Below are 271,946 nucleotides of genomic sequence, written 5' to 3'. Positions count from 1 at the left end.
GTGGGCCCCTGTAATCCCAGCTACTTGGGAGGCTGAGGCAGGAGAATCGCTTGAACCGGGGAGGTTGAGGTTGCATGAGCCAAGACTGAACCACTGCACTCCAGCCTGGGCAACAGAGCGAGACTCTGTCTCCAAAAAAAAAAAAAAAACCACAGGATTTGAGCTGGGTGTGGTGGCATGCACCTGTAATGCCAGCTACTTGAGACTGGGGCAGGAGGATCCTTTAAGCCCAGAAGTTCAAGGCCAGTCTGGGTAACGTAAGGAACACAGAGCCAAGCACAGTGGCTCTTGCCTATAATCCCGTCACTTTGGGAGGCTGAGGCAGGAGGATCGCTTGAGCCAGGGAGTTGGAGGCTACAGTGAGCTATGATCACACCACTGCACTCCAGCCTAGGTGACAGAGCGAAATCCTGTCTTTAGCTAAAAAACAAAAGAAACCCCCCAATGATAAGTATGTGTTGTCTGAAGTCATTAAATTTCAGGGTAGGATACTTTGCTGTGTGGGGACACAGAACATATGCCAGCCTCAGGCCCCCCACTGCCCAGGACTCTCGGAAAGTCCTGTCCCAGACCCTCTGCCCCTGCCACCACTGCCACCCACCCCAGCGCCGCAGGACAGAGGCACTCCAGCCTGCCGGTAAAGTGTTTGCCGTTGGGTTTTCGTTTGGCTGGTTGTGTGTACACAGTGTATACAAGTTGAGTTGTACAGAAGCCCAAGAAAGAGCAAGAGACAAAGGGTGGTGGGAGCAGGGGGCGGGGTGGAGGGGGCGAGAACAGGGAGGAGGGGAAAGGAGACCGATAAAAAATAGAACCACATCCAGACAACAATGGGGGGGGCAGCGGGTGGGGGCCAGACACAGACAAATCGCCGTAGAAAAGGAGTGGGGGGGCAGAGAGAGGGGACCCTTCTCCCCTCTCCACCTCCCCAGCCCCCTGCCCCAGGTATGTACAATAAATAAGATTAAAAATAATTAACAAGATGCGTTTTCCCCTCCCACCCGACGCCAAATGCCCTGGGGAGGGAATGGCCTTTAGCAAAGATCTTGGCCTGCAGGGGGGACTTGGGGGGAAGGGGTCCCCCAGCTCTCTGAAGCCACCCCACCCCCCCCAGCCATACATAGACTTTTCCTATACATTATGTACAAGGTGGAGGGGGCGGGGGCTGTGGCTGTGGAGGGGGGGTTGGGGCAAGGGGAGAGGGAAACCGTTACTAAATAGACATTTATACATATATATAAATAATTTCTCTGTACACCGAACAGTGGGAGGAATGGGGAGGGAGTGGAGGGGGCTCGGGAGAGGGGGGGAGTCGGACTCTGAACCCTGCCCTGGAGGGGGCAGCATAGACACACCCTGACCCATGACCCCCTTTCCCCGGCGATGGAGCCCAGGGGTTAGCTCCTGAGACACGGTTCTGTCCCAATTCTTGGTTCATGGAGGAGGCGCCCCCATCACAGGCTGGGGCGGGGTCACCCACAGCGGCTGTGGGCCTGTGCTTGGGCCAGCAGGTCACTGAAGGAATCAAAGAGCTGTTCCAGCCATGGCTGGTTCCGCATGCACTGCTGGACCACTTCCTCCTGGCCCAGGTCCTCGGCGCCGCCCTCGATGGCCAGGGTCTGCAGGGGTCAAACACGGCACTGGGAAGGGTGGCACAGCGGCCTCTGGGGAGGGAAGGGGCTGGGACCTGGGGTGTCAGATGTCAGTGTCCCAGGGAGACCAGGGCTGGGGGCTGCATCCTTAAGTCCAAGAGAGAAGGACCTGAACTCTTGGGTCTGCGGCAGGATGGGGATAGGCTTGGACCCTCGGATCCCGAGAGGTCAGAAGGGTTGGAATCCCAGGGCGATGGGTGCTGTGGGTGGGGCTCACCTGGTCCCGGCAGCGCAGGAAGGTGTGGTATTTATAGTGGTGGAGTGAATGGTAGAGCGTATAGTATCCCGACTTTTCCAGCTCGACCTTGAACTCCTGGGTAGGAGTAGAGATGCCTCAGCCCCTCCGGCCCGGCGCTGGGCAGCCCCTCTCCTCCCTCCGCACACACCGCCACACTCCCCACTCCCAGCCCTGGCCCCAGGGCCCACCTGGGCTCTGACCACGCTCCTCTTGAGCTTGCTGAGTGTCTTGCGGTTGTACGGTTCCCCGGCCGGCCGCAGCCGCACAGCCCCCTCTTCCGGGGAGCCTTCCTCACTCTGCTCCACTTGCAGCTGTGGGAACGTGTGCAGGGCATCCTGCGGGAAGCCGATGGGTCAGCTGGATGCCACCCCGGACCCACACACCCCAAACTCAACAGCCAGGTCTCAGATCCGTGCCTCAGTTTCCCCCAGGTTGCAGATCAGCAGAGACAACTGGAGTCTTGGTCTCCTCAAAGGACAGAGGAGGTGGGGCCTGACTAGTGACGCTTACACTGTGCTTTCTGGCCTGGCTCAGATTCTCAGTGTCACCCAAAATTCTACCCCAGAACTCTCAGGCTCATCCTAACCATCTATCCCAGAATTCCCAAAACCATCCTAACCACCTATCCCAGAATTCCCAAAACCATCCTAACCACCTATCCCAGAATTCCCAGCCCCATCCTAACCATCTACCCCAGAATTCCCAGAATTCCCACTCACATCCTAACCATCTATCCCAGAATTCCCAGCCCCAACCTAACCATCTATCCCAGAATTCCCAGCCCCAACCTAACCATCTACCCCAGAATTCCCACTCCCATCCTAACCATCTGTCCAGAATTCCCAACCCCATCCTAACCATCTACCCCAGAATTCCCACTCCCATCCTAACCATCTACCCCAGAATTCCCAGCCCCAACCTAACCATTTATCCCAGAATTCCCACTCCCATCCTAACCATCTGTCCCAGAATTCCCAACCCCATCCTAACCATCTACCCCAGAATTCCCACTCCCATCCTAACCATCTACCCCAGAATTCCCAGCCCCAACCTAACCATTTATCCCAGAATTCCCACTCCCATCCTAACCATCTACCCCAGAATTCCCACTCACATCCTAACCATCTATCCCAGAATTCCCACTCACATCCTAACCATCTACCCCAGAATTACCTACCAGTCCCATCCTAACCATCTACCCCAGAATTCTCAGCCCCATCTTAACCATCTACCCCGGAATTCTTTTTTTTTTTTTTTTTTGAGACAAAGTCTCGCTCTGTCGCCCAGGCTGGAGTGCAGTGGCACGACCTCAGCTCACTGCAAGCTCCACCTCCCAGGTTCACACCATTCTCCTGTCTCAGCCTCCCAAGTGGCTGGGACTACAGGTGTCCACCACCATGCCTGGCTAATATTTTGTATATTTTTAGTAGAGACAGGGTTTCACTATGTTAGCCAGGATGGTCTTGATCTCCTGACCTCGTGATCCACCTGCCTTAGCCTCCCTAAGTGCTGGGATTACCGGTGTGAGTCATCGTACCCGGCCATCTATCCCAGAATTCTAACTCCCGACTAAACATACTTCTCAGACCTACCCTAATATCCTACACTGAGATTACCCACTGTAGTGTATTATCTCAACCACAATCCTCAGTGCCAGCCTAACAATCCGTCTCAGAATTTATAGACTAAATTCATACCCTCCAGAGTTTTTATAACCTAACGCTACCCAGAATTTTCCAACCTACCCAGCACTCTACCCCCAAATTTTCAGAGCCAGCATAACATTCCAGCTTAGATTTCTCCGCACCAGTCTAAGAATCCATTCCAGAATTATCAGTCATTCTAACATCCCACCCATCATTCTGAGAAAACTACTATCTCACTCAAAATTCTCAGAGTCAGACTAATATTTCCCCATATATTTTCCTTTCTGGAGACAGTCTTTGCTCTGTCGCCCAGGCTGGAGTGCAGTGGTGTCATCTCGGCTCACTGCAAGCTCCACCTCCTGGGTTCAACTGATTCTCCTGCCTCAGCCTCCCGGGAAGCTAAGACTACAGGCACCCACCACCACACCCAGCTAATTTTTTATTTTGAGTAGAGACAGGATTTCACCCTGTTGGCCAGGGTGGTCTCGAACTCTTGACCTTAGGCCAGCCACCAGCCTTGGCTTCCCAAAGTGCTAGGATCACAGGCGTGAGTCACCGCGCCCGGCCTCCCTGCATATTTTCTAAGACTAACTTCCCACCAGCCATCTCAGCACCAGCCTCACAGCCTATCCCAGAATTCTTAGTATCAGCCTAGAATTCTCAGACTCACTAAAAGCCTTCCAGAATTCTCAAAGTCAGAATAACATTTGATTCCAGAAGTCTCAGTTACCCTAACACTCTATCCCGGAATTCTAAGTGCCACACTAACATCCCAACCAGAATCCTCAGAGCCAGTTTAGTTTAACATTTCAGAGCCCTGATAGTCCATCCCAGAATATCCCAGAAGGGAAATCATACAGATGACTTAACACGGAAGCCTGGGATCCTAATAGCCTGCATTGGACTCACGAAGAAGCTATCAGTCTAGCGCCAGCCTTGGGTGCAGGCCTAGTCTATGTTTGGTTCCACACTTACTCTCCGCAATAACAGCTCAGCTTTTCAAAACCTCCCCTCCGCCGCCCCAAGGCCCACAGCTCCTCCCCACATGGGCTTCATGGCTGTTGAGAACCCAGAGATCTCCTGACAGTCCTGCCCTCAGCTTTTCTTCCATCTGAGCCCAGAAGGGCAATCTCCTTCCAAGAATCACCCTCACCCATAGCAGCCAACATGTACATGTCTTCTCTATGTGGACCCTGGGCCCCAGACACCCCCTGTCCAGACCCCCAGGCACCTGCAGGGCTGGGCTTAGCGACAGCCGCTTCAGGACTTTCTTCTTGTGCTCATTCAGCAGGCCGTCTATCTTCCGCATGGGGGGCAGGTACAGCTCGTCTGACGGATGAGGACATGGTGTTAGGAAGGCCACAGCCCCACAAAGCACTGGGGCCAAGGTGGGGTCATGGAGTCTGGGTCCCCAAATCCCCTTCCCACTCAGAGACAAAAGTAAAGGCCCCAGTCCCCTCCTCCTTCAGACCCAGGAGTCTTGGCCCCAGCTCCCTCGTCCCTCAGACCCAGGAGTCCAGACCCCCAGCTGGTCCTCCCTCAGACCCAGGAGTCCAGACCCCCAGCCGCTCCTACCTCAGACCCAGGAGTCCAGACCCCCAGCTGCTCCTACCTCAGACCCAGGAGTCCAGACCCCCAGCCCCTCCTTCCTCAGACCCAGGAGTCCAGACCCTCAGCTGCTCCTCCCTCAAACCCAGGAGTCCAGGCCCCCAGCCCCTCCTCCCTCGGACCCAGGGACTTCCTCCCTCAGACCCAGGACTCCAGGTCCCAGCCCCTCCTCTCTCAGACCAGGTCCAGGCCTCAGCTCCTCCTCCCTTAGACCCAGGAGTCCAGACCCCAAACCTCTCCTCTCTCATATCAGGTCCAAGCCCTCAGCACCTGCTCCCTCAGACCGAGTCAGCCCCCACCCCTCCTCCCCAGGCCTTAGCTCACCATGCGTGTCCTCCAGGGCCTGGATCATGTCTGGGTCAAGTGCTGTGCTCACCAACATCTCCACATAGCTCCGGTACATCTCCCGCATCGCCCGGGTTTTCAGCAGACGCCCAGGTACTGCCCGCTCTGCAGAAAAGACAGGACGCAGGCTCTTATCCCAACTTCCTCTGAGACCACCTGTGTGGCAGATGCTGTTCTCAACACTGGGGACCAGAAGAGAAATCTCTGCTTTTGGGAGGTCCAAGTCCACTAGGGAAGACTGACAGGCAAGCACCAGTGCCACATGCTCTTGTGGCAGAATCACAGGAACCGCAAGAAGCTCAGAGAAGGCCGGGCACAGTGGCTCACACCTGTCATCCCAGCACTTTGGGAGGCTGAGGCAGACCACCTAAAGTCAGGAGTTTGATACCAGCCTGGCCAATGTGGCAAAACCCTGTCTCTACTAAAAATACAAAAATTAGCCAGGCGTGGTGGCACATGCCTGTAATCCCAGCTACTTGGGAGGCTGAGGCAGGAGGATGGCTTGAACCCAGGAAGCGGAGGTTGCAGTGAGTTAAGACTGTGCCATTGCACAGCCTGGGTGACAGAGTGAACCTTGTCTCAAAAAAAAAAGCCCGGTATTGTGGCCCGTAAAGTGCTGTGGCCTGTAATCCCAGCACTTTGGGAGGCCAAGGCTGGTGGATCACCTGAGGTCAAGAATTCGAGATCAGCCTGACCAACATGGAGAAACCCCATCTCTACTAAGAAATACAAAATTGGCTGGGCGTGGTGGCGCATGCCTGTAGTCCCAGCTACTCGGGAAGCAGAGGCAGGAGAATCCCTTGAACCTGGGAGGCGGAGGTTGTGGTGAGCTGAGATCGTACCATTGCACTCCAGCCTGGGCAACAAGAGCGAAACTCCATCTCGAAAAAAAAAAAAAAAAGGGCTGGGCATGGTGGCTCATGCCTGTAATCCCAGCCCTTTGGGAGGCCAAGGCAGGTGGATCACCTGAGGTCGGGAGTTCGAGAACAGCCTCACCAACACGAAGATACCCCGTCTCTCCTAAAAATACAAAATTAGCTGAATGTGGTGTCAGATGCCTATAATCCCAGCTACTCGGAAGGCTGAGGCAGGAGAATCGCTTGAGCCTGGGAGGCAGAAGTTGCGGTGAACCGAGATGGCAACATTGCACTGGCAACAAGAGTGAGACTTTGTCTCAAAAAAAAAAAAAAGCAGCCCACAGGAGGCATCAGAGTCACCCTTGTTCAAGGTCAAACAAAGGCTGAGCCTTGAGAGAGAGCTCAGAGCAGTTCATTGTGGCTTCACTTAAGTCTAAAGCAGCAGCATTGTTGGTTTCCAAAAGAGTGCATCCAGAGAGGTCAGATCATAAACAGGCAAGGCTGAGGGAGGAGATGGGAGCTGGGAGTGGACAGGTCAGTGCAGGCCAGACAATACTGGGCCTCCAGCATGAGGCAGAAAGGGCAAGGGCTTTTTCTGGTGGGCACTAGGGAGCCACGGGAGAGCTGAGAGCAGGGAAGGGGTGAGTATAACTGTAGAAAGACGCCTCCTAAAGCCAAGTAGGGGACAGACTGGAGGAGTGAGGCTAAAGTCCAGGCTGATGGACGAGCTAGGAACGAATGGAGGTGGGGCAGGGCTGGAAGCAGAGGACGAGGCTGAGCTGGGCAGGTCTGGGAAAGAGTACAGGGGATGGGGGCAGGCAGGGCTGGGAGCTGCCCGGCTGTGGGGGCGATAGGTAGAAAAGGCAAAGAGAAAGGCTGGGTGCGGTGGCTCACGCCTGTGATCCCAGTACTTTGTGAGACTGAGGCGAGCGGATTGCCTGAGGTCAGGAGTTCAAGACCACCCTGGGCCAACATGGTAATAAAAACTCATCTCTACTAAAAATACAAAAATTAGCCGGGTGTGGTGGCGGGCACCTGTAGTCCCAGCTACTCAGGAGGCTGAGGCAGGGGAATGAACCCAGAAGGTGGAGCGTGCAGTGAGCCAAGATCACGCCACTGTACTCCAACCTGGGTGAGAGAGTGAGACTCCGTCTCAAAAAAAAAAAAGGAAAAGAGGTGATGATGGCTCCTGGGAAGTCTGGTCAGGTGACTGTGTAGCCAGAGGTGCAGTCCCTAAGATGGGGAAGCCAGGACAAAGAGCTTGATGGGATTTGGGGGTACTGGGGAAGGTCTGTGGGGTAGCCAAGGGCAGAAACTGGGCTTTGGCTCACTGGAAAGGGGTCATGACCCCAGCAATAAGGCAGACAGCTCGTCAACAAGAGAGAAGGAAACTGGGACCCTGGACAACCCCGAGAAAGAGCCATTCATTCATTTATTGAGACAGAGTTTCCATCTGTCACCCAGGCTAGAATGCAATGGTGTGATCTCTGCTCACTGCAACCTCCGCCTCCTGGATTCACACCATTCTCCTGCCTCAGCCTCCCAAGTAGCTGGGACTACAGGCGCCCGCCACCATGCCTGGCTAATTTTTGTGTGTGTGTGTCTTTTAGTAGAGACGGGGTTTCACTGTGTTAGCCAGGATGGTCTCGATCTCCTGACCTCGTGATCCGCCCACCTCGGCCTCCCAAAGTGCTGGGATTACAGGCGTGAGCCCCCGCACCCAGCCTTGAGTGGCTGTATTTTTAATCTCTGTTAAAAACAGAGATTAAAAACTATGTGGCCCTGACCAGGTCCCATCACCTCTTGGTGCCTCAGTTTCTTCATCTTTTATTTATTTATTTAAGAAGCTATCCTTAGAGACAGGGTCTAATTCTGTCACCCTGGCTGGAAAGCAGTGGTATAAAAGTAGCTCACCATAGCCTTGAACTCATGGGCTCAAGTGATCCTTCTCTCTCAGCCTCCTGAGTAGCTGGGACAACAGGCATTCGCCGCCAAGCCCAGCTAATTTTTAAAAAATTTTTTGTAGAGATGGGGGTCTCACTATGTTGCCCAGGCTCATCTCTAACTCTTGAGCTCAAGTGATCCTACCACCTCAGCCTCCCAAAGTGGAGAGATTACAGGTGTGAGCTACCACACCCGGCCCCCATCTTTAAAATGAGGATAATTTTAACAAGCTATCTCACAGGGTTTATTAGGTAAAGATCAAGTAAGCCTGTATGCAAATGTTTAAAATGATACCTGGCACATAGTAAGCACTCAACAAAAGTCAGCTGTTACCCTTACTGTACATATGTGAATATATATATATATATATATTTTTGTTGTTGTTACTGTCATCACTAACTAGACATATTTTTTTTTTTTTGAGATGGAGTCTTGTTCTGTCTCCCAGGCTGGAGTGCAGTGGCCTGATCTCAGCTCACTGTAACCTCTGCCTCCCAGGTTCAAGTGATTCTCCTGCCTCAGCCTCCCGAGTAGCTGGGATTACGGGCGTGCGCCACCGTGCCTGGCTAATTTTTGTATTTTTTAGTAAAGACGGGGTTTCACCATGTTGGCCAAGCTGGTCTTGAACTCCTGACCTCACCTGATCCGCCTGCCCTGGCCTCCCAAAGTGTTGGGATTGCAGGCACAAGCCACTGTACCCGGCCTAACCAGACATCATCATAAGCACTGAGGATGTGGCAGTGTGCTGGGCAGACACGGAGTACACAAGTGGTGTCTACTAAAGACCAGCACTCTCCTATGAGCTTCGTCTGTTACGAACCCATTTTACAGGTGAGGTCATTAAGGCACAAGAGGTTATGCCTCTTTCTCAGTGTCACCCAGGGCCTCATAAGAAACCCCACCATCACAGAGCCTCCAGGACAGCCACCTGACGTCCCACATCTTCCTCAGCCCTCAAATCCTGCCTGTTACGAGGCAGAACGCAGCACTGAAGAGTAGAGTCCGAGGCACCCTGGGCTCAGTTGCAACTCTGGTGGGCACCCAACACAGACTATGATGCTGTCTCTTGGTGCCTCGGCTTCCTCACCTGTAGATGAGGGTAACAGTATCCACCTACTAGGATGGGTGAAAATTACACAAGTTAACATCCATCAGCTTCTTAGCAGGCAGCGTGTTGTGCAGTTAGATGCCCGGTGACTGTCAGCTGCTGCCATTAACTGTAACATACTAGTTGTTACCGTCCTGTTGAGGCTACCTAGAGCCCTCTGGACAGCCCTCACCTGTGTCCCTTTCCCACCCACCCCTGCAGCCCTGAGGCTGCCTGGGGCCTCACCGTCCTCGCTGGGGGCTCCAGGGGAGGACTCCGAGTCCGAGGAGCTGCCTGGTGGGCCCCCGCCTGCTGCAGCGTTGCTCCCTGCCTCCTTCAGCCATTTCTTCCTCTTCTTAGGGGGCGGTTCAGCCTTCACCTTGGTAGGCCGGGCTTTAGGCAGCCGGGATGTGGCAGGCTGTCCTGTGGCAAGACTCCGCTCTGGCCGCGTCTGCCGTCCGCTGGCGGCCCGCTCGCCCCGCAGTGGCCGCTCCCCACGCGTCACCTTCTCCTTCTCCTTTTCCTTCTCGACAGGCCGCAGGAGGGAGGGCTTCTCGGGGGCAGGGGGCTCAGGCATAGCCGTCTCAGGCGTCTGCTCTGGGGGCTTCTCGGATGTCGTCTTTTCAGGGGTCTCAGGCTTGGGAGGTGGTGCTGGGGCCTTAGGGGGAGGTGCAGAGCTACCCCCAGCAGATGTGGGGTTCTTGGCCTGCCCAGAGCGTCTAGAAGGGAACAGAGAAGGGAATGTAGTCAGTAGCCCCCGAGAACCCAAGTTCTCCTCATTGCCCCTGCTCAGTGCCCTAGGCACAGAAACAGCTTCTCTCATACCGTCCCCTCCTCTCTCTCTGCGTCTCTGACCCCCTCCCTCTCTGGGACTCTGACCCCCTCCCTCTCTGGGACTCCGACCCCCTCCCTCTCTGGGACTCCGACCCCCTCCCTCTCTGGGTCTCCGACCCCCTCCCTCTCTGGGTCTCCGACCCCCTCCCTCTCTGGGTCTCTGACCCCCTCCCTCTCTGGGTCTCTGTTCCCCTCCTTCTGTGAGTCACAAGTTAACATCCATCAGCTTCTTAGCAGGCATTCGCCACCAAGCCCAGCTAATGGGCTAAAGAGGCCCAGGACCCTCTTTCTGGGTCTCTGTCCACCCCAGGTCTCTGTACGCTTCTGTGAGGCTCTCTCCCCTCCCGTCTCTGGGTCTGTTTCCATTTCTCTGGATCTCTATCCTCCCCCATCTCTGCCCCTCTTTTTCTCTGGGTCTCTGTCTCCTTCTGAGTCTCCATCTCCCTCATGTCTCTGGTTCTCTGTCCTCCTGTCTCTGGGTCTCTCTTACCCCTGCCTCTGGGTCTCTGTCCCCCTCTCTTTCTGGGTCTCTGTTCCCCTCCTGTCTCTGGGTCTCTGTCCCCCCCCCTCTGGGTCCCTCTCCCCCTCTCTCTCTGGGCTCTATCCCCACCTCCCACTCTCTAGCCTTCTCTCTCGCATGCTCCATCCCCATGCCTGTCGGCGCTGCATACTACCTGCCCCTGTGTCCCCCGTGGTTGGTACCTGACTGGCACAGGGGGCCGATGCCAGGGTTTCCGAGCACAGACCCTCACGTAGTCCTTCTTATTGACATTTTCCAGGAACTTTACATAGAGGCGCTGGTACCGATTTTTTGCGTCCCCAAAATACCCCAAATACTAAGGGGAGAAAGAGGCACATGAGGAAATTCTTCACACTGCCAGCCAGATGGCCAACACCCTCGTGCCCTGGGCTACCACGGCAGCTGCCTGGAGCATCCTGGCAGACGGCGGCCCCCTTCCAGATACACTGTGGAGTGAGTCACACTCCCGCGAAGGGGAACCCCAGCTCCTAGATACCACAGCCCGGGGCCCCCAAGTCCTTGGTCCCCTTTGCAGGCTTACATTACTGGTGGCACAAAACTGCCTCTGACCGTCCTTGATCTCTGGAGTGAATTTCTGCAGAAGAGCCTTCTGGACTCGCCAAATGGGTGGGGGTTCGCGCCCCGTCTGCAACGCCAGCTGAGGAGGAGGGGTGTGGTGAGGCCAGCAGGGTCAGCCCTCATTCCCGTACCTACTGCCCGTACGCCCTGGCCCACTGGCCTCCCTCACCATCCCCTTAGAGAAAAGGCAGAGACGTCAACAACAAGTATCTTCTACCCCCATGATGTGTTCAGCTCTGTGTGCAGCTTGAACTTGGCCCTGTCCCCTCCTGCCCACCCGGTACCCTGGATCAGGCTGCTCGTTCTTAGGCTGCAGAGTTTGAGTCACTGTTGCCTTACGGTGTGAAAGCCCAGAACTTCCTGTGTGACTCAGAGTAATGACAATCTTTGGGCACCGCCTGCTATTTACTGTGCTGGACAGGAGGGTATGGTTGTGAGCAAGACGTCCTGGTGTGGTCTGTGTCCCCTCACAATTCTCTTTTTACTTTTTCTTTTTTTGAGACGGCGTTTTGCTCGTTACCGAGGCTGGAGTGCAGTGGCGCAATCTCAGCTCATCGCAACCTCCACCTCTTGGGTTCAAGCTGATTCTCCTGCCTCAGCCTCCTGAGAAGCTGGAATTACAGGTATGTGCCACCACGCCCGACTAATTTTGTATTTTTAGTAGAGACAGGGTTTCTCCATGTTGGTCAGGCTGGTCTTGAACTCCCCACCTCATGTGATCCACCCGCCTCGGCCTCCCAAAGTGCTAGGATTACAGGCATGAGCCACCAAGTCCAGCCAAATCTCTGTTGCTTATAAGCCACCCAGTCTATGGTATTCTGGTATAGCAGCCTGAGGGGTCTAAGACACCAAAAAAGCCTTCACACAGAGGTAATAACAGAAGTAATAAGACAGACAAGCAAATAAACAAAACAGGGTGAGTTTGTGGCCTGTGCCAAGAACAGGCAGGTGAGGTTACCTGAGACCATTTCATCAGCATGTCCACAGCAGGGAAGACAGAGCAACAGGAAGGCTCCCTATCTCTGCTCCCTCTACCCCACAAACACCTGAACACAAACCACCACCACCCTGCAGTTTGCATGTGCCCCAGCTGGGCGATGGCAACTGACGGATGTGAGAGAATGTGACCCTGAGGACTAAAGGGGCAGCAGAGGCGCCAAACATGGACACAAGAAATAACAGTACAAGTCATAAATGTCCTGTTGCCAATTCCCAGGACACTGTAGAAGTCTAGAGGAGGGGCCTCAGATTTTTTTTTTTTTTTCCCCGAGATGGAGTCACCTAGGCTGGAAGTGCAGTGGCGCGATCTCAGCTCACTGCAACCTGCGCCTCCCGGGTTCAAACGACTCTCCTGCTTCAGCCTCCCTGGTAGTTGGGACTATAGGCACCCACCACACCAGGCTAATTTTTGTATTTTTAGTAGAGACAGGGTTTTGCCAGGTTGGCTGGGCTGGTCTTGAACTCCTGACCTCAGGTGATCCACTTGTCCCGGCCTCCCAAAGTGCTGGGATTACAGGCGTGAGTCACTGCGCTCAGCCTCAAATTTAAACTGAATCCACGAATGCTTCCTGGAATAGGTGACAGATGCCAAAATGAGTCCCTGGAAGGAACATGTCTTTAAAAGGGGAGCCAGGCTTTGCGTGCAGTGGCTCACATCTGTAATCCCAACATTTTGGGAGGCCGAGGTAGGCGGCTCACCTGGAGTCGAGAGTTTGAGACCAGCCCAGCCTACATGGTGAAACCCCACCTCTACTAAAATACAAACATTAGCCAGGCGTGGTGGTGCAGGCCTGTATGCCCAGCTACTCGGGAGGCTGAGAAAGGAGAATTGCTTGAACCCAGGAAGTGGAGGTTGCAGTGAGCCGAGATCACAGCACTGCACTCCGGCCTGGGCGACAGAGCAAGACTCTGTCTAAAAAAAAAAAAAAAAAAAGCACCAGCTTGAGGAAGCCATCGGAGCATCTTGTCAGCCCAGGGAGACTGCCCCTACCTCTGCCCCCTCCCACTCCCTGTGTCGGCCTCCTCTGAGGAAGCTGCCGACACTGTAGCTGGAGTCAGACCCTCTGGCTAGCACATTCTCACTGGGCTTGGTACCTTCCCTCAAACCACTTTTCCTCCCAGCATCCCCACTCCACACCCAGTCATCAGGCCTCACCCTGACTTCAGCCTTGTCCATTCCCCAAACAGGGCCAGTCAATCCCCAAGCCCCACCCATCTTGCCTCTCCTCACGTCATTCACATCACTGACCATGCCAACCACCGATTACTAGAAAAGTGGCCCGGCCCACAGCCTCCTACTCAATGGAACCCACAGCTGATTGGAGATTCAACCTAGGGAGGTCACCAGCAGGCTTTTTTTTTTTTTTTTCTGACAGAGTCTTGCTCTGTTGCCAGGCTGGAGTGCAGTGGCGCGATCTCGGTTCACTGCAACCTCCATCTCCTGAATTCAAGTGATTCTCCTGGCTCAGCCTCCCGAATAGCTGGGACTAGAGGCGCACGCCACCACGCCCAGCTAATTTTTGTATTTTTAGTGGAGACAGGGTTTCACCACGTTGGCCAGGATGGTCTCGATCTCTTGACCTCATGATCCGCCCGCCTAGGCCTCCCAAAGTGCTGGGATTACAGGGGTGAGCCACTGCGCCCAGCCTCTTTTTTTTTTTTTTTTTTTTCAGACAGAGTTTTCGCCCAGCCTTTTTTGTTTTGTTTTTGTTTTTGTGAGACCCTCTCACTCTGTTACCTAGGCTGGAGTGTAGCAGCACAACCATGACCATAGCTCACCTATTGCCTCCTAGGCTCAAGTGATCCTCCTGCCTCAGTCACCTACCCACCAAGTAGCTGGGACTACAGGAAGGCACCACCACTCCTGGATAATTTTTGTATTTTTTTTTTTTTTTTTTTGAGGCGGAGTCTCGCTCTGTCGCCCGGACTGGAGTGCAGTGGCCGGATCTCAGCTCACTGCAAGCTCCGTCTCCCAGGTTTACGCCATTCTCCTGCCTCAGCCTCCCGAGTAGCTGGGACTACAGGCGCCCGCCACCTCACCCGGCTAGTTTTTTGTATTTTTTAGTAGAGACGGGGTTTCACCATGTTCGCCAGGATGGTCTCGATCTCCTGACCTCGTGATCCGCCCGTCTCGGCCTCCCAAAGTGCTGGGATTACAGGCTTGAGCCACCGCGCCCGGCCTAATTTTTGTATTTTTTGTAGAAATGGGGTTTCACGGCCAGGTGCAGTGGCTCATGCCTGTAATCACTCTGGAAGGCCGAGGCAGGCAGATCACCTGAGGTCAGTAGTTCGAGATCAGCCTGGCCAGCATGGTGAAACCCCGTCTCTACAAAAATATGAAAATTAGCCAAGTGTGGTGGCAGGTGCCTGTAATCCCAACTACTCTGGAGGTTGAGGCAGGAGAATCGCTTGAACCCAGGAGGTGGAGATTGCAGTGAGCCGAGATCGCATCATTGCACTCCAGCCTGGGGGATGAGAGCAAGACTTGTCTCAAAAAAAAAAAAAAAAAAAAAAAAGAAAAAGAAAACTGCAGGGTTCCATTAAAAGGGGAGTCAGTCCCAGGATAGATGCTGTGGACAGAGTACTGTCGAGGCTTGAACAACTCCCCAGTCACCTCCCTACTGGCCAGGGGCTCTAAATGGCATAGAGCCTAACGTCTTCACTAGCACCCGTGGAACTCATCCCTGCACCCACGTCCAACATGGCTGGGTCCAGCCCACCTGCCCAGCCTCAGCATTCACTGTCCAGTCACTTAACACCTTGCGTCCCTGCACACCTCAAACATAGCGTGCTTTCCCTCACCACAGGGCCTTTGCACAGCTGTTTCCTCTGCCTGGACAACCCCAACACCATACTCTTCTCCACCCAATGAACTTTTTTTTTTTTTTTTTTTGAGACAGAGTCTCGCTCTGTCACCCAGGCTGGAGTGCAGTGGCCGGATCTCAGCTCACTGCACGCTCCGCCTCCCGGGTTTACGCCCTTCTCCTGCCTCAGCCTCCCGAGTAGCTGGGACTACAGGCACCCGCCACCTCACCCGGCTAGTTTTTTGTATTTTTTAGTAGAGACGGGGTTTCACCGTATTAGCCAGGATGGTCTCGATCTCCTGACCTCATGTTCCGCCTGTCTCGGCCTCCCAAAGTGCTGGGATTACAGACTTGAGCCACTGCGCCCGGCCGAACTTTTTTTTTTTTGAGACAGAGTCTCACTCTGTGGCCCAGGCTGGAGTGCAGCGGGCTCTCAGCTCACTGAAACCTCTGCCTCCTGAATTCAAGTGATTCTCCTGCTTCAAGCCTCCTGAGTAGCTGGGATTACAGGGACCCGCCACCATGTCTGGCTAAGTTTTGTATTTTCAGTAGAGACGGGACGGCACCATGTTGTCCACGCTGATCTTGACCTCCTCACTTCAAGTGATCCACCCACCTCGACCTCCGAAAGTGCTGGGATTACAGATGCGAACCACCACACCCAGCCAACTTTTTCTTTTTTGAGACAGGGTCTCATTCGACTTGCCCAGGTGGGAGTGCAGTGGCGCAATCCTGGCTCACTGCAGCCTTGATCTCTCAAACTCGGGGTGATCAGCCTCGAGGGTAGCTGGGAATACAGGCGTGTGAAACCACACACCTGGCTAATTTTTTGTATTCTTAGTACAGGCAGGATTTCACCATGTTGACCAGGCTGGTGTTGAACTCCTGAGCGCAAGCAATCCACCCACCTCAGCCTCCCAAAGTGCTGGGATTCCAGGCAGGAGCCAGTGCACCCAGTATCCGCCCAGTGAACTCTTACATGCTTGGAGTATACACGCTGCCCAACTCTTACAACAACCCCAACAGAAGTTTCAGTTTACAGACGGGGAAGGAGAATGGGCTAGCCTGGCCCTGTCAATTTGGCAGCTCGTTCCCACAAGTGGATCTTGAGCTTTTGAGATTGATTTGTTTTTTGGTTTTTTGTTGTTTTTTTTTTTTGAGACAGGGTCATATTCTCTGTCACCCAGGCTGGAGTGCAGTGCTATAATCATGGCTCACTACAACCTCAACTTCCTGGGCTCCGGTGATTCTCACATGCCAGCCTCTCCAGTAGCCGGGACTACAGGCGGGCACCACCCTGTCTGGTTCAATTTTTTTGAATTTTGTGCAGAGACAGGGTCTCACTATGTTGCCCAGGCTGGTCTCAAACTCCTGGGCTCAAGTGATCTGCCAAGCACCTCAGCCTCCCAAAGTGCTGGGATTGCAGGCTTGAGCCACCACGCCCGAGGTGACAGACTGCAGCACTTGAAATGTGGCTGGTCCAATGGATGCACTCAATCAGGACAAAGTATTCACAGGATTTTGAAGTCTTGGTATGCAAAAAAGAAGTTAAAACCTCAACTTTTCATTTTAGTAATACCCCATTTAATAATATTAAAACATCGGCCGGGTACGGTGGCTCACGCCTGTAATCCCAGCACTTTGGGAGGCTGAGACAGGCGGATCATGAGGTCAGGAGATCGAGACCATCCTGGCTAACACGGTGAAACCCAGTATCTACTAAAAATACAAAAAAAAATTAGCCGGGCGTGGTGGCGGGCGCCTGTAGTCCCAGCTACACGGGAGGTTGAGGCAGGAGAATGGCATGAACCTGAGGGGCGGAGCTTGCAGTGAGCCTAGATTGTGCCACTGCACTCCAGCCTGGGTGACAGAGCGAGACTCCGTCTCAAAAAAAAAAAAAAAAAAAAATTAAAACATCATTAACAGTTTTTCTTTTTCTTTTTTGGAGACTGAGTTTTATTCTTGTCGCTCAGGCTGGAGTGCAATGGTACGATCTCGGCTCACTGCAACCTCCGCCTCCCAGGTTCAAGCAATTCTCCTGCCTCAGCCTCCCGAGTAGGTGGGATTACAGGTGCCCACCACCACGCCCAGCTAATTTTTTTTTTTTTTGAGACGGAGTCTCGCTCTGTCGCCCAGGCTAGAGTGCAGTGGCCGGATCTCAGCTCACTGCAAGCTCCGCCTCCCAGGTTTACGCCATTCTCCTGTCTCAGCCTCCCGAGCAGTTGGGACTACAGGTGCCTGCCACCTCGCCCGGCTAGTTTTTTGTATTTTTTTAGTAGAGACGGGGTTTCACCATGTTAGCCAGGATGGTCTCGATCTCCTGACCTCGTGATCCGCCTGTCTCGGCCTCCCAAAGTGCTGGGATTACAAGCTTGAGCCACCGCACCGGACAATTTTTATATTTTCGGTAGAGATGGCGTTTCACTATGTTGACCAGGCTGGTCTTAACTCCGGACCTCAGGTGACTCACCCGCTTTGGCCTCCCAAAGTGCTGCGATTACAGGCCTAAGCCACCACACCCAGCTAACAGCTTTTCTTTTTTTTTTCTTTTTGAGACAGGTTCTCGCTCTGTCACCCAGACTGGAGTGCAGTGGTACGATTTCGGCTCACTGCAACCTCCATCTCCCAGGATGAAGCGATTCTCCCACCTCAGCCTCTCAAGTAGCTAGGACAACAAGCGCATGCCACTATATCTAGCTAATTTTTCTTTTTCTTTCTTTTTTTTTTTTTTTGTAGAGAGGGGAGGTTTTGCCATGTTGCCCAAGCTGGTCTTGAACTCCTGACCTCAAGCGATCCACCCACCTTGGCCTCCCAAAGTGCTGGAATTACAGGCATGACCCACCACACCTGGCAAAAACATCATTAAGAGTTGTTCTTTATTAATCACAAGTTGAAACTGTGTGTGTGTGTGTGTGTGTGTGTGTGTGTGCATGCGCGCATGACAGAGGCTCACTCTGTTGCCCAGGCTGGAGTGCAGTGGCGCAATCATAGCTCACTGCAGCTTCGACCTCTGGGCTCAAGTGATCTTCTCACCTCAACATCTGAAACTGCGGGATTACAGGTGTGAGCCACCGCATGTAGCCGAAATAATATTTTAGATATGTTAGGTTAAATAAAATGCATTCCGGCCGGGTGCGGTGGCTCAGGCCTGTAATCCCAGCACTTTGGGAGGCCGAGACGGGCGGATCACGAGGTCAGGAGATCGAGACCATCCTGGCTAACATGGTGAAACCCCGTCTCTACTAAAAAATACAAAAAAAAAAAACTAGCCGGGCGAGGTGGCGGGCGCCTGTAGTCCCAGCTACTCAGGAGGCTGAGGCAGGAGAATGGCATAAACCCGGGAGGCGGAGCTTGCAGTGAGCTGAGATCCGGCCACTGCACTCCAGCCTGGGCGACAGAGCGAGACTCTGTCTCAAAAAAAAAAAAAAAAAAAGCATTCCTATGGCTAATTTCTTTTTTTTTTTTTTTTTTAAGGCAGGGGCTCACGATGTTGCCCAGGCTGGTCTGCAACTCCTGGATTCAAGCAATCCTCCTGCCTCGTCCTCCCAAAGTGCTGAGAGTACAGCACTTTGGTCACCTATGGCTAATTTCATCTATCTTTTTTTTTTTTTTTTTTGAGACGGAGTCTCACTCTGCCGCCCAGGCTGGAGTGCAGTGGCGGATCTCAGCTCACTGCAAGCTCCGCCTCCTGGGTTTACGCCATTCTCCTGCCTCAGCCTCCCGAGTAGCTGGGACTACAGGCGCCCGCCACGTCGCCCGGCTAGTTTTTTGTATTTTTTAGTAGAGACGGGGTTTCACCATGTTAGCCAGGATGGTCTCAATCTCCTGACCTCGTGATCCGCCCGTCTCGGCCTCCCAAAGTGCTGGGATTACAGGCTTGAGCCACCACGCCCGGCTCATCTATCTTTTTTATTTTTATAAATGCAGGAATGAAAACATTTAAAAATCACATATATGACTCAGGTGATATTTATATTGGATTGCTGTTTTTCTGGAATAAACAATGGTCTATAGCTTGTTCTTGTAGGGGCTTTAAGAGTGGTTTCTACCAGCCTGGCCAACATGGTGAAACTCCATCTCTACTAAAAATACAAAAATTAGCCAGGCATAGTGGCGGGTGCCTATAATCTCAGCTACTCAGGAGGCTAAGGCAGGAGAATCACTGGAATCCGGGAGGTGGTGGTTGCAGTGAGCCGAGATTGTGCCACTGCACTCCAGCCAGGGAGACAGAGCGAGATTCCGTCTCAAAAGAAAAAAAAGAGATGGTATAAAAGAAAAAAAATGGGCTGGGCACAGTGGCTCACGCCCATAATACCAGCACTTTGGGAGGCCAAGGGGAGCAAATCACAAGGTTAGGAATTCAAGACCAGCCTGACCAACATAGTGAAACCCCATCTCTACTAAAAATACAAAAATTAGATGGGCGTGGTGGCACACGCCTGTAATCCCAGCTACTCAGGAAGCTGAGGCAGGAGAATCGCTTGAATCTGGGAGGTGAGGGTTGCAGTGAGCCAAGACAGCGCCACTGCACTCCATCCTCGGAGACAGATTGAGACTCCGTCTCAAAAAAAAAAAAAAGAAACACAGTCCAGACACAGTGGCTCACACCAGCAATCTCAGCACTTTGGGAGGCGGAGAAGGGAGGATTGCTTGAGCCCAAGAGTTCAAGACCAGTCAGGTCAACAGAATGAGACGCCAGTCTCTACTTAAGGAATAAAAAAATTTGCCAGGCATGGTGTTGTATGCCTGTAGTCCTAGTTATCAGGAGGCTGAGGTGGGAGGATCACTTGAACCCAGGAGTTTCAGGCTTCAGTGAGCCATGATCATGCCACTGTACACCAGCCTGGGTGACAGAGTGAGGCCCTGTCTCAAAACAACAACAACAAAAAATAATAAGTGGCAGAGATTTGAGTCAGTCGGGTTAAACCAAAGTGACGTCTTAACTATACCAGCAGCCTGCCCTGTCTCCAGGCCCACAAATGAGTCCCCAAGATCTGTATGTTTGGCAAAGGCATGGGGTTTTGTCCCCCATTATAATGCACACTCAAGTTGTATTTTAAGCATCTGAGTCCTCACCTGGCCCCTTCCCCTGCCCCCATGCCAGCTGGGAGGTGGTGTCAGATGGCCCTGGCTCCAATTCCAGGTTGGCACCGGCCAGCCGACTGACTCCCTTTCTCTGAATGTGAACTTCCCCATCTGTAAAATGGGGATGCTCAAGGTCCCTGCCCTAGGGCCCTGTTCATTTGACCCAATGCTGGCTCAGCTGCGTTTGACTAGAACGTACATGGTGCCTGGCTGAGTCGGGGATAAGAATATGGGTTCTTGGCTGGGCGCAGTGGCTCACGCCTATAATCCCAGCGCTTTGGGAGGCTGAGGCAGGCAGATCACCTGAGGTCGGGAGTTCGAGAGTAGCCTGACCAACATGGAGAAACCCCAACTCTACTAAAAATACAAAATTAACCAGGCATGGTGGCGCATGCCTGTAATCCCAGCTCAGGAGGCTGAGGCAGGAGAATCGCTTGAACTCGGGAGGCGGAGGTTGCAGTGAGCCAAGACTGCACCATTGCACTCCAGCCTGGGCAACAAGAGTGAAACACTATCTCAAACATAAATAAATAAATAAATAAGAATATGGGTTCCTAAGGCCAGCAGGGCTGGGTGTGGATCCCGAGCTACAAAAGCCTGGGAAAGCTACTTTATCTCTCTGTGCCTCATTTTTCCCTAAAAAATGAGGATAATAGGCCAGGCACAGTGGCTCATTCCTGTAATCCCAGCACTTTGGGAGGCCGAGATGGGCAGATCACCCGAGGTAATGAGTTTGAGACCAGCCTGGCCAACGAACATGGTGAAACCCCATCTCTACTAAAAATACAAAAATTAGCCAAGCGTGGTAGGGTCCTCTCTAGTCGCAGCTACTCAAGAGGCTGAGTTATGAGAATCGCTTGAACCAGGGAGGCGGAAGTTGCAGTGAGTCACTGCACTCCAGCCTGGCCAACAGAGGGAGACCCTGTCTCAAAAAAACAGGCATAGTAATCCGCAGTCAGAAGGACTTTTTAACCTGTGTGGGCCTCAGTTTCCATCCCTATAAAATGCTACTGTAGTCTCTTATAATGAAGTTTATCTTTTTTATATGAAAAGATAAAACTTAGAGATGGATGGTGGTGACGGTCATTCAACAATGTCAATATGTTTTTTTTCTTTATTTTTTTGAGACAGAGTTTTGCTTTTGTAGCCCAGGCTGGAGTGCAGTGGCTGGTCTCGAACTCCTGACCTCAGGTGATCTGCCCGCCTTGGCCTCCCAAAGTGCTGCAATTCCAGGCATGAGCTACCGCACCTGGCCTATGATGTCAATTTTTTTTTTTTTTTGAGACAGTCTTGCTCCCTCACCAGACTGGAGTCCAGTGGCACGATCTCAGCTCACTGTAACCTCCGACTCCCAGGTTCAAGCGATTCTCCTGCCTCAGCCTCCCGAGTAGTTGGGATTACAGGCACCCGCCACCATGCCTGGCTAATTTTATTTTATTTTATTTTATTTTTGAGATGGAGTCTCGCTCTGTCGCCCAGGCTGGAGTGCAGTGGCGCAATCTCGGCTCACTGCAAGCTCCACCTCCTGGGTTCACACCATTCTCCTGCCTCAGCCTCCAGAGTAGCTGGGACTACAGGTGCCCCCCATCAGGCCCGGCTAATTTCTTGTATTTTTAGTGGAGATGGGGTTTCACCATGTTAGCCAGGATAGTCTCGATCTCCTGACCTCATGATCCACCCACCTCAGCCTTCCAAAGTGCTCGGATTACAGACATGAGACTCCCAGCTAATTTTTGTATTTTTAGTAGAGACAGGGTTTCACCATGTTAGCCAGGATAGTCTCAATCTCTTGACCTTGTGTTCTGCCTGCCTTGGCCTCCCAAAGTGCTGGGATTACAGGCGTGAGCCCCCACGCCCGGCATGATGTCAATATCCTTAATGCCACCGAACCATACACTGAAAACTAGTTAAAATGACAAATTTCATGGTACGTATGTGACCATGATTTTAAAAACAAAGAAAAACGAAATTCTGACTGTGATGTTCCCAAAATCCTCTTCCTCAGGAGGTAGTAGACATTTCTTTTCTTTTTTCTTTTTTAGAGACAGGGTCTCGCTCTGTCACCGAGACTGGAGTGCTGTGGTGCGATCATAGATAGCTCACGGCAACCGCAAACTCCCGGACATAAGCAATCCTGCCATCTTAGCCTTTCATGTAGCTGAGACTACAGGCATGTGCTACCATGCCTGGCTAATTTATTTATTGTTTTTGGTAGATGTGAGGTCTTGCTATTTGCCTAGCTGCTCTCAAGTGATCCTCTCACCTCCGCTTCTCAAAGTTCTGGGATTACAGGCGTGAGCCACCACTCCCAGCCTGCTCTATTATTTACTTTTCCCACAATGAATTACATTGAAATAACATACGAAAAAATACATTTGAGTTTGCCTCAAAAAACACACTTAAGAAGAAAGTGTAAGGCCGGGCGCGGTGGCTCACGCCTGTAATCCCAGCACTTTGGGAGGCCGAGACGGGTGGATCACAAGGTAAGAAGTGGAAGAGCAGTTTGACCAAGATGTTGAAACCCCTTCTCTACTAAAAATGCAAAAATTAACCAGGTGTGGTGGCACGTGCCAGTAATCCCAGCTACTCAGGAGGCTGAGGCAGGAGAATTGCTTGAATCCGGGCAGCAGAGGTTGCAGTGAGCCGAGATTGCGCCCCTGCACTCCAGCCCGGGCAACAAGAGTGAAACTCCGTCTCAAAAAAAAAAAAGAAAAAGATATAGCCTGACACACAGTGAGCATTCCCAAATGATTCACTTTTTTTGTTTGAGAGAAAAGGTTTCAATATGTGGCTAGGCTGGTCTCAAACTCCCAAAGTGCTGAGATTACAGGTGTAAGCCGCCGCATCCGGCTGAATTCACGATTACATTTACGGGTTACCTGCAGGTACTCTATGTCAGTGACTCACATTTCCACCATTGTGCCATAAATGGCAAAGTAGCCTGTCTCTCTGGCTCGTTCCATTAGACTAGAAGCTCCCTAGGGCCAGAGCCACATCTGCTTGTACAGTACTGGTCCTCTACCACCCACAGTAGGGTATCTGCATAAACGTTCACAATCGCTTTACCTTATATGCAAGTAATGCATGTATAAACATATACACATTAACAATCGCTTTACCTTACATATAAGTAATGCATGTATAGACACAAACGCAAATAAAACCTCTGAGGCCCGCAGGTCCTCGACACCTCTATCAGCCCCATCGGACTGTGAATTCCAGGGCGGCCAGGCCATGACTGGATCTGCAGGTCCCAATACAAGCCTGTCATCCAGCAGGCGCTCAACAAACAGGTGACCAAACCCATCAGGCCCAGTTTTTGGAGAAGGCTGGGACTCACCTTAAGCGAAGGGATGTCCTCGGCACGGATGACGAACTCGTCCCGCTCCCGGAAGATGCCCTCTCCGCCACTCTCGCCAGCCTCCTCGTCCGTCTCCCCACACACGGCCGCCGTCTCCTGCTTCTTGGCCAGATGCAGGGGCCGGGTGTCCGGCAGCTCGGGGTCTTCGGGGGACGGGGCGGCGGGCTCCTCGGGAGGGGCAGCCGGTGGGGCAGCGGCTGGTGGGGGTGGCGGAGGAGGCGAGGGCATAGCTGGTGGAGGTGGTGGTGGCAGCGGTGGTGGCGGTGGTGAGTTGGGCGTGGGGGCCACCAGCGGGGGCGGCGAGGGCAGGGCTGGCTGTGGCGGCGGAGGCTGAGGCTGAGGAGTCGGGGCAGGAGGTGGAGTGGGTGGGGGTTTCTCCTCCAGCAGTGGGGGCTCTGGGGGAGACAGCGACATCAGGCCTGGATGTTATTCATCATTCCTGGCACCTTTCCTCTTGTCCTTTAAACATCACTTTCTGTACCAAGAACCCCTCTGTCTGTAACTACCACTCAGCTCCCAGTGGCCATTCTACCCTATCGGAGTCTCTGCAGAGACCTACTCTGGCTCCTGTGGCTGTAAAGGAGACCTGTCTCCCATCCCTAATCCCCTTCTCAGTCCTGAAATGTCTCTTTGTGGTCTCAAAGCCCTTGTCTGGCTCTTAACTCCTCCTCCTGAATGACCCTCCCACTCCTAAATCATCACCTCCCTAGTTCTACTTCCTCACCTTGTCTTCCTCCAAGGCCTCATCCTTCTCCCTCCAGGCCCATCTTTGTCCTTTCCTTGGCCTGCTCACCAGTGTGCAGACTGCTAACCCTTCCTCTGTCTGCCAGCTCCCTTCTTCAGGCCTTTTAAGAACCTCATAGGAGGCGGGCATGGTGGTTCACGCCTGTAATCCCACTACTTTCGGAGGCCGAGGCAGGCGGATCACTTGAGGTCAGGAGTTCGAGACCAGCCTGGCCAACGTGGTAAAACCCTGTCTCTACCAAAAATATAAAAAATGAACCAGGTGTGGTGGCAGGTGCCTGTAATCCCAGCTACTCGGGAGGCTGAGGCAGGAGAACAGCTAGAACCCTGGAGGTGGAGGTTGCAGTGAGCCAAGATCATGCCACTGTACTCCAGCCTGGTGGACAGAGTGAGAAAAAAAAAAGATGGCTGGACACGGTGGCTCACGCCTGTAATCCCAACACTCTGGGATGCCAAGGTGGGCAGATCATGAAGTAAGGAGTTCGAGACCAGCCTGGCCAACATAGTGAAACCCCATCTCTACTAAAAATACAAAAAATTAGCTGGGCATGGTGGCAGGCACCTGTAGTCCCAGCTACTTGGGAGGCTGAGGCAGAAGAATCACTTGAACCTGGAAGGCAGAGGTTGCGGTGAGCCAAGATTGCGCTACTAAACTCCAGCCTGGGTGACAGAGCGAGACTCTGTCTCAAAAAAAAAAAAAAAAAAAAAAAAAAAGAACCTCACAGAGTCTTTTTGTTTTGTTTTTGGAGTTTTTTGTTTAAAAAGACCCTGTCTTAGGGTCTTGCTCTGTCACCCAAGCTGGAGTATAGTGGCTCAATCATGCTCACCACAGCCTCAACCTCCCGGGCTCAAGTGATCCTCCTGTCTCAGCCTCCCAAAGTGTGCTAGGATTACAGGTGTGGCCCACTGTGCCCAGCCTGTCATGGTTTTTTTTTTTTTTTGAACACTCCCCTCTAACTCCCTGAAATCTCACCCGACCCGTAAAACTGCTGCTTCTCCGTTCTTGTATCCTGGGCCATGGCCCTTCCAAGCCCTTCAAAGGCTCTCTCAGCCTGGCTGTTATCTCCTGCAACGACCCTGTCAGCTTTGGTCTCACCCCTTCTTCTCACCTCCCCACTCCCCATTCCCCAACTTTCTACACCCCCCAAAAGCTCTCTCCATTTCCCAAGTCCCCTCTATGCCCTCCTGTAAGCTCCCACCTCTCATCTCCCAATGCCTCTGTTTCTGCCATTAACACCCCTTAAGCTGTGTCCAAAGCCAGAGCACAACCTAAACCCTTCCTGTGCCCCTAGTCTTGCCTTCCGCTGCCCACTCCCAAGACCCATCACTCTCCCCAAGTCTTTCTCTGCCCCCAGACATCTTTCTGTACCTTCACACGTGGCTGACTCAGAGCCCTCCTCAGTCCCCACACCTCCCACCGTTCAGAACCTGAGTAGCCCCTCTCCTGTAACTCATCACCTGCCCTGTCTCCTTGCATTCTCCAGTATCTGCATCGGGGCCCCTCCTAGTCCACTTAGCACCTCTGGGTGAATTAGAAAAAGATACACACCTTCCTCAAAATGCCTGTATAATAAGGAAAGTCCCTTCATAAATATGCAAGCTTGTACCATCTACGTGAATGGTGTCTCTTAAACAGTGCGTAACCTGCGCAACTATATCTAGTGACCATGATAACCTTTAAGCTCCACTCTACTCCCAGACCACCTTCCCAGAGCTCACCAGGAGTGCCATTGCCGTTGGCACTGGGGAGCCCCGGAAGGGGGGGTGGCCCTGGAACTGTAGCTGCGGGGGCCAAGGGCGGCCCATCTGGGGTGGAGGTGTCCTTTGGCCCAGCAAGGGGTGGGTCATCGAGGGCAGAGATGGCCGAGGAGATGCTCTCCTGCAGGTCTCGGTTCTTGGCGACAGAGTCTTCCTCGTCCGAGGAGAAGGAGGGCAGCGTCTCAAGGTTCCGCTTCAGCTCCTCATCCAGTCGCTTGCAGGGTGAAGGGCAGCCCAGCCCCAGCCCCTCACTCTCTGCAGCCTCCAGGGCACCCCCAAGCCCGAAGGCTCCAGAAGGTGGGGGATGTGGCACAGCGGGGGTGGCAGGGGGCTGGGGCTGCAGGCTTCGGGCTGGCACAGAGGGTGGCACGCTCTTGGGAGGGCTGAGTGGAGGTGTCAGGCCCGCCTGGTAGAGTGGTGGGTGGCGCTTGCCTGACTTGAGGAAGTCCAAGAAGGAGGCCATGAAACCCGACTTCATCTCCGGCTGCTTCTCCTCCACCTCCTTGATCTTGGCCTCGATCTTCTCCCGAGTTAGGCTCGAGTCCAGGCTGTTGTGGTCAGTGCCTGATATGGCATCACCCGATGAGGCTCCCAGACCCTCGCCAGCCTTGGGCACAGACAGCTTGATCTAGACATGGGAGTGGCGGGCCGTGAGGGCCCAGGAGTCTGGGCCCCCAGTCCCATCCCCCCTCAGCCCCCCAAAAATCCAAATTTACAGGTGCTCAGCCCGTGAATTTCTAGAATTCAAAGCTGCAAACCCCTTGTCTTAGATTCTAGGAGGACAAGACTAGAGTTCCTCGCTCAGAAGACCAGAAACTTAGACTCACTGAGCTCTTCCCTTACAGCCCAGTTCAGGTCCCCAGACCTGCTTCCCATGAAACCCAGGAATGTAGGATCCCTCAATGCCCATCATTTGGGATATAGAAGCTAAAAGCAGGCAATCCGGGTGAGGTGGCTCACGCCTATAATCCCAGCACCTTGGGAGGCTGAGGCAGGCGGATCACTTGAGGTCAGGAGTTTCAAATCAGCCTGGCCAACATAGTAAAACCCCATCTCTACTAAAAATACAAAAAAAAAAAAAAAAAAAAAAAAATTAGCCGAATGTGGTGGCGGATGCCTGTAATCCCAGCTACTCAAGAAGCTGAGGCAGGAGAATCTCTCGAACACAGGAGGTGGAGGTTACAGTGAGCCAAGATCATGCCACTGCACTCCAGCCTGGGTGACAGAAACTCTCTCTCAAAAAAAAAAAAAAAAATGCTAAAAGCATAAGCCCCAACCTCCTGCCTCTCTCTAAACCCATAATTTCCTTTATTTCTTGAGACAGGGTCTCACTCTGTGGCCCAGGCCACAGTGCAGTAATGCAATCATAGCTCACTACAGCCTTGAACGCCAGGGTTCAAGAGATACTCCCACCTCAGCCTCTGAGTAGCTGGGACTATAGGTACACACAGCCACATCTGGCTAAATTTTTGTTTTTAAAAGAAACCAGGGTCTCACTACGTTGACCAGGCTGGTCTCGAACATCTGGCTTCAAGAGATCCTTCCGCCTCAGTCTCCTGAAGTGCTGGGATTACAGGCATGAACCACCGTGGCCAGCCTAGATTCAGAATTTCAATTCTTAGGTCTGTCAGTGGGACCCTAAAATTCCTCACCTAACTTCCTCACAGATTTTAGGACTATAAACCTTATTATTCCCCTGCCCCAGAAATGCCAAGGTGCGGCTGTAAACCCTTCCTTCCTTCCTTTTAAGACTCAAACATCGGGCACAGCCCCTCCTCCCCGATCCCCTACAAGATCCCATTCCCCTCACCTTAAGTGGCTTCAGGGGCTCCAATCGGGTGCCCCCTGCCTCCTCAGCCTTTCGACCCCGGCCTCGGCCCCGGCCCCGGGGTTTCTTGGCGCCATCGGTGGGCGTGGAAGCCGAGGCGGGCCCCGCGGTGGTGGGGACCTCCAGAGGGCGGATCCGGGGCCTCCCTCGGGGCCGGGGCGGCCCATCACGCTTCGCCTTCGTGGGTTTGCGGCCACGGCGCCGGGGGCCATCTGGTCCCGGGTTCGGTGGGCAGAAGTCGATGTCCCCCAGTGGCGAGAGGGCCGGGCGGGAGCGGCAGCTGGAGACCAGGTCGGGCAGGCGCCGGGGGTTGAGGCGGATGTCGGCGGGCACATCAGCCTTGTCCTCGTCCGCCTCGAATTCGTACTCCTGGGCGTACAGCTTCTTAGGGGTCTGGAAGGGTGGGTCGCGGCGCCGCAGCAGGTGGAAGGAGGATGTCTTGAGCAGCTTCTTTGGCTTCGTAGAGCAGAAGATGGGTGAGGTGAGGCCACCCTTGGGCTCGGAGGCCGGCGCGGGAGGCGGTGGTGGCGGAGGCGGGGGTGGTGGCGCCGCCTGGTGGGGGCCGCTCTGGATCAGGCCCAGTGGCTCGGCGTTGACCGTGGAGGGCAGTTCAGGGGGCTTGTTGGGGTCCAGGCCCAAGCCTGGTGTCTCGGGCCCGGCTCCTGATGCCCGGCCAGGGCAGTAGGGCCCATAGGGATCATAGGCAGGGGGGCCCGGGGGTGGCCCAGCGCCCGCCTTGGGGTCCCCCTCGTCCTCGGGTGGCCCGGCCTTGCCATAGTCATCCGCGGCCCCTCCACCGAACATCTCCTCCATGGTAGGGAAGAAGCTGCGCTCCTCGTCTTGGAGCAAGGAGTCAGGGAAGCAGATGGAGGTGAGCGGCACGAAGCGCGGCGCCTTGGTGCCTTGCGGGCTCGGGCTGCGGTAGGCACCTGCGGGATCCTTGCCTTCTGAGTTTGGCGGGCCTACGCCGGTGTCCCCAGGCGCCGGGGGCAGCGGCTCCAAAGCCCCGAGCAATTCCTGCATGGCGCCTGGCGGCTCCAGGCTCTCCTCGGGTCGCAGGCGGGGGCTGGGAGCCGCGGGCTCCAGGCCGTGGCTGCGGAGGTGGGCCTCGAGCTGCAAGGGCATGGGTGGTGGAGGCGGGGGTGGCGGTGGAGGTGGCTGGGGTGCCCCATCGCGGGTGGCTGGCTCAAGGAGGTGGACACCGACTTTGGAGGCGCTGGCAGAGGGACTGGGGGCATGGCTGAGGACGGAGGGGAGCAGCTGGGGAGGAGGCGGAGGCAGCACCAGTGGGAGGTCAGGGCCCCCGGCCTCCAGAAGGAGGCCATGGGGAGTGGACTGGGTGGACTGGGCCGTGGGAGGTGGGGGTGGTGGGCTCTTTTGCAAGAAGGCCCCCAGCTCCTTGGCACCTGCCCCATAGTGGACAACGGAGGTGGCCAGCCCCTCAGGGGTCTCGCCACCCCGCTCTGGCCCTTTCTTCTTCTCCTTCAGCCTCCCCAGGCCCAGCTCCAGTGCCGCAGTGGCACCCTCATCCAGGCTGGCACTGGTGCGGATGACACTCTGCAGATGGTACCTCTGGGGGTCTTCCTTGGCCAACTCGTAGGGTGTACCCGGCGGTCCCCCGGCCCCGCCACTTCCCCCAAGTCCCTTAGAGGCATCTGCTGCCCCGTCCTCGCCCACCAAGCCGTCTGCCCCTGAGGTCCGAGGAGGGCTGGGCGCCTGCAAGAGATGCTGGATGAGGAACTCCTCATCCTCTGTGCGCTCCGCAGGAGGCCCACCTGGGCCCGCCAGCAGCTCCGAGCCATCCCCCTTGCCCTTGTAGCCACCGGCTCCGGCTGCATAGCTGCCAGCTCCTGGAGGTGCCAGGAAAGGGGCTGAGGCCAAGACTGAGCTCAGGTATTTGCCAGGGGCTCCTGGAGAACCGACTCCAGGCGGGCGGCCTGTGGCAGGCGGTGACTGGAGCGGACGAATGATGTGAGATGGGCTGGCCTCACCACCACCTCCCAAGGAGCTGGGTCCCCAGCCACCCCCATGGCCAGAGAGCGCTGGGGAATGGCCGGTACTGTAGCTGAGTGAGGGGCTGGCTGTGGGCAGCCCCTGGGAGTGGGCGGCTGGCCCTGGGTATGGCTCGCCCTGCACGCCATACAGCTGCCCCTGCAGCTGGTCCGGGGAGTAGCTCTGACATGTGGCCAGGCCAGGAGGAGGAGGGCCGCTGGGGGGCTGTGGAGGGCCCCCTGAGTAGCTGGGGCCTTTGCTCAAGTCCTGTGCCTGCCCCGCTCCAAACCCTTGCCCATAGGCCTGGGGTCCCAGAAGCCCTTGAGGCTGACCAGGGGAATAAGCCTGGCCACCTGGCCCTCCAGCCCCAGAGGCCTTCCCAGTGGCATAGGCGGCTGCCGGTCCACCCAGGCTCTGGCATTTGGGGGTAGCGGTCGAACGGGGTTGGGGGGGCCTGGTGCCACCCCCGGCAGCTGCTCCATAACCACCTTTGCCCGTCTTGTACCCAGGCGACTGAATGATAGGGCGGTAACCTCCGCCACCACCCGCGGCCCCACCGCCCCCCGCTGTCTCAGGGCCTGTGGCCCGGCCAGATGCCCCCGCCGTGGCTCCGCTGGGACCAGCCTTGCTAGGCTCCCCAGCACCCGGGGAGGGCTCCCCACCACCCAGGGGGCTGCAGGCCAGGTTGGCCCGGTGGCCCATGGAGGGGTAGCTGCCTCCACAGCTCAGATAGTGCTGGAGGGCATGGGCTGGTGGCGGGGGTGGTGGGGGCTGGGCACTGGCTGGCCGCTGATAGTGCTTGATGACTGTGTCCTGGCGGGGCAGGGCCCGCTCAGGCGGCGGTGGGCCCGGGGCAGCACCCGAGAAGTTATAGAGCTGTGGGGAGGACTGCTCGGCAGCGGCGGCGGCAGCAGAAGAGGAAGCCAGCAGGTTGAACTGAGTTGGGAGGTGGCGAGGTGGTGGTGGTGGGTCTGGGGGGCCAGGGCGATAAGGGGGGGTCTGGGCTGGACCGAGACCAGCTGGCCCCAAGACACCGCCTCCTGCCAGGCGCTCAAAGCCCAGTGAAGAGGGCACCGTGGGTGCCTGCGAGGGCTTCAGGTGCAGCACGTCATGAGGAGACAGGAGCCCATTAGCTGGAGGGCTGAATGGGGGGTCCTGGAGGCTGAGGGACGAGGGCACTGGGAAGGGGCGGCTGCCGAAGGAAGCCGGGTGTTGGTAAGCCGACAGGGCAGAGGAGGACGGAAAGGTGCTGGAACCCGGCAGGGCGCCCGAGATGAAGAGCTCCGTGGGGCCTGGCGTGTGCATGGCTGGAGATGAGGAAGACCGCGGGTCAGAGCGGACAGCAAGCCAGCCCCACCCTGGCCCTGCAGGGCCGGCGCTGGGCTTACCGGTTTGCCAGGAAGGACTGCGGAACTGGGAGAGGAGAGAGGAGGCGGAGGGGCCAGGCTGGGGGCCCCGGGATTCCAGGGCTGAGATGAGGTTCATGACGGAGGCGTCGGGCCCTGCTGAGCCCGCGTGGTGGAGGCCAGTGTCGAAGAGTCCAGAAAGACCTGGCCGGGGACAGGGGGTATAGTCAGCCAGGTGGGGATGGGTAGATAGGGTCAAGAGAGAAAGAGAAGAGGTCAAAAGCAAGTTGGATCAGGAAAAGGAGGGGATGGGAGAAAAAAGGGCAAATTCAAAGACAAGATGGACAGAACCAAGCTCATGAGACAGGAATGAGAGGAGGGAAGGGGGAAAGGTGAGACAGTAAAGCAAGACAAGGGGCAATCCAGTCATAAGGGCAAGGGCCCAGGTAGGAAATGGTAGACAAAAGTGTGGAAAAATCTAGAAGCGAAAGAGCCAGGAGCAAAAGAACAGAGTCCCCCAGTAAGGCCAGGAGGGAGACCAAATGTGGGTATTTCCAGCAAGGAAGTGGAAAGGATGGTACAATGAAGTCTCAGAAAGACCAGAGAACGAGTCAAAAGGGATTGAGCTCCATGGGAGGGTTCAGAAAAAAAGATGGGGAGGGAAAAAGGGAAGGAGCCAATCAGGAGGGTCAAAGGTCAAACTGGACAGCATCATGTCATTGCCAATACCCCTAGGAAGGGGGAACCAATCAGAAACCTTGGAGGCAAAGGCAGGGGGTGGAATAAAGCAATGGGGCAAAATAATATAAAAGAGGGCGGGCCAGATAATTGGGGCCAATCAGGAAGAAAGGGAATCAGGAAGACAGAATTCAGAGTTCCAAGGAGCCAAAAGAATAGGGCAAACCCAGAGGGAAAGAATTGGGGTGGGCTGGAGAGAGGCGGAAAAGCCTGGAAGAGAAGGTGGGATTTGGGGGCTGATGGGACAGGGCCAATTGGAGCGAAAGGGGCGGGGCGAGGCAGGGGCGGACGAATCCGGCGAGAAATGAAGCAGGGACCAGCAGCCTCAAAGGCAACCAATCAGAGGAGACACAGCAAGGGGCGGGCCATGGCACGGGCCACGGCCAATTAGGAGGGGCGGAACTTTCAACAGCCAATCGGCTGCCTCGGGGGGAGGGCCAGCCAAAAGCGGGGCGGGATGTGGGCCGTACCTGCCGGGTGGTGGTTGGTGGCATAGCTTTGCAGTGGGTGGGGGGCCGCGTAGGCCTGGCGGTGTAAGATGTCCGTCTCGGGGTGCGAGGTCCTGGAGCTGCCATAAACCAAGCTGGGGGGAAAGGAGAGACGTCAGGGGGTTCTCCCAAGCTGCCTTCTGAGAAAGGAGCTCAGGAAACCCCCCGGGGAGTTGGGGGGACCCTTCCAGCTGATTGGGGTAGGGGGTGTTAAGCTAAGGAACCGTAGGCCTTTAAAGGGGAGAAGGCAAGGGAATCGGGGTACGCAACTAAAGAGCCACAGAAATGGCCCTCACTCCAGAGTCCGAATAAAGAGAGCCCGGATAGTCTCACGTTTACAAACAGGCATGCTCAGAGACGAAACTAACACACAGAAGAGGGTCCAAGGCAGAGGAAGCGTCTTGAGTTGCAAATGAGAGACTTCCCCCGTCCACCCCACCAACCCCCCATCCCAGGTCCTGTTCCGGCAACACTGGCCATGGGGCCAACGCCAAAAGTCCACATGGACGTCTCCTCTTCCGTAGACACACGGGAACACATAGGCCCTGAACTTCATGGGGTGGTGCAAAACAAGTTGGGAGCAGGAGGCAGATCGGTTCCCAAGCGGCAACGGTTGGTGGGGGGGCGGTGGAGAGAAGAGGGAATAAGACCCGGGGAAAGTACCAGGTACAAGTGTGAACAAGAACACCGTCCATCCCCGGGGGTTGAGGTTCAAATGCATGGCCCCGTGCAATGCCAGGTATGTGTGCAAATGCGTATCCAACTCACCCGTGGGGAAGAAAAGATATAGACGGAGGAATCCCACACGGAAAATCCTGACACACTTGGGGTTATGCCCTGCTGGGAAACTCAGGTGTGTTGGGGGGGAGGTGCTCGGGGGTAGGTGAAGTATGAGGAAGCAGCAGGAAAGAGGCAGATTCACAGGTGAACACGCTGCCAGCCACGCACGCACAGGGCCCACGCTCAGACACACAAACACACACCCGGGAAACATCCGACTCTTCCCATGCAACGGCCCCAGTCCTTGGCCAGACTCAGGAGGGCAAATGCTCCACTCCTTGCCATCAACTAGGATTCTCTGCCTTTGGGGGTGGGGGCATTTAAGGGGGCGTGTCCCAGATGCCAGACCCCCCCCCTTACACACAGAGAACCCCAGCTTAGGAAGGGGGCGGGGCCCCATGCCCACTCTGCGCGCGGAATTCTTGGGGGGGCGCCTAGTGGCGCGGCCTCGCACAGTCCCGGAACAATAGGACCTGAGAGGGGGTTCGCGCCCCCCAGATCTGCGTTCTAATTCTTCTCTTCTTCCCACCTTTGCAAGAGCAGTGCCTGGGGCGCGAGGGGGAGGGGTCACCAAGCCGGGAATCCAAGGATGGGGGGAAGTCCAGGCCTTGCTTCGCCAGTCCCTCCCACCTTCCCTAGGCCTTCCCGTCCGAAATTGTTTTGCACCCCCATTTTCCCGCTGCAATTCTCCTTTTGCATGCCGGAGCTGGCTTTCGCGGAGTTTGCAATTTGCAAACTGGGGCGGCGGCGTTGTTACAAACCGAGGAAGGCCGCTCCCTTGCAAGCCGGAGGGGAGTTTGCGATGCACGCGTCGCCGGGCGGGCCGGGCCGGGCCCGGCCCGCCTGGGCTCCCACCCCTTGGCCCCTTTCTCCAGGCCACCCTCAGCTCCTTACCTAGCTTTCGCTGACCTCTCGTAACTCCATCCCGCCCCGGCGCCGAGCGGGTCCCCGAAGCCGGCGCTGGGGTAGTTCCTGTCCATGAATTGGCCGCGGTGGAAATTGGGGGGGGGGAGGGAGGGAGGGAGGGAGGGAGGGGGCGCGCGCGCTCTCCTCCGCCGCCGCTCCCTCCGCTGCTGCTTTTTTTTTCCCCCCTTTTCTCTCTCTCTTTTTTCTTTGCAGCCGCCGAAGGCCCGGGAAGGCCCCGGGCGGGGGAGGAGGGGGCAGGGGCGGAGGGGCGGGCAAGGGAGGGGGTGCAGTCGCTGAGCCAAGGAAGGGGGAAGGGGGGTTCCCCCTAGAGGAGGGAAGGGGGGGTGGAGGGACCCCGCTGTCTCCGCCTTTGCCCCGGCGCTTGCGAGAGAAAAAGGGGGGCGCGCGCTCGGGAGGGGGCGTCCCGGGCGGCCCCGGGGTGGGTGCAGGCGCTGGGTGCTCGCTCTCTCGCCGCCGCCGCCGCCGCCTCCTCCTCCTCTGCGCTCACGGTGCAGCCATCTTTGCACAAGGCGGCTGGGGGAGGGGGGAGGGGAAGGGGGGGCGGGCGGCGGGGTGTCTGGCTGCGCTCCGCTTCCTCCCACAATCCCGTGCAAATGCAAAAAAAAAAAAAAAAAAGGGAGAGTGAGAGAGACTGAGCGCAAGCAGGGCCTGGGGGTGTAGGGCGCGTTTGCACAGAAAACCAGTTCCGATGCGCCCGGGATCGCGGTTCATTATTATTATTATTATTTTTTTGCATTATTTCTGCTTTTTTTGGTCTCCTTTCCAAAGGGTTTTTATTTAGGGGAACAGCTCAACTCCAGCTCCCTGGGTGCAATGCGAGCCTGCCCGCACCGAGCACGCTTGCAAATATGCCCCCCGCCCTTTCCCTGGGTTACGAAGTGCCTCTGTACCCAACAGGGAGTGCACGAAGACACGCGTGTGCACAGGCGGGGCTCTGCGTGTGCGTACCCCGTGGCACTGGAGGGGACTGTCAGGTCATATCTGCCCATACACAAGACGGCATGGCCGGGGCTGGGCTCCTGGGTCCGAATTTCCCCTACCACGAATTTTGCCTACCACGGGGGTGGAACTGACCAGTGCCCTCACGGTCAGGAGAGTGTGGGGGCCCCTGAGGGGCCAGGACACGGGAACACGTTGCCGAGAACATGTGTATATCCATACGCGGCGGAAACGCGTGTGCCAGGGGAGGCCTCGGGCCGGACGACCCCTACTCCCACCATCCCCCCTCCTCCAAGTCCAGCTAGGGCGTCTACGAGGCCTAGGGGCTTCCGGAATCCGGCGTGAATCAGGGGGCACGGTTCGGAGAGCCGGGTCTCGAAAGCAGCTCTTCAGTGAGGCCTCCTGAGGCTGCAAGAGAAGAGGCACACTGGGGAGTCAAAGCTCCGGCTGTTTTTTTTTCCCCCCTCAACCAGGACCACTCCGACCGCCCTTGGCGTCTCAGCCAATCCCGGACCCTCTGGGCACAGGCCCCACCCTCTTATACGCCTCCGCACATACAACGCTGGGCCACGCCCCTAGACCATTGCATGGGGCCCCGCCCCCGCACTCCAAGCGCCGCCCTAAGTAATAAGGCCCAAATTCCAAGTCCCGCCCCTGAGCCCAGGTTCCTCCTCCAACGTGCCCACCCCTCTGCGCCCCGCCCCCGGGCAGAAGCCACGCCCCATACCTGGTGTAGGGGGGTGGAGGTGCGTCGTGTACCCCAGAGGCTGCCAGCGCCTGCTCATAGGTGGGGAGGCCTGGGGGTTGGGGTGGGGGTGGAGGCAGGGGCGTCGGTGAGCCCAAAGGACTCAGAGGGCTGATGAGCCCGGCCCTGGGGACAGCAAAGGTACAGTTAGCAGAGGCAACTTACAGAATACCTAGACTAAGGTGGAAGAGAGGGGATCTAGGAGACGGAGATTCAGGGTGACACTGGGACAGAGCTGGAAGGGAAGTGGACCTCTGAAAAGGAGGGTCACCTTCAGCCTAGCCTTACACACAGAAAAGTGCCTCAAATGACAGTCAGCTACACACAGGCAGACACAGAAAACAGCAACCACAGAGACACACTCTTATTCAGACACACCCATGTGCACCAGATACAGGCAGAGCAATAGAGAAAAAGACAGCCCTGCCGGATGCACGGCGCACACCTGTAGTTCTAGATCCTCAGGAGGCTGAGGTGGATTTCTTGAGCCCAGGAAATTGAGACTGCAGTGAGCTGTGAAAGGGTCACTGCACTCCAGCCTGGGCAACACAATGAGACTTTGTCTCTTTAAAAAAAAAAAAAAAAAAAAAGGGGCCAGGCGTGGTGGCTCACACCTGTAATCCCAACACTTTGGAAGGCAGAGGCAGGCAGATCACCTGAGGTCAGGAGTTCAAGACCAGCCTGACCAACATGGAGAAACCCCATCTCTACTAAAAATACAAAATTAGCGGGGCATGGTGGCGTGCGCCTATAATCCCAGCTACTCGGGAAGCTGAGGGAGGAGAATCACTTGAACCCAGGAGGCAGAGGTTGCAGTGAGCCAAGATCACACTATGCACTCTAGCCTGGGCAACGAGAGTGAAACTCCGTCTCAAAAAAGAAAAAAGCCCTGCAGAGAGGCAGGCCAACACACACCAAACAGACAGAACTCAGCCCATCCGTATAGACAGGAACACAACATAGATGCACTCCTCACCAATTTCCCACACCCACTCAGGTGCTGCACCTGTCACCACTGAAACTGACATACCACAGACACCCAAACACCACAAGCTGCACCGTCGCAGCCTCACCAGATACAATATCCAGAGTGGTAATCCCATGGATACTGGTAATCCCAGTACCACAAAGACAGGCCGGCAGCAAAAGTGGTCAGAGCTCCTACTGTGGGCCAGGTACTGAGGATCTAGACAGACAGAGCAACAGACGCCAAAACCAGACACAAGCCACCTCACAGATTCACTCTCCAAATGACGATGTCCTCAGTGCTCACCTGCCCCCAGTCCTTAGCACATCCCTTTAGGTCAACATTTCCTCCCTCCCCTTGCTCTCCACCACCACCCCCTCCTCACTGAATCCCCCTTACTCTTGGGGACAGGGCTGCTGGCCTCGGCGTCGTCGCCAGTGCAGATACCAAAAGGCTCCCAGGCCGGCCAGGACAATGAGCAGGACACCACACGTCAGTCCCACAGCCAGGCCTGCCACATCCACTCGTCCACGCCCTGCAGGGAAGCAGGGAAGGGGAGCCACTGTTGCGGGGACTGCCACCCACCCTAACATCAAAATTCCTTCCCACTGAGGGAAGAGAACAGACCCTGAAGCAGGCAGAGCTGGGGTCCCTTCCTAGCCCTGTGACCTAAGGCAATTCACCTCATTCCTTTCTCTGACCCTCCACTGCGGGTTCTGTAAAATGGGAACCATAACCCCTACCCCACTGTGAAAACTTAGTGAGATCAGGCTGGATACGGTGGCTCACGCCTGTAATCCCAGCACTAGGGAGGCCAAGGCAGGTAGATCACTTGAGGCCAGGAGCTCAAGACCAGCCTGGCCAATATGGTGAAACCCTGTCTCTACTAAAAATACAAAAAATTAGCCAGGCTTGGTGGTATGTGCCTGTAATCCCAGCTACTTGGGAGGCTGACACAGGAGAATCGCTTGAACCCAGGAGGCGGAGGTTTTAGTGAGCCAAGATCGAGCCATTGCTCTCCAGCCGAGGCAACAAGAGTGAGCCTTCGTCTCAAAAAATAAAAAAACAATCATCACCACCAAAAAAACAAAACTATGTCCTGGCCAGGTGTGGTGGCTCATGCCTATAATCCCAGAACTTTGGGAGGCTGAGGCATGCAGATCACACGAGGTCAGGAGTTTGAGACCAGCCTGGCCAACGTGGTGAAATCCCATCTCTATAAAAAATACAAAATTAGCCAGGTGTGGTGGCTCACATTTGTAATCCCAGCACTTTGGGAGGCCGAGGTGGCTGGATCACCTGAGGTCAGGAGTTCGAGACCAGCCTGACCAACATGGAGAAACCCCGTCTCTACTAAAAATACAAAATTAGCCGGGCGTGGTGGGGCATGCCTGTAATCCCAGCTACTCGGAAGGCTGAGGCAGGAGAATCGCTTGAACCCAGGAGGTGGAGGTTGCAGTAAGCCAAGATTGCGCCATGGCACTCCAGCCTGGGCAACAAGAGCAAAACTCCGTCTCAAAAAAAAAAAAAAAGGCCGGGCGCGGTGGCTCAAGCCTGTAATCCCAGCACTTTGGGAGGCCGAGGCGGGCGGATCACGAGGTCAGGAGATCGAGACCATCCTGGCTAACACTGTGAAACCCCGTCTCTACTAAAAATACAAAAAACTAGCCGGGCGAGGTGGCGGGCGCCTGTAGTCCCAGCTACTCGGAGGCTGAGGCAGGAGAATGGCGTGAACCCGGGAGGCGGAGCTTGCAGTGAGCTGAGATCCGGCCACTCCCCTCCAGCCTGGGCGACAGAGCGAGACTCCGTCTCAAAAAAAAAAAAAAAAAAAAAAAAAATTAACCAGGCTTGGTGGTGCTTGCCTGTAGTCCCAGCTACTCGGAAGGATGAGGCAGGAGGATCGCTTGAGCCGGGGAGATTGTGCCACTGCCCTCCAGCCTAGATGACAGAGAGAGACTCTGTCCCCCTCAAAAAAAAAAAAAAAAAGATGTCACATGCACTACTTGGGATATGCTTTTAAAATTATTCATGGTAGCCAGGCACAGTGGCTCACACCTGTAATCTCAGAATTTTGGGAGGCTAAGGCAGGAAGATCACTTGAGCCCAGCCTGGACGACATAGGGAGGCTCTACCAAAAAAAAAAACAAAAAATTTTTTTTTTTTTTTTGAGACAGAGTCTCGCTCTGTCGCCCAGGCTGGAGTGCAATGACCGGATCTCAGCTCACTGCAAGCTCCACCTCCTGGGTTTATGCCATTCTCCTGCCTCAGCCTCCCGAGTAGCTGGGACTACAGGCGCCCGCCACCTCGCCCGGCTAGTTTTTTTTATTTTTTAGTAGAGATGGGGTTTCACCGTGTTAGCCAGGATAGTCTCGATCTCCTGACCTTGTGATCCGCCCATCTCGGCCTCCCAAAGTGCTGGGATTACAGGCTTGCACCACCGCGCCCGGCCATTTTTTTTTTTTATTTGAGACAGGGTCTGACTCTGCATGGAGTGCAGTGGAGCAATCGCAGCTCACTGCCACTTGACGTCCAGGGCTCAGGTGATCCTCCTACCTCTGCCTCCTGAGTAGCTGGGACCACAGGTGTGCGTCACCATGCCTGGCTAATTTTGTGTTTTGTAATTTTTTGTATTTTTTGCCCAGGTTGGTCTCAAATTCCTCAAGCAATCCACCAATCTCTACCTCCCAAAGTTCTGGGATTACAGGCATAAGCCACCACTGAGCCTGGGGAAAAAATGTTGGTTTTTTGTTTTGTTTTGAGACAGAGTCGTGCTGTCGCCAGGCTGGAGTGCAGTGGCATGATCCTGGCTCACTGCAACCTCCGCCTCCCAGGTTCAAGCAATTCTCCTGCCTCAGCCTCCCAAGTAGTTGGGACTACAGGAGCCCGCCACCACATCCAGCTAATTGTTGTATTTTTAGTAGAGACAGGGTTTCACCATGTTGGCCAGGATGGTCTTGATCTCTTGACCTTGTGATCCGCCCGCCTCGGCCTCCCAAAGTGCTGGGATTACAGGTGTGAGTCACCTTGCCCGGCCGGAAAAAAATGTTTTTAATAGCTGGGTGTGGTGCTACAGGTACCTGTAGTCCCAGCTACCTGAGAGGCTGAGGAAGAAAGGTCACTTGACCCCAGGAGGTTGAGGCTACAGTGAGCCAGGATCACTCCACTATACTCCAGCCTGGGTGACTGGACCCTGTCTCTAAAAGAAAAAAAAAAATGGCCGGGCTCGGTGGCTCACACCTGTAATCCCAGCACTTTGGAGGCCAAGGCAGGAAGATGACTGGAGCCTAGGAGGTAGACAGCAGCGTAGACAACACAGTGAGACCCCATCTCTACAAAAAAATTTTTTTAATTATCTGGGCATGGTGGTGCATGCCTGTAATCCCAGCAACTCAGGAGGCTTAGGTGGGAGGATCACTTGAGCATAGGAGGTCGAGGCTGCAGTGAGTCGCGATTGTGCCACTGCTCTCCAACCTGGGCGACAGAGCAACCCCATTTCTTTTTGTTTTTTGGAGATGGAGTCTCACTCTTTTGCCCAGGCTGGAGTGCAGTGGTGTGATCTCGGCTCACTGCAACCTCCGCTTCCCAGGTTCAAGCGATTCTGGTGCCTCAGGCTCCCAAATAGCTGGGATTACAGGCGTGCGCCACCATGCCCGGCTAATTTTTGTATTTTTAGTAGAGATGGGGTTTCACCATATTGGTCAGGCTGGTTTTGAACTCCTGACCTCATGATCCACCAGCCTCAGCCTCCCAAAATGCTGGGATTACAGGCGTGAGCCATCATGCTCTGCCCGACCCCGTTTCAAAAAAACAAAAAACAAATGGAGGAATTTAGGGATCCCCCTCTCCCCGCCAACGTAACTAAGAATCTAGAATTTTTGTATTTTTAGTAGAGACGGGGTTTCACCATGTTGACCAGGCTGGTCTCGAACTCCTGACCTCAGGTGATCCGCTCGCCTCAGCCTCCCAAAGTGCTTGCATTACAGGCGTGAGCCACCGCGGCCTGCTGTATGTTTGTTTTTGAGACATCTCCCAGGCTGGAGTGCAATGGTGCGATCTCTGCTCACTGCAACCTCTGCCTCCCAGCTGCAGTGATTCTTGTGCCTCAGCCTCTTGAGTAGCTGGGATTACAGGCACACATCACCACGCCCGGCTAATTTTTGTATTTTTAGTAGAGATGGGGTTTCACCACGCTGGCCAGGCTGATCTTGAACTGCTGACTTCAGGTGATCTGCTCTCCTTGGCCTCCCAAAGTGCTGAGATTACAGGCATAAGCCACCACATCTGACCGCAGTAAACCCCCAGACTTTTGAGCCCCTTTAGCAAAAAGCACAAGTGCAGCTTCAGAAGGCAGGTCCTCCTGATGTGGGCACCTTCAGGTAGATTCAAGGAGCCACTACGCCTCGCTAGGCCTATCGGGAAAGCTACCTCCCCTAGCAACCAGGCTCCAATGTGAGACTCCAGCCCAGACCTAGGGCCTGTTGCTAAGGTGCATCTACCCCTAGCAACCGGGCCACAAAGGGGTGGGGCATCGGGGGCCTGGAGGGTGGTCCTCCAGTGGGCAGAAGGCCTTGGGTCCTGGAGCCTGGCTAGGTGTGGTTGCTAGGGAGAAGGCCTCCTTAGCAACCAGGCAGCTGCTGGGATGGGGCTGTGGGGGAGGGGAAATCAGCCAGGTACTGCTTCAGGCTTCTTCATCTGGTCTGGCCTGGCCAGGCCCTGTTGCTAAGGAGCAGCCCCCCTTAGCAACAAGGCTGGCAACAAGATGGGGCCTCAGAACTCAGAGGAGGGGTTGTTGGGGGCAAAATGGGCAGGTGAGGATGGGCAGGCTTCCTCCCTTGGTCGTGTTGCTAGAGGGCAGTGTCCCCTGCAATCAAGCTGCTGGGGGCGTTGGTCTTTCTATTTACTCTGGACACCAGGGAAGGGTTCAGGTGGGCCTTCCCCTCTGAGCTTAAGGCCTGACAGACCCTACAGCTCTAACCTTTCCCTCCACTGACACTTTTCCCTTCCTAGGGACCCAGGACCTGCATCCAATAAGATGTGGTGGGGCCTGGCACCTATAGTCTCAATAGTCTGGGACACTGAAGCAGGAGGATTGCTTGAGGCCAGGCATTCAAGACCAGCCTGGGCAACATGGTAAGACCCCGTCTGTACAAAAACTACAAAAATTAGCATGGTAGTATGGGCCTGGAGTCCCAATTACTCAGGAGGCTGAGGTGGGAAGATCACTTGAGCCTGGGAGGTTGAGGTTGCAGTGGGCCAAGATTGTACCACAGCCCTCCAGCCTGGGCGACACAGCGAGACCCTGTCTCAAAAATAAATAATTAAAAATAAAATAATAATAAGGTGTGAGGGGCTCCTCAGGCAAGCCGGGGTCTTAAGGGGGGGAACTCCTTTAGCAGCCAGCTTCAGAGAGCACAGAATTGGGGGGCAGATGATTCTCGTACCTAATTTGGGGTGGAGGACGTTGGTTTGGCCTCCCTGGGAAGGGACTCCCTTAGCTGCACAGAACAAGACGGCTTCAGCCCCTCACTCACCTCCTTTGCCATTGTAGATGTAGCTCTCCCAAAAGCGCTCCTTGAGGGGGGAGGAGTAGAAAAGAAGGGGGAAAAGCAGCAATTCAGCTGGTAGGTTCACACCCCCAAACTAGCCCATCCTGACTTCTGAGACACCAGGGAGGAGGGAGCTGAAGGCCAGAACCTCCCCCTGCAACCTCCCCACAGGTATAGAGAAGAGAGAGGGCCCGAAACTCCAGGGTCTTGAGGACCTCACCGTGAGAGTATTGTCCTCAAAATACTCCCTGGCCTCTTCCCAGGAACACCTCTCTTCATGACACTCCCGTTCCAGGTTCCCTGGTGTGAACAGCTCCAGGTCCCAGTGGTTGGCTCTTGGAATCCGGGTATGGCTACTCAGGAAGCTCTGGGCCTCTGGGGGAGCCAGGAAGACTTCTGGACCCAAAGACATGAGGGACAGAAAAATGGAGGGTCCCTAGGGCTGAAGTCATAGGGGGATGGAAAGCAGTGGGGTCCTGGAGGAAGGAGGAGGAGCTGGGAATTCAGACTCCTGGGTCTGAAGGAGGAAGGGGCTGGGTCCTGGACTCCTGAAAGAGGAGGGACTAGAGACATTCCTGAGTCAGGGGGAGGCCAATGCCAAGTATCTGGACACCACTTCCCCCAAACACTCACCTTGGTCTGTCTCCCCACTGGCTGAAGTATCCAGGCAGGTGTTTAATGCCATGTATAGCAGCAGCAGAGAGGGCTGGCCCCTCATATTTTCCAGACACCTAGAACCAGGTGTGTTACAGCTGACAAGGGCCTCAGTCCCTGGGTAATAAGGCAGTGCTTCTACCGACTGACCTCTGTGGTCCACGAATGATAATAATAGCAGACACTTTTTTTTTTTTTTTTTTTTTTTTGAGACGGAGTCTCGCTCTGTCGCCCAGGCTGGAGTGCAGTGGCCAGATCTCAGCTCACTGCAAGCTCCGCCTCCCGGGTTTACGCCATTCTCCTGCCTCCGCCTCCCAAGTAGCTGGGACTACAGGCGCCCGCCTCGTCACCCGGCTAGTTTTTGTATTCTTTAGTAGAGACGGGGTTTCACCGTATTAGCCAGGATGGTCTCGATCTCCTGACCTTGTGATCCGCTCGTCTCGGCCTCCCAAAGTGCTGGGATTACAGGTTTGAGCCACCGCGCCTGGCCAATAGCAGACACTTACACAGCCTGTATTCTCTGCCAGATATTGTTTACCTATATAAACTCATTTTACTTTACTTTCCTTTTTTTTTTTTGACATGGAGTCTTGCTCTGTCACCCAGGCTAGAGTGCAGTGACACAATCTCAGCTCACTGCAACCTCTGCTTCCTGGGTTCCAGTGATTCTCATGCCTCAGCCTCCCAAGTAGCTGGGATTACAGGCATGCGCCACCACACGCGGCTAATTTTCATTTTCATTTTTTTTTTTTTTGAGACAGAGTCTTGCTCTGTCACCCAGGCTGGAGTACAGTACATGATCTCCGCTCACTGCAAACTCCGTCCCCCGGGTTCATGCCATTCTCCTGCCTCAGCCTCCCGAGTAGCTGGGACTACAGGCGCCTGCCACCACACCCGGCTAATTTTTTTTGTATTTTTAGTAGAGACTGGGTTTCACTGTGTTCTCCAGGATGGTCTCAATCTCCTGACCTCTTGATCCACCCGCCTCGCCCTCCCAAAGTGAATTTTCATATTTTTCGTAGAGATGAGGTTTCACCATGTTGGCCAGGCCAGTCTTGAACTCCTGACCTCAAGTGATACGCCCACCTCAGCCTCCCAAAGTGCTGGGATTACAGGCATGAGCCACTATGCTCCGCCTCAACTCATTTGACTTTTCACAGGAGTCATACAAAAATTAGCCGGGCGCGGTGGTGGGCGCCTGTAATCCCAACTACTTGGGAGGCTGAGGCAGAAGAATCACTTGAGCCTGGGAGGCGGAGGTTGCAGTGAGCCAAGATCGCGCCACTGCACTCCAGCCTGGGCGACTGAGTGAGATTCCATGTCAAAAACAAAACAAAACAAAACTTTGCAAAAAACAAAACAAAACTTTGCACAGGAGTCCTTTTTTTTTTTTTTTTGTCTTTTTTTTTTTTTTTTCTTTTTGTGGAGAACGGGGTCTCGCTGTGTTACCCAGGCAGGTCTCGAACTCCTGGGCTCAAGCTATCCTCCCGCCTCTGCCTCCCTGAGAGCTGGGATTACAGGCGTGAGCCACCGCGCCCGGCTTTTTTTTTTTTTTTTAAAGACAGAGTCTTGCTCTGTCACCTGGGCTGGAGTGCAGTGGCGCTATCTCAGCTCATTGTGACCTCTGTCTCCTGGGTTCAAGCGATTCTCCTGCCTTAGCCTCCTGGGTAGTTGCGTGTCACCACACCCAGCAAATTTTTTTTTTTTTTTTGAGACAGAGTCTCACTCTGTCACCCAGGCTGGACTGCAGTGGCACGATCTCGGCTCACTGCAAACTCCACCTCCCAGGTTCACACCATTTTCCTGCCTCAGCCTCCTGAGTAGCTGGGACTATAGGCGTCCGCCACCACGCCCAGCTGATTTTTTGTATTTTTAGCAGAGATGGGGTTTCACCGTGTTAGCCAAGATGGTCTCGATCTCCTGACCTCGTGATCTGCCCGCCTCAGCCTCCCAAAGTGCTGGGATTACAGGCGTGAGCCACCGTGCCCGGCCCATGCCCGGCTAATTTTCACATTTTTAGTAGAGACAGGGTTTCACCATGTTGGCCAGTCTGGTCTCAAACTCCTGACCTCAAGTGATCCACCTGCTTCAGCCTCCCAAAGTGCTGGGATTACAGGTGTGAGCCACTGCGCCCGACCAGGAGTCCTATTATTGTTCCCAATATAGAGAACAGGAAACTGAGGCACAGAGAGGTAAAATAGCTTGCCGAAGGTCACACAGTGTGTAAGTGTGAGAGCCAGGATTTCAGTGAAGGCAGTGTCCACCAGAGAAGAGAGCAGAGAGCAGGCAGCTTATCTTTTTTCCCCGTTGTGTCTACAGCACCTGACACAGATGCTCATAAACATGTCCACTGGTGATCTGGAGTCTTCCCTTACTGGTAATTTCCACTTGTGCCTCTCTCTGTGCTCACTGTCACATCCACCCACAGACAACAAAGATTACGAGAGAGGCAGAGGCAGGGGATTAGTTATATTATCGGGTCTAGGGACCTAGGGGGCAGGGGCCTTGGACTCCTGGGCCTAGGAGCCCCAAACTTCTGGGTCTCAGAGGGGCGGGGAGCCAGGATGCCTGGATCCCCAAGCCAGGCTCTTCCTCCAGGGACATTCACTTACCTGCCCAGAAATGTGAGCACTGCCCCTTCCTCTTTAATGGAGACCTCCTTGGCCAGCTACAGCCAGCTGTGAAGGGGGACAGGGAAGAGGGGAGGGGATAAGGAGGAGGGGTGCCCCACTCCCGGTAACCAAGCCTGATCCCGGTTTCTGGCAGGGGGCGGAACTTGCCATTACCTGCCCTGGGCGGGACTCAGGTAAGGGACAAAGTATTTAAAGGGACCTTGGGATAAAGGACTTAAAGTCCGGAGATCCATGGGGAAGCCAAGGTGTCGAATACCCTGGGGCACTTGGGGGATTGGATTCGACCCTCCTCCTCCCTCTCGCCCCCTACCCACTCTGTCTCTCCCCTGGAAGTTCGCCTGGCTGAGCTAGAAAAATTAATGTCTGGGTCTCTAGACACCTAGAAACTAGCGGGGACGATATGCCTTAGTCCCTGGGGCAGCTGGGCAGTGCAGCAGTAAATCCCTGTTTCCTGAGGGCGACTTGAACGGCTTTGACTTTCAATTTCCCAATGGCTCTGTCTGTAAAATGGGAGCGCAGTTGTCTCTTCTCAATTGAGTTTTAAGATGCAGCAAGAAGAGTGGATGATATATTTGGGAAAGTGGGCTTCCCGATCTCTAAGGGAAGTGATTAGTCCTTAAATTTGGGCTTGGAGAGACTCAAAGCCTGGGAATAAAGCAGGAAAAAACGATCTCCCTGGGAAATGCCTAGTACATAATAAGCGTTCCCCATATTCCCACAAGGTTCAATATCCGGAACCTTCTATTTGCCACTCACGTTTCCGAAGGGAGAAAGAGAAGAGAGGACTTGAGCAAGCCAGGCGAGGCACTTCTGCAGCTAGGGGCAGCTGTACTTCCGATGCCTTCTGCTGGGCGGAAGTGGGCGGAGCGGAGGGGGAAAATAGTGCTCCTTTCCGGTGTCGGGGCACAGTTGAAGAAGCGACTGAGAGACTGGGAGTCGTTGGGGAGGTGAGTTCAAGGCGGTGCAGGAAGAGTGTTGCTGGGATCGCTTTCCTGCGGGCTAGAGATCTGGGGTCTTGAGGGAGACTGGGGCAAGATTTTGGATTCCCGATTCCCTGTCAATCATTATTAATAGAGCTGTCTGGGCGCCCCAAGTTTGAAGCTGATCTACACTCTCCTGGAGGTGGCCAACCGTCCATCGGGCAGTTCTCCCTCCTTCTGTGTCTCTCACTCTCACTCACTCACGCTCACTCTCTCTCACAATAAATTCAGCGAAGTGGTAGCTAGCATCGGCCAGTTCTCCTGAGAGTTACAGTTCCGCTGTAGATGATGGCGATTTGCTGGTGGTCCCAAGGGAAGGAGTGGACTGGGATTGCTGGCGGTCTAAGCAGTGGGAGTTGAGGAAAGAGAACTCCTTTCCTGGCCTCAGTTTCTCAGACTGTGGTGGGACGGCGGGCGATACCAGATTGTGCAGTCGTCCATCGCCACCTTCTCTTCACTTTTTTGATAGTCCCTTCCCTCTCGGGGTTGGTGCAGGGATTCACCTTTTCCTGTGGGTCAGGCAATCATGGATTCGCATTCTGATTGTGCTGCTAATTCTGTGAACTTGGGGCTTGAAGGGTCCTTGAGACAGTTTGATGTTAATGTTTTCTTATGAAAATGTTCAAACTTACATAAAACTGAGAGAATACAGGAATTCCTGTCACCCAAATCTACCAATTATTATTTTTGCCATACTTGCTGTATTGTTTTTAAACATAAAGAGATTAAAACAAATCCTCGACATCACGACACTTAAGGATTGTCAAAAGACAAAATTACAACACATGTAGTGAGAAGATCTTAACTGGCATTTATTTGTGGATCTACAATCGAACAACATCTAATTATGGACAATAGCATGAGTGTTCCGATGAGCTGAGCAGAGGAGGAGGTTGTTTTCAGAGACAAAGGGCTGAGAAAGTCAGAAATTGAAAACAAAAAGCTAGTTGGTTAAATTGATTGATTAAATTTCTAAGTTAAAGGTTAAAGTAGAGGGGACTTCCTTTATCAGGTGGGCTAAAACTGGGCTGTTTGGGAATTTGGCTATTATCTCTCTCCCGATGTCTCAGAAGATCAGGTATCAACTTAGTTTTGGCTTGGAAGCATGGCACTTTAGCATGAGTGACTCCATTTGGGTTTGGTTCGTTGAACCTAGTGCAGGAGCTCAGTCCTAACCAATGACCTTCTATAAATTTTATTTAACAGGGTGCGTGTGTGAAAACCAGAAACATGGCTAACATGACCACAATACCATTATCACACTTTACTAGAACAACCGTAATTCTAGACTACTATCCATTACGTGGTGCAGAGTCAAGTCCAGCATAACTGTGGGTTTGTTGCAATCAGGATATAGTTTTTTTTTTGCTATTGTCTTTTACATCTCTCTTAATTTAGAACTGTTCCGGCTGGGCGCGGTGGCTCACGCCTGTAATCCGAGCACTTTGGGAGGCCCAGGCGGGCAGATCACAAGGTCAGGAGATTGAGACCATCCTTGCTAACATGGTGAAACCCCATCTCTACTAAAAATACAAAAAATTAGCTGGGCGTGGTGGCGGACGCCTGTAGTCCCAGCTACTCAGGAGGCTGAAGCAGGAGAATGGCGTGAACCTGGGAGGCGGAGGTTGCAGTGAGCGGAGATCGTGCCACTGCACTCCAGCCTGGACAACACAGTGAGACTCTGTCTCAAAAAAAAAAAAATACAAGATCTCGCTATGTTGCCCAGGCTGGTCTCAAACTCCCGGGCTTAAGCAATCCTCCTGCCTTGGCCTCCCAAAGTGCTGTGCTAAGATTGCAGGTGGGAGCCATTGAGCCTGGCCTCATTTTACTTGTTTCTTCATGCCAGGGATCAGCTAATTACATTCTACAGACCAAACCCAAATCCTGCTAGCTACCTGTTTTAAAAATCAGCATTGGCCAGGCGCAGTGGCTCACACCTATAATCCTGGCACTTTGGGAGGTGGAGGCAGGTGGATCACCTGAGGTTAGGAGTTCAAGACCAGCCTGGCCAACATGGTGAAACCCCATCTCTACTAAAAATACAAACATTGGCCGGTCGTGGTGACTGGCGTGTATAATCCCAGCTATTCAGGAGGCTGAGGCAGGAGAATCACTTGAACCCAGGCGACAGAGGTTGCAGTGAGCCGAGATCATGCCACTTCACTCCAGCCTGGGCAAAAGAACGTAACTCCCTCTCAAAAAAAAAAAAAAAACAAAGCATTAGTGGGATATAATTTACCTAACATATAATTCACCCATTGAAAGTATACAATTCAGTGGTGTTTAGTACGTTGACAGAGTTGTGCAACTATCAACACTATCACTTTAAGAACATTTTCATCTCCCAAAAAGAAACCCTGGTACTCATTAGCAGTCATTCCCTGTTTCCTCCCAATCCTTCACACCCCCAGCCTTTGGCAGCCACTAATCTGCTATATCTATGGATTTGCCTAATCAGGGTATTTCACACAAATGAAACCATAAAATATTATTGTGACTGCCTTCCTTCTTTCACTTAGCACGTTTTTTTTTTTTTTTTTTGAGATGGAATCTCGCGCTCTGTGCCCTAGGCTGGAGTGCAGTGGCATGATCTCGGCTCACTGCAAGCTCCGCCTCCCGGGTTCACACCATTCTCCTGCCTCTCAGCCTCCTGAGTAGCTGGGACTACAGGCGCCTGCCGCCATGCCCGGCTAATGTTTTGTATTTTTAGTAGAGATGGGGTTTCACTGTGTTAGCCAAGATGGTCTCGATCTCCTGAAGTCGTGATCTGCCTGCCTAGGCTTCCCAAAGTGCTGGGATTACAGGCGTGAGCCACCGTGCCCGGCCAGTATACTTATTTTCTTATCTGTTCTTCAGTTGATGAGCATTTGTGTTGTTTCCACTTTTTTTTTAAACAAAATTTTGCTCTTGTAGCCCAGGCTGGAGCGCAATGGTGCGATCTCAGCTCACTGCAACCTCCGTCTCCCCGGTTCAAGTGACTGTCCTGCCTCAGCCTCCCAAGTAGCTGGGATTACAGGCACCCACCACCACACCCGGCTAATTTTTGTATATTTAGTAGAGACGGGGTTTATCATGTTGACCAGCCTGGTCTTGAACGTCTGACCTCAGGTGATCCACCTGCCTCGGCCTTCCAAAGTGCTGGGATTACAGGCGTGAGCCACTGCGCCCGGCCCTCCACTTTTTAGCTTTTGTAAATAATACTGCTAGCAACATTTGTATACAAGTTTTTGTGTGGATGTATGTTTGTTTGTTTGAGACCGAGTCTTGCTCTGTCACCCAGGTTGGAGTGCAGTGGCGGGATCTTGGCTCACTGCAATCTCCGCCTCCCAGGTTTAAGCGACTCTCCTGCCTCAGCCTCCCGACTAGCTGGGACTACAGGTGCACACCACCACGCCCAGCTAATTTTTGTATTTTTAGTAGAGTTGGGATTTCACAATCCAGTATGGTCTTCATCTCTTGACCTCATGATCCACCCGCTTTGACCTCCCAAAGTGCTGGGATTACAGGCGTGAGCCACCACGCCCGGCCTGTGTGGATGTATGTTTTTATTTCTATTACCAGTGGAATTGCTGGGTCAAAAAGTGACTATTTAACCTTTTGAGAAATTGTGACTTTTCCAAAAGGGCTATACCATTTTACATTTCTACCACCAACATATAAGGGTTCCAGTCTCTCCATATCCACATCAGCACTTATTATTATCTGTCTTTTTGATTATAGTCATTCTACTGGGTGTGAACTGGTGTCTTTTAACATGCTTATTGGCCATTTGTAGATCGTTGGAGAACTGTCTATTCCAATCCTTCACCCATTTTTAAATTGTGTTAGGTGTCCTTTCACTATTGAGTTGTAAGTTTTTAATATATTCTCACTCACTGCAATTCCCTTATCAGATATCCTGGTTTTTTTTTTTTTTGAGATGGAGTTTTGCTCTTGTTGCCCAGGCTGGAGTGCAATGATGCGATTTGGCTCACCACAACCTCCGCCTCCCGAGTTCAAGCGATTCTCCTGTCTCAGCCTCCCGAGTAGTTGGGATTACAGGCATGCGCCACCACGGCCGGCTAATTTTGTATTTTTAGTGGAGATGGGGTTTCTCCATGTTGGTCAGGCTGGTCTCGAACTCTCAACCTCAGATGATCCGCCCACCTGGGCCTCCCAAAGTGCTGGATTACAGGTGTGAGCCAACTTGCCCAGCCTTTTTTTTTTTTTCCCAGAGACAAAGTCTTACTCTGTCACTCAGGCTGGAGTGCAGTGGTGCAGTGGCACGATCATAACTCACTGCAGCCTCAACCTCCTGGGATCAAGGGATCCTCCTGCCTCAGCCTCCCAAGTAGCTGGAACCACAGGCACATGCCACTATATGCCCAGCTAATTTTTTAAATTTTGTTTTGTAGAGATGGAGTCTTGCTGTGTTGCCCATAGCAAGTTCAAGTCTGGTCTCAAAACTCTTGTTGCTACTGCTTTTTTTTGGTAGAGACAGGGTTTTGCCATGTTGCTCAGGCTGGTCTTGAACTTGTGAGTTCAAGTGATCCTCCTGCCTTGGCCTCCCGAAGCGCTCTATCCAGTTGCGAGCCACAACAGCCAGCAGATATCTGACTTTTGTAACTGCTACCTGTTTTGTTCAGCTTGCAAACTAAAAATGGTTTTTAACTTTTTTTTTTTTTTTTTTTTTTTTTTTTTTTGAGACGGAGTCTCGCTCTGCCGCCCAGGCTGGAGTGCAGTGGCCGGGTCTCAGCTCACTGCAAGCTCCGCCTCCTGGGTTTACGCCATTCTCCTGCCTCAGCCTCCCAAGCAGCTGGGACTACAGGCGCCCGCCATGTCGCCCGGCTAGTTTTTTTTTTTGTATTTTTAGTAGAGACGGGGTTTCACCATGTTAGCCAGGATGGTCTCGATCTCCTGACCTCGTGATCCGCCCGTCTCGGCCTCCCAAAGTGCTGGGATTACAGGCTTGAGCCACCGCGCCCGGCCTTTTTTTTTTTTTTTAAGATGGAGTCTCACTCTGTCGTTCAGGCTGGAGTGCAGTGGCGTGAGCTCGGCTCACTGCAAGCTCCATTTCCCGGGTTCATGCCATTCTCCTGCCTCAGCCTCCCGAGTAGCTGGGACTACAGGCGTCCGCCACCACACCTGGCTAATTTTGTTTTTGTATTATTAGTAGAGATGGGGTTTCACCATGTTAGTCAGGATGGTCTCGATCTCCTCACCTCGTGATCCACCTACCTCAGCCTCCCAAAGTGCTGGGATTACAAGCATGAGCCACCGCGCCCTGCCTGATTTTTAACATTTTTACATAACTGGAAAAAAATCAAAAGAATGAATTTGGTGACCTATGACAATTATACATGATTCCGTGTCAGAGTCCAAAAATAAAGTTTGATTGGAACACAGCCATGCCCGTTTGTGTGTCTGTGGCTGCTTTTACGCTACAGGGGCCGAGTGGTGTACTTCCAGGGGCTGTTTGGCCTACAAAGTTCAAAACAGTTACTCTCTGACCGTTTTTTGTTATTCCCTGCTGTATCCCCTGACTTCCTAGAATCAGGAAATTGAATGTAAAGACTTGATTAAATTTCCATTCAGCCGTCAAGTGATTACTTCAGAGGTGGCCCCTTCATGTTGCATACGGCCTGGGTGCCCCACTTTCAGGGGTGGCGAAATTCATTCAGGCTTCAGGCAGCGTTATAGACTGAATGTCCCCCAGATTCATATGTTGAAGCCCTCACTCCCCAAGGTGGTTATGTTTGGAGGTAGGGCCATAATTTATGGAGATAATTAAGGTGAAAGGGTGGGGCCCTAATCTGATGGATTAGTGTCCTTATAAAAGGAGGCCATGCACGGTGGCTCATGCCTATAATCCCAGCACTTTGGGAGGCTGAGGCGGGTGGATCACCTGAGGTCAGGAGTTCAAGACCAGTCTGGCCAACATGGTGAAACCCCATCTCTACTAAAAGTACAAAAATGAGGCCGGGCGCGGTGGCTCACGCCTGTAATCTCAGCACTTTGGGAGGCCGAGGCAGGCGGATCACAAAGTCAGGAGTTGGAGACCATCCTGGCTAACACGGTGAAACCCCGTCTCTACTAAAAATACAAAAAATTAGCTGGGTGTATGGCCGGGCGCGGTGGCTCAAGCCTGTAATCCCAGCACTTTGGGAGGCCGAGACGGGCGGATCAAGAGGTCAGGAGATCGAGACCATCCTGGCTAACACGGTGAAACCCCATCTCTACTAAAAAAAATACAAAAAACTAGCCAGGCGAGGTGGCGGGCGCCTCTAGTCCCAGCTACTCGGGAGGCTGAGGCAGGAGAATGGTGTGAACCCGGGAGGCGGAGCTTGCAGTGAGCCCAGATCGCGCCACTGCACTCCAGCCTGGGCGACAGAGCAAGACTCCATCTCAAAAAAAAAAAAAAAAAAAAAATAGCTGGGTGTGGTGGCGGGCACCTGTAGTCCCAGCTACTCAGGAGGCTGAGGCAGGAGAATGGTGTGAACCTGGGAGGCAGAGCTTGCAGTGAGCCAAGATCATGCCCCTGCACTCCAGCCTGGGCAACGGAGCAAGACTCTCTCTAAAAAAAAACAAAAATTAGCAAGGCATGGTGGTGGATGCCTGTAATCCCAGCTACTTAGGAGGCTGAGGCAGGAGAATGACTTGGAGCCTAGGAGGTGGGGATTTCAGTGAGCTGAGATCTGCTGCTGCACTCCGGCCTAGGTGACAGAGTGAGACTCCCCACAAAAAACGGGAGACACCAGAGAGCTCTCTCTCTGCCACTGAAGGTAGCCATCTGCAAACCAGGAAGAGGGTGTCACCAAAACTCCACAATGCTGGCAGCCTGAACTTAGACTTCCAGCCTCAGGAACTGGAGAAAATAGGTCTATTGTTTAAGTCACCCAGAGTGGTGTTTTGTTATGGCAGCGGGAGCAGACTGAGACAGGTGGCAGCCATCGAAAAACGCATTGTAAAGTTACAACTGTGTCTTTTCCAGTAGCGTGAATTAGCATCCTGTGACTATCCAGGCCCCATCAGCCACTCCTTTAATGCCATCCATCAACAATCATTGCCTGAGTCAACTATTTCACCAGAGGTTGCAAAATGGCGGTTTTCCTATTCTCCCATTTATCTTACACTTAGAGTCTGAACAGTTTGGTTTTTGTCTTGAGTCATGTCCAAGAAGCAGTTGAAGAGAGTGACTTAATCAACTTCCATTCTGAAAAGCCCCCCGAGACTGCTTTGTCAAGGAATAGACCGAGGAAGAGGCCAATTTCTCCAAGCCTTAATTTTCCTACCTATTAAATGGGCGATGCCGGGCGCGGTAGCTCATGCCTGTAATCTTAGAACTTTGGGAGGCCGAGCTGTGTGGATCACCTGAGGTCAGGAGTTCCAGACCAGCCTGGCCAACATGATGAAACACCGTCTCTACTAAAAATACAAAAAAAGTAGCTGGGCGTGGTGGTGTGTGCCTGTAATCCCAGCTACTTGGGAGGCTGAGGCAGGAGAATCACTTGAACCCGGGAGGCGGAGGTTGCACTGAGTCAAGATTGCGCCACTGCACTCCAGTCCGGGTGACAGAGTGAGACTCCGTCCCCAAAAATAAATACATTAATTAATAAAATAAAAGGGCAGAACGTGGGGAGGTTGTCCTGAGGACCGAATGTGTTCACAAGTGGATAGTGCTTCCCACAAGGTCTGATTCTTAAGGGATTGTAGGTTATGATGATTACTTCTGTTCTTCCAGTGCTTCTGCGATTCATGTGTTCCTAATGAATTATGAGTGTATTAATGGCATGATGTCATGGCTGCATGGTTAGCTCATTGCTAACCCACCTCCCCTGGCCCTAGGATTGGAGGTGGTTCATCGATTCTATCATGACATCTCTGAGACCTCCCAGGTGCCAGGCAATGCTGGGACCCAGACTGAAGTTTAACCCAGGCCCCACCAACCAGGGGCCCCTACTCTGGAGCTGAAATCCCGAGGGATGGGCTATAACGGAGGTAGCTCAGGGCATGGTCAAGTGCAAGGAGAACCTAACTGATCCGGGAGAGGCAGGCTTCTTAGAGGAGGCATACCTTGGCAGTGCTCTGGAGGAGAAAGGAGACAGGATCTCGGGGAGGACAAGACACACACTAGCTGTCCGATCGCTCACAGAGTTCAGCACAGTGCCTGAGGCCGCCTGCAGCCAGCTGGCACAGTGGATGGTCAAAGCCACAGGTGCTTGGATCAAACTCAGCTGTAGGACTCACTAGCTACATAACCTAGGGCACCGCCTCTGTGCCTCTCTTCATTTATAGCAACCATTTGAGGTGTTGTGATATTCAGTGGAGTGTTGTGATATTCAACCATTTGAGGTATTGTGATATTCAGTGAAATGCTTAGAGCCAGGGTTTGGTTCAGAGCAGCTTTTTTTTTTTTTTTTTTGAGACGGAGTCTCGCACTGTTGCCAGGCTAAAGTGCAGTGGTGTGATCTGGGCTCACTGCAAACTCCACCTCCTGGGTTCAAGCGATACTCCTGCCTCAGCCTCCCGAGCAGCTGGGACTACAGGCGCCCACCACCACACCCAGCTAATAGAGGTGGGGTTTCACCATGTTGGCCTGGATGGTCTCAATATCTTGACCTCGTGATCCACCCGTCTCGGCCTCCTAAAGTGCTGGGTGGGATTACAGGTGTAAGCCACCACGCCCGGCCTGATTGGCCTTTTTTTTCTGAGACTGTGACTTTCCTGGGAAAAGTGACAGTTGTCATCTAGTTAAAGGAATGGTTCCAGAGCCTGGCTGCCTGGGTCTGACTCCCAGCTCTGCCACTTCCCAGCTGGGAGATCCTGTGAGCCTGTTTCCTGTCCTGTGAGGCAGGGATGATGCTGACATCGGTTGCTCCCGCTCTTTGTCTGTTTCCTCTCTGAAATACTGGTGATAGCAGATGGCAGCAGTCTGCTTTCTATTTTGAAATTGGACCTACCAAGGAGACAATACAGTGTGGGGCAGGAGAGCTCAGCTTTCGGAGTTTGTAAATCCTGAACCTGGCTATTCTTCAACCCTTGGTTGGAGGCGCTCACACTTTCTGGTCTCAGGATCTCTTGTTTTTTTTTTTTTGAGACGGAGTCTCACTCTGTCACCCCGGCTGGAGTGCAGTGGCGCAATCTTGGCTCACTGCAAGCTCCGCCTCCCGAGTTCATGCCATTCTCCTGCCTCAGCCTCCCGAGTAGCTGGGACTACAGGCGCCCGCCACCATGCCTGGCTAATTTTTGTATTTTTAGTAGAGACAGGGTTTCACCGTGTTAGCCAGGATGGTCTCGATCTCCTGACCTCGTGATCCGCCTGCCTCGGCCTCCCAAAGTGCTTGGATTACAGGCGTGAGCCACCGTGCCTAGCCTGGTCTCAGGATCTTAAAAATCACTGAGTTTTAAAAATCAAAGAGTTTGCCAGGCGCGGTGGCTCTCACGCCCATTATGCTAGCACTTTGGGAGGCCGAGGTGGGAGGATCACTTGAGGTCAGGAGTTCAGAACTAGCCTGGGCAACATAAAAGAAAAACAAAAAAAGCTGGGCGTGGGCGCCTGTTTTCCCAGTTACTTGGGAGCCTGAGGCAGGAGAATTGCTTGAACCCAGGAGGTGGAGGTTGCAGATCGTGCCACTGCACTTCAGCCTGGGCAACACAGTAAGACTCCATCTCAAAAAAAAAAGAAAAAAGTTTAAATGCTCCCTCTGTAGCTGTTCCTCCCATTTTTGGAGGGAAACTGTTCCCATCTGTGTTGAAACCTCAGTTCTTGGCCACAAAACAGCCAGCAAGCTCATCTCTGGGAAAGCCAAGGTGCCTAGAGCCAAATACCGCAGAGGGTCAAGGGAGTTGACAACTAAGAATAGAGTGGGGAATGTGTCCATGAGAAGGTCACCGTGACCTTCATGAGTAGCAGTTGTGGGGGATGGGGAGCGGGTGGCAGGTGAGTGAGGGGAGGCAACAGGTGCTGGACGTTCACTGAGAAGCTTGGCGGTCGGGGGAAGCCGGAGGAGGAGCCTGGCACGTGGAGGGGACCCTGGGTCAATTTGGGGTATTTGATCAAGGTCCCCTTCTGCAAGCAGCCCTGTCTGCCTCAAGGGGCACATTGATCAGGAATGGGCGTGAGGGGGTATTTAGGGTGGTAGGAAGGTTCTGTATCTCCATAGGGTCCTGGTCACAAGGGTGTATACATTTGTCAAAACACATCCAACTGTAAAGGTCTTTGCGTTGATTCTGTGTAAATATACATAAAACCCAAAGAGTGGCTTCTGAGAAGACGCCAGTAGGGGGAGAGAGAGCTCCATAGCTCCGAGAGGTTTGTGTTTCAAGTTTTGAATGGGAAAGGCAAGTTTCTCAAAACAACCAGAAGGGGGCGATAGAGATGAAGCTGCTTTTTACATCGGGGGGACCCTTGGTTGTGCTCCCCACTCCAACTTCTGGATCTTACTTGCAGCCTACTTGAGAGCAGGAGACAATCTTTCCTGAATACAACCAATATGTGTAATGTGGAGCCTTTTGTCTGCAAGTGTTCTTTATTTTTTATTCTTTATTTTTTGAGACTAGTCTCTGTCACCCAGGCTGGAGTGCCTTGGCACAATCTCGGCTCACTGCAACCTCCGCCTCCTGGGTTCAAGCGATTCTCTTGCCTCAGCCTCCCAAGTAGCTGGGGTTACGGGCACCCACCACACCCAGCTAATTTTTGTATTTTTGGTATTGACAGGGTTTTACCATGTTGGCCAGGCTGGTCTCGAACTCCTGACCTCAGGTTATCTGCTGGCCTCAGGCGTGAGCCACCTCGCCCGACCCACAAGTGTTTTTGTTGTTGTTGTTTTTTGAGGCAAAGTCTTGCTTTTGTCCCCCAGGCTGGAGTGCGATGGCGCGATCTCAGCTCACAGCAACCTCCACCTCCTGGGTTCAAGCGATTCTCTTGCCTCAGACTCCCGAGTAGCTGAGATTACAGGTGCCCACCACCACACCCGGCTAATTTTTGTATTTTTAGTAGAGGCGGGGTTTTGCCATGTTGGCCAGGCGGGTCTCAAACTCCTGCCTCAGGTGATCCGCCTGCCTTGGCCTCCTAAAGTGCTGGGATTACAGGTGTGAGCCACCGCACCCGGCCAAGTGTTCTTTAAAATGTATCGTTGTAGGCTGAGCACGGTGGCTCATGCCTGTAATCGCAGCACTTTGGGAGGCCGAGGCAGGCGGATCAAGAGGTCAGGAGATCGAGACCATCCTGGCTAACATGGTGAAACCCCGTGGTGAAACCCTGGTCTCTACTAAAAAAAAAAAAAATACAAAAAAATTAGCTGGGCGTGGTGGCAGGCGCCTGTAGTCCCAGCTACTCCAGAGGCTGAGGCGGGAGAATGGCATGAACCCAGGAGGCGGAGCCTGCAGTGAGCCTAGATTGTGCCACTGTGATCCAGACTGGGCGACAGAGCAAGATTCCGTCTCAAAAAAAAAAAAAAGTATAATTGTCTGCACCTGTAGATTTCCTGTGCCTACATGGTATTGAGCTCTTGTCTTACTCTTTTCTCATCAAGCACTATGATTTAATGATCCTCCCAGGCTGGGCGCACTGGGCTCACACCTGTAATCCCAGCACTTTGGGAGTCCAAGGCGGGCAGATCACGAGGTCAGGAGTTCGAGACCAGTGTGACCAACATGGTGAAAGCCCATCTCTGCTAAAAACACAAAAATTAGCCAGGTATGGTGGTGCACGCCTGTGGTCCCAGCTACTCAGGAGGCTGAGGCAGGCGAATTGCTTGAACCTGGGATGCGGAGGTTGCAGTGAGCCAAGAGGCTGCAGTGAGCCAAGATCATGCCACTGCACTCCAGCCTAGTGACAGAGCAAGACTCCTTCTCAAGAAAAAATAATAAACTTTTTTGTTTTTTTTTTTTTTTTTTAGAGATGGAGTCTAACTATATTGCCCAGGCTGGTCTTGAACTCCTGGCCTTAAGCAATCTTCCCGCCTTGGCCTCCCAAAGTGTTGGGATTACAGGCATGAGCTATGGCACCCAGCCTCTTTTACTCATCTTTCTATTGGAGTGGCTTTTATTTTCTTTTTGATTTGCTGAAGTTTCATGTACCATCAGTTCTACTATAATGCTTATTTTGAAAATGTGAATTTATTCCAATGCAGTTGATATATCAGGGAACAATTTGAGCATAACACCAATTTCACATTTGCTTACGCGCATCCAAGGTGGATCCAGGAAACTGCACTCTGCTATAAGTGTGTGTGTAGGAATACACAAAGCACACATACACGGCACTTCAAACAAATACCACCGCCGCAGTTCCCCGGGTGTTAGGAGCCACACCCATCCACATCTGGTACTAGGACTTTCCATCAGATCTCAGATAACCCTCCTTCCACCACATCACAGTAATTCACAAGCTGCTCCCTCCACCCCACACCCATTGCCACAACAAACTTCAAGTCTTTGTCAAGGTCAAGTGCCATATATTTTGGAGTATGTTGGTATGTCTTAACCACCTAGCCTGTGCGAAACTGTTCTCTCCTTTTGTATTCTGTTCTTGTCTTTTTCTTTAAGCATCACTGACAAAGTTTACAAGGATTGTGACACAATCCTGTTTTCTCTGTGAGCCCTGTGGTTTTGACTGCAGGATTTTGCATATTGCTGTGATTTTTATGAATGCATGCATTATAGTAGAACTGACCGTTCTAGATATTAGTCCCTTGTTGGCAGGGTGCAGTGGCTCATGCCTGTAATCCCAGCACTTTGGGAGGCCAAGGCGACCGGATCACCTGAGGTCAGGAGTTCGAGACCAGCCTGGCCAACGTGGTGAAACCCCATCTCTACTAAAAAATCAAAAACAAAAAAAGTAGCCGGGCCTGGTGGCAGGCACCTGTAATCCTAGCTACTTGGGAGGCTGAGGCAGGAGAATCGATTGAACACAGGAGGCAGAGAGGTTTCAGTGAGCCAAGAATGTGCTACTGCACTCCAACCTGGGTGACAGAGCAAGACTCTGTCTCAAAATAAATAAAATAAAAATAAAAATGGGCCGGGCGCGGTGGCTCAAGCCTGTAATCCCAGCACTTTGGGAGGCCGAGACGGGCGGATCACGAGGTCAGGAGATCGAGACCATCCTGGCTAACACAGTGAAACCCCGTCTCTACTAAAAATACAAAAAAAGGCCGGGCGCGGTGGCTCAAGCCTGTAATCCCAGCACTTTGGGAGGCCGAGGCGGGCGGATCACGAGGTCAGGAGATCGAGACCATCCTGGCTAACACGGTGAAACCCCGTCTCTACTAAAAAATCAAAAACAAAAAAAGTAGCCGGGCCTGGTGGCAGGCACCTGTAATCCTAGCTACTTGGGAGGCTGAGGCAGGAGAATGGCGTAAATCCGGGAGGCGGAGCTTACAGTGAGCTGAGATCTGGCCACTGCACTCCAGCCCGGGCGACAGAGCAAGACTCCGCCTCAAAAAAAAAAAAAAAAAATACAAAAAAAAACTAGCCGGGCGAGGTGGCAGGCGCCTGTAGTCCCAGCTACTCGGGAGGCTGAGGCAGGAGAATGGTGTAAACCCGGGAGGCGGAGCTTGCAGTGAGCTGAGATCCGGCCACTGCACTCCAGTCCAGGCGACAGAGCGAGACTCCGCCTCAAAAAAAAAATAAAATAAAATAAAAATGATATTAGTCCCTTGTGGATTGTAGGCATTACAAATATCTTCTCCCAGTCTCTCACTGATGCCACATTTTCCACAGCACAGTGTAGGAGGTCGCTTGCTGACCCAGGCACAGCTCAGAGCCAGTCCCGGGAAGCCCTGTGGCAAAGTTTTGAGGAGTGGCTCTCTCATGCTGTTGGAGGTATAGAGACCTGTGCAGTCTGTATGGAGAGCAACTAGTAAATTCTAGCAAAAAAAAAGTTTTTGGCTGGGCATGGTGGCTCATGCCTGTAATCCCAGCACTTTGGGAGGCTGAGGCAGGTGGACCACCTGAGGTCAGGAGTTCAAGACCAGCCTGGCCAACATGGCGAAACCCTGTCTCTACTAAAAATACAAAAATTAGCTGGGCGTGGTGGCACCTGCCTGTAATTCCAGCTACTCGGGAGGCTGAGGCAGGAGAATTTGCTTGAACCTGGGAGGCAGAGGTTGCAGTGAGCCAAGATCATGCCATTGTACTCCAGCCTGGGTGACAGTGAGACTCTCTCAAAAAAAAAAAAAATATATATATATATGTGTGTGTGTGTATATATGTGTATATATGTATTATGTATATATGTATATGTGTGTATATATGTATATGTATATATGTATGTGTGTATATATGTAATGTGTATATATATGTTTTGGGCTGGTCAAGTGAAGCAGTGGAAGTGGAGAAGGAACAAAGAAATCTGTAACTGGTTGTGATCAATTAGTTGTAAACACCACTGCACTCAGCCCAGCCTCTAACCACATTTTAAATGCACACACCCTTTGAACCAGTGATTCCACTTTAAAAATTATCTTAAAAGCAGGGTTGGGTGCAGTGGCTTATACCCTGTCATCCTAGCACTTTGGGAGGCCAAAGCAGGAGGACTGCTGGAGCCCAGGAGTTCAAGACCAACCCGGACAACATAGCAAGACTCCATCTGGATAAAAAGTTAGCTGGGCATGGTGGTACATGCCTGTATTCCCAGCTACTTGGGAGGCTATGGTGGGAGGATCACTTGAGCCCAGGAGTTTGGGGCTGCAGTAAGCTATGATTGCAGTAAGCATTCAGCCTAGATGACAGAGTGAGACCCTGTCTTAAAAGAAAGAAAAGGCCGGGTGCGGTGGCTCATACCTGTAATCGCAGCACTTTGGGAAGCCCAGGTGGGCAGATCACGAGATCTGGAGATCGAGACCATCCTGGCTAACTCAGTGAAACCCTGTCTCCTCTAAAAAATACAAAAAATTAGCCGGGCGTGGTGGCGGGCGCCTGTAGTCCCAGCTATTCAGAAGGCTGAGGCAGGAGAATGGCGTGAACCCAGGCAGCAGAGGTTGCAGTGAGCAGAGATCATGCCACTGCACTCCAGCCTGGATGACAGAACGACACTCCGTCTCAAAAAGAAAAAAAAAGGAAGAAAGAAAGAAAAAAAGAATTTATCTGAAAAACATCCTTGGACACACACTAGACATTGGGTACCAAACTGCTTTGTCATAATGGACAAGGATGTCTGTCCACAGGTGTCAAATCCAAGAGTCGCACATGCAGGGACGAATCTGTAGCCACATAGAGACCAAGGACGTGCCTGGTGGGCTGAGGGGGAATGATGTCCAAGATGGAGCCATTGATTTCTTTCTTTCTTTTTTTTTTTTTTTTGAGATGGAGTCTTTCTCTGTCGCCCAGGCTGGAGTGCTGTGGCGAGATCTCGGCTCACTGCAAGCTCCGCCTCCCGGGTTCACGCCATTCTCCTGCCTCAGCCTCCCGAGTAGCTGGGACTACAGGCGCCCGCCACCACGCCCAGCTAATTTTTTCTATTTTTTAGTGGAGACAGGGTTTCACTGAGTTGCCCAGGATGGTCTCGATCTCCTGACCTCATGATCCACCTGCCTCGGTCTCCCAAAGTGCTGGGATTACAGGCGCGAGCCACTGCGCCCACCTTATATATTTTTTTTGTAGAGATGGGGTCTCAATATGTTGTCCAGGCTAGTCTTGAACTCCTGAGCTCAAGTGATCTTCCAGCTTCAGCCTCCTGAAGTGCTGAGATTATAGCCAAAGAAATTGGCTGGGCGTGCACCATGGTCCCCAGCCAATTTCTTTTTATAACATGTACCCAGAAGTACAGCAAGCATAACTGTCTAACCCAGCGAGTTTCAGAGCAAACACACCCATGTAACCAGCACCCAGATCAAGAAACAACATTCCCAGCCTCCCAGAGGCTACCTGTGCCCCTCCCAGTTACCCCACCTTCCGCCTCCCAAAGGCACCTGACTTTTTTGTTTGTTTGTTTTTTTAAGACAGGGGCTCACTCTGACTCCCAGGCTGGAGTGCAACGGCCCAATCATGGCTCACTGCAGCCTTGACCTCCCTGGGCTCAGGTGATCCATCTCAGACTCCCAAGTAGCTGCGACTACAGGCGTGTACCACCATGCCCAGCTAATTTTTCTATGTTTCATAGTGACAAGGGTTTGCTGTGTTGCTGAGGCGGGTCTCAAACTCCTGAGCTTAAATGATCCTCCTGCCTTGGCCTCCCCAAGTGCTTGTATTTCAGGTGCGAACCACCACACCCACCCACACATAACTTCTAATGTCATAATTACTTTGTGAGTTTTTGAACTTCCACATGAATGGGACCATACAGTAAGTTTTCTTTTGCATGTCTGGTGTCTGGCCTGCACAGCGTCTGTGAGATTCAGCTATACTATGGGTATGACAGTAGGCTGTTGTGTCTGATTGCTGGGCGTTTCCATTATATGACTATGGCCCAGTTTCTTTATCTACTCTGTGCTGACAGGGGTGGGGGTAGTTTCTAGTTTATGAGCCATTGAGAATAGGGCAGTATATGTGTCTTGTAAACAGGAGTACCCTTCTGTTAGGTGTATATGTGGGAGAGGAATTGCTGGCTCATAGGATTGGCATATACCTGGCTTCAGTAGATACTGACAGTTGCTTTCCAAAGTGGTTGTGCTTGTCTGCACTCCCCCAGCAGTGCATGAGGGTTCTACTAGCTCCGTGTCCTTGCCTGCACCCCTCTGTCTAATTGCAGCCCTTGTGGTGTGTGGGGGGAGGTATCTCAGTGAAGTTTTGTTTTGTTTTGTTTGAGATGGAGTCTCGCTCTGTCCCCCAGGCTAGAGTGCGGTGCTGCGATCTTGGCTCACTGCAACCTCCGTCTCCCGAGTTCAGGTGATTCTCATGCCTCAGCCTCCCCAGTAGCTGGGATTACAGGCGAGCACCACCATGCCTGGCTAACTTTTTGTATTTTTAGTAGAGATGGGGTTTCGCCATGTTGGCCAGGTTGGTCTCAAACTCCTGACCTCAAGTGATCTGCCTGCCTCAGCCTCCAAAGTGCTGGGATTATAGGTGTGAGCCACTGCGCTCAGCCCTCAGTGAAGTTTTAATGTGCGTTTCCCTGGTGACTATATTAGTTTCCTATCATTGTTGTAACAAATTACTACTAATTTAGTGTTGCAGTATCACACCTCATGGAGCCTCTGGTGTACTTGTGAGAGAATGAGAATAAGAAAGGCAAATAATGTCTTAGTATTATTAAGATAACAGTTTTGACCTTGCAGACTCCCTAGAAATGTGTTGGGGGACCACTGGGTCCTAGGACTCACACTTTGAGAACCGCTGCTAGAAGAATATTGGACTCTTATAGCCTAGGAACGATGGGAAATGTTTAAAAGGATTTCCTATCCGTATTTTTTTTTCTTGCAGAGATATATAACAGGGTGATCACTAAAGCAAGTATTTTCAGGCCAGGTGCAGTCCCTCACACCTGTAATCCCAGCACTTTGGGAGGCCAAGGCAGGTGGATCACCTGAGGTCAGGAGTTCAAGACCAGCCTGGCCAACATGGTGAAACCCCATTTTTGCTAAAAATACAAAAACTTAGCCAGGTGTGGTGGCGCGTACCTGTAATCCCAGCAACTTAGGAGGCTGAGGCAGGAGAACTGCTTGAACCCAAGAGGCGGAGGTTGCAGTGAGTTGAGATCACGCCATTGCACTCCAGCTTGGGCAACAAGAGCAAAAGTCCATCTCAAAACAAAAGAATTTCCAAGCACAAAAGATAGAATGTGCCAGGCGCGGTGGCTCACACCTATAATCCCAACATTTTGGGAGGCCAGGAGTTCACTTGAGTCCAGGAGTTTGAGGCCAACCTGGGCAACATGGCAAAACCCCATCTCTACTAAAAATACAAAAATTAGTTGGGCGTGGTGGCACATGCCTGTAGTCCCAGCTACTCGGGAGGCTGGAGAATCACTTGAGCCCAGGAGGTCAAGGCTGCAGTGAGCTGTGATTGTACCACTGCACTCCAGCCTGGACAACAGAGCAGGTCCTGGTCTCAAAAAAAAAAAAAAAAAAAAAAAAAAGATGCTAGATTAAAAATGGGTGGCAGAGAGGGAAGTGGAACAGAAATACAAGTTCAAAGAGAGAAACAGGACATGTACAATTTTTTGCTGTTGAAGCAGAGCTTTTTCTTGCATTTTTCAAATGGTCTCAAATCATTACAGTGTTTAGATTCCACTTAGCTACACATTTACGTTGCTGGAAATTGTATCCTTTGCAACTGTTTCAGCTTGGGAGAATTTTTAGGTGGCAACTTAGAAATGAGTGAGACTAGTATATAATGTTACTAGTTCCTTCCTTCCTTCCTTCGCTGCAACCTGCACCTCCTGGGTTCAAGCGATTCTCCTGCCTCAGCCTCCCGAATAGCTGGGATCACAGGCGTGTGCCACCATGCCCAGCTAATTTTTGTATTTTTAGTAGAGACAGGGTTTCACCATGTTGGTCCGGATGATCTTGATCTCTTGGCCTCATGATCTGCCCCCACCTCGGCTTCCCAAAGTGTTGGGATTACAGGTGTCAGCCACTGCACCCGGCCATCAACTTATTTCTTTTTAAATTTAATAGAGATGGATCTTGCTGTGTTGCCTAGGCTCATCTCTATCTTGTGGACTCAAGCAGTCCTCTTGCTTCGGCCTCCCAAAATTTTGGGATTACAGGCGTGAGCCCTGAGCCTGGCTCTGAATCCTTTTAAGGGATAAAAAAGCATGCAGGGGCCAGGCACAGTGGCTCACGCCTGTAATCCCAGCACTTTGGGAGACTGAGGCGGGTGGATCATCTGAGGTCAGGAATTCAAGACCAGCCTGGCCAACAGGGTGAAACCCCATCTCTACTAAAAATACAAAAAAATTAGCCAGGTGTGGTGGTAGGCACCTGTAATCCCTGCTATTTGGGAGGCTGAGGCAGGAGAATCGCTTGAACTTGGGAGGTGGAGGTTTCAGTGAGCCAAGACCATGCCATTGCACTCCAGGCTGGGCAACATGAGCGAAACTCCGTCTCAAAAAAAAAAAAAAAAGAGGTTAATTTTATGGTATGTGAATTATGTCTCAATGAAGTCTTTTAAAAGGGTGAGGCTTGCACTCAAGTATGGGGAATGATCAAAGGTATCAAAGTAGGGTGGCAAAAATGTTGACAGCTGCTGGACCCCAGGACATGGGTACATGGGGGTTCCTTACACTATTCTGGTTTTGTATGTGTTTGAAAACTTACAGAATAAAAAAGTTTTGCTTTTTGAATTGAGCTCCAGGATTCTGGGGTCTTCTCTTCCTCCTTTACCCGCAGTGGGAGTGGAGGTAGCTCTTTCCCTAGACACAGAGCCCTACTCTGACCTGCCCTCTGATTGGTCGATCTGAGATATAATCACAGACGCTAGATCCAATCGCTAGTGGACTGGCAGGCAGTGATTGGGTCAAGCCTTGGCTAAGTGCCAAGCCTTGAGCCAATCACTGGGCTGGTCCACGCCTTGGCCTCAGTCAGAGCCTACAGATAGGAGAGGGGAAGGGAAGGTGGAGTGGATTCATCAACAATAGTGGCCCCGTTGGTGTCTTTTTTTTTTTTCCACCTCTATTAAATGGCACAGCCACCACCCCAGCTAATCTGAAGTAGTAGGTAGAATTTGAACCCTGATTCCCCGCCCTCTTCCCTCCAAACAAAGAATTCTGTTGGTAAAGGTGCTATTTTCCTATATAAATGAGTCTAGGTGAGTCTGGAAAGGGGACTTCCAGGAGGAGGCCTGGCGACCACGTGCCCTCCCTCTCCTCCACCTCACCCCGCTTCTCCACCTCCGCTTTCCCATCGAGGGGGCAGGTCAGCTCTGAGGGCTGTAGATGTCTTCCCTGTGCTGCCTGCCTCCGGTCACCACAGCCCTGCCACTGTCCCTTCCTCCCTAGGATGACACGGCACGGCAAGAACTGCACCGCGGGGGCCGTCTACACCTACCACGAGAAGAAGAAGGACACAGGTGCAGGGCTAGGGCAGGGCGCGGCATGGATGTGTCTTGGAGTCACCATCTCCCCTCGTGCCGGATGTCTCTCTCCGGCCCCCGACATACGCTGATGGCCATGACCATGTAAACAACAGCCGGGTGATCCCACTCCCCCATGTGGCCTGGCACTGTGTTCCCTGCCTTCTGCGTGTGAACTCACTCCTCCCAACAGAGTGTCAGGGATGGCACTGTTGTTACCCTATGTTCCAGAGGAAGAAACTGAGGCCCAAAGAGGGACAGGCACTGGAGCTTGGTCACAGCCAGAAGGGTGGAAGGGAGTCAGCCGTCAGCCCCTCCACTGAGCTGCCACTCAGTGACCAGGCCTGTTTGCCTCTCACCCTCCAGGGTTGACACCTCCCTGTGGGTTCAGCCCATGGCCCCAGCACACAGACAGCGGCTCCCAACTGCCTGTTTCTCTCTGAGTCCCCCACCCCCACCATCACGCTGTCTCTCTGCCTCTCTCTCTGGGGCTTTGGAGATGGGCATATCTCCTGTCGCTCTGCCCCTCCATCACTCTGCCCATCTCTGTCCCCAGCGGCCTCAGGCTATGGGACCCAGAACATTCGACTGAGCCGGGATGCCGTGAAGGACTTCGACTGCTGTTGTCTGTCCCTGCAGCCTTGCCACGATCCTGTTGTCACGTGAGCTGGGAACAGGGATGGGTAGGTCTACGTGGGGAGGGCAAGGGAACCGCCAGGAGGAGGCTGTGTGTGTGGGCCTGGCCACCTGCTCAGCCAGGGAACCCTGGACGAGCAGTTTATCCTCAGAGCCTCTGTTTTCTTACCTGGGACATGGGCATGATCCTAGTGTCTGTTTCATAATGTGGAACAGATGGAAAGGAACATATTCCTAATGGGGTGTAGGGCTTTTAGAGCACTGCCGAGGCCATCAGAGCAGCTCACCTTCGGACACTTCCCATGACCTGCCTGTGATGGTAGGATAAAGGCTTAACAGGTGCTGAGTCCAGGCACTAAATACGTGCTCAATTAGTGGTATGTTTTGTAGAAGACAGTAATGATCAGGGCCCCCAAGGCCACCTTCAGTTTCTTTTTTTCTTTCTTTCTTTCTTTTTTTTTTTTTTTGAGACAGAGTCTTTGTTGTCCAGGCTGGAGTGCAATGAGGAGATCTTGGCTCACTGATCTCCCAGGCTCAGGTGATCCTCCTGCCTCAGCCCCCTGAGTAGCTGGAACCACGGGTGTGCACTACCACACCTGGCTTTTTTGTTTGTTTTTTGTAGAGAGGGGAGCTCACTTTGTTGCCCAGGCTGGTCTCGAACTCCTGGCTGCAACAATATGTGGCACACATTGTTGCTGCGAGAATTAAGCACTTTCCCTGCAACTCTATTGAGAGAGGACAGCTGGAAGCTCAAATCTGGCCTCTACTAGATTCTGCCCCATGTGCTTTCTTCCTTTGCTGATTTTAGTCTGCATCCTTTCACTGCAGTGAACTATCACCATGAGTATAACAGCTTTGCTGAGTTCTGTGAATTCTAGCAAATAATTGAACTTGGGGCTGATCATGATGGCTCCTGCCTGTAATCCCAGCACTTCAGGAGTCCGAGGCGGGAGGATCACTTTCTTTCTTTCTCATTGCACCCTGTCTTTGCAGCCCAGATGGCTACCTGTATGAGCGTGAGGCCATCCTGGAGTACATTCTGCACCAGAAGAAGGAGATCGCCCGGCAGATGAAGGTGATGGGGATGGGGAGAAGGAGGCACAGGCAGGCAGGAGCTTTTGAGTCTGAGCTCACAGGCAGAGCCACTTGGAGCCCTCCAATCTCAGTTCCCTCTGCCTGGTACACCGTTCCCCTCCTGCTTCCGGCCAAATCCTCCTCACCAATTTCAGCCCGGGTGCTGCCTCCTCTGAGCTCCTGCCAGTCCCCTGGATCTGCCCCAGTCACCTCTTCTCTTAGCACTTGGCATAGTTGTAACTCTACATGTGGCTATCTGACACATGCCCACTTTCCCTTTTGGACTTCGAGTTTTCCCCCCTGTGGCTTAGGTCCTTAGTAAAGATGTGCTGGCCGGGCGCGGTGTCTCAAGCCTGTAATCCCAGCACTTTGGGAGGCCGAGACGGGCGGATCACGAGGTCAGGAGATCGAGACCATCCTGGCGAACACGGTGAAACCCCGTCTCTACTAAAAAATACAAAAAACTAGCCGGGCGAGGTGGTGGGCGCCTGTAGTCCCAGCTACTCGGGAGGCTGAGGCGGGAGAATGGCGTAAACCCGGGAGGCGGAGCTTGCAGTGAGCTGAGATTCGGCCACTGCACTTCAGCCTGGGCACAGAGCGAGACTCCGTCTCAAAAAAGCTGGCGGTGGTGGCTCACACCTGTAATCCCAGCACTTTGGGAGGCTGAGGCAGGCGGATCACTTGAGGTCGGGAGTTAGAGGTCAGCCTGGCCAACATGGTGAAACCCTGTCTCTACTAAAAATACAAAAAAAAAAAAAAATTAGCTGGGCATGGCGGGCGCCTGTAATCCCAGCTACTCAGGAAGCTGAGGCAGGAGAATCGCTTGAACCTGTGAGGTAGAGGTTGCAGTGAGCTGAGATGGCACCACTGCACTTCAGCCTGGGCAACAAAGTGAGATTCTGTTTAAAAAGGAAAAAAAAAAAAGATGTGCTAAATGAATCGACATCACCTCATTTTTCTGGGCCTCAGTTTCATCGTCTGTAAAATGGGCTGACAGGGCCAACTCAGAGGACACAGCAGGGAACCTGGGAGGTCCAGGCAGATGAGCATTCTCAAGGCGTTTTACTGGGAACACGGCCTGGCCTTCCATGGACAAAGCCATTTGATGGGTAGGAGGGGCCCTGTTTATCCCCGTTTGAGGCACAGTGGGTCTGTCCCCCTCTTCCCCTGCCTGTGTGTTGGCACTGAGGAAACACTACAGGTCACGTGCTTATTGGGCTTTTTGTCCTGAGCAAGTGGCTCCCCCGTGCCCATGTCCTCCACACAGTCTGGTGGTCATGTTGGAGGCCCTCCTGAGCATCCATCACTGTCACTGTTATCTCCTCACTCAGCTGGGTGGCCCAGGGTGGTCTCGAACTGCAGTACTGCCCAGGCACCTGCTGTGCGCCAGGCAGGGCTGAACTCAGGACGTGGCTTCACTCCTCCCATCCTCACTCCCTGCCCGTCTGTAGACATGGGCTCCTCAGCATTCCCTTAGACCTGGAGTCTACATCCCCCATCCCAAACACGGTATGGGGCATGCACTGTATAGTAAACCTAATTGGCCAGCAGGTGACATTAATTAAACGCTTAGCTGAGTGCCAGGTGAGGCTCTCCATGCTTTAAACACTCACTTTCTGTAACCTTCAGTGACCCGCCGAGGTGGGTCACCACTGTTAGCCTGTTTTACAGATGAAGAAACTGAGGCCAGGAGCGGTCATAGCGCTCACTCAGGCCACAGAGTGACATAGATGGGCTTTGAGTCTGGCGCTCTGGCTATACAACGCAGTAAGGTTCACACCCGCCCAGGCAGTTACCACCCTCTGCCAGATACTGCCTCCACTGTGTGGGCCTCAGTTTACCTACCTGTGAAAAGAGAGGAAGATACCTCCAAACCCCCAGGGTGGTCCAAACCCACCCTCACGGGCAGATGCTCAGCCTACTTTCCGCCCCTCACAGGCCTACGAGAAGCAGCGGGGCACCCGGCGGGAGGAGCAGAAGGAGCTTCAGCGGGCGGCCTCGCAGGACCATGTGCGGGGCTTCCTGGAGAAGGAGTCGGCCATCGTCAGCCGGCCTCTCAACCCTTTCACAGCCAAGGCCCTCTCGGGCACCAGCCCAGGTGACTCAGAGTGCGCTTGTGGTGGGTTGGGGGGCGGGGCGCCGCGGGCTGGGCGGGCCCAGGAGGCGGCATCTGAGTCCCTTTCTTCCCCAACAGATGATGCCCAACCTGGGCCCAGTGTGGGTCCTCCAAGTAAGGACAAGGACAAAGTGCTGCCCAGCTTCTGGATCCCGTCACTGACGCCCGAAGCCAAGGCCACCAAGCTGGAGAAGCCGGTGAGCCCCCACAGCGCCCCCGCACGCACTGTGCCAGGGCGCCAGGGTCCCCCAGCGTCCTTCTCACGCACAGGGACCACCCGCTCTCCACCTGCGCCAGCCCTGCCTACTGAGCCTGCCTCTCTCTGCCCCTTGCAGTCCCGCACGGTGACCTGCCCCATGTCGGGAAAGCCCCTGCGCATGTCAGACCTGACGCCCGTGCACTTCACACCACTCGACAGCTCCGTGGACCGCGTGGGGCTCATCACGCGCAGCGAGCGCTACGTGTGCGCCGTGACCCGCGACAGCCTGAGCAACGCCACCCCCTGCGCTGTGCTGCGGCCCTCGTGAGTCACCTAGGAGGGGAGGAAAGGGACCACCTGGGAACCTGCGGGGCGGGCCGGCTTTGGGGCCGGTAGGTCTCCAGGACGGCCTCTGATCAGAGTCTCCCACCTTCGCCCTCACCGCAGTGGGGCTGTGGTCACCCTCGAATGCGTGGAGAAGCTGATTCGGAAGGATATGGTGGACCCTGTGACTGGAGACAAACTCACAGACCGCGATATCATCGTGCTGCAGCGGGTGAGAGTCCCACCCCTGCCCTTCCCGCAGCACTCCAAGGCCCCGCCCCTCCCGTTCACCCCCTCCAAGGCCTCGTCCCCTCCCCTTCCCCCAACTCTCCAAGGCCCCGCCTTCTTCTCTGCTCTGTAAGGCCCCCCTCGCTTTCCTCCTGCTCTCCCAGGCCCCGCCTTCTCCTTCCTTTTCCAAGGCCCCGCCCCTCCCCTGCCGCCATCCCTCCAAGGCTCCACCCCTCTCCTTCACACGTCCCCTCCCAAGGCCCCTCCCCGCCATTCTCTACCCTCTTCTCTGTGCCCTGCGCCCTGTCCATCCATGCCCACTGCGGTCGCCTCACCCCCTCCCCAACTCCTACTCCTTAGCCAGCAACCCGCTTCACCTTGACCCGCTTAGGAATCCTCACTACCACCTGGAGCCCCACCGGTCACCCCCGGGCCGTCCTCCACCTCGCCCTTCTCTCTACCTCCCCCAGGGTGGTACCGGCTTCGCCGGCTCCGGAGTAAAGCTGCAAGCAGAGAAATCGCGGCCGGTGATGCAGGCCTGAGTGTATGCGGGAGACCAAATAAACCGGCTTGGGTGCTCAAGGACGTGGCGCCTTCATTCGCGGCGTGGGCGCCCGGGGGACAGGGCAGGCGAGGATGCCGGGCCGTGCAAACAGCGCTCCTACAGCGCACGCTGGAGTTTGAAAGAGCGGGCTCAGCATTTTGAATGTGGTCTCACATTAAGAACAAAATCTGGCCGGGCGCGGTGGCTCAAGCCTGTAATCCCAGCACTTTGGGAGGCCGAGACGGGCGGATCACGAGGTCAGGAGATCGAGACTATCTTGGCTAACAGGGTGAAACCCCGTCTCTACTAAAAATACAAAAAACTAGCCGGGCGAGGTGGCGGGCGCCTGTGGTCCCAGCTACTCCGGAGGCTGAGGCAGGAGAATGGCGTAAACCCGGGAGGCGGAGCTTGCAGTGAGCTGAGATCCGGCCACCTGCACTCCAGCCTGGGCGACAGAGCGAGACTCCGTCTCAAAAAAAAAAAAAAAAGAACAAAATCTGGCCAGGCACGGTGGCTCACGCCTGTAATCCCAGAACTTTGGGAGGCCGAGGCCAGCGTATCACTTGAGGTCAGGAGTTGAGACCAGCCCGGCCAACATGGTGAAACTCTGTCTCTATTGAAAATACAAAAATTAGCCGGGCATGGTGGTGCACGCCTGTAATCCCAGCTACCCGAGAGGCCAAGGCAGGAGAATCGCTTGAACCCAGGAGGTGGAGGTTGCAGTGAGCCAAGATCGCACCATTGCACTTCAGCCTGGGCGACAGAGCGAGACTCCGTCTCAAAAAAGAAAAAAAAAAGAAAAAAACCTGAATAGAACACAAATGCACAGCATTAAAATTGGTTGAGTGGCCGGAAGTCCAAGTCTAAGCCAAGACCCTGTGAGTGCGCCACTTTAATGAGCTACATAGAAATTCCTCGAGTTCTTTGTTAGGGTTCCCGGAGTTTTGGCAGGTTTGAAGAACAGGAAATGCCCAGGAGCGTGTGTTCCGGGCTGCAGTGTGATTAGACCCACAAAGGAAGTGCAGTTCTGTGAGCAAGTGCTGCGCAGCACCCGGACTAGGAAAGGTGGTCAGGAGCACCACGCCCCCACCTGTGGCTGCCTGAGGGGGAAAGGAAGAGGAAACCGTGAGTGCAAAGGCCCAGGAGCAACAGTGTACTTTGCAGATGTAAGGAGCAGAGGGCAGAGCGGGGACCAGGAACCAGCCCGGTGACGTCAGACTTGACTGGGAATGTAGGGGCTGCCCTTAAGGCCTTGTGTTTAATAACCATCGAGTCACAAAAGCAGCTGCTGGGCAGCGTGAAAAACAGCATGGAGACAAGCAAAGATTAAAACAATAAAGACAGGCCAGGTGTGGTGACTCAGGTCTGTAGTCCCAGCACTTTTTGGGAGGCTGAGACGGGTGGATCACGAGGTCAGGAGTTTGAGACCAGCCTGGCGAACACGGTGAAACCCCCGTCTCCGCTAAAAATACAAAAATTAGCTGGGCGTGGTGGCAGGTGCCTGTAGTCCCAGCTACTCGGGAGGCTGGGGCGGGAGAATTGCTTGAACCTGGAAGGCGGAGGTTGCAGTGAGCTGAGATCACACCACTGCACTCCAGCCTGGGCGACAGACTCCATCTCAAAAAACAACAACAATAACAACAGCAAAACCAAGAATGACAGCATTCTTGCCTCACAGAGTGATGCCACCTAGGTTCTGTCCTTCCTTGTCTTTATGTAAGAGTACACATAAGGTTTCAACCAAAGTAAGATCACAGTTGCATGCACCATCCTGTTCAGTGAGTAATACTTTTCCACTCCCCAGGCTGGAGTGCAATGGCACGATCAAGAAGGCACAACTTGAGCAAAGTCACACGTGCTTGAGGGAGTGACAGAAACCAGTTTCCCCCAGGAGCCAGTTGCCTCTGAGACCCCCCCAGACTTTGTCCTGGACTTCCCCCATCCTTCATGCCCCTCCCTCCCCTAGAGACCCACTGGCCTCTGCACCTCCACAAGCTCCCACCCCATGCCTCCATACCCAGAGTTCCATGTCATGCCCTTTCCTTCAGCATCCTTAATCTAATCCTTGTCCTCTTTCCCAAGACCTCTCAACCAACCGAGTCCTTCCAGCTTTCTCAGCCCTTTAAGACCCCCAATCTTGTTCACATGTGGAACAGATCACCCTTGCCCCCAGTAATCTGAAGGGTTCTAATCTTGCACCAGTGTTTTCCCAGAGGAACCTAAACACCACTGTGTTCACAGACACTTTGTGCAGTGCAGGGTGGGGAGGTCAAAGACCTGGCTCCAATCTGTTCTTTTTTTTAAAAAAAAAAGATAGAGCCTTGCTCTGTTGCCCAGGCTGGAGTGCACTGGCATGATCTCAGCTCCTGCCTCAGCCTCCTGAGTAGCTGGGGCTACAGGTGCTGCCAGCACACCCAGCTTGTTTGTTTTGTATTTTTAGTAGAGATGGACTTTCGCCATGTTGGCCAGGCAGGTCTTGAACTCCTGACCTCAAGTGACCCACCCACCTCAGACTCCCAAAGTGCTGGGATTACAGGCTTGAGTCACCTCGCCCTGTTCTGTCATTTAAGGTTCTAAAGTACTTCGAGAGGAAGCAAGAGCAGAACCACAGCTTCAGCTGTAGCAGAAGAGACGGGAAGTGAGACAAATCTTGTCTTTTTTGAGCAGTTTCCTTAGACAGTGGTCTAAAGTTTAGCGCAAGACCTGGGCTTGGTGGCACTGATGGCAGGTGCCTGCTGAGGGCTCCAGCTTCAAGAAGCTCACAGACAGCTCTTCCAGAAAATTGTAGTTACTTGTAAAGATTTAAAAATGAGCCGGGCGCGGTGGCTCACACCTGTAATCTCAAAACTTTGGGAGGCCGAGGCGAGCGGATCACGAAATCAGGAGATTGAGACCATCCTGGCTAACAGGGTGAAACCCCATCTCTACTGAAAATATAAAAAATTAGCCGGGCGTCATGGCATATACCTGTAGTTCCAGCTACTCAGGAGGCTGAGGCAGGAGAATTGCTTGAACCTGGAGGTGGAGGTTGCAGTGAGCTGAGATCGCGCCGCTGCCCTCCAGCCTGGGCGACAGAGACTCTGTTCCAAAATAAAAATTAAAATAAAATAATAAATAAAAATAGGCCAGGCACAGTGGTGCACATCTGTAATCCCAGCATTTTGGGAGGCCAAGGTGGGTGGATCACTTCAGGTCAGGTATTGGAGACCACCCTGGCCAACATGGTGAAACCTTGTCTCTACTAAAAAAATACAAACTTAACTGGGTGTGGTGGCACAGGCCTGTTATCCCAGCTACTTGGAAGGCTGAGGCAGGAGAATTGCTTGAACCTGGAGGCGGAGGTTGCAGTGAACTGAGATCACACCACTGCACTCCAGCCTGGGCAACGAGCAAAACTCCATCTCAAAAAAAAAAAAAAGAAAAAATAATTTAAAACAGGAAGATGGCTGGGTGTGGTGACTCACGCCTGTAATCCCAGCACTTTGGGAGGCCAAAGCAGGTGGATCGCCCCAGGTCAGGAGTTCAAGACCAGCCTGGCCAACATGGTGAATCCCCGTCTCCACTAAAAATACAAAAATTAGCTGGGTGTGGTGGAGCACCCCCATAATCCCAGCTACTCAGGAGGCTGAGGTGGGAGAAATGCTCGAACCCAGGAGGCGGAGGCTGCAGTGAGCTGAGATGGCACCACTGCATTCCAGCCTGGGCTACAGAGCAAGAACCCATCTCAAAACAATTAAAAACAGGAAGATTTATTCTGACACTGCAAAGGCGAAACTATACGAACCAGGAACAAAGCTTTGGTTGCCAGGGTAGGAAAAGGAATTGACTCCAAAGTGGGGAGTAGTAAGAGAGATTCTAGGTGGGGTGTGAAGGAACAGTTCCGGATTTTGATTGTGGTGGTTACATGACTCTGGTTTATGAGAATTCAGAAGCATTCACCAAAAGGAGTGGATTTTACCGTATGAAGTTTTCAAATGCAAAAAAGGAGCTGGGAGATTTCATGTGAAAAACTACATTTCCATTTCTTTTTTTTTTGTTTTTGAGACGGAGTCTTGCCCTGTCACCCAGGCTGGAGTGCAGTGGCGAGATCTCGGCTCACTGCAACCTCTGCCTCCCGGGTTCAAGCGATTCTTCTGCCTCAGCCTCTTGCCAAGTAGCTGGGATTACAGGTATGTGCCACCACACCCGGCTAATTTTTATATTTCTCATAGAGATGGGGTTTTGCCATGTTGGTCATGCTGGTCTCAAACTCCTGACCTCAGGTGACCCGTCCACCTTGGCCTCCCAAAGTGCTGGCATAACAGGCATGAGCCACCATACCCAACACTTCCATTTCTTGTCTTTTGAGATGGAGTCTCACTCTGTCACCCGGGCTGGAGTGCAGTGGCGCGATCTCGGCTCACTGCAAGCTCCGCCTCCTGGGTTCACGCCATTCTCCTGCCTCAGCCGCCTGAGTAGCTGGGACTACAGGCGCCCGCTACCAGGCCCGGCTAATTTTTTTTTGTATTTTTTTGTATTTTTTTAGTAGAGACGGGGTTTCACCATGTTAGCCAGGATGGTCTCCATCTCCTGACCTCATGATCCGCCCGCCTCGGCCTCCCAAAGTGCTGGGATTACAGGCGTGAGCCACCGCGCCCGGCCAATTTTTGTATTTTTTAAGTAGAGAAGGGGTTTCACCACATTGGCCAGGCTGGTCTCAAACTCCTTACCTCAAATGATCCACCCGCCTCATCCTCCCAAAGCGCAGGGATTACAGGCTCCACTTCTCTTTTTAAAAATCAGCGCATGGCCAGGCACAGTGGCTCACACCTGTAATCCTAGCACTTTGGACGGCTGAGGCGGGGGCAGATCACGAGGTCAAGAGATGGAGACCATCCTGGCCAACATGGTGAAACCCCGTCTCTACTAAAAATACAAAAATTAACTGGGCGTGGTGTCACCTCCTGTAGTCCCAGCTACTCAGGAGGCTGAGGCAGGAGAATCGCTTGAACCTGGGAGGTGGAAGTTGCAGTGAGCCGAGATCACACCACTGCACTCCAGCCTGGCGACAGAGCAAGAGTCTGTCTAAAAAATAAAATCAGCCCAAGCAAGGTGGTTCACGCCTATACTCCCAACACTTTGGGAGGCCGAGTCAGGAGGATTGCTTGAACCCAGGAGTTGGCGACCAGCCTGGCCACTGTAGCAAGACCCCATCTCTACAAAAAAGAATAAATTAGCTGGGCATGGTGGTGCCCACCTGTAGTCCCAGCTGCATGGGAGACTGAAGCCAGAAGATGCTGTGAGCCCAGGAGGTCCAGCTATGATCCCACCTCTTTATTCCAGCCTGGGTGACAAAGTCAGACATGTATAAAAGAAAAAAATCAGCTCCACAATTCCCCTCCTAGTTATTTACTCAAGAAAACTGAAAATGGGTCCACACAAAAATATGTACATGATTTGCGAGGCCGAGGTGGGCGGATCACGAGGTCATGAGTTCGAGACCAGCCTGGCCAGCATGGTGAAACCCCATCTCTACCAAAAGCACAAAAATTAGCCAGGTGTGGTGGTGGATGCCTGTAATCCCAGCTACCCGGGAGGCTGAGGCAAAACAAATGTACGTGAATGACCCTAACAGCACGATTCACCATAGCCCAGCAGTGGAAACAGTCCAGAAGCCTGTCAGCTGATGAGTGGAGACAAAATGTGGTCTAATGTTACGCAGTCCTAAAAAGGAATGACGTCCTGACACGGGCTACAGTGTGGATGGATCTGGAAAACATGCTTAAAGAAGGCCAGCACGAAAGGTCACACGTACAATTGCGTTTATAATGAGATGACCAGAATAGGCAAATCTATAGCAACAGAAAGTAGTTAGTGGCTGTCCAGGGCTGGGAGTGCAGAGAGAGGGGACAGTGACTGCCGATGGGGTGTGGGTTTGGTTTTTTTGAGACAAAGTCTGGTTCTGTCCCCCAGGCTAGAGTGCAGTGGCACGATCTTGGCTCACTGCAACCTCCGCCTTCCGGGTTCAAGTGATTCTCCTGCCCCAGCCTCCTGAGTAGCTGGGATGACAGGTATGTGCCACCATGCCCAGCTAATTTTTGTGTTTTTAGTAGAGACAGAGTTTTGTCATGTTGGCCAGGCTGGTCTTGAACTCCTGGCCTCAAGCAATCTGCCCACCTTGGCGTCCTAAAGTGCTAGGATTACAAGTGTGAACCACCATGCCCAACCAAGGGTTAATTTTATGGCCTGTGAATTGTATCTTAGCTTTTAAAATATCAGAAGATCTGACTTCGTTAGAAGCTCCACCTGGCTTTTTGCTCCCAGCGAGTTGTCAACAGCATGGGGATTTGATCAGCTGATGTGAAAGTGGGAAGGTCACCAACGGAAGAACTAAAAGCAAAAACGGTTCAAAAGTTTCTTCTAATAAGCGTTGGTCAGGATGTAGAGATGCTGGAACTTGTCTACCACGCTGGTGGGCACATAAACTGGGGAAATGAATTGGTAATATTGATTAATGCTAAAAATGTGCCTAGCTGGTGCTCCAGTACCTCACTCCCACCCCAAAGACATGCAAAGATGCTCAGCAAAACACGAGCTAGAATGGCTGGGCACAGTGGCTCCTACCCATCATTTCAGCACTCTGTGGGGCTGAGGTAGGAAGACTGCTTGAGCTTAGGAGTTTGAGACCAGCCTGGACAACATGGTGAAACCCCATCTCTATTAAAAATACAAAAACTGGGCCGGGCGCGGTGGCTCAAGCCTGTAATCCCAGCACTTTGGGAGGCCGAGACGGGCGGATCACGAGGTCAAGAGATCGAGACCATCCTGGCTAACACAGTGAAACCCCGTCTCTACTAAAAATACAAAAAAACTAGCCGGGCGAGGTGGCGGGCGCCTGTAGTCGCAGCTACTCGGGAGGCTGAGGCAGGAGAATGGCGTAAACCCGGGAGGCGGAGCTTGCAGTGAGCTGAGATCCGGCCACTGCACTCCAGTCCGGGCGACAGAGCGAGACTCTGCCTCAAAAAAAAAACAAAAAACAAAAAACAAAAAACAAAAACTGGGCCGGGCGCGGTGGCTCAAGCCTGTAATCCCAGCACTTTGGGAGGCCAAGACGGGTGGATCATGAGGTCAGGAGATCGAGACCATCCTGGCTAACACGGTGAAACCCCCGTCTCAACTAAAAAATACAAAAAAAAAAAAAAACTAGCCGGGCGAGGTGGCAGGCGCCTGTAGTCCCAGCTACTCGGGAGGCTGAGGCAGGAGAATGGCGTGAACCTGGGAGGCGGAGCTTGCAGTGAGCTGAGATCCGGCAACTGTACTCCAGCCTGGGCGACAGAGCCAGACTCCGTCTCAAAAAAAAAAAAAAAAAAAAAAACTGGGTGGGCGCGGTGGCTCATGCCTGTAATCCCAGCACTTTGGGAGGCCGAGGCGGGTGGATCACGAGGTCAGGAGATCGAGACCATCCTAACACAGAAAACCCTGTCTTTATTAAAAATACAAAAAATTAGCCGGGCGTGGTGGCGGGTGCCTGTAGTCCCAGCTACTCGGGAGGCTGAGGCAGGAGAATGGCATGAACCCAAGAGGCAGAGCTTGCAGTGAGCCGAGATTGCGCCACTGCACTCCAGCCTGGGTGACAGAGCAAGACTCTGTCTCAAAAAAAAAAAAAAAAAAAAAAATTAGCTAGGCGTGGTGTCACATGCCTGTAATCCCAGCTACTAGGGAGGCTGAAGCATAAGAATCACTTGCAGCTAGCTGAGATCAGTGGAGTGCAATGGCACAATGTTGGCTCTGCAACCGGAGTGCCCCAGTACTCTGGCCTGGGTGGCAAAGCAAGACTGTGTCTTTAAACACACGGGCCGGGGCCAGGTGCAGTGGCTCAGGCTTGTAATCCCAGCACTTAGGGAGGCTGAGGCGGGTGGATCACCTGAGGTCAGGAGTTTGAGACCAGCCTGGCCAACATGGCAAAACCCTGTCTCTACTAAAAACGCAAAAAGTAGCCAAGCATGGTGACCAGCACCAGTAATCTCAACTACTAGGGAGGCTGAGGCAGGAGAATCACTTGAACCCAGGAGGCGGAAGTTGCAGTGAGCCCAGATTGAACCACTGCACTCCAGTCTGGGCAACAGAGCAAGACTCCATCTCAAAACAAAACAAAACAAAACAAAAAAATGCGGGCCAGGCGGGGTGGCTCACACCTGTAGTCCCAGCACTTTGGGGGGCTGAGGAGGGCAGATCTCCAGGTCAGGAGTTCGAGACCAGACTGACCAACAAGGTGAAACGCCGTCTCTGTGAAAAACACAAAAATTAGCCAGACATAGTGGTTCACACCTGTAATCCTAGCACTTTGGGAGACCAAGGCAGGCGGATCACCTGAGATCAGGAGTTTGAGACCAGCCTGGCCAACATGGCAAAACTCCGTCTCCATTAATAACACAAAATATTAGCTGCGCGTGGTGGCGGGCGCCTGTAATCCCAGCTACTTGGGAGGCTGAGGCAGGAGAATCGCTTGAACCCGGGAGGTGGAGGTTGCAGTGAGACAAGATTGCACCACTGCACTGCAGCCTGGGAGATAGACGGAGACTTGTCTAAAAACAAAAACAAACAAAAAAAACCCCAAAAAACTATTTGTACTTATTTGCTTAAATCTGTGTATATTCTCCTTGGAAGGAAACACTGGCTGTCTGTGAACAGTTGAACTTAGTGGAAGGTGGTGTTTTTAGCTTGTAGCATCCTGTATATTTAGGGTTTTGTATCCTGTGAGAGTATGGCCATTATTTTAAAATAAAATATGCAAGAGTATTTTAAAACCAAAAAAATTCTGGAGAGAAGCACTAAGTGTGACAAGATGCTGGGCAGTTTTTCACCATAAACTGTTCTTTGCAAGTAATTTGTTGCTATGTGTGGGTATTGTTTTAGATACACAATGTTTCCAAACACGCAGCCCTCAGAGATTTACCAATACGCCCTTCCTCCCACATACACCAGTTCTCCACGTCCAGCCACTAGAGGGCAGTATGTTATCATACTGAAATGCCTGGAGTCAGACGCGCTTGGATTCAAATTCCAGTCCTCCCACACAGATAACAGTTACAAACTCTGGAAAAAACATAGGAAACAGTTACCCAAAGGCAAGGCACTGGACGGTAAACAAAAGCAGATAGAGCAACTGGAGGGGACTTGACACTCAGAAAAAAGAAAGAAACTGGGCAAGTTTCTTTCTTTTTTTTTTTTTTTTGAGATGGAGTCTGGCTCTGTCTCCCAGGCTGGAGTGCAGTGGCCGGATCTCAGCTCACTGCAAGCTCCGCCTCCCGGGTTCACACCATTCTCCTGCCTCAGCCTCCCGAGTAGCTGGGACTACAGGCGCCCGCCACCTCGCCCGGCTAGTTTTTTGTATTTTTAGTAGAGACGGGGTTTCACCGTGTTAGCCAGGATGGTCTCGATCTCCTGACCTCGTGATCCGCCCGTCTCGGCCTCCCAAAGTGCTGGGATTACAGGCTTGAGCCACCGCGCCTGGCCAGAAACTGGGCAAGTTTCTTATTTGTACAACTTTTACTTGGGGGTGAGTTCTAGTCCATACCATGACTGGCGGCTAAAACATCAGGAGAGATCCAGTCTTCCCAGCTTGAAGAACTACAGCAAAAGGAAGGTGAGGAGATAAATCTTGGAGAGAGAAGCTGGAGAGAGGGTACTCGGAATGATTTCTATAAACTCTACTCAAGTATCTTTTTTTTTTTTTTTTCAGATGGAGCCTCACTCTGTCGCCCAGTTTGGAGTGCAGTGGTGCAAGCTCCGCCTCCTGGGTTCACGCCATTCTCCTGCCTCAGCCTCCTGAGTAGCTGGGACTACAGGCCCCCACAACCACGCCCAGCTAATTTTTTGTATTTTCAGTGGAGACGGGGTTTCACCATGTTAGCCAGGATGGTCTCGATCTCCTGACCTTGTGATCTGCCTGCCTCAGCCTCCCAAAGTGCTGGGATTACAGGCGTGAGCCACCACACCCAGCCCAACTCTACTCAAATATCTAGCTGACCTTGAGCCCTGGCTGCGTGGGTACACTCCAAAAAGCCCAGCTAAACCTAAAAAAAAAAAAACAAAACAGTGAACTGGCTGGGCGTGGTGGCTCACACCTATAATCGCAGCAATTTGGGAGATCGGGGCAGGCAGATCACCTGCGGTCGGGAGTTCGAGACCAGCCTGGCCAACACGGGGAAACCCCGTCTCTACTAAAAATACAAAAATTTGCTGGGCGTGGTGGTCCATGCCTGTAATCCCAGCTACTTGGGAGGCTGAGACTGGAGAATCGCTTGAGCCAGGGAGGTGGAGGTTGCAGTGATTCAAGATCACGCCATTGCACTCCAGCCTGGGCGACAAGAGCAAGACTCACCTAAAACAAACAAACAAACAAACAAACAAAAAAGTAGCTATTGGCCAGGCATAATGGTTCAAGCCAGTAATCCCAGCACTTTTGGGAGGTTGAGGCAGGAGGATAATTTGAGCCCAGGAGTTCAAGACTAGCTTGGCAACATGACAAACCTTGTCTCTATAAAAAAAAAAAAAATGCAAAAAATTAGCTGCCTCTAATGGCCCATGCCTGTAGTCCCAGCTACTCAGGAGGCTGAGGTGGGAGTATCACCTGAGCCCAGGAGGTTGAGGCTGCAGTGAACCATAATTTTGCCACTGCACTCCAACCTGGGTGACAGAGTGAGACCCTGTCTCAAAAAACAAAAAGAATTTTTTTTTAAATTTAAAAATAAAAATAGCCATTGATAGGGTGGCTGCAGAGGCTCACACCTGTAATTCCAGTACTTGGGGAGGCTGAGGCTGGAAAATCACTTGAGTCCAGGAGTTCCAAGAGCATACTGGCCAACATAGTAAAATGTCTTCTCCACAAAAAATTTAACATTAACCCAGCATGGCTGGGCACAGTGGCTCACCCCTGTAATCCCAGCACTTTGGGAGGCCAAGACAGGTGGATCACTTGAGGCCAGGAGTTCAAGACAGCCTGGCCAACATGGCAAAACTCTGTTTCTGCCAAAAAAATACAAAAAACTGGCTAAGTGTGGTGGTGGGCTCCTATAGTCCCAGCTTCTTGGGAGGCTGAGACACAAGAATTGCCTTAACCCGGGAGGTGGAAGTTGCAGTGATCTGAGATCATGCCACTGTACTCCAGCCTGGATGACAGAGCAAGACTCTGTCTCAAAAAAAAAAAAAAAGCCCAGCTTGGTGATACGCACCTATAGTCCCAGCTACTCTGGAGGCTGAGGTGGGAGGATAGCTAGAGCTCGGGAGATCAAAGCTACAATGAGCTGTGATCTCACCACTGCATGAGGCCTCATACACGCACTGGGGCCTCACACACACACAAAAAGCTATTGTAATAGCTATTAAAACTATACTCAAGAGTCTAAATGTTTATAATGCATAAAACGACAGGAAATGTCAGTGAATAAATAATAAAAAATAACATGGAAATTCTAGAACTAGTAAGCACATTTGGCAAGTTCACAGCATGTGAATATCAATTCTATTTTATATATTGGAAGCAAAAACTTGAAATATGAAGTTAAAAGGCATTTTAATTTGCTATAGTAGAGGAAAAAAACCATGATACTTAGGGATTAATTTAACAACAACAAAAAAAACCTGAAAACTACAAAACATTGATGAGATAATTAAAAGACTTACAGCAATGTGGAGATATACCATGTTTATAGATTGGTAAACTTAATATTATTAAGATGTTGGCCGGGCACAGTAGCTCAAGCCTGTAATCCCAGCACTTTGGGAGGCCGAGACGGGCGGATCACGAGGTCAGGAGATCGAGACCATCCTGGCTAACACGGTGAAACCCCGTCTCTACTAAAACACACACACACACAAAAACTAGCCGGGCGAGGTGGCGGGCGCCTGTAGTCCCAGCTACTCAGGCGGCTAAGGCAGGAGAATGGTGTGAACCCGGGAGGCGGAGCTTGTAGTGAGCTGAGATCTGGCCACTGCACTCCAGCCTGGGCGACAGAGCGAGACTCCGTCTCAAAAAAAAAAAAAAAAAAAAAAAAAAAAAAAAAAAAAAGTCAGTTCTCTCCAAACCGTCTACAGGTTTACAATCTAACCCTGGGTTACGTCTATCTCCTTTCCCAAGAGGGAAAACAAAATCTATTAAATATGAGGGGATGGAGCTATGGGACTTTAGTCTTATAAAGGAGATATTTTTTCTTAGTTCCTTATGATTTTTTAAATTAAAGAGCCTTAGTTTTAGACCAGTTTTAGGTTAACGAAGAAGTGAGTGCAAAGTACAGAGAGTTTCCATATGCCCCTTCACCCCACCCTCAGTTTTCCTTACTAACATCTTGCATTAGTGTGGTACATTTGTTCCAATCAATAAGCCAATATTGATATATTAACTCAAGCCCATGGTTTATATTAGAATTCATTCTTTGTGTTGTACATAGAGTTTTGTGTAATATATAATGACATACATCTATCATTACAGTATCATACAGAATGGTTTCACTACCCTAAAAAATCAGGGGTTTTTTTTTATGTAATTTTTTTTGTTTTGTTTTGTTTTTTTTAGACAGAGTCTCTCTTTCTCGCCAAGCTGGAGTACAGTGGCACGATCTTGGCTCACTGCGCCTGGCTTAATTTTTTTTTTTTTTTTTAAAGACAGGGCTGGTGGCGAGGTGCGGTGGCTCATGCCTGTAATCCTAGCACTTTGGGAGGCCGAGGTGGGTGGATCACGAGGTCAAGAGATCAAGACCATCCTGACCAATATGGTGAAACCCCATCTCTACTAAAAATACAAAAACTAGCTGGGCGTGGTGGTGCGTGTCTGTAATCCCAGCTACTCAGGAGGCTGAGTCAGGAGGCTGAGGCTTGAACCTGGGAGGTGGAGGTTGCAGTGAGCCAAGATCCCGCCACTGCACTCCAGCCTGGGCAACAGAGCGAGACTCCGTCTCAAAAAAAACGAAAAGAAAGAAAAAGAGAGACACTGTCTTCATGAAAGATCATCCCAGGCTGAGTCTTGAACTCCTGGGCTCAAACAATCCTTGATTAATCCTTGGGATTACCGGCGTGAACCACTGTGCCCAACCTGACTCTTAAATAACTCAAAGCTGTTTATAATCCCTCCTCTGCTCATTACACTCCAGCGGCTCTCATTTCACTCAGAATAAATTCTGTCTGTCTCTCTGGGTCTCTGTCCCCCTCTCTCTGGTTTTCTATCCCCCTCTCTCTCTGGGTCTCTGTCTTCCTCTCTCTGGGTCGCTGTCCCCCTCTCTCTGGGTCTCTGTTTCCCTCTCTCTTTCTGCCCCCTCTCTCTGGGTCTCTGTCCCTCTCTCTCTGAGTCCCCATCCCCTTCTCTCTGGGTCTCTGTCCATCTCTGTCTTCTCCCACCAAACAGGGACCACCATGACCTCCCTGCAGGGACCTGTAGAGTCTGGCCGCATGCCCCATCTGCTTTCAGTTGACCTTCTTCCCCTGGCTCATGCCCTTCCAGTCACTCTAGCCTCCTTGCTGCCACACCAGGCCCACTCCTGCCTCAGTGCCATTTTACTTGCTCTTCTCTCTCCCTGGAATGCTCTCCCTCCACATCTCTCCGTGGCTCCCTCCTTCACTCTATTTATCATTGAGACCTTTACCAGCCACTCAGTCCTCAGAACATTGCCACACTGCTACACGCTTCCCCTGCTTCACAGCGTCTGTCACGCCGTGCCATATTTTAGGTCGCTGTGTCTCTTCTTACCCACAGAACTGGGGCTCTGTGAGGGCAGGGCTTCCTGTCTGGTTTGTGTGCTGCAGAGTCCAGACTTTTTTTTCCTTTTTTTTTTTTGAGACAGAGTCTTGCTCTGTCACCCAGGCTGGAGTGCAGTGGCACCATCTCGGCTCACTACAACCTCCAGCTCCCGGGTTCAAGCGATTCTCCTGCTTCAGCCTCCGGAGTAGCTGGGATTACAGGTGCCCACCACCATGCCCAGCTAATTTTTGTATTTCTAGTAGAGATAGGATTTCACCATGTTGGCCAGGCTGGTCTCGAACTCCTGACCTCAGGAGTTGGGAACGCCCGCCTCGGCCTCCCAAGTTGCTGGAATTATAGGCGTGAGCCACTGGGCCAGGTCCAATTTTTTTTTTTTTTTTTTTTTTTTGAGGCGGAGTCTCGCTCTGTCACCCAGGCTGGAGTGCAGTGGCCGGATCTCAGCTCACTGCAAGCTCCGCCTCCCGAGTTCACGCCATTCTCCTGCCTCAGCCTCCCAAGTAGCTGGGACTACAGGCGCCCGCCAACGCGCCCGGCTAGTTTTTTGTATTTTTTAGTAGAGACGAGGTTTCACCATGTTAGCCAGGATGGTCTCGATCTCCTGACCTCGTGATCCGCCCGCCTCGGCCTCCCAAAGTGCTGGGATTACAGGCTTGAGCCACCGCGCCCGGCGTTTGTTTGTTTTTATACCCAGAACACCCTCCAATCCCTCCAACACCCAGCTTCAAATGCCTGGTCCCCTATTGCATGCCTCAGCCCCCAACTCCCAGTCACAGCCCCCAACCCGTCTCCAGAGACCCTTTCCCCTTCATAGAGACAGGCAGACAACAGACAGACACAGACACACAAGGTCCCAGCGCTGGCTTTTATTGGCTCCTGGCAGGGAGGAGGTGTCCCAGGCCGGGCCAGGCAGGAGAGAGCTGGGGCCAGGGGAGCTTCAGTCTGTTTGGTGGAGGCTCAGATTTGGAGCTGGAGGGGTTGGTGGCGGATTTTAGAGGCTGAGCTTGGGGCCAGGGTCCCTGGGTCTGGGCTGGGAGACTCAGTCAGAAATAGGTGTTGCTTATCCTCTGGGACTGTGACAGCCCCTCCCTGGGGCTGGGGGTATGACAGGGACAGAAGCTGACCCAGGGGTTCCTGAGAGCCCATGAGCAGGAGGATGCCAGGGACTGCATCTGCCTCCTGCAGGGCCTGGACAGGGAGGGGGCTAGACCACGGCAGCCCCTCCTTGGGTCACTGTGTGGGGCCTTGAGGCTGTGGCAGGTGCACGGGGCTCGGGTCACTGTGCCGGGCCCTTGAGGCTGTGGCAGGTGCACGGAGCTCACAGCTCATCGTGGTGCCGGGTCAGGTCCTCGCCATAGTTGGTGGCCTGACTGCCCACAAACATGTTCCAATTACCCAGGATCTCCGCTTTGCTCAGCCGCCCGTCCTGGAGGGAGGGTCAGGGTTTAGAGGGGACAACACGGCCCTGCTTTTTTTTTTTTTTTTTTTGAGACGGAGTCTTGCTCTGCCGCCCAGGCTGGAGTGCAGTGGCCTGATCGCGGCTCACTGCAAGCTCCGCCTCCCGGGTTTACGCCATTCTCCTGCCTCAGCCTCCCGAGTAGCTGGGACTACAGGCGCCCGCCACCTCACCCGGCTAGTTTTTTGTATTTTTAGTAGAGATGGGGTTTCACCGTGTTAGCCAGGATGGTCTCGATCTCCTGACCTTGTGATCCGCCCATCTCGGCCTCCCAAAGTGCTGGGATTACAGGCTTGAGCCACTGCGCCTGGCAACGGCCCTGCTTTTGGAAGCCCTCCCCGCATCCAAGTGTGTCCCCAAGTCTCTGGGACTCTTCTCTCTGGGCCTCTGTCCCTTTCTCTCTGAGTCTGTCCCTGTCTTGGTCTCTGTCCTTCTCTCTTTGGGTCTCTAGGTCTCTGTCCGCCTCTCTGAATCTCTGTCCCCCTCTCTCTGAATCTCTTTCCCCTTCTCTCTGTCTCTGCCCCCCCCCGGGTCTCTGTCCTCTCTCTCTGGGTCTCTGTCCTCTCTCTCTGGGTCTCTGTCCTCTCTCTCTGGGACTCTTTCCCCCTCTCTGAGTCTCTGCCTCCCCCTCCCCGGGCCTCTGTCCCTTTCTCTCTGAGTCTGTCCCCCTGTCTTGGTCCCTGTCCTTCTCTCTTTGGGTCTCTGGGTCTCTGTCCCCCTCTCTCTCTGGGACTCTGTTCCCCACTCTCTCTGGGTCTCTGCCCCCCTCTCTTTTCCTCTCTCTCTGCCTTTCTTTTTTTATCCCACCTAAAAGGGACCCTAAGCTCCAGGCCCAGGTCTTGCTCATTTCTGGAGGCTGGCATGCGACGCCCACCCGCTCCTGCCGCGGCCCCATCACTGCACCTTGTCTGTGTCGCTCTCGTGCAGGAGGTGATTGGCTTCCACCAGGGGCTGGTCCTGGGCCGGGGGCAGCACCCAGTGGCCCACTTCACTCCCGTCCAGGTGCCCGTCCTTGTTCAGATCCCGGAAGTCCCGGAACTGTTGCCTCTCCGTCTGCACCCACGCGGGCTCCTCCTCCCCAGGCTGGGCTGAGTACAGATCCGCTGGGGGACAGGACAGAGGGGACAAGGTCAGGGGCATCTCTGGGGGTCTAGTGGAGCTGGGGCCTGATCCTGGCTCTGATATTTCCTGAACCAGGCCCTTGAGCAACTCACTACCCTCTCTCCCGCCTCAGCTTCCTCTTCTGTTTCAATGGAATTAGTAACAAAACCTGACTTACAAGCAATCATTTATGTTACAGGTGAAATTCATTTGATGGGTTGATTGCATGATTGATTGATTTCATTGATACACACGTGAAGTAGTGTGTGCATTGGGCAAGGCAGTGCCTGGCACAGCGTAAGCAATGTCTATGCAGGAGGAACGTGCGAGGATGTTTGGGGCCAGTTAGCAGGTGACAGATATGCCAGGTGCAGTGATGACTGTAATCCAACACTTTGGGAGACCGAGGCAAGAGGGTCATTTGAGGCCAAGATTCAAGACCAATCTGGGGCTGGGCGCGGTGGCTCAAGCCTGTAATCCCAGCACTTTGGGAGGCCGAGACGGGCGGATCACGAGGTCAGGAGATCGAGACCATCCTGGCTAACACAGTGAAACCCCGTCTCTACTAAAAATACAAAAAAAAAAAAAAACTAGCCGGGCGTGGTGGCGGGCGCCTGTAGTCCCAGCTACTCGGGAGGCTGAGGCAGGAGAATGGCATGAACCCGGGAGGCAGAGCTTGCAGTGAGCTGAGATCCGGCCACTGCACTCCAGCCCGGGCGACAGAGCGAGACTCCGCCTCAAAAAAAAAAAAGACCATCTGGGCAACATAGCAAGACCCTGTTTCTACAAGATTTTTTTTTTTTTTTTTTGAAATGGAGTCTTGCTCTGATCACCCCATACCACTCCAGCCTGGGCAACAGGGCAAAATCCCATCTCTTTAAAAAAAAAAAAAAAAAAGTTTTTAAGATGAAATTTCGGTCTTGTTGCCCAGGCTGGAGCACAATGGCACAATTTTGGCTCACTGCAACCTATGCCTCCCGGGTTCAAGTGATTCTCGTTCCTCAGCCTCCCGAGTAGCTGGGATTACAGGCATGTGCCACCATGCCCAGCTAATTTTTGTGTTTTTAGTAGAGACGGGCGGGGGGGGTTTCACCATCTTGGTCAGGCTGGTCTTGAACTCCTGACCTCATGATCCACCTGCCTCAGCCTCCCAAAAGTGCTGGGATTACAGGCTGGAGTGCAGTGGCACAATCTCGGCTCACTGCAACCTCCACCTCCCAGTTTCAAGTAATTCTCCTGCCTCAGCCTCCCGAGCAGCTGGGATTACAGGGATCCACCACCACACCCAGCTAATTTTTGTAGTTTTAGTAGAGACAGGGTTTCATCATGTTAGCCAGGCTGGTCTTGGACTCCTGACCTCAAATGATCCACCCACCTCAGCCTCCTAAAGTGCTGGGAATACAGGTGTGAGCCACGGCGCCCACCCCAATTTTATACATTTTGATATGTTACTGTAGGGAGGAGTTAAGAAATAGGCGCCAGAGCCCAAACGTTCAAATCCCAGCCCTGCTTCTTCCCATTGTCTTTAGCAGATTCCTTCAACCCGCTGGGCCTCAGGTGTCATCTGTATAATGGAGGATAGTGATAGTTTCTGCCTTATAGAGCTGAGGAATGGAAGATGAAGTCTTAATGGGATGAAGTAATTGAGAAGACAGGCCAGGTGCAGTGGCTCACGCCTGTAATCCCAGCACTTTGGAGGCCAAGGCCGGCAGATCACCTGAGGTCAGGAGTTCAAGACCAGCCTGACCAACATGGTGAAACCCCGTCTCTACTAAAAATACAAAATTAGCTGGGTGTGGTGGTGCACACCTGTAGTCCCACCTACTCAGGAGGCTGAAACAAGGGAATTGCTTGAACCTGGGAGGCGGAGGTTGCAATGAGCTGAGATCCGCCATTGCACTCCAGCCTGGGCAACAAGACCAAGACTCTGTCTCAAAAAAAAAAAAAAAGAGAGAGAGAGAGAGATGGGGACAGCTGCCAGCATCTGGGGCCTGTGACCGCTTGTGTCAGGGCCTGTCCTGTGTACGGGAGAAAACTCAGGGGCATCCCTGGGCTCCATCCAGGAGATGTCAGTAGCATCCTCTCCCCACTAGAAGTAACAACCAGAAATATCTCCAGAGGCCACACTGGGCCTGGAGTCTTAGCTACTTGGGAGGCTGAGGTGGGAGGATCCCTTGAGCCCAGGAGGTCAAAGCTGCAGTGAGCCAAGATCACCCCACTGCACTCCAGCCTGGGCGACAGGGCAAGACCCCATCTCTCTCTCTCTCTCTTTTTTTTTTTTTTTTTAGAGACGGAGTTTCGCTCTGTTTGCCCAGGTTGGAGTGCAGTGGCACGATCTCGGCTCACTGCAACCTCTGCCTCCCAGGTCCTAGCAATTCTCCTGCCTCTGCCTCCCGAGTAGCTGGGACTACAGGCACCTGCCACCATGCCCGGCTAATTTTTGTATTTTTAGTAGAGACGGGGGTTTCACCATCTTGGCCAGACTGGTCTCAAACTCCTGACCTCATGATCCACCCATCTCAGCCTCCTAAAGTGCTGGGATTACAGGCGTGAGCCACTGCTCCCGGCCCGACCCCATCTCTTAAGAAAAATAAAAATAAAAATGTTCTCTCAGCCAGGTGTGGTGATTCACGCCTGTAATCCCAGCTCTTTGGGAGGCCAAGGTGGAAAGATTGCTTGAGACCAGGAGTTCTAGTCCAACCTGGACAATATAGTGAGACCCCATCTCTATTTAATAGAGAGACACACACACATACAGACAGATAGAAAGACAGTGACAGAAAGAAAGAAAGAAGAAAGAAAGAAAGAGAGAGACAGGAAAGAAAGAAAGAAAAGAAGGAAGGAAAAGAGAGAAAGAGAAGAAAGAAAAATGATTTCTCATGCAGGATATGGTCAGAAAAAATAAAAGAATAAACAATGTTTTCGAACTTAAAAAAAAATTCCTGGCCGGGCGTGGTTGCTCACGCCTGTAATCCCACCACTTTGGGAGGCCAAGATGGGCTGATCACCTGAGGTCGGGAGTTCAGACCAGTCTGGCCAACATGGTGAAATCCTATCTCCACTAAAAATACAAAAATTAGCCAGGCATGGTGGCAGGCACCAGTAATCCCAGCTACTTGGGAGGCTGAGGCAGAAGAATCTCTTGAGCCTGGGAGGCGGAAGTTGCAGGGAGCCAAGATCATGCCACTGCACTCCAGCCTGGGCAACAGAGCAAAACTCTGTCTCAAAAAAAAAAAAAAAAAGGCCGGGCGCGGTGGCTCAAGCCTGTAATCCCAGCACTTTGGGAGGCCGAGACGGGCGGATCACGAGGTCAGGAGATCGAGACCATCCTGGCTAACACGGTGAAACCCCGTCTCTACTAAAAAATACAAAAAACTAGCCGGGCGAGGTGGCGGGCGCCTGTAGTCCCAGCTACTCGGGAGGCTGAGGCAGGAGAATGGCGGGAACCCGGGAGGCGGAGCTTGCAGTGAGCTGAGATCCGGCCACTGCACTCCAGCCCCGGCGACAGAGTGAGACTCCGTCTCAAAAAAAAAAAAAAAAAAAAAAAAAAAAAAAAAAAAAATTCCTTGTTAGCTTTCTCCTTGACTAAGTTTTTTGCCCACTAGGTGCAGGGACAGTGGCAGGGGCCCAGGGAGAACTCAGGGGGTATTGTGAGGGTCCGCCCAACATCCCATGTAACAGGAAACAGCGCTGTGCAGATGCAGGTTCAAGACCAGCTTCCTGACCCCCCTCCTCAACTAAACATAGCCCCTGAGCCTTGATTTTGTAGAAACTCCAGACCTCCAAGAAGGGACTTTGTCTTTGTTATTGTGTGCTGCAGCCTCAACCACCTGTATGCAGTAGGTGCTCAGCAAGTGTTTCCTGGGCCTGGCACACAGCAGGTGCTCAATATATGCTTTTGGTGTCTGGTATTCAGTAGGTGCTCAATAAATGTTGGGTGGCTGCATGAACTCAAGCAGTGAGTGCCCCTGCCCCCATGTCTGAGGGCCAATGCTCTGACGATGGGTGATGTACCTCCAGCTGCCCCCACCAACGCTGCCCATGCCTGAGAGAGGACAGGCGTCCCAGGAAGAAACTGGGGCCCACTCACCAATGTACTCCTCCACCTGGACATAGCCATCTTTGTTTCTGTCCAGGTCCTCCAGGGTTTCCTGGGGAGAGAGAGGCATTGAGGCTGAGGGCCGATGCCCCGGCTCCTGGGGGAGGCTGGACCCCTGGGGCAAGAGTGAGAGGTTCTCTTGGAAATTTAGCTCTGGGCAGCTGTGGGGGGGCAGGCAGTAGAGCAGTCTCAACAGGTGGCATGTGGGAAATGTGCGGGCTTTCTGGGATGTTATCATGATACAGGCACTACCTGCATTTACCGGGCGAGAGCTCGGAGGCCCCAATGTCCAGCAATGCACAGGTTTGTTGCACACAAGGAGAGCTGTCCTGGGTCCCTAATGACTTGCTCAAGCCCCAGCAAACACCCTTGAAGGGGAGAAGCTCCTTTACGTTTTAGCAGAGCCTAGAAACTACCTCTGCTTTTTGCGTGAACATGCTATACTTTGGGGGTTCTTCTAACACACTTGACACCTCTGCTCCTTGTTTTTGTGCCCTTCTTGAGCAAAATGATTTTTGTTCCCCGATGTATTTATTTATTTTTTATTTTATTTATTTTTTTTGAGACGGAGTCTCGCTGTGTCGCCCAGGCTGGAGTGCAGTGGCGCGATCTCAGCTCACTGCAAGCTCCGCCTCCCGGGTTCATGCCATTCTCCCGCCTCAGCCTCCAAGTAGCTGGGATTACAGGCGCCCGCCACCACGCCCGGCTAATTTTTTTTTTTTTTTTTTTTTGAGACGGAGTCTCACTCTGTCGCCGGGGCTGGAGTGCAGTGGCCGGATCTCAGCTCACTGCAAGCTCCGCCTCCCGGGTTCACGCCATTCTCCTGCCTCAGCCTCCCAAGTAGCTGGGACTACAGGCGCCACCACCTCGCCCGGCTAGTTTTTTTGTATTTTTTAGTAGAGACGGGGTTTCACCGTGTTAGCCAGGATGGTCTCGATCTCCTGACCTCATGATCCGCCCGTCTCGGCCTCCCAAAGTGCTGGGATTACAGGCTTGAGCCACCGCGCCCGGCCCCGGCTAATTTTTTTTTGTATTTTTTAGTAGAGACGGGGTTTCACCGTGTTAGCCAGGATGGTTTCGATCTCCTGACCTCGTGATCCGCCCGCCTCGGCCTCCCAAAGTGCTGGGATTACAGGTTTGAGCCACCGCGCCCGGCCTTGTTCCCCGATTTATTCACTATAAGACTGTGGGCTGGGCCGGGCGCGGTGGCTCAAGCCTGTAATCCCAGCACTTTGGGAGGCCGAGGCGGGCGGATCACAAGGTCAGGAGATCGAGACCATCCTGGCTAACACAGTGAAACCCTGTCTCTACTAAAAAGTACAAAAAACTAGCCGGGCGAGGTGGCGGGCGCCTGTAGTCCCAGCTACTCGGGAGGCTGAGGCACGAGAATGGCGTGAACCCGGGAGGCGGAGCTTGCAGTGAGCTGAGATCCAGCCACTGCACTCCAGCTTGGGCGACAGAGCGAGACTCCGTCTCAAAATAAAAATAAAAAAAAAAAAAAAAAAAAAACTGTGGGCTGGGCTGGGCGCGGTGGCTCACGCCTATAATCCCAGCACTTTGGGAGGACGAGGCGGGAGGATAGATTGAGCCCAGGATTTCGAGACTAGCCTGGGCAACATGGCGAGACTCTGTCTCTACACAAAAATTTAAAAATTTGCCAGGCATGGCTGGGCATGGTGGCTCATGCCTGTAATCCCAGCACTTTGGGAGGCCGAGGTGGGCAGAGCACAAGGTCAGGAGCTCGAGACCATCCTGGCTAACACAGTGAAACCCCGTCTCTGCTAAAAATACACACACACACACACACACACACACACACACACAAAATTAGCCACGCACGCCTGTAGTCCCAGCCACTCTGGAGGCTGAGGCAGGAGAATGGCATGAACCCGGGAGGCGGAGCTTGCAGTGAGTCAAGATCGCACCCCTGCACTCCAGCCTGGACGACAGAGCGAGACTCTGTCTCAAAAAAAAAAAAAAAAAAATTAGCCAGGCATGGTGGCATGCGCCTGGTGGTCTCAGCTTCTCAGAAGGCAGAGGTGGGAGGATCACTTGAGCCCAAGAGTTTGAGGTTGCAGTGAGCTGAGATCGAGCCACTGCCTTCCAGTCTGGGCAACAGAGTGAGGCGTGTCTCAAAAAAAAAAAAAAAAAAAGAGGAAGGAAAGAAAAAAAACCCTTCTTCTATAGAACAAAGCACATTTTGGTGTCAGGCATGGTGGCTCATGCCTGTAATCCTAGCACTCTGGGAGGCCGAGGTGGGCAGATCACTTGAGGTCAGGAGTTCAAGACCAGCCTGGCCAACATGGTGAAATCCCATCTCTACTAGAAAAAAAATACAAAATTGGCTGGGCACGGTGGCTTATGCCTGTAATCCCAGCACTTTGGGAGGCTGAGGTGGGTGGATCACCTGAGGTCGAGAGTTTGAGACCAGCCTAACCAACATGGAGAAACCCCATCTCTGCTAAAAATTAGCCAGGTGTGGTGGTGCAAGCCTATAATCCCAGCTACTTGGGACGCTGAGGCAGGAGAATTGCTTGAACCTGGGAGGCGGAGATTGCAGTGCGCCAAGATCACACCACTGCTTTCCAGCCTAGGCGACTGAGGGAGACTATGTCTCAAAAAAAAAAAAAAAAAAGAAAGAAAGAAAGAAAGGAAATTGTATAGGGTGGGGCACAGTGACTGTCTGAGGGAAGGCTGGGGGCCTGGACCCCAAATGCGAGCACAGGGAGGGGGAGGCCAGATGAGGAGAGATCAGAGCCCAGGGGTTTGAGAGTGGAGGTGGGAAAGGTCACCCTCCCCTGACCTGCGCTTGTGGCCTGGGTTCCCTGGCAAGATGCTGGAGAGCCAGGTGACTGCGTGCCCCAAGATCTGTGCTGGGAAGCAGGACCGGAACCAGAAGCCTGGGTTCCTGGAAGGGTGTGGGATCCTGGAAGGGTGTGGGGGGCAGGGTTCCCCAGCCACCACTCACGGCAATCACGATGTCCCTCATGTGAGGGAACTCCTCAGGGTGCAGGAAGGCTGTCAGCTCCTCCCGAGTGGCCATCGAGTCCCCATCCTGGTCGGCCACCCGGAAACGCCGCTCGTCCCGAGCCAGCATCTTTTTGTAGGTCTCTGCATCCTCCACGTCATGGAATTCTTCACCTGGGGAAGGACAGGTCTCAGTGAGATGAGCTTTAATGGAGGAAACACCAAGCAGGTTAAAACAAAGTAAATCCTACTGGACTACAAATATTTCTGTGGAGTTAATAATAAGTATATATCAATAGGCTGGATGTGGTGGCTCATGCCTGTAATCCCAGCACTTTGGGAGGCTGAGGCTGGCGGATCACTTGAGGTCAGGAGTTCGAGACCAGCTTGGCCAACATGATGAAACCCCATCTCTACTAAAAACACAAAATTAGCCTGTAATCCCAGCTACTTGAGAGGCTGGGGCAGGAGAATCACTTGAACCTGGGAGGCGGAGGTTGCAGTGAGCCGAGATTGCGCCACTGCACTCCAGCCTGGGCAACAAGAGTGAAACTCCCTCAAAAAAAAAAGTATATATCGATACTTTATATATAATTTGTATGTATATTTATTATATAAGTATATAATATATAATACATTATATAATATATTAGTGTGTATATATATTTATTAATTTTTAATTTTTTTTTTTTTTTGAGATGGAGTCTCGCTCTGTCACCCAGGCTGGAGTCCAGTGGCCCAATCTCGGCTCACTGCAAGCTCTGCCTCCCAGGTTCATGCCATTCTCCTGCCTCAGCCCCCTGAGTAGCTGGGACTACAGGCACCTGCCACTGCGCCTGGCTAATTTTTTGTATTTTTAGTAGAGACAGGGTTTCACCATGTTAGCCAGGATGGTCTTGATCTCCTGACCTCGTGATCTACCCACCCTGGCCTCCCAAAGTGCTGGGATTACAGGTGTTAGCCACCGCGCCTGGCCTATTTTTTTTTATTTAATTTTTTTGAGACACAGTCTCCCTATGTCACCCAGGCTGGAGTGCAGTGTTGTGATCTCGGCTCACTGCAACTTCCGCCTCCTGGGTTCAAGCGGTTCTCGTGTCTCACCCTCCAGAGTAGCTGTGGTTACAGGTGCATGCCATCACACCCAGCTAAGTTTTCTTTTTTTTTAGTAGAGACGGGGTTTTGACATGTTGGCCAGGCTGGTCTCTAACTCCTGATCTCAAGTGATCCACCCGCCTCGGCCTCCCAAAGTGTTGGGATTACAGGCATGAGCCATTGCACCCAGGCTATATAACATATTATATCCACACAATAAATTACCTAACGTGTGAGAGATTATATGCTAAGCTCTTTATGTACAATACTGCATTTAATCATCACAAAAAGCAGGTACAGTGGGTTTTTCCATGCGTTCTACTTTCTGAATGCAAAAACGGATTCCCGGAGAGAAGAAATAACTGATCCAAGGGTGTGGAGACAGGAATGATGGACTTTGAGTTGACAGTAACCCTTTTGGCCCCAGATTGAGGCTGTGATGGGGTAGCTTACAGGGACTGAGATGGCTTGACTGAGAGGAGCGGAAGGGCATTGTAATTGGAGGGAACAATATGGGCAGAGGGTAGAGGTTTGAGGAGTGTTGTGAGTTCAGGAAAATCACAGAAGATCCATTTGGGGCAGAAAATGCAGAAAAACAAAGCTACAGGTGGAGATGTCCAGGCTGAGGAATGGGACTGTCTCCTGGGGGCCCAAGAAAGGGAGGGAGAGGCAGACTCAATGCTGGGTGTGAAGACTCCCCTGGAGCCCTGTGGAGGACAGGCTGGAGGGAGAGGCTGGGGCCAGGGACAGAGAGGAGAGGAGGGAGGGAATGAGGGCTGTGTGTGTGTGTGTGTGTGTGTGTGTGTGTGTTTGGAGGGGTGGGACACTGGGGCTGGGGCTTAGGACAGAAAGGAGGGATCTGAGAGTCGGGGGCAGAGTAACTGGCTTTGGGGTTCTCAGGATGACGTCACGGAGGCTAGGGGTCAGGATGACAAAGCATGGAAAGTAGGTGTCCTTGGCCGGGGATCTGAAGTTCCCTAAGTCATACTGTCACATTGTCATAGAGGTGGTGGGTCCCAGAATAAACTCCCTAAAGGGAGCCTGGGTAGCTCAGTTGGTAGAGCATTGGACTTTTAATCTGAGGGCCCTGGGTTCAAGTCCCTCTTTGGGCGTGTTCAGTGGCTTTTAGTACCTAATTCTGACTTCATGTTTGAAAACATGATCGTTTTTAGTATGCAGCTAAAAACCAGAAAAATAAGCAAACGAAAAATAAAAAAGAGAAGCCAGAGGTGAGAAAGTGAAGATCTCACAGTGATGGGCTCCTAAAAGTGGGTAGAGCCTGGTTAGGGGCCAGGGACTCCGGGTAAACGGGTTCAGGTTCTCAGAATGAGGCGGTCCAGAAGGTCAAGGTAACGTTGTATGGGGAGCAGGGTCGGGGGCTCGCCGCGTACCGGGCGCGTAGTGGCCATAGGTGGCGTTGCGCAGCTCCTCCCAACCCACACGCCCGTCGCGGTCCGTGTCGTACGTGTCCCAGGCCGCGCTCACCGAGTCCCGTATGTGCCGCTGCTGCGTGTGCGCGATCCACGCGCGAAGCTCGGCCAGCGATACCCAGCCGTCGCCGTCCCCCGCACGGTCCATGCGGTCCACGATCCGCCTGCGAGCCGGGGCGGGCACAAGTCAGTCTCTGGTCCCGCCCCAGGCCCCGCCCCTCGCACGGGGCCACGACCCCTGGGACACTTCGGATCCGCGGGTGAACTGGGGAGGAACGCGAGTCAATTTCGGGACCAAACCCACCGGAGGACCCTCAGCCTAGGGTCCACCCCCGGGACAAGTCACGCCCTTCCTGAAAACGAGCGGGCCTGCTGGGAGCACTGCGTGGGAGAGACCTACGACAATGCAGGGCCACCCTCTCCGCGCCGGCCCCGCCCTCGGCCTGCACGTGCTGCACCTCTAGCTGGGCTGAGCTGGGGTGGTGATGGGGAGCGAGGCGTCGCACTACGCCCCTTGCCGGGGGGGCCCTGTTCCAAGACTGACTTTGAACCCAGACAGCCACGGCCACACCCCCGAGCCCCCGCTGTCTCAGGCCCCGACCCGCCCCATACCCCGCCCCCTTACCAGGCTGCCCGTGTCAATTTCAGGCTCCTATCCCTCCAGCCCTGCCCTGTGCTGCGCCTGGTGGCTTTCTCCTGCCTGCTCCTGGCTGAATCAGGCACTGCCCGAGGACCATCACCCGCAACCCCAGGGGCTCGGTCTCTCTATACCCCTCCCCATGCTCCTCGGGGCTCCTGTGCCTCTCCCCGTCACATGTCAAGCCACTTTAGGTTCCGTCTCGCCCCTTCTCTCGGACCACGCTTGTCAGCTCCCCGGCCCTTCTCCTCTCGCTTGGTGACGCCATGTCAGGCCGGTCCTCACCCAATCTCTAATTAACAGAGACTACGTGGAGCCCTCCTCCCTGTCACCGTCCCTAGGCCCCCGCGGCCCCCTCCCTAAGGTCAAAAATCTGAGACAGCAGAGCCCTCTCCAGGCCTGCCTGAGTCACCGCCCCACCTCCCGCACCAGGCGGTCTCTGCTCGGGTCTGTCATGGGCCAACTCTGTCCCCAGACTCACACCCTTCTCTGAAGTTACTGCTGTTGTTAAGAGCTTGGGCTCCACAGCCAGACATTTAGGTCCAAATGCAGCCACTTCCTCTTACCGGCTGTGTGACTGTGGGTAAGTGACTTAACCTCTCTTGTGCCTCGGTTACCCCTCTGTAAAATAGAAAGAAAAAATGGTACCTACCCCAAAAGGGCAGTTGTGGGGAATAAATGAGTTTGGCCATGGAAAGCACTTAGGACAGGACAGGCGTGGCGGCTCACGCCTATAATCCCAAGCTTGGGAAGCCAAGACGGGCGGATCATTTGAGATCAGGCCTTCCAGACCAGCCTGGCCCACATAGTGACACCTCATCTCTATTAAAAACACAAAAATTAGCGGGGCATGGTGGCCCGAACCTGAAATCCCAGGTACTCGAAGGCTGACACGGGAGAACTGCTTGAATTCAGGAGGTGGAGGTTGCAGTGAGCCGAGACAGTACCACTGCACTCCAGCCTGGGCAACAGAGCGAGACTCCGTCTCAAATAATGATGATGATAATAATAATAATAATAATAATAATAATAATAATATAGGCCGGGCACGGTGGCTCACGCCTGTAATTCCAGCACTTTGGGAGGCCGAGGTGGGCAGATCACCTGAGGTCAGGAGTTCAAGACCAGCCTAGCCAACATGGTGAAACCCAGTCTCTACTAAAAATACAAAAATTGCCGGGCGCGGTGGCTCAAGCCTGTAATCCCAGCACTTTGGGAGGCCGAGACGGGCGGATCACGAGGTCAGGAGATCGAGACCATCCTGGCTAACACGGTGAAACCCCGTCTCTACTAAAAATACAAAAAAAACTAGCCGGGCGAGGTGGCGGGCGCCTGTAGTCCCAGCTACTCCGGAGGCTGAGGCGGGAGAATGGTGTGAACCCGGGAGGCGGAGCTTGCAGTGAGCTGAGATCCGGCCACTGCACTCCAGCCTGGGTGACAGAGCAAGACTCCGTCTCAAAAAAAAAAAAAAAAAAAAAAAAAAATACAAAAATACAAAAATTAACTGTGCGCAGTGGTAGGTGCCTGTAATCTCCACTACTTGGGGGGCTGAGGTAGGAGAATCGCTTGAACCCAGGAGGTGTAGGTTGCAGTGAGCTGAGATCGCACCACTGCACTCCGTCCTGGGCAACAAAGTAAGACCTTGTCGCTAAATAAAAAAAAAAATAAAAGGGCCAAAGGTCCTCTTTATGCCTCAATTTTAACTTAATTTGTTTTTCCCAAGGAGAGAAGGTAGAATTTCATTTCTCACAAAGAACTGAAGTTCAGTCCACGTCATTTCTCTGACCCCTGTCAATACCCCGCAACTCTCTCCCAAACCCCACCTCCGAACACGCCCCAACCACATGTCTCTCCTACCCCAGACGGGCCTGGCTTTCCTCTGGGGTGAGTTGGTCGAATTCCTTGGCCACTTCCCGTCCCAGGAAAGCCTCATGGTCGTACTGGAAGTTCCCGTGGGAGTCATCATGGGGGGCGTCGCTCAGGGGAGCCGCCTGGTGCACCCTCCCCTGGCCACGAGGGCCTGCGTCTGGGGACGGTTTCCCCTGGGCCCCGTGCCTCAGTAGCAACAGAAGCAGCAGAAGCGATGCTCGCCACATCATCGGTCCCTGGGGAGTGGCAAAGGCCAGGGGTCAGGGGTTACAGGCATGAGGACAGACATGGGACAGGAGAATGGCGGGGTGGAGGAGTTACCTAGGGCAGGACAGGGAGATGGAAGTTGGCTACAAACTTTGGGGCTCAAAAAGGGCGGGCGATGGGGGAAAAGAGGGCGTGATGTTTAGAGGTAAAGCCACCTATGGGGGGACCGAATCTTCTGACGGAGTCTCAGGGGGGTCCCAGACCTGCGAGGGGGAATTTCAGGGAGAGACGTGGCGCACATCCCACGCAAAGTACAGGGCATAGTTGTGGCCAGCCAGAGGTCAGGGAGGCTCCCCGTCATTGCTCCCAGTCCAGACCCTGATTCTCGACCCGAGCCGCCCCGAGCCGCCCTGCCTGGACTGAGGCCCTCCACCCACTCCCTTTACCCAGTCATCCAGCTTCGCTCCACGCTCCACGCTCCGCTCTGCGTTCCCGCAAATGTGCCCAATTCCGCCGCTCTCCAGTCAGGCCCCGCCTCTGGCTGCGCAGAGCCCCGCCCCCCGCCCAATGAACTTGCACGAGCGACTCACGGGGCGGGGCCGAGTGCCGGGAGGGCCGCGGACGCCCCTCGCCACGTCCACAAAGGAAACCGCGGGCTTCCCGGGGAAAGCGGGTGGGCGACGCAGCAGTGACGCGGCCGGGGAGAACTACAACTCCTGTCAGTCGTCGCGGCACTCTGCCGTCCACCTCCAGCTGTTCTAGCCCCAACGCCTCAAGGGAAATGTATTTTTCCCTCTTTCCCTTTGTCAGGATGGTTTAAGAAAGAGGTGTACGTCCCAACAGTCCTATACCAAAAAAAAAAAAAGAAAAAGAAAAGAAAGAAAAGAAAAGAAGGCTGGGCGCGGTGGCTCATGCTCACGCCTGTAATCGCAGCACTTTGGGAGACCGAGGCGGGCGGATCACCTGAGGTCGGGAGTTCAAGACCAGCCTGACCAACATGGAGAAACCTCGTCTCTACTAAACATACAAAATTAGCTGGGTGTGGTGGTGCATACCTATAATCCCAACTACTTTGGGAGGCTGAGGCAGGAGAATCGCTTGAACCCGGGAGGCGGGGGTTGCGGTCAGCCGAGATCGCGCCATTGCATTCCAGGCTGGGCAACAAGAGCGAAACTCCATCTCAAAAAAAAAAAGAAAAAGAAAAAAAAAAAGGAAGAGCCGAATGGAGGGGCTGGAGGAAATATCCCATTTCCTCCAAGAGTGAACAGTGCTCCTCGCTCCTTCTCTGCTCCAGTGATTCAGATGGTCAGACAGTAGCCAAGAATTCCTCAAAATGCCTGGCATGGCAGTTATCCAGTAAACATATGTAAAAGTTATGAAAAGCTCAAGGCCTGTAATACCAGAACTTTGGGAGGCTGAGGCAGGTGGATCACCTAAGGTCAAGAGTTCCAGACCAGCCTAACCAACACGGTGAAACTCCCCCTCTACTAAACATACAAAATTAGCCAGGTGTGGTCGCGCATGGCTGTAATCCCAGCTACTTGGGAGGCAAGCGAATCGCTTGAACCTGGGAGGTGGAGGCTGCACTGAAGCTGAGATCGCGCAATTGCACTTCAGTCTGGGCAACAAGACCAAAACTCCATCTAAAAGAAAAAAAAAAAAAAAAAAAAATACATGACCTTAGGCCAGGCACGGTGGCTCACGCCTGTAATCCCAGCATTTTGGGAGGCCGAGGTGGGTGGATCACCTGAGGTCAGGAGTTTGAAATCAGCCTGGCCAACATGGTGAAACCCTGTCTCTACTAAAAATAAAAAAATTAGCTGGGTGTGATGATGCGCACCTGTAATCCCAGCTACTGGGGAGGCTGAGGCAGGAGAATCGCTTGAACCTGGGAGGCGGAGGTTGTGGTGAACCAAGATCATGCCACTGTACTCCAGCCTGGCAGCCTGGGCTATAGAGCAAGACTCCATCTCAAAAAAAAAAAAAAAAGAACAGGCTGGGCGCAGTGGTTCACGCCTGTAATCCCAGCACTTCGGGAGGCAGAGGCAGGTGGATCACCAGATCAGAAGATCGAGACCACCCTGGCTAACACGGTGAAACCCCGTCTCTACTAAAAATACAAAAAATTATCCAGGCGTGGTGGCAGGCACCTGTAGTCCCAGCTACTTGGGAGGCTGAGGCAGAATGGCATGAACCCAAGAGGCGGAGCTTGCAGTCAGCCAAGATCACGCCACTGCACTTCAGCCTGGACAACACAGCAAGACTCCGTCAAAAAAAAAAAAAAAAAGAAAGAAAAGAAAAAGAAAATACATGACCTGATGTATAAAACTGGCAGGTTCCCCTGTGGCAGCATGTTACCTGTAGGAGAGATCTGAGGCCCAGCCGCCATTCAGTCCCCTGACTTATTCCCTTACCTCCTCTGCCTGAAAAATGATGAGAACACACTGATTCGGGCCCAAACTCATGTTATATTATCGAGGTGGAAAACAGCCATATGTATTAGGAGGGGAAACTGAGGCAGACCACAGGACGGGGCTCCAGAGGGAGGACAACAGGGCCCAGGACCCCTTCTGGAGGCTCAAAGATGCCAGTGTTCCAGGAGGTCTCACAGCATGAAAGGGGCCTGACTACATTCGCTTTTAGCAGTCGGAATGGCGGATGCTCAGGCGGTGGCTGGGATCACATTTATATCCTTCGAATCAGCATCCTGGGCCTCCCCCGGGGTGGGCAGGAGGGACCCGGTGTCGTCTCCACGGAGGGAGATCCAAGGGGCTGAGGAGAGAGAGGGGAAGGTTATCAGGATCTCTGAGGTGCTCTGGGTCTGACTGGCATCCCCCATTTCTATGTATGTCTCACACACTCTCCCTCAGTCTCTAACCCCTTCCTTCTGGGCCTGTCTCCCCTTCTCCCAATTTTCCATCCCCTCTCTTTCTATATCTTTGCCTCCCTCCTCTGGGTCTCTGTCTCCCCCTTTCTCTGTCCCCTCTGTGCCTCTGTTCCCCTGTCTCTGGGTTTCTGTCTCCACTTCTCTCTGGTCTCTGTCCTCCTCTCTTTGGGTTTGTCCCCACACCAGGTCTCTCTCCTCCCAGGTCTGTGTGCCCCTCTCTTTGGGTCTCTGTCCCTCTCTCCAAGGCTCTTCCTCCCGCTGCCCCACACCTGGCAGCCCACTCCTCATCCTTCTCCACAATAGAGCTCCTCCTACAGCCGCTGCCGCGAGTAGCAAGACACTGATGACGATTCCCACCACGAGCACGGAGGACTTGGCTGGGGTTTCTGCAGCCAGAGAACGCTGTGAGATGTGGAGCAGCCCGTCCACCCCCACCCAGTCAGGACACAGCACTGGGGGGGTCCCAGTTCCTCCCAGTCTCAGAGATCCCAGCACCAAGTGTCTGATGGGCAGAGGTGGGCGATCTGGGCAGGGTGCCCCCAGGTTGGATGTAAGAACCAGCCACAGGCCGGGCGCGGTGGCTCAAGCCTGTAATCCCAGCACTTTGGGAGGCCGAGACGGGCGGATCACGAGGTCAGGAGATCGATACCATCCTGGCTAACACGGTGAAACCTCGTCTCTACTAAAAAAAATACAAAAAAACTAGCCGGGCGAGGTGGCTGGCGCCTGTAGTCCCAGCTACTCCGGAGGCTGAGGCAGGAGAATGGCGTAAACCCGGGAGGCGGAGCTTGCAGTGAGCTGAGATCTGGCCACTGCACTCCAGCCCGGGGACAGAGCGAGACTCCGTCTCAAAAAAAAAAAAAAAAAAAAAAAAAAAAAAGAACCAGCCACAGCACGAGCCGCCGCGGTCACGCCGGCAATAGACCAGCAGCGGCAGGGTGGGGCTGTCCCGGCGCAGCGGGGAGAGGTAGGCACAGCAGTGGGAAGTCAGCCTCATGGGCCCCGTCAGTAGCAAGGCAGCAGGCGGTCAGTCTTGGTGAGGACGGGCATAGCAGACAACGAATGGTCAGATTCCAGGAAGACCAGCAGCAGCAGCAGCAGCAGCAGCAGCAGCAGCAGGATGGAAGACGGTCAGACTCAGGGAGGACTGGCCATGGTGGTTAACAGCTCTTCAGACTCAGTGAGGCCAGAAGCAGCAGGACGGAAGGCAGTCGGCCTTGGGAAGGACAAGGCATCAGGCTTTGGGGGCACTGACAGGCGCGAGGCACAAGGCAGTCAGAGTCAAGGAGGCGGCAGCAGTGGGGAGGCAGGTCAGACTCAGGAAGGACCAGCGCAGCAGTGAGACAAGGCAACGGGAAACCAGGAGCATCACCACCGGGCGGGGCCTCACCCAGCTCCACCCTGAGGGGCTGCGCCAGCCCCGCGTGCTGCACGATGCAGCAGTAGTGGTGCTCATCGCCACTTTTGACTGTTAGTGACGACGAGGCGTGGAAGGAGCCGTCACTGTTGGGGCCGAAGTCGCCCTGGCCAGTGCCAGCGGCCAGCCCATTCCGCAGGAATCGAAGTTGCAGTTCCGGAGGGTAGAAGGAGAAGGCGCTGCAGGTAAGCACGGAAAAGCCAGGGTTGCCGGGTCGGGCCTTCAGGCGCATGGAGGGGGGCTCTGCAGGAAACCAGGCAGACAGGCCTAAGCCCTGAGCCCACCACTCCCAGGGCCAGGGCTGGATAAGGACAGAAAGAGGCCTCCATGTTTGCAATGTGCTAACCCCGGATAATATGGTGGTAAAAGAGGAGGCGCTTCCCAGGTGACAGAGACTCAACCTACTCACCCTAAAGGTACCTCCTCAAGATGTCACCTCCCTGGGCTGGGTATGGTGGCTCACGCCTGTAATCCCAACACTTTGGGAGGACAAAGTGGGTGGATCACCTGGGGTCAGGAGTTCGAGACCAGACTGGCCAAGATGGTGAAACCCCATCTCTACTAAAAATACAAAAATTAGCGGGGCACCTGTAGTCCCAGCTACTCAGGAGGCTGAGGCAGGAGAATTGCTTGAACCTGGAAGGCAGAGGTTGCAGTGAGCCAGGATCGCGCCACTGCACTCCAGCCTGGGTGACAGAGCAAGACCCCGTCTCGGGGAAAGGAAAAAAAAAGATAGAGGATAATTATGAAAAATTCCATACTAACACATTTGAAAATTTAGATGAACTGAACATATTCTTGATAATACAACCTTCTAAACTGACACAAGAGGAAATTTAAAACGTCAACAGTCCTGTAAGTATTTACTTTTTTTTTTTTTTTTTTTTGAGACGGAGTCTTGCTCTGTCCTCCAGGCTGGTGTGCAGTGGCAGGATCTCGGCTCACTGCAAGCTCCGCCTCCCAGGTTCACGCCATTCTCCTGTCTCAGCCTCCCGAGTAGCTGCGACTACAGGTGCCCGCCGCCACGCCCAGCTAATTTTTTGTATTTTTAGTAGAGATGGGGTTTCACCATCTTAGCCAGGATGGTCTCAATTTCCTGACCTCGTGATCTGCCCGCCTCAGCCTCCCAAAGTGCTGGGATTACAGGCTTGAGCCACCGTGCCCGGCCTTTTTTTTTTTTTTTTTCTGAAATAGAGTCTCACTGTCACCCAAGCATGATCTTGGCTCACTGCAACCCCCACCTCCTGGGTTCAGGTGTTTCTTCTCCCTCAGTCTCCCGAGTAGCTGGAACTACAGGTGCACGTGCCACCACACCGGGTAATTTTGTGTTTAGTAGAGACAGGGTTTCACCATATTGGCCAAGCTGGTCTCAAATTCCTGACAGTGTGATCTACCCACCTCAGCCTCTCAAAGTGTTGGGATTACAGGCGTGATGCACCGCGCTCGGCCTATTTAAAATTTTTAATCCATAGTTTAAAACTTTCCGAAAACTAAAATTCCAGGTCCGGAAGACATCAATTAGTGAATTTCTTCCAATGTAGAAATGATTCTACTCCTACGCAAACTCTTCAGGCAATAAAACAGAGGAAACACTCTCCCAACATATTTTATGAGGTCAGCATCATCTTGACAACAAAGGACATTATAAGAAAGAGAACTTAAGGCGAATGTCTCTCATAAATATATATTCAGGATGGGTGCAGTAGCTCACACCTGGAATCCCAGCGCTTTGGGAGGTGAAGGCAGGTGGATCACGAGGTCAGGGGGTCCAGACCAGCCTGACCAACATGGTAAAATCCCCCCTTTACTAAAAATACAAAAAAATGGCCGGGCGCGGTGACTCAAGCCTGTAATCCCAGCACTTTGGGAGGCCGAGACGGGCAGATCACGAGGTCAGGAGATCGAGACCATCCTGGCTAACTCGGTGAAACCCCGTCTCTACTAAAAAATACAAAAAAAACTAGCCAGGTGAGGTGGCGGGCGCCTGTAGTCCCAGCTACTCGGGAGGCTGAGGCAGGAGAATGGCGTAAACCCAGGAGGCGGAGCTTGCAGTGAGCTGAGATCCAGCCACTGCACTCCAGCCTGGGTGACAGAGCAAGACTCCGTCTCCAAAAAAAAAAAAAAAAAAAAAAAAATTAGCCAGACGTGGTGGCGTATACCTATAATCCCAGTTACTCAGGAGGCTAAGGCAGGAGAATTGTTTGAACCCGGGAGGCGGAGGTTGCGTTGAGCCGAGATTGCACCATTGCACTCCAGCCTGGGCGACAGAGTAAGACTCTGTCTCAAAAAAAAAAAAAAAAAAAAAAGGCCGGGTGCGGTGGCTCAAGCCTGTAATCCCAGCACTTTGGGAGGCCGAGACGGGCAGATCACAAGGTCAGGAGTTCGAGACCATCCTGGCTGACACGGTGAAACCCCGTCTCTACTAAAAATACAAAAAAAACTAGCCGGGCGAGGTGGCAGGCGCCTGTAGTCCCAGCTACTCGGAGGCTGAGGCAGGAGAATGTTGTAAACCCGGAGGCAGAGCTTGCAGTGAGCTGAGAACCGGCCACTGCACTCCAGCCCGGCGACACAGCGAGACTCCGTCTCAAAAAAAAAAAAAAAAAAAAAAAATAGGCCGGGCGCGGTGGCTCAAGCCTGTAATCCCAGCACTTTGGGAGGCCGAGACGGGTGGATCACGAGGTCAGGAGATCGAGACCATCCTGGCTAACATGATGAAACCCCGTCTCTACTAAAAAATACAAAAAACTAGCCGGGCGACGTGGCGGGCGCCTGTAGTCCCAGCTACTCGGGAGGCTGAGGCAGGAGAATGGCGTAAACCCAGGAGGCAGAGCTTGCAGTGAGCTGAGACCCGGCCACTGCACTCCAGCCTGGGCGGCAGAGCGAGACTCCGTCTCAAAAAAAAAAAAAAAAGAGGCCGGGCGCGGTGGCTCAAGCCTGTAATCCCAGCACTTTGGGAGGCCGAGACGGGCGGATCACGAGGTCAGGAGATCGAGACCATCCTGGCTAACACAGTGAAACCCCGTCTCTACTAAAAATACAAAAAAAAAAAACTAGCCGGGCGAGGTGGCGGGCGCCTGTAGTCCCAGCTACTCGGGAGGCTGAGGCAGGAGAATAGCGTAAACCCGGAGGCGGAGCTTGCAGTGAGCTGAGATCCGGCCACTGCACTCCAGTCCGGGCGACAGAGCGAGACTCCGCTTCAAAAAAAAAAAAAAGATTCAGAACGCTTAAACGTAATATTAGTAGCCAGGCTGGGGGCAGTGGTTCACTCCTGAAATCCCGGCACTTTGGGAGGCTGAGGCGGGTGAGTCACAAGGTGAGGAGTTCAAGACCAGCTTGGCCATATGGTGAAACCCCGTCTCTACTAAAAAATACATAAAATTAGCTGGGCATGATGACAGGCGCCTATAGTCCCAGTTACTCAGGAGGCTGAGACAGAAGAACCACTTGAACTCGGGACATGGAGGTTGCAGTGGGCAGAGGTTGCACCATTGCATTCCAGCCCGGGCGACAGAGCAAGACTCCGTCTAAAAAAAAAAAAAAAAATTCATAAAGTTTATAAAATGTATAAATTGAAATCGACAAACTGAACTTCACCAAAATTAAGAATTTTTGTTCATCCAAAGGTTTCGCTAAGGGAGTGAAAAAAGGTTGGGTGCAGTGGTTTCACGCCTGTAATCCCAGCACTTCGGGAAGCTGAGGCAGGAGGATCACTGGAAGCCAGGAGTTCAAGACCAGCCTGGGCGACATGGAGAAACCCGTCTCTGAAAAATTTTAAAAATTAACTACGTGTTTGGCCAGGCGCGGTGGCTCACGCCTGTAATCCAGCACTTTGGGAGGCCGAGGAGGGCAGATCACAACGTCAGGAGATCGAGACCACGGTGAAACCCCGTCTCTACTAAAAATACAAAAAAAAGCCGGGCGCCGTGGCAGGCGCCTATAGTCCAGCTACTCCGGAGGCTGAGGCAGGAGAATGGCGGGAACCCGGGAGGCGGAGGTTGCGTTGAGCCGAGATTGCACCATTGCACTCCAGCCTGGGCGACAGAGTAAGACTCTGTCTCAAAAAAAAAAAAAAAAAAAAAAAGGCCGGGTGCGGTGGCTCAAGCCTGTAATCCCAGCACTTTGGGAGGCCGAGACGGGCAGATCACAAGGTCAGGAGATCGAGACCATCCTGGCTGACACGGTGAAACCCCGTCTCTACTAAAAAATACAAAAAACTAGCCGGGCGAGGTGGCAGGCGCCTGTAGTCCCAGCTACTCGGAGGCTGAGGCAGGAGAATGTTGTAAACCCGGGAGGCAGAGCTTGCAGTGAGCTGAGAACCGGCCACTGCACTCCAGCCCGGCGACACAGCGAGACTCCGTCTCAAAAAAAAAAAAAAAAAAAAAAAAAATAGGCCGGGCGCGGTGGCTCAAGCCTGTAATCCCAGCACTTTGGGAGGCCGAGACGGGTGGATCACGAGGTCAGGAGATCGAGACCATCCGGCTAACATGATGAAACCCCGTCTCTACTAAAAATACAAAAAACTAGCCGGGCGACGTGGCGGGCGCCTGTAGTCCCAGCTACTCGGGAGGCTGAGGCAGGAGAATGGCGTAAACCCAGGAGGCAGAGCTTGCAGTGAGCTGAGACCCGGCCACTGCACTCCAGCCTGGGCGGCAGAGCGAGACTCCGTCTCAAAAAAAAAAAAAAAAAAGAGGCCGGGCGCGGTGGCTCAAGCCTGTAATCCCAGCACTTTGGGAGGCCGAGACGGGCGGATCACGAGGTCAGGAGATCGAGACCATCCTGGCTAACACAGTGAAACCCCGTCTCTACTAAAAATACAAAAAAAAAAAACTAGCCGGGCGAGGTGGCGGGCGCCTGTAGTCCCAGCTACTCGGGAGGCTGAGGCAGAGAATAGCGTAAACCCGGGAGGCGGAGCTTGCAGTGAGCTGAGATCCGGCCACTGCACTCCAGTCCGGGCGACAGAGCGAGACTCCGCTTCAAAAAAAAAAAAAAGATTCAGAACGCTTAAACGTAATATTAGTAGCCAGGCTGGGGGCAGTGGTTCACTCCTGAAATCCCGGCACTTTGGGAGGCTGAGGCGGGTGAGTCACAAGGTGAGGAGTTCAAGACCAGCTTGGCCAATATGGTGAAACCCCGTCTCTACTAAAAATACATAAAATTAGCTGGGCATGATGACAGGCGCCTATAGTCCCAGTTACTCAGGAGGCTGAGACAGAAGAACCACTTGAACTCGGGACATGGAGGTTGCAGTGGGCAGAGGTTGCACCATTGCATTCCAGCCCGGGCGACAGAGCAAGACTCCGTCTAAAAAAAAAAAAAAAAATTCATAAAGTTTATAAAATGTATAATTGAAATCGACAAACTGAACTTCACCAAAATTAAGAATTTTTGTTCATCCAAAGGTTTCGCTAAGGGAGTGAAAAAAGGTTGGGTGCAGTGGTTTCACGCCTGTAATCCCAGCACTTCGGGAAGCTGAGGCAGGAGGATCACTGGAAGCCAGGAGTTCAAGACCAGCCTGGGCGACATGGAGAAACCCGTCTCTGAAAAATTTTAAAAATTAACTACGTGTTTGGCCAGGCGCGGTGGCTCACGCCTGTAATCCCAGCACTTTGGGAGGCCGAGGAGGGCAGATCACAACGTCAGGAGATCGAGACCACGGTGAAACCCCGTCTCTACTAAAAATACAAAAAAAAGCCGGGCGCCGTGGCAGGCGCCTATAGTCCCAGCTACTCCGGAGGCTGAGGCAGGAGAATGGCGGGAACCCGGGAGGCGGAGCTTGCAGTGAGCCGAGATAGCGCCACTGCACTCCAGCCTGGTGGAGAGAGCGAGACTCCGTCTCAAAAAAAAAAAAAAAAAATTAACTACCTGTAGGGGTACACACCTGTGGCCCCATCCTTTCAGGGAGGCTGAGGTAGGAAGATTGCCTGAGCTTGGGAGGATGAGGCTGCAGTGAACTCTAATCCCGCTACTGCACTCCAGTCTAGGCAACAGTGCAAGTGCCTGTCTCAAAAAACAAAAAAAAAGTGGGTGCGGTGGCTCATACCTGCAATCCCAGCACCTTGGGAAGTCAAGGCAGAAGGATCCCTTATGCCCAGGATTTCTTTTTTTCTTTTTTTTTTTTGAGACGGAGTCTTGCTCTGCCGCCCAGGCTGGAGTGCAGTGGCTGGATCTCAGCTCACTGCAAGCTCTGCCTCCCGGGTTTACGCCATTCTCCTGCCTCAGCCTCCCGAGTAGCTGGGGCTACAGGCGCCCGCCACCTCGCCCGGCTAGTTTTTTTGTCTTTTTTAGTAGAGACGGGGTTTCACCACGTTAGCCAGGATGGTCTTGATCTCCTGACCTCGTGATCCGCGCATCTTGGCCTCCCAAAGTGCTGGGATTACAGGCTTGAGCCACCGCGCCTGGCCTATTTTTTTTTTTTTTTTTTTGAGATGGAGTCTCTTTCTGTCGCCCAGGCTGGAGTGCAGTGGCACGATCTTGGCTCACTGCAACCTCTGCCTCCCAGGTTTAAGCGATTCTCCTGCCTCAGCCTACCAAGTAGCTGGGATTACAGGCACCCACCACCACACCTGGCTAATTTTTGTATTTTTAGTAGAGACAGGGTTTCACCATATTGGCCAGGCTGGTCTTGAACTCCTGACCTTGTGATCCGCCTGCCTCAGCCTCCCAAAGTGCTGGGATTATAGGCATGAGTCACCGCGCCCGGCCAAGCCCAAGACTGCTAGACCAGCCTGGGCAACAAAGTAATACCCCATCTCTACAAAAAAATAGAAAATGTTAGCCAGGCATGGTGGCGTATGCCTGTAGTCCCAGCTACTTGGAAGGCTGAGGCGGGAGGACTGCTTAAGCTTGGGAGTCCAAGGCTACATGGAGCTATGACTGTGTCACTGCACTCCACTCCAGTCTGGGTGACAGAGCAAGATCCCAGCTCAAAAAAGAAAAAAAAAAAAAAAAAAGGCAAAGATTTCAGCAACTGCCTAGGGCTGGGCATTACTGCCCAAGTTCCCTTCCGGGAGGGCAGATCTGGACAATCGTGGGTCTTGGCTGGGATCTTTGTTTTGGTTGCTCAGCAGAAAACACATTTGCCGCTTCAGGAAAGCCCAGCAACTTCTCTCTCCTGGAGCTGCCTCTCTGGCAAGTTGGCAGAATTTGCTGCACAGTCAAGTGGAATGGAGGGCTGGGCTGACGGCCATCAGCAGTTCTGGCTTCTGCTTTATGTTTACTACTCTTTTCAGCAAATCTGTATCTTCCTGTGTCGCGCTCAAAGCCACGTGCCTTTAGCCTCCCAGGTAGTTCCAATACAGACTAAACCCAAGCACAGAAAATCTGTCTGGCCTTTGGTTCTGTTTAACAAAATACCAAACCAGGCCAGGCATGGTGGCTCACATCTGTAATCCCAGCACTCTGGGAGGCTGAGGCAGGCAGATCACCTGATGTCAGGAGTTCAAGACCAGCTTCGCCAACATGGTGAAACCCCCGTCTCTACTAAAAATATAAAAATTAGCTGTGCATGGCGGCGCATGCCTGTAGTCCCAGCTACCCTGGAGGCTGAGGCAGGAGGATCACTTGAATCTAGGAGGCAGAGGTTGCAGTGAGCCGAGTTCATGCCATTGTACTACAGCCTGGGCAATAAGAATGAAACTCCACCTCCAAAAAAAAAAAATTCCATCCTGGCCAACATGGTGAAACCCTGTCTCTACTAAAAATACAAAAATTAGTAGCTGGGCGCGGTGGCTCACGCCCGTAATCCCAGCACTTTGGGAGGCCGAGTCGGGCGGATCACGAGGTCAGGAGATCAAGACCATCCTGGCTAACATGGTGAAACCCCGTCTCTACTAAAAATACAAAAACTAGCCGGGCGTGTGGTGGGCGCCTGTAGTCCCAGCTGCTCGGGAGGTTGAGGCGGGAGAATGGCGTGAACCCAGGAGGCAGAGCTTGCAGTGAGCTGAGATCACGCCACTGCACTCCAGCCTGGGCGACAGAGCGAGACTCCGTCTCAAAAAAAAAAAAAAAAATTAGCTGGGTGTGGTGGTGTGCACCTGTAATTCCAGCGACTAAGGAGGCTGACGCAGGAGGATCACTTGAACCTGGGAGGTGGAGGTTGCAGTGAACTGAGATCATGCCCACTGCACTCTGGCCTGGTGACAGAGGGAGACTCCCTCTCAAAAAAAAAAAAAAAAAAAAAGGCTAGGTGCAGTGGCTCATGCTGTAATCCCAGCATTTTGGGAGGCCGAGGCAGGTGGATCACAAAGTCAGGAGTTCAAGACCAGCCTGACCAACATGGTGAAACCCCATCTCTACCAAAAAAATACAAAAATTAGCCAGGCATAGTGGCATGCGCCTGTAATCCCAGCTACTCAGGAGGCTGAGGTAGGAGAATCGCTTGAACCTGGAAGGCAGAAGTTGCAGTGAGCCAAGATCACACCACTGCACTCCAGCCTGGGTGACAGAGCAAGACTCCATCTCAAAAATAAATAAATAAATAAAAAAGATTAAGGCTGTGGCCACTGCTGTCCGCTAAAAGTATCAGGAGAAAACCTGACAGAGAACTTTGTAACACTTGAATCCAGGGGTCCACAGAACAGCACAGAAGCGAGCAGATGTTTGCAGCCTATGCACACAGACGTAGCCACCAACTATCCACAAAGTTTTCTTGCCATAAAAACTGAACCAGAATCTGATCAAGCTTGCAGATCGAGCTGCTCCTTTAAAGAAGAGAAGGAGGACTATGTCCAGCAACATCAGAGGATGCAAAGGGTAAAATTCAGTCTGGGGGAAACTCAATAGGACATAAACGGACTTTCTTCAAACCACAATTACAAGGGGAAAAGAAAAGAAAATGGGAAACCTGTAAATCAAAAGACACTCAAGATCACAAGTAACTCAAATTACCTCAAAATGAATCACAGACCTAACTGTAAAATGCAAAACTTTAAAACTCTTAAAATACACAGGAGAAGATCTACCTGATTTTGGGTTTGGTGATTACTTCTGAGATAAGACACCAAAAGCATAATCCATGATTAAAAAAAAAAAAAAGAATAAACTATTTTATCGAAGTTAAAAACTTTTTCTGAAAGGCACATTAACTGTGAAAAGGCACATTAACTGTGAAAACAATGAAAAGGCAACTTAGAGAGTGGAAGGAGTATTTGCAAAACACCTATCTGATAAAAAAATTGGAATCCAGCAGGGCACAGTAGCTCATGCCTGTAATCCCAGCACTTTGGGAGGCCGAGGTAGGCAGATCACAAGGTCAGGAGTTCAAGACCAGCCTGACCAACATGGTGAAATCTTGTCTCTTCTAAAAATACAAAAATTATGGCTGGGCACAGTGGCTCATGCCTGTAATCCCAGCACTTTGGGAGGCCGAGGAGGGTGGATCACGAGGTCAGGAAATCAAGACCATCCTGGCTAACATGTGAAACCCCGTCTCTACTAAAAATACAAAAATTAGCCAGGTGTGGTGGCAGGCGCCTGTAATCCCAGCTACTCAGGAGGCTGAGGCAGGAGAATCGCTTGAACCCGGGAGGTGGAAGTTGCAGTGAGCTGAGATGGCACCACTGCACTCCAGCCTGGGCGAGAGAGCAAGACTCCGTCTCCAAAAAAAAAAAAGAAGAAAACAAGGCCGGGCACGGTGGCTCAAGCCTGTAATCCCAGCACTTTGGGAGGCCGAGACGGGCGGATCACGAGGTCAGGAGATCGAGACCATCCTGGCTAATACGGTGAAACCCTGTCTCTACTAAAAAATACAAAAAACTAGCCGGGCGATGAGGCGGGCGCCTGTAGTCCCAGCTACTCGGGAGGCTGAGACAGGAGAATGGCGTGAACCCGGGAGGCGGAGCTTGCAGTGAGCTGAGAGCCGGCCACTGCACTCCAGCCTGGGCGGCAGAGCAAGACTCCGTCTCAAAAAAAAAAAAAAGAAGACAACAAAAATACGGCTGAGCGTGGTGGCTCACACCTGTAATCCCAACACTTTGGGAGGCCGAGGGAGGTGGATCACCTGGAGTCGGGAGTTTGAAACCTGCTTGGCCAACATGGTGAAACTCTGTCTCTATTAAAGATACAAAAAATAGGCCGGGCGCGGTGGCTCACGCCTGTAATCCCAGCACTTTGGGAGGCCGAGGCGGGCGGATCACAAGGTCAGGAGATCGAGACCATGGTGAAACCCCATCTCTACCAAAAATACAAAAAATTAGCCGGGCGCGGTGGCGGGCGCCTGTAGTCCCAGCTACTCAGGAGGCTGAGGCAGGAGAATGGCGTGAACCCGGGAGGCGGAGCTTGCAGTGAGCCGAGACTGCGCCACTGCACTCCAGCCTGGGCGACAGAGCCAGACTCTGCCTCAAAAAAAAAAAAAAAAAAGATACAAAAAATAGCCGGGCATGGTGGCGTGTGCCTGTAATCCCAGCTACTCGGGAGGCTGAGGCAGGAGAACTGCTTGAACCCGGGAGGCAGAAGTTGCAATGAGCCAAGATCGTGCCTTTGCACTCTAGTCTGGGCGACACAGTAAGACTTCGTCTCAAAAAACAAACGAAAAAATACTTAGGCCTGATGGCGTACACCTGTGGTCCTAGCTACTGGCGAGGCTCAAGTGCGAGAATTACTTGAGCTCAGGAGGTTCCGGCTGCAGTGAGCTATGATTGCACCACTGGACTCCAGTCTGGCAACAGAGCAAGACCCTGTCTCAATTAAAAAAAAAAGAAAAAAGAAAAAAATTCAACAATCAGAAAAAGACACTGAAAAGATAACAAAATGCGTGACCCTTGCTGGATGCTGATTCAAACTTTAAAAAACATTTACAGGCCGGGCGCCGTGGTTCACGCCTGTAATCCCAGCACTTTGGGAGGCCGAGACGGGCGGATCACGAGGTCAGGAGATCGAGACCATCCTGGCTAACATGGTGAAACCCTGTCTCTACCAAAAAATACAAAAAACTAGCCGGGCGTGGTGGGGGGCACCTGTAGTCCCAGCTACTCAGGAGGCTGAGGCAGGAGAATGGCGTAAACCCGGGAGGCGGAGCTTGCAGTGAGCTGAGATCTGGCCACTGCACTCCAGCCTGGGCAACAGAGGGAGACTCCGCCTCAAAAAAAAAAAAAAGACCAGCCTGGCCAATATGGTGAAACCTCGTCTCTACTAAAAATACAAAAATTGGCTGGGCGAGGTAGCAGGCGCCTGTAATCCCAACTACTCAGGAGGCTGAGGCAGGAGAATCGTTTGAACCTGGGAGGTGAAGCTTGCAGTGAGCCGAGACTGAGCCACTGCACTCCTGCATGACAGAGTGAGACTCCATCTCAAAAAACAAAGAAAAAAACACTGTGATGGCTGAGATTTACCAAAGCTTAATGTGAGGTGGGGTGGGGAAGTGAGTGAGGATGTATGTGAAATTCAAAAGACCATGGGTTGATAATTATTATTAAGTCTCAGTGATGGGAGGCTCCCTTCCTTTCCTTCCTCTTTCTCTCTCTCTTTTTTTCTTTCTTTGAGACAGAGTCTTGCTCTGTTGCCCAGGCTGGAGTGCAGTGGCCTCATCTCAGCTCACTACAAACTCTTGCTTCCTAGGATCAAGTGATTTTCCTGCCTCAGCCTCCCGAATAGCTGGGATTACAAGCGCCCACTACTGCACCCGGCTAATTTTTGTATTTTTAGTAGAGATGGGGTTTCACTATGTTGGCCAGGCTTATCTCAAACTCCTGTTAAGTGATCCGCCCACCTCAGCCTCCCAAAGTGTTGGAATTCAGGCATGAGCCACCGCGTCTGGCCACCATATTTTTTTTCTTTTTGAGACAGGGTCTGGCTATGTCGTCTCGGCTTGAGTGTAGGATTGCAATCACAGTTCACTACAGCCTCAAACTCCTGAGCTCAAGTGATCCTCCCACCATAGCCTCCCCAGTGGCTGGGAGTAGAGGCACATACCACTGCCTCTAGAGATGAGGTCTTGCTATGTTGCCCAGGCTGGTCTTGAACTCCTGGGATCAAGCAATCCACCTGCCTTGGCCTCCCAAAATGCTGTGATTACAGGCATGAGCCACCGTGCCTGGTCCTTTTTATACTATTGTGTCAAGTGTGGTTTGAAACTTTCCCTACTTAGGCCAGGTGTGGTGGCTCACGCCTATAATCCCAGCACTTTGGGAGGCCAAGGTGGGCGGATCACGAGATCAGGTGTTCGAGACCAGCCTGGCCAGCATGGTGAAACCTGTCTCTACTAAAAATACAAAAATTAGCCAGGCATGGTGGTGCGTGCCTGTATTCCCAGCTACTCGGGAGGCTGAGGTAGGAGAATTGCTTGACCCTGGGAGGCGGAGGTTGCAGTGAGTCAAGACTGTGCCACTGCACTGCAGCCTGGGCAACAATGCAAAAGTCTGTCTCAAAAAAAAAAAGGCCGGGCACAGTGGCTCATGTCTGTAATCCCAGCACTTTGGGAAGCCGAAGCAGGTGGATGAAGAAGTCAAGAGATCAAGACCATCCTGGCCAACATGGTGAAACCCTGACTCTACTAAAAAAAATACAAAAATTAGCCAGGTGTGATGGCGGGCGCCTGTAGTCCCAGCTACTCGGGAGGCTGAGGCAGGAGAATCACTTGAAGCCGGGAGGCGGAGGTTGCAGTGAGCCGAGATGGCGCCATTGCACTCCAGTCTGGGCGACAAGAGCGAGACTCCATCTCAAAAAAAAAAAAGAAATTTCCCGTACTTAAAAAAGAAAGAAGACGATCAAAGAAAAACTACCTGGTTAAGTCTCAACTTCTCCTTTGTGGCACTTGGAATGAATATCTGTGCAAATCTCCAGCCGATATCTATCTTTGTCCAGCAGCCTGGAAGCCGCAGAGGGTGACGTGTGTCATTTCCCTCTTTGCTCAAGGCCCAGAGCAGCGTCTGGCAGTGCAAATGCTCTTGGCCAACAGTTGAATGAGTGGGGATCTGGGGGCCGCTGGGGAGGAAATAGTGAACTCTGCCCTACAGAGCTGAGAGAAGGCCTCTCAGAGGAAGTGATATCCAGCCCCGACCTTGAAGAAGAATGAGGGCTGGAGTACATGCAAAGAGGGGGAAGGGTGGAACAGAGAGGGGCCGGGGGAACTGGATGAGCAAATGCTCAGAGGGAGAAGATTGCTCATGTTGGGTGGCTGGAGCGTAGACTCTGACAGCTGTGTAGAGACAAGTGCTGCTGCATGGGTCTGATGAGGGCATTAAGGCAAGGAAGGCCAAGCACAGTGGTTCACACCTGTCATCCCAGCACCCTGGGAGGCCAAAGTGGGAGAATCACTTGAGGCCAGAAATTTGAGTCTGGCCTGGGCAGCATAGCGAGATGCCATTTCTACAACAAATTTTTAAAACTGGCCAGGTATGATCAGATGCGGTGGCTCATGCCTGTAATCCCACCACTTTGGGAGGCTGAGGTGGGTGGATCACTTGAGGTCAAGAGTTTGAGACCAGCCTAGCTAACATGACGAAACCCTGTCTCTACTAAAAGTACAAAAATTAGCCAGAGATGGTGGATGTGCCTGTAGTGCCAGCTACTCATGAGGCTGCAGCAGGAGAATCGCTTAAACCCAGGAGGCAGAGTGTGCAGCGAGGTGAGATCACGCTGCTGCATACTAGCCTGGGTAGCAGACTGTGCGGAAAACTAAAAAAAAAAATTAGCCAGTTATGGTGGTATGCACCTGTAATCTCAGCTATTCAGGAGGCCAAAGCAGGAGGACTGCTTGAGCCTAGGAGTTCAAGACCAGCCTGGGCAACATAGTGAGACACCGTGTCTACAAAAATTAAAGTCAGGCAGGTGTGACGATGCTGTGGTCCCAGCTACTTGGGAGGCTGAGGTGGGAGGATTGCTTGAGCCTGGGAGGTTCAGGCTGCAGTGAGCCGAGATTGTGCCACCACACTCCAACCTGGGGTGATAGAGCGACAATCTGTCTCAAAAAAAAAAAAAAGACAGCCAGGTGCGATGGCTCACGCTTGTAATCCCAGCACTTTGGGAGGCTGAGATGGGCGGATCAACTGCAGTTGGGAATTTGAGACCAGCCTGACCAGCATGAAGAAACCCCGTCTCTACTAAAAATACAAAATTAGCCGGGTATGGTGATGCATGCCTGTAATCCAGTTACTAGGGAGGCTGAGGCAGGAGAATCACTTGAACCCGGGAGGCAGAGGTTACAGTGAGCCAAGATCGCATCATTGCACTCCAGCCTGGGCAACAAGAGCGAAACTCCGTCTCAACAAAGAAAGGCAAGGAAGCCAAGAGTTTGTCTTGGGGGGCGCTGGGGAGCCATGGGAGGGCTGAATGTAGAAAAACCCTGAGGAATGGGGGGGCAGAGAGTGGGCTGCAGTGGGAGGCTGAGGGTCCTGACAGGGGAACTGAGGCAAGCGGGCGTGATGGCAGAGAGGACAGAACAGCCTGTGGCTGCAGATCCGGCTCACCCTTCCACTCCAGGTTTCCACGGCCCCTCTCCAGGTGCTCCCGCAGCCGGTGTGGGCAGGAGAATAGCAGGAAGGTGAGCTCCTTGTTGGCCGCCTTGTCCTGCTGCTGCCACCGCTGACTGATGGCCAGGGCCTCGGGCCAGTCCCCACCCCAGGTGCCCTGCTTGAGGTCGAAATTCATGAACTCCTCGCCGTTCAGGGCGAACTTGGCGGTGGGCACTGAGGTGTTGTCAGGGCTCAGTTCACAGCCCAGCAGGCCCTGCAGAGTGTAGGGGCCTGGGGCGCCCACACACAGGTAAGCGGGGCCCAGGAGCATGGACCTAGCCCCTTGTCCCTCCGGATTTGAATCTCACCTTTTTCCCCCAAAGCTTTGAAAGCTTCCAGAAAGAGCTTCTCCTTGATCCTCAGATCTGTGGTCTCTTTCTCCCAATACCAGGACACTTGGTTTTCCCAGACCCAAGCTCCACAGGGCTCCGCCTGGCCCCGCAGGCTATTGTAGCTCAGGTACTGCTGCGGGCCCAGCCAGCCAGACACCCAGAAGGCAGGAGTCCCCGGGGCAGGCGAGGACACCGCGGTGAGGTGGTACAGGAGGGAGAGGTGGCTTTCTGGAGACAGAGATAGAGCTGAAGGGAGCACATGGGCGGGGAACTAGATTGCAGTGGGACAGATATCCAGGGAGGGAGAAGAATCTATTATGGAGGGAGAGGGAAGATTCAGAGGGAGGGGACAGAGACCCAGAGAGAGAGGACAGAGACCCAGAGAGAGAGAGACAGAGACCCAGAGAGAGAGAGGACAGAGACCCAGAGAGAGAGAGACAGAGACCCAGAGAGAGAGAAAGAGAGAGACAGAGAGACAGAGAGACAGAGACCAGAGAGAGAGAGAGAGAGAGAGAGAGAGAGAGAGAGAGAGAGAGGACAGAGACCAGAGAGAGAGAGAGAGAGAGAGAGAGAGAGAGAGAGAGAGAGAGAGAGAGAGAGAGAGAGAGAGAGAGAGAGAGAGAGACCGACCCCCAGAGACAGAGGCCCAGACAAAGAGAGAGGGACAGAGACCCAGAGAGAGAGAAAGACAGGGACAGAGACCCAGGGAGAGAAACAGAGACCCAGAGAGACAGAGGCCCAGAGAGAGAGAGAGGGAAACAGAGACACAGAGGCGACAGGTGGTTCTCAGCCTCAGGCCCAGCAGGAGACGCTGAGAAAGTGAACTGAGCCGAGAAGGCAGCGCCCGGGACTCGCGGGGAACTCGGGTCCCGCTGGCTTCGCCCCTGCCTGCCTGGGGCCGCCTCCCACCGCCCGCCTGCAGCAGGGCCCCGGCCCGGAGCGGCCCTCACCTGCGCCCAGGCTCCCGGGCAGAAGAAAGAGCAGGAGCCCCAGCGCCCAGGGCTGAGGCCGCGGGACCCTCATGCTGAGAGGACGACCTGGGGCGGGAGGGGGCACGTGACTCCTCCTGACCCCCGGCCCGCCCCTTTCTCCCGGGGTACCAAGGGCAGGGCCGGGACCAGGACGCCCAGGAGGGGCTCTGCGGGCTCGGTCCAGACTGACAACAATGCCCTCCTCCTACCTGAAGAACTTTCACCCCTGAACTGGATCTCACTTAGTTAATTAATTACAGAAACTTGATAGGCTGAGAGTCCCGGCCCCGAGCTCGGCCACGCCCCTTCCGTCCCCCCCAGGCCCCAGCCCCTCCTCCCTCGGACCCCGGAGTCCGGGCCCCCAACCCCTCCACCCTCCGACCGAGGAGTCCGGGCCACCAGTCCCTCCACCCTCCGACCGAGGAGTCCGGGCCCCCAGCCCCTCTTCCCTCGGACCAGGAGTCCGGGTCCCCAGCCCCTCTTCCCTCGGACCAGGAGTCGGGGCCCCAGTTCCTCCTCCCACAGGCCCTCGGGTCCGGGCCCCCAGCCCCTCTTCCTTTGGACCAGGAGTCCGGGCCCCAGTCCCTCTTTCCTCGGAACAGGAGTCCAGACCCCAGCCCCTCCTCCCTCAGACCCAGGAGTCCAGGCCCTCGGCCCCTCCTCCTTCCGACCCAGTGTCCAGACCCCCAGTGCCTCCTCCCTCCGACCCAATGTCCAGGCCCCCGGCCCCTCCTCCCTCAGAACCAATGTCGAGACCCCCAGCCCCTCCTCCCTCAGACCCAGGGGTCCAGGCCCGTAGTCCCTCCTCCCTCAATCGGGCCCTGGTCGGCTCACGTTCCCTTCAGCCTCGCTCCCTTCCTGCCTGCGGCCCTGGCCGGCTCCTGGCTCCCGTGACTGGAGACCCCGGTTCCTCTCTCACATCCTGTGGGAGGCTGCTGCTCCCTGACTCCAAGAACATCCAGCCCCACCCCCCCCAGTTGCAGGGCACACCCCAGGCCCTAGGCCCAGCCTCTGTTTCTCAAAACGCTTGTGGTTCTTCTTTTTCCCCTTCTCTGTGGTTCCCGTTTTTTATTTTGAGGGTGTCCGCCGCCCAGGGAATTCTTGACAAAGCTGGGAAAGGAACCGGATGCCTCCAAAGTCTACAACTTGGAAGTCTCTGGATCCTCCTCCTACCCTTTTGTATCACTGTGGCCTTCCCTAGCGCTTGCTGTTAATCAAAATCTTCTGGAAGCCTCCGTAGTTCCTCCTTCAAGCCCTTTCCCCGACATCCCGTTAGAAAGTTCCTGCAGGTGCTCTTTAATATCCTTCTGCTGGCCGGGCGCAGTGAGTCACGCCTGTAATCCCAGGACGCTGGGAGGCAGAGGCGGGCGGATCACGAGGTCAGGAGTTCGAGACGAGCCTGGCCAATATGGTGACACCCCTGTCTCTATTAGTAATACAAAAATTAGACTGGGCGCGGTGGCTAAAGCCTGTAATCCCAGCACTTTGGGAGGCCGAGGCGGGCGGATCACGAGGTCAGGAGATCAACACCATTCTGGCTAACACAGTGAAACCCCATCTCTACTAAAAATACAAAAAAGTAGCCAGTCGTGGTGGCGAGCACCTGTAGTCCCAGCTACTCGGGAGGCTGAAGCAGAAGAATGGGGTGAACCCGGGAGATGGAGCTTGTAGTGAGCCGAGATCATGCCACTGCACTCCAGCCTGGGAGCGAGATTCCATCTCAAAAAAAAAAAAAATTAACTGGGCATGGTGGAGCACCTGTAGTCCCAGCTACTCTGGAGGCTGAGTCAGGAGAATTACTTGAACCCGGGAGGTGGAGGTTATGTAGCAGGACAAGCCACAGACAAAACTCCTCAGACACCGGATTAAAGAAGGAAGAGGTTTTTTATACGACCGGGAGCATCGGCAGACTCGCGTCTTAAGAGCCATGCTCCTCGAAAAAGAAATCCTTGGCCTTTTTAAAGGCTTACGACTTTAAGGGGTCCACGTGAAAGGGTCGTGATAAATTGAGCAAGCGAGGGAAACGTGACTGGGGCCTACATGCATCAGCTAACAGAACAAAAAGTTTTACAATACTTTTCTTTTTATACAGTGTCTGGGATTTACAGATAACACAAGTAGTTTAGGCCAGGGGTTGATGTTATTATTACTTTTTTTAACTCCTAGGGCCGGGTGGTGGTGCCAAGGTTGTCTGGCTATTTATCTTACTTTTGTTTCTTTCGCTCTTTCTCCTGTCTTGTGAACTAGGCAAGGTGGGAGGAGGAGGGCAGCAGGAGTAGTAGTGGTCTCCTTCCTTATCCCCCGCTTTGAGCATTTTCACTAATTAGTGGGAGTTCTTTCTTTTATTTTTACTTTCTGAGTCTCTTTACAAGACAGAGCGATAGTGTTTTATGTAATACACTTGTGCTGAAGTTTTCTGATGAACCATGGTAGCTACAAAACCTTTTATTTGAAGGAACAAGTGTAATACACAGGGGAGCAGCAAGCAACTTTCTATTACCAGCAACATACTTACAATGAGGGTTTTAAATTTTTTTTATTTTATTTATTTATTTATTTTTTTGTTGAGACGGGGTCTCGCTCTGTCGCCCAGGCTGGAGTGCAGTGGTCAGATCTCAGCTCACTGCAAGCTCCGCCTCCCGGGTTTACGCCATTCTCCTGCCTCAGCCTCCCCAGTAGCTGGGACTACAGGCGCCCGCCACCTCGCCCGGCTAGTTTTTTTTTTTTTTTTTTTTAGTAGAGAAGGGGTTTCACCGTGTTAGCCAGGATGGTCTCGATCTCCTGACCTCGTGATCCACCTGTCTCGGCCTCCCAAAGTGCTGGGATTACAGGCTTGAGCCACCGCGCCCGGCCGAGGGTTTTAAATTTTTAAAGCTGGAAAGTATTTTGGGCCGGGCGCGGTGGCTCAAGCCTGTAATCCCAGCACTTTGGGAGGCCGAGACGGGCGGATCACGAGGTCAGGAGATCGAGACCATCCTGGCGAACACGGTGAAACCCCGTCTCTATTAAAAATACAAAAAACTAGCCGGGCGAGGTGGCGGGCGCCTGTAGTCCCAGCTACTCCGGAGGCTGAGGCAGGAGAATGGCGTAAAACCCGGGAGGCGGAGCTTGCAGTGAGCTGAGATCCGGCCACTGCACTCCAGCCGGGCGAAAGAGCAAGACTCCGTCTCAAAAAAAAAAAAAAAAAAGAAAGTATTTTGTAAGCGAAGACCTAGGATCAAACCTGTGTTAAACCTGTACAGTGACATGTATCAACTTTGTCATGTTCTAAGCAGGTTAGTTTTGTCACTGGGTCTTAAAAGCTTTTTCTTAGCGAGTAACACAGTGTTTTTTAATAACAGAAGTTTTTCAGAGCCAGATGCATGAACTTGGAGCATCTGTTTGGGGAAAGAGTTAGTTAAAGTAATCTTGAAGCATTCACTCTTTTGCTTCTCAAGGCCATTGGTCTCTTACTTTTTTTTTTTTTTTTTTTTTTGAGACGGAGTCTCGCTCTGTCACCTGGGCTGGAGTGCAGTGGCCGGATCTCAGCTCACTGCAAGCTCCGCCTCCCGGGTTCCCGCCATTCTCCTGCCTCAGCCTCCCGAGTAGCTGGGACTACAGGCACCCGCCACCTTGCCCGGCTAGTTTGTTGTATTTTTTAGTAGAGACGGGGTTTCACCATGTTAGCCAGGATGGTCTCGATCTCCTGACCTCGTGAGCTACCCGTCTCGGCCTCCCAAAGTGCTGGGATTACAGGCTTGAGCCACCGCGCCTGGCCTGGTCTCTTACTTTTTAAATTTTTTTTTAATTTTTTTTTTCTGATATGGTGTCTCACTCTGTTGCCCAGGCTGGAGTGCAGTGGTACGGTCTCGGCTCACTGCAAACTCCGCCTCCCAGGTTCAGGTGATTCTCCTGCCTCAGCCTCCCGAGTAGCTGGGATTACAGGCACCTGCCACCACGCCCAGCTAATATTTTTTACTTCTAGTAGAGATGGGGTTTCGCCATGTTAGCCAGGCTGGTTTCAAACTCCTGACCTTGTGATCCACCCACCTCAGCCTCCCAAAGCACTGGGATTACAGGTTTGAGCCACTGCACCCGACCGGTCTCTTATGTTAGCCTTTTTATAAACATACATGAAGAAACATCTAGGCTGCCAGCAATGCTTTCAGCCAACTGAGCAAATAGATTTTTTTCTGGTTTTGCTAAAGGAGGAGGCCGGGCGCGGTGGCTCAAGCCTGTAATCCCAGCACTTTGGGAGGCCGAGACGGGTGGATCACGAGGTCAGGAGATCGAGACCATCCTGGTCTACACGGTGAAACCCCGCCTCTACTAAAAAATACAAAAAAACTAGCCGGGCGAGATGGCAGGCGCCTGTAGTCCCAGCTACTCGGGAGGCTGAGGCAGGAGAATGGCGTGAACCTGGGAGGCGGAGCTTGCAGTGAGCCGAGATCGCGCCACTGCACTCCAGCCTGGGCGACAGAGCGAGACTCCGTCTCAAAAAAAAAAAAAAAAAAAAAAAAAAAAAAAAAAAAGGAGGAGGTTCTGGTAACTTCTGGTTTGTATGTTTAAAGAATGACTGCAAGACTCGGAATTATTGCTGGGCTGGACAGGTCTGGGTTTCCTAGGTGGTATGTGTATAGGGGGGACACCTCATATAGGTGTTTCTTCTAGCATGGTTATGGGGGGTAACAACAACAAAACAATGTACAGCATATTCATATCCAGCAAGGACAAAAGAGGTCCTTACCTGGGAAAAAGGTTGAATACAGTGACAGAACAATAGGAAAGCAGTATTGCAGGAAAACTATTAAGATTTTTAACTACATTTAATTGCTTGACGAGTCCTCAAGCTTCGGCCGTGCATAGACTAGTCAGTTGCCGGTGTGTCACTAGAGCAGGGCTTGTTGTCTCCTCAAGCTTCAGCCGTGTGTAGACTGGTCAGCCTCCGGAGTGACCAGAACAGGGCTGTCATCCTCAGCAGCAGCTTGGTCTCGTCTCAGGATCAGCCGGGTTGGTTGATCTGCGTCCTGCTGGCTGGTGCACTTGTCCTGAGCTGCCAGTGTTAACTGACTGTGCTGGATCCAAGACACAACACCTGCAAGGTTAACAGCAGTGGGAGTGGACAAGGTTACAGTAGAGGGCCCATCCTATATGGGTCCTAGAAAAATTAGATTTTACTTTAAACAGAGTCACTAGATTTAAAAGGGTGTCAGGCTTATAGGCATTTTCATTTATTTAATTATGAACATTTTGTATGGCTATTTTTAAAACCTGCATTTGGGCCGGGCGTGGTGGCTCAAGCCTGTAAACCCAGCACTTTGGGAGGCCAAGACGGGCGGATCACGAGGTCAGGAGATCGAGACCATCCTGGCTAACATGGTGAAACCCCGTCTCTACTAAAAATACAAAGAACTAGCCAGGCGACCTGGCGGGCGCCTGTAGTCCCAGCTACTCAGGAGGCTGAGGCAGGAGAATGGCATAAACCCGGGAGGCGGAGTTTGCAGTGAGCTGAGATCCGGCCACTGCACTCCAGCCTGGGCGACAGAGCGAGATTCCGTCTCAAAAAAATAAAATAAAATAAAATAAAATCTGCATTTGTGTGGCTGGGCATGGTGGCTCAAGCCTGTAATCCCAGCACTTCGGGAGGCCGAGGCGGGTGGATCTCTAGGTCAGGAGTTCAGGACTAGCCTGGCCAACATGGTGAAACTCCGTCTCTACTAAAACTACAAAAATTAGCTGGGCGCGGTGGCAGGCGCCTGTAATCCCAGCTACTCAGGAGGCTGAGGCAGGAAAATTGCTTTGAACCTTGGTGGCAGACGTTGCAGTGAGCCGAGATCGCCCCACTGCACTCCAGCCTGGGCAACAGAGTGAGACTCTGTCTCAAAAAACAAAAGCAAACAAACCGAAAAACCTGCATTTGCTTTCTTAAAGTTAATTTCTTTCTTTTTTTTTTTTTTTTTTTTTTTTTTGAGACGGAGTCTCGCTCTGCTACCCAGGCTGGAGTGCTGTGGACGGATCTCAGCTCACTGCAAGCTCCGCCTCCCAGGTTCACGCCATTCTCCTGCCTCAGCCTCCCGGGCAGCTGGGACCACAGGTGCCGACCCCTCGCCTGGCTAGTTTTCTGTAGTTTTTTTTTTTAGTAGAGATGGGGTTTCACCATGTTAGCCAGGATGGTCTCGATCTCCTGACCTCGTGATCCGCCCGTCTCGGCCTCCCAAAGTGCTGGGATTACAGGCTTGAGCCACCGCGCCCGGCCGTGTCTTTTCTTTTTGCATCTCGCACATTAATCTCTCTCCAGTCTGTCCGGCTCTTGAATCCTTGCCTAACTTCTTTCATATCTACATCCACGTCCACGTCCTCTCACATTGCTAATTTCTCTTTTATTACACTTACTCTTAGTCTTTCTTTTTCTTTTGCTCTTTCCCAGTTTTGTTCCTTGGTCACAGTTAACATACACCTTGGTGGCCACTTTTATAGACTGGATGATATTCATGCCTGCAGCTTCTGCTTGATGTTACCATGGGCTTGCTTTACAAATGAAGTATTCAGGCCGGGTGCGGTGGCTCAAGCCTGTAATCCCAGCACTTTGGGAGGCCGAGAGGGGCGGATCACGAGGTCAGGAGATCGAGACCATCCTGGCCAACACGGTGAAACCCCGTCTCTACTAACAATACAAAAAACTAGCCGGGCGAGGTGGCGGGCACCTGTAGTCCCAGCTACTCGGGAGGCTGAGGCAGGAGAATGGCGTGAACCCGGGAGGTGGAGCTTGCACTGAGCTGAGATCCGGCCACTGCACTCCAGCCTGGGCCACAGAGCAAGACTCCATCTCAAAAACAAAAAAACAAAAAAAACAAAAACAAATGAAGTATTCACTATATACTGATTTTCAGCAACCTCAGGGTTAAATGGGGTGTAAAGCCAGAATGCTTTATAGAGTCTCTTATAAAACTGACTTAGGCTCTTGTCAGCTCCTTGAAGCATTCCTGGAATTTTTTTTTTTTTTTTTTTGAGACGGAGTCTCGCTCTGTCGCCCAGGCTGGAGTGCAGTGGCCGGATCTCAGCTCACTGCAAGCTCCGCCTCCCGGGTTCCCGCCATTCTCCTGCCTCAGCCTCCGGAGTAGCTGGGACTACAGGCGCCCGCCACCTCGCCCTGCTAGTTTTTGTATTTTTTAGTAGAGACGGGGTTTCACCGTGTTCACCAGGATGGTCTCGATCTCCTGACCTCGTGATCCGCCCGTCTCAGCCTCCCAAAGTGCTGGGATTACAGGCTTGAGCCACCGCATCCGGCCCGGAATTTTTTTATATTACTTGCTTTTTTCTACCAACTCTTAACCTCTGCAGAAGTGCTTCTCAATACCTCTGCAAACACTGAAGCTGAGTTGCATTCTCTGGGTGTTTTTTTCCCCTTTTTCCTAGAGTTTAACAGGCTCTTTTCTTTATATAATTCTCCATGCACTTGGAGGGTTAAACAGGCATACTGAGAGTCAGTGTAAGTGTTTACAGTCTTACCTTTACTGAGTTCTAAGGCCCGAATTAAAGCAATGAGCTCAGCTTAATGACAGTGTCCAGGGTTACCACCGCATATTCTGCACCTCTTTCTCCTTGAGGGTTGACGAAGCTGTTCCCATCCATGTATAGCTCCTAGTCTACTGATGCCCAAGGCTGGTCCCGGAGGTCAGGTCTGCTAGAGTACACTTGAGTCCAACACCTCTACACAGTCATGCTCGACAGGGTTCTAGCTGCCGGGAGCAAGGTGGTGGGTTCAGGGTGTTTCCAGTTTAGTAGATGAGTGGTTGAAAAGGGCTGATAGATGAAAGTCTGTCGCCCCCACGGATGTGGGCCTCGTCATTATAATAGACAGGTCCTCACGTCTCCCTGAGAGGTATTTGCATAGCTTGAGCAAGACCAGATCTGAGATGGCCCACTTGGCTATCTTGACTTCCTTCCTTGGCCTCTCCGATCCTCCCCTTTGAGGTGAGACCTGGGGCGTGTTAGCTCCTAAATCTCGTTTCTGAGGGGCTGTTGGCCTCGGTAAGGCGGGGCAGGCTGGGACATGTGGAGAAAGGATTTCTATCATCTCTGGCGGCTCCTGCAAAACTGGCTTCTCTTGCTGTTTCTGGGACTCCGTTTTTTAACTGTGTGTCTGCTGGCGAAGCTGCTCTTACTTTTACTTTTGGCTTTTTTGCAATAAGCTGTTAAACAGGGCTAAATTTATGCTGGTTTTGTCTGTGTTATATTTAACCATGAGTCAATATAAAGGAACTTGATCTAGGTACACTGGCTGTCCTCCGACCCCTGTCACCACCTTAAATACATGGCCAATCGTTTCTTGTCTATAGTTCCTTCGGTGGACCATCCAACACCAAAACAGGGCAGTTCTAATTCACACAGAGATCTTAACCTCTAAGGGGTTAACTTAACTCTATAATCTCCTGCAAAAAAAAATCTCCTTTCTTAAGGTTCTGTAATATGTATTTTAATAGAGTAAGTTTTGATGATTTGATGACTTTCCTTTTTTCTTTTTAAAATATTTTAACACAGTTCCTAACCGAGTGGGCTTACTTTGTGTCCGAGCTATTTTTCTCTTGAGACAAAACAACATTCACACTACAAGAAGGAAAGGGTAAAAGATCACTCACTCATCTAATTCACACTAAATCAAAATCAAAGCTAAAACCAAGTGTTGTTAAAGGCACACCTGTTCGTCAAGCCATTTAAGCCAAGTCAAAATCAGAACCAAAACCGAAGTGCCAATGAAGGCACGCCTGTTTATCAAGCCATTCAAGTCAAGTCAAAGTCAAAACTAAAACCAAAGTATCAAGCAATTAATTCAAGTCAAGTCAAAAACCAAAACCAAAGTGCCGGTACAGGCATGCCGTGGGTGATCAGGCCACACTTCCACTCAAATGGAGTGGGCGAGTTCCAAAGACCAGTCTTACCAAGTTTCAGATGTCTGGACTTAAAGTGCCAGTTCTGTCCCGGTGTTCAGCCACTGTGTTGATCCTCCACAGGGACCTGCTGTGCACTGCTCTGAAGAGGCAAGCTCCCCAAAAAAGAAATACTTGGTCTGTTTAAAGGCTTACAACTTTAGGGGGTCCATGTGAAAGGGTCGTGATAAATCGAGCAAGCGTGGGAAATGTGACTGGGGCCTACATGCATCAGCTAACAGAACAAAAAGTTTTACAATGCTTTTTTTTTTATACAGTGTCTGGGATTTACAGATAACACAAGTAGTTTAGGCCAGGGGTGATGTTATTATTATACTTTTTTTAACTCCTAGGGCCGGGTGGTGGTGCAAGGTTGTCTGGCTATTTATCTTACTTTTGTTTCTTTCTCTCTTCCTCCTGTCTTGTGAACTAGGCAAGGTGGGGGGAGGAGGGCAGCAGGAGTAGTAGTGGTCTCCTTCCTTAGTTGCAGTGAGCTGAGGTTGCACCACTGCACTCCAGGCTGGTGACAGAGCAAGACTCCATCTCAAAAAAAAAAATTCCTTCTGCTAGGACTTCAGTGACCACATGGTCCCCATACACTGCTGCCTCGCTTGAGGTCCCTCCAGGCACCAGCCCCCGCCCACACTCCTGCTGCAAAGCTTCCCGTACACTTGTTTCATTGTGGTAAACTATTCAAAATATTTACCCTTACTGTCATTTAACACATTTACAATGTTGTGCAACTGTCACCTCTATCGAGTTCCAGAGGTTTTTTTTTTTTTTTTTGAGACGGAGTCTCGCTCTGCCACCCAGGCTGGAGTGCTGTGGCCAGATCTCAGCTCACTGCAAGCTCCGCCTCCCGGGTTCACGCCATTCTCCTGCCTCAGCCTCCCCAGTAGCTGGGACTACAGGCGTCCGCCACCTCGCCCGGCTAATTTTTTTGTATTTTTTAGTAGAGACGGGGTTTCACCGTGTTAGCCAGGATGGTCTCGATCTCCTGACCTCGTGATCCGCCGTCTCGGCCTCCCAAAGTGCTGGGATTACAGGCTTGAGCCACCGCACCCGGCCTGAGTTCCAGAGGTTTTTTATCAGCTCAAACAGAAGGTCTGTCTCCATTAAGCAGCCCCTTCTCCTGGCCCCCAGCAACCATTCATCTGCTTTCTGTCTCCATAGATTTGCCTATTCTGCACATTTTGTAGAAATGGAATCATATCATATGAAGTCCTTTCCCTTCCCTTCCCTTACCCCCCTCCCCCTCCCCCTCCCCTCCCCGTCCCCTCCCCCTCCCTCCTTCCCTCCTTCCTTCCTTCCCCCTTTCCTTTTCCTTTTCCTTTTTCGACAGGGTCTGGCTGTGTCACCCAGGCTGGAATGCTGTGGAGCGGCGATCATGGCTCACTGCAGCCTTGACCTCCCAGGCTCAAGCACTCCACCTGCCTCAGCCTCTCAAGTAGCTGGAATTACAGGCACCTGCCACCAGGCCCAACTAATTTTTGTATTTTTGCAGGGATAGCGTCTTGCTACGACGCCCAGGCTGGTCTCAAACCGCTGGGCTCCAAACAGCCTCCCACCTTGGCCTCCCAAAGTGCTGGGATGACAGGTGTGAGCCACCATGCCTGGCCTATTTTCAGCTTTATTGGGCATACACCTGTGAGTGGAGCGGCTGGGTCAGGGAGTGTATTAGTTCAGGTTCTCTAGAGAAACAGAAGCCACAGAATGTGTATATGCATACACAGAAAGAGATTCATTTTAGGAACTGACTTCCAGGATTAGTGGACGTTTAGCTGGTTCAGAGTCTGATGGGGGGCCAGGTGTGGTGGCGCATGCCTGTCATTCCAGCACTTTGGGAGGCCAAGTTGGGAGGATCGCTTGAGTCCAGTGATTTGTTTTTCTAAGACCACCAGAGCGTGCACAAAAGAACCAGCAAGTAGGCAAGGCTAAAAGCAAAACTGCAAATTTATTCTTTGGTCATCTAGCTCCAGAGAAAATGGTATGGGGCTGAAGTCTGTTGGCCTCCGGCAAAGGAGGCCGAGAGAGTCACCCAGTAGAGCTCTCGGGCAGAGTTCCTAATGCAGTCCCGACAAAGGTAGGGGCTGAGGAAGCCCGCCCCGCGCATCTGCCGGGAGTGGCTTTTCTAGGAGTGGAAGGGCAATAGGCGGGGCACGGACGCGTCAGGGGAGGAGGGGGAAGGCGCCGCAGGTGCCACCAGGTAAATCTTGATCTCTTCGGATTGACATCACCTGGCGCATGCCTGGTTGGTCTGCACCTTCCCTGGCGCCAGCTGCATCCTCCCGCACATGGGGAAAAGTTGGTGATGAAAAACCCGGAAATGCACCATCTTGCCTCCGTTAGTCAAAACATTCCAACCTTTTATTGGTAATAGTGATAAGGGGCGCCGTGGTCTGTCTGGCTACTTCCTGCTGTTAAGGGGCGTCGTCAAGGTCGGGGCCCATGGTTGGCATTTGGACGCACGGATGAAGAAATAAACAAGGCACAGCATCAGCACAGGAACGAGGAATGGAAGCATTTGTTGGAATAGGGGCAAAACCCAGAAGGAAGGTCCCAGCAAGGTTGAGGAGTATGAGATAGTTAAGAAAATTTAGTAAGTTTGAGGCGAGTGGGGGAAAGCCAAACTGATTTCCACTGATTGCTTTCGGTAGGGGCCCTTTTTAGCTGAGAATGAGGAACGAGTGCGCAGAGTAGTTGTTGGCCAGGCAGCAATTAAGGAGTGGAGTTTTTGTGGAGTGGATGGCTTTCCGCTTACTCCTACTACAGAGATATTGGATGGAAGGCTAGGTCCAGAGAAGGACGGCAAAACAGAATAGGTAGCCTCGCTGTTGATTAAAAAATTGATTGTCTTATCCGCTACCAGGAGAGTTACCCGCGGCTCGGCGAGGGTGATGGGGGTCCCCGAGTCTCGGCACCTTCAGTTGTCGTCGTCTAGATGTAGGAGCTGGAAGGAGCTCCCAGGATCCTGGGAAAGGGGGTCACGTGGAGACGCAGCACCTGTTCTCAGGGTGGGGCAATCAGACTTCCAGTGTCCTCCCTGCTGGCAAGCAGGGCAGGGGTTGCTGGTGGACGAGGTTAGGACATTGACTGGTCCAATGTCCTGATGCCTTGCACTTATAGCAAGGCTGCGTTGGGGCTCGGGGACCTTGCGGACACCTGTTGGCATAGTGTCCTGCTTTGCCGCACTTATAGCAGGCTCCTTTTGTAGCCTTGGAGTCTGCGGAGTGTGTACTCTCTGGCCTGGGGTTACAACTGGGCTGTAAAGCCGCTGCTAGGAGCTGTAACTTCTGTTCAAGGCGAGCTTGCCGTCTCCTCTCTGGAGTTATAGACCTAAAGGCTAATTTAACCAGGTCTTGTATTGGTGCCTGAGGACCATCTTCTACCTTTTGAAGTTTCTTACGAATGTCAGGAGCTGATTGAGAAATGAAATAAGACGCCAAAATAGTGGCCCCTGTCGGGGAGGCCGGATCCAACCGGGTATACTGGGTTAGAACCTCAGTCAGTTTAGGGTAGAGGTTAGGATAACCTGGAGGTCATGCCAAGTTAAGTCATAGGCCTGACAAAGGTATCTAAATTCCTTTATGTAGATGGTAGGATTAGCTGAGAAATCCCCTAAACACTTCTCAATTTTGAAAGATCGGCCAATGAAAAAGGGACATGTACTCTGACTACCCCCTCTGCCCCAGCCACCTCTCACAAAGGTGCTAACACTGTAGGAGGGTGTGGGCAGAGATAGGGGACTCAAGACAGCCAGTTGGGGGCCCAAAGGAGGCACGGGACCGAGTGGATTACTAGTAGATAAGGAGGAGGAAGGAGGAGTCTGGGCAGGAAGGGAGGGGTTGGAGAGAGAGGGGAGAGAAGGAGGAATATAGGGCAGGTCGGGACGAGAGCATAAGGCCAAAGCCTTGTACGTAATTAATTTCGGACCACTTGCCTAGCCGCTGGCAGAAATTGCTGAGGTTGATCACGCCACAGTGGAAAGGAAAATTAACCTCTTCCTCCTAAGGTCTTGTTCAAGCTGTAAGGTTTTTTTAAATTGGCTAGGAGGCACCCTAAGGGGGTCCTCTTTGGAAATTTGGACTGGGGGTTTCCCGTTTGTTTCCTCTTTACTTACACAATGGGACAATGGAAATGGAAATGGATCCCTGCCTGGCTTCAAAGCGTCCTTTGGAAAGCAGAGACAAACTGGAGGCTCTTGAAGCCAAAATGGAGATTACCTTCAGGCGGACGTCTCCGTCCTGAACGGGTCTCCTGAGCCACTTGGTGGCTCCAAATGGACCTCGGACCTGCGCAGGATTTCTGGCCGAGGGAGGTAAAGAGGAGACAAGGGCACTTACCCCAGAAAGGCCGTGAGAGTGAGGGAAGCGGGTCTCAGGTCCTGGTCCGTCTGCCGCGTGGGAGCAGGAGGAGGTTCCTCAACCCTTAGAGGCCTGAGGAGGGGTCTCCTCCCGGGTTTCGGCACCAACTGATTTGTTTTTCTAAGACCACCAGAGCGTGCACAAAAGAACCAGCAAGTAGGCAAGGCTAAAAGCAAAACTGCAAATTTATTCTTTGGTCATCTAGCTCCAGAGAAAAAGGTATGGGGGTGAAGTCTGTTGGCCTCCGGCAAAGGAGGCCGAGAGAGTCACCCAGTAGAGCTCTCGGGCAGAGTTCCTAATGCAGTCCCGACAAAGGTAGGGGCTGAGGAAGCCCGCCGCCGCGCATCTGCCAGGAGTGGCTTTTCTAGGAGTGGAAGGGCAATAGGCGGGGCACGGACGCGTCAGGGGAGGGGTGGGGGAAGGCGCCGCAGGTGCCACCAGGTAAATTGATCTCTTCGGATTGACATCACTGGCGCATGCCTGGTTGGTCTGCACCTTCCCTGGCGCCAGCTGCATCCCTCCGCACATGGGGAAAAGTTGGTGATGAAAAACCCGGAAATGCACCATCTTGCCTCCGTTAGTCAAAACATCCAGAAGTTTGAGATCAACCTGGCCAACATAGGTAGACCCTGTCTCTATTTAAAAAAAAAATTTTTAAGGTGGGACGCAGTGGCTCAAGCCTGTAATTCCAGCACTTTGGGAGGACGAGGTGGGCGGATCACAAGGTCAGGAGATCGAGATCATCCTGGCTAACACAGTGAAACCTCATCTCTACTAAAACTACAGAAAAATTAGCCGGGTGTGGTGGCGGGCTCCTGTAGTCCCAGCTACTCTGGAGGCTGAGTCAGGAGAATGGCGTGAACCTGGGAGGCAGAGCTTGCAGTGAGCCGAGATCACACCATTACACTCCAGCCTGGGCAACAGCAAGACCCTGTCTCACAAACATATATATCAATCTCATCCTAAAACACCCACACAGAAACATCCAGAATAATGTTGACCAAATATCTGGTCACTCACTGTGGCTCAGTCAAATTGACACATAAAATTAATCATCAGGTAAAATCTCTGTTCTTGGCCGGGCGCGGTGGGTCATGCCTGTAATCCCAGCACTTTGGGAGGCCGAGGCAGGTGGATCACGAGGTCAGGAGATCAAGACCATCCTGGCTAACATGGTGAAACCCCATTGCTACTAAAAATACAAAAAAATAGCCGGGCGTAGTGGTGGGCGCCTGTAGTCCCAGCTACTCAGGAGGCTAAGGCAGGAGCTAATGCCATGAACCTGGGAGGTGGAGCTTGCAGTGAGCCGAGATCGAGCCACTGTACTCCAGCCTGGGCGACAGAGCGAAACTCCTTCTCAAAAAAAAAAAAAAAAAATCTCTGTTCTCATTGTCTGGAATGTCTTCATTTTTCTGATTCTCCCTGTGTCCTACTAGAAGATCCAGTGACACCCACGCCAAGGTCCACTCCTAACAGACAGAGGGAACCTGCTTTAACTTCTTAAGAATCCTAATTACAGCATCCTCAGCTCTTCCCCAAAATGCCCTGAGGCACCTGCCCTGTCCTTAGCTGTCCCTTCTAGTTTCCTTGGGATCCTGTAATGTCTTCAGGACACTGTTCCAGCAGCCCCGGGCCTCATTTTTTTTTTTTTTTTAAGATGGAGTCTCGGGCCGGGCGTGGTGGCTCAAGCCTGTAATCCCAGCACTTTGGGAGGCCGAGACGGGCGGATCACGAGGTCAGGAGATTGAGACCATCCTGGCTAACATGGTGAAACCCTGTCTCTACTAAAAATACAAAAAACTAGCCGGGGGACCTGGCGGGCGTCTGGAGTCCTAGCTACTCGGGAGGCTGAGGCAGGAGAATGGCGTGAACCCGGGAGGCGGAGCTTGCAGTGAGCTGAGATCCGGCCACTACACTCCAGCCTGGGCGGCAGAGGGAGACTCCGTCTCAAAAAAAAAAAAAAAAGAGGCCGGGCGCGGTGGCTCAAGCCTGTAATCCCAGCACTTTGGGAGGCTGAGACGGGCGGATCACGAGGTCAGGAGATCAAGACCATCCTGGCGAACACGGTGAAACCCCGTCTCTACTAAAAATACAAAAACTAGCCGGGCGAGGCGGCGGGCGCCTGTAGTCCCAGCTACTCGGGAGGCTGAGGCAGGAGAATGGCGTAAACCCGGGAGGCGGAGCTTGCAGTGAGCTGAGATCCGGCCACTGCACTCCAGTCCGGGCGACAGAGCGAGACTCCGCCTCAAAAAAAAAAAAAAAAAAAAAAAAGAAAGAAATAAATAAATAAGACGGAGTCTCACTTTGTCACCCAGGCTGGAGTGCAGCGGCGTGATCTCGGCTCACTTCAAGCTCCGCCTTCCCTGGGCCTCATTCTAAGGTTCCTTGGACCCTGACAGAGTCCTCAATGCCCTGTTACGGTGTCCCCCAGGAGCCTGCTATGTTTTTGCTGGAAGTCTGACTACCATCACTGTGGGGTCCTCTATAACCCAGCCTTAGCTCTCATGTCCCCAGGGCCCTGCTGTAACATTACCATGACATTCGTAAAGCTCCTTGGACCACCTATGATACTCACAGGTCTTGTGTTCTTTTTTTTTTTTTTTTGAGGCGGAGTCTCGCTCTGTCGCCCGGACTGGAGTGGTTTACGCCATTCTCCTGCCTCAGCCTCCCGAGTAGCTGGGACTACAGGCGCCCGCCACCTCGCCCGGCTAGTTTTTGTATTTTTAGTAGAGACGGGGTTTCACCGTGTTAGCCAGGATGGTCTCGATCTCCTGACCTCATGATCCGCCCGTCTCGGCCTCCCAAAGTGCTGGGATTACAGGCTTGAGCCACCGCGCCCAGCCTTGTGTTCTTTTTTTTAGATGGAGTCTGGCTCTGTCACCCAGGCTGGAGTGCAGTGGTGTGATCTCAGCTCACTGCAACCTCTGCCTCCTGGGTTCAAGTGATTCTCCTGCCTCAGCCTCCCAAGTAGCTGGGATTACAGGTGCCCACCACCACGCCCAGCTAATTTTTGTATTTTTAGTAGAGACGGCATTTCAACCATATTGGCCAGGCTGGTCTCGAACTCCTGACCTCGTGATCCGCCTGCCTCAGCCTCCCAAAGTGCTGGGATTACAGGCATGAGCCACCGCGCCCAGCCGTTTTGTGTTCTTTCTGGAGGCTCCAGGGAAGAATCGTTGTTTTTGCCTTTCCTAGGTTCTAGAGGCGACCAGCATTCCTTGGCTCGTGGCCCACTCCTCCATCTTCAAGGCCAGCAGTACGGCATCCTCTCCCCTTTCTGACCCTTATGTTGGTCCTCACATCTTCTCTCTCCGACACCAACCGGCCTGCCTCCCTCTCCAAAGGAGTCCTGTGATTGTGTTTAGGGCCACTTGGATAATCCAAGATCATCTCCCCATCTAAACCTAACCTAATCATATCACAAAGTCCTTTTTTCCCATATAAGGCCATAGTCAGAGGTTTTGGGGGATGAGGGCATGGTCATCTTTGAGGCCATGATTCAGCCGGCCATGGTCATCTGGGGTGTCTTTACTTGCCCCATTCTGATCTCCTCTCCTTGCTGTTATAATGGCCTGGGATTTTAGCCAAGAGGCCTGCCAGGGGTCTGCCTAGACATTCCCCATCATAGCCCTCCTTCCTGCCATAGAAGAAAAAGGCCTCAGTCAAGGTTGCAGTGAGCCATGATTGCATTACTGCACTCCAGCCTGGATGACTGAGCGAGACCCTAAAGAAAAATAGAAAAAGGCCTCAAGGCCCCTTAGTGCCACCTGGGAAACCCTTCCAGATGTCCTGGGGTCCTGCGATGTCTCCGGAGCCCATTGATAGCATCAGCTGGCTGACTGGCATCAGATCCTCAGGGTTCTGCTCTAATGAGCCCTGACTACACCCTTTCCCTCCCTGGGAGCCTGCTCTCATGTCCCCAGGGATCTATTAGAACCCTCTTAGACTGTCACCCAGGCTCCCCCAGAACAGCTATAATGTCCTGAGGGCTCCACTATAAAGCAATAGAAAGCTCCCAGGCCGGGTGCGGTGGCTCACGCCTGTAATCTTAGCACTTTGGGAGGCCAAGACGGGTGGATCATGAGGTCAGGAGATCGAGACCATCCTGGCTAACACAGTGAAACTCCGTCTCTACTAAAAAAATACAAAAAAAAATTAGCCAGGCGTAGTGGCAGGCGCCTGTAGTCCCAGCTACTCTGGAAACTGAGGCAGGAGAATGGCGTGAACCCGGGAGGCGGAGCTTGCAGTGAGCCGAGATCGCACCACTGCGCTCCAGCATGGGTGACAGAGTAAGACTCCATTTAAAAAAAAAAAAAAAAAAAGATGGTTCAAGCAGAGCACTCACCAGGTGCTGGTCCCTTCTGATCCACTCCTCAGACTACAGAAGGAGCTGGCCTTAAAGCCAGCCCTGGCCCCTGCCTCTGTGCCTAGAGTGGCCCCAGGCAACTTTGAATTGTGCACTCGGAGCCATCCTAACCTCTGCCCCTCCTCTCCACCCCTACACAATAGTGCCCCCTACTGACCTGGGGGGACAATCATGCACTGAGTTCAAAACCAAAACCTAACTGTTCCGGGTACACCTGTCCCAGGCAGAGGTTCTTTATCTGGAAAATGGGGAGGATAATTGTGTCTTTATATTAGGGTGGTGCAAAAGTAATTGTGGTTTTTGCCATTAAAACCTCAATTGCAGGCTGGGCGCAGTGGCTCACACCTATAATACCAGCACTTTGGGAGGCCGAGGCGGGCAGATCATGAGGTCAGGAGTTCCAGACCAGCCTGGCTAATATGGTGAAACCGGTCTCTACTAAAAATACAAAAATTAGCCGGGCGTGGTGGCACATGCCTGTAATCCCAGCTACTAGGGAGGCTGAGGCAGGATAATCACTTGAACCTGGGAGGTGGAGGTTGCGGTGAGCTGAGATCGTGCCACTGTACTCCAGTCTGGGCAACATAGCAAGACTCCATCTCAAAAAAAAAAAAAAAACAAAAAAAAAACGGGCCGGGCGCGGTGGCTCAAGCCTGTAATCCCAGAACTTTGGGAGGCCAAGACGGACGGATCACGAGGTCAGGAGATCAAGACCATCCTGGCGAACATGGTGAAACCCCGTCTCTACTAAAAAAATACAAAAAACTAGCCGGGAGAGGTGGCGGGTGCCTGTAGTCCCAGCTACTCGGGAGGCTGAGGCAGGAGAATGGCGTAAACCCGGGAGGCGGAGCTTGCAGTGAGCTGAGATCCGGCCACTGCACTCCAGCCCGGGCGACAGAGCAAGACTCTGTCTCCAAAAAAAAAAAAAAAAAAAAAAACTATAATTGCTGACTGGACACAGTGGCTCACGTCTGTAATCCCAGCACTTTGGGAGGCTGAGGCGGGTGGATCACCTGAGGTCAGGAGTTTGAGACCAGCCTGGCCAACATGGCAAAACCCCATCTCTACTACAAATACAAAAATTAGCCAGACGTGGTGATGGGCGCCTGTAATCTCAGCTACTTGGGAGGCTGAGACAGGAGAATTGCTTGAACCCGGGAGGCAGAGGTTGCAGTGAGATGAGATTGTGCCACTACACTCCAGCCTGGGCAACAGAGTGAGACTCAAAAACAAACAAACAAAAAACCACAATTGCTTTTGCACCAACCTACTATTTCATTAGAAGCTTCAGCAGGCCAAAGGCTCCACATGGGGCACACAGGGCATCCGTAGTAGCCCTGGTTCCTGTTAACGCCCCCACTCCCCAGCCAGGCTGGGCCCCCAGGGATCCCACTGGATTGCAGGCTCTGACACCAGGCCCTGGCTGGAGCTGTCTTGCTCACTCTTGCACCCATTCCCGGGGAACAGCACAATAAATATGTACAGAATGAATGCCCCTGGGAAGGCTTGATGTCCTCCTAAAACTCATCTAGAACATCCTTGGTGTTCTGCTAGAATGTTCTAGCTAAATCTATACTGACCTCTGAAACATCTATAGGTCTTTTATTTTTACTTTTTTTCTTGAGACAGGGTCTTACTCTGTCACCCAGGCTGGAATGCAGTGGCATGATAATAGCTCACTGCAGCCTCGACCTCCCAGGTTGAAGCGATCCTCCCACCTCAGCCTCCCAAGTAGCTGGTACTACAGGTACGTACCACCACGCCTGGCTGATTTTTAATTTTTTTTGTAGAGACGGGGGTCTTCCTATGTTGCCTAGGCTGGTGTCAAACTGCTGGGCTCAAGAGAGCCTTCATCTTGGCCTCCCAAAGTTCTGGGATTGCAGGCTGAGCCACTGCGCCTGGCCTGCCTTGCTATAATATGTAATAGAGCTAGAACCTACTACAGTGTTAGACCGAGGAATTTCCTGCTGGGCTCAGGGCAGTGCTGACACTCGGCAGTGGCCTGCTTAACTATTCCTGGAACACACTCCAATTCAATTTCCAGACTCCACTCACACACCTTGGGACTAGTTCGATGAGCTCAGGTGCCGGCTACATAAATAACATTTTTTTTTTTTTTTTGAAACGGAGTCTTGCTCTGTCACCAGGCTGGAGCACAGTGGTGCAATCTTGTCTCACTGCAACCTTCGCCTCCCGGGTTCAAGCGATTCTCCTGCCGCAGCCTCCCGAGTAGCTGGGACTACAGGCACATGCCACCATGCCCAGCTAAATTTTGTATTTTTATTAAAATGGCGTTTCACCACGTTGGCCAGGATGGTCTTGATCTCCTGACCTTGTGATTCGCCCACCTCGGCCTCCCAAAGTGCTGGGATTACAGGCATGAGCCACTGCATCTGGCCAATAACATATTTTATATTATATAATTACAAATATAGCCATGGGCCGGCTATAATATACCTGAGTATTGCAACCATATAATATCAGCAGGGCCTGTTACGGGAGCCCAAGGTCTTACTTAGTATTCTAATAGCCCACAGAAGGCTGCAGCAATGACGCCCATCTGGCTCTAATATCGGAGGTGCAGGGCTGCAATACAAGATAACCGAGACCTGCCCTATTTTCACACGGTAGGTCTGATGCCTGTCTTTTTAGTTTTTTGCTTTGAGATAGGGTCTGGCTCTGTCACCCAGGCTGGAGTGCAGTGGTGTCATCCTAGCCTGCTATAGACTCGGATCTCTGGGCTTAAGTGATCCTCCTGCCTCAGCCTCCCGAATAGCTGGGACTACAGACCCAGCTGAATTTTTTTTTTTTTTTTTTTGGAGATGGGGTCTCACTCTGTCACCCAGGCTGCAGTGCAGTGGCATGATGTCGGCTCACTGCAACCTCTGCCTCCTGGGTTCAAGCGATTCTCCTGCCTCAGCCTCCCGAATAGCTGGGACTACCACGTCCGGCTAATGTTAGTATTTAGAGATGGGGTTTCACCATATTGACCAGGCTGGTTTCGAACTCCTGACCTCGTGATCTGCCTTGGCCTCCCAAAGTGCTGGGATTGCAGGTATGAGCCACCGCGCCTGGCCTAATTATTATTATTATTATTATTTTTTAATAGAGACAGGAGTCTCCCTATGTTGCTCAGGCTGGTCTCTAACTCCTGGCTCAAGCGATCCTCCTGCCCTGGCTTCCCTAAGTATTGGGATTACAGGTGTGAGCCACGGCACCTGGCCTGACCGCTATCATTATAAACCCAGAACCCTACTATAAAAGCTAACTTTCCTGTGAAAAGGCAATGCCATTGGGGCCCCCTACAGGTGTTCGACAGAATATTCTAGAAACATGCTAGAACAGACTCAACATCCCGTGACAAACTACCAGGCCTTGCTGTAATGGAGCCAGGATTCTGCAATCATACAATAAATATTAAAACAAAAACCATGGGTCCATTACAGCAAGGGCTGCCTACCTGACCAAGGGGCCCCAGGGGATGCTGTAACATGACACTATGGGGCCTTTCTCCAACAGCAGGCTGAAGGCCCCCCGCGTTGTTACTTTCCAGTGTACACTTAATCAGGACAGTTCTATCCCATTATCACAAATGAGCTTTTTTTTTTTTTTTTTTTTTGAGACTGAGTCGCCCGCCCTCTGTTGCCCAGGTGGAGTGCAATCTCGGCTCACTGCAACCTCCACCTCCCGGGTTCAAGTGATTCTTCTGCCTCAGCCTCCTGAGTAGCTGGGACTACAGGTGCACGCTATCACACCGGCTAACTTTTGTATTTTTAGTAGAGACATGGTTTCGCCACACTGGCCAGGGTGGTCTTAAGCTCCTGACCTCAAGTAATCCGCCTGCCTCGACCTTCCGAAGTGCTGGGATTACAGCCATGAGCCACGGGACCCGGCACATATGAGCATATTGATCCTCCCAATAGGGCAGAGAGGCAAGAAGCCATTTAACAGATTAGGAAACTGAGGCTCTGTGGTGGAGGAGTGGGTCTCTTCCAAGGCCACACACGGCTAGGGAGCTGCAGGGCCAGAAGTTGGAACAGAGCCTCGGTGGGTCTCTGCTGCATCTGGGGCCTCCGTCTCGGCTTTACTGCTTCCAGTTATTGAGCCCCTGAAGCCTAGGGGTCAAGGTCCGCCCAGTGGAAATGTGGCAGCTTCACATCATTAATTCCTTCACGACCATCCATTTTTCCATCAATCAGGAAGGACGTTGGTGTTGAGGCGGACGTACGTTATCAAGGAAAGTAACTACCATGGCTTCTGAAGTTTTGCCAAAACCTCGGATGCGTGGCCTTCTGGCCAAGCATCTGTGATTTCATATTGTTGAAGCATTATAGTATCCCTGGGGGCTGCAGCTTTCTATACGTTTGCTGTAGCTGAACCAAGAAAGAAGGCATATGCAGATTTCTACAGAAATTATGATTCCATGAAAGATTTTGAGATGAGGAAGGCTGGCTTTTTTTTTTTTTTTTTTTTGAGATGCAGTCTCACTCTGCCTCCCAGACTGGAGTGCAGTGATGCGATCACAGCTCACTGCAACCTCTACTGCCCGGGTTCAAGTGATTTTCCTGCCTCAACCTACGGAGTAGCTGGGATTACAGGTGCCTGCCACCATGCCCAGCTAATTTTTGTATTTTTAGTAGAGACAGGGTTTCACCATCTTGGTCAGGCTGGTCTTGAACTCCTGACCTCGTGATCCACCCACCTTGGCTTCCCAAAGTGCTGGGATTACAGGCGTGAGACACTGCACCTGGCTGGAAGGCTGATATCTTTCAGAGTGCAATTATCTTGGAATATAAAGAATTTCTTCAGGTTGAATTACCTAGAAGTTTGTCACTGACTTGTTCCTGAACTATGACACATGAATATGTGGGTTAAGAAATAGTTTATCTTGGCTGGGCATGGTGGCTCACGCCTGTAATCCCAGCACTTTGGGAGGCAACAGAGGTGGATCATGAGGTCAGGAGTTTGAGACTAGCCTGGCCAACATGGTGAAACCCTGTCTCTACTAAAAATTAAAAAATTAGCTGGGTGTGGTGGCACACGTCTGTAAACCCAGCTACTCAGGAGGTGGAGGCAGGAGAATGGCTTTAACCTGGGAGGCGGAGGTTGCGATGAGCCAAGATTGTGCCATTGCACTCCAGCCTGGGCCACGGAGCAAGACTTTGCCTCAAAAACAAAATAAAATAAAGAAATGAAAAGAACCTATGGTCCTTATCCCCACTCTTCAGGTGCGAGGCCTGTCGAGGGGTTCCAGAGGGTCTTTTAAACTTGGTCTTTGCATCCACCAGGCCCAGCAGAGGTCCTTCCCCAGCACACACTCTGACCCCGGCACACAACCTGACGCAATGGGGTGCCAAGGAGACGCCCCAGCAATCGAGGAGGAAACCGGGGAGCCGGGCTGTTGTTGTAAACACAGCAGCCCCACCCCAACGGAAACACCTGCGGCCGAGGGGAGGGGGCCGTGACCTCCCATCCCCCTCTGGGTCTCCGTCCCCTCCCTCTGGAGTCCACACTCCCCCTTTGCCCCTCGCTGGATCTCTACTGCCCCCAGCATAGGGTGGGGTGGGTGTGCAGTTTCTGCAACTCAGGGCGGCGTCCCCCCAACCTGTCCCTGCCCCTTCCTGCCCTCTTTGATGCGGCCCCACTTCCTCTGGCAGGAACCCCCGCCCTCCCTGGACCTGGGTATAAGGCAGGGACTGGGCCCACGGGGAGGCGGCGTCCCCGAGACAGCAGCGACAGCGGCGGCTCCTCTCCCCATGGCCCTGTCTCCCAACCCTTGTACCAGTGCTGGGCTCAGACCCTGGTACAGGCCTGGGGGACAGGGACCTGGGGACCCCGGCACCGGCAGGCCCGAAGGGGTGAGGTCAGCGGGCATTCAGACCTCCCTTGCCTGTACCCCCATCTCTGCTGCGGCTTTGATGCAGGTCACTCCCCTTCGGGTCCCACAGATCCTCTGGTGTGCTCTTGCCTTGCTGCCCCCCCCCGACCCCACGCCTGTCATCCCACCTCTGTGATGCGCAAAGTGCACCTGTTTCTATCGTACCTGCCTCTCGCGGTGGTCTCTGTGCTCTCCCCAGCTCTGTAAAACCCTTCCTCCCCATGTGCCACAACCCTAGGCCGTGTCTGTCCTGCCCTGTTCCTCCCAAGGCCCCTATCTCTGCGGCCTCTGGGTGTTGGGCCATCTCCGGGCGCTTCCTACTTCCTTCCTTCCTAGCAGCCTGGGCCCCAGTACCACTGAGCGGGCTCCAGGGCAGCGTCATGATGCCACTTGCCCACACCACCCATCTCCTTACTTCGACTTTGAAGCAGACGGCGCAAAGGAAGTTTCTAGAATCTGAGATATGGAACTCAGCTACTAACTGGGACTCCAGGTGGAGGACTTGGCCTCTCCCAGGTGACTTTCCTCATATGCAAATAGGCATGGTGCCAAACTAGGAGTGGGTGGTGGGTGCATGGGGCCCCCTTCTTGGCTATAAGCAGGGATATGAGGCCCAGGCTGAAGTCAAGACCTTTACAGTTCACAGCCAGACAACAGGACCTCAGCACATCGCACTCTACTTGGGTGAGCCCATGCCCACGGCAGGCAGGCTGCAGCTTCCCCTCCTCCCCACCCGAGGTGGTCAGGAAAGAGACAGACCAGGACCTGGAGGACCCAGGGGCCTCCGCCCTCACTCACTTCCTCCCCAGAGACCGGCGGGGGCGGGAGGACAGCACACCAGGTAATCAGCCTTATTCAGATACCGAAAAGGTGGTAAGGACCAAAAAAGGAGACCAGGGGGAGACAGGCATCTCAGCTCAGGCCCCACTGTCCTCACCCACAGACACGGCCAGGAGGCCTCTCTGACAGCAGCCTTGCTCCATTCCCCGAGGGACACCTCCATCCCCCCAGTGCTCTGGTAAAGGCACAGAGATCCCAAGTCTGGCCTGGGAAGGAGAAAATAACTTTATTTCATGGTGGGGAGCAGGCCGACGTCCAGCCTCAGAACTTCTGGAACTGCTTCTTGGTGCCGGCCGCCTTGGTGACCTTGAGCACGTTGAAGCGCACGGTCTTGCTCAGGGGCCGACACTCGCCCACGGTGACGATGTCCCCGATCTGGACGTCCCTGTGGAGGCAGGTAGGGCCGTGTCCTCAGGAGGGGCCACCCCGGCGGACCCCAGGAGGCCCACCCTGCCTTTCGCCAGGCAGAAGGCTCTCTGCTTTGGCTCCACCAAACCCCAACCAAGATCTATGTGCCAATTCACACTCCCTCTCATTCTTTGGTACAAACTTTGTGCCAAGGACCGAGCTCTACGCTGCACACAGAGCAGGTGACCACCCTTCTGAGGACCGCTGGGGTGGACGCGCTCCATTTCACGACCAAACTGGAGGCCCCCAGGTTGTCAGTGGCCTCCTCACCACCCAATTCCAGCAGAGCAGCAGGGGGATCCTGTAGCACCCACGACCACAGGCCCCTTATCGCTCAGCATGAGTTCGAGCCACCCTCCTCCCTGCCCACAGGACTTCTCACCTTGCTCCCAAGATCCTCCCCGCCCAGAGGGTCACCATTATCAGCTGCCCACATCCCCACCCTCATTGTACCTGGCTGACATCTGGCACCCACCCTGACTGAAGATGCCCTCTGAGGAAGCAGGACTTTGTCCCTGGCTCACCACTGAACCCCCAGCATCTCACACCAAACCTGGCACGTGATAAGCTCTAAATAAAACATGCTGAGGGAATGAACAAACGTTTAATTCCAACATTTCTGAGGTTCCCATCTGGTGTAACCTTTTGGTTCCAACGCACCTGTCGATTACAGGTTCAGCACCCCTAATCCAAAAATTCTGAAATGCTGCAAAATCTGAATTTTGTGTGTGTCTGGCAGAGACAGGGTCTTACTCTGTTGCTCAGGCTGGAGAGTAGTGGTGCCATCTCGGCTCACTGCAGCCTCCACTTTCTGGGCTCAAGCAATCCTCCCACCCCAGCCTCCTGAGGACCTGAGACTACAGGCACATGCTACCACACCTGGCAAACTTTTGTATTTTTTGTAGAGGGTTTTGCCATGTTGCCCAGGCTGGTCTCAAACTCCTGGGCTCAAGGGATCCTCCTGCCTCAGCCTCCTACAGTGCTAGGATTACTGGCTTGAGCTCGGTGCCCAGCTAAAATCAGACACTTTTTGCGTACCAGCATGACACCTTTGCTTTCCCATGGTTCAATGTATGCAAACTTTGTTTCACACACAGAATTATAAAATGTACTGCGTAAGATTACTTTCAGGCTGTGTGAATAAGATGTACATGAAACAAATATGCTTCGTGTTTAGACCTCTGTCATATGTCACATCCCCAAAACATCTCATTATGCATATGAGAACATTCCAAAATCTGGTCCCAAGCGTTTCAGACAGAGATATTCAACCTGTGGAACACTTTGATTCTGAAGAACATATGATATAGAAACCCTGAGACTCTGGGGCTTCCCAGAGATGCCACCTCAGTCACCCACTCCCTCAGTTGGCCTTACATTGGCCTGAGCTGGAATCTGCAGGCTGCGAGCGTGTGGCCTGAGCAACCTGGTGGGCCACGGTGCTCACCTGAAGCAGGGGGACAGGTGCACAGACATATTCTTGTGGCGTTTCTCGAAGCGGTTGTACTTGCGGATGTAGTGGAGGTAGTCTCGGCGGATGACAATGGTCCTCTGCATCTTCATCTTGGTCACCACACCTAGGAGCAGGGGCAGATCCCAGGTCAAGTCCCATGGGAAAGAGGGCCATGGGTAACCTGGGGCATGCTGGGAGTCAGCAGCAGCTGAGCAGGAATCCCAAGAAGCCCTGTTTCCAGCATCAGTTTTAACCAAGTGGCTTTCTCAGCAGTGCCCACGTGGGCATCTGAAGACCATCGTGAAAACAGACATCATCTGCCCATGCCCCTTCCTGTACCCACAAGTTTGCATTCCCAACCACCTCTCTCACCCACGACCCAGGAGTCTGGGCCCCCAAGCCCCTTCTTTCAGTATTTCAGGCCCCAGACGCCAAGAACTCCCACACTTACCAGAGAGGATCCGCCCTCGAATGGAGACATTACCAGTGAAGGGGCATTTCTTGTCAATGTAAGTGCCCTCAATAGCCTGAACGGATAGGAAAGAGAAAGGAGTGAGCCTTGGGCAGGCGGTTCCTGAAAAGAGCCGGGGGCGTGGCCCCAGGGAAGCGAACTACAATTCCCATCAGCCCTGGGACCAGCCACTCAGACGTGGGCAGTGCAACTCGATGTGGGCACACGTGCAGGAACGCCAGGGTCCCCTTCTTTCTTCTGAGGTTCCCCGCACCTCTTGGGTGTCTTGAAGCCCAGACCGATGTTCTTGTAGTACCGCGGGAGCTTCTCCTTGCCAGTTTCTCCCAGCAGAACCCTCTTTTTGTTTTGAAAGATGGTCGGCTGCTTTTGGTAGGCACGCTCAGTCTACAGGTATGAGAAAACTGATGAGCTGCTAAGTTTGGAGCCTGCAGCAACCAGCCCTAGAGACCTTCCCAGAACCTCCCAGACCCCATTCTCTACATTTACTTGCAAAGGGCTGGCCTCCAAGGCCTGGTGCCCCAGAATCACCCTCTAAGACACGACCACCCCGACCTTACCCTGTAAGGTAATTCATACTCAGATCTAAGCCCGAGGTTATTTCAATTTATATCCTCCAGAAGGCCTCCTAGGGCTTGCAAAATTCATCCTCTAAACCAGGACCACCCCTCTCACACCCTGGAAATCTTTCAGCGAGGATCATTCTCCAAGACCCAAGGTCGCCTACCCAGGATTTACTCCTTATGTAGTACATAAAGACTCAGAATTAAAATACCAAACGGCAGGCTCCTTGGATTCGCCCTTAGGAATCCTTTTCCATAGAATTAACCCTTAAGACCGGAAAACTCCAAGAAAACCTTCTTAAACTTGGTTTTTAAGAAGGTAAGTCAGAAAACGCTTGAGCCTCCATTAACGCCCGGAGCCCCCAGGAATTAGGAAGCACTCATCTAGAAACAGGCAAAAGCATGCGCCCTCTGCCCCAGCTAATCTCTAAAAAATAATCACGGACGCCCGGAATTAACCCCCGAACTTGGGCGCCCGGCTCTCCCCTCCCGGATGCGCCCCTGAAGGCCAGGGCGGACCCTGCAGCCTGACACCAAAGCTCGAGCCCGCACCTGAATGTCCGCCATCTTCCCGGCCGGCCTGAAAAAAGAAAGCGGCAGTGGCGTCCGGGTTTCCTTATCGACTACGCAGGGGCTGAAGAGGAAGTTACGTAAGGAGCGGCGTACACGGCCTTGGGCGGGGCCTCGAGCGCGACTCTGATTGACAGGCTGCTCTTAAACCAGCAGACGATTCGGGGACCGTGAAGGGCTGACGGGCGGGAAGTGGTGGATACTGTCTCGCGAGAGTCTTAGGCCCCACGGCGCCGGGCGCGATTATTCAGGCTGGTAAGAAGTGACCAGCCTTCAGCCCGCCCGTATTATCGCGAGAGTCATACGGTGTCTGTCCTGTTTCTGCGCGGCGTAGGCTCCCGTGGGATTTGGATACCGCGTGGCTGTGTTCGTTCGGCCTTCAAACCGGATGAGGCGGCGGCCATCTTTTTGAAGGGCAGGCCGCCGGAGAGTGCTAGGAGCATGTGTGGCGGCGTCGCCATCTTTGTTAGGGGCAGGAGCTGCCCACGAGCTTTCAGAAGTGCAGTGAAAGTTACTCTCGCCGAGTGCAGTGGCAGCGCCTGTAATCCCAACACTTTGGGAGGTCGAGGCAGGAGGATCGCTTGATCCGGGGAGGTCATGGCTGCAGTGAACTATGATTGCGCCACTGCATTCCAGCTTGGGCGACGGAGCGAGCCCGTCTCAAAAAAAAGGAAAAAAAAAAAAAAGAGAAAGCAAGCTACTCTTCTCATTTCATCCGCAGAGGGTGATTTAATTGGTGCCAGGGGTTGGGGTGGAGCGATCCTTCTGCTGTTTTTCTGTCGATAACAGGATCGTCTAGTAGAACTTTATGTGATGGAAATTTTTTTTTTTTTTTTTTTTGAGACGGAGTCTCACTCTGTCACCCAGGCTGGAGTGCTGTGGCCGGATCTCAGCTCACTGCAAGCTCCGCCTCCCGAGTTCACGCCATTCTCCTGCCTCAGCCTCCCGAGTAGCTGGGACTACAGGCGCCGCCACCTCGCCCGGCTAGTTTTTTGTAGTTTTTTTAGTAGAGACGGGGTTTCACCATGTTAGTCAGGATGGTCTCGATCTCCTGACCTGGTGATCCGCCCGTCTCGGCCTCCCAAAGTGCTGGGATTACAGGCTTGAGCCACCGCGCCCGGCCTGTGATGGAAATTTTCTAAATCTGCGCTGGTGGATACGGTAGTGACTGGCACTCGAAACGTGACTTTTATGACTGAGGACCTAATTTTTTTTTTTTTTTTTGCGATGGAGTCGTCCCTGTTACCCAGGATGGAGTGCAGTGGCGCGATATGAGCTCACTGTAACCTCCGCCTCCTGGATTCAAGCGATTCTCCTGCCTCAGCTTCCTGAGTAGCTGGGATTACAGGCATGCCACCACGCCAGGCTAATTTTTGTGTTTTTAGTAGAGATGGGGTTTTGCTATGTTGGCCAGGCTGGTCTCGAACTCATGGCTTCAGGTGATCCACCCGTCTCGGCCTCGGAAAGTGCTGGGATAACAGGCATGAGCCACCGCACCCAGCCGAGGACCTAAAATTTTAAATTTGACTGTGTTATATCTAAATAGCCACATGGGGCTAAAGGCTACTGTGTTGAACACTGCAAGTCTATAGCTGAATAATGACAGTATTTTATGTATTTTTAGAGACTCCCTAGGGTCTCTCTCTGTCGCCCAGGTTAGAGTGCAGTGGCTCAATCATAGCTAACTGCAACTTCGACCTCCCGAGCCTCAGGTAGTCCTCCCACTTCAGCCTCCCAAGTAGCTGGGACTACATGCGTGTGTCACCATGCCCAGCTAATTTATTTTATTTTTAGTAGAGACAAGGTCTCCCATATTACCCAGACTGGTCTCGAACTCTTGGGCTCAAGTGATTCTCCGGCCTTGGCCTCCCAAAGTTCTGGGAACACGTATGAGAGGGCACCCAGCCTCACTCTATTCATATTTAAGTGCTCAGTAGCCACAGATGGGGTTAGTGGCTTGTGTATAGACTATCAATTAGTGCAGCTATAGAACATTTTAATAAAAAAAAAAAAAAAAAAAAAAAAAAGGCCGGCGTGCTGGCTTACGCCTGTAATCCCAGCACTTTGGGAGGCCTAGGCGGGCGGATCACGAGGTCAGGAGATCTAGACCATCCTGACTAACACAGTGAAACCCCGTCTCTACTAAAAATACAAAAAAATTAGCTGGGCGTGGTGGCGGGCCCCTGTAGTCCCAGCTACACAGGAGGCTGAGGCAGGAGACTGGCGTGAACCTGCGGGGTGGAGCTTGCAGTGAGCCAAGATCGCACCACTGCACTCCAGCCTGGGCGACTGAGTGAGACTGTCAAAAAAAAAAAAAAATCGAGGCCAGGCGTGGTGGCTTTGGGAGGCCGAAGTGGGCGGATCACGAGGTCAGGAGTTCGAGACCATTCTGGCCAACATGGTGAAACCCTGTCTCTACTAAAAATATAAAAATTAGCTGGGCATGGTGGCACGAACCTGTAGTCCCAGCTACTCGGGAGGCTGAGGTAGGAGAATCATTTGAATCCGGGAGGCAGAGGTTGCAGTGAGCTGAGATCGTGCCACTGCCCTCCAGCCTGGGTGATAGAGTGAGACTCCATCTCCCTCCCCCCAAAAAAATACCAAGTTCTGCTGGACAGTGCTGTTATAGACAGAGGTTTTCTCTCTCTTTTTTTTTTTTTTTTTTTTTTTTTGAGACGGAGTCTCGCTCTGCCGCCCAGGCTGGCGTGCAGTGGCCAGATCTCAGCTCACTGCAAGCTCTGCCTCCCGGGTTCACGCCATTCTCCTGCCTCAGCCTCCCGAGGAGCTGGGACTACAGGCGCCACCACCTCGCCCGGCTAGTTTTTTGTATTTTTAGTAGAGACGGGGTTTCACCGTGTTCGCCAGGATGGTCTCCATCTCCTGACCTCGTGCTCCGCCCGCCTTGGCCTCCCAAAGTGCTGGGATTACAGGCCTGAGCCACCATGCCCAGTCTCTCTCTCTCTCTCTCTCTCTCTCTCCTCTCTCTCTCTCTCTCCTCTCTCACCGCTCTCCTCTCTCTCTCTCTCTCTCTCTCTCTCCCTCCCCCCTCCTCCCTCCCTCCTCTCTCTCTCTCTCTCTCTCTCTCCTGTCCTCTCTCTCCCTCCATGCCCAGTCTCCTCTCTCTTCTCTCTCTCCTCTCTCTCTCTCTCTCCTCCTCTCCTCTCTCTCTCTCTCTCTCTCTCTCTCCCTCCCTCCTCTCTCTCTCTCCCCTCTCTCTCTCTCATCCCAAAAATCTTGGTGCTCTTTTATTTTTATTTTATTTCTGAGATGGAGTCTCACTCTGTTGCCCAGGCTGGAGTGCAGTGGCACAATCTCGACTCACTGCAACTTCCACCTCCTGGGTTCAAGTGATTCTCCTGCTTTGGCCTCCAGAATAGTTGGGATTACAGGCGTGTGCCACCATGCCTAATATTTTGTATTTTTAATAGAGATGGGATTTCATCATGTTGGCCAGGCTTGTCTGCAACTCGTGACCTCAAGTGATCCTCCTGCCTTGGCCTCCCAAAATGCTGGGATTACAGGCGTGAGCCACCGCTCCTGGCCAAGAGTTCTTTATAGCAGGATACAAGACCTTCAAATAGAGATGACTTATAAATATTTTCTCCCAGTCTGTGACTTGTCTTTACTGATGGTGTCTTCTCCAAATCTTAAAAATTTTTAGCTGGGTGCGGTGGCTCACGCCTATAATCCCAGCACTTTGGGACTCTGAGGTGGGCGGATCATGAGGTCAAGAGATCGAGACAATCCTGGCCCAAATGGTAAAACCCCATCTCTACTAAAAATACAAAAATTAGCTGGGTGTGTTGGTACGTGCCTGCGGTCCCAGCTACTAGAGAGGCTGAGGCAGGAGGATCACTTGTATTCAGAAGGCAGAGGTTGCAGGAAGCCAAGATCATGTGTGACTCCATCTCAAAAAAAAAAAAACTTAAAGTTTTTTAAAGCCCACTTTCCCATTTGCTAATGGATCATGCTTTTGGAGGGTAATTGTACTATTTCTTTTTTTTTTTGAGACGGAGTCTCGCTCTGTCACCCAGGCTGGAGTGCAGTGGCCGGATCTCAGCTCACTGCAAGCTCCGCCTCCCGGGTTCACGCCATTCTCCTGCCTCAGCCTCCCAGGTAGCTGGGACTACAGGCGCCGCCACCTCGCCCGGCTAGTTTTTTGTAGTTTTTAGTAGAGACGGGGTTTCACCGTGTTAGCCAGGATGGTCTCGATCTCCTGACCTCGCGATCCGCCCGTCTCGGCCTCCCAAAGTGCTAGGATTACAGGCTTGAGCCACCGCGCCGGCCAATTGTACTATTTCACATGGAATTTGTGAAGTTTAAGATTATGCTTTGCCGGGCGCGGTGGCTCAAGCCTGTATCCCAGCACTTTGGGAGGCCGAGACGGGCGGATCACGAGGTCAGGAGATCGAGACCATCCTGGCTAACACGGTGAAACCCCGTCTCTACTAAAAAATACAAAAAATTAGCCGGGCGACGAGGCGGGCGCCTGTAGTCCCAGCTACTCGGGATGCTGAGACAGGAGAATGGCGTGAACCTGGGAGGCGGAGCTTGCAGTGAGCTGAGATCTGGCCACTGCACTCCAGCCTGGGCGACAGAGCGAGACTCCGTCTCAAAAAAAAAAAAAAAAAAAGCCCATGATGGAATGGTGTGGCAAGTTAAGAGTCTGTCAACACAATGCATAGCACTGTCCACTCATGTTTCTCTGGGGTAATGTCGTACACGTAGTATACAACTTCGTAACGGTTATCCCTGAGTCTTGGCATCGAATTGCCAAGGACAGCATGAATCTAGCTTCCTTTGCTTCACAGCATGTTTACCTTTAGTGTTTAGGCTGAGTGTGGTGAAGCCCTGGGTATGATGTATTACGTGACATGACTGTTGGACATCAGTAAAATGGGAATGGGGCTCACCCCAGCAAGCTCTGACCTGGGACATTTTATTAAATTGCTACTAAGTACTAAATGCTCCCTATCAATGCCCTTTCCAGGCTTCAGACTGGCAGATCTAATGGGTTTCGTGCATAAAGCCTAGCATTATGTTATTCCGGTGCTTATCATTTGCAAAATGCTTGTTTCTACAGACTGCTGGGACTGCAGCAGCCTGGCAGTGGGGGATGGGTCCATACTTTGCAGGTGAATTAGAATGAGAGCTTTACATTAACTGGAAAGTGCCAGGTACTGCCAACCACAATTATTTGGTTTGTAAATGGTGTATATAAAGGATAATTCAATTTAGGGCAAGTTACAATTATTTTTCTGTGTATTAGCACAGCCTGTTCTACTCTCTTCAAGCTCCTCACCCCATTTGCCAGGAGCCTGCCTCCACAGCAGACACAGTGCAAAGACGCTAGATTTCTTTAAAAGCAATTTATTTCTCATTACAAAATACAGGTGAGGAGCACGGGCGATGCCTATAACCCCTTGGTTGCGCGTCTTCCCAGTCTATTTCTGCTTCTAGAAATACCCTGTGCACAACAGCAAGCTCATGCTGTTCCCAAGTGCTTGCACATTCTAACAGCTGCAGAGTATATGACCAGGTGGAAAGTCCAACAGATGCCCCACTCACAAGGCAGGGCCCTCCAGCCCGTCTTCTGGCTCCCTTTTGCTAACAGTAACTGGTTGCTCTTCCTATTGGTCATAGATAAATGGCAGCTGCACAATTCTCTGCTTTCAAGCAACCTCAGGAGGCAGTGACTAAGACCCTTTCCTTGCTCCCAGCTTCCTATGTCCCCGGCCGCCTGTGGCACCTGGACTACTGCTGCCCCTGGGTCCCGCACATTCCAGGGCGACGATGTAGGAAGGGCAGGCCACGCATGAGGAGTTAACAGTCTTTATTGGGCTCAGACCAGGAGTCCGTGGGTCTTGAGGACCTGTGTGTATTTGTCAATCTTCTGCTCCACGTTCTTCTCAGCCTGTTTCCGTAGCCTCTGCCAAGAATAAGTGCAGGTGGTGGTGGTCAGGAGGGGTTCGATTACCCTCATTACACGGACTCCATCCCACCCCAACCCTGGCTAGCCCTTTGCCAGTTAAGAGTCCTCTGTGGGCCGGGCGCGGTGGCTCAAGCCTGTAATCCCAGCACTTTGGGAGGCCGAGACGGGCGGATCACGAGGTCAGGAGTTCGAGACCATCCTGGCGAACACGGTGAAACCCCGTCTCTACTAAAAATACAAAAACTAGCCGGGCGAGGTGGCAGGCGCCTGTAGTCCCAGCTACTCGGGAGGCTGAGGCAGGAGAATGGCGTAAACCTGGGAGACGGAGCTTGCAGTGAGCTGAGATCCGGCACTGCACTCCAGTCCGGGCGACAGAGCGAGACTCTGCCTCAAAAAAAAAAAAAAAAAAAAAAAAAGAGTCCTCTGTGGGCAAGACAGCACCTGTCAGGCCCATCCAAGAGTGAGATGTCCCCTCAGCACCAGCCCCGGTCCTCACCATGAGCTGTTTCTTCTTCCGGTAGTGGATCTTGGCTTTCTCTTTCCTCTTCTCCTCCAGGGTGGCTGTCACTGCCTGGTACTTCCAGCCAACCTCGTGAGCCAGGCGCCCCAGATAGGCAAACTGGGGGTTGAAGATATGAAGTTGTAAGGACATCTAAGCTCCCACACCCTGAGGAGCCAGAGCTGGTGAGAGCTGGGAGGTGACTGACAGCTGGGAATATAACGCAGCTGTTCCTGCAGGCCTGTTAGAAAAGCACCCACCCGACCCTCCTGGCATCAGCTAAGCCGTTGGCATTGTCGCCATTCCCGCAGGGACATCCGCAGACCATCGTGAGATAAGGACATCATCTGCCAGGCTCCGGGCCCCAGGGTTCCTCAGCAGGCCTAAAATCCCCAAATTAGATGGTGCAGCATAAGCTGGGACTCACCTTTCTTGTAGGCTTCAGACGCACGACCTTGAGGGCAGCAGGAACCACCATCCGCTTTTTCTGTTAAAGAAAGAGAGGGGCTTAGAGCCCTGGAGGGACAGAGCGGGAAGGAGGTTGGCTCGGCAGGCGTCTCAGCCAGTGCTGCTTTCATGAGGATCAAACAATGTAGGTAATTGTGGAACATCACGGACGCCACGGGCAAGGCTGCTGCCTTGTGGGGGGAGTTGGCACAGCTCACCTTGTCGTAGGGCGGTGGGATGCCGTCAAACACCTTGAGGCGGTCCAGGGCAGCCTGGCCTCGCTTGGTCTTGTGAGGCAGCATGCCTGTTGGGTGACGGATAGCAGGCCCAGTCAGAGGGGCTCATAAGGACGCCCACCCTCCCCACTGAGGTGGGCCCACGGGTGGCCTCAGATGGTAGTGCATGTGGAGTCATCTCATGGTCGAGAAACTCGAATGTGAGTGGGAGAAGTTCTCATCACCGGCCGCCTGCCCGTCACCACCTGCAGTCCCCACGCCCCGCTCACCTCGCACCGTCCGCCAGAAGATGCGGCTGGGGGCCCGGAAGTGGTAGGGGCCTCGGGAAGGGTTGGTGTTCATCCGCTTGCGGAGGAAAGCCAGGTACTTCACTAGGGAGAGGGGAGACTGTGAGGCCCGCCCGGTCTACCAGCACCCCCAAAACCCCACTTCCAAGGGCCTTCTTAGGAACCCCAAGTAGTCTCTCCCAACACGGCTGGAATTGCTTTCAGAGTCTCAACACCCCATTGGGAGACCCTCTCCAGTGCTCCCCCCAGGCCGTAACTTACACTTGTTTCTGTAGAAATTGCCAGAAATGTTGATGCCTTCGCAGCGTACGACCACCACCTTCCGGCCTAGGAGGGAGGGAAAGGGTTAGGAAGGGCCGAGCCACCTGAGGGTTCTCCCACCGCCTGTGCAGCTACCCTCCAGACAGCGCAGTACTCGCCAGAGCTAAGTTCACGTTTAAATGAAAAGCTAGCCTAATAGAAATCCACTTCTTGAGCCTGGAGTCCCCAACCCTGGGGAAGAGTGGCTGGCAGGTCTCAGAGCGGTGCATGGGGTTGATCTCATGGCCGTGAGACTCAAACGAAAGATGGTGAATGTTGCTCATCACCGACTGCCAGCGGGGGCCCATGACAGGGGCCGCAAGCAGCGACTTACCCAGCAGTACCTGTTTAGCCACGATGGCCGCCAGGCGGCCCAGGAGATGGCCTCGACCATCGAGCACCAGGACCTGTGGGAGACAAGGGCAAGAGGGCTCAGAGACAAGGACAACCTTTCTGTGATTGTCCTCACAAGCAAGCATTCCCTTCTTTTGCCCTGCCAACAAGGTGCCTTGCACCCAGCCATCTGAGCTGGGAACTATGCACTAGAGCCCCACTCTACAGATGAGGGAACGGGCTGAGAAAGCAAGGCTGCCTCAGGATCAGTGAGTGAGCAGTGTAAGGGGCCCGAACCCCCCTCATATCTCACTTCTTCTATGAGTATGATTTTATACTCAGATTGTATTTTGCAAAGCAACAGGATTTGAATGAAGACCAGCAAGGCTCTGCCCACTGACTATCCAGTTACAAGACCTTGAAGCTAATAAACTGTAGGATTTGTTTTTGAGACAGGGTCTCGCTGTTGCACAGGCTGTCGACCTCTCAGGAGCAAGCCATCCTCCCACCTCGGCCTCATGAGTAGCTGGGACTACAGGCACACACCACCACACGCAGCAAATTTTTGTACTTTTGTTGAGTCAGGGTTTTGTTATGTTGCCTAGGCTGCTCTTGTACTCCTGGCTCAAGTGATCGGCCTGCCTCAGCCTTCTAAAATGCTGGGATTACAGGCCTGAGCCACCGTGGCCAATCAATTGTAGGATAATACAATCTAAATCTCTTCTAAGGTATAGGCTCTTCCTACCACAAATTTAATTTGGAAGAAAACCGAATTTCGGCCGGGTGCGGTGGCTCAAGCCTGTAATCCCAGCACTTTGGGAGGCCGAGACGGGCGGATCACGAGGTCAGGAGATCGAGACCATCCTGGCGAACATGGTGAAACCCCGTCTCTACTAAAAATACAAAAAGTAGCCGGGCGAGGTGGCGGGCGCCTGTAGTCCCAGCTACTCGGGAGGCTGAGGCAGGAGAATGGCGTAAACCCGGGAGGCAGAGCTTGCAGTGAGCTGAGATCCGGCCACTGCACTCCAGTCCGGGCCACAGAGCGAGACACTGCCTCAAAAAAAAAAAAAAAAAAAAAAAGAAAACCGAATTTCAGGTGGGATGAAATTAGGTAGTCAAAAGTCCATGCTAGCTCTGCTATCGAGTCACTCTGCTTTCCGGGTAAACTGCTCAGACACCGAACCTCAGCATCCTCCAGAGCAGAAATCCTGGCCAGGCGCGGGGGGTCAAGCCTGTAATCCCAGCATTTTGAGAGGCCTAGGCAGGCAGATCACTTCAGGTCAGGAGTTCGAGACCATCCTGGTGAATAGGGTGACACCCTGTCTCTACTAAAAACACAAAAATTAGCTGAGCGTCGTGACGGGCCCCTGCACTCCCAGCTACTCGGGAAGCTGAGGCAGGAGAATTACTTGAACCCAGGAAGTAGAGGTTGCAATGATCCAAGGTCGCCCCATTCCACTCCAACCTGGGCGTCACAGCGAGACTCCGTCTCAAAGATAACTAAAAAAGTAGAAATCCTCATTGTTTTAACGCAAAAGCATGAAGCACACACTTGTTATTACACATGCCTTGTAAGCGTTGGTACAAAGAATCTAAATCCAGACTTCCTGAAGTCGTGACCTTGGCTAAAAATCACCAATCACCAAGCTTTAATTTCCTCCTCTGTAAAAGGATACCCTATCTACCTCGAGAATATCGTTAAGCGAACTTCGCAAAACACTGCAAACTGTGCTGGGCACAAAGACACATGCTTGGTGAACACAACTTGCCTAGATTGGCCTGGCTCTGAAATGTCCGCCCCCGCCCCAACCACAGACAAAGAAACCTTTCCAGGGCCAACCCCTTCTTTATACTTAAGTAGCTACACCAGGAGCCAGGGAAAAGGGCGCCCAGGTGTCTGCAGGCCCAAAAGATGTTCCAACCTTGTGGAACCATTCATCACAGCTCTCGAGTTCCAGTAATACGCCTCACGACACTCGCCAATCCCCAAAACCAGGGAAAACGAGTTCATTCCTGAGTACCCGGCAGCCAACAGCTCTCTCGACACCCCGCAGAAAGGCATTGAGAAGTAAAACAACCGGAGCTGCAGGGGACCCCGATTAACACCTCCACGTGAGATCAAAGCAGCCCGCGCACTGGGCGGGATGAAAATACCTTCCATTTTGGGCAAAACTCATTGCCCCGACACCGCCTGGTCACACTTTCGCGCGTTCCTCATCGCTGAGGGCACACAAAGGTCCAATTCGGCCAAGACTCGACCCCAGGGCCCCCAGCCACTACCCGAGTTCAAGGTAAGCGAAGTCTAGTAGTAAAATACCTGTCCTGTGCTGGAAGCTCCGTCACCCTCGCCTCGAAAAGGAAATGCCGCATTGTAACCAACCCTAGGCCTAAAGAGAGCCGCGGCATTTCCTACAGATGCTCCTTATCCCAAAAGACTTCCATTTTGCTTAATTGTGGACGTTAAGCTCCACAAAACATGTAGGAGGACAGAGGGTGCGACCCCATTCCGGCCTGGATCCCACCCGGCCCCGTGCCGCCCCGGCCCGCGCGGAGCCCCCACCTGCACCTCCGCCATCTTCGGCAGCCGCCCGGGAAAGGAGGCTGTTTTGTCGCAGGGTTTCTTATCCCTTGAAACAGGGGCGGCAGACGTGACGCAACGCGGACTGCGCGAACAGCTTTCTGTGTTTTCATTGGTCAAAGCTTTCTGCGCGTGCGCATAGATTCCCCAAGGGAAGGCGGGTCCTCTTCCGAATGTCCAATCTGGACATTCCTCCGGTTGGACCCCCGCAGTCAGCGCTGTTCCCTGCGAGAGCTCATGTGGGGCGTGGAGGCGGTGCTGCTGGAGCGCGGCCGTCCAGCCTCGGCGGCCATGTTTTTGAGAGGCTGTTCATCTCGTTCAGACGCCCTGTCCGCCATGTTTGTGAGGGGAAGCGGCATTACCCCTTCAAGCGACTGAAGCCTGCAGGGCTTATGGTGGCCCGCAGGGGGAGTCCAGACCCGTCAGGCCCGCCCTTCCGCGCTCAGTTCAGGCTTACTTTATTTTCTGAGACAAGATGTCGCTCTGTCTCCCAGGCCGGAGTGCAGTGGGGCGATCCTGGCTCACCGCAGCCTCGACTTCCCGGGCTCAAGGGATCCTCCTGGCCTCAGCCTCTCGAGTAACTTGGACTACAGGGGCACGCCACCATGCCAGGCTAATTAATATATATATATATGTATATATATATTTATTTTTGTTGTTGTTGTTGTGGCCCGGGCATGGGGGAAGTCTTGACATGTTGGCCAGGCTGATCTCGAACTCCTGGGCTCAAGCGATCCTCCCGTTTCAGCCTCCTAAAGTGCTGGGATTACCGGCGTGAGCCCCGGCGTCCTGCCCATTCTAGGCTTGGAGATTTGGATTCTTGTGTCTGGTCGACTTCACTCTGACCTGGACAAACCCCTGGCCTTATCCGGGCCTCAGTTTCTCCATCTGTAAAACAGGTGGAGGTGGTCTTCTCCAGGGGCTCTAAGAGTGGATGAAGGAATGGCTTCTAGATGCTTGGCTGCACCAATCTGCTGAGCGTTCCTCAGAGGAACTTCTCACTTTCTGGACTGTCGCCCTTTGCTTTAGTTGGGTCCCTTGCCCAGGATGCCCTCCCCAACCCCTCCAAATCTAGCTTGTCACCATCGCAATGCCCTGTGGCTCTGGAAAGCCTCTTTGATCTTCCAGCCTGGGTGAGTTGCCCTCTGCGGGCTCTCACACTGCCTCTGTGCTATCTCCATAGGAGCCTATGGCATCCTGCACCCAGGCTCGCTGAGTCTCTTGTCTTCTCATCCATAGCCTAGGAGACCTGGGGCGACTGGGCTGGTTCTGACTCAAATCCGGGCTCTGGCATTGCCCTGTGCTGGCCCAGGGCTCCAGGGGACCTCAGAAAACACGAATTGAGGCCGGGCGCGGTGGCTCAAGCCTGTAATCCCAGCACTTTGGGAGGCCCAGACGGGCGGATCACGAGGTCAGGAGATTGAGACCATGCTGGCTAACACGGTGAAACCCCGTCTCTACTAAAAAATACAAAAAAAAAAACAAAAACAAAAACAAAAACTAGCCGGGCGAGGTGGCGGTCGCCTGTAGTCCCAGCTACTCGGAGGCTGAGGCAGGAGAATGGCGTAAACCCGGGAGGCGGAGCTTGCAGTGAGCTGAGAACCGGCCACTGCACTCCAGCCCGGGCGACAGAGCGAGACTCCGTCTCAAAAAAAAAAAAAAAAAGAAAACACGAATTGAATGAAACATTGCATTGCAACTGAAAAACCAAGATTCTGAAATCAAAACGACCCCATTCACACCCATCCACAGACAGACCTGGCCAGAGCTGGTAGAAAAGGATGATTTATATACAGTTTCATGGGGACAAGGGCTTTGTACAGAGCTGGGTAAGTGGGGCCGGTGCTGGGTTCTGGCGTTGCCTCCATCCTGGGGACAGAATGAGAGGGGTATTGGGCCCAAGGAAGGGACCGGCCTCTAGCCCACTTCCTCTGTGTGCCGGCTATGCATCCTCTGGCTGGTGACTCCCCTCTGTGTGCCTCAGTGTCCTCCCCTGTAAAATGGGATGATAGACGTGTCTGTCTCACTGGGTTGTTTAGGATCCGCTGACAAGAGGAGAGGGAAAGAAACTTAGCTCAGGGCGGGGCACAAATTCATTCCCAAAACACCACCATTCCCAGCAAGCGCTTACTGTGTGCTAGGGCATTGCGGTCCAAGAGAACGTGGCCATGACAGAAATGTTCTTGGATGGGCGCGGTGGCTCACGCCTGTAATCCCAGCACTTTGGGAGGCCAAGGCAGGCAGATCAAGAGGTCAAGAGATCAAGATCATCCTGGCTAACACGGTGAAACCCCAAACCCCGTCTCTACTAAAAAAAATTAGCCAGGCGTGGTGGCAGGCGCCTGTCGTCCCAGCTACTTGGGAAGCTGAGTCAGGAGAATCACTTGAACCTGGGAGGCGGAGGTTGCAGTGAACCGAGATCGCGCCACCGTACTCCAGCCTGGGTGACAGAGACTCCGTCTCAAAAAAAGAAGAAAGGTTCTCTATTTTTGCCTGGGCACGGTGGCTCACACATATAATCCCAGCACTTTGAGAGGCCGAGGTGGGTGGATCACCTAAGGTTGGGAGTTTGAGACTAGCCTGACCAACATGGAGAAACCTCATCTCTACTAAAAATACAAAATTAGGGCCAGGCGTAGTGGCTCACACCTGTAATCCCAGCACTTGGGGAGGCTGAGGCGCGTGGATCACCTGAGGTCGGGAGTTTGAGACCAGCCTGACCAACATGGAGAAACCCCATTTCTACTAAAACTACAAAATTAGCTGAGGCAGGAGAATCGCTTGAACCCGGGAGGTGAAGGTTGCAGTTAGTCGAGATCGCGCCATTGCACTCCAGCTTGGGCAACAAAAGTGAAACTCCCGTCTCAAAAAAAAAAAAATAAAGAAAGAAAAAGAAATGTTCTCTAGGCCGGGCGCGGTGGCTCAAGCCTGTAATCCCAGCACTTTGGGAGGCCGAGACGGGCGGATCACGAGGTCAGGAGTTCGAGACCATCCTGGCTAACACGGTGAAACCCCGTCTCTACTAAAAATACAAAAAAACTAGCCGGGCGAGGTGGCGGGCGCCTGTAGTCCCAGCTACTCGGGAGGCTGAGGCAGGAGAATGGCGTAAACCCGGGAGGCGGAGCTTGCAGTGAGCTGAGATCCGGCCACTGCACTCCAGCCTGGGCGACAGAGCGAGACTCCGTCTCAAAAAAAAAAAAAAAAAAAAAAAGAAATGTTCTCTATTTTTGCTCTTTAATATGGGAATAACCAGCCACATGTGAATACTGAACACTTGAGATGGGGCCGGTACACTACTCAGGAGGTTGAGGCAGGAGGATCACTTGAGTCCAGGAGTTTGAGGCTGGAATTAAACTTCTTTTGAGACAGTCTTGCTCCGTCACCCAGGCTGGAGTGCAGTGGCATGATCTCAGCTCACTGCAGCCTCTGCCTCCCAGGTTCAAGCGATTCTTCCTGTCTCAGCCTCCTAAGTTAGCTGGGATTACTGGTGGTGCTACCACACCCAGCTAATTTTTATATTTTTAGTAGAGATGGGGTTTCACCATGTTGCCCAAGCTGGTCTTGAACTCTTTAGGCTCAAGTGATCTGCCAAGGAATTACAGGTATGAGTCACCATGCTGGGTGAGACACAATAAAATTAATATCAGGTATTAGTTGGGCAGGGCAGCTCACGCCTGTAATCCCAGCACTTTGGGAGGCTGAGGCGGGCAGATCACGGTCAGGAGTTGGAGACCCAGCCTGGCCAATATGGTGAAACCCCGTCTCTACTAAAAATACAAAAACCAGCGGGGCATGGTGGTGGGCGCCTGTAATCCCAGCTACTCAGGAGGCTGAGGCAGAAGAATCGCTTGAACCCAGGAGGCAGAGGTTGCAGTGAGCTGAGATCGTGCCATTGTACTCCAGCCTGGGCAATACAGTGAGACTCCATCTCAAAAAAAAAAAAAAAAAAGAAAGAAAGAAAGAAAGAAACCCCATGTCTACTAAAAATACAAAAAATTAACTGCGCATGGTGGCAGTCACCTGTAATCCCAGCTACTCAGGAGGCTGAGGCAGGAGAATCGCTTGAACCCAGGAGGTGGAGGTTGCCATGAGCCAAGATAGCACCACTGCACTCCAGCCTGGGTAACAAGAGCAAAAGTTTGTCTCAAAAAAAAAAAAAATTATAATAAAAAATAAATTTAAGACAGGAAACAGATTGGACAGGCACCAGGTTGGGAGGAAAACTGCTCAATGTATTACCTTTTCTTAAAAAAAAAAAAAAAAAAAAAGCCTGGGCGTGGGGGCTCACGCCTATAATCCCAGCACTTTGGGAGGCTGAGGCTGGCAGATCACGAGGTCAAGAGATTGAGACCATCATGGCAAACATGGTGAAACCTCACTACTAAAAATACAAAAATTAGCTGGGCGTGGTGGCACGTGCCTGTAGTCCCAGCTGCTCCAGAAGCTGAGGCAGGAGAATCACTTGAACCCGGGAGGCGGAGGTTGTAGTGAGCTGAGATCATGCCACTGCACTCCAGCCTAGATGACAGGGCGATTTAGATACTGGTCGTTGATCTGTTAACAGTTATTGGAAAACTTACGTATGTTTCTTTTCTTTCTTTCTTTCTCTCTGTCTTTTTTTGTGACAGGGTCTCTCCCTCTATTGCCCAGGCTGGAGTGCACTCATTTTTTTTTTTTTTTGGTGGATAGATATGGGTCTTAGCAATCATGGCGATTCCCAGAGACAGCAACTGAGATTCTAAACTCTTCTGTGTGGTTTTGTTTTTTGTTTTTTGTTTTTGTTTGTTTGTTTGTTTGTTTTTTGAGACGGAGTCTCGCTCTGTCGCCCAGGCTGGAGTGCAGTGGCCAGATCTCAGCTCACTGCAAGCTCCGCCTCCCGGGTTCACGCCATTCTCCTGCCTCAGCCTCCCGAGTAGCTGGGACTACAGGCGCCGCCACCTCCCCCGGCTAATTGTTTGTATTTTTAGTAGAGATGGGGTTTCACCGTGTTAGCCAGGATGGTCTCGATCTCCTGACCTCGTGATCCGCCCGTCTCGGCCTCCCAAAGTGCTGGGATTACAGGCTTGAGCCACCACACCCGGCCTGTTTTTTGTTTTGTTTTTTGTTTTTTTGTTTTTTTGTGTTTTTTTGAGACGGAGTCTCACTCGGTCCACCAGGCTGGAGTGCAGTGGCGCAATCTCGGCTCACTGCAAGCTCCGCCTCCTGGGTTCACGCCATTCTCCTGCCTCAGCCTCCCTAGTAGCTGGGACTACAGGCAGGCGCCCGCCACCGCGCCCGGCTAATTTTTTGTATTTTTAGTAGAGACGGGGTTTCATCGTGGTCTCGATCTCCTGACCTTGTGATCCGCCCGCCTCGGCCTCCCGAAGTGCTGAGATTACAGGCGTGAGCCACCGCGCCCGGCCTGTTTTTTGTTTTTGAGACAGGCTCTTGCTCTCTCACTCAGACTGGAGTGCAGTGGCACAATCATACTTACTGCAGCATCGACCCCCTGGGCTCAAGCGATCCTCCTACCTTGCCTCCTGAGTAGCTGGGACTACAGGCATGTGCCACCACAGCCAGCTACTTTTAAAAATTTTTTTGTAGAGATGGGGTTTCGCCATGTTGCCCAGGCTGGTTTAATGTATGTTTTGAACAACTTGACTATGTGAATCTACTTTTGGCAACTGTAAATTTCATGAAATTTAAATATAGATGAAGTGTTTCTGATAAAAAGTTATTGTCTGAGCCTGGCACGGTGGCTCACACTTGTAATCCCAGCACTTTGAGGCGGGCGGAACGCAAGGTCAGGAGATGGAGACCGTCCTGGACAACGTGGTGAAACCCTGTCTCTACTAAAAGTACAAAAATTAGCCGGGTGTGGTGGCACGTGCCTGTAATCCCAGGTAATTGGGAGGCTGAGGCAGGAGAATCGCCTGAACCAGGGAGTCGGAGGTTGCAGTGAGCTGAGATCGCACCACTGCACTCCAGCCTGAGTGACAGAGCGAGAATCCATCTCAAAAGAAAAAAAAAAGTATACATTGGATGCTGAAGGCTTAGTATGACAAAAGAATGTAAAATATTCAAAATGATGAATGATTCAAAATGATTAATGTCTAATCAATCATTGAAAAATACTGATTACATGTTGAAATAACAATATTTTGGATATACTGCATAAAATAAAGTTACTTGCTTCTTTTTCCTTTCTTTAAAAAACGTTGGCCGGGCGCAGTGGCTCAAACCTGTAATCCCAGCACTTTGGGAGGCCAAGACGAGCGGATCACGAGGTCAGGAGATCGAGACTATCCTGGCTAACATGGTGAAACCCCGTCTCTACTAAAAAAATACAAAAAAACTAGCCGGGCGAGGTGGCGGCGCCTGTAGTCCCAGCTACTCGAGAGGCTGAGGCAGGAGAATGGCGTGAACCCGGGAGGCGGAGCTTGCAATGAGCTGAGATCCCGCCACTGCACTCCAGCCCGGGCGACAAAGCGAGACTCCGTCTCAAAAAAAAAAAAAAAAAAAACTGTGAGGCTGGACGCGGTGGCTCACGCCTGTAATCCCAGCACTTTGGGAGGCCGAGGCAGGTGGATCACGATGTCAGAAGTTCGAGACCAGCCTGGCCAACATGGTGAAGCCCCGTCTCTATTAAAAATACAGAAAAGTAGCCAGGTGTGATGGCGGGTGCCTGTAATCCCAGCTACTCGGGAGGCTGAAGCAGGAGAATCACTTGAACCCGGGAGGTGGAGGTTGCAGTGAATTGAGATTGTACCACTGCACTCCAGCCTGGCGACAGAGTGAGACTCCGTCTCAGAAAAAAAAAAAAAAAAAAAGTATATATATATATATATATGGCTACTAGGAAAGTGAAAATCACACAGGTGGCTCACATGCCGTTTCCACTGCGTTGCTCTAAAAGCCTTGCCTGTGTCACTTCATTTAACCTCATGACAACCCTACGGTGGAAGGACAATTATTGGAGCCTTTTGTACAGATCAGGAAACTGAGGCAGCAGAGTGAAGGGCACAGATGCTGAATCAAGATAACCTGGAGGCCGGGCATGGTGGCTCATGCCTGTAATCCCAGAACTTTGGGAGGCTGAGGCGGGTGGATCAGCTGAGATCAGGCGTTTGAGACCAGCCTGGCCAACATGGTGAAACCCCGTCTCTACTACAAACACAAAAATTAGCCAGGCGTGGTTGTGGGTACCTGTAATCCCAGCTACTCCAGAGGCTGAGGCAGGAGAATCGCTTGAACCCGGGAGGCGGGGGCTGCAGTGAGCTGAGATCGCGCCACTGCACTCTAGCCTGGGCGACAGAGTGAGAGTCCGTCTCAAAAAAATAAAAAATAAAAAAAGAAAGGAAGAAAGCCCCACATGAGGCCTGCATTACCAAGGCAGTATATGTGTGAGCAATTACTACAAAATGTTAGATTTGAAATGTTAGGGGACCCGCTGAGGCCTCCCCTCCTTCTTCCCTCCTGGCCCACCTGCCTGCACCCTCCACACCTGTTCCCAGCTCCTTTCCTCCCTCTCACACCTCCCATGGCTCCTTGCTGCCCCACATTGGCCCAAGTTACTGGAACACCCTGAGCTTTCTCATACCAACGGGCTTCACAAAGGCAGTTCTCTCTTTCTGGAATGCCATTTCCTTCCTGCCCCAGGAGGCTTGCAAACTCCTGCATCCACACATCTCCCCAGGGCCCCTTGCTCCTTCAGGTCCCCAGTGAGCTCCATGTCTTTCCCTAATCTCACTCCTCCCCCAGGTTCTCCCCTGTCCACCCCATCGCGGGACCAGGGCTATCTGTGCCAACTCAAGCCTGTCAGGCCCCAAGCCTGTCCCTCCTGATCTCTGACCCCTGACTCTCTGCCCATCCACTCCACTCCATCCCATGGACCCAGCCCTGGCTCAGTCATGGTCCTTGCCCTGGGTCCTCCCACAGCCTCCAGCTTGGTCTCCAGTCTGTGTCCGTGGCCCCATAGGGCTTCGCATCTCTTCTCTTTCTTCTCTTCTCTTCTTGAAATGGAGTCTAGCTCTGTCACCCAGGCTGGAGTCCAGTGGAGCAATCTCAGCTCACTGAAACCTCCGCCTCCTGGGTTCAAGCAATTCTCCTGCCTCAGCCTCCCTAGTAGCTGGGATTACAGGCGCACACCACTACGCTCAGCTAATTTTTGTATTTTTAGTAGAGACTGGGTTTTGCCATGTTGGCCAGGCCGGTCTTGAACTCCTGACCTCAAGTGATCCACCTGCCTCAGCCTCCCAAAGTGCTGGGATTACAGGCATGAGCCACCATGCCTGGTCCCAGAGGGGTCTTTCTGTACCCAGAGCTGCCCCTGCCCCTCTGCTACTCACCACCCTTCCATGGCCTCCTAGTGCCCCTCCCCACCTGCAGACACAAAGTCCAGGCCCCATAGCCCATGAAGGACTCACCAGGATGAGGCCCCAGCCAGGTCAGTGCTCCACAAGCAGTAGGTCCTGGGGACTGGGGACAGGGGGCACCTGTGGGCCCCAAAGTGTCAGCCACAGGTGGGCCACCCTGTCGGCCCCCTCACCCCCTCTGCCCACCCTGCTCACCTGCTCCCCAGAGCGGGGTGTCCTCCGCCGCGTCCTCTGCCAGTGCAGGCACCAGGCAGCGGCCAGCAGCAGGAGGCCCACGGGCAGCAGCAGCAGGAGGAGGAGCAGAGGGGGCTGCGGGGCTGTCAGGGATGTAGCCTCCAGGGCCCCAGGACTCCGTGGGGGTGGCAGGGTTGAGGAGTCTGGGGAGAAAGAGGAGGCTGGGTGACCAAGGAGAAGGGCTGGGGTAAGGAAGGAAAGAGAGGGCTGGCTACCACTGACTGTGTGACCTTGGATGGGCTGCTTGGCCTCTCTGTGCCTCAGTTTGCTCATCTGTAAAACTACGATAATCATTGTACCTACCTTATCAGATTGTCACAAATTAGATGAGCGAATAGGCTAAGCACAGTGGCTCATGCCTGTAATCGCAGCACTTTGGGAGGCCAAGGTGGGCTGATCTCTTGAGGTCAGGGGTTCGAAACCAGCCTGGCCAACATGTTGAAAACCCATCTCTGGCCAGGCGCGGTGGTTTAAGCCTGTAATCCCAGCACTTTGGGAGGCCGAGACGGGCGGATCACGAGGTCAGGAGATTGAGACCATCCTGGCTAACACGGTGAAACCCCGTCTCTACTAACAATACAAAAAACTAGCCGGGCGAGGTGGCGGGCGCCTGTAGTCCTAGCTACTCGGGAGGCTGAGGCAGGAGAATGGCGTGAACCCGGGAGGCGGAGCTTGCAGTGAGCTGAGATCCGGCCACTGCACTCCAGCCTGGGCGACAGAGCGAGACTCCGTCTCAAAAAAAAAAAAAAAAAAAAAAAAAAAAAAAAGAAAACCCATCTCTACTAAAAACACAAAAATTAGCCAGGCATGGTAAGCGCACCTATAATCCCAGGTACTCGGAAGGCTGAGGCAGAAGATTCGCTTGAACCCTGGAGATAGAGGTTGCAGTGAGCCGAGATTGCGCCACTGCACACCAGCCTGGGCTACAGAGCAAGACGGCTCAGAGAAAAAAAAAAAAGGTAAACTGAGGAATAAACTTGCCCTTGTCACAACCAATATGAGCAGGGTGGGGTCTGGGACGCACTATGCAGAGAGGAGGAGCGGCCGTGAGGACAGGAGGGGAAGGAGTGGGAGTGGCTGGAAGCCTTTACCAGGCTGACACTGCAGCTCCAGGCACCGGGAGAAGTTCTGGCGAGTGATCCAGGGCTTCAGAGCCACCAGCTGCTCGGAGGTCTCCTGCAGGAGGCGGGAGATGTTGGTCTGGACGAAGCGAAGACAGCTGGGGGGGGGCTGGGAGCAGGGGAGGGAGACGTCACCACCGCGTCATTCCCCTCACCACCCCTCCGCAGGCCAAAGGCCCTTCCCTGCTGGCGATGCCCAGCAACAGGGCAGGGCCCAGTGAGCTCTAGCTCTCAGAGAGAGTTTATTTATTTTATTTTATTTATTTTTTATTTTTTTGAGATAGAGTCTCGCTGTGTTGCCCAGGTTGGAGTGGTGAAATGCATCCTCTGCCTCCCGGGTTCAAGCGATTATCCTGCCTCAACCTCCCCAGTGCTTGGGACTATAGGTGCCCACCACCATGTCAGGCTACTTTTTGTATTTTTAGTAGAGACCGGGTTTTTCCATGTTAGCCAGGCTGGTCTCGAACTCCTGACCTCAGGTGATCTGCCCACCTTGGGCTCCCAAAGTGCTGGCATTATAGGTGTGAGCCACCGCGCCTGGCCATATATATTTATTTATATTTTTTAGTAGAAATGGGATTTCTCTATGTTCGTCAGGCTGGTCTCGAACTCCTGACCTCAGGTGATCCGCCCGCCTTGGCCTCCCAAAGTTATTTTAGTTTATTATTTTATTTTTTGTTTTGAGATGGAGTCTCGCTCTGTCACCCAGGCTGGTGTGCAGTGGCACAATCTTGGCTCACTGCAACCTCCACCTCCCGGGTTCAAGGAATTCTTCTGCCTCAGCCTCCCAAGTAGCTGGGACTATAAGCGCGCACCACCATGCCAGACTAATTTTTGTATTTTTAGTAGAGACGGGGTTTTACCACGTTGGCCAGGCTGGGCTCAAACTCCTGACCTCATGATCTGCCTGCCTCGGGCTCCCAAAGTGCTGGGATTACAGGTGTGAGCCATCATGCCTGGCCTTTTATTTTATTTTTAATTTTTTTGGAGACAGAGTCTTGCTCTGTCGCCCAGGCTGGAGTGCAGTGGTGTGATCTTGGCTCACTGCAACCTCCACTTCCCAGGTTCAAGGAATTCTTCTGCCTCAGCCTCCCAAGTAGCTGGGATTACAGGTGCACGCCACCACGCCTGGCTAACTTTTGTATTTTTAGTAGAGATGAGGTTTCACCACATTGACCAGGCTGGTCTCAAACTCCTGACCTCGTGATCTGCCCACCTTGGGCTCCCAAAGTGCTGGGATTACAGGTGTGAGGCACTGCGCCCGGCCTTTTATTTTATTTTTAATTTTTTTGGAGACGGAGTCTTGCTCTGTCGCCCAGGCTGGAGTGCAGTGGTGTGATCTCGGCTCACTGCAACCTCCGCCTCCTGGGTTCAAGCAATTCTCCTGCCTCAATCTCCCGAGTAGCTGGGACTACAGGTGCCTGCCACCATGCCCGGCTAATTTTTTTTTTTTTTTTTTTTTTGTATTTTTAGTAGAGACGGAGTTTCATCGTGTTGCCCAGGCTGGTCTCAAACTCCTGAGCTCAGGCAATCCGCCCGTCTCAGCCTCCCAAAGTGCTGGGATTACAGCTGTAAGCCACTGCACCCGGCCTATTTTATGTTTTGAGACAGGGTCTTGCTCTGTCACCCAAGCTGGAGTGCAGTGGCCCAGTCATAGCTCACCACAGCTTTGAAATCCAGGGCTCGGCCGGGCGCGGTGGCTCAAGCCTGTAATCCCAGCACTTTGGGAGGCCGAGACGGGTGGATCACGAGGTCAGGAGATCGAGACCATCCTGGCTAACACGGTGAAACCCCGTCTCTACTAAAATATACAAAAAATTAGCCGGGCGAGATGGCGGGCGCCTGTAGTCCCAGCTACTCGGGAGGCTGAGGCGAGAGAATGGCGTAAACCCGGGAGGCGGAGCTTGCAGTGAGCTGAGATCCGGCCACGGCACTCCAGCCTGGGCGACAGAGCGAGACTCCGTCTCAAAAAAAAAAAAAAAAAGAAATCCAGGGCTCAAGTGATCCTCCCACTTCGGCCTTCTGAGTAGCTGAGACACAGGTGGGCACCACCATGCCTGGCTAATTTATTTTTATTTTTGTGCAGAGATGAGGTTTCACTGTGTTACCCGGGCTGGTCTTGAACACCTGGGCTCAAGCAGTCCTCCTACCTTGGCCTCTGAAAGTGCTGGGATTACAGGTGTGAGCCACTGCACCCAGCCCTCAGATAGAGGTTTTTGTTTGCTTGTTTTGTTTTTGAGACAGTTTCACTCTGTCTCCCAGGCTGGAGTGCAGTGGCATGATCTCGGCTCACTGCAGCCTCTGGCTCCCGGGTTCAAGCGATTCCCAAGCCACCATGCCGGGCTAATTTTTGTATTTTTAGTACAGCTGGGGTTTCATCATGTTGGCCAGGCTAGTCTCGAACTCCTGACCTAAAGTGATCCGCCCACCTCCGCCTCCTAAAGCTCTGGGATTACAGGAGTGAGCCACCGCGCGCGGCCTCCTCACTTAGAGACCTTTTCTTTTTTTTTTTTTTTTTTTGAGGCGGAGTCTTGCTCTGTCGCCCAGGCTGGAGTGCAGTGGCCGGATCTCAGCTCACTGCAAGCTCCGCCTCCCGGTTCCCGCCATTCTCCTGCCTCAGCCTCCCAAGTAGCTGGGACTGCAGGCGCCCGCCACCTCGCCCGGCTAGTTTTTTGTATTTTTAGTAGAGACGGGGTTTCACTGTGTTCGCCAGGATGGTCTCGATCTCCTGACCTTGTGATCCGCCCGTCTCGGCCTCCCAAAGTGCTGGGATTACAGGCTTGAGCCACCGCGCCCGGCTAGAGACCTTTTCTCCCCCTGTTTTTTTAGGGGAAGAACACCTCAGTGGCACCCTTCATCATGGCCTAGGAAACCGGGGCCCCAGAATGGGACCAGACTGCTCCCCATCACCGGTGCCTGGGGACGCGTTGTTCTGCAGGAACAGAGCTCCGCCGGGTAGAGCTTCTTGCTCTACTTTCCTTGGGTGGCTGTGGTCCAAATAAATCGCCAATAAGGCCTAGCGGAGCTTTACTTCTAATGCGTAGGAAGGCATCTCCCTCCCCTCACTTGTCCCCTAAGTTGAGGGCTGACCTGAAAGGCACATTTGGTGACAAAGTGTATCTCCGTGTTCACGCGCTCCAGCAAGCCTTGCATCTTGGACCCAGCCACAGTCTTGAGCCGCTCCATCCAGCGCTGTGCCAGGACCAGCCGCCAGAGGGCCCCGCAGAGCTCCTCCTAGTGGGGAGAATCCATGGGTCTGAGGGAGGAGGGGCTAGGCCGGGGCTGCTGGGTCTGAGGGAGGAGGGGCTGGGCCGGAGGGAGGAGGAGCTGGGCCGGGGCTCCTGGGTCTGAGGGAGGAGGGGCTGGGGACTCTGATTCTTGGGTTTGGGGAGGGGAGGGCCAGGTTATCCACTCGCCTCGGTGGGGCATCTTGAGTCTGTGGTCCCCACCTCCATCCCAGGTCCCTCCCAACGTGACTCACGTCCTGCAGGTTGGAGGCCACGGTTACCGGGTAATCTTGAAGCAGGTAGTCAGACTGCGGGAGAAAACAGGGTCAGGCCTGGCTGAAAACAGCGGGAAACAGAACTAGGGAGACCCAGAGGAGGCAGCAGAGATCCGGAGAGAGAGGGAAAAGACCCAGAGAGGGGGAACCCAGAAGAAGTCACAGAACTTTGACTTCACAGAGGGACGATACCCCTAAGCACAGTGGCTCACGCCTGTAATTCCAGCACTTTGGGAGGCCAAGGTGGGAGGATCGCTTGAGCCCAGGAGTTCAAGACCACCCTGGGCAACACAGGGAGAGAGACCCCGTCTCTACTTAAAAAAAAAAAACGAGGGGGATCACGTGAGGGGTCCGGGGTAGCGCCTCTCACCAGCTCGCGGATTTTGACAGCGAAGTCGGAGGAGATGGGGCTGTGTTGGAAGGAGCAGTCCTGGGTCTCACTGAGTCCCGAACTCAGCAGCAGCAGCAGGAGGAGATAGGTCTGCAGGGGAGGGGGCGCTAGGGGAGCCCTCCGCTGTTCCACACACAGCCCCCTCCTCTGGGCTTCTCACCTGCACTGTTCTGTCTTCCCCGCCCCTCCATCCCCGGGTGTCCGTCCACCTCTTCCACAGTTTCTGGAGACGTGACCCCATCTCTGCTCGTCTTTCCCCGTTTCTCTCTGCCTCTGGTCCAACGCCGTCCAGTTTGCATCCTCCTCTGCACCACCCCTCTCTCTCCCCATCTCCCCCACTCTGCCCGTCTCTCTCCAACCACCTCATCCTCACGTCTGCTTTCCTTGCCCGGGTTCCTCCAGTCCTGTTCCTCCCTCTGCCTTCTACACCCCTGTTGCCTGCTTCTCTCTTGATCTTGGTCCACGTCCTCTTCATTCGTTCTTGGCTCTGTCCACCTCCCCTCTCCTCTGTCCATCTCCCCTCTTCTCTGTCCATCTGCCTCCTCCTCTGTCCATCTCCCCCTCCTCTGTCCCTCTCCCTCCTCCTGTCCACCTCCCCCTCCTTTTCATCTCCCTCTCCTCTGTCCATCTCCCCTCTCCTCTGTCCATATCCCCTTCTGTCCATCTCCTCTCCTGTCCATCTCCCCCTCCTGTCCATCTCCCCTCTCCTCTGTCCATACCCCCTCCTGTCCATCTCCCCTCTCCTCTGTCCATACCCCCTCCTGTCCATCTCCCCTCTCCTCTGTCCATACCCCCTCCTGTCCATCTCCCCTCTCCTCTGCCCATACCCTTCCTGTCCATCTCCTCTCCTGTCCATCTCCCCTCTCCTCTGCCCATACCCTTCCTGTCCATCTCCTCTCCTGTCCATCTCCCCTCTCCTCTGCCCATACCCCTTCCTGTCCATCTCCTCTCCTGTCCATCTCCCCCTCCTCTGTCCATCTCCCCATCCTTTGTCCATCTCCCCCTCCTGTCCAGCTCCCTCTCCTATCTCCCCCTCCTCTGTCCATCTCCCCGTTCCTGTCTATCTCCTCCTCCTCTGTCCATCTCCCCCCCTCTGTCCATCTCCCCCTCCTCTGTCCATCTCCCCCTCCTCTGTCCATCTCCTCTCCTATCCATCTCCCCTCACATCTGTCCATCTCCCCTCGTATTTCCCCCTCCTCTGTCCATCTATCTTCCCCTCCATCTCCCCCCACATCTGCCCCATCCTGACATTGTGCCTCCCCTCTCCCCTGACCTTGTCCCTGGGGTTTACGCACTGTTGGGCTCCAGGCTGGCGCCAGCACTGTCATCTCGGCCGGGGGCCCCTCATGCCTCCTGTGGCCGGGTCTTGGAAGGGACAGAAGAACAAGTCTCGGACCCCCATGCCCCAGCCCCTGTCCCGCCCGCCCCTTTGCCTCCCCGCCCCTCCCGCATCCCTTTGATGTGGCTGAGTTTCCGCCCCTTCCTCCCCCAGGCTTCCTGCGTCGGCCCCAGTTATGGTGAAAACTCTTCATCTCCACTTCCAAGAACCCCGATGTCTGGTCCCCAGAACCCTCCCCAGGTTAGGGACCCGGGAACCCAGCCCCCCACCCTCTGCTCCCCCTGTCCCAGGAGTGGGGACCCAGGCTCCGCCCCTTGGGGACCTAGAGTCCAAGTCTCCTCACACACCAGGCTTGCCCCAGCTGGGTGTGGAAGGGGCCAAGCCGGGTGACAGCCAGAGACCGAAAGTGAAAGGAAAATTTTGGGGGGAGACAGTCAAGGGGTGGAATCTGAGCCCAGGCAGAGTGCGCTCCCTGGTGGTGAGAGGCAGCCGCTTACGCCGCAGATGGTGGGTTCCCTGGACGCCCCGCCGCGGGGGCTGCAGTGGGGTTGACTCCCTGGGTGGCACGCCCAGTGCATGGTGAGCTGGGGCTGGAACCCGGATCTGTCTCTGGGAACTAGGAGTTGCTGTGTCTTACTGTCCTCTGGGCCCCAACTTTGCCCCGCCAAGGCTTGGCACACAGGACTCAGGATGCATCTTGTCACATTGGACCTGGCAGGTGTCGCCCTAGCCCTAGCTTTATCATTGTGGGAGCTTAGCCAGCCCGTTGACCTCTCTAAGCCTCGGTTTCTCCAACTCCAAACTGAGGGGTGAGGTGTAAATGAGACAAAATAGAAGCTCTCTTCCACATCTGTGGACCTCTGAATCTCTGAAGTTTTTTTTTTTTTTTGAGATGGGGTCTCACTCTGTTGCCCAGGCTGGAGTGCAGTGGCACAATCTCATCTCACTGCTACGTCCACCTCCCAGGTTCAAGTAATTCTTATGCCTCAGCCTCCTGAGTAGCTGGAATTACAGGTGCGCGCCATCACGCCCAGCTAATTTTTGTATTTTTAGTAGAGACGAGGTTTCACCATATTGGCCAGGCTGATCTTGAACTCCTGACCTCAGGTGATCTGCCTGCCTCGGCCTCCCAATGTGCTAGGATTACAGGTGTGACCCACCACACCTGGCCTGAATCTTTTGCTTACCCATCCGATCCGTGGCAGACTGTCCTCAAACATCTGCTGGCCCCTCTTCCCTGCAGGAGGATTCGAGGCCCCATCCTGGGGAACTCGGACATGGCCACACTCACTTTGGCCAATCACATGAGGGTGGAGGTGACAGGTGTCACTTCTAAATGGAAGTCTAAGGGTCTGGGGAATGGATGGTGGAGGATGCGTGGAGAGAGTGCCTCTATCAGCCAAGTTTCCTATGCCACTCAGAGGAGTACAGGGATCCTGCCAGCTCTGGATGAGCACAGGGAGTGTAAGCAACAAACTAAAGTTGTGGTTGTGGCCCACGCAGATTCGGGGGTTGTGTGTTACTGCAGCAAAGCCTCGCCTGTTGTGGCCTTCACCATCCATTTCCCTTCCCTGATCCCTCTGCCTGCCTCACTTCCTGTTCAGCCTGGGTTAGCTGCCTTGTCGCACCGAATGGTCAGACCTTCCATCTGGCTAGAAAGAGAGGCAGAGATACAAGCCCCAACAGCTCATGTGGCCCATGGACAAAGGACCTGCTCTAGCTCCTTCCTGACCAAGTCCTGGGGCCCCTCAATGTGTGTCCTGCCCTGCTGCCCTACCACCTCCAGGCAATCTCTGTGGCCTTCCCGAAGACTACTCTCTCTCTCTTCCTTTTTTTTTCTTCTTTTGAGACCGAGTCTTGCTGTGTTGCCCAGGCTGGAGTGCAGTGGCATGATCTTGGCTCACTGCAAGCTCCGCCTCTGCCTCCTGGGTTCAAGAGATTCTCCTGTCTCCACCTCCCAAATAGCTGGGATTTCAGGTGCTGCCACCATGCTTGGCTAATTTTATAATTTTAGTAGAGATGGGATTTCACCATGTTGCCCAGGCTGGTCTTGAACTTCTGACCTCAAGTGATCCACCTGCCTCGGCCTCCCAAAGTGCTGGGATTACAGGTGTGAACTGCCATGCCCAGTTCGGAAAACCCCATTTTTTTTTTTTTTTTTTTTTGAGATGGAGTCTGGCTCTGTTGCCCAGACTAGAGTGAAGTGGTGTGATCTCAGCTCACTGCAACTTCTGCCTCCTGGGATCGAGTGATTCTCCTGCCTCAGTCTCCTGAGTAACTGGGATTACAGGTGTCCGCCACCACACCCAGCTAATTTTTGTATTTTTTATACAGACAGGGTTTCACTATGTTGGCCAGGCTGCTCTCAAACTCCTGACCTCAGGTGATCCACCCACTTCGGCCTCCCAAAGTGTTGGGATTACAGGCTTGAGTCACCAAGCCTGGCCTCTGAAAACTCCCCTTTTATCTTAAACTAGTAAGAGTGGGTTTCTTACATCAAAAAGAATTCTACTTCAGGTGTGGTGGCTGACGCCTGTAGTCCCACACTTTGAAAGACTGAGGTGAGAGGATCGCTTGAGGCCAGGAGTTCAAGACCAGCCTGGGCAACATAGGTAGACCCTGCCTATTAAAAAAAAAAAAAAATTAGCCAGGCATGGTGGTGCGTGTCTGTGGTCTGAGCTACTCAGGAGGCTGAGGTGGGAGGATTGAGCCCAAGTCGAGCTGTGACCCCCCCACTGTACTACAGCCTGAAAAACAGAGCAAGATGCTTTATTTAAAAAATCAACAAGCATGTACGGTGGCTTAAGCCTGTAATCCTAGCACTTTGGGAGACTGAGACAGGCGGACCGCTTGAGGTCAGGAGTTTGAAAACAGCCTGGCCAACATGGTGAAACCCTGTTTCTACTAAAAATACAAAAAATTAGCTGGGTGTGGTGGGCAAGCCTGTAATTCTAGCTACTCTGGAGGATGAGGCAGGAGAATCGCTTGAACCCGGGAGGTGGAGGTTGCAGTGAGCCAAGATGGTGCCGCTGCACTCCAGCCTAGGTGACAGAGAGACTCTTGTCTCAAAAACAAAAAACAAACCAAAAAAACCCACCCACAACCAGAATCCTAAGGCAGTGGTGTGCTGAAGCGGCTCATATTGGCTCAAGGGAGCTGACCTGTTAACAATTTAGGATCTCGGCCAGGCACGGTGGCTCACGCTTGTAATCCCAGCACTTTGGGAGGCCGAGGCGGGCGGATCACAAGGTCAGGAGATCAAGACCACCCTGGCTAACATGGTGAAACCCCCATCTCTACTAAAAATACAAAAAATTAGCCGGGTGTGGTGGCAGACGCCTGTAGTCCCAGCTACTCGGGAGGCTGAGGCAGGCGAATGGCGTGAACCCGGGAGGCGGAGCTTGCAGTGAGCTGAGATGGCGCCACTGCACTCCAGCCTGGGCAACAGAGTGAGACTCCATCTCAAAAAAAAAAAAAAAACACAAAAACCCAACAACGACGACAAAAAAATTCAGGATCTCTCAGCCAGTTGTTTAATCACCTGTACCTTGAAATCCGGCATGGTGGGAGCATTTATATCATGGAAATTGACAAAAGTCATATAGGAGGACTTTAATTTTATTCCAGAGAGCTCCTTTACCGCGTATGGATTCTGGGGACATGAAAAGGCAGAGAAAACCAGAGAGCAAGAGCTGCCAGATGGAGAAGACAAGAAGATATGAGAGTCCTAAGGCCCTGTCCGGGGTCCTCGGGGGTCCCCTTTCTCTGTTTCACAAACACAGCATTGTGCTGGAGCCAGCTCCTGAGCTGCTCAACCTCAGAACTAAAATGGCCTTGAGCCAGGTGTGGTGGCGCATGTCTGTGGCCCCAGCTACATGTGAGACTGAGGCATGAGGATCCCTTGAGCCCAGAGGTCGAGGCTGCAGTGGACTGAGATTGTGCCACTGCACTCCAGCCTGGGTGACAGAGCCAGAACTTGTCTCAAAAAAAAAAAAAAAAGGGAGGCCGAGATGGGTGGATCACAAGGTCAGGAGATCAAGACCATCCTGGTTAACCCGGTGAAACCCCGTCTCTACTAAAAAATACAAAAAACTAGCTGGGCGAGGTGGCAGGAGCCTGTAGTCCCAGCTACTCGGGAGGCTGAGGCAGGAGAATGGCATGAACCCGAAAGGCTGAGCTTGCAGTGAGCTGAGATCCGGCCACAGCACTCCAGATTGGGCGACAGAGCGAGACTCCGTCTCAAAAAAAAAAAAAGCCTCGTATCTGCCAGAAGTTGCTACACCCTTTCTTCTTTTTTTTTTTTTTTTTTTTTTTTTTTTGTTGAGACGGAGTCTCGCTCTGTCGCCCAGGCTGGAGTGCAGTGGCCGGATCTCAGCTCACTGCAAGCTCCGCCTCCCGGTTTACGCCATTCTCCTGCCTCAGCCTCCCGAGTAGCTGGGACTACAGGCGCCCGCCACCTCGCCCGGCTAGTTTTTTTTTTGTATTTTTAGTAGAGACGGGGTTTCACTGTGTTCGCCAGGATGGTCTCGATCTCCTGACCTCGTGATCCGCCCGTCTCGGCCTCCCAAAGTGCTGGGATTACAGGCTTGAGCCACCGCGCCCGGCCTACACCCTTTCTTCTTACAGAAGCATAGCTAGGGTTTGTCAGAGACTTTATTTATTCCCCACAGAAGGGGAGAGTCCCAGGTGTCTGCGGGGGTGCATTTCCCCTTGGTCTGAGGTGTCCAAAATGCAGCAGGTGGCGCTCAGGCATCAGTCCCCCATAGGCAGCCACAGGGCCTTGGTCCGTGCTGATCGCAGCCCTAGCTCCGGGCCTGCCCCCTCGGTCTCCTGGTCCCAGGCCCGCAGGCAGCCCCTGTTCACCCACACTGGTTTGAGGTTTCCTGCTGAGGCCCACTCCACAAACTGGGAACCCTGAGATGAGGAGAGAGGGGGGTCAGCACATCTGCGGGCTTGTTGCTAAGCACCTGCTTCCTCCACGATGAGGACTGTTACTGATCAGGGGCTTCAGGCTGGACCTATGCTCTGTAGCTACAATGCTCAGTTCCTTCCAAGCAAAACTTCCAGATGGTAGGGAAAGGCATTTGATCCAGGGGTTAGGGAATTTCCTCTCCCTTAACAGCCCAAGTTGAGAGGAATGAGGCCCAAGGCTCTTGTCAACAAGTTCACATCTGTTACCAACAGGTGATTTAAGAGAGTGGACAGTGGGGCGCGGTGACTCACTCCTGTAATCCCACCACTTGGGGTGGCTGAGGCAGGCAGATCACACGAAGTCAGGAGTTTGAGACCAGCCTGGCCAATATGGGGAAACCCCATCTCTACTAAAAAAAAAAAAAAAACAACAATTAGCCAGGCATAGTGGCGAGTGCCTGTAGTCTCAGCTACTTGGGAGGCAGGAGAATCACTTGAACCCGGGAGGCAGAGGTTGCAGTGAGCCGAGATCGTGCCACTGTATTCCAGCCTGGGCAACAGAGTGAGACTCTGTCTCAAAAAATAAATAAATAGCAGTGGCTCACGCCTGTAATCCCAGCACTTTGGGAGGATGAGGTGGGCGGATCACGAGGTCGAGATCAAGACCATCCTAACACGGTGAAACCCCATCTCTACTAAAAATACAAAAATAAATTAGCCGGGCGTGGTGGCGGCGCCTGTAATCCCAGCTACTCGGGAGGCTGAAGCAGGAGAATGGTGTGAACCTGGGAGGCAGAGCTTGCAGTGAGCCGAGATCACCCCACTGCACTCCAGCCTGGATGACAGAGCGAGACTCCGTCTAAAAAAAACAAAATAAAATAAAAATAAATAAATAATAAATAAAAAAGCAGACTCAACCAGTCTGCTCCAGATCACTTGAACCCAGGAGTTTAAGATCAGCCTGGCCAACACAGAGAAACCCCCGTCTCTGCGAAAGAAAAAAATTAGCCGCGCTTAGCTGGGCATGGTGGTACATGCCTGTGGTCCCAGCTACTCAGGAAGCTGAGGTGGGAGGGTGACTTGAGCCTGGGAGGTTGAAGCTGAAGTGAGGTATGATTGCATCTGGGTGACAGGGTGAGGCTCTGTCTTAAAAAAAACAAAAACAAAACAAAAAAAACACTGTAGACTGTGGGACTCCAAATCTAGGGTGTGGTCCTTAGCAACGGGCTGTCCACTGAGATGAGGTCTTCGGGCTGGGCAGCTCTCAGGCCTTTGTTGCTAAGGACAACCTCTTCCTTAGTAACTGGAGTACTAAGGGCGGGGCCTCAGAACCTTGTTGTCAAGGAGTTTCTCCCCTTAGCAACAGGAGTTCTAAGAGGGCGGGGCTGTTTCCGGAAAAGGAGGAGCCTGTTTGAAGTTTGAGATGTTGAAAATGGCAAAACAGAACAAAGAGCACCTGGGCGGATCCGAAATACCACATGGCCTGGACGTCCTGGTGCAAGGCCAGGCAGCGGGTCAGATGGTCCCGGTCTCCTGTCACCACGTTGGCCAGGCCTGCTGGGAACAGGGTGGCCATGTCCTAGGGGATGCAGAGAGTGGGTGGGTTGGGAGGGCCGTGGGGGCAGGGCAAGGAGTGGGCATCCAGGGGGTGGCTATGGGAAGGAATGGGACGGGGGTAGGGGGGGCGGGCCTGGACGAGAAAGCCCCAGGTCTGGGCTGAAGAATGGGCACTGGGTCGCCAAGGAGTGAAGGTCTGGATGCTGAGGCTGGGGGCAGCATGCGTACCACGGAGGGTGCGGTAAGAGCCAAGCTCCTGCCGAGTTTGGACGTTTTTCTGCTGCCCTGAGGCTACCGGGAGAAGAGGCAGGAAAGCAAGGGGCTATACCTGGCAGACCTCCAGGGCCAGCAGGGGACAGGCCGCGCTGGGCACCATGACCACAGTGTTGCCGTAGGCCAGGGCAGGAGCCAGCAGGGACACGAAGGCAAGCAGGGGCCACTCGTCCGGACACACCACAGCTAGCACACCCAGCGGCTCCCGCAGACGCAGCACAGGGCCTCTCAGCCCCGCTACCTGCGGGGACAGGCGGGTCACGCATGAGGCAGGGGAGCCCCGCCCACAGTGAATGAGAGACCGAGTTGCTCGGCGTCCTTCCCAACACCCGGTGTTGGCCCAAACCGCACCCTTGTGGAAGCCCCCGCCATTTCGCAGACGCAGGTCAAAGTGAATCATTCCACAGGGGTTCGGGCGGTGAGAAACATCCTGCACAACCAACCTACCTTCCTTCCTTCCTTTCCTTTCCTTCCTTTCCTTCCTTCCTTCTGTCCTTTCCTTCCTTCCTCCCTCCCTCCCTCCTTCCTTCCTGTTTTTTTTTGAGACTGAGTCTTGCTCTGTTGCCCAGGTTGGAGTGCAGTGGCACGATCTCAGCTCATTGCAACCTCCGCCTGCCAGGTTCAAGCGATTCTTCTGCCTCAGCCTCCCGAGTAGCTGGGATTATAGGCGCCTGCTACCATGCCCAGCTAATTTTGTATTTTTAGCAGAGATGGGTCTTTATCATATTGGCCAGAATGGTCTCGAACACCTGATCTCAAGTGATCCAGCCTGCCTCGGCCTCCCAAAGTACTCGGATCACAGGCGTGAGCCACCGCGCCTGGCCCACTCTGTTTTTTCTCCTCTTTTCCTTTTTTTTTTTCCTTGAGACAGGGTAGCCCAGGCTGGAGTGCAGTGGCATGATCACAGCTCACTGTTGCCTTGACCTCCCAGGCTAAAGCAATTGTCCCACCTCAGCCCCCTGAGTAGCTGAGAATACAGGTGCGTACCACCAGGCCCAGCTAATTTGTTGTTTTTTGTAGACATGAGACATGTGTTGTCCAGGCTGGTCATGAACTCATGGGCTCAAGTGATCCGCCTACCTCAGCCTCCCAAAGCGCTGGGATTATTTTCTTTTGTTAAGAAGAAATACGGTGTTAGGGGTGGGAGGCAAGGGGAGGGAACTTAAGAGGACTGGTCAGTAGGTGCAGCAAACCACCATGGCACGCATATCCCTATGTAACAAGGCTGCACGTTCTGCACACGTATCCCAGAACTAAAGTAAAATAAAACTAAAAAAGAAGGCCGGGCGCAGTGGCTCACACCTGTAATCCCAGCACTTTGGGAGGCCGAGGTGGGCGGATCACGAGGTCAAGAGATCGAGACCATCCTGTCTAACACGGTGAAATCCCATCTCTACTAAAAGTACACACACACAAAAAATTAGCTGGGCATGGTGACAGGTGCCTCTAGTCCCAGCTACTCGGAAGTCTGGGGCAGGAGAATGGCATGAACCTGGGAGGCGGAGCTTGCAGTGAGCCAAGATCGCGCCACTGCACTCCAGCCTCGGCGACAGAGCGAGACTCCGTCTCAAGAAAAGAAAGAAAGAAATATGGTTTGGCCCATGATAGAGTTTGGATGTCCCACCCAAATCTCATGTTGAAATGTAATTCCCGGCCAGGTGTGGTGGCTCATGCCTGTAATCCCAGCAATTTGGGAGGTCAAGGCAGGCAGATCACCTGAGGTCAGGAGTTTGAGACCAGTCTGACCAACAGGGAGAAACCCTGTCTCTACTAAAAATACAAAATTAGCTGGGCGCGGTGGCGCATGCCTGTAATCCCAGCTACTCGGGAGTCTGAGGCAGGAGAATTGCTTGAATCCGGGAGGCAGACCCGTGAACTCAGATCGCACCATTGCACTATAGCCTAGGCAACAAGAGCGAAACTCCGTCTCGGAAAAAAAAGAAAAAAAAAGAAATGTAATCCCCAATGTTGAAAGCGTGGCCTGGTGGCAAGTGATGGTATCATGGAGGTGGATTCCTCATGAATGGTTTAGCACTATCCCACTTGCTACTGTCCGCGAAATAGTGAGTTCTCCTGAGATCCAGTTATTTAAAAGTGTAGCACTGGAGGCTGGGCGTGGTGGCTCATGCCTGTAATCCCAGCACTTTGGGAGGCCGAGGTGGGCGGATCACCCGAGATCTGGAGTTCGAGATCAGCCTCAACATGGAGAAACCCCGTCTCTACTAAAAATACAAAATTAGCAGGGTGTGGTGGCACATGCCTGTAATCCCAGCTACTTGGGAGGCTGAGGCAGGAGAATTGCTTGAACCTGGGAAGTAGAGGTTGCAGTGAGCCAAGATCGCACTGTTGCACTCCAGCCTGGGCAACAAGAGCGAAACTCTGTCTAAAAAAAAAAAAAAAAAAAAAAAGCGTACCACTGGCTGGGTGCAGTGGCTCACGCCTATAATCCCAGCACCTTGGACGTCAAGATAGGCAGATCACTTGAAGCTAGGAGTTTGAGATCAACCTGGGCAACGTGGCGAGTCTCTTGTCTCTATAAAAATACAAAACTACCCAGTCATGTGTGCTGGTGTGTGCCTGTGATCCCAGATACTCAGGAGGCTGAGGTGGGAGGCTCGCTTGGACCTCGGAGGTTGAGGCTGCAGTGAGCCATGATTGTGGCACTGCATTCCAGCCGGGTGACAGAGGGAGACTGGTGCCAACAGGTCCAGCTAATTTTTCTATTTTTTGTGGAGACATGGTTTCATTGTGTTGCCCAGGCTTGTTTCAAACTCCTGGCCTCAAGCGATCCACCCACTTTTGCCTCCCAAATTGCTGGGATTACAGGCGTGAGCCACCATCCCTGGCCAGGTGTTTTTTTTTTTTGTTTTTTTTTTTTTTTTTGTGACACAGGATCTCGCTCTGTCACCCAGGCTGGAGTGCAGTGGCGGAATCTTGGCTCACTGCAACCACCGCCTCCTGGGTTCAAGCAATTCTCTTGACTCAGCCTCCCGAGTAGCTGGGACTACAGGCGCCCACCACCGTACCCAGCTAATTTTTTGTATTTTTAGTCGAGACCGGGTTTCACTATGTTAGCCAGGAGGGTCTTGATTTCCTGACCTGGTGATCCACCCACCTCGGTCTCCCAAAGTGCTGGGATTACAGGTGTGAGCCACTGCACCCCCAGGTGTTTCTTTTTGCTTTTCTTTTTTTTTTGAGACGGAGTCTTGCTCTATCTCCCAGGCTGGAGTGCAGTGGCATGACTTGGCTCACTGCAAGCTCCGTCTCCTGGGTTCACACCATTCTCCTGCCTCAGCCTCCCGAGTAGCTGGGACTATAGGCGCCCGCCATCACACCCGGCTAATTTTTGTGTTTTTAGTAGAGACAGGGTTTCACTATGTTGGTCAGGCTATTCTTGAACTCCTGACCTCTTGATCCGCCCGCCTTGGCCTCCCAAAGTGCTGGAATTATAGGCGTGAGCCACTGCGCCCCCAGGTGTTTCTTTATAGCAATGCAAAAACCGCCTAACAGCCCACTAAATTGATTTTATGGCCCAGGAATGGGTCGCTATCCATCATCTGGCGAACGCCACTCTACGAGGCAGGTTGTGTGTCCACTCACTGTACAGATAAGGAAACTGAGGCAGGGAGGGGTGAAGCCACTTGCTGATGATCCTGCCGTGGAAGGCAGTGGGGCTGGGCCTGGATCCCAAGCCTGGCTCATCTCACAGCCTCTGGTCTGAGCCCCACCCCGCCTGCCCAGCTCGCCCACGTGCCCACAGATCCTTCACCTGCAGGGTGTGGCCTTGGGCCTGCGCCCGGGCCCCCCATGCCCGAAGTCGCCTTGCACTCAGCTCCACCTCCGCCTCCGCAGCCTTGAGCTCCACTCCCTGCCTCTCCAGCCTCGAGGCCAGGGTAGATTTCCGGCGCTCCAGTGCAGCCGCCAGGGCCCATAGCAGGGCCGCCCGGGCCCCTGGGAACTGGCCCGCCCAGCTGTGGGCAGACAGTGGACAGTGGGGGTCAGCATCCTGGTCTTGGCTTTCCCGACAGCCCACCTCTGTCCACAGCCCCTACCCTGGGGGCCCACCCTCCCAGTCCACCAACTGCTGGGGGCCCAGGCTCCCCTCTCTACCACGCCATGACCCCTGGGCTTTCCCGTGTGACCCCTCTTACCCAGGGAAAGCCTGGTGAGCAGCCTCCACGGCACCTCGGATGTCCTTGGCTCCACCCTCAGCCACGTAGCCATGGAGGTTGCCAGACGAATCCTGGATAGGCCTGGAGCTTCGGGCCCCAGGAGCCTGGAAACGGCCCCCAACGAAGAGCCCATAGGGGGGTGCTGGGCTGGAGTAGGGTGGGACATGAGGAGGAGTCCTGAGCCCTCAGTCTGCTCGGACCTTATGCTCTACCCCACTGGGAAGACCGCCTTGGCTCCCGTGAGTCTCTGGGGTACCCCAAACCCGTTCCCATGAGCCTCTGGGGGGCCCTGAATTCCAGCTCCCACGATTCACTGGGGGACCCTAAACTCCTGCTCCCATGAGCCTCTGGCGGACCCTAAACTACTCCCATGAGCCTCTGGGGAACCCCAAATTCCTGCTTGCATGAGCCTCTGGGGGACTCAAAGTTTCTGCTCCTATGAGCCTCTCGGGGACCCCAAACCCCTGTTCCCACGAGCCTCTGGGCACCCTAAACTCCTGCTCCCATGAACCTCTGGCAGACCCTAAACTGCTCCCATGAGCCTGTGGGGCACCTCAAATTCCTGTTCCCATGAGCCCCAGAGGACCCAAAGCTTCTGTTCCCATGAGCCTCTGGGGGACCCTAAGCTCCTGCTCCCATGAACCTCTGTGCTCCCATGAGCCTCTGGTAGACCCTAAACTCCTGCTCCCTTGAGTCTTTGGGGGTACCTTAAACTCCTGCTCCCATGAGCCTCTGGGGGACCCCAAACTTCTGCTCCCATGAGCCTCTGGGAGATTCCAGGCTTCTGCTCCCATGAGCCTCTGGGGACCCTAAAATCTGGCTCCCTTGAGCCTCTGGGGACCCCAAAATCCTATTCCCATGAACCTCTGGGGGACCCTAAACTGCTCCCATGAGCCTCTGGGTGACCCTAAGCTCCTACTCTTTCTGCTCCCATTAGCCTCTGGGGGACCCCAAGCTTCTGCTCCAGTGAACCTCTTGGGGACCCCAAGCTCCTAGACTCATGAGTTTCTGGGAGAGCACAGACATTCATGGGGCAGAGCTGAGTCTCAGCAGGCCTGGGGTGGGGAAACTGTGAGGCCACAATGTGGTACTCAGCAGGACCATGAGACAGCTTGGACGGACCTCGCACCAGCCCTCCAGTCCATGGGGAAATGGGCATCAATTCCCCTCTCCCTGTTCACACCCCCAGACCACTGGCCTCCAACGACTCACCTGGGCCCTATTTCAGGCCCAGCCGGCAGGGTTGAGGGAACAGCAAGGCCAAAGGTGTCATAGTTCAGATTCTTGGAGAGGCAGGACAGCCGGGCAGGGGTCCCTGAGGGCCGCAGATACTCATACAGTCCCTGTGAGAGGGACAGTGTCAAAAGGATGCAAGGGGCACGTGAGGCTGGATGCAAGTGTCAAGGGCACAGCAGGGAGCGGGGCTGGTGACTGGTGACGGGGAGGGGATGTGCTCACGTCTGGGCCCCCATGCCAGGAACACCCACTCTCCTTACAGCCGCCTGTGGGCACTGAAGGGTCTCTGAGGCCGTGGGCATTGATCCAGACGGTGCCCACCTGGAGCCTGTGGGGAAGATGGAGACGTCCGACAGAGGAAAACAGACGGTGGCTGGCTGGGAGAGGGGTGAGTTAAAGGCGCAGGGAGCGACCCAGGGAGAAGGGAGATGAAGACAGGAAGAATGAGAAGAGGAGTGAGTGCCTGAGCCACGCAGACTGACCCGTAGCCCAGCTCCAGCGCCTGCCCCAGCCTCTCGCTCCACACGCTGGCGCTGCCCCCGCGGGGCGTCCCGTTGGCCAACGCCAGTGCCTCCTTGGCTGTGCGGAAGGGGGAGGCCACAACCACAGGCCACGGCACCTGCAAGGGGTGATGGGGCGGCTCAGGCCTCTGGGGCCCACCCACCAGGGAAGGAGCCCAGAGCAGGTAGCAGCCCCCTGCCCGGGTCACACGGTCACCCCAGGGGCTTCCGCAGGCACGGAGCTGCTGCCCTTGGCTGGCAGTGGGTAGAAGTTCTACAGACCTAAGGGGCTCACCTCTGCCTGGGCACATGGGGAGGCTGGGGGCAGGTTGGAGACCAAGGTTGGAGGATAGAATGGGTGTTCTGAAGGCACATCGCCAGCCTGGAACACCTAGGGAGAGAAATGATCTAGAAGTTGACCTCCAGTCCCTTCCTGCTGAGACCCAGGAGTCCAGGCCCCCAGCCCTTCCTCCCTCAGACCCAGGAGTCCAGGCCCAGCCCCTCTTTCCTTAGACCCAGTTGTCCACACCCTGCTCCCTCCTCCCTCGGACTCAGGAGCTGGGTCTCCACGTCCCTCCTCCTCTGACACCCTCAGTCTGTGCCCCTTGCCTCACCTGTGCACCCTGGCTCTGTGCCTCACGCACAAAGCGCTGGACCAGGTCACATGCAGCAGCCCCCCGGGCCCCCATGTCCACGGCCCCATCCAGCCCTCGGCCACTCCGAAGCCGCCCCATCCGCTCCTGCAGTCTTCTCATGGCTTCGTCCCACACAGACTCCTGGATAAGGAGTCTGAGGCCACCCTGTGAGGAAAAAGGGCGTCAGGAGATCACGCCATTGCACTCTAGCAAGTTGGTGATCTGAAGAGTGAAGACAGAGGTTGGAAAACTAGGGACATGGACACTCAGATAAATCAATAGTCCTGAAGAACAGAGAGGCCGGGTGCAGTGGCTCACGCCTGCAATCCCAGTACTTTGGGAGGCTGAGGCGGCTGGATCAACAGAGGTCAGGAGTTTGAGACCAGCCTGGCCAACATGGTGAAACCTCGTCTCCACTAAAAATACAAAAATTAGCCAGGTGTGGTAGTGGGCGCCTGCAATTCCAGCTACTCGGGAGGCTGAGGCAGGAGAATCACTGGAACCCGGGAGGTGGAGGTTGCAGTGAGCCGAGATCGCACCATTGTACTCCAGCCTGGGCGACAAGAGCAAAACTCCGTCTCTCAATAAATAAATAAATAGATAAATAAAATAAAATGAACACATATAGAAAAACAAAACAACACATAACAAAAAACCCAACAAATAAAATGAACAGAGACTCAGGACCCCAAGGCCTGGAGACAGACACCTACAGCTTCTAGGGTGTGAGGGGACAGGAGTGCACGGGTCTCACCAGGCCGCGGTCGGACCAGGCGGCGTCCACAACACCCTCCACGGCCGAGTCTACGTCCGCTGTGTCTGTCAGCAGCAGCAGCGACTCCGTCCCCAGCGCTAGGCCCAGCTCCGCACACTCACCCGCCAGGGTCCGTTGAAGGGCACGGCCTTCCTAGGGACCCCCCACCAATTCAGCCGCGGGAGGAGCTTTGCAGCCCCCAGACACGTTCCACCACAACCCCTGTCCTGAAGGTACCTCCAGGGCTCCGCAGAAGGCCACCTTCTGGATTCCAGGCTGGGAGGCCAGGACGGGCACCAGTGAGGCAGGGCCACTGATGACATTCAGGATTCCTGGGAACGGGCCCAGCTCCCCTGACAGCTGGGCCAGGAGGAGGGGCGTCGGGGAGGCCGGGGGCACGAGGGCCACCACAGTGCAGCCTGGGGAAGCGGAGCAGCTCAAAAATTCAGGAGTCCAAGTTCCAGCCCCTGCTCCCTCAGACTCAGGAGTCCAGACCCCGGCCCCTCCTCCTTCACACCCAGGAGTCCAGGTCCCAGCCCTTCCTCTGACAGACCCAGGAGTCCAGACCTCAGTCCCTCCTCCCTCGGACCCAGGCCCCCAGCCCCTCCTCCCTCAGACCCAGGAGTCCAGGCCCCCAGCCCCTCCTCCCTCAGACCCAGGAGTCCAGGCTCAGCCCCTCCTCCCTCAGACCCAGGAGTCCAGACCCCAGCCCCTCCTCCCTCCGATCCGGTAGTCCAACCCCCCAGCCCCTCTTTCCTCAGACCCAGGAGTCCAGGCCCCTGGCCCCTCCTCCCTCAGACCCAGGAGTCCAGACCCCGAATCCCTCCTCTCTCAGACCCAGGAGTCCAGACCCGTAGCCCCTCCTCCCACAGACTCAGGAGTCCAGGCCCCAGCCTCCTTGTCTCTCAGACTCAAGTTTGGGCCCGACAATCCCCTCCTTTCTCAGACCCAAGAGTCAGGATCCCCCAGGCCATCATTTACCCACAGCCAGGGCAGGGCAAATCCTCCACATCATCTCAAGGAAGGAGAATGTGGGTGGCAGGATGAGGCCAATTACTCCTGCAAGAAGAAAATGAGGAGAGAGGCAAAACAAACAAACAAACAAACAAACAAAAAACCAGTCAGGCGTGGTGGTGCATGGTTGTAGTCCCAGTTACTTGGGAGGCTGAGGTGGGAGGATTTTGACCCCAGGAGGTCAAGGCTCACAATTATAGTGAGCTATAAGTGCACCACTGTACTCCAGCCAGGGTGACAGAGAAAGACCCTGTCTGAAAAAGAGAAAGAATGAGGAGACTGGACGCGGTGGCTCATGCCTGTAATCCCAGGCACTTTGGGACGCCGAGGTGCGTGAATCATCTGAGATCAGGAGTTGGAGAGCAGCCTGACCGACATGGTGAGACCCCCTTCTCTATTAAAACACAAAAATTAGCTGGGTGTGGTGGTGGGCGCCTGTAATCCCAGCTACTCAACAGGCTGAGGCAGGAGAATCACTTGAACCCGGGAGGCGGAGGTTACAGTGAGCCGAGATTGCGCCACTGTACTCCGGCCTGGGTGACAAGAGCGAAACTCTGTCTAAAAGAAAAGGAATGAGGGGATTGGAGCTGGCACTGCTGGGTCATGTGAGAGGAGAGGGCTAGGGACTCCAGGGTCTCACCCATGGGCTCCCAGCCTGCCAGTGCCTCCTCCTGGGTGGATGCCTGGATTGCATGGTAGTGGAGAAGCTGCTGGGCCAGCTGGACGTCCCCGTCTCGAACCTCTCGAACAGCCCGCCCAGTCACCAGGGATTCCAGGGTCCACAGCAGCCGCTGGTGTTTCTGGATCACCTTGGCCAGCCTGTGGAGAAAGCAAGAGGGTGCTCATTTTCCAACAGGCCTCAGCCTCACAGAGTCCTGGGCTGCTCCTGGACTACAATTCCCATGAGCCCGAGGCATCCCCACCATTTACCTGGGGCAAAGGGCAGTGAAGATCTACGGGAATTGTAGCCGTGGAAACACAAACCCTGAGGATGCTGTGTAAAGGTCTTGGCCGTTGGAAATCCCTGTAGCTTCTGGGAAATTGAGTCTTAGCTTCTAACCCCAATTGCATTTTGGGAAATGGAATCTTTGTCTCTAGCTGCCCCCAAAGCAGCTAGGAAATGGATTTAGGGGCTTCACCAGCCCCAGTGAACTGCTGAGAAATGGAGCCCCAATGAGCTTCAAGAATGTCCTGTGAAATACAGGCTTTGCGGCTTCTAGTCCCAGTGAATAGTGGACAACGGATGCATGTTTCGGCCACTACTGCCCACAGCACATACTGGGAATCTGAGCCTTAGCTGCAGATTAATTCAGTGGGATCTTGGGAATTAGCCTTTATTCCCATGGTCTCGAGTGGATGCTGGGGGTCCCCGCCTCCCAGGGTCCACACCTCAGCTGCATCACCTGGCCAGGTGTTGGCCCCGGACGACACCAGGGTGGGCACTCCAGCTCTTAAATGCCGTCCTGGCTGCCTCCACGGCTGCGGCCACATCCTCGGCTTGTGCCTGCAGGCAACTGGCCAAGTTCTCTCCTGGGGAGAAAAGTGGAGGGACTCAGATGGGAGGAGAGATGGCGGGGAGCCCATGTCAGGTCTGGAGGGGGCTGAGATTTTCGAAGCCTGGATCAGCCCAAGGGTGTAAAGCTGGTCCCCATTCTCTGCTGGGTCACGGCTATGATCACCTCCAGTGCAAGGAAGGGATTTTCACAGACCGCAGTTTCACAAAGCTTCCACAGAGAGCCGGAACCATAATTAGGGTGACTGGTTTCAGAAGGAACCAGACATCGCAGTCCCTCTCTCACCACCAGCTGCTTCTGCCCTCAGGGCCCTAGGCAAGGGGAATGGGTGTTGATGGGTAGGGCTAGAGGGCACAGATACCTCTCTTCCACTAATGACTGGGGGACATCTCGTACCTGTGATGGGATCCTGGCAAGGCACTGAATTCCTGTGTTCAGGCTTTAACCACTTTCCATTCACATAGTGGCCCAAGCACCGGTCCTGGGTGTCCAGCCAGGCCTGAGGGAGGTAGAGACAGTTTGGAAAGGGGTTTGGGAGGAGCTGGGGCAGTTCAACCCCTACCCAGAATCCTCTAGGAGGGGACATCTGTCTCCCTCTGCTCCATCAGCTAATTCTTTTCCTCCTATTGCTTTAAAAAAAAAAAAGTTTGTGGTAAAATACAGCATTTCAAAGTATACACTTCAGCAGTTTAGAGGCATTCTGTGCATTTACAGTGTTGTGTAACCATCACCACCCTCTAGTTCTAGAACATTTTTCCCTTTTTTTTTTTTGAGACGGAGTCTCGCTCTGTTGCCCAGACTGGAGTGCAGTGGCGTGATCTCGGCTCACTGCAAGCTCCACCTCCCGGGTTCACGTCATTCTCCTGCCTCAGTCTCCCGAGTAGCTGGGACTACAGGCGCCCGCCACCACGCCCAGCTAGGTTTTTTGTATTTTTTAGTAGAGACGGGGTTTCACCGTGTTAGCCAGGATGGTCTTGATCTCCTGACTTCGTGATCTGCCCGCCTCGGCCTCCCAAAGTGCTGGGATTACAGGCGTGAGCCACCACGCCTGGCCCCCCCCACCTTTTTTTTTTTTTGAGACGGAGTCTCGCTCTGTCACCCAGGCTGGAGTGCAGTGGCACGATCTCGGCTCACTGCAAGCTCTGCCTCCTGGGTTCAAGCCATTCTCCTGCCTCAGCCTCCTGAGTAGCTGGGACTACAGGCGGCTGCCACCACACCCGGCTAATTTCCCTTTTTATATTTTTAGTAGAGATGGGGTTTCACCATGTTGGCCAGGCTGGTCTTGAACTCCTGCCCCAAGTGATCTGCCCACCTTGGCCTTCCAAAGTGCTGGGATTACAGACGTGTTAACATCTTTAATTCATTCAATTAGGGTCTCAACTGAGTCCTTGGGCTAGTGCCACAATAGTGGCGCCTATTTGGAGTCCACTTTGGGAGGCTGAGGTGGTCTGAGCCTAGGAGTTCAAGACCAGCCTGGGCAACATGGTGAAAGCTCATCTCTTCAAAAAATACAAAAAGTTAGCCGGGTGTGGTGGTGAGTGCCTGTAGTCTCAGCTACCTGGGAGGCTAAAGTGGGAGGATCATTTGAGCCCAGGAGGTGCAGGCTGCAATAAGCTAAGATCACACCGCTGCACTGCAGCCTGAGTAACAGAGCAAGGCTCTGTCTCAAAAAAAAAAAAAATTTTTTTTTTTTTTTTACCACATCTCACTCACCACATCTCCTCCATATTTCTTTCTTTTCTTTTTTTTTTCTTTTGAGACGGAGTCTCACTCTGTCGCCCAGGCTGGAGTGCAGTGGTGCAGTGTCTGCTCATTGCAAGCTCCACCCCCAGAGTTCACGCCATTCTCCTACCTCAGTCTCCCAAGTAGCTGGGACTACAGGCACCTGCCACCACACCTGGCTAGTTTTTTTTTTTTTTTTTTTTTTTGTATTTTTTAGTAGAGATGGGGTTTCACCATGTTAGCCAGGATGGTCTCGATCTCCTGACCTTGTGATCCACCCGCCTCGGCCTCCCAAAGTGCTGGGATGACAGGCTTGAGCCACCGCGCCCGGCCTTCTCCTCCATATTTCTTCCTCATCCTGGTCAGATCTTCTCTGCTGCTAAATCCAAAACACACTGCTCACTTTCTCCTTCTACAGATTCTCCTAGCATCTCTGATGTCACATATTCCTGATTTTTCTCGTACTGGCCCTTCTCCTTTTCTTTTTTTTTTTTTTTTTTTTTTTTTGAGACGGAGTCTTACACAGTCGCCCAGGCTGGAGTGCAGTGGCCGGATCTCAGCTCACTGCAAGCTCCGCCTCCCGGGTTTACGCCATTCTCCTGCCTCAGCCTCCCGAGTAGCTGGGACTACAGGCGCCCGCCAACTCGCCCGGCTAGTTTTTTGTATTTTTTTAGTAGAGACGGGGTTTCGCCGTGTTAGCCAGGATGGTCTCGATCTCCTGACCTCGCGATCCACCCGTCTCGGCCTCCCAAAGTGCTGGGATTACAGGCTTGAGCCACCGCGCCCGGCTCTTTTTTTTTTTTTTTTTGAGACAGAGTCTCACTCTTGTTGCCCAAGCTGGAGTGCAATGGTGCGATCTTGGCTCACTGCAACTCCTGCCTCCTGGGTTCAAGTGATTTTCCTGCCTCAGCCTCCTGAGTAGCTGGGATTACAGGCAGCCGCCACCATGCCCAGCTAATTTTTATATTTTTAGTAGAGATGGATTTTCACCATGTTGGCCAGGCTGCTCTCAAACTCCTGGCCTCAGGTGATCCACTCGCCTCAGCCTCCCAAAGTGCTGGGATGACAATCATGAGCCACCATGCTTGACTTCTGTTTTCTCTTTAAAGCAAAAAAAGTTACTTAGAAGTTCCAAACTCAAACGCCCACAGGGAAAAGAGACATCTGTAAGATAGTCAGGGATATTTGATCATGAACTGGCCATTAGATGACATTAAAGGATGATTGTTGGCTGGGCATGGTAGCTCACATCTGTAATCCCTGCACTTTCCTACACTGAGATGGGAGGATTGCTTCAGCCAAGGAGTTTGAGACTAGTCTGGACAGACACAGCAAGACCCCATCTCTACAAATAAAAATAAAAAATTTGCCAGTCATAGTAGTACACACCTGTAGTCTCAGCTACTCAGGAGGCTGGAGTGGGAGGATTGCTTGAGCCCAGGAGTTCCAGGCTGCAGTGAGCTGTGATTGTGCTACTGAATGCTAGCCTGGGCAACAGAGTAAGACCCTGTCTCAAACAAACAAACAAAAAACAAAAAGAATGAGTTAATGTTGTTAAGTGTGGTAACAGACCATGGTAGTTTTGTAACAAAATGAACCCTTATCTGTTAGAAGAAAGGATTCAAATATTTATAGGAAAATACTGTGACATCTGGGATTTGTTTAAATTACTCCAAAGAAAATACAGAAGGAAACAGCGCTGATAAATGTTGATGATGGTCAAAGCAGAGTGATGGGTAAATAGGAGTTCAAAATAAATGCTAATTATTCTGTGGAAGTTTGAAAATTTTCCCCCAAAAGAAAAACAAAATTCCAAAAGAATGTCCAGAGGGTTCCAGGAGGCCTGAGAAGAGGGCCTGGATGAGAAGAGGAGTTTACGATTCATTGAAAGGACAGGAGCTATTGGTTCCAGATGATTTTTGTCAGGGAAGTTGAGCCAAAGTTTGACACATTTTGGAATTTTATTTTCAAGAGGACCTCCCGGATGTTTACATGGAGTCAATTGTCCAGCATTTCACATTTTCAAAAATAAAGTTCAGGCCAAAGAAAACATGTTTGTTGGTTGAGTCTGGCCCAGAGAACATGGGTCTGAAATGCAAGGGCTCAAGTCCAAGTCTCAGCTTCACTTTTTATGTTTTATTTTTATATTAAAAAAGTTGAGGCCTAACCATGTTGCCTCACCATGTTGCCCAGGCTGGTCTCGAACTCGTAGGCTCAAGAGATCCTCCTGCCTCAGTCTCCCAAACTGCTGGGATTACAGGTGTAAGCCACTTGCCTGGCCTCAACTTCTTATTTTTTTGGGGGGACACGGTCTCATTCTGTCACCCAGGCTGGAGTTCAGTGGTATGATTACTGCACCTCCCAGGCTCAGGTGATCCTCCCACCTCAGCCTCCCGAGTAGCTGGGACTACAGGTGTGCGCCACCACCGCTGGCTAATTTTTTGTTTTCTGTTTCTTTTTTTTTTTTGAGACAGAGTCTTGCTCTGTTGCACAGGCTGGAGTGCAGTGGTGCGGTCTCGGCTCATTGCAACCTCCGCCTCCCAGGTTCAAGCGATTCTTCTGCCTCAGCCTCCAGAGTAGCTGGGATTACAGGTGCCTGCTACCATGCCTGGCTAATTTTGTATTTTTAGTAGAGATGGGGTTTTACCATGTTGGCCAGGCTGGTCTCGAACTCCTGACCTCAAGTGATCCGCCCACCTGGGCCTCCCAAAGTGTTGGGATTACAGGTGTGAGCCACCACGTCTGGCTGCCTTTTTTAACATACCTACCAGGCAAAATTCCAACTGAAGGACTATCTCTGTCATATCCTGCTGAGCAAAGTTCCTAGGAACAACCTATCACATCCCAGCAGAAAAAGGGCCAAACTGCCTGATCATAGGAACACCTTGTCAATATCCTGCCAGGCAGCAAGCCACACTGCCCAGACCCCTCCCGCCCATACCTAGAAGTACCCTAGCCTGTAAGCAGCGGTGGGCTCCAGCATTAAGCTGGTACCCCCCCTCCGCAGGTTTTTGCAATATACCTGTGTTGCCGTAGGCCTCCTGGGTCCCTGTCTTTCTTTCACCCTCGCCTTCCCTTTAAAAAACCTAACACTTGGTATGGCTAGTTTTTTACATTTTAGCCATTTAGGTGCATAGTGATAGCTCATTGTGGGTTTAATTTACATTTCTCTCTCTCTCTCTCTTTTTTTTTTTTTTGAGACAGAGTCCTCACTCTGTTGCCCGGGCTGGAGTGCAGCGGCGTGATCTCGGCTCACTGCAACCTCGGCCTCCCGGGTTTAGGCAATTCTGCCTCAGCCTCCCGAGTAGCTGGGACTACAGGTATCTGCCACCATGCCCAGCTAATTTTTTTGTATTTTTAGTACAGATGGGGTTTCACCGACTTGGCCAGGCTGGTCTCGAACTCCTGACCTCATGATCCGCCAGCCTTAGCCTCCCAAAGCTCTGGGATTACAGGTGTGAGCCACCGCGCCCGGCCATTTTTTGTTTGTTTGTTTTTGGAGACAGAGTCTTGCTCTGTTGCCCAGGATGGGGTGCAGTAGTGCGATCTGCGCTCACTGCAACCTTCGCCTCCCAGGTTCAAGCAATTCTCCCACCTCAGCCTCCCGAGTAGCTAGGATTACAGGCAAACACCACCACGCTGAGGTAATTTTTGTATTTTAGTAGAGACGGGGTTTTACCATGTTGGCCGGGCTGGTCTCGAATTCCTGACCTCAGGTGATCCGCCCGCCTCAGACTCCCAAAGTGCTGGGATGACAAGTCTGAGCCACCACGCCTGGCCCAATGTTTTGTATTTTAGTAGAGACCAGGTTTCACTATGTTGCCCAGGCTGGTCTCGAATTCCTGAGCTCAAGCAATCTGCCTGTCTCGGCCTCCCCAAGTGCTAGGCTGTGCCAGGGTTCTGATCCAGTCCCTTCCACCTGGGCCATTGCTCTGGCCTCCTGCCCTCCCCCTCAAAGAAGCCTAAGCTTCTCCCACCTGGGTACTGGGGGACCCTGTGAGAGAATTCTGAGAGTGCCTGAGGAAATTACAGAAAGTTCGAGGCGTCCTACTTATTTGCAGGAACCCCACGAAGGTTCTGGGGGCCTCCAAGGGATCATAGGAGTCCTAGGGAGGTTCTGAGGACCCCCAGGGGATCATAGGACCCTCATGAGGACTTCAGGGCTCCTGAACAATCATGGGAACTCTATGGGACATTCTGAGAGCTACAGAGATCGTAGGAGCCCCGTGAGGGTTTTGTGAGGGGCCATAAGTAATTACAGGAAGTCCTGATGTGGCTGGGTGCAGTGGCTCAGGCCTGTAACCCCAGCACTTTGGGAAGACGAGGTGGGTGGATCACTTGAGGCCAGGAGTTCGAGACCAGACTGGCCAACATGCTGAAACCTTGTCTCTACAAAAAGTACAAATATTAGCTGGGAGTGGTGGCACACGTCTCTGGTCCCAGTTACTTGGGAGGCTGAGGTGAGAGGACAGCTTGAGCCCAGGGGGTTGAGGCTGCAGTGAGGTGCGATCACGCCACTGCACTTCAGTTTGGGCGACAGAGTGAGACCCTGGCTCAAAAACAGAAACAAACAAATAAAAAACCCAAACCGGAAGTCCTGATGTATTCTAGGATCCTGAGAGTTCCCGTGAGGGCACATGAACCCGAGTATTGAGGGGCCCTATGGGATCACGGGGTCACCATGGAAGTTCTGAAGGTCTCCGGGTAATCAAGGGGATCAAGGGAGTCCCTCAGGAGGTCTGGGGTGCTCCGAAGGCCCATGAAAGCCATAGGATGTTTTAAAGAGTCGTGGAAAGACAATGGAGGTTGTAGATCGCCGGAGCCTCACAGGAATCTTAAGGGGTCTGGTGGTGCGCGTCAGGTTCTGAGGGGACCCTGAGGAATCACGAGAGCGTCTAGAGGAGTTCGGGAAAACCGCGGAAGCACCACGAGAAATTCAGGATCAAGGGGCAAGAGGACCGCTGGGGAAGATGGGAACAGACTAAAAGGCCGAAGCCGCCACCGCCAAGGCTCAAGGGAACGTCCTACAGGGCGCGATGCTATTGGGCAGCGGGAATCACGGGGACTGAGAGAGGCGGAGTTGCTGAGCTGCCGCAGTGGATGACGGGGCTCCGCGCGAAAAACCGGGAGCCCAGGCCTGGGTAACGCAGCGGGCAGCGCCGGCCGGGCAGGCTCTCACCAGTGCGCATGCGTGGCTCTCCGGCACCGGTCCGTACTCCAGCGAGGTGAAGATCTCGCGGGCGCGGGGCCCTGCACGCGTCGCAGCCATCGCCTACCCGGAACGCTTTCCGCGAAGACTGGGGCGCTCTGTGTTAAGGGGAACCTTGAGGTCCGAAGGGCCACACCTCCCGTTCCAGCCCAAAGGGGCAGGACTAATGGGAATGGGGTGGGGCTACGAGATACAGAGAGCAGCCTCGCCCACACTTTTTGCCTTAGGACCCGTTGGCCCAGCCTACGGGGAAGCGTATTTAGGAGCATGCGCACTGCTTAAAACGGGGAGAAAGGCTAGCCAGGGATGTGGGTACTTTGCGATTAGTTAGGAGGGCTCCATTAGAAGGATCGGCGTGGCCGGGCACGATGGCTCACGGCTGTAATCCCAGCACTTTGGGAGGCCGAGGCGGGTGGAACACCTGAGGTCGTGAGTTCGAGACCAGCCTTACCAATATGGTGAAACCCCGTCTCTACTAAAAATGTGAGCCGAGCTGTGGTGGCACGCGCCTGTAATCTCAGCTACTCAAGAGGCTGAGTCAGGAGAATCACTTGAACCCGGGAGGCGTACATTGCAGTGAACCGAGATGGCACCACTGCACTACTGCCTGGGTGACAAAGGGAGACCCTGTCTCAAAAAAAAAAAAAAGTAATTAAAAAAAAAAAGGGGCCGGGCGCGGTGGCTCAAGCCTGTAATCCCAGCACTTTGGGAGGCCGAGACGGATGGATCGCGAGGTCAGGAGATCGAGACCAACCTAGCTAACACGGCGAAACCCCGTCTCTACTAAAACATACAAAAAACTAGCCGGGCGAGTTGGCGGGTGCCTGTAGTCCCAGCTACTTGGGAGGCCGAGGCAGGAGAATGGCGTAAACCCGGGAGGCGGAGCTTGCAGTGAGCTGAGATCCGGCCACTGCACTCCAGCCTGGGCGACAGAGCGAGACTCCGTCTCAAAAAAAAAAAAAAAAAAAGGGTCGTCGTATTGATGCATCTTCCCAGTGCCTTGTTTTATAGTAGCGGGAAGTGCAGGTTTATTTGTTTTACCTTTTATTTTCTTGAGATAGGGTCTCCCTTTGTCGCCCAGGCTGGAGTGCAGTGGTCCGATCACAGCTGACTGTCGCCTCGACTTTTCCGGTTTAAACGTTTCCCCTGCATCAGCCTGCACAGTAGCTGGGACTACAGGCGCATGCCATCAAGTCTGGCTATTTTTTTCCTTTTTTTTTTTTGTAGAGACAGGATTTTGCTATGTTGCTCCGACTGGTCTCGAACTCCTGGACTAAAGCGATCCTCCTGCCTCAGCCTCCCAGCCTGAAAGTGCAGCTTTTAGTTCTAATTATATTTACTAGGGGTCGGAGCTAGATCTGGCAGGAAGTGATAATTCAAAGATAAAAAGAGTACGTTTTAGGATGGACATTGAGATTAAGGTTTTGAAAATGCAACCTTCACTGCAAAGTAACGGGGCCAGTTTTGGTTGTGGAAAGAGTGGAATTGTGGCGCTTTTTTTTGTTTTTAAACAGATGGGATGTGGGACGTTATCTCATTTTATTGCCCAAGCTGGTCTCGAACTCCTGGTCTCAAGTGATTCTCTTGCCCTGGCCTCCCAAAGTGCTGGGACTACAGGAATGAGCCACAGCGCCCGGCCGGAAGTGTGGCTTTCACAGATACAGGAAGTGTGGCATTTAGGGATTCGCCTTGGTGAACACTTTTGATTGATGCTAAGGGCGTGGCCTGTCGATAACGCGATACCAGCTTGTGAGTGAGCATGGGGTACTCGGAAGTGTGGCGTACTCCAGTCTTGGTTTACGGATAGACCGGAAGTGTGGCTTCATTTACAATTCGGCAAGTAGGACGGAGAGCGCATCCAGAGATACAGATTCCCAACGGATTTGACGACGGTGTTCGGTCTTGAATGGAATTGTAGTCTTAGGCCAGTCTTAGCTTTCTGAACAGGATAATAGGTATCCGGAGTCGATTGAGGGCCAGAGCAAGCACTGGGGTTCGGATCCTGAGCAAAGTTCTTCACGTTGAGGGTCTTGAGGACGCCTAGATCTCTTTTCCAGGGCCATGGCGAACCCGAAGCTGCTGGGACTGGAGCTAAGCGAGGCGGAGACGATGGGTGCTGATTCGGGGCGATTTGAGGAGCTGCTGCTGCAGGTGCACAGTGACAGGAGCCCTGGATCCTTGAGTATTCGGGGATTTTGGCGGGGTGCTCAAAGATGGGACTACAGTTGCCAGAATGCACTAGGGTGGGAACCGGGCCTCGGGGAATTCAGGTTGATGGGCTTCAAGTTTGCTAGGTGGGGTTGCGGTTGTTCCTCTAGTTCCCAAAGAGAAAGGGGACCTAAACGGTTCAATTTCTCGCGTTATCCACAGCTCTCATAGATAAGAATTGCTCCATTTGAGGAACAAATGAGGGGTCTGATGGCACAGACTCCAAGCCTGGAGGTAGTTTTACTTTATACAGGCCTCGAAGGAGCTCCAGCAAGCCCAGACAACCAGACCAGAATCGACACAAATCCAGCCTCAGCCTGGTGAGAAAGGACACCGGAGAGAGAGGGCCAGGAGACCCAGGGAGGCCAGGGGCAGGGGACGGAGAGGAGGAAGGAAAGAGACATGAAAATAAAGGCCTGGGATGGGGGTGAGGTGAGCAGATACCCACAGAGATCACCCTAGGACAGAAAGGAGTTGGAGGACAGAGTAGGAATAGGTAGGGGGCCAGAGAATCAGAGATAGGAAGAGGCCGGGTGCGGTGGCATGCACCTATATTCCCAGCTACTTGGGAGCCTAACACAGGAGAATTGCTGGAACCCAGGAGGCAGAGGTTGCAGTGAGTGGAGATCGCACCACTGTACTCCAGCCTGGGTGACAGAGCGAGACTCTTGTCTCAAAAACAAAACAAAACAAACAACAAAAACAAAGATAGGAAGAGAGGCTGGGCACAGCGACTCACAACTGTGATCCCAGCACTTTGGGAGGCTGAGGCGGGAGGATCACCTGAGGTCAGGAATTTGAGATCAGCCTGGCCAATATGGTAAAACTCCATCTCTACTAAAAATACGAAAACTAGCCGGGCGTGGTGGTGGGCGCCTATAATCCTAGCTACTTGAGAGGCTGAGGCATGAGAATTGCTTGAACCTGGGAGGTGGAGGTTGCAGTGAGCCGAGATCACGCTACTGCACTCCAGCCTGGGTGACAGAGTGAGACTCTGTTTCAAAAAAAAAAAAAGGAGGGGGGTGGGGAGTGGAACAGACCCAGAGAAAGGGGGACTGGGCAAAAGAAAAAGAGCCTGGAGAGAAAGGATGGGTACTGGGACTTGTGCAGAAAAGGATTGTCATGACTAACCCACTCCCACCAGGTTTCTGCATAAAGACCAACTCCTCAGAAGGGAAGGTTTTCATCAACATCTGCCACTCCCTCTCCATCCCTCCTCCCGCCGACGTGACCGAGGAGGAGCTGCTTCAGATGCTAGAGGAGGACCAAGCTGGGTTTCGCATCCCCATGAGTCTGGGAGAGCCTCATGCAGAACTGGATGCAAGTCAGTGCCCTCAGAGGGACCAGGAATCTGGCCTGCTAGGCCCCTTCTTCCCTAGAACCCAAGAATCCTGGGCCCAGGACCCTCCTTCCTCAGCTCCTGGAGATCTGGCTCTCCAATCTGATGATTTTCCCTATGGTAGATCTCTAGTGCCCTGGGCATCCCAAACCCGGGCGGTCCTGGTTCTGCCACCTGGCCAGGCTGGCACTTTTCCATGCCCCACTCCGGGTCCGGGAGGCCTGGGCAGAGTCCTCCTCGTGCATTAGTGGATCTCCTGGCTTTAGTCCTGAGCCCGCTCTCTCTTTCTTTTTTCTTTTTTTTTTTTTGAGATGGAGTTTTGCTCTTGTTGCCCAGGTTCAGACAATTCTCCTGCCTCAGCCTCCCAACTAACTGGGATTACAGGCGTGCACCACCATGCCCAGCTAATTTTTGTATTTTTAACAGAGTGGGGGTTTTGCTATGTTGGCCAGGCTGGTCTCAGACCCCTGACCTCAGGTAATCCGCCGCCTCAGCCTCCCAAAGTGCTGGGATTACAGGTGTGAGCCACTGCATCTAGCCTGCGGCTCTCTCTTTCATTCCGTTTTCTCCTCTGCCCTTCTCCCCTGTCTCCATCTCTGTCTTGCCTCACCTCTGTCCCTGTTTCTGCTTCTATGTCCTTTTTTCCATATGTCTCTTGAAGCTTTCTGGGACCAAGCTCTAGGCAGTGCCATGGGGAATAAGGACCTATCAAATTCACATTCCACATTCCAGAAACACCCTGTCATGGGCAGGGCTCAAGGAGGTGGATGCAGTATCAAAAGCGTGCTTTGGAGGGCGGCACCCAGCACAGCCTTGCGATTGCTCGTCACCCACATGAAGGGGTCAGGGAAGGCTTCCTGGAGGAGGAGGTGTGGGATAAGATTTGAAGGAACAGGAAGAGTTCAGCAGTCAAAGACAGAAGAAAGTTCTAGGTAGAGCGGCCCGGAAATGGGAGAGAATGATTAGATTGGATCAGCCAGTAATGGAGAGTAACTGAAAGAAATTCAGTGGGCCGAGGTTGCTAGAAGAAGGAGGTTTTCTCCAGAGGTGGGAGGGGCAGACCCACAGGGACTCTAACGCCAAGCTTGCGGGGCTCAGACCTTCACTTGGGAGCACTGGGGAGCCAGAGGAGAGCTGTGAGCAGGGGAGGGATAGGGTCAGCTCAAGTGACATTACACTGATGGACAGGAGATACGAGGCCGGGGAGGAGGCTGGACGGACAGTCCGGAGCGGACAGTGAGTGCTCAGCTGTCACTTCCTGATGTCTCTGTCTCTGCTTCTTGCAGCCGCTGTCCCTGAATGTTTCTTCCCTGTATGGGTCTGGGCTGTGGGCTTCCTGCAGAGGGCTGGGGGGCCCTCATCCCCTTTTTCTCCCCGCAGGAGGCCAGGGCTGTACTGCCTACGACGTAGCTGTCAACAGCGACTTCTACCGGAGGATGCAGGTTGGGGGCAGGGCTGCGGGTGAGGCCTGGGCAGGGGTCTCTCCCTCTACCCTCCCCCCCCACCGCCTGTCTTTTCCGTCTCTCTGTCACCCCAGAACAGCGATTTCTTGCGGGAGCTCGTGATCACCATCGCCAGGGAGGGCCTTGAGGACAAATACAACTTGCAGCTAAATCCGGGTGAGGGGCAAGGCCTGGGCCATCGGGAAAGAGTGGAGCCAGGAGCGGTTTGGGGGACACCCCTGGGAGAGGAGGGGCTGGCTTGGGCAGGGTGTCCTGGAGTCTGTGCTACTGGGAGGGGGCGGAGTCTGGACGCCCTGAAGGGGCGGGGCCAGGAAACATCTCCAGGGCTGGGTTTTATTGGGGCTTATCATGGGAGGGGGCGTGACTAAGGTGGGCGGGCTTCCTGGAGCCAAGCCTGGGAGTGTGGTCAGATCCCAAGAGTCCCGGTGAGCCGGTGGAGCTGATCCCGGGAGGCTCTTGGCTGTGCAAGGCCTCCTGAGAGAGCAAAGGGAACCCTGACCTGTACAATGTTTGACGGCGCTCCTGACCCTCAGAATGGCGCATGATGAAGAACCGGCCATTCATGGGCTCCATCTCGCAGCAGAATATCCGCTCACAGCAGCGTCCTCGGATCCAGGAGCTGGGGGACCTGTACACGCCCGCCCCTGGGAGAGCTGAGTCAGGGTGGGCTTTCGGTAGATTCCCGGTCTGATGTTTCCTCAACGCTCTTGGGAATCCCTCCCTCCATCCTCCCACACTGGGTGATGCCCTGGGGCCCTGGGCACTGAGAGAGGGAAGAGAGAGAACTCCTGACTGAGAAGGCGTTCTGAGGCACTAGGGCTGGTTGGAGGGAGAAAGGGAACACCAGGCAAAGACCCAGCAGCTGTGCTCAGCCCTGGGACCTTGTTCCTCCTCAGCCCTGAAAAGCCTCACCTGAACCTGTGGCTGGAAGCCCCCGACCTCCTCTTGGCCGAAATTGACCTCCCCAAACTGGTGAGTTTTGCCTGCTGGGCCAGAGGAGGGGAATGAGGTCTGGAAAGGTCAGGGACTGTCTCTGAGCGAGAGTGACAAGGGGCTGTTGCTGGACTTGTCAGCTGCATACTCTCTCCCAGGAGGCCCACAGGCCACCTTTGGGTGCTGTCCTGAGAGTGTCCGAGGGATTGTAAGTGCTCGGTTGTTGAGACTTGTAATTGATGTCTTCTGCCTCTTCCCTGGGAGATTAGACCCTTCAAATATAGTTTCCCAGCATGTGAGGCTCCCATGCCTGGTCCAGGTGACCGTCCTGTTGCTGAGGAGGGTGACCTGACTCCACCATCTCTCCAGGATGGAGCCCTGGGGCTGTCACTGGAGATCGGGGAGAACCGCCTGGTGGTGGGGGGCCCCCAGCAGCTGTATCATCTCGACGCTTATATCCCACTGCAGATCAACTCTGATGAGAGCAAGGCAGCCTTCCACCGGAAGAGAAAGGTGCCTGGGGGAGGGGTTCGGGGAGGCCGGGACGTTGGGGAGCCTGGACTCTGGCTCCGAGGGAGGGGGACCGGGGGCTGGACTTCTGGGTCCTGGATCCTCATTCTCTTTGCTCTGTCTCCTCAGCAATTAATGGTAGCCATGCCGCTTCTGCTGGTGCCTTCTTGATCAGGGTGTTTCCCTGTGCTTCCGAGATGTGAAGGAACTGCTGGCTTCCCTAAAGTTGAAATAAAAGATTTTTGTCTTTGTTCTGTCTCTGACTGGGGATATGTGGGTGTTGGGAGGGAAGACGGACATTGGGCTGTGCCCCTCCAGTCCCATAGAGGTCACTGCCCCAGCTCAGGCCTCATCCTTCCCCCTGGATCCTCTCTGAAGCCTCCTGGCCTCCAGTGTCCCCTTGTTAGTCCTCCCCAGGCCCCAGAGCTGGCCCTGCAGTTTCCCTGTTCACAGGCCTCCTGTAGCTCCCCAGCTGCCCTGGGAGAAGAGCCAAGCACTCAAGGCTCTGTGTGATCTGAGCCTCGAGTCATGGCTTACTTTTTTGTTTAAGAGGCAGGGTCGCTGGGCGCGGTGGCTCATGCCTGTAATCCTAGCACTTTGGGAAGCTGAGGCGTGTGGATCACCTGAGGTCAGGAGTTTGAGACTATCCTGGCCAACATGGTGAAACTCCGTCGCTACTAAAAATACAAAAATCAGCCAGGCATGGTGGTGGAAGCTTGTAATCCCAGCTACTTGGGAGGCTGAGGCAGGAGAATTACTTGAACACGAGAGGCGGAGGTTGCAGTGAGCTGAGATCATGCCGTTGCACTCCAGCCTGGGCTACAAGAGCAAAACACTGTCTCAAAAAGAAAAAAAAAGAGAGAGGTAGGGTCTTACTCTGTCATGGAGTGCAGTGGTGCAATCATATAGCTCACTGCAGCCTGGAACTCCTGGGTTCAAGTGATCCTCCCACATCAGCCTCTGAGTAGCTAGGATGACAGGCATGTACCACTGTGCCCAGCTAATTTTATTTTTTGCTTTTTTTTTTCTTTTAGAGATGGGGTCTTGCTATGTTGCCCAGGTTGGTCTTGAGTTCTTGGCCTCAAGTGATCCTCCTGCCTTGGCCTCCCCAAATGCTGGGATTACAGGTGTGAGCCACTGAGCCCTGCCTAGTTTTGACCTTTTCGTCTAACTGGAGTCCAGTCATACTGAACAGTGTCCTGACCATACCCATTTTCCCCCATCTCTTACTTTCTGCTGTTCCTGCTACTTTCCCAGTACATCTGCGGAAGTTACTTACTTTTTCTTTCTTTCTTCCTTCCTTTCTTTTTCTCTTTTCTTTCTTCTTTATCCTTCCTTCCTCTTTCTTTTTTTTTTTTTTTTTGAGATGGAGTCTCGCTCTGTCGCCCGGGCTGGAGTGCAATGGCCGGATCTCAGCTCACTGCAAGCTCCGCCTCCCAGGTTCACGCCATTCTCCTGCCTCAGCCTCCTGAGTAGCTGGGACTACAGGCGCCCGCCACCTCGCCCAGCTAGTTTTTTATATTTTTTTAGGAGAAACAGGGTTTCACCGTATTAGCCAGGATGGTCTCGATCTCCTGACCTCGTGATCCGCCCGTCTCGGCCTCCCAAAGTGCTGGGATTACAGGCTTGAGCCACCGCGTGCGGCCTCCTTCCTTCCTCTTTTTCTTTCTTCTTTCTCTCTCTTTTTTCTTTCTTCCTCCTTCATTCCCTCCCTCCCTCCCTCCCTCCCTTCTCTCTCTCTCTTTTTTTCTTTCTCTTGTTTTTTTTCTTTTTTCTTTTTTTGACAGAGTCTGGTTCTTAGGCCCACGCTGGAGTGCAGTGGTGCAATCTTGACTCACTCGGCAACCTCCCGAGTTCAAGTGATTGTTGTGCCTCAACCTCCCAAGTAGCTGGGACTACAGGCGCCACCATGCCCAGCTAATTTTAAAATATTTTTTATAGAGGTGGGATCTCCCTCTGTTGCCTGGACTGGTCTCAGACTCTTGAGCTCAAGTGATCGGGCCTCTTCAGCCTCTCAAAGTGCTGGGATTACAGGAGTGCCCCACCTTGATAAATATTTCTTGAGTTAATAAGTGATTGTTGAGGCTGGGCTCAGTGGCTCACACCTGTAGTCCCAGCACTGTCTGAGGCCGAGGCGGGCGGATCACCTGAGGTTGGGAGTTTGAGACCAGCCTGAGCAACATGGAGAATCCCCCTCTCTACTAAAAATACAAAATTAGCCGGGTGTGGTGGCAGGCACCTATAATCCCAGGTACTCGGGAGGCTGAGGCAGGAGAATTGCTTGAACCCGGGAGGCAGAGGTTGCTGTGAGCTGAGATAGTGCCATTGCACTCCAGCCTGGACAACAAGAATAACACTCCATCTCAAAAAAAAAAAAAAAGTGATTGTCTAGATCCTCCTCTTCTTTAGTGAATCCTAGGATCATAAGTAGATGGAGGAACTTCAGTGGTAAATGCTCAAAGCACAATGTGAGTTAGTGGGGCATGGTGGTGCACACCTGTGGTCCCCCAGCTACTCGGGAGGCTGAGGTGGGAGCCCAGGGAGGTGGAGACTGCAGTGAGCTGCCCCTGGGTGACAGAGTGAGATCCTGTCTCAAAAAGGAAGGAAGGGAGGAAGGAAGGAAGGAAGGAAAGGAGGAAGGAAAGAAAGAAGGAAGAAAGAAGGAAAGAAAAAAGAGAAAGAAAGAAAAAGGAAGGAAGGAAAGGAGGAAGGAAGAAAGAAGGAAGAAAGAAGGAAGAAAGAAGGAAAGAAAAAAGAGAAAGAAAGAAAAAGGAAGGAAGGAAGGAAGGAAGGAAGGAATGGGGGAAGGAAAGAAAAGGCAGGCAGGCAAGCACAATGTGTCTGCAATGGGGTGAATGGGAGGGAGGGGGAGAAAAGATGGGGAAGAGGTCAGGGTGGGAGTGACTTCAGGCAGGGTCTTGCGGGCCGCGGGAACGGAGGAGCGAACGTGAGCGCCGTGTCCACCAGAGGGCGCAACATATCCCTGCCCATCGTCTCCGAGAACTACAGCTCCCAGCGGCCCTCGGAGTGCACGGCCCTTCTCAAGCGAGCGCTGAGGCTCAGAGGCCGCTGGGACTTGTAGTTGGGACAGTGAGCCGCTGGACGAGGCCAAGTAACTCATTCCCAGGTCTTGAAAAAGTGTGGGGCTGGGTCCTTGCCTCCTTCCATGGTTTCCATGGCGATGGTTTCGGCAAAGGCCCAGGTTTTGGCAGCGGCGGGGCCCGCTTCCCACTCCCTCCTCTTCACCATCTGCTCCACCCTCACACCTGGCCCCGAGCCGCCACCACCGCCTCCGCACCCCGGCCGAAGACTCTGCAGCCACTGGGTGGCGCGTGTGAGCGGCTCCCGCGCTGGTACTTCAGCCCCACGAGTCCCGGTTCCTACCTCCCTTCTGCCTCAGAGACCCGCAGCATCCTCCGTTCTGGGGTCCCAGGGGTTTCTCAAAACTGTGAGACCAGAGATCCAGCCAGTCAAGGCTGGAAGCGAGAGGCTGCGGCGGTCAGTGGCTTCCCGGCGCCCGCCCGCCGCGCCGTCTGCTCCTCCCACCCCACCGCGGGCCGCATCATGAAAATTTAATTCCAAATGCATTTGCGGCCCGACGCGGGGAGGTAGTAGGGAAAGGATCACCCTCCTGGGGCCTGGATCTGGAGGTGGACTCAGCGCCGGGAGATGGGCTGGTCTGAGGACAGGAGCGGGGCGGGACCCTATCTGTGGGCCCAGGACAGGGAAGGGCGGGGCTCTACCCACCGGGGCGGGGCTGGAATTCAGGGGTGGAGACAGAGTTCGGTGGGCGGGGACAGATTCCGGGGGGTATGGGCAGGACTGTGAGGGCAGGGACGGATCTCAGGGTCAGAAGCCAGAGGGCGGGGACCGATCCCATGGGGCGGGGGCAGGACTGGTAGGGCGGGGACAGATCCCAGGGGCGGAGGCCAGAGCTTGGTGGGCGGGGTCAGATTCCGGGGGCGGGGACAGGACTGGGAGGTCGAGGACAGATCCCAGTGGCGAGGGTCAGCAGTCGGAGGGCGGGGACAGATCCCATGGGACGAGGGCAGGACTGGGAGGGTAGGGACAGATCCAGGGGGCGGGGAGAACTGGGAGGGCGGGGACAGATCCTAGGGACCGAGTCCAGAACTCGGTGGGTGCGGACAGATTCCAGTGGTCAGAGAGAGATCCTATGGGAAAGGGGTAGAACTCAGATAGCACGAACAGATTCCAGGGGGTAAGGACAGGCCTGAGAGGTAGGGGACAGATCCCAGGGACAGATCCTAGGAGGAAGGGACACAACTCCAAGGATGGGGAGAGAACTCAGAGGGTGGGGGCAGAGCTCAGGTCAGCGACAGATCCTAGGGGAGGAGACAAATTCAGAGGGCGGGTGAGGATGCCAGGGGGCGCGGATCACAATTTAGGAGGCGAGGACAGATCTCCAGTGGGTGGAGACAGAACTCAAATAGCGGAATGGATCCCTCGGAGCTAGGGAAGAACTCAGAGCGCGGATAGATCCCAGAGGAGCGGCGAAATAACACAATGGGGAGACTATAGGGTCGCAGCTGGCACTGGTGGGGTGTGTGAAATGTAACTGTGGAGGACGGAAGCCAGAGGGAAGAAAATCGGGGTTAGGGAGTGAAACTCATCGAGAGAAGCAACAGGGAGGAGAGAGGCGCCAGAGGGAGAATAGAGTTGGAGGAGTATGGGATTCAAAGGGGAAATATGGAAACTCAGGAGGAGATGGAGCTCAAGGGTGAAGAACCCAGGTGGTGAAAGGAACTAGAAGGGGACGACGGGTGGATCGAAGTAGGCGTTGGACTTGAGGGGAAAGAATTTCCCTTGAATGAGAAAAGAAAGTACTCCCTGGATGAGACTATTGGAACTGGGGACGAGTGGGATGGGGATGGAATTGGGGGGTGGGGGCGGGGAGGGAGTCCAGGGATGAAGGAACTGGAGGATGAACGCAGAGGGAAAGTCAGAGAAGACAGGATTGTAAGGGACGAAATTAGGGGGAACAGAAGTCGGGGAGAGAAATGATGGGGATGAGAACTCAGGAGAGGAGAGAAAATCTGGTAGGAGCCAGGGGGATGGAACGGGGATAGGGGGAGTAGCTTGGGGAAGGAAAAGAATTGGGGGGCGTGAACTCGGAGGCGTGAGTTCAGAACCCAGAGGCGTGGTCTTGGAAGGCTCAGGCGGAGACAGGACGAGGATGAAAAGGCTGCGAGAGGGGGCGGGTCTGGCAGACGAGGGGAGGGGCCTGGTGGGGCTGGGGCGGGGCCTCCCGCGCCCCGCCCCCGGCGTTGAGTCCTGTGACAGCCCCCGGGCCGCCTGCACTCGCAGCCTCCTTCCCCCCGAGCGGAGCTGCGGGGCCGGCCGGGCCGGGGCGGACCCCGGGAACCCGGACGCGGCCGCCCGGGCCCGCGGGCGGGGGGATCGGCGGGGGGAACCAGCGGGGTGACCCGCGGCAGGAGCCGCCACCATGGAGTTCCGCCAGGAGGAGTTTCGGAAGCTAGCGGGTCGTGCTCTCGGGAAGCTGCACCGGTGAGCCTGGCAGGGGTCCCGGGAGGAGAAGAGTGGGAGGATCCGAGGAGGATGCTAATTCCCACCTGGGCGCAGACTGACAGATGAACGGGCGATACCCCGGCATGGGGGTCCACCCATCTGTCCAGTTTTCTCCCGTGGGCTCCGACGGCGCCGTTCTCCCTGGTCGAGCCGTGTCCATTATCCTGTTCATTTTTCTGCACTCCACCCCACCTTGCTCCACTCTTTCTCTGGTGCTGTAAATCCCTCTCTCCCGGGTCTCTGGCTCCCTCCCCCACCACTTCTGCGTCTCTGTCTCCGTCTCTTTCTGGATGTCTCTGCCTCCTTTCTCTCTGGGTCTCCGTCTGCCTCTTTTTCTAGATCTCCACTCCCTTCTCTCTGGGCCCCTCCTTCTCCCTAGATCTCTGCCTCCGCTTCTTTGCGCCTCTGTGCCTCTCTCTCTGGTTCTCTGGCCATTACTCTCACTGGATCTCTATCAACCCCTGACTCGGAGTCTCTGTCCCCCTCTCTCTGGGTCTCTCCTCTTCCCTGAATCTCTGGTCCCCACTTCTCTGGATCCCTGTCCCCGTCTCGGGGTTTTAATTCTCCCACCATGGGTCTCTCGGTCTCTCTGTGTCTCTTCCTGTTTCTGTCTGGCATGGAGTTTAATCTGCAGCTAAAGCGGATTGGGGCTCATAGCCTGTTGTCCTTGAGGGGGTTAAGCTGGATAGAAGAAGTCAGAGCACCCTGGGTCCCTGGGAGAGAAAGGAGTTAGAGGCCGAAAATTTCGGCTCCTGGGGTAGAACAGCCTTCCCAAAGGATATAGGCTGCAGTTGAGAGGGACTCCCTCCCAACCAGGTTGATGACCCCAGTGACCCGAGTGTCCCTCAGGATAACCTGGACACCTCTCCACAAGCTCTCACCCCCAACTCCAGCTTTGGCTCTAAGTCAGATAAATTACTCAGCTGCGGAAAAGCCTAAAAATATATCTGGCCACAGTGCACGAAGGAGATGGCCTCATCAGCACCATGCCCCTGCCGCCATGCCCTCAGGCCCTGTCCCCTTGGGTCACAGCCCTGACCCTGTCTTTCACTGAGCTTCAGTCCACCTCACTAGGCCATGGGGTGCTTTGCTAAGTCTAACATCAGTCTTGCTTGCTGCAGATCACCTCTTAGCTCCAAAGTTACCCCACCCTCTAGTAACATAAGAGACAAGAATAAGGCTGGACAGAAATGGGGGGGGGGGGCAGGAGGATGGCGCAGTGATGGAGTTTGGCGGTGGAGGGGAAGCTGAGATAACCTCACCCCTTCTTTTTCCAATTTTCCAGCCCCTCCCCACCCTTTTTCTCGCCTCCTTTCACGAGTTTCTCAAAATACATCAGTGTGAAGTCAGGAGAATGAGAGAGAGAGAGAAAGAGACGTGCTGATGGAGGGGGCTGGGGGGTGGCAGCGGGAGGGATGTGTACCTCAGGCCCCCTCCCTCAGTCTCTGCTTGTTTCTCAACTGTGCTTGGGTTTCTCACAGTCAATCTCTCCTGACTCTTACCTCTCTGAGTTACCTCTTGGGTCCCCAGAGACCCCCGGGCTCTGGCCAGGACCATCAGCAGGGAGTTTGTGCAGAGAAGAGCATCTGCTTCCAATGCCTGGGGTTTGCTCTGATGGTTGGAGGGAGAAGGGTATACCCCATATTAGAGACAACACGTTGATCCCATTTAATCCTCTAGACAAAGATGGGGAAACTGAGGCTCCTTTCTGGGGCTGGGAGGATCAGTGAATGAGTACAAGCTCCATGATTTGAACCCAGGTCGGTCTCCTCCCAAGCCTAGAACAGAGATCTTCCTTGAGATGAGTGATGCCACAGCTGGTGGGGAGCTTCCTTGCGCCCAGGGCAACTTGGGACAAGGACATGGGGGAACGGGATGCTGGAAAGAAGAGAACCCAAGGTGCCTCCTTTCTGAGAGCCGGGTCTTGGGCAGGGGGATGCCGAGGGGCATTAGGGGATCAGGTCCCATTGCTGTTCTTGTCTGTGATCTTGGAGTGCTACTTCAGCTCCCCGAACCTGTTTCCTTAGTTGTACAATGGGAAGAGAAGAGAGAGCAGGGACATAAGGAGACACAGACGTAGGGGAGTGGACAGAGATCCTGAGAGAAGCAGAGAGAGAGAGAAGTTGAGACATCTCGATTTGGCGTAATGGCCTCCTAAGTGTTGCTTTTCCTCATTGCCAAGTCCCCAGGCCTGAGTTTGGGGCATCCAGGGAAGAGAGGGGGTTTCCATCCAGGGTCTCCCCTCTCTGTCCTTGTCCCCTGCAAAGCATCAGGGACACCTTCATCTCTGCATCCTTGGTCCTCTTGCTCTAAAATGATTGATATCACCTTGAAGTTCCCTCTTGCATTCTCTTGCATTTTTGCCCTTGCCCTCATTTTATAGATGTGGGATACTGAGACCCCCTGTTTAGACAGCCTTGATTAGAGATCTGACATCTCCTCACATTAACAAGGAATCTCACATTTCAGGGGCTGCAATCACATCTTGAGTTTCAGGGTCAAATATCATCTGATGTCAACCTGGGTCAAAGTCTAATCTCATTGGGTGACGTGTTCTGATGGGTGGGGGGAGTTCCTACCATCCTGTACTATTCATCCTAGTGGCTTCAATACCCCCTATCTCTGGCTGTCTGTTGTCTTCCTCTTGTGGTCTCATTCCTACTCCTTCTAGGTTCTGTCCACTCCCCGGCTTCTCCCACCCCTGTTTCTTAACTGCCCCTCCCCACCTCCTTAAGTTCTAGGATGGGGAGGGGTTGCTGTGTTCTCGCAGCTCTTCCACCTCCCTCCCCCTGGACCGTCTGGCTGTTCCTTCCTCCCCCGTCCCAGTCTCCCTCGCCTCCATCTGTTCCAGCCCCTTCCTGGGATCCAGCCCGATCCTCTGGCTGCCTACCCACCTCAGAGAAGGGCCGCACCTCACAAATCACGTCCCCAGCCTGCCTATCCTCTGTCTCCCAGACTCCCCATCTTTCTCTTGCATTCTGGATCTCTGTTCTCTTCTCTCTGCATCTATGTCCTATCTCCTGGGTTTCTGTCCCTGCCTCTCTTTGGGACTCTGTCTGCTTCCCTTTCTAGGTTTCCACCTCCTCCCTCTCTGGGTCTCTGTCCCTCTATTTCTGGGTCTCTTTCCCCCTCTCTCTGGGTCTTTGTCTCCCTCTCTCTCTGGGTCTCTATTTCCCTTTCTTTCTGGGTCTCTGTCCCTCTCTGTCTCTGGATCTCTGTCCTCCTCTGTCTCTGGATCTCTGTCCCCCTCTCTCTCTGGGTCTCTGTCCCCCTTTCTCTGGGTCTCTGTCCTCCTATGTCTCTGGGTCTCTGTCCCCCTCTCTCTCTGGGTCTCTGTCCCCCTTTCTCTGGGTGTCTGTCCCCCTCTCTCTCTGGTCTCTGTCCCCCTCTCTCTCTGGGTCTCTGTCCCCCTATGTCTCTGGGTCTCTGTCCCCCTATGTCTGTGGGTCTCTGCTCCCCTGTTACTCTCTCCGTCTCTCCGGGTTTCTGTCTCCTCATCTCTAGATCTCTGTTACCCTTTCTCCGGATCTCTCTCCCTTCTTCTGTCTGTGACCCCCTCTCTCTGGGCCTGTGTACAGCTCCCCTCATCTCTGTCACCCTCTTTTTGGGTCTTTCTCCACCTGTCTGAAGGCACCTCTCTCTTTCTGCAGCCTCTCCCTGGGTTTGAGGCAGACCTCCAAATACCCTCTCGTCATCACAGACTTGATTCTGGATCCAGAACGGGCGGGGGCGAGAGTCACGCTGGGGAATGAGCCAATCCCCCTACCAGGGCCATCTGTCCCCTGCCAGGACACCACCCGCCACTCCCTTCCCTACCCCCTAGGCTGACAGCCTGGGCTCAAGGTTCCCTAGGGATGCCCAGGATGGGCTGCTGGATTCCCAGGGTCCTGGACATCTCCCCACCCCCAGCAGACGTGGTTGAGAAGCATCTGTTCTTTTGACACCTTTGCTGAAGCATCTCCTTAGCACCTTTTGCTTCCTCGAATAGACTCTTATCCGGGAGAGGGGGCTGGAGAGTCTTTGGGCCTTGGAGTGGGGGCACGGGCTCTTGAATCCCAAGCGTTGTCTGGGGTCTAAATCTCCTGAGTTGAATGATTTGACACAGCTGGCAGAGGGGACTGAAGACCCTCAGTGTGAAGAAAGAGGGGGTTGGGAGCCTGAATTCCTGGTCTGAGATGGAGGATTTCTGGATCCCGGGGGGCCAAGGGAGCCAGGGACCTGGACTGTTGGTGAAGGAGGAGGTGCAGGCTTAGAATTCTGGATCTTGAAAAGCAGGTTTTGCCCTGGATCCTGTGTCTTGGGGCTGAGGGGGCTGGGGGCCTGGACTTCCGAGTCTCTGGCTCTTGCTGTCCCGCAGTCTTCTGGAGAAGCGGCAGGAAGGCGCGGAGACGCTGGAGCTGAGTGCGGATGGGCGCCCGGTGACCACGCAGACCCGGGACCCGCCGGTGGTGGACTGCACCTGCTTCGGCCTCCCTCGCCGCTATATTATCGCCATCATGAGTGGTCTGGGCTTCTGTATCAGCTTTGGCATCCGCTGCAACCTGGGCGTGGCCATCGTCTCCATGGTCAATAACAGCACGACCCACCGCGGGGGCCACGTGGTGGTGCAGGTAGCTCAAGGCCTGAGTCCTTGCAGAGCCCCGCCCCGCTCACCGAGCTCCGCCTACGCCCCCATGACGTCACATTCACCCACCAGACGTCCAGGCCACTCCCTTTCCGAAACGCTGCCGGAATAGCTCCGCCCAATCCGTGTGCCCCTTGGCTCTGACCTCGCCTTAGGGGCAACCTCCGTTTCCTAAGCCCCGTCCTGATCTAAATGAAGTCCCGCCCTTATTTCCAGGGGCTTGACTGAAAAACGTAGAGTCCGCTCCAACATCAGGTTCCCTAGGGGTTGCCCCTGCCCCATTTTGGACCTACTAGCAATTTTGCTCACACCCGTACCCCAAACTCATGTTCCCGGGTCACATCTATTTAATCTCAGTCCCATCCTAGGTTCCTCCCTTAATTTGATCCTTTTTTGAAGCCACTGCCTACGTCCCACTCCATGTGTTCTGTCCCTTATCTGAAGACCCACAGGGTCTCCCAGGCTACGGTGCAGTGGCGCCATTGCTCTGTAGCCCAAGCTGTAGTGCAGTGGCACCATCACTGCAGCCTCGAACTCCTGGGCTCAAGAGACTCTCCTGCCTCAGCCTTCTGAGCAGTAAGCGCGCCAGCATACCCAGCTAACATTTTTATTTTTATCTTTGTAGAGACAAGGTGTCACAATGTTGCCCAGGCTGGTCTCAAACTCCTGGGCTCAAGCGATCCTCCTACCTCGGCCTCCCAGTCCTGGGAGTACAGGCGTGAGCCACCGCGCCCTGTCCTTTGTCCTATTTTAATTTCAGCATACGCCTTGCCTCTGCATCAGAAAAGAGTCCTGATTTGGGGCCTTTGTCCTACCTGAAGCTCCTCCCCTTGCTCCCTTCCAATCTGGTCCGCCCCCTTGGCTGCTTCGTGTCCCTGCCTGGACCCTGTGCAGGTCACTCCGCAAACGCTCATAAGTTGGATAGAAGTAGAGAGAGTCATCATCATACATGGGCCCCTAGGCTTTCACGGAGGCAAGGAAGCAGGCAAAGCAAGGCTTCTAGGTGGTGATGGACCCCGTTGTTAAGGCAGCATAGGCCCTAGCAACGTGGAAGAGCGGAGTTCATAGACTTTAACTGACAGAAAGATAGTGTGAGCTTTGATTGGCAGAAGTTTGGAGGTGGGAGGGGTTCCTTGTTGCTGATAGGTCGAGGCTCTAAGTCTGCGGGTGCTGATTGGTGGAGCGGAAGAGCTTGGGGCAGGGCGGCTGATTTAATGTACGTTTTGGCCCCCAGAAAGCCCAGTTCACCTGGGATCCAGAGACTGTCGGCCTCATACACGGCTCCTTTTTCTGGGGCTATATTGTCACTCAGATTCCGGGAGGATTTATCTGCCAAAAATTTGCAGCCAACAGGTACAGTGGTGGGGTCTCAAAGTGGGCGGTAACTATAGTTGTGTGGGTGGAGTTAGAGGGCGTGGTCTTGAATTTGGGGGCTGCCTCTGGGAAGTGGGCGGGGCCTGGATTTGAGGGTGGGTCTTAGAGAAAGGTGGGGCTTGCGATTGAGGAAGGTGGAAGTCAGAGAGGTGGTGGGACCTGGGGTCCTGGGGACCACTAGGCCTAGCTTGCTGTGGACGGGAAAGGCAGAATCCCGGGCATGGCTGGATAGCTTGGATCCTTTTCTCTGACCCTTCCCATCAGGGTTTTTGGCTTTGCTATTGTGGCAACATCCACTCTAAACATGCTGATACCCTCGGCTGCCCGCGTCCACTATGGCTGTGTCATCTTCGTGAGGATCCTGCAGGGGTTGGTAGAGGTAAATCCCCGCCTGATACGACCCTGCCCTCGCTCGGACCCCACCTTTTCTCAGTGACCTTGGTTTTCTCCTCTTTAGGGCGTCACATACCCCGCCTGCCATGGGATCTGGAGCAAATGGGCCCCACCCTTAGAACGGAGTCGCCTGGCGACGACAGCCTTTTGCGGTGAGAGGACGGGGGATCCTCACTCCTGCATCTGAGGGAGGAGGGGTTGGGGCCTGCACTGTTGGGTCTGAGTGGGGAGGGGCTGGGCCTGGACCCCTGGGCCTGAGGGAGAAGGGGGTAGGCGGGGCTGAACTCCTGTGTCTGAGGGAGGAGGAGCCTCGACCTTGACTCCCAGGTCTGAGGGAGGATGGGCTGGGGGCCTAGACTCCTGGGTCTGAGGGAGGAGGAGCTGGTGGCCTGGACTCCTGGATCTGAGGGAGGAGGGGCTGGGGGCGTGAACTCTTGTGTCCAAGGGAGGAGGGGCTAGGCCTGGATTCCTGGGTCTGAGGGAGGAGGGGCTGTGGCCTGTAATTCTGTGTCTGGAAAGGTGGGAGTGGTGGGGGTCCGCACTCCTTGATCTGAGGGAAGATGGGCCTGTTCTCTCCCCCTCATCCTCCCCTTTAGGTTCCTATGCTGGGGCGGTGGTCGCGATGCCCCTCGCCGGGGTCCTTGTGCAGTACTCAGGATGGAGCTCTGTTTTCTACGTCTACGGTGAGGGACCCGGATGCGTGGTTCCGGGTGGCGCTGGGGCGGAGCGGGGCCGGTCCTCACCCCGTTCCCATCCCCCTCCTGACCCCCCCAGGCAGCTTCGGGATCTTCTGGTACCTGTTCTGGCTGCTCGTGTCCTACGAGTCCCCCGCGCTGCATCCCAGCATCTCGGAGGAGGAGCGCAAGTACATCGAGGACGCCATCGGAGAGAGCGCGAAACTCATGAACCCCCTCACGGTCCGGGCCCACGTCTTCGGGGAAGGGGCGGGGAGAGATAGCAGGCCACGAACCTGCACAGCGTGTAGATCAGGAAGGGTTCCTGCAGACTCTAGAGGAGACGGAACTGGAACGCAAAGAGAGGGGCTAGATCCTTGGAGGCGGGTTGCAACCCGCGGAGGACGGGATTCGCAGGTGCTGGGGGCAGGGTTAGATCGGGAGTTGAGCGGGATTAGAACCACTGAGGGGGCATGGTTAAAGCCAGCAGAGAAGAGATTAGAATGTGGGGGTTTTGCGGCCGGGCGAGGTGGCTCACGCCTGTAATCCCAGCACTTTGGGAGCCCGAGGCGGGCGGATCACGAGGTCAGGAGATCAAGACCATCCTGGCTAACATGGTGAAACCCCTTCTCTACTAAAAATACAAAAAATTAGCCGGGCATGGTGGCGGGCGCCTGTATTCCCAGCTACTCGGGAGGCTGAGGCAGGAGAATGGCGTGAAACCGGGAAGCGGAACTTGCAGTGAGCCGAGATCGCGCCACCGCACTCCAGCCCGGGCGGCAGAGGGAGACTCCATCTCAAAAAAAAAAAAAAAAAAAAGAGAATGTGGGGGTTTTGCCTAGACCTTGGGTTGAGGCTGTATTTTGGGGGCATTTTTGCATAAAAGAGACTCCTAGGGCAGGCTCAGTGGCTTCCGCCTGCAATCCCAACACTTGGAGGGTGGAGGCTGCAGGATCGCTTGAGCCCGGGAGTTCCGGACCAGCCTGTAAAACATGGCGAGAACCCGTCTCTACGCAAAATACAAAATACAAAAAGTAAAAATAAAAATAAAAAAAGGAAAAAGACAGGTCCCTGAGGGTCCCGGACACCTGAGGATCTGAGAGGCTACCATAGGGCCAGGACCCCTTCATCACTCAAGGGTCGCCTTCAGGCTAGGATCCCTGGGTCCTCACGGCAACATGGTGTAGCTCGCGCCTTTGGGTCCATAGAAGTTTCAGTGCGGTCGGGATCCTTTGGTCTTCGCAGAACTATACTGGGGTCCCTGAAGGGACGCGGAGAAGCCCTCAGCCTCGCTCTCTGTCTTAGCGGCCCTCCCCTCGCCCCCACAGAAGTTTAGCACTCCCTGGCGGCGCTTCTTCACGTCTATGCCAGTCTACGCCATCATCGTGGCCAACTTCTGCCGCAGCTGGACGTTCTACCTGCTGCTCATCTCCCAGCCCGCCTACTTCGAAGAAGTGTTCGGCTTCGAGATCAGCAAGGTAGAGCCCTGGAGGAGAGGGCGGGGGGCGCGGAGGGGTCGGCGGGAGGGAACTGGCTGGGATCCCGAGGCAGGGAGGAGCTGGTGGTGCACCGACTGGGCAGAGACGCCGAGCCGGCGCCCCCGAACGCTTGTCTCCCCCATACACCTGTTCTCGCAGGTAGGCCTGGTGTCCGCTCTGCCCCACCTGGTCATGACCATCATCGTGCCCATCGGCGGCCAGATCGCGGACTTCCTGAGGAGCCGCCGTATCATGTCCACCACCAACGTGCGCAAGTTGATGAACTGCGGGGGTGAGTGGGGCGGGGCCTGGGCCGGCTCTAGGACAGCCTGGGTGGAGCAGAGCGGGATTGAGAGGTGATGGGGCGTGGTTACAGGCGGAAACCATCTAGCCTGCCCCAGGAGTCCCTTTCTATGCAAAGGGTTGTGGCCAACAGGGCGGAGCCGGGGCAGAGCAGGCCTGAATGAGAGGGGCTGTCACGCGGCCGTCCAAGGGCCACCGCGTGGAAGGGCAAGGTGGGCGAGACTTCCCGGGTAGAGCAGAGGCGAGATCAAGTTGGGCCTGGAAGGACAAGGCCTGCGCGAAGTTGGGTGTGGTAGGACATGAACTAGGTGATGAGGAGGCGCGATGAGTAGGGCACCAGGAGAAACAGGGTCTAGGGGGCCTGCTGTCTAACGAGTGGGATTTGCTAGGCGTGATGGCGCGCGCCTGTGGTCCCACTTACTTGGGAGGCTGAGAAGGGAGGATCGCTGGAGCCCAGAAATGCGAGGCTACAGTGAGTTATGATCGCGCCACAGCACTCCAGCCTGGGCGACAGAGCGAGACTTTGTTTCTAGAAAAATTAAAATTACAATTAAAAATTTAAAAACAGGCAGGGCATGGTGGCTCACGCCTGTAATCCCAGCACTTTGGGCGGCGGAGGCAGGTGGATCACTTGAGCTCAGGAGTTTGAGACCAGCCTGGGCAACATCGTGAGACTTTGTCTCTTAAAACAAAAATTAAAAATTAAAACCAAAATTAAAACCAAAAATTAAAATTAAAAATTAAAACCAAAACCAAAAAAACTCATGAGTGGGGATTGAGGGAAAGGTGTGAAGGTGCACAGCAGGGATCCTACGTGTTCGGGGCGTGGCCTAGTCAAGTGGTGGAGCTATGGGAGGGGCGATGGAGCTGGTGGGCGTGGTCAGGGCTGGGTCTTGGAGAAGTAGGTGCCTGGTTAGGGTGGGCTCGGGTGGCGTGGAGGGCGGGAGGAGGCCTGGGTGTGGAGGTGGCCAGAGTGGGGCGGAGAGAGGCGGTTTGGGGCTGGAGCAGGTCTGGAAGGGTGGTGTGGGGCATCCTGCGCCCCGCTCCGGCCGACACTTAGGAGACGCGGCCCCCCTCCTCCGCAGGCTTCGGCATGGAAGCCACGCTGCTGTTGGTGGTCGGCTACTCGCACTCCAAGGGCGTGGCCATCTCCTTCCTGGTCCTAGCCGTGGGCTTCAGCGGCTTCGCCATCTCTGGTGAGAACCGCGGATCCGCAGCTTGGGGGGACTCTGGTCAGCTCTGTAGGGAACTTCCTGGCTCAGGAACGGGGCCTCTCAGCCTCACAAAAGGTGGAACATGAGTGGCCAGGAGGCGAGAGGGTTGAGAACGTCCCAATGGGAATCACTCGAGTGAGATTCCGGTGCGACGTCTTCCGACTTGTCTCTCCGCCAGGGTTTAACGTGAACCACCTGGACATAGCCCCGCGCTACGCCAGCATCCTCATGGGCATCTCCAACGGCGTGGGCACACTGTCGGGGATGGTGTGCCCCATCATCGTGGGGGCCATGACTAAGCATAAGGTCGGTGCCGCAGTCCTGACTCACTCGCCCTCCAAGTATGTGCTTGGTATCTACTGACCACGTGGTGGCGCTGTCTCTGGGGTGCCATTCCTGCCCTTTCAGCCTCTCTGGGTCTCTGCCTCCCTTCCTCTAGGCCGCCCCCTCTCTCCGCCTCTGTTTCTCTGTCCTCCCATTTGACCTCAGCCTTGTCCCCTGCAGACTCGGGAGGAGTGGCAGTACGTGTTCCTAATTGCCTCCCTGGTGCACTATGGAGGTGTCATCTTCTACGGGGTCTTTGCTTCTGGAGAGAAGCAGCCGTGGGCAGAGCCTGAGGAGATGAGCGAGGAGAAGTGTGGATTTGTTGGCCATGACCAGCTGGCTGGCAGTGACGACAGCGAAATGGAGGATGAGGCTGAGCCCCCGGGGGCACCCCCTGCACCACCTCCCTCCTATGGGGCCACACACAGCACATTTCAGCCCCCCAGGCCCCCACCCCCTGTCCGGGACTACTGACCATGTGCCTCCCACTGAATGGCAGTTTCCAGGACCTCCACTCCACTCATCTCTGGCCTGAGTGACAGTGTCAAGGAACCCCGCTCCTGTCTGTCCTGCCTCAGGCCTAAGAAGCACTCTCCCTTGTTCCCAGTGCTGTCAAATCTTCTTTCCTTCCCAATTGCCTCTCAGGGGTAGTGAAGCTGCAGACTGACAGTTTCAAGGATACCCAAATTCCCCTAAAGGTTCCCTCTCCACCCGTTCTGCCTCAGTGGTTTCAAATCTCTCCTTTCAGGGCTTTATTTGAATGGACAGTTCAACCTCTTACTCTCTCTTGTGGTTTTGAGGCACCCCCCACGCCCCCACTTTCCCTTATCTCCAGGGACTCTCAGGATAACCCTTGAGATCACTCAGCTCCCCTCTCCTTTCAGAAAAATTCAAGGTCCTCCTCTAGAAGTTTCAAATCTGTCCCAACTCGGTTCTGCATCTTCCAGATTGGCTTAACCAATCACTCGTCCCCGCCATTCCAGGGATTGATTCTCACCAGCGTTTCTGAGGGAAAATGGCGGTTTCAAGTTCCCCCTTCCTCACCCACTTCACATCTCCCCTACCAGCAGATTCTGCGAAAGCACCAAATTTCCCAAGACCCTCTTCTCCCTAGCTTAGCATAATGTCTGGGGAAACAGCCAAAATCGCAATTTTAACAATATGCCTCTCCACCCCCATGCACTTTTTCTGACATGGTTTTCAGGTCTAAATAGTGGCTGCTCAAGTCCATGAACTCGAAGGTTTGAAGCCACCACCACTGAACTCCCGCGTGGTGGTTTCATGATGCCCCTTCCCCCGATTCCTCGCACTTTATTCTCCTGGGTGGTTTCGAACTACCCTCAGTTTCTCAGTGGCCATTTGTCGTGTCCCTCAGGGGCTTAATGACTCAAAATCTGGGATCCTTCCCCTCTTAGACACCCCTCTTTCAGCTTAGAATTTGGGGAACCTATAGAGAAGTCACAGAATCCCATGAAAGGGAATGGGGCAGGGGACAGGGGTGTTTCTTCCCGGTGCAGGGTTGTGTCTTTGTGTCTCTGTCTCTGTGACTGTAAATCTTGCCCTGCCCCACTCCCAATAAAAGCTTTGGTGTACAGGCTCAGTTGTTCTTGGCTGTGGAGGTCACAGGCATCCTGGTCCCCAGTCCCCTACTCCCTCAGACTGAGGAGTTCAGGCCCCCAGCCCCTCCTCCCTCAGACCCAGGAGTCCAGACCCCAGCCCCTCCCCCCTCAGACCCAGGAGTCCAGGCCCCCTGCCCCTCCTCCCTCAGACCCAGGAGTCCAGATCCCCAGCCCCTCCTCCCTCAGACCCAGGAGTCCAGATCCCCAGCCCCTCCTCCCTCAGACCCAGGAGTCCAGATCCCCAGCCCCTCCTCCCTCAGACCCAGGAGTCCAGATCCCCAGCCCCTCCTCCCTCAGACCCAGGAGTCCAGACCCCAGCCCCTCCCCCCTCAGACCCAGGAGTCCAGGCCCCCTGCCCCTCCTCCCTCAGACCCAGGAGTCCAGATCCCCAGCCCCTCCCCTCTCAGACCCAGGAGTCCAGATCCCCAGCCCCTCCTCCCTCAGACCCAGGAGTCCAGACCCCAGCCCCTCCTCCCTCAGACCCAGGGGTCCAGGCCCCCTGTCCCTCCTCCCTCAGACCCAGGAGTCCAGACCCCAGCCCCTCCCCCCTCAGACCCAGGAGTCCAGATCCCCAGCCCCTCCTCCCTCAGACCCAGGAGTCCAGACCCCAGCCCCTCCTCCCTCAGACCCAGGGGTCCAGACCCGAGCCCCTCCTCGCTAAGTTTCAGCGGTCTCAGATTCCAGCCCCCTCGCACCCCAGGGCTCAGGCCAGAGGAGGGGTCTAGCCATGGGAACATGATATTTATTCGGTCTCAGACCTTGTTCTCTGACCACAGCGCAAGCATCTCTGTATATTAGACCCTTTAGCCAGAGGACTACTCGGTAGCTAAGCATGCCAGGAGAGCAGGGTTTTCCCTCACTGCGGGGATGTGCAGGTCCCGCAGGACTCGGTGGGGCTTACACGAAGTTGTTGGGGAGCGTGGTTGGGGACAGGGCCTCCAGATGCTGCGGGCGACCCACGCGGGGCGGCGGGGGCAGCTTTGGTGGCAGCGGAGGTGTGGGCGGGGGCTGCTTGGTGGCGATGTGGGAAGGGACCCAGGTATCCGGCGCATGAAAGTAGAGGTCGTAGGGGTCTTTCGGGGCGTCCAAATGCAGAACTGTGGGAGCAAAGGGGCGTGATCATATCTGGACTGACCCTCCAGGCACCCTTGCAGATCATCTCCAGGGCCCCTTTTGTGCGGCTGACCAATCAGGAGGCCGGAGAGAGGATTCCGAATCTGCATTTGAACTGAGTTTTCAATAAAAAGGATCGGGGCCGCTGCGGAAACCAGGAGGCGTGGCGTCCGAGCAGCAGCGGCGGGGCCTGCAGGGGAGGGCGGGGAGTGCAGGGCTCCGGGCCGCGCACCTGGAGGGGCAGCGGCGGGGCTGGCAGGGACCACCGGCCCTGGGCCTGAAGCCGTTTCCAACCACATTGGGAGCGGCACTGGACACTTGTGTGAAATTGCAGACATTTAGGGGGCTGGACGTGGCCATGGAAGAGCCAGGGCTTTCATTGACCTTGGATGGGGGACCTGTGCTTTTTTGGCTGGGCGCCCTAAAGTGCCGGGAGAGACCAGGTTATGGAAAAGTGCAGGCATTCGAGGGGCAGGGCGCTCACCCGGTTCATCTCCGTCGTCCGGAAGCCGGTGATGTGCGAAGGGCCGGTGTCGAGCTGCCCGGCGGTGGAGACACCACAGCAGCACAAAGATGCCTATCAGCAGCGCGGTTCCCGCGAAGAACAGGCAGAGGGCCCCGCCTGCTGCTCCATGTGGTCGCCCCACCAGGGTCACGCCTGAAACAGGAGACCAGCAAACTAAGCTCCTAACCCCCTCCTCTCTCAGACCCAGGGGTCCAGGCTCCTAGCCCCTCCTCCCTCAGATCCAGGAATTCCTATTCCCAAACCCTTCTCCCCCAGACCCAGGAGTCCAGACCCCCAGCCCTTCCTCCCTTGGACCCAGGAGTCCAGGCCCCCGGCCCTTCTCCCTGGGACCCAGGAGTCCAGGGCCCCAATCTGTCCTCCCTCAGACCCAGGAGTCCAGACCCCCAGCCCCTCCTCCCTCAGACCCAGGAGTCCGGCTCCCGCCCCTCACCGGTCTCCTTCACTCTCTCCACCACGATGATAGTGTTGACTCCTTCACCAGGGCTGTGCCTCTGGGGTGCCGGCAGAGTGGCAGGGGCCAACTGATTGGGGGGCCCTGGAAGAGCAGGGGGACCTACAATCCGGGCTGAGGGAGGAGGGGCGTTGGACTCCTTAGGGCCAGAGTTCTGGGGGGCCTTCAGTTCAACAGTTCCTGGAGAATCTGAAGTGGGCAATTTTGGGGAGTCGGGCTGGATGGCTGCAGGGGTTTCTGGTTTGGGATTTAGGGACAGCTCATTTAGAGCAGTGGCTTCATCCTTGAAGGGCACAGGTGTTTCTGGGTAGAGACTAGTGGAGATTTGAGGGTCGGAGGTCCTGGGGACATCCCTTGCATTTTGGTAGTAGGTTGTGGGGAATTCTGTTTGGGAAATTTCGGTGGGGCTGGGAATGTGGGTTACATGGGATTCTGGGTGGGGGCTTTTAGAAGGGTCAGGATGGAGAGCTTGGAGAAATTCAGAGTTTGGGGTCTCAGTGGAGTTGAGGTCATGGGTTTCTGGAGATTTGGGGTCAGGGGTCTTGGTAGGGCCAGTGTTTGAGGTCTCAGGGATTTCTGCCTGTGAGATTTCAGTTGCATTAAGTTGGGGAATCTCTGGGGATTCTTGGGGTACAGTTTGCATAAGGTCAGTGTTTGGGGTCTCAGGAAATTCTGGGCGTGAAGGTTTGGAGAAGTTAGGTTTGGGGGTCTCAGGGGACCCTGGATGTGGCATTTCCGTTGGGCCAGGTATGGGGGTCTCAGAAGAATCTAGGTGTGTCATTTTGGAGAGGCTGGTTTTGGGGATGTCCAGGGATTCTGATATTGAGGCTGTGAGTGAGTCAGCTTTGGGCGTCTCAGGAGACTGTGGGTGCGGGGTTTCCCGGAGGTCAGGGTTGGGGGTCTCAGTGAAGCCAAGTGGGAAGGTTTCCAGGGAAACTGTATGAGGTGGCTTGAAAGGTTCAGGGTAAGGAGTCTCAGGAAATTCTGGGTTAAGGCGACCTCGTGTGGAATTTTCAGAAGGACCCTTCGGAGGGGAGGTCTCAGAGGGGTGGGCCACGTCCAGAAAGCCAGAGCGCAAAGGCGGAGGGGCTGAGGGAGCGGCCTTGGACCTCAGGCCGGCGAGGAGGAAGACGAGGAAGAGGATCCGGCTGAACGATTTCATAGCTCTGGGAGATACCTATAGCTGCGAGGGGGAGCGGGAAGGAAGGGGTTAAGGCCGAAGCTCCCAGGAGCCCCGCCCACTCCCGAGGCCACGCCCACTGGCCCGCAGGTGGACCGCGTTCGTCCGGGGCCCAGCTTGGCGCCAGGGATGGGAGGAGAACCCAATCGCAAGTCCCTTGGAGGCTGTGGGGCGATGGCCGCGGTAGCCAAGGGAGATTGAGGCGCGGGGCTTCTTGGGAGTCGTAGTTAATTTCCTTATCTGTTTCACCGAGGGGTCCTAGAAAAATTGCGAAAGAACGATACCTCTCCAGGCCCCCAGATCTCCTCGACTTCGACTTTGGAGGGTGTAAGGCCTTCGAGGGGACATGGGATCTCCTTCCTCTCTGAGGTCCTCCGGGACACCTCGACTCAGCAGTTGTTTACACTACAGGAGGCTCCTAACGGCTGAGGGTTGGACTCATGGATTTGAGGGAGGAGGGAGACATTTGGGTTCTGGGTTAAGAAAGTTACTGGGGGTTCAGATTCCTGGGTCTTGCAGGGTGAGGGGGCTGAGGTTCCTGGCTCCTGGTTCTGTAGGGAGGAGAAGGCTGGAAGTTCAGATGCCTAGAATTTTGAGGGAGCAAGGTCTAGGGGCTGGATAACAGGGGTGAAAGGAGATAAGAGGCCTTGAGCTGTTGGTTCCTGAGTTAGAAAGGAATTGGGACCTCTGAGTCCTCAGGGCCTGGGGATCTGGGCTCTGCAGAGTGGAGGGGTTAGGACTTGAAGATGAGAGCTTTGGGGCAGGACTCTCAAGTCTGTTATTGAGGATGGAGCTAGGATTTCAGCATTGCTGGGGCTAGTATGGGCAGAGAAGCATAGGTCTGTGGTCAGGTGGAGGTGGAGGCGGCCTACACATCGATGGGACAGGCTTACTTGGGGTCCTGGGGTCTCTTACCTGCTCTGGTGTCCAAGATAACAGCAGATGAGCAGAGCTGGATGCAGAGAACAGTGAATGTTACAGAATGGCTCTGGGCAGGGCGGTGAGAGGTAGGGTCTCAGGGGCACACAGGTGACGCAACTGAACTCCTCCCAGGGGATCCTGGGAGCCTAGCGACAGACTTAGACTCTTAAAGGGACAGAAGTAAAGGACATTGTCTCTGGGGTGGGGAAAGGAGTTAGAAACTGGAATGATCTACTGGAGATGTGGCCCAGTCAAACTATCTTTTTGAAACCAGCGGTCCTGGCCCTCTACCCTGTCCTACCTGGAAACCCAGGGGTCTAGCTCTCTGGTACCTTCCTATTTCAAGTCCCCTAAGTTGTATCCCACAGCTCCCTCCCCCTAGACTCAGAACTCCAGTCCTCTAGCTCCTTCCTTCCTCAGATCCAGGAATCCAAGTCCCTAGCCTCATCCTCTCCCAGAACATAGGAATCTGGGTCCCTGTCCCATCCACTCTTAGACTCAGGAGCCCAAGCTTCTGCCACCACCTTCCTAGGAAACTAGGAGCCCAAGTTTCCACATCCCAAATTGCTACTGCTCTGTAGGACCTCCAAGTTTTGCTCATCTTCTCCTCACTGTGTATAGACGCTCCTCTTTTTTTTTTTTTTTGAGGCGGAGTCTCGCTCTGTCGCCGGACTGGAGTGCAGTGGCCAGATCTCAGCTCACTGCAAGCTCCGCCTCCCGGGTTTACGCCATTCTCCTGCCTCAGCCTCCCGAGTAGCTGGGACTACAGGCGCCCGCCACCTCGCCCGGGTAGTTTTTGTATTTTTAGTAGAGACGGGGTTTCACCGTGTTAGCCAGGATGGTCTCGATCTCCTGACCTCGTGATCCGCCTGTCTCGGCCTCCCAAAGTGCTGGGATTACAGGCTTGAGCCACCGCGCCCGGCCGGACGCTCCTCTTTTTTACATTATTATTTTTTGAGACAGAGTCTCTCTCTGTTGCCCAGGTTGGAGCGCAGTGGTGCAATCTCGGCTCACTGCAACCTCCAACTCCCGGGTTCAAGCGATTTTCCTGCCTCAGCCTCCCAAGTAGCTGGGATTACACCACACCTAATTTATGTATTTTTGTAAAGAAGGAGTTTTGCCACGTTGGCCAGGCTAGTCTTGAACTCCTGATCTCAAGTGATCCACCCACCTCGGCCTTCCAAAGAGCTGGGATTACAGGTGTGAGCCACTGCACCCGGCTGAGGCCCCTCTAAAGAGTCAGCATGGGCTCAGCGCGCTGGTTTATGCCTGTAATCCCAACACTCTGGGAGGCCAAGGCGGGCGGATCACAAGGTCAGGAGCTCAAGACCAGCCTGGCCAACAGCTTGGCGAAACACCCGTCTCTACTCAAAATACAAAAATTAGTCAGGAGTGATGGTGGACGCCTGTAATCCCAGCTACTTGGGAGGCTGAGGCAAAATGGCTTGAACCTGGGAGGTGGAGGTTGCAGTTAGCCAACATGGTGCCATTGCACTCCAGCCTGGGCAACAAGAGCAAGACTCCGTCTCAAACAAACAAACACAAAAAAAGAGTCAGCATGAGGAGGACTGGGCTTTAATCTTTTTTTTTTTTTTTTTTTTTTTTTGAGACGCAGTCTTGCTCTGTCGCCCGGGGTTGGAGTGCAGTGGCCGGATCTCAGCTCACTGCAAGCTCCGCCTCCCGGGTTTACGCCATTCTCCTGCCTCAGCCTCCCGAGTAGCTGGGACTACAGGCGCCAGCCACCTCGCCCGGCTAGCTTTTTGTATTTTTCAGTAGAGACGGGGTTTCACCGTGTTAGCCAGGATGGTCTCAAACTCCTGATCTCGTGATCCGCCCGTCTCGGCCTCCCAAAGTGCTGGGATTACAGGCTTGAGCCACTGCGCCCGGCCTGGGCTTTAATCTTAACAGCACCCCTAAACTCCTCCCAGATAAGGACTTAGACACATCCTCAGGGCAGCTCAGGAGCCCTGTCTGTTTTCCCCTCTTCACTCTCTCTCTGAGGCTTTTCTGATATCTGTCACTTTTCCTGTCCTCACACCCCTGCCACACGTACCCTTTGCCATTTCTTGCCTTTTCCCCCCTCACCATCTCGCCCTCGGTCTTTCTGGGCCTCTCCCTGCTGGATTTGTCTCTGGGCAGCTCCGTCCAGGCCAGGACGTCCTTCCATTGCCGTCTGTCTTTCTGAGAGCCTTTTCTTTCTGTCCTCCACCTCCGTCTGACTGTTCGTTTCCATCTCCTTTGCTCTCTTTTCTTGTTTTCTTCCTTTTCCTTTCTTTTTCCGTCGTTCCCTTTCTTTCTATTTCTTCCTCGGCCACTCTGTCTTTGTCCTTCTCTTTGTGTCTCTGTTCCTCTGACGGTCCTTCCGCCAGTCTCTATTTTTAGCCCTCTGACACACCCCCTGTGTCCACCTCTCTGTCTGTCTGTCTCTCCCCCTCCCTCGTCTCAGGTCCAGCTTCTGGTCCCAATTAGTTGGTGGCGGCCAAGGCAGTGGCAGGTCCCCCACCCCCGGCTCCTCATTACCGCTGGCGGCTCCTAATGAGCCTGGGGAGGGGGTGACCCCGCGCCCCCGGCCCCCCGGCCTGCGTCACTGCCCGGTGCGGGGGCTGCGGAGGCGATATAAGGGGGCTGCCAGCATCGCTGCCCGAGCCCACTGCGCGGTAGGGGACCGTGCGGGAAGCTGGGGGTGGGTGCATGGTAGGGCCGGGGTTTCTGGGCCAGGATGCAGCCCCACTGAGCCCCTTTCTGGTTCACAGGTGATGGAGACCCGCCAGGTGTCCAGGAGCCCTCGGGTTCGGCTGCTGCTGCTGCTGTTGTTGCTGGTGGTGCCCTGGGGCGTCCGCACTGCCTCGGGAGTCGCCCTGCCCCCGGTCGGGGTCCTCAGGTAGGTGCCAGGCCCAGAACTCCCAGGGAGGGGTGGGGACCTGGAGAAATAGGAAGAGAACGAAAGAGAAAGGGGACCCAGAAAGCGGGACAGAAGCCCAAAGAGAGGGCGACCGAGACCCAGCGAGAAGACAGAGACTAGGGGTGGTGGAAGGCGGGAGGAGGGTTTGGTGGTGGTGGTGGTGGTGCGAGAATGGACAGAGAATCAGCAAGGGAAAGAGACACAGAAAGATAGATCCCGAGAAAGGCGTGGAGAAGGCTCGAAAGGAGCCGATGCAGAAACGGATTCGTTCTTTGAGCAACGTTTAGTGGGTTCTTGGTGTGCGCCTGGCCATGTGCTGAGCGCTGTGGGCGGACAAGTGCATCAGACTCGGTCTCAGTACCCGGGGAGTTTCGAACCTGGTGAGCAGAGAGACAGAGACCCACACAGAGAACGAGACAGAGGGAGCCGGACCGACCCACTTCACCGACGGGGCAGTAACAGGGCTTCAAGTTAGACCGCGGGGAGGACAGGCGGCGGCGAGCGCGGATCTGGACGCGCGGCCACCGCGTCTCTCCACAGCCTCCGCCCCCCAGGACCGGCCTGGGCGGATCCCGCCACCCCCCGGCCGCGGAGGAGCCTGGCGCTGGCGGACGACGCGGCCTTCCGGGAGCGCGCGCGGTTGCTGGCCGCCCTCGAGCGCCGCCACTGGCTGAACTCGTACATGCACAAGCTGTTGGTGTTGGACGCGCGCTGAGCGCGCCGCCAGTCCCCATCTTAATAAAGACCCTGCCGTGAGCTCCGGACTGCGCCTCGTTCCTGTGCGACCTGCGTGTGCGTTGGGTTGGGGGCGCGGGGCTGGAAAGGTTGGGGTAGAAAAGAGACAGGACTTTGCGTCGGCCACTCTGGCATCTCTCCCCTCAGTCCCCACTCTATTTTCTTTCCTCAATTCCGTTTCTCTGCCTCTGTCTTTGTCCAGGAAGCTGGCTTCTTTCCTATTTCTGGATCTCTGCTTCCCTACCGCCCCCCACCTCCGCTCTGTCCCCTCCTTTCATTCTGGGTCCCTGTCCCTTCCTACCCCCGTCTCTGTCCCCTTCTCTCTGTTTCTCTGTAATCTCCAAGGTCTCTGTCATCCTCTGTCTCTGTTCCCTTCTCTGAGTCTCTTTCCTCTCTGGGTATGTGTCCCCGTCTCCCTGCGTCCTTGTGGGTATCTCCCCTTTTACCCTCTTGGGTTTCTGGTCTTCTGAGAATCTCTGCCTCCTCTCTCTATTCTCCTTCTGCCTCTGAAACTCTTCCTTTCCTTCTCCCTCACTTTCTTTTTTCCTTTTTCCTCTACCTGACTCCTTCATATCTTCCTTTTTTTCCCCCTCCGTTAGGTTTCTATCTGTCTCTCCACCAGCTCCCACCTTTGAATTTCGCTGTTCCTCCTCCCCATCACTTCCAGACTTCTCCCCAGGCACAGTGGAAAGATCGTAGGCCCTGGTGTGAGGCAGCCCTAGCATCCAAACCCAGGGTCCTCCAAATCTAGCTGCGTAGTATTGAGAAAGCCTTCTTGACGTCAGTCTCCGTGCCTCCTTTTCTTCATCTGTTATGAGGATCCAATAAACTATCCTTCATAAGACTTCAGCGCAGCGCCTGTCACGTAGCAAAATGCTTTTTTTGGAAAAGGGTTTCCTCCTTTCACAGCAGCCTCCAGCGATTTTTTTCAGGGTTTTCCGACTTCAGGTCTCCCTCTCGGGAGACCACCGGGGCGCCAGGCTGGGGCAGGAGAAGAGGAGAGAGGAGCAGGCGTCAGGCTCCAAAAAGGACAGGGAAAGGGCGGGGAGATACCTGGGCTGCAGGTGAAGTGAGAAAAGTGCCAATCAAAATCTGTCTCTTTCCCGGGAGGTCCAGCCTGCCCTTCAGCTCCGCCCTCAAGGATAACCATGGCAACCCGGTGGTCCACAGAGGGCCAGATCAGCGCGCTTGGGGCGCCGTTCGTGCGGACCGCGCTCTCATTGGTTTAAAGAAGAGGGTGGAGCTGGCCGCGTCTGCTGCGCGGGAAGCGGGGTCGCCGCATGCGGTTGGCAAGGTCTCCCAGAGTTTGCATTTTCGGAAGGCGGACCGAGCCCTAATTGGCCCTTGGACTGTGGGGGCGGGACTGTTTCTCTGTCGTTCCTAATAACAAAGGAAAAACTGTATTCTTCAAAACTATCTGGAGTTGGCCTAATTTTACAAATAAGACTGAAAGTCAGGAGGAATTTTCCTAAGTTGTTAGAGCTACTAAGCGACAGAAGGATAACTGGAATCCAGGTATGTGCAATTTCAAAAGTCTCGACTTTTCCACTACTCTCATGGAGAAATGGAATTAAAATGTTAATGAGCAGTTGCTATATAGCGGGCACTCTTCTAAGTGCTGTGCTTGTATTAGCTCTTTTAACCTCACAACGACGCTATGAAGAGCCTCCTCCTGTTTCCCCGAGGGCCTGGTAGCTGGGTACTGGCCTGGTCTCTTCCCACACTCTATTTTCTCCCTGATCCGTTTCCGAACATTTGAGGTTTTTGACCAAAATGGTGTCTGGAACCTCCTCCCTCCCCACTCTACTCTCAAGCAAATTCAGCAGTCCCCACAGCTTCCGCCACCACCCACAGCTGACAACACCCAGACCCCCTTCTCCAGCCTGGGAGCTCAGAGCTCAGGACTCCAGCCCCTAAATGAACTGAGTCTTTCCCTGAACTCACTCTTTATCATGGGTTCCCTATCTTGGGAATGGCTGCACTGTCTCCTAGTCACTGGACCAGGTCCCAAGGGTTGTCCTTGTCCTGCCCCTTTCGCCATCCTTTACAGCTTGTCAGTCTCCAGCCTGGTCCCTCCCGCCCTGCCATGGCTTTGCTCTTCCCTCCTCTCCACCCGCATGCCCTGCCTCAGGCCTTATTCTCTCCTACCTGGACCACAGCCCCAGACTCCTCCCCACCTGCTGGCCTTCATTCTTATCCCCTTCATTCATTGATCTCCTGCACAAGCCCCAAACGCTCTTCTTCCCACCCAGAGTTCTGCCTTCCCTTGCTCACAGCCCTTTCACGGGCACTGGGGAATAAAGTTCAAGCTGGTGTTCAAATTCCTTCACGGGCTCTTGCCTACCTCTCTTATTTCCCACCACTCTGTAGACTTCAATCCCTTCGCGACTCCAAATCTTTTTATTTTTATTTTTTAATCCAGCAACAGGATGCTGCCCATGGCTCTCCACACACACTGGTCTCTTTCCCACCTCTATGACACCCTCCCTGGGCCCCTGCTGACTGTAACCCAAACCTTACCCATCTTTCAAGACTAAACACAAATGTCACTTGTCTGGAAAAAATTCTGTAACCTGGCCGGGCGCGGTGGCTCAAGCCTGTAATCCCAGCACTTTGGGAGGCCGAGACGGGCGGATCACGAGGTCAGGAGATCGAGACCATCCTGGCTAACACGGTGAAACCCCGTCTCTACTAAAAAAATACAAATTAGCCGGGCGAGATGGCGGGCGCCTGTAGTCCCAGCTACTCGGGAGGCTGAGGCAGAGAATGGCGTAAACCGGGAGGCGGAGCTTGCAGTGAGCTGAGATCTGGCCACTGCACTCCAGCCTGGGCGACAGACCCAGACTCCGTCTCAAAAAAAAAAAAAAAAAAAAAAAAAAATTCTGTAACCTCCCAGCCGAATCAGTTGCCTTTTCTGGGCTCTCACAGAACTTGCAGCTACCTCCATCAGTCTTTTTTTTTTTTTCTTTTTGAGACGGAGTCTTGCTCTGCCACCCAGGCTGGAGTGCAGTGGCCGGATCTCAGCTCACTGCAAGCTCCGCCTCCCGGGTTTACGCCATTCTCCTGCCTCAGCCTCCCGAGTAGCTGGGACTACAGGCGCCCGCCACCTCGCCAGGCTAGTTTTTTGTATTTTTATTTTATTTTATTTATTTATTTATTTATTTTTTCTGAGACGGAGTCTTGCTCTGCCGCCCAGGCTGGAGTGCAGTGGCCGGATCTCAGCTCACTGCAAGCTCCGCCTCCCGGGTTTACGCCATTCTCCTGCCTCAGCCTCCCGAGTAGCTGGGACTACAGGCGCCCGCCTCCACGCCCGGCTAGTTTTTTGTGTTTTTTAGTAGAGACGGGGTTTCACCGTATTAGCCAGGATGGTCTCGATCTCCTGACCTCGTGATCCGCCCGTCTCGGCCTCCCATAGTGCTGGGATTACAGGCTTGAGCCACCGCGCCCGGCGTTTTTTGTATTTTTAAGTAGAGACGGGGTTTCACCGTATTAGCCAGGATGGTCTCGATCTCCTGACCTCGTGATCCGCCCATCTCGGCCTCCCAAAGTGCTGGGATTACAGGCTTGAGCCACCGTGCCCGGCCTCCATCAGTCTTTAAATAGGTTTGATTCTGTCCCTCCCTCGCTCAAAACTCTCCAAGGAAGCATCTGGAGTGCTGAAACTGTCTACTATTTTGACCCGGGCTGTGATTTTCATGGGCATATACGTACACAAAAGTTTATCCGGCTGATACTTAAGGTTTGTCTGCTATCTGTATGTAAGCTGCGCCTCAATTAAAATGTCAAAAATCAAAGACAAACAAGCAATAAAACCTCCCAAAGCCCCATTATTCTCAGGAGAAAACCTGAGCTCCTCAGCTTGATGTTGGAGGTCCTGCTTTCCTCTACAGCTTCATTTTCTAAGGTCTAGCTGTTGCAAAGAAATGATGAACAAATATTTGTTGAATCAATAAATGGCACCCCGGTGCATTTCCTGTTTGCCATTTGCACTCTAGCGGACATCTCTGGTGTATGCCTGGTCCACATCCCTGTCCCCCTTTTTCTGTAGAGAGTTGTTGTTGCCTTTGATGGCTGTGACTGGAGAGTCTGGTGGGGCTGCCAATCTCGTGATCCTTCTCCTTGGCCACAGGGATGGGCATGGGCCACACACGTGGCCTGTCATAGCAGCCCAATCCCCTGAGAGCTGGGGAAGGGGACCCTCCTTTGACTCTCCTGGTTGAAGGTGGGGCCCTGTCTCCTTCCTATCTTGGGATTTTCCCAGATAAGGAAGGATGTTCAACTGATAGGCTGCTATAAACAGCAGACAGCCACCATGTGAGTTCATTCGCTGAACTGGACTGAGACTGAGTTTGGGTCCCAACTCTCACAATTTTTAGCTGTGACATCTAGGCCAAGTCATTTAACTTCTCTGTGCTTCAGTGTCTTCATTTGTAAAGCAATAATAGCACCATCTACTTCTTAGTATTGAGGTGAAGATTAAATACATATCTCAAAGTGCCTAGCTCAGCGCCCTCCCACCCTGGGGCCAGCCATCCTGGGTGTCCACTCTTGTTATTTACAGGGAGTGCTGCAGCCATGGTGTAAGGATCCTGCTGGAGGTGCTATGAGGCAGGCAAAGCTTGGGGCATTCCCTGCACAACTCCAATACCATGGGCCACGTGCCCCACACAGTGGGTGCCCAATTGTGTATTTTTGGGGAGTAGGGTAGGCTTCTCAGACTCCATGTGCTTCCCTCTTGTGTCCTCAGCTTTACTCCAGCGGGGAAGGGGCTTACGGCGTAATGATGCACCAGAGCTGCACCATGCAGACGGTCCCTGTGAATAACAGGGAGGGGCTGGGGTCTCACATGTGTGTTTTTCTTAATTTGTTTTTGTTTTTTTTGAGACAGAGTCTCACTCTGTTGCCCAGGCTGGAGTGCAGTGGCACGATCTCCACTCACTACAACCTCTGCCTCCCAGGTTCAAGTGATTCTCCTGCCTCAGCTTCCTGAGTAGCTGGGATTACAGGCAGCTCCACCACGCCAGGTGGCTAATTTTTGTTATTTTAGTAGAGACAGGGTTTCACCATGTTGGCCAGGCTGGTCTTGAACTCTTGATCTCAGGTGATCCACCTGCCTTGGCCTCCCAAAGTGCTGGGATTACAGGCGTGAGCCACGGCGCCTGGTCCAGGAAGATTGTCCTTTATTGAGTTAGGATGCAGTTAGGACTGGGCCAACCTAGGCTCCTACCCATGGTGGGGTGGCAGGACAGAGTCAGGATCCTTTTGCAGGAGGGCAAGGCAGAGGTGTAGAGAAGGTAGGAGGGAGAGAGAGATCAGGGAGAGGAGGTATCCTGGAGCCCTTCAAAGCAGCCTGGCGATGCGTGCCAAGGCAACTCAGCAGCTGCACACTGTGGTGGTGTGTAGGTGACTCCCAAAGTGTTTTGTTGGGTCCATGCCCTGCAGTGGTTTTCAGTGTGAAGGAGGTGTGTGGCAAGGCACTTTCAAGGTACCCAGTCTCCACAGAGGTACTTGACCTCCCAGGTCCCCCAGGCTCCCTTACAGTTAAGGGTGGTCACACCAAACAGTCTGGCTAGCGAAACAAACACAAGTCTGCTGGTGGCTCTGGGCAGGCAACTGCTTCTCTTTTATTACGAGTATGATTTAAATCTGCCCACTGCACACTGAGGCTACTGCCTCTCTTTATAGAAAGGAAGGGAAAAGTTTCCGTCTCCCGCAGATGTGATGTAGGAAGCTGCAGTCGCCAACTCCTGAGCATGAGGGAGGGGACAGGAGAATCACTGAGGCCCCGACCGCGAGGCAACCGAGACTTAGCTGTGTACCCACAGCTGCCCTCGCCAGGCTTGTTTTGTGAGGGAATAATCCTTAGTGCTTCATCCATTACTGGGGAGTTTTGCTATTATTAAGAAATGTCAACATTAAAAAACTAGCAGACTTCACATAAAAACCCAACACAGGGATGTGGATCCCCTGTACTGTATCTGGGGTAAGCCGGTGCAACACTGGGCTAACAATGGGGATCCGAATGCAGAGAGGGCCGGGGGATTTCCTGAGCTAGACACTGCTCTGAGGGGCAAGTGGAGCCTCTCACACTGGAGGGGGCTGGAGGTAGCAGAGCTGGAGGTGGGGCCAGGTGGGAGGTGGGGACGGGCCCAGCAGCAGGACAGAGAGCAGCAGCAGCAGCAGCAGGCCCAGGACCGGAGCTGGGATCAGTGGATGTGGAGTGACCCTGGTGGGGAGGTGGGACAGCGTTTAGGGTAGGGTCTGGGCAGCCTCTGCTCTTCCCAAGGTCAGACCACCTCCTTCCTTCTGGAGAGGCCCGGGGGCACACCTTAGCCGCTGTGGGGGCAGGCAGAGCTGGCCCCAGGGCCTCCTCCTGACTGGGACCAGCTCCTTCATCACAGGCACCAAGGCTTGCTGGAGTTCCTGCTGCGCAGGCCTGCTGGGGGAAAGGAGGGAATCACCACTGGGTTTTTCCTTGTCCCCAATTTCCCTCCCGGACCCCGTGGGTCCTATTACCTCTCTGGAGGGCTTTCTAGGATGTCTCCAGGGCAAGGGTCTCCTAGAGGCATAGGGAGATCCGCCTGGGAGGACAAAAGAGGTGCATTTGAGGCACTGGGTTCTGGACTGAGAGGTCCTCAGGTCAGCACAATGGACATAAGCGACCACACAGAAGGTGGTGGAGCTCAGGAGTTAACGGAGTGCACTTCTCTGAGATGCGCTGCCAGGTTGGGTTCCCAGTTCTGCCAGCCTCTGGCTGAGGGTCCTTGGCATGTCATCACACCTCTCCGTGCCTCTCTTTCCGCATCTGCTGGCCAGGGAAGTCCCCACCTCATAGGGTTGACATGGTGACTAAATGAGTGAATGTGGGGGGAAAGAAAAGGTGAGGGCAGTAGCTTGGACAGCGCCTGGTACCTAGTGAGTGCTCAGTGTCTGTGTCAGCTATTCAATATCATCACCTCCAAGTACAATCACAAGGTCAGGATGTGGAGACCATCCTGGCCAACATGGCAAAACCACGTTTCTACTAAAAATACAAAAATTAGCTGGGTATGGTGGCGCATGCCTGTAATCCCAGCTACTCAGGAGGCTGAGGCACGAAAATCGCTTGAACCCGGGAGGCGGAGGTTGCAGTGAGCTGAGATCACGTCCCTGCACTTCAGCCTGGCGACAGAGCGAGACTCCGTCTCAAAAACAAAAACAAAACAAAAATACCATGCCATTATAAATGGCATAATTACAAACGTATTTTTCTCATTGTTCATGGTTGCTATACTGAAATATGATTGATTTTTTATTTTGACCTTTCACCCAGCAACCATGCTAAATTCACTGATTAATTCCAACACTTCATCTGAAGATTCAAAGATCAAAGCCCCAGCTGTCCCTCTAGGGTTAGGCCCCACTCACTGTGCTGCCTCATCCCCCATGTCTCCCTGGAAGGGCCTCACCTCTATGGGTCTCTGGCCTTCCTACCCCCACACCTTTTTGACTCAGATGAGGATGATGAATGACAATAATAATGGCAGTAAATAAAAACAGAACACCAATCACAATCAATATGTTCACCTCTACCACCTGCTGTGCCAGGCACGGACCCAGGCCCTTTATGACGTGGTCCTTAACCCTCCTCCCCACCCTGGGAGCTAGGAAGAGATTATCCCCGTGTGAGCTGTGAGGAAGCTGAGGTGGAGCCCCAGTCTCTGCAAGGCAGTGTGTGGTATGTCGAGAGGAGGTGGGCTTCGGGGCCAGGGCGCTAGGAGCTGAGTGTCATGGAGGCAGCTAGCTCGGCCGGTTTGGACCCTGAAGAGCCCCAAGGGCCCTGACAGTGCCTGACGCACAACAGGCAGACTCCAGCCCAGCTCCCGCCTTCCTCAGCTCAGAACCCAGGGCTCCTCACCTCTCCTTACTGAGTTTCTTTCCCCGTCCTTGCCTGAGAACAGAAATCCTAACCTCCACTGGGCACTGGGCTCTGAGGAGCAGAGGAGCTGGCCTGTGTGGCTGCAGGTGGGGGGGCTGTGGGCACTGTGCCCCCAGGGAGTTCTGAGGCTGGCTGGGGCGGGCCAGCCCAACCTCTCCCGAGTGTGGGCGCATGTGCGTGTGCATTTATGCAATCCGGGGGTGCAGCCACGTCTACGAGGCCTGCGGTGTGGTGGCTGCAGCCCTGTGTGTGTGGCTGGGGGGCTCCCCTGGGAGCAGCCTGGCCGCCCACCAACCTCCAGGCCTCCCCCCACCTCGCCATCGCTCTCATTAGCTACAGCAAGGGCCTTGTTATCTCTTGGCCAAATGATTTTTCTCTCTGCTCCTGAGGAGTTGGGGTGTGAGGTTGGGGCTTGGGAAGAGTTGAAATGAGCGACTCAGCCTCTGCGGGCTTGGAGTGGATGGGGACTGGGGAGGGGTGCTGGGGACTGCCTACCGTGACCTGGCTCTCTGCGTCCTCCTCTTCCTCTCTTCTGGTCAACCTGAGGGTCAACAAAGTCACTGCTGGCATCGTCCTCTCCTCCCTGGTTCCCTTTGCCTACTATGGGCTGGGAGGGAAGCCTTGGAGCAGGGTCTTAGCACAGGCCCGGGAGCATGGACGGGCCTGGGGGAGGCCAGGGAGCATGGACGGGCCTGGGGGAGGCCAGGGAGCATGGACGGGCCTGGGGGAGGCCAGGGAGCATGGACGGGCCTGGGGGAGGCCAGCGAGCATGGACGGGCCTGGGGGAGGCCAGGGAGCATGGACGGGCCTGGGGGAGGCCAGGGAGCATGGACGGGCCTGGGGGAGGCCAGGGAGCATGGACGGGCCTGGGGGGTGTCCTGCATATGTATTTTTCACAGGAATTTAAAAAAATTATCCAAAGGGTCTGTGACCACTAAAGAATAAGGGGGCCTCTTTATCTCAGAGTGGTTTTCTCAGCCACTACTTCCCCAGTGGGTCCCCCAGCTGGGAACTGAGGCTTCCAGCTCTCTCACCTTCCAAAGTACCAGAGATTCAGGCTTCTGTAAGACCCCAGAGCACGTGTCGAAACGCCCTTCCTGTCTAGTGGGTTGAGCCATTTTTCAATGGCTGTCACTGGGTACTGTCTGAGGACTGGCACGCCAACTCAGACCTCCCAGCCCACAGAACCCAACTGTTGGAGCTCTTCCCCATGCCAAATCCTCTTAGGTGTGCAAGCCCCTCTTCCAGGAGGACTGGAAGAGCCCTGAGGGGTCAGCATGCCACTCACTCACTCATTTACTCACATCTTCCAAGGAGCAGACCCTGGGGCTATGGGCTGGGAGATGAGCCCTGGCCCTGCCCTCAGCGAGTCTCAGAGTCTTGGTCTAGGAGGACATCTGGCTTCCAACCCTGCCTTGGGGAAGGCTCCTAGGGAGGCCCCTCCTAGGGTCATAGCCATCTGAGTCCCTGAAATGCTGCTTTGGGGTCTCAGGCCTCAAGCTGCCCAGCCTGAATGTCCCTTAGAGACCCAGCCATCCACACCACCAGCCACTGCCTTCACTAGGGAGCAGAGATTCAGCCCTGCAGTTGCCACTACCACCAGCTTCAGACCCAAAACCCTCAGAGATACCCTCAGGAATACAGCTGTGCTCCCACGCAATAAGGGATCCAGGCTTTTAGGCCCCAGTCAGACATACACTGTCTGATCCCCTGAAACTTCTACTTGGGACCCAAGCCCTCTCAAGGTCCAAGTCCTAACCGCTGGCTACCTTTAGGGGCCATTGTATTCACCAGCTTCCTCACTCCCAGCTTTCCAACCTGCGGATCAAACAGCCCCTGCCCTCTGGAAACTCGGAAACTCGCATGGCACCTGCCTCCCCGACTTCCACTACTGCTCAGCCCCTTCTCCCCTCCTTTCTCTGGTGACGCAAAGGGAGGTCATAGCTCCAGAGCTCACATCCCGCCCAATCTCAGCTCTTCCCAGACAAGTCCAATTAGAGGCCTTGGCAGGCAGCCTCATTAGTAGCCGCAGCTGGGAGCCTGAAAGAGGGGAGGGGGAGAGGGAAGCAACACAGGAAACCAGAGGCCCCAAGGCCAGGGCCCTGGAGGAGGGTGGGCCCAGTCATCTAGTGCTTTCTCCATCGTCAGAGGCCTGGACACAGCCTCCTAACAATCACATCCCAATCACAGGGCTGGAACTTCATAGCATACGACCAAATGCTCACACCAGCCTGACTGCAAAGTACCTGAGTTGGAATCTGAATCCACGCTGATTCCAGAGACCCCCCTCACCCCCAAGATCTCCCAGCTGACTGGGAGCTCTCCAGGGAGGTTCCCCAGAGCCTCGGGAAAGGTGTGTTCAGTGAGAGAACGACCATGTGACTGAGCTGTCCCTTCTGCCTGACAATTGTGTCTTCTTGTCTAAGAGTTTCCTATACTAACACCACTCCCTCAGGGCTCCATTCAGGCATGGTGGCCTGCCTCGGCCTCGCTGAGAGCCTTCCCCCGAGGCGGAGTCGGGAACCAGATCTCCTCCTAGACCTGAGGGCAGGGCCAGGTCTCATCTCCTGGCCTACAGGTCTAGCGTCTGCTCTGGGAAGATGTGAAGAATGAGTGAATGAGTGGCATGCCGACCCCCTCAGGGCTCATCCAGTCCTCCTACTCTAAGCATCTGTGAATCGGGTGTCACCCTGAGGCAGATGGATGGCTCAGCTCCTTACCACATGGATGGCTCCTTCCTTCCTTCTCCATGGTGCCCTGGCTCTCCCTGGAAGTTTCTCTGTGGAAACAAAAAGGTTAGTTCTTCTCTGATTCTTCTCACTCAAAGCTCCACCCCTAACAGTGCCCACTGTCTCCCCGCTGGTCCCAGACCCCATATGCAAAAGGTCTTCCAGGCTGCAACCTGCACATGAATTCACCACCGTCTACAACCTACCCTCCTCTTGTGCTCCCCTACATGAGGATGGCCCTATTATCCCCCTGAGGGCAGAAGCCAAAAACCAAAGGGTTGTTCTCTATGCCACCAAGCCCCCTTCCCTCACAGGACCCAGGAGTCCCAGTCGCCTAAACTTCCTGGATGTTCCACAGACCTCGTACACGTATCTGGGTCCCACGGGAGATGAGCACTTCCCTGTCCAACCGCCTTCTCATCCCAGGTTCCCAGACTTGGGCTGGGTCCATCTGCTCCCCCTCAGGACCCAAGTACCTCTTGGTTTCTCCAGAGACATATCAGCATTGCCCTTGACCTCAACAACCAACTTGACATGTTTTTTAAATGCAATCCTTGAGCTCCAGGCTGGTGCACCCAACTGCTTCCAGGCAGCCCCCAGACATCCCTCAAGATTTCACCTCATGAGGTCACAAGTTCCAAGTCTTTCTTCTTCTCCTCCCTCCCCATCACCCACATCCCATCTGATCCCCGCTCTGTCCCTCCACCCCAGTTATGTCTGTCTGTCCCTTTTCCTCCATCCCTAGGGCCCTGGCCTGGCTCAGGCTTCATCACCATTGCTCCAGCCTCCTCCCTGCCTCCAGTAGGTCCCTCACATGGTCCCAGAGGGATCTTTTCATGCCCAGAGCTGACCCCACCCTTCCTGTGGCTTTCCGAAGAAAAGTACAATCTGTTGGCTTGTCAGAGATTTCCTTTCATGATCTGGCCCTGGCCTCATCTCTCACTAGTCACCCCCAGCTACCCTCTACTCCTCAAGCATATCATGATTTTATGCCAAGGCCTTGCACAGGCTGTGTCAGTGCCTAGAAGGCCTCTCTTTCCTCCAACCACTTAATCTCCTTCTCTCCCTCTCCCTCCCCCTCCTCCCCTCCCCCTCCTCCCCTCCCCTCCCTTTCCTTTCCTTTCTTCCTTCCTTCCACTTGAGTATCAGTTTCTCTTCAATATCTCCCCCAGTCTCTGACCTGACAGATACCCCTTCTCTGGGCTGCCACAGGCCCACCCCCCACCTCTAGCACAAGGATCATTCTGCACTGGGCCAACCCATTTGCAGGGTCTCTCCTATCAGGCCTTGAGCACTGAGAGGCCTGGCCCCAAGGGACTCAGCTCTGTATCCCTGGGCCCCTCACAGGCTGCACCCTGAGGCCTGGCTCAGCCTTCCCCTTGACAAGCCTGTCTCTCAGGCGCATCTGAGAGCTCAAAGCAGAAGCCCCATCTGACGGACACTTCTGGGGATGAGGCTCTGTCCCCGGCAAGCTGCGTGACCATGGACATGTGATTTCTCCCTGAGCCTCAGTTTCCCATGAGTAACAAGATGAGGATGCCTGCCTTACAGAGACACCAGGAGAGTTCAGTGAGAACCCAAACAAGCTCTGCTGTCAACGAGAAACACAGAAGCTTTTCTCAAACCAGGGAAAAAGTGATCAGAGAAATGAGTCTCTCCTGAAGGATGGCAAAGCACTTTGAAGACAATACAAGACAATACAGCATCGTTGACAGAGCTGTTTACAACATTTTCTTTAAAAGAAAAAAAGAAGGCCGGGCGCGGTGGCTCAAGCCTGCAATCCCAGCACTTTGGGAGGCCGAGGCGGGTGGATCACGAGGTCAGGAGATCGAGACCCTCCTGGCTAACACGGTGAAACCCCGTCTCTACTAAAAATACGAAAAACTAGCCGGGCGTGGTGGCGGGCGCCTGTAGTCCCAGCTACTCGGAGGCTGAGGCAGGAGAATGGCGGGAACCCGGGAGGCGGAGCTTGCAGTGAGCCGAGATTGCGCCACTGCACTCCAGCCTGGGTGACAGAGCAAGACTCTGTCTCAAAAAAAAAAATAAAAAATAAATAAATAAATAAATAAATAAATAAATAAATAAAAGAAAAAAGAGAGAGAGAGAGAGCCCAGAGCAGTGACTCATGCCTGTAATCCCAGCACTCTTCGAGCCACTGGCACAGCCTGTGCAAGGCCTTGGCATAAAATCATGAGGCTGAGGTAGGAGGATCACTTGAGCCCAGGAGTTCAGCCAGCCTGGGCAACATAGGGAGACCTCATTTCTACAAAAAATAGAAAAATCAGCTACGCATGGTGGCACACGCCTGTGGTTCCAGCTACTTGGGAAGCTGAGGTGGGAGGATCACCTGAGTCCAGGGAGATTGAGGCTGCAGTGAACTGTGATAATGCCACCCAGCCTGGGCAACAGAGAAGAGAGTGAGATTCTGTCTCAAAATAAATAAATAAATAAAAAAGCAAGGTGCAGTGGCTCATGCCTGTAATCCAGCATTTTGGGAGACCGAGGCAGGCAGATCACCTGAGACCAGGAGTTCAACACCAGCCTGGCCAACATGGTGAAACCCTGTCTCTACTGAAAAACACAAAAATTAGCCAGGTGTGGTGGCAGGTGCCTGTAGTCCCAGCGGCTCGGGAGGCTGAGGTGGGAGGATTGCCTATGTCCAGGAGGTTGAGGCTGCAGTGAGTCAAGTTCACTCCACTCTAGGCAACAGAATAAGACAAGATCCTGTCTCTAAAAACCAAAAACAAAAAACAAAAACAAAAAAAACAAAAAACAAAACAAAACAACAAAAAACAAACAAACAAAAAAACCCAATGGTTATTGCTGAGTTAAAGATGTCATAGTGAGCTTGCTGGCTTTTCTTAAAGGTACTTATAATTGAAACATAAATGCTTAATATATCCTTAAAATGTTAGCATAAACAACTTACTTATTCCCTTCCTACAGTAGTACAATTTTAAATAATGTAATTCCTGAGAGTGTTTCCTAAAAAAACAAAACAACAATAAAAGCCACAGTGCAATTTGTGTGTTTGCTTTGTTCACCTTTGTCTCCAACGCTGGCAGGTCAGTCCCTGGGGCAGGGGTGGTATCTGGTCTGGCTTGTGGCTGGGTGTCCAGCACACAGTGTGCTCTCAATTAACATTTTCTCATCAAATGGGGAACAAGCAAAGGTGTGAGTGAATGGGCTGGCCAGGGCGGCACCTGGAGCTCCGGGCCCCTTTCCAGCTCCTGGACTTCAGAGCTTTTCCTGTGCTCACCTGTCCCCCAGCTGGGGCTTCAGATGGAAACTCAGCTTCCTCACTGGTATCATGGGTGACTTCCTCCCACTGCCACACCCCACACAGAGGGTTGGAGAGATCAGCAATTGCCACTTCCTGTTTCTGGGACAGAAGTTGTTTCCGAGGTCAGGGAGAGCCATATTAAGGTAGAAGACAAGGTCAGAGATAGAAACGGGTTTAGGTGTGTGGCTGAAAATAGGATGAGAGGTAGAAAAGAGCTGGTGTGGGGCTGGGGTTGGGGAGTGGGCAGAAGCAGGAACAGGGGAGGGTTTGCTGCCAGGACCAAGGTCTGGGTTCGAGATGAAGTTAAGGAGTGAGATGGTCATGGAGGGAGACGAGATAGGGGTGAGTCACAGCTGGATCAGACTGGGGTCTGGCATAGGCCTGAGGCTGGCAGTGGGTTTGGGGTTAGGATCCCAGATAGAGTTAGAGAAAAGCTAAGGTTGCGATGGGAGCCTCTGGCAGCAATGTGGGTTAGGGCTAGGCTGGTGTGAGGATCAGAGTGGGGAGATGTTTGGAGATTCTGCCTCGGTGGCCTGCAGCTTATTCCAGGCGTGTTAGGCCCACCTGTCGAATGGCCTCGATCTCCAAGCCCAGCGATGGGGGCAGCAGCTGGGTCCAGCCCACTCTTCTCAGCTGGGCCCCTTCAGGTAGCCTGGCCACACAGGGAGGAGGGAGGAAGGCGGCCTTTGTGCCTGGTGGCCACTCAGTCGGCTCATGCTGGCCTCCCTTCCCTGCCCACCTTGGGGCTGGAGGCCAGGGTGTCCTTGCCCTTAGGCTCCCCTCCTGCCTCCTCCTACCCCATGAAGTTCCACTCACTCATCGGGCCCCCCATAGGTCTGACTCAGCTGCTCCTCCAGGCGTGAAATCTCCAGCCTCAGTTCCTGCAAAGGAGGAAGTGGGGGGCACATCTGGCTCTCCATTTTTCCCACCCCTGGGCTCCTCTTCCAGGGTTCTTTCCACTTTCCTGACCACTTTGGGCTCCCCAGACACATACTGCCTAGGGACAAAGGGCAGAAAGCCATGACAGAATGTTAGGAAGCCAAAGAGAGACAGAGAGCAAGAGGAATCCAGAAGCTAAAGCACAGGCCAAGAGGCCGGGCGTGGTGGCTCACGCCTGTAATCCCAGCACTTCAGGAGGCCGAGGTGGGCAGATCACGAGGTTAGGAGATCGAGACCATCCTGGCTGACAGGGTAAAACCCCGTCTCTACTAAAAATACAAAAAATTAGCCGGGCGTGGTGGCACGCGCTTGTAGTCACAGCTACTTGGGAGGCTGAGGCAGAAGAATCACTTGAACCCAGCAGGAGGAGCTTGCAGTGAGCCAAGATGGTGCCACTGCACTCCAGCCTGGGCGACGCAACCAGACTCCGTCTCAAAAAAGAAAAACAAAACAAAAGCACAGCCAAGAAAATTAAGAGAAGGAAGGCAGAGGCAGTGATGCATGAAAACATGAAAGACATACATGGAGACAGACTCACAGACAGGCAAGAGCAACACTAGCGCTAAGAGACTGGAAAAGACCAGAGCCAAACAGAGAAGACTTGCCTAGGGAGACAGACAGCCTAGACCTAGAGGCAGAGACAGGAACCCACAGGGGCCTGGCAGAGACACATAAAGATGAGGAGGGGAGGCTGGGCGTGGTGGCTCATGCCTGTCATCCCAGCACTTTGGGAGGCCGAGGTGGGCGGATCACGAGGTCAAGAGATCAAGACCATCCTGGCCAACATGGTGAAACCCCATCTCTACTAAAAATACAAAAATCAGCTGGGCATGATGGTGTGCGCCTGTAGTCCCAGCTATTTGGGAGGCTGAGGCAGGAGAATCGCTTGAACTTGGGAGGCAGAGGTTGCAGTGAGCCGAGATTGCGTCACTGCACGCCAGTCTGGTGACAGAGGGAGACTCTGTCTCAAAAAAAAAAAAAAAAAAGATAAGGAGGGGTGTGTGAGAAGACACCCACAGAGAACGAAAGTGAATGGAAGGAAGGAACAGAGAAAAAGTGAAAAGGCAGATACAGAAACAGAGGGTGGGACACACAGTAAGTCATACAGTCAGACATTAAGGATGGAAGAAGCAAGATGTGGCCACCGACAGAGAAAGAGGGACGAGGAGGAGAGGCAGCAAGTCCCGGAGATGGCAAAAGAGAAGTGGCGAGGGCCGCTGAGTTACCTGCGTCGTCACTCTGTATTCTTGCAAGGTCTGGGCCAGGCTCTCCACATGGCGAGTGCGCTGGAAAAGCCGAAAGCCAAATGAGACTGGGACCAGTTCCCCAAAGACAGTGGGGTTGGTGGTGGCGGGGGGACTGGCTGGGGGGTTAAGGGACAAGGGTGAGCTTGAGGGAGGAGCTGGGGCCCAAGAGAGAGCACCGGGCAGAAGGGCTTCTAGATCCCTGAGGGGCCACATTGGGACCTGGGGAATCCCTCCAATCTCTCCGGCTGCACATCCAAGGATCAGACCCAAGTAGGACGTCCTTTTCTAGACCAGGGGCAGGAAGTGGCTGGCGCACATGGGAAGGCAAATCTCTTTCCCTCCCCAGGCCCCTCACCTCAGAGAGGATGGTGTCTCGTTGGCAAATGAGGTGTTCACACTCAAAGAGCTGCCGCTGCCAAGAAAGGAGCCGGTCTGTCCATCCAACCTCCCAGGACACCCCTCGGTCCTGCCCTCCGTCTGGCCTGCCTTGCTCTCCCACACCCCACCGATTCAACCTCCTGAGACGTTCTGGGACTTCAGGGATTTTAGGGATGCCTGGGTGGTCCTGGGAGTCTGACAGTTTGATGGAAGACCCTGCTCTCATCAGGCTGCAGTCACTAAAACCGGAAATGGGAACAATGGCCCTGGGGTGGTGGAAAGTTGTCAGGCACTAGGAAGGAGTGGCACCTTCAAAGTGTCCTTCTCCATGGCCAGTTCTTGACTTCTCTTCTTCATTCCATCCCGCTCAGCCAGCAGTTTCTCGTTCTAGAAGAAGGAATGGCTGGTTACATTCACTTCAGCAAATGGTGATGTTAAAATTAACAGCAGATACTTGCTAAACACTTGACTGATATACATCAGGTCTCATGCTAAGCACTTCATGTTTTAACCCATTTAATTCCTCCCACCATTCCGGTGGGACCTCAGCTTTAATTTCTCTGAGTGTGGCTCCCCCATCTATAAAAATGGAGCTAGGCCAGATCACGTCTATAATCCCAGCACTTTGGGAGGCTGAGGCAGGTGGATCACGAGGTCAGGAGTTCCAGACAAGTCTGGCCAACATGGTGAAACCCCGTTTCATCAGGTGAGCCCTGATGAAGCCTAGGGCCTGGGTACCATGGGAGCACTAACAGGCTTCCTGAGGAGGCGCTACTGAGTCTTCAAGGCTGAGGACAGTTAGCTGGGAAAACAACAGGCGGGAGAGGGCAACCCATGCCAGTCATAAAATGGGACCTGTGCATAAAATGGCCCAGATTCCAGTCCAAAGTTTAGGGGCACCAAAAACCTATCACGTTGCACAGGGTTTCAAGGTGAGGGGGTCACTGGGGAAATGCACTTTGGGGCATGGAGGCAGTCCAGAGTTCCCCTTCACCACACCCCTCCTCCTGGCACACCAGGGGATATACCAAGGCCAGCCTCTCCCTCTCTCCCGCAAGCTCCAAGTCCTCCATCAGGTGCTTTGCCTCTCAGTCTCAGCAGGCCTGGGCTGCCAGGTGAAGGGCAGAGGAAGGACAGGAAAGGAGTGCTGTGTCAACATCTGTCCACCTGGTAGGGATTTGCAGGCCAGATCCTGGGCCACTCGGCAGGGAACCTGGTTACTCAGCTGCTCCTGCCTCCTTCTGCAGTAACCTGAGCCAGCTCTGTAGGTTCTCCATAGGAAGGCTGCCTGGATCTTCAGTGTCTGAGTGTCTTGTTACTCCAGCATTATTCTACTGTAACTTGAGAACTCAATCTATAGATGCTCTGTAGGCAGCTGTGTGGAGGGGGAAGGTAGAGGGGAGGGAACCAAGAATAGCTCGTTTATCAAGGGCCAAGGGTGTCCCAGACGCTGCTCAAGGCACTCGACCTGGCAGCAGGCCTTCCTGGTGGGGAGGAGGCAGAGATGAGACTGCTGGTTGCTATTTACCCTGCTTACTCCTTCTGCTTTTGTCGAGGGATCTACTCTCTCTGTCCGAGGGCAGATGGGTCCCAGCCCCAGCCATGGGAGTGAGTCAAGGTGGAAATCTTGGCAGATGCACGAAGCTCAGCTGGTGAGCTAACCCAGTAGCCGTTCTCACCCCTTCTCACTTGTTCACCTGCCACTCTAGAGGCTGAAAAAGGTCAGATATCCTCCTGGGCTCCCTTGCAGCTGGGGGTGTTATGTGATCCAGTTCTGGCCAGTGAGATGTAAGAGCTGCTGGGGGTGTGGTGAGAGGCTTCTGATGAAAAGAGCCACGAGAGGGGCATTTCCTGGCTCCCCTTTGCACCACGTTTTCCTACTTTGAATGAGAACATGAGATTGGAGCTGCTGCAGTCATCTGCAATCATGAGGCCACAGGCAGCCAGGGAGCCACCAAACCACCCAGAGACCACCTTCTTCCCAGAGAACACCTTCTTCTAAACCTCTGGTTAAGGAAATGAGTGTCCTGCAGATTGAAGCCATCATTTCTTTGTTCCCTGGAGCCAAAAACGTTCTGGACCTGTCAGTAGCCATATTGCCCATGTAGTCTGGTTATCACGGTTGAAGGGCAATGAACTGTAATGCAGGAAGTTCTGCCAGGGGGCTTCCGGGAAAGGTTCTCATTCCGTTTTTTGAGACAGAATCTCACTCTGTCACCCAGGCTACAGTACAGTGAGGCACAATCTCAGCTCACTGCAACCTCTGCCTCCCAGGTTCAAGTGATTTCCCTGCCTCAGCCTCTCAAGTAGCTGGGACTATAGATGCCCGCCCCCATGCCTGGCTAATTTTTATATTTTTAGTAGAGGCGGAGTTTCAGCATGTTGGTCAGGCTGGTTTCGAACTCCTGACCTCAAATGATCCACCCATCTCGGCCTCCCAAAGTGCTGCGATTACAAGCTTGAGCCACCATGCCTGGCCTTTCATTCTTTTATTTACTTTTTTTGTTTTTTTATTTTGTAGAGACGGGCTCTTATTATGTTGCCTAGGTTGGTCTCAAACTTCTGGCCTAAGCAGTCTTGCTTTGGCCTCCCAAAGTGTTGGGATTACAGGTGTGAGCCACCATGCCGAGCCAGAAATTTTTTTTTTTTTTTTTTTTTTTTGAGACGGAGTCTTGCTCTGTCCCCAGGCTGGAGTGCACTGGTGCCATCTTGGCTCACTGCAACCTCTGCCTCCCGGGTTCAAACGGTTCTCCTGCCTCAGCCTCCCGAGTAGCTGGGATTACAGGTGTGCGCCACCACACCTGGCTGATTTTTGTATTTTTAGTAGAGATGGGGTTTCACCATATTGGCCAGGCTGGTCTCGAACTCCTGATCTCAGGTGATCCACCCACCTCGGCCTCCCAAAGTGCTGGGATTACAGGTGTGAGCCACCGTGCCTGGCAAGGTTTTCATTCTTAAAAAGGGATGTTCTGAAAGAAACTGTCACATCCTGCCTGCACTCCATGTCTCACATGGTACAGTCATCCTGCTGTGAGATTCCCATTGCCTCAAGGGGGTGAGTTTCTTTTTTTTTTTTTTTTTTTTTTTTTTTTTTTTTTTTTGAGACGGAGTCTTGCTCTGCCACCCAGGCTGGAGTGCAGTGGCCGGATCTCAGCTCACTGCAAGCTCTGCCTCCGGGTTCTCGCCATTCTCCTGCCTCAGCCTCCCGAGTAGCTGGGACTACAGGCGCCCGCCTCGTCGCCCGGCTAGTTTTTGTATTTTTTAAGTAGAGACAGGGTTTCACCGTATTAGCCAGGATGGTCTCGATCTCCTGACCTCGTGATCCGCCCGTCTCGGCCTCCCAAAGTGCTGGGATTACAGGCTTGAGCCACCGTGCCGGCCAAGGGGGTGAGTTTTCATGGAAGAGCCAGAAAATAGCAAAAAGTGTTTGGATTTCAGTGTAAAAAACACCGTACATGTAGGACAAATTTTTGGGGGGGAATACATGATCTACCTGGACTAGGCAGAGATCCTTAGAGCTGGGGGTGGCATGCAAGACAGAGAAGAGAAGAGGCTGAAAACAAGCCCGGAGTTTTCCCCTCACCCAGGGCTAGCTATGAGGGGTGGAGGGAATGGATGGAGAACCACAGAGCCCTGGAAGTCTTGGGATCTGACAGGCCTTGCGTGCACTTCCCAGAGCGCTCTCAGAATCATCACGGTGTGAGAATAGAGATGCTACTTTCTTGTAAAAGCAAAGAGGCCTCACTGGTGGGTCCTCTCCAGACCTCTGCCCACCCCAGCCCTGTGCTCTCCGGTCTGTCAAGGCCTGGGTGGGGTTTGGGATCCTTCAGGGAAATGAGCGAGGGACAGGGACTTTGCTAACAGCTCAGGGACACCAGAGGAGTCTCTCTTCTATTTCTCTTGCCCCAGAGAAGCCACATCTCCCCACCATGAGCACCCACCCCGACCTGGGGATATGAGGCAGAGGCTTTGGACAGCGACCCCAGCCTCTTCCCTTTCACAGGAAAGCAACCAAACCACCTCCGTGGCTCTGGATGGGTGTGGAAGTGGTGGAGTGAGAGTCCCAGCCTGGATGAGGGATCACCACCAGAAGATGAAGAGGATGGTATGCCCAGAGATCCAAAGGTAATGTGGGCCTCGCACTGGATGCCAGCACACAGTGGTGACAAACGTTTGTACAAAACCCACCAATCTCAAGAAGAGCAGAGAGAAGAAACATTGAGGACCAGCAGCTTCCTAGAGCACTAGGCTCCTCTGTCAGTCTCCTGCAACTTAGATACCACCTTGAGGTGGGGGGTGGTGACAGGTTTCATTGTCAATTGATGAGTTTGTTTCAATCTAAAAAAACTTAGGTGGGCCCAGAATGAACTAAGATGATGTTTTTCTGTCTCAGATGGAATGGGGCTTGAATTAAATGTGAAGCTTAACTGGGTCTCTTCATATTGTTTGCTAGTCCCTCAGTGAAATGCTGTCAATCCCCAAAACAAGCCTACTGAACAGACACCCTTCTTCCAGTTCTTAGAAAATAAAAGTAGGCCAGGTACAGTGGCTCACGTCTGTAATCCCAGCATTTTGGGAGGCTGAGGTGGGCAGATCACCTGAGGTCGAGAGTTCGAGACCAGCCTGACCAACATGGAAAAACTCCATCTCGACTGAAAAAACAACAACAATAAAAAAAACAAAATCAGCCAGGCGTGGTGGCACATGTCTGTAATCCCAGCTACTCGGGAGGCTGAGGCAGGAGAATCACTTGAACCGGGAGGCGGAGGTTGAGATGAGCTGAGATCATGCCATTGTACTTCAGCCTGGGCAACAAGAATGAAACTCTGTCTCAAAAAAGAAAAGAAAGTAAAAGTAAAGGCTTGAGAAGGAGAAGTCACATGCTTAAAGGTTGCCTACTGTGTAAATGGCAAAGATGAGATTTGAACTCAAGGTTGACTTCAAATCAATTTTTTTTTTTTTTTTTGAGGCTCTCGCTCTGTGACCCAGGCTGGAATGCAGCGATGCAATCTTGGCTCACCGCAACCTGTCTCCCGGGCTCGTGCAGTCTTCCCACCTCAGCCTCCTGAGTGGCTGGACTACAGGTGCACACTACCATGCCTGGCTTATTTTTCTATTTTTTGTAGAGACGAGGTTTTGCCATGTTGCCTGGGATGGTCTTGAACTCCTAGGCTAAAGGGGTCCACCCACCTAGTCCTTCCAAAGTGCTGGGATTCCAGGCATCAGTCACTGTGCCTGGCTGTTTTATTCACTGTAAAAAAACACGAATATAGAAACAATGTGAGCTAACTGTTAGTGAGCACATCCTATGTGTCCTTCCTCGTGTCCAAGACTTTACAAGTATCCTCTAGTTGAAGTCTCACACAACCCGGTGAGACAGATGCCACTGTTTTGTTCATCTTTACAGGCGAGGCAGCCGAGACACAGAGAAGGGAGGGACTGGTCCACGCTTATGGAGGTGGCCTCAGCCTGAACCCATGTAGGCTGACCCCATGCCCCACACTCTCGTCAAGCATGCTAGTTCTCACAGTGTGGTGTAACCTCAGGGACATTCCCACACTACTGACATTCTGAGGTCTCCCCAAGCAGGCTGAAGGTTGTTTGGTGGCAGGCTGCTGGGGTGTTGGGGGCAGAAGGGAGCGGTGTCAAGAAGACCCTAAGGACTGGGGAAGGGGTGGGGGTGGGTGCTGGGCCTCCACTCACCTCCTCCTGCAGAGTCTCCATCTCAGCCACCAGATGCTGCTGCTCCTTTTCCTGACCAACCCCAGAGAGAGGACAAAGGCTTCATTTCCAGCCTCCTTACCCCCATGTTGCCCTTCTCTCACCCCTGGGAACACAACTAGGGCCTGGGTCACTGAAGGACAGGGTTGGGGGAATGGGTCTGGGAAGCCCTAACAGCTCCTGCTATCTCCTTTGTCATGAGAAGGATGGCAGGTAAGATTGAAGAAGTCTAGGGTGAGCAGGGCCTGGAGAGAGGGAGAAAGCCAGGTGACCTCTGCCCCTTCCTACTCCATAGTCACACTCTGCCACTCTGACTCCAGGAAACAAAGAAGAGAGAGGGCACCTTCCTTCCCCTGGGTCAGACCCACCGCCTGCCGGGCTTGGGCTAGAAGGCTGCGATTCTGTTCCTCCAGGCTCCTGGCCAGAGTCTTTAGGTCCTCCAGCTCCTCATCCACAGCCTTGGCAAACTGCAGGGCCTGCTGGGTGCTGAATGGGGTTGGGGGCGGATGAACCATATGAGAGAGAGGAAGGCAGAGAAGCACAGAGACAGATCCATTCTGAGAGACACTAATAACAGAGAGATCCCAGATGGTGGGCAGGGACAGAGACCCAGAGAGAGGGGAGGACAGAGACCCAGAGAGAAAATAGGAGAAAGAGATCTGGTGTGGGCACAGAGACCCAGTTTTAACCTAAAAGAGGAGGAGGTGGGAAAGAGACCTAGAGAGAGTGGGGGACTAGAACACGGAGACCATGATAAACATGAAGAATGACAAAGCACAGAGAGACGAAAGGGCAAATGACATGAAGAATCAGAGAGAGGAAAAGAATAAAGAGAGAAATCTAGCCTGGGTGCAGTGGCTCAGGCCTGTACTCCCAGCATTTTGGGATGATAAGAAGGGAGGATGGCTTGAGCCCAGGAGTTTGAGACCAGCATGGGCAACACAGTGAGACCTCATTTCTATAAAAAATAAAACAAAATTAGCCAGGCAGTGTGGTGGGCCTGTGGCTACTTGGGAGGCTGAGGTGGGAGGATCGCTTGAGCCCAGAGGCAGAGGTTACAGTGAGCTGTGATCACGCCCACTGCACTCCAGCCTGGGTGACAGAGTGAGACTCTGTCTCAAATAAATAAATAAATAAATAAATAAAAGAGAGAGAGAGAGATTGAAGTCTGAACCCTCCAGGGAAAGATAAAAAGACCAAAACAGGCTGAGAGATAAGAACCAGAGAGACACAAAAGATAAAAAGCAGAAAAGGGAAAAGAAAGGACAAGTACAGAGTCAAAGACAGAGCAGGATGCAGACAGCGAGCATGGGAGATAGAAGCCAGGTGCTGCAGGCAGGATGGAGGCAGGGGCGCTGGGGAGAGTGGATGTGGGGTCAAGCCCACCTGCGAAGCTGCTTGCGCAGAGCCAAGATCTCCTCCCCAAGGCGTGCTGACCCCTCCTCGGCTGTCTCCACGCTCCGCTGGAGTTTGGCATTCTCCCCAGCCAGACGTTGGTTGCTGAGCTCCAGGTCCTCCAGGCTGCTCAGCAGGTCAGCTGTGGCTTGCCTAGGGGCAAGGAAGGGGTTCAGGTCACTGTCCACAGCCTCTGCCTCATTTCCCCAGGTTGAGGTAGGTGCTGGTGGTGGGGAGAGGTGGCTCTTTTAGGAGAGAGAAACAGGAGAGTGACTCCTCTGCTCTCCCTGAACTTTCGGCAAAGCCCCGTCCCTCACTCATTTCCCTGAAGGATCCCAAGCCCTATCCAGGCTGGAGGGGACAGGGCGTAGGCAGGAGGGTCAGGGAGGGGTGTGAGGATAGGTACAGCTCGGGTCTGGGGTCTTCGTCTCCGAAGCTCTCCAAGTTGGCTGGCTCCTCAGCTTCTGGGCATCCTGGATGGAGACAGACAAGAGGGTGTTGGCCTCCCTGTTACCCTTAAATGTAAGGTGCCCCAGGGCTACGAGGTTGGTCTCTGTCTGTGCTCTGGAGGGATCTCATGGGCTTTTGGGGCTGAAGTTATACCCACTGTAAAGCCCTCTTGCTTGTCTTCTACCTTGAGCTCGGGCTGGATCTCCCAGATAACCCCAACCCCCCACATGCTTTACACCCAACACTGGTCAGCACTTCACCTTCCCCTTCCCAGATCCCCCACCAACCACCCAGCCACTGGGCGGACATGGCTTCCTCGCTCCCTGTCACCCCCAGTCCAGCAGAGCGCAGACTTCTTCCTCCTGCCCCTGACTCTCTGCTCTACCCCTCCTCTCTGTCTCCACACCCCGGCCCTTGCTTTCTCCTCTTGGACCCTCACCACAGCCTCTTCTCTGTTCTCCTGGCCTCTAGTCCCTCCTCTGCTCGCAGCCCTCCCTGGGCCCCCAAGCCTGTAGAAGGAGGTTGAAGAGAACTTCCTTCCCTCCCCACCTTTTTTGTATGGCTAGAGAAATGGAACATGACCACCTTTTTTTTTTAAAGACAGGATCCTGCTCTATTGCCCAGGCTGGAGTGCAGTGGTGTAATCATGGCTCACTGCAGCTTTAACCTCTCAGGCTCAAGCGATCCTCTGTCTCAGTGTCCTGGCTGGGACCACAAGTACATGCCACCACACTCAGCTAATTTTTTATTTTTAGTAGAGATGGTGTCTCACTATGTTGCCCAGGCTGGTCTCAAACTACTGGGCTCAAATGTTCTTCCCACCTTGGACTTCCAAAATGCTGGGATTACAGGCTCACGGCTGTAATCATGACTTTTTTTTTTTTTTTTTTTGAGACGCAGTCTTGCTCTGTCGCCCAGGCTGGAGTGCGGTGGCGTGATCTCGGCTCACTGTGAGCTCCGCCTCCTGGGTTCCTGCCAGTCTCCTGCCTCAGCCTCCCGAGAAGCTGGGACTACAGGCCCCGCCACCTCGCCTGGCTAATTTTTTGTATTTTTAGTAGAGACGGGGTTTCACCGTGTTAGCCAGGATGGTCTCGATCTCCTGACCTCGTGATCCGCCCACCTCGGCCTCCCAAAGTACTGGGATTACAGGAGTGAGCCACCGCGCCCGGTCCATGACCACTTTTTAATGGAGCACCTCCTATGTGTGAGGTCCTGGGGATATAATGGTGAGCAAACCAGCCAACTAAACCCAGGCGCCGGTGGCTAACTCGATAATCAGATTTCCTTTGCAGGTAGATGTTCCAATGGAAAGGCCTACAAGCCTAGGAGTGAGCATGGGAAGCAGGGAACTCTAGCCAGGGGCATACCAGGGCTTCCCCTTTGCCAGAGGCATGAAGGATAACGGCCTGGAGCGGTGGCTCATGCCTGCAATCCCAGCACTTTGGGAGGCTGAGGCAGGTTGGGAGTTCGAGACCAGCCTGACCAACACGGAGAAACCTCGTCTCTATGAAAAATACAAAATTAGCTGGGCGTGGTGGCGCACGCCTGTAATCCCAGCTACTCGGAAGGCTGAGGCAGGAGAATCGCTTGAACCCAGGAGGCGGAGGTGGTGGTGAGCCGAGATCGCGTTATTGCACTCCAGCCTGGCCAACAAGAGCGAAACTCTATCTCAAAACAAACAAACAAACAAACAAAAGGCTAGGGGGTTGGGGAGTGAGGAGTGGAGGGGAACAGCCTGAGCAAGGGCCTGTGCTGGGCAGAAGTGGGGCACATTCGAGGAAGAGCAGCAAGACCAGTGGGCCTGCGAATGCCTGGACTAGAGTGAGGAGGAGGTGATGTTAATGATGATGGAGCAGAGGTAGGCGGGGCCTTGTAGGCCTCTCTAATAGGGCTGGTGTGAGGAGGAAGAGTTAGAAACCATCCTCTGAAGAAGAAAACCCCAAAGCTCAGGGAAGGAAGGGACGGAGGACCTAGAAAGTCACACTCACAGCTCTAGACTACAATAAAGGTCCCTGGTTCCCACCCTACCCCTTGCTCTGCCCTGGGTGGTAAGTTCCCACACTGTCTGACCCAGGGCCTGCCTGCTTCATTCTATATATAGCAATCTCACCAGATGGCAGTTGTTGGGAGGTCAGAGCTCCCTCGAAGGCGGTCTCCTCTTCCAGCTCTAATCCCCTGTATCAAAGGGATGAGGCTTAGAGCCCCACTGTAGCTGCCCCTCAGTCCTCACCAGCCACAGGCAGGGGGATTGCAGGTGGGAGGAGGGGACCGGGTCAGGTGAGAGCTGGCACCACAGGGTAGGAGGGTGAGGCCAGATGGCAAGTGCCTGTGGCCAGATGGAAAAGCAGGAGAGGCAAGGAGTGGGTTGGGTGAAGGGATGGCGAGGGACCTCTGTCAGCCCCAAGCTCCTCCCTTCTCCAGCCCCATTTTATTTCTGTCTCCCAGACCCCCTCTGCCTCCTCATCCAAATTATTTTGTCCTCAGACTCCCTATCTACCCCTCTGAATCCCATCTCTTCATTTTTCTCTCCACAACCTCGTTCCAAACACAGTAGGTCCTTGGGCCTAAAGGATGCTGGCTCCAGTAAGCAGGTATGAGGTTAGATCTTAGGAAGGACTTCCCAGAGGAGGATGAAGGTGTGGGGACTTACCCATGTAGTTGACAGGCAGCAATCCAGTCACGCATGACAACCAGGAAAGTGTCCAAGTCCACAGTGGCGTTAGGGCCCTCCCCATTGGGGTCCAGGCTGTTGGCCAATGTTTGGAGGCGTGCATCCTGGGGGCCCTGGCCTGTCACAGCCTCCAGGTAGGCCAGCACCTGGGTCACAGCCACAGTGCCTGGGACAGAGCATGCAGTAAGGGGGTCTGGGGCAAGTGGGGAGTGGTGGGTATGGACTGGCAGCAGCTTGGGAGCAGGATGTCACTGGCTAGGCTGGTGGCACTCCTGCTCCATAGCCCAGTGGAGACTCACTGGGCAAGCCCTTTCCCCTCCTCTGAGGCTACTTTTTCACCTGGAAATGGGGCCCAGTCATCCCCCCATCACAAGGTGAACCAAAGGGGATGGACATGGGGACAGCACCAGCCATGCCCCACTCCACCATGGTGGCTGCCTCCCTCCCCCATCCTATGACCCCAAAACTCTACCCTCTTCCATCAATGTCCCCCAAGTTTTCCTCATTCTAAAAGGCCTTCACCCCGTCACCCGCTTTCTTCTCCCTGAAGCTTCCCACAATCTCCTACTTTGTTCCTGCAATACCCCCAAGAGGGGCCCTAGCCCAGTCTTCTCCCTGAGCCCCAGTTCCCAGCCTCCACCCCTCTCCCGCCTATGCTGGTCCCCAGCACCCCTCCTGCCCCACCACCTGTCCTCTGAGGGTCACAAGCTTCGAATGTGGAGTTGAGTATTTGCTCCTCCAAGCTGACCGGCATCCCCAGCCTTGCCTCCTCAGGCTGCTCGCAGAGGTACACTGGGGAGACAAGAGGGCTCAGCTCACCAGTGAGAAGAATGAGGAAGGAAGAGGGGTGACCCCAGGTCCTCAGCCTCCTGGGCTCTGCAGAGGGGAGGGAATTCACTCAGAGCACCTAGAGTTAGGGCCAGCGGGGAACAGCAGGAAGCTTCAGGAGGGGGCAATAATGTGAGGGTCTCCGAGTTACTTCCCCCCATCTTTCAGACCAGGAAGTCCCCCTGGCTGTCTTTTTGTGTCCAACTGGCTTAGGAGCCCAGAGAAGGACACTCTGAGATCACCCTTTCCTCCTCTCCTCTCCAGCCTCCCAGGCCGGACTCAGAAAGGGACAGGGCGGGGGAGGGCAAAGAAGAGAGGATTCTGGGAGGAGCTGAGAGTGAAGGGGGGCCCAGGAGCCAGGAACAATCCAATAATGCGTGGGCAGCCCAGATCGATCCCGCCTGCTGCATCTCCGGTCTCCCAGCCCACCCTGGGGACCAGGTCTCTCTCCTCCCTGCATCCCTAAGGCGAGGCTGGCATCATTGGAGCCCATGGCCGGGGGCTGAGACAGGAAGGGATGGGGTAAACCAGGCAGGGTGGGCAGTGAGGGAATGGCTATAAGCTGGATCAAACCATATGAGTGTGTCACATAAACCTGGGTGCAGAGTCCAGCTGCACATCTGTGGGCAAGTCTGTTCTCTCAGGGCCTCAGTTTCCCTACTGGTAAAATGGGGGGTGGGTGGGTGGGTAGAGTGATCCTCCTCACCAGGGCTGAGTTAGCTCTGTGTATGTGAAGCACACATGTGTACACACACACACACACACACACACACACACACGTCCTGGGGTTTGTCTACTGTTGTAGCCACAACACCTGCACATAGTAGGTGCTCAACAAATGCTCCATGACATAGGAAGAGATCCTCAACTGCAGGAGCCACTGGGCTGGCCCAGCCTCTCTCCCAGGGCTGGAAGTGACCTTCTAGGTTCCCCGCCCTGGCCTTGAACAGCTGGGTGCAGCAGCTCATTGAGCACAGGCTGCAGGACTGGGTAGATCCAGGGGGTAACTGAGGCTTGGCCTCAGACAAGTGGCGGCACTTGGGGCAATGGACTCAACTTCTCTTGGGCCTCGGTTTCTTCCTCTGGAAAATGGGGTTGGTGTTACCTCTTTCCTAGAGAGAAAATGAGATAAAATCTAGAAAGGCTTTGGCAGAGGGCCTGGCACGTGGTGGGGACTGAAGAATAGAACTGAACACTTACTGAGCATTTAGTAGGTGCCTGGCCTTTTCTGAGCACTTTACATGAACTGTCTAGTAGCACAATAATAATCGATGCTATTATAATCCCTACTTACAAATGAGGGGACGAAGGCATAGAGAAACTAAGAACTCACCAAAGGTCACCCTGTTTAACATATGAGTCAACTTTCTCATCCCTCTAACTCTTCCAGGGTTCTTTGCAGTGTGTGAAATTTACATTCCCTCTGGCTTGAACCCATGCTCCTAGGTTTGCCCTAGGGAAGGGGCGTGTGAACTCACAGTTAGGGAAGACCAGGGCTTTAGCCCCAGTCTGTTTTCCTCCTCTCGCTGTCTTTTTTTTGAGACGGAGTCTTGCTGTGGTACCCAGGCTGGAGTGCAGTAGCGAAATCTCTGCTCACTGAAACTTCTGCCTCTGAGGTTCAAGCAATTCTCCTGCCTCAGCCTCCTGAGTAGCTGGGATTACAGGTGCCTGCCACCAGGCCCAGCTAATTTTTGTATTTTTAGTAGAGATGGGGTTTTACCCTGCTGGCAAGGCTGGTCTTGAACTCCTGACCTCAAGTGATCCACCCACCTTGGCCTCCCAAAGTGCTGGGATTACAGGCGTGAGCCACCCCACCCAGCCCCCTCACTGTCGTTCTCATGTTACATGAACAAGGATCGTGAGGCCCAATGAGATCGTTCACCCAGGAGGGCTTGCCAGAGAGAGGGAAGCTGGGAATAGAATCCAGGACAGGCATCAGGTCGTGCTGGCTCTGAGGATCAGCACGTGTCTGAAGTCGCATCCCAGGATCCCCCCAGGGAGATGCCATTCCTGTTCCTGAGAAAGATCTCCTTCCTCTGTGTCTCTCTCTCCTCTACATCTCTGTCCTTGCCTCTTCTTTACATTTCTCTTTGGCTCTTTCTATCTGTCTCCCAGTCTCTCTTCCCCATGTCCTGTCTCTCTGCCTTCATGTCCCTTGTCCCCATTTTCTTTCCTGTATCTCAGTCTCTGTGCTTCCCTTCCCATATCTCAGCGACTCTCCATTCCCTAAGCCTTCTATTTCCTTCCTCTGCTATTTCTTTTTCCCTCTGCCTTCCTCTGTCTCCACCTCTCCTTCTGGGTGTGTTCCTACCTTTCCTTCCCGAGACTGGAAGCTGGCTCAGCCCTTGCCACCCAGATCCCGGTGGCTGCACGCCCTCTGCTGGTGCAGGTGAAGTTTAGATGGCCTGTCCTCTGGTTCCCACACCCTGGTGTCTGCCTCTGACCCTCCTATCTGGAAAGCCTCCTGAGGCCTGGGGCTTCGTAGAAAAAGACGCAGGCTGTGCCGTGGATGCCTGGGAGCCTCTAAGAAAGGGGTCCTGCCATCCCCATCAGACTGGGCTCTCTTTTTTTTTTTTTTTTTGAGACGGAGTCTCGCTCTTGTCGCCCAGGCTGGAGTGCAGTGGCCGGATCTCAGCTCACTGCAAGCTCCGCCTTCCGGGTTCACGCCATTCTCCTGCCTCAGCCTCCCGGGTAGCTGGGACTACAGGCGCCGACACCTCGCCCGGCTAGTTTTTTGTAGTTTTTAGTAGAGACGGGGTTTCACCGTGTTCGCCAGGATGGTCTCGATCTCCTGACCTCGTGATCTGCCCATTTCAGCCTCCCAAAGTGCTGGGATTACAGGCTTGAGCCACCGCGCCCGGCCAGACTGGGCTCTCTCACTTGGCAGATGAGTTTCAGAGAGGCAACGCCAGTGCCTCCTCCCCACCCCCTGAAGCTGCCTTTCACACCCATTCAGCCTGCATCCATCCGTTCACTCAACAATAACTGAGCTCCTACGATGAGTCAGGAGTTGCTCTGGGGTCCCAACCAATAGGGCAGTCCCTCCTTCTGGAGCACCTCAGCTGAGGCGAGTGTGGATTGAAATGCTCTGTTAGTGTAAAGTACACGCTAGATCTTGAGGACTTAGTATGAAAAAAAGAGAATATCTGGATACATGTTTATATTGGCTATATACTGGATATATTTTATATATATAATATATACATATATGTATAATATAGAGGGTATTACTCTGGGTATATAAGGAAAATCTATTATTACCATTCACTTCACCTGTTCCTTTTTTCTTTTAAAAACTATTAAATTACATATGTGGTTCATATTGTACTTCCACAGGACAGCCCTGCTCTAGGGACTGGGAATACCAGAGTGAATAAAACAGACGCTGCCTTGTGGAGCTCATGCTGTAGTGGCGGAGACAGAGACAAAACATGACAGATGTGAGCACTGTGAGGAGAAGTGAAGCAGGGCAGGGGAGAGAGTGTCACAGGGCAACTGCTTTACAGAAAGTAAGAAGTACCATCTGGGCAGCATCTGAAAGGAGTAAGGGGTGCGGCTCTCACACAGTGCAGCCTCCCCACAGGAGATAAGGGGTACAGACAGGTGGGCAGGCATACAGTAGGCACTGAATCCACCAGAGTCCCTTCCCTCCCTTCCACCCTGCACTCATGCAAAGGCTCAGCTACCCTCAGTCACCTCTCCCAAGTCCCCGAGTCACAGCCTGGTGCCCATCCACCCATGGCTCCCTCCTCACCCTCCCCGGGGCAAACAGGGTCCCAGTCACTTACTTTCCGCAGTGGGACCACCCACCGGGCCCTCAGGCAGGTCCATGGGCCACCCCTGCTGCTGCGCAGCTGCTGGCAAAGCTACCAGCCTCCCTCCTTCACGGGGAGGGACAGAAAAGGACCAGCTGCCCTGCGCACTCCTGGAAGGAGAAGCAGGGGAATGGTGTCCTCAGAGCAGCCACCAAGGGTCGGGGCCTGCCTGGCCCCACCTGTGCTCCAGGACCTCTGGATCCTCACAACCTGTTTGCCACCCCCGCTGGGACCTGAGCAGCTCCGCTCCGACCTGTTTTATGGATTGGAGGTGTGGGCTGGGGAACGAGGTGGCGGACATCAAACGGGCTAGTGGGTGGGTCGGGGGGTGTCAATGCCTCCCTTCCTTCACATGGCTCATCGCTGGCCCAGGCTGCCTGGTTCTCTTCCCTGGCCTTTGTCCCAGCCTCCTATCCCCAGGCTTGCCCTCCAGTCTGTCCCCACAGGGCCCCAGAGCCAACCTGCCCCTCCCCTGCTCAGTACCCCTCCATGGCTCCCCGAACCCTGGGGACGGGCTAGACCCTGGCCCTGACGCCAAGGCCCTGCATGGCTGACCGCCCACCTCAGCACCCCAAATCGCACATGATGCTCCAGGCACTCTGAGCTGCAGACCACTCCCACGCCCAGGACTCTGCCTGGCACGCCCTCCTGCATCCTGCCTCGGCTTCGTGTGGTCTTTTCTGGGAAGCAAGGGGCTGTGTCTGACTCCCACACGGCCCTGGACAGCTGCCGTTCTTGCCACATCAGCCTGGATTTGGCCGGCTGGCTTCTCACGGGAGTTTGATCTTGCCTCGCCCCCTGCTCCCAACCCTCCCATGGTTCCCTAGTGCCCCAGGACTAAGTCCCAGTCCCTCAGGCTAGAGTGGCATGGAGTAGTCTCTGAAGCTCCTGCCTCTTCCTGTCCCTTTTCTCTCCATCGGGCAACCTGTAGGTCTCTCCTCATCGCAGCCCCAAATGTGCTGCTCCCCTGGGTTCCAACTCAGAATGTACACGGTCCCCCAAGCCCAGGCCACCTCCACCTCATCCTTGCCAGCCCCACTTGCAGCTGCTCTGGGCAGTCACTGAAGCAGTGACAGGAGTTTGGGGGGCCCCATCCTGCCTCCATTCCCCCCAGGCCGACCCAATGCCTTAGTGGCCACACTGTGGCCACTAAGAGACCTGAGTGCTGCTATCATCACAGCGGGCATGGGCACCCCTTGGGGCCACCAGTCGAGCCTGGGCTCGCCTGTCCTCACCCAGCTCCCCAGCACCTGCTCTCCCTGAGCCACGTGGGCCCGCTGCCACTGTGCACTTCTGGAATGTTCTGGAAACACAGGTGTTTGAAGAGAGGCCCTTCCAGGGTCTGGAACACTCTGCAGGGTGCAAAGGGGGGCGATGGCCTTGGCCGGACCCTGGCGCACGGGCTGGGTTTGGGACGAAGTCCTGAGGGACCCCAAGGGTGTTGGTTGATCTCGGGGGTCTGATGGGACTGGGACGGGGACACTGAGGCAGGATGGGGCCCTGGCAGGAGCTCTGGGTGGTGTGAGCCTTGGAGGGCTTTCAAGGGCTCTGACAAAATTTTGCGGGGGGGTCTCTGGCTGAATTTCTGGGGAGTGTCTGGCTGGATTTTGGGGATTTCGATTTCTGTGGGGGTCTCCGACTGGATTTCAGGGGTCTCTGGCTGGATTTCGGGGGTGATTTCTGTGGGGGTCTGACTGGATTTCTGGGGGCTCTCTGGATTCTGGGGGCTTTGATTTCTGGGGTCTCTGGATTTTGGGGGTCTCGATTTCTTCGGGGGGTCTCTGGATTTTGGGGGTCTTGATTTCTGCAGGGGTCTCTGACTAGATTTCTGGGGTCTCTGGCTGGATTTTGGGGGTCTTGATTTATGCAGGGCTCTCTGCATTTCGGGGTCTCTATTTCTGGGGTGTCTTTGATGGACTTCTGGGCTCTCTGAGGGAATCTGAGGTCTGACTGGGTTTGGGAGGGACCTGCCAGGATTTCTGGGGATCTCTGACAGAAGTCCAGGCATCTCTGCTGATTTGGGGAGAGTACCAGGATCTTGGGGAAAGTCTCTGGCAGGCTCTGAGGGACAAGTCTGACAGAACTTCTAGACGATTCTGACAGGATTTCGGGGTCACCTATAAGATTTTCTGGTGGACTCCTTTCAGTATTTCTGAGGGGATGTCAGGATTCTTTTTTTGAGATGCAGTCTCACTCTTGTCACCCAGGCTGGAGTGCAATGGCACAATCTCAGCTCACTGCAACCTCTGCCTCCCACGTTCAAGCAATTCTCCTGCCTCAGCCTCCCGAGTAGCTGGGATTATAGGTGCACGCCACTACACCTGACTAATTTTTTGTATTTTTAGTAGAGACATGGGTTCACTTCCCCGGGATGGTCTCTATCTTCTGACCTCGTGATCCGCCCACCTCGGCCTCCCAAGTGGTCAGGATTTTTTTTTTTTTTTTAAGATGGAGTTTTGCTCTTGTTGCCCAGGCTGGAGTGCAATGGCATGATCTCGGCTAACCGCAACCTCCGCCTCCCAGGTTCAAGTGATTCTCCTGCCTCGGCCTCCCTAGTAGCTGGGATTACAGGCGACTGCCACCACGCCCAGCTAATTTTTTGTACTTTTAGTAGAGACGGGGTTTCTCCATGTTGGTCAGGCTGGTCTCGAACTCCCGACCTCTCAGGAGATCCGCCCGCCTCAGCCTCCCAAAGTGCTGGGATTATAGGCATGAGCCACCACGCCCGGCTTGGTCAGGATTTTAATAGGATTTGGGGGGCCCTGACGCAGGGGAATCTCTCCAACATGGGGGGCTTCACTAGGATTTCGGTAGGGGCTGGGAAAGGCCACTCTGGGGAACCTCGCCACGGGGCAGGGCGCACCTGGAGCCACGTCCTAGTCTCGGGACACAACCGACGGCCACGAACGACGAACGGCAGTTGAGTTGGGGGAGGAATGCGTGAGCTTTTCCCGCCAGAAAAAGCAAAAAGGAGGCGAGGGGTCGCGAGTGCGCGTGCGCAGCCCCTGAGCCCCGCCCCCTCCCCGCCCGGGCTCCTCCTAAGACGCAGTGGACGCCGGAGGCCGTCGTGTGCCACGCATGCGCGCTGGCGGAGCGGGCGGTGGGCCCAGAGTTTCTGTCTGGTGGTGGAAGGCGGGATGTCTGCGCCCGTCATGCTGTGGCTCGTGTTCTCTTCGGCTTCAGGCTTCGGTGAAATGGGCCGAGGAAGGGGGAATTGAACTGGGAGAATCCTTGTCCGTTCCCCATTTCTTTTTTTTTTTTTTTTGTGATGGAGTCTCGCTCTGTCGCCCAGGCTGGAGTGCAGTGGGGCAATCTCAGCTCACTGCAACCTCCCCGTCCCGGGTTCAAGCAATTCTCCTGCCTCAGCCTCCCGAGTAGCTGGGATTATAGGCGCCCACCAGCATACCCGGCTAATTTTTGTATTTTTAGTAGAGATGGGGTTTCACCATGTTGGCCGGGCTGGTACCGAACTCCCAACCTCAGGTGATCCACCCGCATCGGCCTCCCAAAGTGCTGGGATTACGGGCGTGAGCCACGGTGTCCGGCCTGTCCTTTCTATATATTGCCAGATTTTCTTTTCTTTTCTTTTCTTTTCTTTTCATCCCTGTTGGGTTTTGTTAACAAGGCTATGCTGATATCATATAATGTGTGGAGAAGTGTTCTCTCTTTTTCTGGGCTTTGGACGTGCTAGTGTAGGATTGATGTTATTTATTTTTTATATGTTTGGAAGAAGTCACCAGCCATCTGGACCTAGAGTTTTCTTTGTGGAAAGACTTTAAATTACAAATTCTATTTCTTTCGTAAAAATACAGTTATTCAGATGCTCTATTTTATTTTTGATAAGTTGTGGTTTTCAAGGAATTTTTCCATTTTATCTAAAATTTCAAATAATTTGCATAAAGTTCATAATATTGTCTTTTTTTGGAGGGGGAGAAATGCAGTCTTATTATGTTAGACTAGTCTTGAACTCCTGGCCTCAAATGATCCTCCTACCTTGGCCTCCCAAAGTGCTGGTGTTACTAGCATGAGCCACCATGCCCAGCCAATCTTTTTAATATCTGCAAGATATGTAGTGATGGATATTAATAATTTGTGCCATCTCTCTTTTCTCCTCCCCTCCCCTCTCCTCCCCCTTCTCTCCCCTCCCCCTTCTCCCCTCCCCTTTCTCACCTCCCCCTACTTCCCTCTCCTTTCCCCCCTCCCTCCCTCTCCCCTCCCTTCTCCCCCTCCCTTCTCCCCCTTCTCCCCCATCCCTTCCCCCTCCTTTCTTCTCCCCTTCCTCCTCCCCTCCTCTCCCCTCCCCTGTACCTTCCCCTACCTTCCGCCCTCTTCTCCTCTCCTCCCCTCCCATTCCCCCACTCCCTTCCTTTCCCCTCCCCCTCCCCTTCCTTCCCTCCCCTCTCCTCTCTTTTTGAGACAGGGTTTCACCCAGGCTAGAATGCAGTAATGTGACCCTAGCTCACTGCGCCTCCACCTTCTGGGCTCAAGTAATCTTGCCACCTCAGCCTCCTGAGTAGGTAGGACTTCAGCCATGTGCCCTCAAGCTCCTGATCTGCTGTTCTTTTTCCAGCTTTTCCCCCCCAACTTCTTGAGGTGAATGCTTAGGTCACTGATATTTTTAGGTCATTAGGTCATTGATTTTTTTTTTTTTTTGAGACTCGAGTTTCACTCTGTCACTCAGTCTGGAGTGCAGTGGTGCCGTCTTGGCTCACTGCAACCTCTGTCTCCCGAGTTGAAGCGATTCTCCTGCCTCAACCTACTGAGTAGCTGGGATTGCAGGTGTGCCCCGCCATGCCTGGCTAATTTTTTGTATTTTTAGTAGAGTTGGGGTTTCACCATGTTGGCCAGACTGGTCTTGAACTCCTGACCTCAGGTGAGCCACCTGCCTTGGCCTCCTAAAGTGCTGGGATTAGAGGCGTGAGCCACTGTGCCCAGCCAGGTCATTTGATTTTTAATGATCTCTTCTAATACATGCATTTAGAGCCACCGTTTGCCTTCTAAAAACTTCTGTAGCTACACTTGACACATTTGTTATGTCACATTTCTATTATTATTTTTTGAGACAGAGTCTGGATCTGTCACCCAGACTGGAGTGCAATGGCACGATCTTGGCTGACTGCAATGTCTGCCTCCTGGGTTCAAATGATTCTCCTGCCTCAGCCTCCTAAGTAGCTGGGATTACAGGCATGCACCACCACACCCAGCTAATTTTTGTATCTTTTGTAGAGATGGGGGTTTCTCCGTGTTGGCTAGGCTGGTCTTGATCTCCTGACCTCAAGTGATCTGCCTGCCTCTACCTCCCAGAGTGCTGGGATGATTGGCATGAGCCACCATGCCTGGCCACGTTTCCATTATCAATTCAAAATATTTTCTAATTTGACCTGAGTGATAATTTTAGAGATATATTGCTTACCTTCCAAATATTTTATGACTTCCCAGCTATATTTTTGTTATTTATTTGTTTATTTATTTATTTTTGAGATGGAGTCTTGCTCTGTTGCCAGGTTGGAGTGCAGTGGCACGATCTTGGCTCACTCCAACCTCCGCCTCCTGGATTCAAGCGATTCTCCTGCCTCAGCCTCCTCAGTAGCTGGGACTACAGGCACACACCACCACGGTCAGCTTTTTTTTTGTATTTTCAGTAGCGACAGGGTTTCACCATGTTGGCCAGGATGGTCTTGATCTCTTGACCTCGTGATTCCTCCGCCTCAGCCTCCCAGAGTGCTGAGATTACAGGCGTGAGCCACTGCGTCTGGCCCCGTGCTATCTTTTTATTATTGCTTCCTATTTAATTCACTGTGGTCAGAGAATATACAAACATACTCTGTATGATTTCACTTCTTTGACGTTTGTTGAGATTTGCTTTATAGTCCAGGATTTGGTCTATTTTAGCAAATGCTTCATGTATATTTGAAAAGAGTGGCCGGGCATGATGGCTCATACCTGTAATCCCAGCACTTTGGGAGACCAAGTTGGGTGGATCACCTGAAGTCAGGAGTTCAAACCCAGCCTGGCCAACATGGCGAAACCCTGTCTCTACTAAAAATACAAAATTAGCCAGATGTGGTGGCATGTGCCTGTAATCCCAGCTACTCAGGAGGCTGAGGCAGGAGAATTGCTTGAACCCGGGAGATGGAGGCTGCAGTGAACTGAGATTGCGCCACTGCACTACAGCCTGGGCAAGACAGAGTGAGACTCCATCTCAAAAAAAAAAGAAAAAAAAAAAAAAGGCCAGGCATGGTGGCTCATGCCTGTAGTCCCAGCACTTTGGGAGGCTGAGGCAGGTGGATCACCTGAGGTCAGGAGTTCGAGACCAGCCTGACCAACATGGTGAAACCTCATCTCTACTAAAAATAAAAAAAAAATTAGCCAGGTATGGTGGTACACGCCTGTCTTCCCAGTTACTCGGGAGGCTGAGGCAGGAGAATTGCTTGAACCTGGGAGGCAGAGGTTGCTATGAGCCGTTATTGTGCCATTAGACTCTAGCATGGGCAACAAGAGTGAAACTCTGTCTCAAACAAACAGACAAACAAACAAAAGAACAGAGTGCCTATCCTGCAGTTCAGCTATGTCAGGTCAAGTTTGTTAATCATGCTATTCAAATCTTTAATATCTTTACTGTTTGCTCTTGTACTGAATGACTGTGGATTTTTCCATTTCTCCTTTCAGTTCTATCATTTTTGCTTTATATATGTTGAAGCTATATTATTAAATGCATACAGATTTAGAACGGTTGTATCCTTCTGGTGACTTGACTCCCTTTATTACCTTGAAATGTCGTTTTTTACTTCTAGCAGTGCTTTTTGCCTTAATGGCTACTTTGATGTAGAGATTACTCCAGCTTTCTTTGGTTAGTGTTTATATAGTGTATCTTTTTCATCCTGTAACTTTCCACCTTTTTGTGTGCTTACAGTCTCTTGTAACAGCATATAGTTGGTTTTGTTTTTATGCTGACTGCTGATTTTTGACTTTACCAAAACTCTCAGTGAAGTGTAATATTTATATAGAACAGTCCACAGATCATAAGTGATAAGCTTTATGAATTTTCAGAAATTGAACCCATCTGTGTTATCTAAACCCAGATCAATATACAACATACTGCCTGCCTCTGAGACTCTTCCTCATGGCTTCTTCCAGTCCCTACTCTCCTAAGGGTAACTTTTACCCTAGTTTCTTTTCTTTTTCTTTTTTTGTTTTGAGACAGAGTCTCCTTCTGTGGCCCAGGCTGGAGTGCAGCAGCACAATCTCGTCTCGCTCTAACCACTGCCTCCCGGGTTCAAGCAATTCTCATGTCTCAGCCTCCCGAGTAGCTAGGATTACAGGCACGTGCTATTGTGTCTGGCTAGTTTTTGTATTTTTAGTAGAGATGGGGTTTCACCATGTTGGCCAGGCTGGTCTCGAACTCCTGACCTCAGGTGATCCACTCACCTTAGCCTCCCAAAGTGCTGGGATTATATACATGAGCCACTGTGCCTGGCCTACCCCAATTTCTAATGACATAGATAAGCTTTATTTGTTTTCTTATTCAGAATGAATAAAACCATACAGAAACTTTTTTGTTTCTGGTTCTTTTGTTAAACGTCGTATAAGATTCAACCATGTTGTTGATGTAGTTGTAGATCAGAAAATATGTGCCTTTTATTTGGAGTATTTAGTGTCAGTTACTTAAAAATATCTTTATACAGTATTTTTAAAATTTCAAACATATATAAAGTAAACATAATGAACCCATGTATACCTAACACATAGCTTTAGCAATTATCAACATTCTGCCCTTTTTTTTTTTTTTTTTTTGGAAACAGGGTCTCTCTCTGTTACCCAGGCTGGAGTACAGTGGCGCATTCTTGACTGACTGCAACCTCCATCTCCCAGGCTCAAGCGATCCTCTCACCTTGGATCTGTGAGTTGATGTCTTTCATCATTTTGTAAAATTCTTGCCCAGTAGTTCTTTAGTATTGCTTCCTCCTCATTGTTTTTTTCCTCTCTTCTAGGACTCTAATACGTATTTCTTAGACCTTTTAACCATGACCTGTATGTCTCATATGTTTTTAATGTATTTTCTACCCTATTTCTGTGTAATTTAATCTAGATATTTTCTATTGATCTGTTTTCCAGTGTGTCTAACCTGCTGTGGGACTAATCTACTGAATTTTAATTTTAATTAATTTATTTTTAAGTTCTAGAATTTATATTGGATTCTTCCCCCCTCCTTAGATTCCAGTTCTCTGATGAAATTATCCATCTTTTCATCTGTTTTTGGGGTACATATTATAGTTACTTGAAAGCCTATATCTGAGAACTCTAATATCTGGATCACCTTTGGGTATATACTTCTAGTGTATATTTTTTCTCTTGGTTTTCTGTCATGTGGTCTTGTTTCCTGGAAAGACTGGTAATTTTTAAATTAAAATATAAAAATTAGATGGTATTATCTTCCCTTGGAAATAATTTAATTTTCTTGGCTGGGCGTGATGGTTCATACCTGTAATCCCAGCACTTTGGGAGGCCGAGACGGGTTGATCACAAAGTCAGGAGTTCAAGGCCAGCCTTGTTAATATGGGGAAACCCCATCTCCCGGGTTCAAGTGACTCTCATGCCTTAGCCTCCTGACTAGCTGGGATTACAGGTGCCCACCACCGCGCCCAACTAATTTTTGTATTTTTAGTAGAGACGGGGTTTCACCATGTTGGCCAGACTGCTCTTGAACTCCTGACCTCAGGTGATCCGCCTGCCTCAGCCTCCCAAAGTGTTGGAATTACAGGTGTGAACCATCACACCTGGCTTGTATTCAGCTTTTATAGTTTTTAGTGGGGAGTTAGTCAGCTACTAGCTACTCCATCCATAGTGGCAAGCAAAAGTTTGGGATAATCTTTTTGATGAGTAAATACATATATGTTACTTCCTTAACTGTAACACTTAGCTCACTTCCCATTTTAAATAGAATAACATAAAAACTCCTCACTATGCCCCAAAGACCCTGCATGGTCTGCTCTCTTGTACCCTGCGTCTACTTTTGTGATCTTGTTCCCTATTTATCTCCATCAATAACTGCTCTGTCCACCTTGGTCTCTTTGTTTTTGATCAAGCCAAGCCATTTCCAACCTCAGGACCTTTGCACTTACTATTCCCTCAGCCTGAAAGTCTCTTTCTCCAGATTTACCATGGACAGAATTTGCTCCATTACCCCAGTTCAGTCTCTGTATATATCAGAGAGACTACCCTATCTAAGATGAGCTCAGTCCCCTTGGAGTTTCCTTTCTGCCTTATGTTGCTTTATTCTTCACAGCATTTACCATTGCTTGATAGATATTTATTGTTTCTCTCCCCCACCAAATCCCATGAGACTGGGGCATTGTTTTATTCACTGCTTAATCCCCATTGCTTAGAATAGTGTCAGGGGTCTGGGCACATTGGTTCATGCCTGTAATCCCAGGACTTTGGGAAGCTGAGGCAGTCAGATCGCTTGAGCCCAGGAGCTTGAGACCAGTCTGGGCAACATGGAGAAACCCCATTTCTACAAAAAAAAAAAAAAAAAAAAATTACAAAAATTAGCCGGGCATGGTGGCATATGCCTGTGGTCCCAGCTACTCAGGAGGCTGGGGTGGGAGGATCACCTGAGCCCAGGAGGCAGAGGTTGCAGTGAGCTCAGATCATGCCACTGCACTCCAGTCTGGGCGACAAAGTGAGACTCTGTCCCCCGCCCCCCCCAAAAAAATAAACCCCAAAGTCTTATGAATTAACACCTTTTTTCCAGTCAAAAAATCAGGATAATATCAGGGAATACCAGACCTAGTAACTGAGTAGATGCTGGGGGTCTCACCCAGGTGTGTGAAGCCACTGGGAGGAAGACGCTGAAATAGTCTGAGATGTAGTGGTTGTGGGTGGGTTCATGGGATTTTCTTGGGGAAGCAAGGCCCAGGAGAGAGTGGCCTGTCCCCATCCTCTATTGCTTTCTTTCTCTCTCATTGAGCTAATGCCCAGTTAAGTCTTCAAAGATCTTGAGCACTGAGAGGCTTTCAGGCCCCCTCCTTCTCTATAACATCATAATGTAAAGTGGAGACCAGCTGCTAGTAAAGCACTAAATGCAAAAGGTAAAACTATAAAGTTAATAAAAGAAAACGTAGGAAAGTATTAATGACTTCTTTTAGGGATCTCAGAAGGATGAATCATAAGTCAAAAAAATGAATTTGATTATACCAGTATTAAAGGTTTCTATTCATCAAAGATCCCAAGGGCCAAGATCATGAGAGATGAGATGATGGACCAGCAGAAGATACTTGCAGTGTCTAAAATTGAGCAGGGGCTGGGCATGGTGGCCCACACCTGTAATCCCAGCACTTTGGGAGGCCAAGGCAGGCAGATCATTTGATGTCGGGAGTTTGAGACCAGCCTGGCCAACATGGTGAAACCATATCTCTACTAAAAATATAAAAAAAATTAGCCAGGTGTGGCTGGGCACAGTGGCTCACACCTGTAACCCCAGCTCTTTGGGAGACTGAGGTGGGAGGATCACCTGAGGTTAGGAGTTCGAGGCCAGCCTGGCCAACATGATGAAACCCCATCTCTACTAAAAATATAATAATTGGCCAGGCGTGGTGGCGGGCACCTGTAATCCCAGCTACTTGGGAGGCTGAGGCAGGAGAATTGCTTGAACCAGGGAGGCGGAGGTTGCAGTGAGCTAAGATTGTGCCATTGCACTCCAGCCTGGGTGACAGAGCAAGAGTCTGTCACAAACAAACAAAAAGTTAGTGTATCAAAACTTATGTATATAAACACAGACTATACATGGCACCTTTAAAAGTCGAGAGAAATGCAAACAAACGTAAAGATGCAGTATTAAGTCATAACTGCATAAAATTCACTGCAGTAAGACTGTACTGCGGTAGTATTTTTGCAGCCACTTTCCATTGCTGTTGCAGTGGGCTCAAGTGCTGTGGGTATCTGCTCAAAATGCTGTGTGATGCTAATCATCTTCCAGTGAGCAGTTGGTCTCTTTCCTAAATCGTATATTGCAGTAAAGTGATCTCTTGAGATTATCACATATTTTTCACGGTGTTTAGTGCAATATGGTAAACCTTGAGGAACACCACGGGACCCACATGAAGTGCCGCGAATGATGCTGGAAGTGCTCCCAAGAAGCAGAGAAAAGTTATGACATACCAGAAAAAGCTGACTTGCTTGATGTACAGATTGTAGTCTGTAGCTGTAGTTGCCCACCATTTCAGACACACAATTCATTTTATCAACAGAAGACATAAACTTAGGGTTACCCTAGGTACAGTACACTAGTGGAAATGCAATTTATCTTCCTTACAGTTTTTTGTTTTGTTTTGTTTTGTTTTGTTTGTTGCCCAGGCTGGAGTGCAGTGGCATGATTTCGGCTCACTGCACCCCCCACCTCCCGGGTTCAAATGATTCTCCTACCTCAGCCTCCCACATGGCTGGGGTTACAGGCATGTGCCACCACGCCCAGCTAACTTTTGTATTTTTAGTAGAGATGGGGTTTCACTATGTTGGTCAGGCTGATCTCAAAAGTCCCGACCTCAGGTGGTCCTTCCT

At 53.4% G+C, this 271,946-nt stretch overlaps 14 protein-coding genes, 3 long non-coding RNA genes and 5 other non-coding genes across 86 annotated transcripts; 5 read left to right on the top strand and 17 right to left on the bottom strand.

The window, feature by feature from the left end:
- Positions 1-638: 638 nt before the first annotated feature.
- Positions 639-34,694, bottom strand: PRR12 (proline rich 12). Of its 3 annotated transcripts, XM_033224072.1 has the most exons (14): positions 34,125-34,692; positions 32,433-32,545; positions 31,267-31,428; positions 27,869-31,185; positions 26,020-26,686; positions 23,536-23,951; positions 11,270-11,386; positions 10,911-11,044; positions 9,621-10,093; positions 5,466-5,591; positions 4,765-4,862; positions 2,076-2,222; positions 1,867-1,962; positions 639-1,616 (listed from the first exon to the last, which is right to left on the bottom strand). In XM_033224072.1, the coding sequence occupies exons 1-14, from the start codon at positions 34,208-34,210 to the stop codon at positions 1,470-1,472; spliced, it is 6,099 nt and encodes a 2,032-aa protein (XP_033079963.1). In that variant the 5' UTR covers positions 34,211-34,692; the 3' UTR covers positions 639-1,469. The 3 variants fall into 3 exon arrangements, 2 of the variants coding, with proteins under 2 accessions (XP_033079963.1, XP_033079962.1); XM_033224071.1 differs by having other exon boundaries at positions 27,869-31,428; positions 34,125-34,693; XR_004440474.1 differs by lacking the exon at positions 639-1,616 and having other exon boundaries at positions 1,878-1,962; positions 10,883-11,044; positions 27,869-31,428; positions 34,125-34,694.
- Positions 34,695-34,853: 159 nt separating this feature from the next.
- PRRG2 (proline rich and Gla domain 2) lies at positions 34,854-70,238 on the bottom strand. Of its 3 annotated transcripts, none has more exons than XM_033224077.1 (8): positions 46,398-46,696; positions 45,621-45,686; positions 42,988-43,125; positions 42,575-42,750; positions 42,340-42,379; positions 37,208-37,343; positions 35,824-35,967; positions 34,854-35,504 (listed from the first exon to the last, which is right to left on the bottom strand). In XM_033224077.1, exons 3-8 carry the CDS (start codon positions 43,070-43,072, stop codon positions 35,486-35,488), a joined length of 600 nt encoding a protein of 199 aa, XP_033079968.1. In that variant the 5' UTR covers positions 43,073-43,125; positions 45,621-45,686; positions 46,398-46,696; the 3' UTR covers positions 34,854-35,485. The 3 variants fall into 3 exon arrangements, with proteins under 3 accessions (XP_033079968.1, XP_033079966.1, XP_033079967.1); XM_033224075.1 differs by having other exon boundaries at positions 42,988-43,085; positions 46,398-46,456; XM_033224076.1 differs by lacking the exons at positions 45,621-45,686; positions 46,398-46,696 and adding an exon at positions 70,109-70,238 and having other exon boundaries at positions 34,858-35,504; positions 42,988-43,085.
- On the top strand, positions 46,504-71,712 carry NOSIP (nitric oxide synthase interacting protein). Of its 2 annotated transcripts, XM_033224074.1 has the most exons (9): positions 46,504-46,588; positions 66,480-66,550; positions 67,110-67,215; positions 68,183-68,264; positions 70,202-70,361; positions 70,458-70,576; positions 70,715-70,902; positions 71,026-71,134; positions 71,601-71,712. In XM_033224074.1, exons 2-9 carry the CDS (start codon positions 66,481-66,483, stop codon positions 71,670-71,672), a joined length of 906 nt encoding a protein of 301 aa, XP_033079965.1. In that variant the 5' UTR covers positions 46,504-46,588; position 66,480; the 3' UTR covers positions 71,673-71,712. The 2 variants fall into 2 exon arrangements, with proteins under 2 accessions (XP_033079965.1, XP_033079964.1); XM_033224073.1 differs by having other exon boundaries at positions 70,458-70,902.
- A 9,523-nt stretch (positions 71,713-81,235) lies between these two features.
- On the bottom strand, positions 81,236-101,128 carry RCN3 (reticulocalbin 3). Of its 4 annotated transcripts, none has more exons than XM_033224070.1 (8): positions 100,708-101,128; positions 100,376-100,524; positions 100,043-100,290; positions 97,510-97,712; positions 95,028-95,200; positions 92,051-92,111; positions 87,763-87,962; positions 81,236-81,283 (listed from the first exon to the last, which is right to left on the bottom strand). In XM_033224070.1, the coding sequence occupies exons 3-8, from the start codon at positions 100,282-100,284 to the stop codon at positions 81,251-81,253; spliced, it is 912 nt and encodes a 303-aa protein (XP_033079961.1). In that variant the 5' UTR covers positions 100,285-100,290; positions 100,376-100,524; positions 100,708-101,128; the 3' UTR covers positions 81,236-81,250. The 4 variants fall into 4 exon arrangements, with proteins under 4 accessions (XP_033079961.1, XP_033079958.1, XP_033079959.1 ...); XM_033224067.1 differs by lacking the exon at positions 81,236-81,283 and adding an exon at positions 86,250-86,829 and having other exon boundaries at positions 100,708-101,122; XM_033224068.1 differs by lacking the exons at positions 81,236-81,283; positions 100,376-100,524 and adding an exon at positions 86,250-86,829 and having other exon boundaries at positions 100,708-101,121.
- Positions 101,129-102,709: 1,581 nt separating this feature from the next.
- On the bottom strand, positions 102,710-121,584 carry FCGRT (Fc fragment of IgG receptor and transporter). 9 transcript variants are annotated; one of them, XM_033224061.1, is made up of 7 exons: positions 121,150-121,584; positions 120,295-120,381; positions 119,321-119,572; positions 118,968-119,243; positions 104,539-104,808; positions 103,418-103,534; positions 102,710-103,033 (listed from the first exon to the last, which is right to left on the bottom strand). In XM_033224061.1, exons 2-7 carry the CDS (start codon positions 120,365-120,367, stop codon positions 102,924-102,926), a joined length of 1,098 nt encoding a protein of 365 aa, XP_033079952.1. In that variant the 5' UTR covers positions 120,368-120,381; positions 121,150-121,584; the 3' UTR covers positions 102,710-102,923. The 9 variants fall into 9 exon arrangements, with proteins under 9 accessions (XP_033079952.1, XP_033079954.1, XP_033079949.1 ...); XM_033224063.1 differs by having other exon boundaries at positions 121,178-121,552; XM_033224058.1 differs by having other exon boundaries at positions 119,321-119,590; positions 121,150-121,531.
- A 3,521-nt stretch (positions 121,585-125,105) lies between these two features.
- LOC117091579 lies at positions 125,106-128,724 on the bottom strand. The gene is made up of 2 exons (XR_004440473.1): positions 127,804-128,724; positions 125,106-125,389 (listed from the first exon to the last, which is right to left on the bottom strand). It is a non-coding gene; the product is annotated as an uncharacterized LOC117091579 (long non-coding RNA).
- A 14,982-nt stretch (positions 128,725-143,706) lies between these two features.
- LOC117091578 lies at positions 143,707-145,679 on the top strand. Its single transcript, XR_004440472.1, has 4 exons — positions 143,707-144,345; positions 144,469-144,670; positions 144,917-145,066; positions 145,450-145,679. It is a non-coding gene; the product is annotated as an uncharacterized LOC117091578 (long non-coding RNA).
- On the bottom strand, positions 144,872-148,144 carry RPS11 (ribosomal protein S11). Its single transcript, XM_033224057.1, has 5 exons — positions 148,115-148,144; positions 147,258-147,386; positions 146,982-147,060; positions 146,525-146,654; positions 144,872-145,054 (listed from the first exon to the last, which is right to left on the bottom strand). Exons 1-5 carry the CDS (start codon positions 148,127-148,129, stop codon positions 144,931-144,933), a joined length of 477 nt encoding a protein of 158 aa, XP_033079948.1. The 5' UTR covers positions 148,130-148,144; the 3' UTR covers positions 144,872-144,930.
- Positions 146,765-146,852, bottom strand: LOC117094054. Its single transcript, XR_004441381.1, has one exon. It is a non-coding gene; the product is annotated as a small nucleolar RNA SNORD35 (small nucleolar RNA).
- A 5,802-nt stretch (positions 148,145-153,946) lies between the features above and the next one.
- On the bottom strand, positions 153,947-158,813 carry RPL13A (ribosomal protein L13a). 2 transcript variants are annotated; one of them, XM_033224056.1, is made up of 8 exons: positions 158,727-158,812; positions 156,178-156,240; positions 155,795-155,860; positions 155,516-155,617; positions 155,229-155,314; positions 154,991-155,050; positions 154,561-154,683; positions 153,947-154,061 (listed from the first exon to the last, which is right to left on the bottom strand). In XM_033224056.1, exons 4-8 carry the CDS (start codon positions 155,586-155,588, stop codon positions 153,975-153,977), a joined length of 429 nt encoding a protein of 142 aa, XP_033079947.1. In that variant the 5' UTR covers positions 155,589-155,617; positions 155,795-155,860; positions 156,178-156,240; positions 158,727-158,812; the 3' UTR covers positions 153,947-153,974. The 2 variants fall into 2 exon arrangements, with proteins under 2 accessions (XP_033079947.1, XP_033079946.1); XM_033224055.1 differs by having other exon boundaries at positions 153,949-154,061; positions 156,168-156,240; positions 158,727-158,813.
- Positions 154,830-154,915, bottom strand: LOC117094053. The gene has a single exon (XR_004441380.1). It is a non-coding gene; the product is annotated as a small nucleolar RNA SNORD35 (small nucleolar RNA).
- LOC117094042 lies at positions 155,115-155,185 on the bottom strand. The gene has a single exon (XR_004441372.1). It is a non-coding gene; the product is annotated as a small nucleolar RNA SNORD34 (small nucleolar RNA).
- On the bottom strand, positions 155,393-155,477 carry LOC117094039. The gene has a single exon (XR_004441369.1). It is a non-coding gene; the product is annotated as a small nucleolar RNA Z195/SNORD33/SNORD32 family (small nucleolar RNA).
- On the bottom strand, positions 155,516-174,555 carry FLT3LG (fms related receptor tyrosine kinase 3 ligand). Of its 28 annotated transcripts, none has more exons than XR_004440464.1 (10): positions 173,642-173,799; positions 172,326-172,436; positions 171,935-171,988; positions 171,544-171,687; positions 168,424-168,562; positions 167,294-167,475; positions 167,150-167,218; positions 158,727-159,632; positions 155,795-156,240; positions 155,516-155,617 (listed from the first exon to the last, which is right to left on the bottom strand). XR_004440464.1 is itself a non-coding variant. In XM_033224052.1 (9 exons), the coding sequence occupies exons 2-8, from the start codon at positions 173,672-173,674 to the stop codon at positions 167,171-167,173; spliced, it is 711 nt and encodes a 236-aa protein (XP_033079943.1). In that variant the 5' UTR covers positions 173,675-173,711; positions 174,033-174,103; the 3' UTR covers positions 160,514-160,789; positions 167,150-167,170. The 28 variants fall into 28 exon arrangements, 15 of the variants coding, with proteins under 15 accessions (XP_033079931.1, XP_033079943.1, XP_033079944.1 ...); XR_004440471.1 differs by having other exon boundaries at positions 172,326-172,453; positions 173,642-173,788; XR_004440465.1 differs by lacking the exon at positions 155,516-155,617 and having other exon boundaries at positions 155,800-155,860; positions 156,178-156,240.
- On the bottom strand, positions 156,044-156,126 carry LOC117094040. Its single transcript, XR_004441370.1, has one exon. It is a non-coding gene; the product is annotated as a small nucleolar RNA Z195/SNORD33/SNORD32 family (small nucleolar RNA).
- Positions 174,556-178,320: 3,765 nt separating the features above from the next.
- Positions 178,321-197,397, bottom strand: ALDH16A1 (aldehyde dehydrogenase 16 family member A1). Of its 3 annotated transcripts, none has more exons than XR_004440457.1 (17): positions 197,153-197,397; positions 190,648-190,750; positions 190,141-190,267; positions 189,378-189,556; positions 188,705-188,782; positions 187,961-188,142; positions 187,724-187,876; positions 186,949-187,134; positions 186,630-186,725; positions 186,317-186,453; positions 186,057-186,162; positions 185,811-185,941; positions 184,578-184,745; positions 184,196-184,397; positions 180,482-180,667; positions 180,053-180,150; positions 178,321-178,599 (listed from the first exon to the last, which is right to left on the bottom strand). XR_004440457.1 is itself a non-coding variant. In XM_033224034.1 (17 exons), the coding sequence occupies exons 1-17, from the start codon at positions 197,240-197,242 to the stop codon at positions 178,438-178,440; spliced, it is 2,409 nt and encodes an 802-aa protein (XP_033079925.1). In that variant the 5' UTR covers positions 197,243-197,397; the 3' UTR covers positions 178,321-178,437. The 3 variants fall into 3 exon arrangements, 2 of the variants coding, with proteins under 2 accessions (XP_033079925.1, XP_033079926.1); XM_033224034.1 differs by having other exon boundaries at positions 180,053-180,175; XM_033224035.1 differs by lacking the exon at positions 188,705-188,782 and having other exon boundaries at positions 180,053-180,175; positions 197,153-197,360.
- Positions 197,081-203,886, top strand: PIH1D1 (PIH1 domain containing 1). Of its 5 annotated transcripts, none has more exons than XM_033224039.1 (10): positions 197,081-197,198; positions 199,240-199,333; positions 199,644-199,710; positions 200,535-200,714; positions 202,110-202,171; positions 202,267-202,348; positions 202,726-202,855; positions 203,089-203,164; positions 203,594-203,638; positions 203,765-203,885. In XM_033224039.1, exons 1-10 carry the CDS (start codon positions 197,161-197,163, stop codon positions 203,804-203,806), a joined length of 816 nt encoding a protein of 271 aa, XP_033079930.1. In that variant the 5' UTR covers positions 197,081-197,160; the 3' UTR covers positions 203,807-203,885. The 5 variants fall into 5 exon arrangements, 4 of the variants coding, with proteins under 4 accessions (XP_033079930.1, XP_033079927.1, XP_033079929.1 ...); XR_004440458.1 differs by having other exon boundaries at positions 197,085-197,198; positions 203,395-203,638; XM_033224036.1 differs by having other exon boundaries at positions 197,088-197,198; positions 203,495-203,638; positions 203,765-203,886.
- A 4,931-nt stretch (positions 203,887-208,817) lies between these two features.
- On the top strand, positions 208,818-221,163 carry SLC17A7 (solute carrier family 17 member 7). Its single transcript, XM_033224033.1, has 12 exons — positions 208,818-209,161; positions 213,540-213,792; positions 215,041-215,159; positions 215,445-215,559; positions 215,638-215,725; positions 216,170-216,256; positions 216,348-216,490; positions 217,576-217,725; positions 217,885-218,017; positions 219,114-219,224; positions 219,421-219,548; positions 219,747-221,163. The coding sequence occupies exons 1-12, from the start codon at positions 209,100-209,102 to the stop codon at positions 220,038-220,040; spliced, it is 1,683 nt and encodes a 560-aa protein (XP_033079924.1). The 5' UTR covers positions 208,818-209,099; the 3' UTR covers positions 220,041-221,163.
- Positions 221,164-221,919: 756 nt separating this feature from the next.
- Positions 221,920-227,671, bottom strand: GFY (golgi associated olfactory signaling regulator). Of its 4 annotated transcripts, XM_033224028.1 has the most exons (6): positions 227,462-227,671; positions 225,371-225,407; positions 224,740-225,006; positions 223,255-224,458; positions 222,783-222,956; positions 221,920-222,282 (listed from the first exon to the last, which is right to left on the bottom strand). In XM_033224028.1, exons 4-6 carry the CDS (start codon positions 224,435-224,437, stop codon positions 222,083-222,085), a joined length of 1,557 nt encoding a protein of 518 aa, XP_033079919.1. In that variant the 5' UTR covers positions 224,438-224,458; positions 224,740-225,006; positions 225,371-225,407; positions 227,462-227,671; the 3' UTR covers positions 221,920-222,082. The 4 variants fall into 4 exon arrangements, with proteins under 4 accessions (XP_033079919.1, XP_033079920.1, XP_033079921.1 ...); XM_033224029.1 differs by lacking the exon at positions 224,740-225,006 and having other exon boundaries at positions 223,255-224,713; XM_033224030.1 differs by lacking the exon at positions 224,740-225,006.
- A 368-nt stretch (positions 227,672-228,039) lies between these two features.
- On the top strand, positions 228,040-229,047 carry PTH2 (parathyroid hormone 2). The gene is made up of 2 exons (XM_033224032.1): positions 228,040-228,257; positions 228,819-229,047. The coding sequence occupies exons 1-2, from the start codon at positions 228,133-228,135 to the stop codon at positions 228,991-228,993; spliced, it is 300 nt and encodes a 99-aa protein (XP_033079923.1). The 5' UTR covers positions 228,040-228,132; the 3' UTR covers positions 228,994-229,047.
- LOC117091568 lies at positions 228,166-230,162 on the bottom strand. Of its 2 annotated transcripts, XR_004440456.1 has the most exons (4): positions 230,067-230,162; positions 229,643-229,871; positions 228,961-229,094; positions 228,166-228,655 (listed from the first exon to the last, which is right to left on the bottom strand). It is a non-coding gene; the product is annotated as an uncharacterized LOC117091568 (long non-coding RNA). The 2 variants fall into 2 exon arrangements; XR_004440455.1 differs by having other exon boundaries at positions 229,643-230,142.
- A 4,446-nt stretch (positions 230,163-234,608) lies between these two features.
- On the bottom strand, positions 234,609-263,355 carry KASH5 (KASH domain containing 5). 11 transcript variants are annotated; one of them, XM_033224020.1, is made up of 22 exons: positions 263,251-263,352; positions 261,638-261,739; positions 260,950-261,067; positions 260,361-260,497; positions 256,432-256,536; positions 255,724-255,910; positions 255,184-255,248; positions 253,030-253,096; positions 252,615-252,776; positions 251,597-251,714; positions 251,211-251,261; positions 245,817-245,894; positions 245,485-245,541; positions 245,109-245,168; positions 243,760-243,824; positions 243,508-243,595; positions 242,920-243,042; positions 239,652-239,710; positions 237,427-237,472; positions 235,530-235,594; positions 235,342-235,452; positions 234,609-235,239 (listed from the first exon to the last, which is right to left on the bottom strand). In XM_033224020.1, the coding sequence occupies exons 3-22, from the start codon at positions 261,039-261,041 to the stop codon at positions 235,098-235,100; spliced, it is 1,878 nt and encodes a 625-aa protein (XP_033079911.1). In that variant the 5' UTR covers positions 261,042-261,067; positions 261,638-261,739; positions 263,251-263,352; the 3' UTR covers positions 234,609-235,097. The 11 variants fall into 11 exon arrangements, with proteins under 11 accessions (XP_033079911.1, XP_033079915.1, XP_033079908.1 ...); XM_033224024.1 differs by lacking the exon at positions 260,950-261,067 and adding an exon at positions 257,630-257,684; XM_033224017.1 differs by having other exon boundaries at positions 260,950-261,739.
- Positions 263,356-271,946: the final 8,591 nt, after the last annotated feature.

Source organism: Trachypithecus francoisi, unplaced genomic scaffold (assembly GCF_009764315.1).
Source record: "Trachypithecus francoisi isolate TF-2019V2 unplaced genomic scaffold, Tfra_2.0 Lachesis_group12, whole genome shotgun sequence".
NCBI classification, from domain to species: Eukaryota; Metazoa; Chordata; class Mammalia; order Primates; family Cercopithecidae; genus Trachypithecus; species Trachypithecus francoisi.
This window is presented reverse-complemented; position numbering and strand designations above follow the sequence as displayed.

Coding starts and splice junctions, on each gene's coding strand:
- PRRG2 (XM_033224076.1), bottom strand. CDS start 43,072: ATGAGGGGCCAGCCCTCTCTGCTGCTGCTATACATGGCATTAAACACC. Junction 37,344..42,339: donor CATCTACAATGGCAAAGGAG/GTGAGTGAGGGG, acceptor GCTTCCCTGCAG/GGCGTGGACGAGTGGATGTG. Junction 35,968..37,207: donor CAGCAGCCCTGTCCCCAAGA/GTAAGGGGGATT, acceptor TGCTGTCCCCAG/GGCCGGGCTCATCAGCCCTC.
- RCN3 (XM_033224067.1), bottom strand. CDS start 100,284: ATGATGTGGCGAGCATCGCTTCTGCTGCTTCTGTTGCTACTGAGGCAC. Junction 97,713..100,042: donor GAAAGCCAGGCCCGTCTGGG/GTAGGAGAGACA, acceptor CCCGGCTCGCAG/GCGGATCGTGGACCGCATGG. Junction 92,112..95,027: donor TGAGGGACATCGTGATTGCC/GTGAGTGGTGGC, acceptor CTCTCTCCCCAG/GAAACCCTGGAGGACCTGGA.
- RPL13A (XM_033224055.1), bottom strand. Junction 155,618..155,794: donor CAATTTCTACAGAAACAAGT/GTAAGTTACGGC, acceptor CCCTCTCCCTAG/TGAAGTACCTGGCTTTCCTC. Junction 154,684..154,990: donor GTCTGAAGCCTACAAGAAAG/GTGAGTCCCAGC, acceptor TTCAACCCCCAG/TTTGCCTATCTGGGGCGCCT.
- PRR12 (XM_033224071.1), bottom strand. CDS start 34,210: ATGGACAGGAACTACCCCAGCGCCGGCTTCGGGGACCCGCTCGGCGCC. Junction 32,546..34,124: donor GAGAGGTCAGCGAAAGCTAG/GTAAGGAGCTGA, acceptor CTTTCCCCCCAG/CTTGGTTTATGGCAGCTCCA. Junction 10,094..10,910: donor CGGCCCCCTGTGCCAGTCAG/GTACCAACCACG, acceptor GTTCCCTTCTAG/ACGCTCTGGGCAGGCCAAGA.
- FCGRT (XM_033224058.1), bottom strand. CDS start 120,367: ATGAGGGTCCCGCGGCCTCAGCCCTGGGCGCTGGGGCTCCTGCTCTTT. Junction 104,809..118,967: donor TGGAAACCTGGAGTGGAAGG/GTGAGCCGGATC, acceptor GGTTTCCTGCAG/AGCCCCCCTCCATGCGCCTG. Junction 103,535..104,538: donor GCCCCTCAGGGTGGAGCTGG/GTGAGGCCCCGC, acceptor CTCTGGCTGCAG/AAACCCCAGCCAAGTCCTCC.
- RPS11 (XM_033224057.1), bottom strand. Junction 147,061..147,257: donor TGGGCTTCAAGACACCCAAG/AGGTGCGGGGAA, acceptor TTCCTATCCGTT/CAGGCTATTGAGGGCACTTA. Junction 145,055..146,524: donor CACCTGTCCCCCTGCTTCAG/GTGAGCACCGTG, acceptor CTGCCTCCACAG/GGACGTCCAGATCGGGGACA.
- NOSIP (XM_033224073.1), top strand. CDS start 66,481: ATGACACGGCACGGCAAGAACTGCACCGCGGGGGCCGTCTACACCTAC. Junction 67,216..68,182: donor TGCCACGATCCTGTTGTCAC/GTGAGCTGGGAA, acceptor CTGTCTTTGCAG/CCCAGATGGCTACCTGTATG. Junction 70,903..71,025: donor TGCGCTGTGCTGCGGCCCTC/GTGAGTCACCTA, acceptor CCCTCACCGCAG/TGGGGCTGTGGTCACCCTCG.
- PTH2 (XM_033224032.1), top strand. CDS start 228,133: ATGGAGACCCGCCAGGTGTCCAGGAGCCCTCGGGTTCGGCTGCTGCTG. Junction 228,258..228,818: donor CCCCCGGTCGGGGTCCTCAG/GTAGGTGCCAGG, acceptor GTCTCTCCACAG/CCTCCGCCCCCCAGGACCGG.
- KASH5 (XM_033224017.1), bottom strand. CDS start 261,131: ATGTGGCAAGAACGGCAGCTGTCCAGGGCCGTGTGGGAGTCAGACACA. Junction 260,498..260,949: donor GTGCGATTTGGGGTGCTGAG/GTGGGCGGTCAG, acceptor TTCTCCTTCCAG/GAGTGCGCAGGGCAGCTGGT. Junction 255,249..255,723: donor GCTGCCTGTCAACTACATGG/GTAAGTCCCCAC, acceptor CCTTTGATACAG/GGGATTAGAGCTGGAAGAGG.
- PIH1D1 (XM_033224036.1), top strand. CDS start 197,161: ATGCGTGGCTCTCCGGCACCGGTCCGTACTCCAGCGAG. Junction 202,172..202,266: donor ACTTCTACCGGAGGATGCAG/GTTGGGGGCAGG, acceptor CTGTCACCCCAG/AACAGCGATTTCTTGCGGGA. Junction 202,856..203,088: donor CCTGGGAGAGCTGAGTCAGG/GTGGGCTTTCGG, acceptor GTTCCTCCTCAG/CCCTGAAAAGCCTCACCTGA.
- SLC17A7 (XM_033224033.1), top strand. CDS start 209,100: ATGGAGTTCCGCCAGGAGGAGTTTCGGAAGCTAGCGGGTCGTGCTCTC. Junction 215,726..216,169: donor GGCGACGACAGCCTTTTGCG/GTGAGAGGACGG, acceptor CCTCCCCTTTAG/GTTCCTATGCTGGGGCGGTG. Junction 218,018..219,113: donor CAAGTTGATGAACTGCGGGG/GTGAGTGGGGCG, acceptor CCTCCTCCGCAG/GCTTCGGCATGGAAGCCACG.
- GFY (XM_033224028.1), bottom strand. CDS start 224,437: ATGAAATCGTTCAGCCGGATCCTCTTCCTCGTCTTCCTCCTCGCCGGC. Junction 222,957..223,254: donor GGAGAGAGTGAAGGAGACCG/GTGAGGGGCGGG, acceptor CTCCTGTTTCAG/GCGTGACCCTGGTGGGGCGA. Junction 222,283..222,782: donor GGACGACGGAGATGAACCGG/GTGAGCGCCCTG, acceptor TTGCTCCCACAG/TTCTGCATTTGGACGCCCCG.
- FLT3LG (XM_033224040.1), bottom strand. CDS start 173,674: ATGACAGTGCTGGCGCCAGCCTGGAGCCCAACA. Junction 172,437..173,641: donor CGCCAGCCTGGAGCCCAACA/GTGCGTAAACCC, acceptor CCTCCCCTGCAG/ACCTATCTCCTCCTGCTGCT. Junction 171,688..171,934: donor TGGCCTCCAACCTGCAGGAC/GTGAGTCACGTT, acceptor TCTCCCCACTAG/GAGGAGCTCTGCGGGGCCCT.
- ALDH16A1 (XM_033224034.1), bottom strand. CDS start 197,242: ATGGCTGCGACGCGTGCAGGGCCCCGCGCCCGCGAGATCTTCACCTCG. Junction 189,557..190,140: donor CGGGGCCAACACCTGGCCAG/GTGATGCAGCTG, acceptor CTTTCTCCACAG/GCTGGCCAAGGTGATCCAGA. Junction 188,143..188,704: donor TTGCCCTGCCCTGGCTGTGG/GTAAATGATGGC, acceptor CCGCTTCCCCAG/GCTGCACTGTGGTGGCCCTC.